Source organism: Pseudorca crassidens, chromosome 4 (genome assembly GCF_039906515.1).
Source record: "Pseudorca crassidens isolate mPseCra1 chromosome 4, mPseCra1.hap1, whole genome shotgun sequence".
Classification (NCBI taxonomy): domain Eukaryota; kingdom Metazoa; phylum Chordata; class Mammalia; order Artiodactyla; family Delphinidae; genus Pseudorca; species Pseudorca crassidens.
The window spans coordinates 49,212,802-49,501,159 of NC_090299.1; the positions used below are offsets into that span (position 1 = coordinate 49,212,802).

General features: G+C 39.2%; 2 pseudogenes; both read left to right on the plus strand.

Annotated features, from left to right (window-relative positions):
* Window positions 1–28,903: 28,903 nt before the first annotated feature.
* On the plus strand, window positions 28,904–179,474 carry LOC137222994 (cytosolic beta-glucosidase-like; annotated as a pseudogene).
* LOC137224173 (U4 spliceosomal RNA) lies at window positions 72,278–72,394 on the plus strand (annotated as a pseudogene).
* Window positions 179,475–288,358: the final 108,884 nt, after the last annotated feature.

The window sequence follows — 288,358 nt, forward strand, 5'->3', positions numbered from 1 at the left end:
GGATGAGTAAGAATTGGACAGATGGAGATGGAGAGGAAAAAGCATTCCACATGTCAGGAATAATATTAGAAAGGGAATAAATAAATATTCAGTCTGTGAGCAGAAATCATGACTAATCACTCAGTTTGACCAGACTTGGGGAAATAAGACTGAGAAGGATACTTTTCCAGATCCGGGAAAGCCTTGACTATGGGCACAGGAATTTTATTTTACTTGTAGAAATCACCAGAGGAGAGACATGAACACAACTGTGCTTTAAGATGTTGGAAGTTGATATAGAATTAATTTATAACACCCTTTAATAAAAGCCATTGTTGGAATAACTTGGTAAAAATTAACACTAAGACAAATAACCGAACTGAATTTTGTATCACCTGTTTTAGTTTATGACCTGTTTCAGCTAAGGATTCATTTGATCCTTAAGCAATTTTGGATGCAGGCAGATGAGGAACCTTGAAAAACAGAGATTTTAGGAGATGTTCCAAAACTCACCCTGTTCTTACAGAGTGCATTCAGATCTTCTGACACCAAGTTCCCTATCTTCTGAGTATTGTCATGGTAGGCATTGGCATTTTACATTTCTTTCTTTTCTTCTTTAGATCATCTTGTTCTTCCCACAAAGAAATTGATAAAAGTCTGCAATGTCTATTTCAGCATAAATGATAAAAGCTAATATTAATGATTATTTTATATATCAGGCACAATGATAAATGTTCTCTGTGAATGAGATAAATTAATCGTAACAACTATCCAAAGTAGGTAACTTTTCCATTCTATAGTTTGCCCCAAGTACTTGAAGCTATTAAGTGACAGAGTCTGGGTTTGAACTCATGGAGTAGGGCTTCTGTGTGTATTGTATCACTGTGCCTTACTATTTTTCCAAGGGCAAGAGTTTTTTGAGGGTTTGGTTAATATAAATGCAAAATAAGCAACATTTTAAAGACAACAGAATTATTTCCGGGCTTGACAGGATATATATAACAATACTTCGCAATAATAATCATAATATAAATCTATACAGTGATTTATTTGAAAGTAACAGTTCAGATTTATAGGTTTTCCAGGGGCTGTTGAGATGATCTTTGTAGCATTTTGATCCCTTTATGAGTACCTTCTAGCCAACCTAGAGTTGTGCACTGGTGAGAGTGAGAAGAAGGCAATGCTTTATAGGATCTATTCCGATTGGTCTTAGTGGTTGGTAGCAAGTGTCTTAAATTCATTCTTTATAAAATAAAGAAAGCAGAAATAATCTCTAAGAAACTTTCTGATTGTAGATAAAAGCATCCAGTATTCTCTCTTTATCTGCTTTCTCTTTACATCATTATATCAATAGGTACATCCACCCACTGATGTGATACCTGCCACGGGCATCAGATCCAGCTTGTTGAACTATTTTCCCAGAGTGACTTATATAATCATGAACAGGTCACAAATCATGAGATCTTAGGGTCTGGGCTTGTCTACTAATAGAAAATTAAATTTTGCTGATGGAATAATTTGAGCCACATCTGAGTAATCGTCTATCTAATTTACGGTTTTAAAAAGATAAAAGGAGGCATCAAGATGAGAAAGAGAATAACCAAGATGATTCATGGAAAATGAATTTGAAAATGTGTGGCAGAGCTTAGAAAGCTTGGGAAAGCAGTAGCTTTTTTTCCCCTTTTCTTTTCTTTTTTTCTTCTTCTTCTTTTTTTTTTTTCCTGCGGTACGCGGGTCTCTCATTGTTGTGGCCTCTCCCATTGCGGAGCACAGGCTCCAGACGCGCAGGCTCAGCGGCCATGGCTCACGGGCCCAACAGCTCCGCGGCATGTGGGATCTTCCCGGACCGGGGCACGAACCCGTATCCCCTGCATCGGCAGGCGGACTCTCAACCACTGTGCCACCAGGGAAGCCCTCTTTTCTTTTTTGTTAGCCAAAACTTGTCTCTTTCCTTTTAATCCTCCCTCCCCTACTTGCCTGCCTTATTCAAGAGAACTATCAACGTGCAAGTTCAGGTTCTTTGTAGATGTCACGTCAGTGTGGACAGGGCCCAAGTACTCAATGAGCTTAAAATCTGCCTTTGGAAAGAGACTGCAAGCCTCTGTTATACATAGGAAGCAGTCTCTGGGAGGTAGAGTTTTTTATTTTTATTTATTTATTTTTTTTTTAGGAGATTTTATTTATATTTATTTATTTATTTTAAGCAGAGGTCTTCTTAGAAGCCCATATGATTTAAATTTATTTATTTATTTATTTATTTATGGCTGTGTTGGGTCTTCGTTTCTGTGCGAGGGCGTTCTCTAGTTGCTGCAAGCAGGGGCTACTCTTCATCGCGGTGCGCGGGCCTCTCACTACCGCGGAGCACAGGCTCCAGAAGCGCAGGCTCAGTAGTTGTGGCTCACGGGCCCAGTTGCTCTGCGGCATGTGGGATCTTCCCAGACCAGGGCTCGAACCCATGTCCCCTGCATTGGCAGGCAGATTCTCAACCACTGTGCCACCAGGGAAGCCCTATTTATTTATTTTTATTGGCGTATAGTTGTTTTACAATGTTGTGTTAGTTTCTACTGTTCATCGAAGTGAAGCAGAGTTCCCTGTGCTATACAGCAGGTTCTCATTATTTATCTATTTTATACATATTAGTGTATACATGTTAGTCCCAATCTCCCAATTCATCCCACCCTGCCTTTCCCCCTTGGTGTCTATATGTTTGTTCTTTACATCTGTGTCTCTATTTCTGCCTTGCAAACCAGTTCATCTGTACCATTTTTCTAGATTCCACAAATATTTGTTAATATGCAGTATTTGTTTTTCCCTTTCTGGCTTACTTCACTTTGTATGACAGTCTCTAGGTCCATCCACATCTCTACAAATGACCCAATTTTGTTCCTTTTTATGGCTGGGTAATAAAAATAATAATTTTTTTGGCTGCGTTGGGTCTTCGTTGCTGTGCGTGGGCTTTCTCTAGTTGCGGCGAGCGGGGGCTACTCTTTGTTGCGGTGCTTGGGCTTCTCATTGTGGTGGCTTCTCTTGTTGCGGAACACGGGCTCTAGGTGCGCAGGCTTCAGTAGTTGCAGCATGCAGGCTCAGTAGTTGTGGTGCACGGGTTTAGTTGCTCCGTGGCATGTGGGACCTTCCTGGACCAGGGATTGAACCCGTGTCCCTTGCATTGGCAGGTGGATTCTTCTTTTTTGGCAAATGATTGCTGTCTCTTTTATTTTATTTTATTTAACATCTTTATTGGAGTGCAATTGTTTTACAATGATGTGTTAGTTTCTGCTTTATAACAAAGTGAATCAGTTATACCTATACATATGTTCCCATATCTCTTCCCTCTTGCGTCTCCCTCCCTCCCACCCTCCCTATCCCACCCCTCTAGGTGGTCACAAAGCGCTGAGCTGATCTCCCTGTGCTATGCGGCTGCTTCCCACTAGCTATCTATTTTATGTTTGGTAGTGTATATATGTCCATGCCACTCTCTCACTTTGTCACAGCTTGCCCTTCCCCCTCCCCATATCCTCAAGTCCATTCTCTAGTAGGTCTGCATCTTTATTCCCATCTTGCCCTAGGTTCTTCATGACCTTTTTTTTTCTTAGATTCCATATATATGTGTTAGCATATGGTATTTGTTTTTCTCTTTCTGACTTATTTCACTCTGTATGACAGACTCTAGGTCCGTCCACCTCACTACAAATAACTCAATTTCATTTCTTTTTATGGCTGAGTAATATTCCATTGTATATATGTGCCACATCTTCTTTAACCATTCATCTATTGATGGACACTTAGGTTGCTTCCATGTCCTGGCTATTGTAAATAGAGCTGCAATGAACATTTTGGTACATGACTCTTTTTGAATTATGGTTTCCTCAGGGTATATGCCCAGTAGTGGGATTGCTGGGTCGTATGGTAGTTCTATTTTTAGTTTTTTAAGGAACCTCCATACTGTTCTTCATAGCGACTGTATCAGTTTACATTCCCACCAACAGTGCAAGAGGGTTCCCTTTTCTCCACACCCTCTCCAGCATTTATCTAGATTTTTTGATGATAGCCATTCTGACCGGTGTGAGATGATATTTCATTGTAGTTTTGATTTGCATTTCTCTAATGATTAATGATGTTGAGCATTCTTTCATGTGTTTGTTGGCAGTCTGTATATCTTCTTTGGAGAAATGTCTATTTAGGTCTTCTGCCAATTTTTGGATTGGGTTGTTTGTTTTTTTGATATTGAGCTGCATGAGCTGCTTGTAAATTTTGGAGATTAATCCTTTGTCCGTTGCTTCATTTGCAAATATTTTCTCCCATTCTGAGGGTTGTCTTTTGGTCTTGTTTATGGTTTCCTTCGCTGTGCAAAAGCTTTTAAGTTTCATTAGGTCCCATTTGTTTATTTTTGTTTTTATTTCCATTTCTCTAGGAGGTGGGTCAAAAAGGATCTTGCTGTGATGTATGTCATAGAGTGTTCTGCCTATGTTTTCCTCTAAGAGTTTGATAGGGTCTGGCCTTACATTTAGGTCTTTAATCCATTTTGAGTTTATTTTTGTGTATGGTATTAGGGAGTGTTCTAATTTCATACTTTCACATGTAGGCAGGTAGATTCTTAACCACTGCACCACCAGGGAAGTCCCTTGGAGGTAGAGTTTTTTAAAATGAAGGTGTTAATAGTCCAGGAAGTCCGAAGCTCTAAAGGAAATGATCTCTGCAGCAGCTGATATCTAATAAAAAGGAAGGATGGAAAATGTCACTGGAATTTTGATAAGAATTGCACTGAATCTGTAGATTGCTTTGGGTAATATGGACATTTTAATGATGTTAATTTTCCCAATCCATGAGCATCAAATATCATCTATTTGTGTCTTCTTCAGTTTCTTTTATTACTGTTGGTGGGCATGTAAATTGGTGCAGCCACTATGGAAAACAGTACGGAGGTTCCTCACAAAGTTAAAAATAGGTCTACCATACGATCCAGCGATTCCTCTCCTGGGTATCAAGTCTGAAGAAAAAAAACCCACTAATTTGAAAAGATATTTGCACTCCTATGTTTATTGCAGCATTATTTACAGTAGTCAAAATATGAAAACAACCTAAGTGTCCATTGATGAGTAAATGGATAAAGAAGATGTGATATTTATAAACAGTAGAATACTACTAGGTTATAAAAAAGACTGAAATCTTGCCATTTACTTCAACATGGATGGAGCTTGAGGGTATTATGCTCAGTGAAATAAGTCAGACAGAGAAAGACAAATACCACATGATTTTACTTATATGTGGAATCTAAAAAACAAAACAAACAAACAAAACCCAGACTCATAGATACAGAAAACAAATTGGTAGCTGCCAGCGGGAAGGGAATGGGGGTGGGGTGAAATGGGTAAAGGGGGTAGGTACAAGCTTCCAATTATAAAATAAATGTTGTGGGGATATAAAGTACAGCATGAGGAATATAGTCAATAATATTGTAATCACTTTGTATGGTGACAGATGGTAGGTAGACTTATTTGGTAATCATTTCACAATATCTACAAGTATTGGATCACTATGTTTACACCTGAAACTAATATAATATTGAATGTCAAATATATAAATATATACATACATATATAAGTGTATGTGTGTGTGTATATGTGTATATATATACATATATAGATGTATATGTGTATATATATACATATATAGATGTATATATGTATATAGATGGCTTTCTTGGGCTTTTGTCTCAGTGACTACTACACTGGAGATCAGGTAGAGTCCCCCCACTCCACATGGCTCTTTTTTTTCACCCATCAATATGAATTCACAATCCCACCCCAGGGGCTAAGCCTACTCCTTCCCAGCCACCATTTGCTTAGAAGAGCCTGGATTTTCCCAAAATGAAAAATACTGATATTTTGAGAATTCAGGTTCACAGAAAGAACAGGTATGGGCCTGAGGCTTGTCCTCTTGCCTAGGGGTGAAAAGCTAAAATCTTCACACATTCTTCACACATTGAAGATCAGCTTTGAGTGTCATGATTTGGGGCAAAGCCAATAGGTCTTACTGTCAAGGAAATCCGCATGCCACTCTTCTTCAACTTTGAACTGAGCAAGTTGGGCAAGTTGCCAAACCTTGATAAGCCTCCATTTCTTAATCTTTAGAAAGAGAATAAGACTTCTTGGTCTTCAGGATTGTTGTGAAGAGGAACTAAGTTTGCTTGGCAAAGTAGGTATAAGATGATGCCTGGTCTACACCTGTTGGTTTTCTTTACCCTTCCTCATAAATACCTCATTTCACTGTGAAGAATGGGAAGAGCTTTAAGACAGAGTGAAGTGGTTAAAGTTGCCATAGGTCTGGGCATTGTGAACCCAAGTCCCATACATATTGCCAATAGTCATTGAAAGAATATCTCTGTTTTTCCAACCTCTCCTCCTTCCTCCAAACATCCATAGTTTATTTGTGAACTTCTTGCACTTGTGTTAGGTGTTTGTGGAGAGAGAAACGAGGAGAAAGGTAAATGGTCAGTTCTTGGCTTGGAAAACCTACTGTACTCTCGTATCCAAAACTGACCTTGTAGTACAGCTTCTAGAATCAGGCTGTGTTTTGGAACATGAGTCCAAGCTGAAGGGGGAAACTCAAGTGCTAGAACCAATCAGATCTGACTGAGGGAACCATGACTTTTTCCCTCTCTGTCGAAGGCAAGTTATCTGGCTATCTTCAAAAAAGTATTATTCTAGGGGCTTCCCTGGTGGCGCAGTGGTTGAGAGTCCGCCTGCCGATGCAGGGGACACGGGTTCGTGCCCCGGTCTGGGAAGATCCCACATGCCGCGGAGCGGCTGGGCCCGTGAGCCATAGCGGCTGAGCCTGGTGTCCAGAGCCTGTTCTCCGCAACGGGAGAAGCCACAACAGTGAGAGGCCCGCATACCGCAAAAAAAAAAAAAAAAAAAAAAAAAAAGTATTATTCTAATCTGCATAAATTTACCCAAGTATAGATTATTTTTTTCTCTTTATAGAATCATTTAAATCATGGGAAAAAATTTTTATGCGTTATTTTTTTTTAAGCATAATGTTGGTCCAACAAAATGGAGTACCAGAATTCTGGTTGCATGTTGACCCTGGCAAGAGATATTTGTCCAAAATGTGCTGATCACTTGAAATCTCCCTCCTGGTTTGGAGACCCGGTTCCCCGTTTTCCAGTCAGGGTGTTACCGCTTCATTTTGGGTGTGCTGAGATCTCATGAGTTTCCTTTATTCAGTGTGTGAAACCCAGTGCCAGGTATATATCAACACATATTTTCAGATTTGTTTCTCCCCTTGCCATTTTTACTTTTATACAAGGGAGAGAGAGGGAAAGAGTAGAGGAGATGATTAAAAAAAAAATGCGTGGAGTGAAGAAACTTTGGCCAGGAGTGGAATTTTCATGATCCTTTGGGTTATGGTTAGCTCTATGCCTTTTAGAAAGTGGAAAGACCAAGTAAAAACAAATGCCTGTAAAAAGCTAAAAAAAAAAAAAAAATTAAAGAAATTTTGGGAGAAGCTCCTCTAGTACAAGGGCTTTATGGTAGAAATGAGTTGTGCTTTCTAGAATAGTAATAAAACTGTATTTCCAAATGGAATGGAACTGCTGGAATGAGACAGGACTTGGAATGGAAACACCTGGACCCGAGTTCTTGCTTTGCTGATCTATAACAGTGCTTTTCCAGGCAAGTCTCTGGCCATCGTCTTCATTTATAAATGATTGCATCTACCTAAATGACCTTTAATATGATTTCCAACTCAGAAGACTCCATGATCCTAACTGAGGCTTCCTGTCCAAACTCCATGTATAGGGCCTTTTCAGTTCTCTGCTTTATGATTCTGAATGAAGGTCTCACTTCCACTTCACCACTTTCACCACTGTGTGGAAAGGGAGGAGAAAGATCTGGAAAGGGACTCTGGGTTGTTAACTGCCATCTGGCACAAAGAACATCTGTGCTACCAGAATTTCTTATTCCTAAAAAAATACGATGTGTGGAAGTGGACAGAGAAAGACCACGGAGTAGAAAGACTGGAGCCTCTGGAATGTTTGCTTTATTTAGGCCCCAACGATTGGCAGCCAGCTGTGACATTATTACTCAGCGCATCTATGTTGCCATTCAAAACATTTGTTGCAAGTGCTCAAAAGCGAACAGTGGGCCTGTGTAGCTCTGTTTTCTCTCTCTCCTAAGGGGTGGGGAGGGATGCTTACACAACTTGCTTTGAAGAATATTAGTGGTTCGAGTCAGAATCTGGTGATGGTCGGTAGAATTTCTCTAACTCCTCACGTGGTCTCATTTTAAGAAAAATGCTTTCCTCCTTCTGATATAGTTATAGCGTATACCTATTGTCCATCAGAATCATAACTTCAACACCAAGACATAACTACATTTTGGAAAAAGATTTCATAAGAAATAGATCAGTAAGAAGCCAAAGGGGGCTGGGGGGTAGGAGACACATACATCCACATAGGAAAACAGACCTGGAGAATTTAAGCAACCTTTGCGACATGTACAGATTCTTTATACTACACCACACTTCCTCCGGGGCTCAGTTAAATCTTTCAGAAGAGTGAAAGCACTGTTGACGCTCAAAAGCTAAAGTCAGGACTTGGGATAAGGCAGTGTTGTTCTCTAGTTCTGAGAGAAAAAAAGAATCACAGTGCACACCAGGAAAATAATTTTGGAAACTTAGTTAATTGCGAAGGTGATGCTGAGCCAGCTTGTGGCTGGAGACAAAGGAAATATTGTTCACTTCCCATAAATGATTTCCCATATGTAAAGTGAGGCTGGTCCTAGCAGGTGACTTCAGAGATGTGGAAACATTTAATCACATATGAATAAATCTTGCAAACACTTAAAAAAATGCAAAATGTAACCTTTAAAATAAAATCATGGCTGTCACATTTTGAGACTGAAAGCTCTAAAAGCAGAGCTTGTTTATAGCAACCACAAAGGCCAGGGACCTGTGGTTTTATTGGATTTCTCATCCCAAGAAAATATTTACACTTGGAGGAGATGATGTGTTTTTAACTATAAAAGCCATACGTAGAATATTTGTGGAAAATGTTGAAAATAAAAATGTTTTTTCCCTTCAGGCTGGTAAAGTTGACAGTTCTGCTTAAGGCATTAAAAAGTAGGCAAAATAAAGAATTGTGTTCCTTTTAAATGAGTGAAGTTTTAAAAGTCTTAGTGGGGAGGTGTTTGGTTGATTGCCATGAAGGAAAAAAGATCTTTGGGGAGCCTCCTTCTTTCTATTGCCACAAAATTCCTGTCACTAGAGTTATTGGAAGCTCAGATACATGAGAGGGAGAGAAAAGAAAACCACAAGACAGAATGAGAAAAAAATAGCGTAGATATAGCTCAACAGACCATAGGCGAAATGGAATAAATGAACATTGTAGGGAAATAAAGGCAATTTGGGGGAATTTAACAATGTTTGCCATTCAATCATTGACAATCCAATTAAAAAAAAATTACAGATTTAGGGATCCATTGGTTTGTGGAAAGAAAAACACCGCAGACAAAATATTTGTCTTTTGTATTAGCCATTATGCCATAAAATAAAGTTTTTATTTTAAGCGGAAGCCTCCAGGCTTCTAAATAACAGAGGCAGAAATAAAACAAAAGCTGCAAGCTGGAAAAAGTGATCCAGAAAAGGATGTGGCCACACAAGCTGGTATTTTGTCCTAACAAAAGTAATATCCAAATGCACTAAAATGGAGGGAGCCAGACCTCTGCCTTAATATTCCCTATTGCTTCTCTCACTTTTATAATTTCTGAATGCCTCTCTAAAGAATATAAGGCCAACCCATGACAAAACTATATAAAGAACTTCTCAAACTGTATTGCTGGACTGACATTTAATTGTAGCAAATGTAGCAAATATTGCTTGGAATATAGACATGAATGATCCCAAGAATTCAGTGTTTTTTTGATTATACTGTTGTGAATTTAAAAAAATCACTGATATGATTATATATTTGCTTCTTTCTCTCCAGTTCCTGACACAGAGCTCCTAAAATCCTTGTAGTTTCCTATTCTAACGGGGTGACTCTTGGCGGGCTCCTGGGTGGGGTCTGGTCATGAGAAAGACCAAGCCATGATTAAAAGTTTGGAATTTTCACACACACACATCCCCCAACCCCTGGAGAGGGGAGAGGGCCTGGAAGTGGAGATAATAATCTATCATGCCGGTGTGATGAAGCCTCCATAAAAATCTCTACAGTATGGTGTTTGGAGAGCTTCCAGGTTGGTGAACATGTCCAAGCTGGGATGATGACACATCTAATTCCATGGGGACAAAAGGTCCTGCAATTGGAACCCTTCTGGACCTCACTCTATATATCTCTTCGTCTGGTGGTTCATCTCTATCCTTGATCATAGCCTTTATTATAGAGTACACTGATAAACATAAGTATTGTCTCTCTGAGTCTGTGAGCTGTTCTAACAAGCTATAGAACCCAAGAAGGCGGGTGTGGGAACCCCAATTTATAGCTGGTTGGTCAGAAGTACAGGTGACTATCTGGGATTTTTGACTGGCCTCTGAAATGTGGACCGCCTGTGGGACTGAGCATGTAACTCGTGGGGTCTGATGCCAAGTCTAGGTAGACTGTGTCAGGACTGGGTCAAATTGCCCGTTACCCAGCTGGCATCAGATGCTTGGTGGGTGTGGGAAAACCCTCACATCTGATGTCAGAAGTCTTGTGAGTGTGAGAGTAAAGGAAAACAGTGAGTTTTTCCTAGACAAATGAGATATTTATTTTCACAGTGTTTGTTGGACCACACTGGGACTTGATTGGAATAACAAATGGCAAAAGGCCACAAGTCCAGCAAAAGAGGGGGCACCTAAAGCTTCACGCTAATTGGAACGAGTTAGCAGGAGACATTTTTCCATATGCCCACGTGACTTCTGTTCCGGCTCAATTCCTTGGCCAAATGTGTGTAAACTAGAGCAGGTACTTGTAAAAGTGGGGGAATCCACTTCAGAGAGGTTGTGCTAATGAGAGAAGACATTCATTTACCTGTGTGAGCTGTGGAAAAATATTGCTCCTCTATACCTCATAATTGTACATTTTAACACTTTCTTTAAGTCTGGAGATGGGCCCCTCCCACCAGCCCCCCTCCTACTGCCAAGTTAAATGGACTGAGGAAATTAGCTTCCTTTAGCTGTTATATCTAAAAGAATCCCTGCCCAACCCAGTTTATGGCTGTCTTTATAGCTCTCTGAATGGCAAACTGCTACCTTTTTTTTTTTTTAACATTTTATTTTGAGATAGTTGTAGATCCATAGGCAGTTGCACAGAAATGTACAAGGAGGTCTTGTGCGCCCTTCACCAAGCATCCTGCAATGTTAATGTCTTACATAAGACATTATAGTACAATATTAAAACTAGGAAATTGATATTGTACAATTCCATTATCACCAGTGATACATATCTCATTGTGTGTATGTGTGCGTGTGATTCTATGCAGTAACCACCACCATTATTAGCTACTTTACCATCACCATAAGGGTCCCATCTATCTGCTGTCCCTTTATAGCCAGCATCTATCCCTAACCCCAGGCAGCCCCTAATCGGTTCTTCATTTTATAATTATGTTATTTCACAGAAGTGAACTAAGAGTGGAATTACATGCTATTCAGACTTCTACCTTGCATATATAACAATGTCTTACCCATGACAGTTTTTGATGGAGTGTCAGCTGCGGGCCTAGCACTTTTCTTATTGCTTCGCATATATTGTCTCACTTCATGCTCACAACAGGGTTAAACTAAGAATGCTCACTCGTTTACAGATGGGAAAACTGTGTTCAGAGAGGTAAGTGCATCCAAACTTACACACCTAGCAAACACTGTGCCGTACTCACATGGGGCCCACGGGTAGACACCCAAGCCCACATACCTCTGCTACTCACTGTTTTAAAAAAGAGAGATCACCTGTAGTTTTAAATACTCAATATTCCAATTTCCTTCCCAATAAAAATCATCAAAGGGAAAGATAATCAACATCTTCTTTATTGTCAAAGTACATGTCAGATAGAGGGAAAATTATTGTCTGGGCATGGGTTGAAAATGGATGAAAATAATGGCCTAAGAGCTACACAAATTTCGGGCCTTTGGATGCCACCTTTAACATTTTTTCTGTAGCTTTGTAATACCTGCATTACTACTTACTTTACATGGACTTATCTTCTTTTTTTTTTTAAGTTAAAAATGTAGTTATAAAGAAAAACTTACATCATGGTGCTGTATGGAAAACTAGCATCATGTATTGTAAGTAAAACGTAACCAAAAAAATATATAATGAAAACATGGCAACTTTATTAAGTTTTAGCTCCCTCCATTTTTGGATTTCCTCCCTCAGTTTCTAGCCCCTCTTCTCCCTCAAGCTCCTTTCTCTCTGTCCCACTACACAGGAAGGACAGAGGTTTTCTGTTTGAATTCTCTTAAGCGTATCCTCAGGGTAAACATCTTGAACAATGAATGGCACTCTGGTTCACTTCCCTTCTTTCAGGTTTTGACTCTTTCCCAGTTGCTACCCACTCTTGCATCATCTTCAGTGCCTTTAAAAAGTTGTATTTGGTGTTAAGAGTTTGCGACTGAAATTTGCAAAAGGATAATTCTGATGCAAGCTACTCTGTCATGATCAGAAGCTAGAACTGTTTTATTATAGTTAGAAATAGATTTCTGTGTTTTTGTTGTTTGCTGGTTTGTGTGCATAGTATCTATCTCTTCCATGAAACTCTAAGCACAGGAAATGAATGTTATAAAAAGAGGTCCTCAGGAAAAATTCTCATTTGTCACAAGCTCCTTCTTACTGACCTTAACTGTCTTGGCCTATTTTAATGGCTTCACCTTGATTTCAGGAGTAATATTAATAAATTGCTCATTCTTTATATCCATTTTGATTATTATATATGAAGGTTATAATGCAAGAAATCTTTAATCAGAATGCAACAACAGAGACTTCCCTGGTGGTCCAGTGGTAAAGAATCCACCTTCCAATGCACGGGACATGGGTTCTATCCCTCGTCAGGGAACCAAGATCCTACATGCCACAGGGCAACTAAGCTCTTGCACCACAACTACTGAGCTTGCGTGCCTCAAACTAGAGCCCACGCGCCCTAGAGCTCGTGCGCCGAAACTAGAGAGGGAAAGCCCACACGCCATGGTTAGAGAGAAGCCCGAGCGCCGCAACGAATAATCCTGCATGCCTCAACAAAGATCCCACATGCTGCAACTAAGACCCGACGCAGCCAAAAATAAATAAATAAATCTTAAAAAAAAAGAATGCAACAACATAAAACACCCATGAAATGAGGCTAGAATAATAATCTTTTATAATCACTTAAAGTGAGCAAAGTATATTTGAGCTCTAAATGTTATGAACAGAAACATGAGTTGAAGGCTGGTGTTGTCCAAGGAAAGGGGATCCCAAATAGAAGGACTGTGGGTCCAGTATGGTGTTACCTTCTGGAAGACAGGGAGAAGGGCTTCCTGGTCAGAGGCTGAGATGCCCCACACCGTTAGTACTTCACAACGGCCGGGTGGATCTTTGCGCAAGCTACTCTAAGACCCAGAAGTTTCACAGACAACTTTTCAGGTGGAGTTCTCTGAGGAACAGCCTTACTGTCTGCTCCCTGAGCCTAAATCCTAAATCCACTTCAGCCAGTGGTCTCAGAGGGTTCCTTTCTCCCTTGGTGAGCTCACAGGCAAACAGAGCAGAAGTAGTATTGGTTATATTCTTTCTCCCTTCCTAACCATCTCCTTTCTCTACTCTGAATCTATAAGGAATTGAGGGGTGGGAAGGGGTGGCAATAATACGTTTAGGAAAACTACAGGTAACTCTCTACTTACTCTTTGATTCTTCCCTGAGTAACTCGGAGTAAAAATGGGATGCTTTTAAAACAAAGTTGGGGCGCTTTAATTAGTAGATTGGAAAATGATTCAAACCCTGACAGTATGTTCAGGGACTGACTTGTTGGGTTGGTTCACTTGTTTCCTCATAGGGTTTAGCATGGTGGCTGACTCATTGTAAATGCTGACTATTATTCATTTGGTAAATGAATCAATGAATTTAGGGACAAAATATACCAAATGAGCTTTGGTATATTATCTTAGCTTGCATGGTTAAGGCAACCCCTGTTCTCAGAAAAGTTATAAATCGATGGGGAAGTCAGACAGCTAATAAAATACCATGAGTGTTATGATAAGAGGTACACAAGGTACAAGGGAACATGGGGCAGGGGGACCTAGCTTGTTTGGGGGAACGTGTCCTTAAAAAAGTAACTTTCAGCTGGCCAATCAAAGAGGAGTAAGAGTTAGCCCAGATAAAATGAGAAAAAGTTCCCAGCAGAGAAGGCACCATTTGCCAAGAATGAGCGTGGAGAAAGAGCTTGAAGCATGGTAGACTTGGAAAGCTGAAAAAGGCTAAAAGAGCTTATGTGAGGAACACTGGTGTGAATGTGCAGGGAAGGGAGGCGGCAACCAGGTCACACAGGCTTTGTATAGATCAACAAGTTTGAACTTCCGGGCAGAGGACAATCTCCGAACAATGTGTATTTTATTTATTTATTTATTTATTTATTTTGCGGTACGCGGGCCTCTCACTGTGGTGGCCTCTCCCGTTGCAGAGCACAGGCTCCGGACGCGCAGGCTCAGCGGCCATGGCTCACGGGCCCAGCCGCTCCGCGGCATGTGGGATCTTCCCGGACCGGGGCACAAACCCATGTCCCCTGCATCGGCAGGCAGACTCTCAACCACTGCGCCACCAGGGAAGCCCAAATGTGTATTTTAGAAAGATGGCTCAGGCTGCAGTAGAATCTGTTGGTTGGGAGTCCATTTGGACGTTTCCAGACTTAAGAGGATTTCCACTGCCTTTGCATAGAGAAGAGGCCGCAGGGATTAAGGGAAATTGACATATGTAAGACATATCAATGAGTTAGAGTCAACAGTGTTTGGACGTGGGCTGCACGTGGCAGGAAGGAGAGGAAGACAAGAGAAAGGCTCAGGATGGTATCTAGGCCGTGCAGTGGTCTTGGATTGAGGATCTAAGAGAGAGGTCTGTGTAGGTTCTTCTAGACCGTCCATCCCATGCCACACAAAAGGCTGTGCTTGCTCTCCAACGTAGCTCATCTAAAAATAATTTGATGATCACCAAAATTGTTCTCTTTCAATCTGATTTTCCATTTTATTTGGCTCATTTCCACTCTTTGATGCTTCCTTTCCAGATTGCGGGTCTCAATGCATTGCTTTTTTCACTGTGGGAAGAAAATGCTTCTGAAGTCCCAAACCAATCCCCGAAGCAACATGAACAATCAAAGACTGCTCTCAAACGCACAAACCCTCACGGGATTTAGGTGGATTAGCTACAGTTTAGTCCTGAGGCATATGACACACCTGTGCATTGCCACAAACAGTTTAGAAATAAAACCCATTCGTGACCTGCAGCAAGGCCTTCGAACCTGAATGTTCTCTTTCTGGTATTTAACACCTGGGCCAAAGCTGAGAGCACACACCTCCTTGAATTTTGCATCCTGGGCCCCTCACTTGCTTCATCCTAATTCCAGTTTTGTTTAACACGTCTCCAAATAGTTCATAGGAATGTAAGTGGAGTTTAGATCGTTTTGATGGAGGGGTGTTTTTAGGAGGATGATCTGAGTGGCTAAATCCATGTTGGTGGGATAACAATTCTGGTGAATTTAAATCATGTCGATGAGGTAGACAGAATCCCTGGCAGCTGCGCTATGAATATTGTCCCGAGAAGCGCTGCTATTAGAATCTGATACCACAGCTGTGAGCGTGAGCTGGAAGGCTCCCAAAAGGCTTTCTAAGGGCTCTGCCTCTACTGAGTGCTTTTTGTTCTTAGTCCTCTAAACTCAACGGTTGAGCTTTGAGTAGAGTATTGAGAGGTTCTTGTGATTACTTGTATGCCATTGTTAGTACTGGCCTGTCAGCACCTTGAAGGGCAGAGCATTTTCTGTTTGTTCTGAAAATTACTCAATAATAAATCCTTAATTATATAGCAGTATGGCTTTTTGAAATGTTGAGTGATGCACTGCTGTTGTTTTATGTTGCTTTCATGCTAAATCTTATGGTGTGTATGGCCTTCAATCAATAAATGCAAAAGATGTAATGGAATCCCACTTGAGTCTGCCATTAGTTATCTCACAGATTGCAGGGCTGGTGATATGGACCAACATTCAAGACAGCTAGAAAAAAATATCCACTAAAATTTCTTTATTTGGAGGGGATTTATGATCTGTAGAGACACATGAATCATGTATGTATACACACATCCACTTTCATGTACCTAGGTCTATAATCACTCATACATATTTACATAAAACCACATGTGTGGATAAATAGACATAAACGTGCAAATATATATTATAGATATGGACACATATGCATATATATGTATCTATAGATACAGGTACACACACCTCAAATATATATGTGTACTGTATACGAATCTTTTGGTTGCAAGTAGCAGGAAACTTGACCCAAATAGACCTAAACCATAAAAGGAATTTATTTGTTCTCAAAGTTTTGGTTTCTTCCATCTTTCCTCCAGATCCTAAAGCTAGTCCTCTTCATATTTATGAAATGGCTGCCCAAACCTTCCACATTAGCAGGAAGAACATGACTTTTTAGACAGTTTCTATGAAAGAGTGAGAAGCTTCTTTCTCAGAAACCCTAACATACATTTTCTCATGTCTCATTGGGTTTCAAGCCCAGCTCTGATCTAATCCCAGTAACTAATGAGATGAGATGTGAAAATGGCCTTAAATTAATCCCTGGAGCTTGTGGGTTATGGGGTGGGGTGCAGTGTCAGCATGTCCAGAAGCACAAAGTCTGCAGAGGGGAGAGGCAGATACCCAAAGGAAAGTCAGATTCGGTTACTAAGAGAATCCTGAGAGTTGACTGCATTCTAGATGGCCCAGATTAAGAAAGGCCTCAGCTGCTGTCTTCCACACATACATCACAGTTGTCAGAATCTTCACAGTCGAAGATTTCTTTTATAACTGATTTACTTTCTGGACTTCATGTTTTGACAGATTCTATCTGCTAAGAAACTGAGAGCATTGTTATAACTAACTCATTGTTGCATTTTCATTGCATGAGAAACTGGTATTATTACCACAATGAGTTTACATAATTCAGCCTAAAGCAATAAAATGGATGTTTTAGATAGCCTGGGAGACCTGATAGGAAGTAAATATACAATTGCAATTAGAAATACTGAAATATTAAAAATAGCTTGATGAGTCTCAGGAGTCCAGGGCCTTGTTTGGGGTCACTTTTGTAAAATATACATCCTTAGGTCAGGGTTTGAGCAGATATTTCTTGGTAAAGGTAGAAAATCAAGGTGAATAATTCTCTGCACACACAACTGAGGGTAGAATTGCCCTTTGGTGTGCCTCACCCGACCTGGCCCTCCTTCATTTCCTGTTTCACTTCCTTTTTCCTCTAGTGATAGGATATCACCAAGAGGCTCCCCTGCTGGAAAAGAGTATTTGGAAGTCACCAAACTTCTTCCTCTGGCTTTTTTGGTTTAAAGCATAGTCATTATTCGGTATTCAGAGAGTGTATTTATCAGCCAGTCCCCGATCTCAGTGATTTAGCAAAGTAAACATTTATTTGTCATTCACACCACAGTGCAAAGTGGGCTGCTTGTGGGGTAGGTACTGGGGTCTGCTCTACGCGTTGATATAGGGAACCAGGCCTCTTCTATCTAAGGAGTTCCTAGGACATCGGAGTTCTCCAGTGGCACCTTTAAATCCGATCTGTGGATGAAGGGCAATGATGACATATGGACAAAACACGGATGATTGTGTGGGCAGATTTCAGTGATCTAGCTTGGAAATGGTGCATATTCTTTCTGCCCACATTCCATTAACTGCAAAAGAGGTGACACATGTGGTCTAATTGTGTGCCCAGATGGAAAAGGAACCAGGATTTGGCTAACCCATGGCCATCTTTGCTGCAGATAGATAAATGCTTATTTAGAACCTTACTTTTCTCCTGATACAGGTACACAGGAACATTGTGAATGCCAGGAGTTTTGAATCTTGGCATTTCAAATTGGGAGGGTCAAAGTCTTGACTGATGGAGCTGAATCCCTATTGAGTAACAGCTTGTATTGCAGTTAACAAAGAGTTTCTGCGAGATATATTTTTACCCCAGAGGGCACTGCATTTATAGTCTCTGTGCACTCCAGGACTTCTAGAGAGAGCACACTAGTAGCCAAACCCATAATGCAAGTAACATATCCATTTCCCTCCAGCTTGGAATGTGGTGGCTGTCCTGAATAGCAGGATTTGGTGTGCTGTTCTGAGGCAGCACCCTGGGAAGGTGGCAGGATCTCAAAGGGATTACTGTGTGGTTTTGAAAGGGAGTTGAACCTAAGGGCTCAGATTTATACCCTTAAAGTATTCCCATGCCTCAAAAGCAGAGAGTCAGTGGACTGGAAGGGACAATGGCAGGCGTGGAGACTGGATAGTGGACATGTTGGCATTAACCAGTAGGGACCAAAATTGGGAGGTGAGAGAATGGGGCCACTAGGCATTAAAAAAAATTTTGCTCTTCACAAGACCTTAATTATCTTGTATGGCCCTAAAATGGAGTGGAGGGGACTCAGTGACAAATTAAATTACCAGCCAGTTTTGCTACATGAAGCCATGAAATCAGACTTCTTCTTTTTTTTTTTTTTTTTTTTTTGCGGTACGCGGGCCCCTCACTGTTGTGGCCTCTCCCGTTGCGGAGCACAGGCTCCGGACGCGCAGGCTCAGCGGCCATGGCTCACGGGCCCAGCCGCTCCGTGGCACGTGGGATCTTCCCGGACCGGGGCACGAACCCGTGTCCCCTGCATTGGCAGGTGGACTCTCAACCACTGTGCCACCAGGGAAGCCCCAGACTTCTTTTTGTATAAAGAAAACACAGAAATAATTTTTTTTTCTTACTTAAGATGGGGGCTGCGAATTCATAGGTCTTACAGTCAGAAGGGCTTTAATGCAGGAGTGTTAGTGGAATGAGCTCTCTGTAAGGTGAGAATACAGAGAGATTGTGGGCAGCAACGGAAGCTACTAGAGAGAGTGTTGGGAGAGCTAGGGTTCCTTTGGGCCCCTCAAGACCCTTTTGGGGGCCCACACTTATACTAAGACAAGATTTGCCTTTTTCACTCTCATCTTTCTTTCCTCTATGAGTGTACAGTAGAGTTCTCCAGAGGCAATGAATCGAATGAGAAGTAGATATAAACATCCAGCTGTCTTCTCTTAAGCCAGGCATAAAAGAGATTTGCAAAAATGCAAAACACTCTACTCACTAAATATTCTTTGTTTATGATTATATGATTACTTTTCATAAAATATTTATGCTCACATGCTTTTTATTGCTGTTTTAAATGAAGTCATAAGTAAATATTCTTAAAATTTCAGTTTTAACTTCAAATAGAGTAAACAGTGATAAATACAACCTACTTTTTAAAAAGCTCTTTAGGGGTTTCAATTCTTTTTAAGAATGTAAAGAGGTCCTGACACCAAAATTCTTGAGAGTGCTAGACTGGAGAATTCCATCAGAGCTGAGAAAAATTAAATTTGGCCATTTGTGGTCTAATAATTTCAGAGAATGTGGAGAACTGAGAAAGTATAGTTTTTCTTTCTAGAGAAAAATCATTAGAAGAGCAGTTAGCTAGGGGTTATGGTGTAGATGGCCATTGGTGGGATAACTAAATTTTAATAACACTTTATCCAGCAATTTGTAAACCTAAAAAATTACAATACTGCCATCTAGTGTTCCATAATGAAAATATTTTAATATTTATTTATTTTTCATTCAACATATGATTGCTTCACAACTGAAAGACTATAAGGACTTTAATTTAATACCATGCCCTGTACTTTTTAAAAAATCTTTATTGGAGTATAATTGCTTTACAATGGTGTGTTAGTTTCTCCTTTACAACAAAGTGAATCAGTTATACCTATACATTAGTCTCCATATCTCTTCCCTTTTGCATCTCTCTCCCTCCCACCCTCCCTATTCCACCCATCTAGGCAGTCACAGAGCACCGAGCTGATCTCCCTGTGCTATGCGGCTGCTTCCCACTAGCTATCTATTTTACATTTGGTAGTGTATATATGACCATGCCACTCTCTCACTTTGTCCCAGCTTACCTTCCCCCTCCCCATGTTCTCTAGTCCATTCTCTAGTAGGTCTGCGTCTTTGTTCCCGTCTTGCCCCTAGGTTCTCCATGACCATTTATTTTTTTTAGATACCATATATATGTGTTAGCATACGGTATTTGTTTTTCTCTTTCTGACTTACCTCACTCTGTATGACAGTCTCTAGGTCCATCCACCTCACTACAAACAACTCAGTTTCGTTCCTTTTTATGGCTGAGTAATATTCCATTGTATATATGTGCCACATCTTCTTTATCCATTCATCTGTTGGGGGACACTTAGGTTGCTTCCATGTCCTGGCTATTGTAAACAGAGCTGCAATGAAGATTTTGGTACATGACTCCTTTTGAATTATGGTTTTCTCAGGATATATGCCCAGTAGTGGGATTGCTGGGTTGTATGGTAGTTCTATTTTTAGTTTTTTAAGGAACGTCCATACTGTTCTCCTAGTGGCTGTATCAATTTATATTCCCACCAACAGTGCAAGAGGGTTTCCTTTTCTCCACACCCTCTCCAGCATTTATTGTTTGTAGATTTTTTGATGATGGCCATTCTGAGCAGTGTGAGATGATATTTCATTGTAGTTTTGATTTGTATTTCTCTAATGATTAATGATGGTGAGCATTCTTTCATGTGTGTGTTGGCAATCTGTATACCTTCCTTGGAGAAATTTCTATTTAGGTCTTCTGCCCATTTTTGGATTGGGTTGTTTGTTTTTTTAATATTGAGCTGCATAAGCTGCTTGTAAATTTTGGAGATTAATCCTTTGTCAGTTGCTTCATTTGCAAATATTTTTTCCCATTCTGAGGGTTGTGTTTTAGTCTTGTTTATGGTTTCCTTTGCTGTGCAAAAGTTTAAATTTCATTAGGTCCCATTTGTTTATTTTTGTTTTTATTTCCATTTCTCTAGGAGGTGGGTCAAAAAGGATCTTGCTGTGACTTATGTCATAGAGTGTTCTGCCTATGTTTTCCTCTAAGAGTTTGTTGGTGTCTGGCCTTACATTTAGGTCTTTAATCCATTTTGAGTTTATTTTTGTGTATGGTGTTAGGGAGTGTTCTAATTTCATTCTTTTACATGTAGCTGTCTAGTTTTCCCAGCACCACTTATTGAAGAGGCTGTCTTTTCTCCACTGTATATTCTTACCACCTTTATCAAAAATAAGGTGACCATATGTGCATGGGTTTACCTCTGGGCTTTCTATCCTGTTCCACTGATCTATATTTCTGTTTCTGTGCCAGTACCATACTGTCTTGATTACTGTAGCACTGTAGTATCGTCTGAAGTCAGGTAGCCTGACTTCTCCTGCTCCGTTTTTCTTTGTCAAGATTGCTTTCGCTATTCGGGGTCTTTTGTGTTTCCATACAAATTATGAAATTTTTGGTTCTAGTTCTGTGAAAAATGCCAGTGGTAGTCTGACAGGGATTGCACTGAATCTGTAGATTGCTTTGGGTTGTAGAGTCACTTTCACAATGTTGATTCTTCCAATCCAAGAACATGGTATATCTCTCCATCTATTTGTATAATCTTTTTTTTTTTTTTTTTTTTTTGTGTTACATGGGCCTCTCACTGCTGTGGCCTCTCGCGTTGTGGAGCACAGGCTCCAGACGGGCAGGCTCAGTGGCCATGGGTCACGGGTCCAGCTGCTCTGCTGCATGTGGGATCTTCCCGGACCAGGGCACGAACCCACGTCACCTGCATCGGCAGGCTGACTCTCAACCACTGCGCCATCAGGGAAGCCCTATTTGTATCATCTTTAATTTCTTTAATCAGTGTCATAATTTTCTGCACACAGGTCTTCTGTCTCCTTAGGTAGGTTTATTCCTAGATATTTTATTCTTTTTGTTGCAATGGTAAATGGGAGTGTTTTCTTAACTTCACTTTCAGATTTTTTCATCATTAGTGTTTAGGAATGCAAGAGATTTCTGTGCATTAATTTTGTATCCTGCTACTTTACCAAATTCATTGATTAGCTCTAGTAGGTTTCTGGTAGCATCTTTAGGATTCTCTGTGTATAGTATCATGTCATCTGCAAACAGTGACAGCTTTACTTTGTTTTTTTCCAATTTGGATTCCTGTTATTTCTTTTTCTTCTCTGATTGCTCTGGCCAAAACTATGTTGAATAATAGTGGTGAGAGTGTGCAACCTTGTCTTATTCCTGATCTTAGAGGAAATGGTTTCAGTTTTTCACCATTGAGCATGATGTTGGCTGTGGGTTTGTCATATATGGCCTTTATTATGATGAGGAAAGTTCCCTCTATGCCTACTTTCTGAAGGGATTTTATCATAAATCGGTGTTGAATTTTGTTGAAAGCTTTTTCTGCATCTATTGAGATGATCATATGGTTTTTCTCCTTGAATTTGTTAATATGGTGTATCACGTTGATTGATTTGCGTATATTGAAGAATCCTTGCATTCCTGGGATAAACCCCACTTGATCATAGTGTATGATCCTTTTAATGTGCTGTTGGATTCTGTTTGCTAGTATTTTGTGGAGGACTTTTGCATCTATGTTCATCAGTGAAATTGGCCTGTAGTTTTCTTTCTTTGGGACATCTTTGTCTGGTTTTGGTATCAGAGTGATGGTGGCCTCGTAGAATGAGTTTGGGAGTGTTCCTCCCTCTGTTATATTTTGGAAGAGTTTGAGAAGGATAGGTGTTAGTTATTCTCTAGATGTTTGATAGAATTCGCCTCTGAAGCCATCTGGTCCTGGGATTTTGTTTGTTGGAAGATTTTTTATCACAGTTTTAATTTCAATGCTTGTGATTGGTCTGTTCATATCTTCTATTTCTTCCTGGTTCAGCCTCAGAAGCTGTGCATTTCTAAGAATTTGTCCATTTCTTCCAGGTTGTCCATTTTATTGGCATAGAGTTGCTTGTAGTAATCTCTCATGATCCTTTCTATTTCCGGAGTGTCAGTTGTTACTTCTCCTTTTTCATTTCTATTTCTATTGATTTGAGTCTTCTCCCTTTTTTTCTCCATAAGTCTGGCTAATGGTTTATCAATTTTGCTTATCTTCTCAAAGAACTAGTTTTTAGTTTTATTGATCTTTGTTATCATTTCCTTCATTTCTTTTTCATTTATTTCTGATCTGATCTTTATGATTTCTTTCCTTCTGCTAACTTTGTGGTTTTTTTGTTCTTCTTTCTCTAATTGCTTTAGGTGTAAGGTTAGGTTGTTTATTTGATATGTTTCTTGTCTCTTAAGGTAGGATTGTATTGCTATAAACTTCCTTCTTAGAACTGCTTTTGCTGCATCCCATATGTTTTGGGTGGTCGTGTTTTCATTGTCATTTGTTTCTAGGTGTTTTTTGATTTCCTCTTTGATTTCTTCAGTGACCTCTTGGTTATTAAGCAGTGTGTTGTTTAGACTCCATGTGTTTGTATTTCTTACAGATTTTTTCCTGTAATTGATATCTAGAGTCATAGCGTTGTGGTCAGAAAAGATACTTGATATGATTTCAGTTTTCTTAAATTTACCAATGCTTGATTTGTGACCCAAGATATGATCTATCCTGGAGAATGTTCCATGAGCACTTGCGAAGAATGTGTATTCTGTTGCTTTTGGATGGAATGTCCTATAAATATCAATTAAGTCCATTTTATTTAATGTATCATTTAAAGCTTGTGTTTCCTTATTTATTTTCAGTTTGGATGATCTGTCCATTGGTGACATTGGGGTGTTAAAGTCCCCTACTATGATTGTGTTACTGTCGATTTCCCCTTTTATGGCTGTTAGCATTTGCCTTATGTATTGAGGTACTCCTATGTTGGGTGCATAAACATTTACAATTGTTATATCTTCTTCCTGGATTGATCCCTTGATCATTATGTAGTGTCCTTCTTTGTCTCTTCTAATAGTCTTTATTTTAAAGTCTATTTTGTCTGATATGAAATTGCTACTCCAGCTTTTTTTTGATTTCCATTTGCATGCAGTATCTTTTTCCATCCCCTCACTTTCAGTCTGTATGTGTCCCTAGGTCTGAAGTGGGTCTCTTGTAGACAGCATATATGTTGGTCTTGTTTTTGTATCCATTCAGCCAATCTATGTCTTGTTTGGAGCATTTATTCCATTTACATTTAAGGTAATTATTGATCTGTATGTTCCTATTACCATTTTCTTAATTGTTTTGGGTTTGTTATTGGAGGTCTTTTCCTTCTCTTGTGTTTCCTGCCTAGAGAAGTTCCTTTAGCATTTGTTGTAAAGCTGGTTTGGTGGTGCTGAATTCTCTCAGCTTTTGCTTGTCTGTAAAGATTTTAATCTTTCTGTCAAATCTGAATGAGATCCTTGCTGGGTAGAGTAATCTTGGTTGTAGGTTTTTCTCCTTCATCACTTTAAATATGTCCTGCCAGTCCCTTCTGGCTTGCAGAGTTTCTGCTGAAAGATCAGCTGTTAACCTTATGGGGATTCCCTGATGTGTTATTTGTTGTTTTTCCCTTGCTGCTTTTAGTATTTGTTCTTTGTCTTTAATTTTTGATAGTTTGATTAATATGTGTCTTGGCATGTTTCTCCCTGGATTTATCCTGTAAGGGACTCTCTGTGTTTCCTGGACCTGATTAACTATTTCCTTTCCCATATTAGGGAAATTTTCAATTATAACCTCTTCAAATATTTTCTCAGTCCGTTTCTTTTTCTCTTCTTCTGGGACCCCTATAATTTGAATGTTGGTGCACTTAATGTTGTCCCAGAGGTCTCTGAGACTGTCCTCAATTATTTTGATTCTTTTTTCTTTATTTTGCTCTGCAACAGTTATTTCCACTATTTTATCTTCCAGGTCACTTATCCGTTCTTCTGCCTCAGTTATTCTGCTATTGATCCCTTCTAGAGAATTTTTAATTTCATTTATTGTGTTGTTCATCACTTTGTTTGCTCTTTAGTTCTTCTAGGTCCTTGTTAGACGTTTCTTGTATTTTCTCCATTCTTTCTCCAAGATTTTGGATCATTCTTACTGTCATTTTCTGAATTCTTTTTCAGGTGGACTGCCTATTTCCTCTTCATTTGTTAGGTCTGGTGGGTTTTTATCTTGCTCCTTCATCTGCTGTGTGTTTCTCTGTCTTCTCATTTTGCTTAACTTACTGTGTTTGGGGTCTCCTTTTCATAGGCTGCAGGTTCGTAGTTCCTGTTGTTTTTGGTGTTTGTCACCAGTGGCTAAGCTTGGTTCAGTGGGTTGTGTAGGCTTCCTGGTGGAGGGGAGTAGTGCCTGTGTTCTGGTGGATGAGGCTGGATCTTGTCTTTCTGGTGGGCAGGTCCACGTCTGGTGGTGTGTTTTTGGGTGTCTGTGGCCTTATGATTTTAGGCAGCCTCTGTGCTTATGGGTGGGGCTGTGTTCCTGTCTTGCTAGTTGTTTGGCATGGGGTGTGCAGCACTGTAGCTTGCTGGTCATTGAGTGGAGCTGGGTCTTGGCTTTGAGATGGAGATCTCTGGGAGATTTTTGCCGTTTGATATTATGTGGAGCTGGGAGGTCTCTTGCGGACCAGTGTCCTGAACTTTGCTCTCCCACCTCAGTGGTACAGCCTGGATGCCTGGCTGGAGCACCAACAGCCCGTCCTCCATACGGCTCAGAAGAAAAGGAAGGAAAAAAAGAAAGAAAGAAAGAGGAAGATAAAGTAAAATAAAGTAAAATCAAATAAAGTTATTAAAATAAAAAATAATTATTAAGAAAAAATTGTTTTTAAGTAATAAACAAAGAAAAAAATCAGACAGAACCTTAGGACAAATGGTAAAAACAAAGCTATACAGACAAAATCACACACAGAAACATACACATACACACTCACAAAAAGAGAAAAAGGGGAAAAATATATATATATCATTGCTCCCGAAGTCCACCTCCTCAATTTGGGATGATTCGTTGTCTATTCAGGAATTTCACAGACGCAGGGTACATCAAGTTGATTGCGGAGATTTAATCTGCTGCTTCTGAGGCTGCTGGGACAGATTTCCCTTTCTCTTCATTGTTCGCACAGCTCCCGGGGTTCAGTTTGGGATTTGGCCCCGCCTCTGCATGTAGGTTGCCTGAGGGCGTCTGTTCTTCGCTCAGGCAGGACGGGGTTAAAGGAGCCGCTGATTCAGGGCCTCCGGCTCACTCAGGCCGGGGCGGGGGGCGGGGCATGGAGGGCGGCGGGGCGGGGCTGCGGCAGCAGACGCCGCCATGACGTTGCAGCCGCCATGACGTTGCAGCAGCCTGAGGCGCGCTGTGCGTTCTCCCGGGGAAGTTCTCCCGGGGAAGTTCTCACTGGATCCCGGGACCCTGGCAGTGGCGGGCTGCACAGGCACCCCTGAAGGGAGGTGTGGATAGTGACCTGTGCTCGCACACAGACTTCTTGGTGGCAGCGGCAGCAGCAGCAGCCTTAGCGTCTCGTGCCCGTCTCTGGTGTCCGCGCTGATAGCCGCGGCTCTCGCCCGTCTCTGGAGCTCCTTTAAGCAGCGCTCTTAATCCCCTCTCCTCGTGCGCCAGGAAACAAAGAGGTAAGAAAAAGTCTCTTGCCTCTTCAGCAGCTCCAGACTTTTTCCCTGACTCCCTCCCGGCTAGCCGTGGTGCACTAACCCCTTCAGGCTGTGTTCACGCGCCAACCCCAGTCCGCTCCCTGCGCTCCGACCGAAGCCTGAGCCTCAGCTCTCAGCCCCGGCCCACCCCGGCGGGTGAGCAGAGAGGCCTCTCGGGCTGGTGAGTGCTGGTCGGCCCTGATCCTCTGTGCGGGAATCTCTCCGCTTTGCCGTCTGCACCCTGTTGCTGTGCTCTCCTCTGTGACTCTGAAGCTTCTCCCCTCTGCCACCTGCAGTCTCCACCAGTGAAGGGTCTTCCTAGTGTGTGGAATCCTTTCCTCCTTCACAGCTCCCTCCCACTGGTACAGGTCCCATCCCTATTCTTTTGTCTCTGTTTTTTCTTTTGCCCACCCAGGGACGTGGGGAGTTTCTTGCCTTTTGGGAGGTCTGAGGTCTTCTGCCAGCGTTCAGTAGGTGTTCTGTAGGAGTTGATCCACGTGTAGATGTATTTCTGGTGTGTCTGCGGAGGAAGGTGATCTCCGCGTCTTACTCTTCCGCCATCTTGAAGCTCCTCCGCCCTGTATTTTTAATGTTTATTTCACCAAACACATACCCTTTAAATATCTTCCCTCATTTCCTTTGATAGTTAACCTCTTCTTTCTTCTTAGGATTAGGATAACTGGAGAGGGTAGGATTTCAACCTAGTTATATCTCATTCCAATCTTGTGTTCCTGTCATTACACAGTGTAGGATGAATTACTGCTGTCTTAGGGGAACTGAATCAGTAACTCTCCTCACTTTGATTTTTCCTAACTCCTCTTTTCACAGGCATTAAAAAAACAACTTAATTTTGGATCAATTTTAGATGTACAGAAACGTTGCAAAGATAGTACAGAGTATTCCCGTGTATCCCTCTCCCAGCTTCCCCTATTGTCAACATCCTGCATGACTACGGTCCACAGGCTGTGTGTCTGGCACAGTGGATGAGAAATTCCACATCAAGCATGTGACTGTGAAATTTCAGAAACAGAAGCTTGGGGAGCAGGGAGGGTGGGCTGGGGCACAAAACAGGTGACATATGAAAGAATAGGACTTGGATTGTCATCAGACTTCTCAGTTGCCACACTGGAAGCTAGAAAACCGTAAACCGATGCTTTCAAAATTCTGAATGAAAATTATTTCTACCATAAAATCCCATAGTAGCCAAACTACATATCAAGTGTGACATTAGAATAAAGTTAATTGCAGAACTACAGGTTTCAAAAAACGTGCCTCCCATGCCCATTTTATCAGAAAGTTATTCAAGGATTTGTTTCTCTGAAAAGGGAAAGGAAAAAAGAGGGAGAAAGCCCAGGAGACTGGTGAGGGAAGTTAAAGACTACATAGCTCTGTGGCTGCCTAAGAAACAAACAGTGCAGAGTGGAGCAAGCAAACAGAGGTATTTAAACATAGATTCATAGTCCTGTCAGACTGTTTGGGGATAAATTAGTGATAAGAATAGAGGAATTTAAATATAAAATCCAGACAGTTGAACCCTGGAGAAAATGAAAAGTTGCCTGTAAGCATGGCATACTACACAGCTCAGCTTTGAGCCATACGCAGTCAAATTCATGTAAATATCGAATATTTATTTAAACAGAAGAGGTAATCCAACCACATCAGGTCGATGGAGGAAGGGGAGAGAGAGAGAGCACACATGCTAGGATCTTCCACCCTTATATCCAGAAGTCAATAGTTATTATCTAAAATTGAAAAACAAATTAAGAGGCACCAATCTCAGCCTATTATTTGACAACAGGGGAATAAATATCAGAAGAAACACTTGAAAATGGTGGCCTCTAGGGAGTGGGGATAAGGAATTGGGAGGAATTGGCCAAGGGAAAGTTCTAGTAGGATTATGTGACTTTTAAAAACAATGTCCATGTGTTTCATTAAAAGGGAAAAGATTAGATGAATGGGTACCCTGCCAAAGCAGGGACCTGGTCTGTCCCCAGGCTGGCCCAACTCTGTTAAAAATCGGGGAGTGTCCGGAGAAGAACAGTATAAATGGTCCCCCTGAACCAAGTGTCTTGGTTTCAAATCAAGGCTGTGGCCAGTCGAGTGGGATGCTTTAATCAGGTTCCCTTCTTGTGTGCATACTCGTTTGCATTCTGAGACTTCGGTCAGGGTGAGAGTTCACTTACTGTTTGCACAGCTGCTGGGCTCGCCTGCCTGAAGGGTGCAGCTCTGTTGCCTGAGTGTTCCGGTTGGCCGTCTTCTGAAAGTATGGATTTTCCTGCAGGATTTGGATGGGGGGCAGTCACCTCAGCTTATCAAGTGGAAGGTAGGAGAAGCTTCTTCCCCTTCTCCAGAGCTGGAATGGCTTACTTCTCATGGATTCTGTATGTCTGGGGAAGAAGGTTGGATGAGGGGGCAAAAAGAAGAGAAGCAAAAGGACTGAAGAGCCCATAACTGCATAAATGAAGCTATCCCTTTTCACATAGAAGACACTTGCTTCCCATGTCCCTTTCCTTAGGCACAAGGGTGGTGGTGACGAGGGGCTGAAGACCCCTCTGCGGCTGTAATTTTGGTCCGTTCCACTCATCTGAGACATCAGTGTACACTGGACCAGCTGCTTTCATCACTGGTTTCTTGAACACATTTCCCATAACCTCCCTAAAAATGATAACAATTTCTCCTATTGGTTAGAAAAATATTGACTAAATACCTTCAAGGAGTCCAAGAGACATCACTGAAGGATGTTCTTCAGTTGGGAGAGGTTCCCTGTTCTATTTCAAGGCACCCCCATTTCCTGGGTGGCTGAGAATTAACTGTGAGATGGCAAAGTGCACCCAGAGTGGAGTTGGAGGTCTGAGTTCTGGTCTCCATCCTGCCAGGCATGAGCTTGTGAATCTGGTCTCCTCCTCTAGTCTCAGTTTCTTCCTATGAAAAATAGGAAGATTAGATTAGCTTTTTCCTATATATATTTTCCACCTAAGGAATTAGGGATTGTTAATAGCTATCATGGGAAAATATTTATTTGGTCAAATAAATGTGGAAACCCAGGGATAAATAAAGCTAAGAGAATTTCTGGCAGCATTTTCCTAGAACTGCTGTAGCAAATGACCATAAACTGGGAGGCTTAAACATAGAAATGTATTCTTTCACACTTCAGGGGGCCAGAACTAGCCATCTGAAGATGTCATTAGCTAAGATAATATACTGGAGTAGAGTGGGGCTTTAATCCAATATGACTGGTGTCCATATAAGAAGAGGGAAATTTGGACACAGCAACACATGTGGAGAATGTCATGTGACAATAGAGGCAGAGACTCAAGTGATGCACCTGTAAACCAAAGAACACCAAGGGCCGATGGCCACTGCCGCAAGCTAGAAGAGGCAAGGAAGGGTTCTAGCAAGAGTCTCAGAGGGCATATGACCCTGCTGAAACCTTGATTTTGGACTTCTAGGCTCTAGAAATGAGAGAGAATAAGTTTCTGTTGTTTAGGCCACCTCTTTTGTGGTACTTTATTATGGCAGCCCTAGAAAACAAATACATCAACAAAAACAAGTAAATTAATAAAAGATATAATTACTGCTTATGGTGAGTGCTAGGGTGATACCAGGTTTTGATTTAGGAGGATCTCTGTGAATTACTGTCATTTAATCTGAAACTTTAAGGACGAGAAGGAGGGAGCCATTTGAAGATGGTGAAGGTTTTTCTAGACAAGAGTGCAGGTTGATCCTGGCATAGTCCATGCTGCTTATGATGCTTATGATTCCCAGCCTCAGTTGCCATTTCCCAGACCGCCAGAAGTGAGAATGAGAAATCTCTGCTATGATCATTGCAACAGCTGCCATGTGGAAGACAGCTTCCACGGGGACTATGTATGTTATGACACATATGCTCTGTGATACAAAGCACTTTCAAAAGAATGTCTGGGGATGTACAGGTTAATAGGGATTCCACGTCACTTTTTTTCTCTCTCTGTGGTATCTTCTACATTTGTTCCCAGGTAATTTTCACTTGGTCAGAGTGGGTGACTTGATGAAGCTGGCCTTCTCGTAGTGAAAACAAGAAACAGGACGTTGGCTAGTTTCCTTCTCAGAAGAGAGGTCAGACAGAGCTGAGAGGGGGTTGCAGTGCACAGAATCAGGTTCTAGAAGGTGCACAGCATGGAAACTAGGAAGCTGAGTTCTGGAGCCAGACTCGCTAGACTGGGGGTCCATCTCTACCTTTTTCTAACTCTGTATGACTTTGAGCAATTTACTCAACTTCTCTGTGCCTCCTTGTCGGTAAGATGGGGGTGATTATGGTATCTACTTTATAGTGCTGCTGTGAGGTTTAAGTAAGATGACGTGTGTTAAACGCTTGATGCTCAGTAAGTGCTGAATGCATCGTATTTATATTTAGGTGGGGGAGGGTCACCAATGGGCTACTGAGAATGAATCACTTTAGAACTCCACAGTGAACTTGGCTGAAGCACACAGTCAGTTATACAAGACAACACAGTGGGTTTCAGTTCCCAGCTCCCAGCTCCTGCTCACTCAGCCCTGGGGATAAGATTACTGGTCCTTTCTGAGCTCCTCTCATCACAGGGTCTCCGCATTGCTGTACCTCTTCTGTCTGCACTGGGCTTGCTGCTGCCTTATCGTAAGGTCTTTATTTGTTGTCCCGAACCTGCTATTGTGCTGTTAGCTCTCTAACAACAGCTTTCAGAAGGGAAATTGATCTTCCCTTCTCTTTTTGTCAATGCACAGATGCCTTTTATATGTTTCCTTGGTTTTCTTACCTATCCTTTTGTGCTGGGTTTGAATCCTAGCTCAAGCACTTACTAGCTGAGTGACTTTGGGCAAATAACTTATTTAAGTCTCAGGTTCCTTATTTGTAAAACTAGGAAAACGGTCATGCCCACTCTGTAGGTTTGTTCTGGGGATTAAAGAGGTCAGCATATATGATTGGAGCACAAGAGTGCCTGGGTCAAAATATCCACGAAATAACAATAACAACAACACTCCCGCTACTACTACTAGTAATAATAATAAGGATAATGATGTTATTCTTTCTCCTGGCTGGATTCTCTCCCACTGTCTGTACTGATAGGAGAGCTACATCATCTGCTCCATTTACTGGGAATGGTCCTCTTTCTTCTTTGGACCACAAGTAAGAATATACTCCCTTCTTGCTCATTCTTGTCCTGATCTTCCAGCAGCGCCTGGGAGAGTTACTGTTTAGCTACCCCTTCCACCACTGCGAGGATCACATATGCAGGACGTCAACACGTGGCTTTGTCAAATCAATGTGGCCCGGAATTTAAAAGCTGAAGTCACCTTGTCGCTTTTCGATTTTGAGAATCTTTGCACTTTTGAGCTTCCCTGGCCTTTGAACGTCTACAGAGCCTTTGGAAGTCATGGACACTCAGCAGAACTGAGGATTGACCGTGAATTGTATTTATACAGAAAAAATCTATCTCGGTGATTTGTTATAAAACATCACTATGTATCTTTCTCCAGAGATTTTCAAAACACATTGTCTGTGTAGGTATCTTTGTTTTCAGACATCCTCTCCGGAGCCCGGAGATATAGCTACAATACTCCACCCCCTCCCCACTCCCCTACAGACCCACGTCCACTCCCACACAGAAATAGAGATACTTGGGCTCTGTCACTTTTAATCAAAGGCACTCTCAGGGTCATTTGCAGGTAGAGTGACCAGAGAATGCAGGACAGGCCTTCCGGTCACTGGCCTCCTAATATACTGACTACTTGCTTGCGTATTTCACCAGACCCATGGCTCTTTGTTCTTCCTGTGCATGTCTCTTGGGCCTTCATGCTGGCCACTTCCCTGACTGTGGTTTTTAAGAAGAGTTTAATGTAATGTTTATTACATCGGAGTTGGCTGTGTAGTGCCTTTTGGAGGAAAGCGCCATATAAATCTAATAAATAAATAATAAACAAGTGATATAAACAGGAGGAAAATTATGTGTTTTACGTGAGCTGTAAAGAATGTTGTAAACCTGTAAAAATGTATTTGTTAGATGAAGAGGCAGGGAAGAAAAATGCAGATGATCATTATTCGTACAGAAGTGAGTTTCATGCAATATTTTAAAGTACAGAAAAATTCCCATGATTTTTAACCCTTTATGAAACTGACTCTGCCTATGCTTTTGCCTGCAGGGAATGTGAGGCCCAAAACAGCAGGTAGCTCAGTGGCATTTTGTTTACTTCCTCAGTAGGCCACGGAGGGGCTATGAAAATAACATTTAGGACCTGATTCTGTAGCTCTTATGAGCTTGTACCTCCCGGTGATTTCAGAGAGGATCTCTTAAGGGGTGAATGTGCTCTACAAAATCCCGCGAACCATCAGCAAAGTCCAGACTACTCCGTTAAGGCCTCCTGGTGTGATCTGAGTTTGTGGGTTTCCTTTATTTCTTTGTCTTTTACTTTTTAAATTAAATTAAATTAATTTATTTTTTATGCAGCAGGTTCTTATTAGTTATCTATTTTATACATATTAGTGTATATATGTCAATCTGAATGTCCCAATTCATTCCTCCCCGCCCTTGGTGTCCATACATTTGTTCTCTACATCTGTGTCTCTATTCCTGCCTTGCAAACTGGATCATCTGTACCATTTTTCTAGGTTCCACATATATGCGATAATATAGGTTATTTGTTTTTCTCTTTCTGACTAACTTCATTCTGTATGACAGTCTCTAGGTCCATCCACATCTTTACAAATTACCCAATTTCGTTCCTTTTTATGGCTGAGTAATACTCCATTGTATATATGTACCACTTCTTCTTTATCCATTCGTCTGTTGATGGACACTTAGATTGCTATGACCTGGCTATTGTAAATAGAGCTGCAATGAACATTGGGATGTATGTGCCTTTTTTTTTTTTTTTTTTTTTTTGCGGTACGCAGGCCTCTCACTGTTGTGGCCTCTCCCGTTGTGGAGCACAGGCTCTGGACACGCAGGCTCAGTGGCCATGGCTCATGGGCCTAGCTGCTCTGCGGCATGTGGGATCTTCCCGGACCGGGGCACAAACCTGTGTCCCCTGCATTGGCAGGCAGACTCTCAACCACTGCGCCACCAGGGAAGCCCTGTATGTGCCTTTTTGAATTATGGTTTTCTCAGGGTATATGCCCAGTAGTGAGATTGCTGGGTCATATGGTAATTCTATTTTTAGTTTTTTAAGGAACCTTCAGACTGTTCTCTATAGTGGCTGTATCAATTTACATTCCCACCAACAGTGCAAGAGAGTTCTCTTTGCTCCACACCCTCTCAGCACTTATTGTTTATAGATTTTCTGATGATGCCCATTCTAACCTGTGTGAGGTGATTCCTCATTGTAGTTTTGATTTGTGTTTCTCTAATAAGTAGTGATGTTGAGCAGTAGTGATGTTGGCCTCTTGGCCATCTGTATGTCTTCTTTGGAGAAATGTCTGTTTAGATCTTCTGCCCATTTTTTGATTGGGTTGTTTGTTCTTTTAATATTGAGCTGCATGAACTGTTTATATATTTTGGAGATTAATATTTTGTCCGTTGACTCGTTTGCAAATATTTTCTCCCATTCTGGGGGTTGTCTTTTCATCTCGGTTATAGTTTCCTTTGCTATGCAAAAGCTTTTAAGTTTCATTAGGTCCCATCTGTTTATTTTTGTTGATATTTCCATTACTCTAGGAGGTGGGTCAAAAAAGATCTTGCTGTGATTTATGTCAAAGACTGTTCTTCCTATGTTTTCCTCTAAGAGTTTTATAGTGTCTGGCCTTACATTTAGGTCTTTAATCCATTTTGAGTTTATTTTTGTGTATGGTGTTAGGGAGTGTTCTAATTTCATTCTTTTACATGTAACTGTCCAGTTTTCCCAGCACCACTTACTGAAGAAACTGTCTTTTCTCCATTGTATATCCTTGCCTCCTTTGTCATAGATTAGTTGACCATAGGTGTGTGAGTTTATCTCTGGGCTTTCTAACCCGTTCCATTGATCAGTATGTATGTTTTTGTGCCAGTACCATATTGTCTTAATTACTGTACCTTTGTAGTATATTCTGAAGTCAGGGAGTCTGATTCCCCCACCTCCATTTTTTTCCATCAAGGTTGCTTTGGCTATTTGGGGTCTTTTGTGTCTCCATACATATTTTAAGATATTTTGTTCTAGTTCTATAAAAAATGCCATTAGTAATTTGATAGGACTTGCATTGAATCTGTAGATTGCTTTGGGTATAGTCATTTTCAGAATATTGATTCTTCCAATCCTAGAACATGGTATATCTCTGCATCTGTGTGTGTCATCTTTGATTTCTTTCATCAGTGTCTTATAATTTTCTGAGTACAGGTCTTTTACCTCCTTAGGTAGGTTTATTCCTAGGTATTTTATTCTTTTTGTTGCAGTGGTGAATGGGATTGTTTCCTTAATTTCTCTTTCTGATCTTTCATTGTTAGTGTATAGGAATACAAGAGATTTGGGGGCATTAATTTGGTATCCTGTAACTTTACCAACTTCATTGATTAGGTCTAGTAGTTTTCTGGTGGCATCTTTAGGATTCTCTATTTATAGTATCATGTCATCTGCAAACAGTGACAGTTTTACTTCTTCTTTTCCAATTTGGCTTCCTTTTATTTCTTTTTCTTCTCTGATCGCCATGGCTAGAACTTCCAAAACTAGTTTGAATAATAGTGGTGAGAGTGGACACCCTTGTCTTGTTCCTGATCTTAGAGGAAATGATTTCAGTTTTTCACCATTGAGAATGATGTTTGCTGTGGGTTTGTCATATATGACCTTTATTATGTTGAGGTAGGTTCCCTCTATGCCCACTTTCTGCAGAGTTTTTATCATAAATGGGTGTTGAATTTTGTCAAAAGCTTTTTCTGCATCTATTGAGATGATCATGTGGTGTTTTTTTTTTTTTTTTTTTTGTGGTACGCAGGCCTCTCACTGTTGTGGCCTCTCCCTTTGCGGAGCACAGGCTCCAGACGCGCAGGCTTATTGGCCATGGCTCATGGGCCTAGCTGCTCCACCGCATGTGGGATCTTCCCAGACCGGGGCACGAACCCTTGTCCCCTGCATCGGCAGGCGGACTCTCAACCACTGTGCCACCAGGGAAGCCCCGATCATGTGGTTTTTATTCTTCAATTTTTTAATATGGTGTATCACATTGATTGATCGGCAGATATTGAAGAATCCTTGCATCCCTGGGATAAATTCAACTTGATCATGGTTTATGATCCTTTTAATGTGTTGTTGGATTCTGTTTGCTAGTATTCTATTGAGGATTTTTGCATCTGTATTCATCAATGACATTCGTTGGTAATTTTCTTTATTTGTAGTATCTCTGTCTGATTTTGGTATCAGGGTGATGGTGGCTTCATAGAATGAGTTTGGGAATGTTCCTCCCTCTGCAATTTTTTGGAGGAGTTTGAGAAGGATGAGTGTTAGCTCTTCTCTGAATGTTTGGTAGAATTCTCCTGTGAAGCCATCTGGTCCTGGACTTTTGTTTGTTGGAAGATTTTTAATCACAGTTTCAATTTCATTACCTGTAATTTATCTGTTCATATTTTCTGTTTCTTCCTGGTTCAGTCTTGGAAGGTTATACCTTTCTAAAAATTTGTCCATTTCTTCCAGGTTGTCTATTTTATTGGCATAGAGTTGCTTGTAGTAGTCTCTTAGGATGCTTTTTATTTCGGCAGTGTCCATTGTAACTTCTCCTTTTTCATTTCTCATTTTATTGATTTGAGTCCTCTCCCTCTTTTTCTTGATGAGTCTGGCTAAAGGTTTATCAATTTTGTTTATCTTCTCAAAGAACCAGCTTTTAGTTTTATTGATCTTTGCTACTGTTTTCTTTCTTTCTATTTCATTTATTTCTGCTCTGATCTCTATGATTTCTTTCCTTCTACTAACTTTGGGTTTTGTATGTTCTTCTTTCTCTAGTTCCCTTAGGTGTAAGGTTGGATAGTTTTTTTTTTTAATATCTTTATAGAAGTATAATTGCTTTACATTGTTGTGTTAGTTTCTGCTGTATAACAAAGTGAATCAGCTATACGTATACATATATCCGCATATCCCCTCCCTTTTGTATCTCCCTCCCATGCTCCCTATCCCACCCTTCTAGGTGGTTACAAGGCACTGAGCTGATCTCCCTGTGCTATACGGCTGCTTCCCACTAGCTATTTTACATTTGGTAGTGTATATATGTCCATGCCACTCCCTCACTTCATCCCAGCTTACCCTGCCCCCTCCCCGTGTCCTCAAATCCATTCTCTACGTCTGTGTCTTTATTCCTGTCCTGCCCCTAGGTTCATAAGAACCTTTTTTTCCCCTTAGATTCCATATATATGTCTTAGCATATTGTATTTGTATTTCTCTTTCTGACTTACTTCACTCTGTATGACAGATTCTAGGTCCATCCACCTCATTACAAATAGCTCAATTTCGTTTCTTTTTATGGCTGAGTAATATTCCATTGTATATATGGGCCACATCTTCTTTATCCATTCATCTGTTGATGGACACTTAGGTTGCTTCCATGTCCTGGTTATTGTAAATAGTGCTGCAATGTGTACATGACTATTTTTGAATTATGGTTTTCTCAGGGTATATGCCCAGTAGTGGGATTGTTGGGTCATATGGTAGTTCTATTTTTAGGTTTTTAAGGAACCTCCATACTGTTCTCCATAGTGGCTGTATCAATTTACATTCCCACCAACAGTGCAAGAGGGCTCCCTTTTCTCCATACCCTCTCCAGCATTTATTGTTTGTAGATTTTTTGATGATGGCCATTCTGACCAGTGTGAGGTGATACCTCATTGTAGTTTTGATTTGCGTTTCTCTAATGATTAGTGATGTTGAGCATCCTTTCATGTGTTTTTGGCAATCTGTATATGTTCTTTGGAGAAATGTCTGTTTGGGTCTTCTGTGCATTTTTGGATTGGGTTTTTTCTTTTTTGATATTGAGCTGCATGAGCTGCTTGTATATTTTGGAGATAAATCCTTTGTCAGTTGCTTCGTTTGCAAATATTTTCTCCCATTCTGAAGGTTGTCTTTTTGACTTGTTTATGGTTACCTTTGCTGGGCAAAAGCTTTTAAGTTTCATTAGGTCCCATTTGTTTATTTTTGTTTTTATTTCCATTTCTCTAGGAAGTGGGTCAAAAAGGATCTTGCTGTGATTCATGTCATAGAGTGTTCTGCCTATGTTTTCCTCTAACAGTTTTATAGCATCTGCCTTACATTTAGGTCTTTAATCCATTTGGAGTTTATTTTTATGTATGGTGTTACGGAGTGTTCTAATTTCATTCTTTTACATGTAGCTGACCAGTATTCCCAGCACCATTTATTGAATGAGGCTGTCTTTTCTCCATTGTATATTCTTGCCTCCTTTATCAAAGATATGGTGACCATATGTGTTTTTCTCTGGGATTTCTATTCTGTTCCACTGATCTATATTTCTGTTTTTGTGCCAGTACCGTTACTGTAGCTCTGTAGTGTAATCTGAAGTTAGGAGCCTGATTCCTCCAGCTCCATTTTTCGTTCTCAAGATTGCTTTGGCTATTCGGGGTCTTTTGTGTTTCTGTACAAATTGTGAAATTTTTTGTTCTAGTTCTGTGAAAAATGCCAGTGGTAGTTTGATAGGGATTGCATTGAATCTGTAGATTGCTTTGGGTAGTAGAGTCAATTTCACAATGTTGATTCTTCCAACCCAGGAACATGGTATATCTCTCCATCTGTTTGTTTCATCTTTAATTTCTTTCATCAGTGTTTTATAGTTTCTGCATACAGGTCTTTTTTCTCCTTAGGTAGGTTTATTCCTAGGTATTTTAGTCTTTCTTTGCAATGATAAATGGAGTGTTTCTTTAATTTCTGTTTTAGATTTTTCATCATTAGTTTATAGGAATGCAAGAGTTTTCTGTGCCTTAACTTTGTATCTTGCTACTTTACCAAATTCATTGATTAGCTTTAGTAGTTTTCTGCTAGCATCTTTAGGATTCTCTGTGTAGATTATCATGCCATCTGCAAACAGTCACAGTTTTACTTCTTTTCCGATTTGGTGATTCCTTTTATTTCTTTTTCTTCTCTTGTTTCTGTGGCCAAAACTTACAAAACTATGTTGAATAATACTGGTGAGAGTGGGAAACCCTGTGTTGTTCCTGATCTTAGTGGAAATGGTTTCAGTTTTTCACCATTGAGAATGGTGTTGGCTGTGGGTTTGTCATATATGGCCTTTTTATGTTGAGGTAAATTCCCTCTATGCCCACTTTCTGGAGAGTTTTTATCATAAATGGGTGGTGAATTTTGTCAAAAGCTTTTTCTGTGTGTATTGAGATTATCATATGGTTTTTATCCTTGAATTTGTTAATATGGTGTATCACAATGATTGATTTGCGTATATTGAAGAATCCTTGCATTCCTGGGATAAACCCCACTTGATCATGGTGTATGATCCTTTTTATGTACTGCTGGATTCTGTTTGCTAGTATTTTGTTGAGGATTTTTGCACCTATGTTCATCAGTGATATTGGTCTGTAGTTTTCCTTTTTTTGTGACATCTTTTTCTGGTTTTGGTATCAGAGTGATGGTGGCCTCATAGAATGAGTTTGGGAGTGTTCCTCCCTCTGCTCTATTTTGGAAGAGTTTGAGAAGGAATGGTGTTAGCTCTTCACTAAATGTTTGATAGATTTGGCCAGGGAATCCATTTGGCCCAGGGCTTTTATTTGTTGGAAGATTTTTAATCACAGTTTCACTTTCAGTGCTTGTGACTGGTCTTTTCATATTTTCTATTTCTTCCTGGTTCAGTCTTGGAAGGTTGTGCTTTTCTAAGAATTTGTCCATTTCTTCCAGGTTGTCCATTTTATTGGCATGGAGTTGCTTGTAGTAGTCTCTCGTGATCCTTTGTGGTTCTGAATTGTCAGTTTTTACTTCTCCTTTTTCATTTCTATATCTGTTGATTTGAGTCCTCTCCCTTTTTTTCTTGAGGAGTCTGGCTACTGGTTTATCAATTTTCTTTATCTTCTAAAGAGCCACCTTTTAGTTTTATTGATCTTTGCTCTCATTTCCTTCATTTCTTTTTCATTTATTTCTCATCTGATCTTTATGATTTCTTTCCTTCTGCTAACTTTGGGGTTTTTTTGTTCTTCTTTCTCTAATTGGTTTAGATGTATGGTTAGGTTGTTTATTGGAGATTTTTCTTGTATCTTGAGGTAGGATTGTATTGTTATATACTCCCCTCTTAGAACTAGTTTTGCGGCATCACATAGTTTTTGGGTCGTCATGTTTTCATTGTCAATTGTTTCTAGGTATTTTTTAATTTCCTCTTTGATTTCTTCAGTGATCTGTTGGTTTTTTAATAAGGTATTGTTTAGCCTCCATGTGTTTGTGTTTTTTATGTTTTTTCCCCTGTAATTCGTTTCTAATCTCATAGCCTTGTGGTTGGAAAAGATGCTTGATATGATTTCAATTTTCTTAACTTTACCAAGGCTTGGTTTTTGACCCAAGATGTGATCTATCCTGGAGAATGTTCCATGTGCACTTGAGAAGAAAGTGTAATCTGCTGTTTTTGGATGGAATGTCCTATAAATATCAATTAAATCTATCAGGTCTACTGTGTTATTTAAAGCTTGTGTTTCCTTATTAATTTTCTGTCTGGATGATCTGTCCATTGTTGTAAGTGAGGTGTTAAAGTCCCCACTATTATTGTGCTACTGGCGATTTCCTGTTTTATAGCTGTTAGCATTGGCCCTATGTATTGAGGTGCTCCTATTTTAAGTGCATATATATTTATAATTGTTATATCTTCTTCTTAGATTGATCCCTTTATCATTATGTAGTGGTTTTTCCTTGTCTCTTGTAACATTTTTTATTTTAAAGTCTATTTTATCCGATATGACTGTTGCTACTCCAGCTTTCTTTTGATTTCCATTTGGATGGAATATATTTTTCCATCCTGTCACGTTCAGTCTGTATGTGTCCCTAGGTCTGAAGTGGGTCTCTTGTAGACAGCATATATATGGATCTTGTTTTTATATCCATTCAGCAAGCTTGTGTCTTTTGGTTGGAGCATTTAATTCATTCACATTTAAGGTAATTATCAATATGTATGTTCCTATTACCATTTTCTTAATTGTTTTGGTAGTTCCTTTTCTTCTCTTGTGTTTCCCACTTAGAGAAGTTCCTTTAGCATTTATTGTAGAGCTGGTTTGGTGGTGCTGAATTCTCTTAGCTTTTGCTTGTCTGTAGAACTTTTTTTTTCTCTGTCAAATCTGAATGAGATTCTTGCAGGGTAGATTAATCTTGGTTGTAGGTTTTTCCCTTTCATCACTTTAAATATGTCCTGTCACTCCCTTCTGTCTTCTATAGTTTCTGCTGAGAAATCAGCTGTTAACCTTATGGGAGTTCCCTTGTGTGTTATTTGTCATTTTTCCCCTGTTGCTTTTAATAATTTTTCTTTGTCTTTAATTTTTGTCAGTTTGATTACTATTTGTCTCGGTATGCTTCTCCTTGAGTTTACCCTGCCTCGGACTCTGTGCTTCCTGGGTGGCTATTTCCTTTCCCATGTGAGGGAAATTTTTGACTATTGTCTCTTGAAATATTTTCTTGTGTCCTCTCTCTCTCTCTTCTACTTCTTTGACCGCCCCCCCCAGTAATGCGAATGTTGGTGCATTTAATGTTGTCCCAGAGGTCTCTTAGGCTGTTTTCATTTCTTTTCCTTCTTTTAGATTTGGCCGAGGAATCCAGCCAAAAAGAATCCTTCTTTTTCCTTCTTTTTTCTTTATTCTGCTCTATGGCTGTGAATTCCACCATTCTGTCTTCCAGGTCACTTATCTGTTCTTCTGCCTCAGTAATTCTGCTATTGATTACTTCAAGGGCATTTTTCGTTTCAGTCATTGTATTGTTCATCTCTGTTTGTTTGTTCTTTAATTCTTGTAGGTCTTTGTTAAACATTTCTTGCATTTTCTCAATCTTTGCCTTGATTCTTTTTCCGAGGTCCTGGATCATCTTCACTATCATTATTCTGAATTCTTTTTCTGGAAGGTTGCCTACCTCCACTTCATTTAGTTGGTTTTGTGGGGTTTTATCTTGTTCCTTCATGTGGTACATAGTCCTCTGCCTTTTCATTTTGTCTGTCTTTCTGTGAATGTGGTTTTCGTTCCACAGGCTGAAGGATTGTAGTTCTTCTTGCTTCTGCTGTCTGTGCTCTGGTGGATGAGGCTATCTAAGAGGCTTGTGCAAGCTTCCTGATGGGAGGGAATTGTGGTGGGTAGAACTGGGTGGTGCTCTTCTGGGCAGAACTCAGTAAAACTTTAATCTGCTTGTCTGCTGATGAGTGGGGCTGTGTTCCCTCCCTGTTGGTTGTTTGGCCTGAGGCGACCCAGCACTGGAGCCTACCCAGCTCTTTGGTGGGGCTAATGACAGACTCTGGGAAGGCTCCCACCAAGGAGTATTTCCCAGAACTTCTGCTGCCAGTGTCCTTGTCCCCACCATGAGCCACAGCTGCCCCCCGCCTCTGCAGGAGACCCTTCAACACTAGCAGGTAGGTCTGGTTCAGTCTCTCATGGGTTCACCTCTCCCTCCCCTGTGTCCTGATGTGCACACTACTTTCTGCGTGCCCTCCAAGAGTGGACTCTCCGCTTCCCCCTGTCCTGTTGAAGTCCCGCAGTCAAACCCCACTGGCCTTCAAAGTCTGATTCTCTAGGAATTCCTCCTCACTTTGCCAGACCCCCAGGTTGGGCAGTCCGACGTGGGGCTCAGAACTTTCACTCCAGTGGGTGGACCTCTGTGGTGTAATTGTTCTGCAGTTTGTGAGTCACACGTCCATTGGCCATGGGATTTGATTTTATTGTGATTGTGCCCCTCCTACTGTCTCACTGCAGCTTCTCCCTTGTCACTGGATGTGGAGCATCTTTTTTGGTGAGTTCCAGTGTCTTCCTGTCAATGACTGTTCAGCAGTTAGTTGTGTTTCCAGTGCTCTTACAAGAGGGAGTGAACACATGTCCTTCTACTCTGCCATCTTGAACCCTAAGTTTGTGGTTTTTAAGGAGGCAAAGGCCTCAGTTTTATGAATGCTATTATCACCCCTGCATGCTGAGCTTTGATTTAACTTGGACTTTGACTTTATGTTGGCAGATATTGAGGCTGGCCTCAAACTTTAGCCATTTGTTTGTCTTGGTGTGTCAAAGATGGCATGCTATAGTTGAGAAGCTTGGTCTTACCTTTGCACTTAACAAAAGTGGGAGAATAAACAAAGCAGCTGAATTCCTTCATTTTAGGTACGGTTTGTAGTGATTCTATCCAGGCTGTTTCTTCCTGTACCTTTTAAAAACTGAACTGGTCCATTCAAACCTGAGCTAGAGACACTTTTTATCTACCTGCTATAGATGTCAGCACAAGCCCCATATTTCTTTAGATCACTTCCTGTTTGCTTTCTCTGCTCAACCAATTTTGGCAGTGTGTCTTGGTTCCTAGTTCCTACGAAACTCTTTGGAGGAAACATTCCAGTCTGGGACTTAATCTCTTGGCTGCCCTTGGTAGTTTTCTAGAACGGAGCTCACCAGATTGGTCTGCCCTTTGTGTGGACCACCTAAGAAAGGAGTGGGAGCAGGCTTAAAAGCATGGTCATTTATTTCTTGATGTGTAAGGAAAAAGGAAGAAGAAAGGTGAGACTTTATTCATGAAATTTCTCACAGATTAAAGTTGAGATGACAGAAAGGACCCTTATTTCTTTCCCCCAGTTTCAAATTTGAGATTCACAAAAACTCAAAGTTGCCCCTTTTTTTGAATGTACCATGAAATTATGTAGTCATCATTGAACGAGTATGGGCTTTGGCAGGGATGATATTCAGATATTCATCAGCTGATACACTGGCCAATCCAATGTTAACTGTAAACAATAAGTGTAGACTGGACTGGCACCTGCCTTACCTGAGAGTAGATGCCAGCCTTAAACAACTGGTATGGAACAGACCAGCGCCAGCATCTTCATTGACCATTAAGAGTAGTAGCCAGCTGTCAACAACTGATTTGACTAGCCTGGCACCCACATTAACTAATCAGAGTGGGTGCCAGCTGTAATCAACCACTGGGGACACACTTCCATGAACTGACTGAATTTTAGCTTTAGGCTTATGAGTGGGACACAGCTGGAATATATCAGACTCTATTTGTGAACTACTAGAGAGTCAAATCACTTAATTTCTTCTAGCCTCAGATTTCTCACCTGCAAAATTCCTAATGCTCACCTCTTTTTTTGAAATTTCATTGGATAAGTGTTGGAGAGCTTTTTCTTATGTTTTGTACTTCTTTGGATCTGAGGTGATTTCCTCAACTTTTTCTTCCAGATTATTAATTTGGATGTTAGCTTTGTTCATTCTATTTTTCAGTCCCTCTATGGAATATTTAATTATGGCGATCATATTTTTAAGTTTTAGGAACACATTCTTATTCTTTGCCTAATTTCCAGGAAGTCAATTTGATTTTTTGGATATAGTCACCCTCGAATCTTTTTAAGAATGCTAGTTAAAAAAATTAAGTCTTTTTTTTCTTTTTCTTTCTTTTTATATCAATTTGAAATCTTTGGATTATTTGTTTATTTGGATCCATATCTTTTATGCTATCTGTTTTTGTCAAATGGCTGGTGATCCTTGAATACCCGTTTATGTTTTTGAATGAAAGAATATGTTGATAGTAGTAACTGAGTTAGGCTTCCTTTGAAGTTAAGTAACTCTGTTGAACTGAAACAGTGCTGACCCTATAAGAAGCAGGGTTCTGTGTAAGTGGGTGGGGCCTGTTGACAGGCTTCTCATAATGGACTATGTGTATGAAGGAAGGGAGCCAAGATTTAGATCTCAATAATTGCCATATAATGGGGTCTTTAAGAAGGAATGTTTTGTTTGCTTTTTATTTATTAATTTTTTAAACAACCTTTGAGAGACTACCACTTGTGTAGTTTAAAAAAAATTATTTATTTATTTATACTTATTTTTTCCAACATTTTACTTAGCATTTCTTTCTTTCTTATTTAAAAAAATTTGTTTTGTTTTGTTTTGTTTTTGTTTTTGTTTTTGTTTTTTTTTTTTTTGAGGTACACGGGCCTCTCACTGTTGTGGCCTCTCCTGTTGCGGAACACAGGCTCCGGATGCGCAGGCTCAACGGCCATGGCTCATGGGCCCAGCCGCTCCGCGGCATATGGGATCTTCCCGGACCGGGGCACGAACCCGTGTCCCCTGCATCAGCAGGTGGACTCTCAACCACTCTGCCACCAGGGAAGCCCTTTTAAAATTTTTATTGGAGTTTAGTTGCTTTACAATATTGTGTTAGTTTCTACTGCACAGTAAAGTGAATCTGCAGTATGTATATACATATCCCCTCTCTTTTGGATTTCCTTCGCACTTAGGTCACCACAGAGCACTGAGTAGAGTTCCCTGTGCTATACAGTAGGTTCTCATTAGTTACCTATTTTATACCTAGTATCAATAGTGAGTGTATATATGTTAATCCCAATCTCCCAATTCGTGCCTGGTCTTAGTTGTGGCACGAGGGATCTTAGTTGTGGCATGTGGATTCTTAGTTGCAGCATGTGGGCTTCTCAGTTGTGGCATGCGGACTCTTTAGTTGTGGCATGTGAACTCTTAGTTGTGGCATGCATGTGGGATCTAGTTGCCCGACCAGGGATCGAACTCAGGCCCTCTGCATTGGGAACATGGAGTCTTATCCACTGGACCACCAGGGAAGTCCCTTGCTTTTTAAAAGTGTTTTTGTTAAGTCTATTTCTTTTTCTTCAGTTTAATTGAGATATAATTGACATATAGCACCTTATAAGTTTCAAGTGTATAGCATAATGACTTGACATATATATTGTCAGTTGATTACCACAATAAGCTTAGTTAACATCCATTATCTCCTTTAGATACAAAAAGAAAAAAAGAAAACAGTTTTTTACTTTTGATGCAAAATGTTAGGATCTACTCTGTCAGCAACTTTCAAATATAGCATGCAACAGCTTTCGCTGTAGTCATCATGTTTAATATTACATCCTCAGTACTTATTTATCTTATAAACTAAAAGTTTAAACCTTCTGACCACCTTCATTCAATTCCCCCTCCCCCCACCTCCCATCTCTGGAAGGCACAAATCTGATGTCTTTTTCTACGAATTCGGTTTTTCTGTTTTCTTAGATTCCATATGTAAGTGAGATCATACAGTATTTGTCTTTCTCTGTCTGTTTGCTTTTGACTTTTGTTTCCCATCTACACTACCCTTCAAGTTCACGTTTAGTTCTAGAGCTTATTCTACTTTTCTTTACTGTCTCAGTGCCCTTGATAGCAAGGGCTATCTTGTCCCGTCACATCTCTCACTTGTATTAATCATTTCTTGGAACTTCCACCTGGGGTGAAGGCAGCACTAACTGCTCTGTTTATCGGGGAGAGGAACCAGTCAGGCCAATAGTACATTAGATAATCCTTTAATTAATTACTGTGATGACTGCTCTGAGCCTGCTGTGCTCTCTGCAGTGGCTGACCTGCAGATTCTCTAGGGCAACCCCTCTGAATCCTTACCAGCCGTCTTCAGTGTGTGAGTATATGTTGCAAATCCTTTGCTTTAGTTTCTCAGGCAATTCAGCCCTAGTTTCTTTCCATTTGCCAGAAATACTTTAGTCAATGTGATATTCTTTGGGGGCTTTTTTGTTTTCAGCTCTGTTGTGGAACTTATTTTTAAAAAATTTTTTACTGTCATTTCAATGGGGTTGTGAGAGGGAGAGGAATTAAGTATGTCCACTGTACTCCCCATCTTGAACTGGAAGTGCTTATTAATATGTGTTTATAAGTGCCTTATAAACAATATTGTGTTAACAAGTGAATTTCCCTGTCTTCTTCTTACCCTTATCCTCCTCTATCACTAACACATCCAACCTCTGGAAATTTTCTAGTCCTATGCTTTTTAGAAAGAGGATGAGATAACATGGAATTGATGGCATTTTAGACAATGTAACGAGAGAAAGTGAAATATTGAGACAGGGTGAGGAAAGCCATAGCGGAGGAGGGGTACTATGACCAAGAAAGGCCATATGTCGAGGTGCCTGCCTCTGGGGTCAGCTGCTCTAAGCCATTTGCACTTTTCATCATTTCTTACCTCCCTTTATCCTGGACACACAGATTCTCCATGTACCAAGTTTCCAGGTACCTCCACTGGCTTCGTGGGCAGTGCTGAAATGTATCTGCTGCCATCACTGTTGGTACCTGTGGATTATTTATTGATAACAGTCTGCCTGCTTGTGTATTCTTTTCTATAGGCCAAGTTCTAGGTACAGAATGGATACTTAGCACATATGTTTAGGAAAAATATTTTTATTTGTACTATGGATGTATTAAAAAATAAGTGTAGAATATTTAAAATATACAAACAAGAAAAAAAAAAGCAAAATAAAAAATCAGCCAGAGAGGTATTTTCAGATTTTGAGTATGTACTTTTTCTATACATTCACAGACTTTCATGCACTTCTGTTCATCCTAATAGGTACGTTCTGTAAATGGTTTTGGTTCCTGTTATACCCTTACAAATATCCTGATAGGCTATAACACATCTGCCTCTTTTCTCCTCTTCTGGTGCCCTTTCTTCCTTCTCTATCTTTCTGTACACATGGATGTTACATAGAAAGCTAAATGTGAGTAAATATATGTATCTTTGAAAAATAAGAGATAATTTGCTGCATTTCAAACATTTGTTTGGAGTAGCGTTCTATATATTGTCCTACAAATCTGTACATAAATTATTTTGTCACCACTAAATTCATCAGTTAGGATGGAACATTTGTTTATTTGGATGAATGTGTGCCAACATTGTACTGAAAAAAAGGCATTATTTATGCTGTTCCTTCCTGGGCCTGCCCATCTGGTAGGGGTTGCTTTCCAGGTAAATTCACTGGTGCAAAGCTTAAGCGATTCTTCAATAATTATTAGGTAATCACACAGTGTCCCAGACAGTATGGGACTCATGCTAGACCCTTCTTCTTAATCTCTCCTTTATTTAATCAATTATTTTTTGTTCTGTCTCCTCTATACCTCTTGGTTACACCCCTCTTCCCCATTACTATTTCCTTTCTTTTAGTTCCAGAACTCACCGCCTCTTAAATTCTCCTTCCCTCCCCTCCCCTCTCCTCCAATCTCTTTGGCACACTGCTCCAGCATGGTCTTTTAAAATTCCGACCACACCATTCCATTTCTTGAGAGATAGCATGAGCTCTGAAATCAAACAGACTAGGTTTGAACCCCGACTCCACTGCTTACCAGTTGTGTGACCTTGGGAGATAGCTAAGCTTTGCATACCTTTTTTCATCATTTGTAAAATGGGAATAGTAAGGGTGTCTATCTCAGGGTTGTTGTAAATATTAAATGTGTTTATGAACATCGAATGCTTAGAACATTTGTACTGGGCACACTGTGTTCAATAAATTTTAACAATTATTTAAAGTTTTTTATTATCCTCTTACCTTCTACAGAATTATTTCTGAACATCCTGCATGGCATAAAAAAACCTTTTGTAATTTTACCTCTGACTACTTCCCCAGTTTTATCCCTTGTTTCTTCTTCATTTGTATCTTATTCTTTGACCAAAATGAAGCACAAGTAATTCTTTAAATGTGCCATGACCTTCATGTACTGTTGCACGCATTGTTCCCTCTGCTTGAGTGCATACCTGACTGCTGGCATGAGCAGAGACCAACAGAGGACACCGATCCAGGCTTCCTAACTTTCAGGCTGGATCTCTTCCTACTGCAGCATACTGCCTCTTTCATCATCATCCTTTATGCTACTCTTCTAAGTGTGTTATGTAAGCACGGTAGAGATAGTAAGGGGCTGGAAGTGGGGTGTGGCAAAGGAAACCCCCCAAAGAAGTTTTTAATACCTATGAACAATCTATTCTCTTATTAACTATTTGGAACAACATGGATAATATGTCTTTTACCTGGGGGCATTTGGACATAGCTCCATGCTTTTAAGGATGACTAATATCATGAGAGGTATTGATATGGTATTAAGATGGATATTATAGGGCTTCCCTGGTGGCGCAGTGTTTGAGAGTCCGCCTGCCGATGCAGGGGACACGGGTTCGTGCCCCGGTCCGGGAGGATCCCGCATGCCGCGGAGTGGCTGGGCCCGTGAGCCATGGCCGCTGAGCCTGTGCGTCTGGATGACTGTGCTCTGCAACTGGAGAGGCCACAGCAGTGAAAGGCCCGCATATTGCAAAAAAAAAAAAAAAAAAGTTTTAAAAAAGATGGATATTATAGCTAAGTGTTTGTATTTCAGATGGCAAGGGAGCAGCTGGGCCCCTGTTATTTTCCTTCGATTCTGCTATGTGGGCCTCTGCCTTGAGGTGCCCTAAACCAGCTGAGCAGTTCTGTATTGGCTTTGGATCTTTCTCAAGGTGCCTGCTCTTCCTTTCATTAGTGTGGATAAGCAGAGTTTGATTGTAAGCTATGCCCGGGCCAAAAAAAGGGCTTTTAAAATTGTCTGCTGTTTTATATTATCCAGGCCACTGATCCCCCTTCCCTACCATGGATAATTGAGAATGGACCAAGCTGAAGAGTGCCAAGCAGAACCAATTGACAAAATAAATGAGATTTTAAAAATCCTTTATGTTTTGATAATAGAAAGAAAAAAACAAGCTAGATATTCTTCTTTTTTAATCTAAAAGAGCCTATTTTATATTTTGTAACAGTAAATATATTTGGTTTAAAATTGATTCAAAATAGGAGAGTATTTCCTAGGATGCACTAGTTTAAAATGTATACTGACCACAGCATGTACTTAACGGAGGTAGGGGAAAAATTGAAAATATAGGCAAGAGGTTGGACAGTTCCAGATTCAATGTCAAATTCTCTTAAAACCATGTTTATGTTTCAACTAGGTAGCAAGGAGTGGGTGGGAGTTACTTCAAATTCTGAAAATCTCTCTCTTGAAAGTGGAGGCTATAATTCTTTGACCCTAGTGAGCAATAACCATGTGGAGAAGGGCATTTCTTGAATGTTTGTGTAAGATTAACAGGATTCTGATTTCTGGAAATATATAATCTCACCTCCTTCTCATTTTCATCCTTTCCTTTTTCCCAGTGCATCCCTGCATACAGGGAGAAATGCATCTACATGTTACTTGACTGGGAATTTAGAGGACATGTTCTCAAAGGAACAATGTTGTAAATAGGGATTGGTGTCACTGAATGACTTTCAGGTGTACAATGAGATAAATAGGTTTGGGGAGTTGGCCTGGGAATTTGGAACATAATGTAAGAGGCAGTGGTGAGTTTCTGGGCAGGTGACTCATAAACAAGATTTTTGAAACATTATCCATTTTTATGTTGGGAATTGCCTAGCTAAGGCTTAAAGTCTCCCACAGCTCCCGTGAATAATCATTTAAATACAGGCTTTGAGACTTGGGGAAAAGAGTGCATTATTTAAAGACAATAATCTTCCTTTGGAGTCATTGTAGTCCTTCATACAGATGCATACTTGGGGATCTTTGAAAGAGCAACATTTTCTCTTGATGGTCCATTCCTTCATATATCTTATAAATTATCATCCAGGTCTAGGTGGCAGGCGCAGGTTAAGGATGCATGACAGCCACTCTGCACCAGAGTGTACTAAGGCTAAGAGACTAAGGCTCTTTCGAAAGGTGAAATATTACAAAGTGGCTTTGGCCATTGCTTATTGTGCTTGTGTGAAGAACAAGACATGGGGATGGAGATGGTAAGGGCTCTAGTGTATCCTCTGGTTCTTTGTAGTGCCAAGAACTTGGCAAACGTAGGCACATAATACTTTCTTGTTGCCCAATTGATTTGATGAAGGGAAAATGGAAGAGTTCTCAGCATAGAAACTATATAGCTGGGCCAAACATCCTCCAGGGTCATCTCAATACACTCTCTGTGGCTCAGAGAAAGACCAGGTACAACTATACTAAACCTATGATACAGTTGGCTTGTTGTTAGATGATGACTTTTCTCTTGTTAGAGATTTCTTTTCTCCAAGAAATAATTGGAGAGAAATTATGCAAGAACATTCAGAAAAGTTCTGTCTCCATGTTGTACCTGGAGACCTGGGTCCCCTGGCATGAATTAGTAATTAAAGTTAAATTGAATAGATATTTATTTGAATTATTACTATGTAGTTCTTCCCAATTAGATATTTGTTTACTGTGGGTACTAGAGTCTGGAGGTGTAAAAGGTAAATAGAATGATCATTTGAATCCAACATTCTAGTGAGATCGAGCATCATATAAATGACTATGATATCATGTGACAACTCTAGCAATAGAAGAAACAAAATGATGTTGGAGCATAGGTGGGAAGAGTGGGGATTCAAGAATAAAACTGGGGAAGATGGTATGCCATCTAAATTGAGCTTTTAAGGGAAAGTTTGTTTTGTTTTGTTTTTCAGGGAAAGACATAAGGAAGGGCATATTAGCAGAGAAAACATTTTGAATCAAGGATCAGAAGTATGAATGCTTATGTTATATTTGGGGAATAATATAGTCACATTTAGCAAAGTAGGTAAGGGGTTTAGAATTCTAATACTTTAGAATGTATTAGAATCACCTGGAGTTCTTGTTACAGTGTAGCTTTGGGGGCCTAGTACCAGGTTATATAATAGTGGTATTTACAGATGGGGCCCAGGAATTTACAGTTTTTAGTGAGTTCTCTGTGTGATAATGTTGTTCATGGCTCATGCCTTGAGAAATTCTGCCACAGGCTCTGTTTTCTGATAACAGGGTGAATGGTAGGACCTGAAGCCAGAGAGGTAGATAGGTCCATGTCTTGATGCACATAAAGTACCAGGCTAAGGAGTTGATGTTAGGATCATGTGCTCTAGGTTCTTGGGACCTACAAAATATTCTTAAGCACAGGGAGTATTATGATCAAGTCTGTATATTAGAAGAGTTTTGACTGCAGTGTGGAGGATGAACTGAAGGAAGGAGGCGTGGAATCAAAGGAACAGTTGTTAGGCTATTGCAATAGATGAGGTAGATGATGATGAAGTCCTGAATTTGGATGGAGGGGACAGAATGGAGAAAAAGCAGAAAGAGACATCACTGAGGGACAACCAAAAGCATACGTTCATAAGTACAATGTAGGGCATGAAGGAAGTAGGAGGAAGACTAAAGTGACTCTTGTGATAACAGTTTAGGTAACTTTCTGGCTGATGATGCTGTGAATAGAAATAAAATACACTGGAGAAGGAGCAGGTTTGGAATTTGTCTGGAAGATATATAATAGGTTCAATTTGGATTTGAGAGTCCCTTAGTGTATTTAAAGGGAAATGCCTGGGAAGTCACTGGAGATTCATACTTCCATTTCAGATTCGATTTGCTCTTAGTTATCAGTGTGTAGCTGATAGTTCAAATCATAAAGGAAGAGAATTCTTGAAATAGGGTTATAGAGGGAAACAGAAAAGGAGCAGATTGCAAAGTCTGGATTATGTGCTGTAGAAGAATTTAAAAGACTCAGAAGAGCCCATAAGAATGTGACATTCTTCCAGAATATGAGGATGACTAGAGAGAACTTGAGGAAACTTCCAGTCCAGTGGTGTTAAAACATTTTTTTAATGCAGCAGAACTCGGTTTTCAAGGAAACTCTAGCTCAGGACTTTAATAAAGCAGATACAGATGGAGCATCTCTGGTCGAAGAGAAGAGTGGGAGAACATGTGCCTATCCACCCAGTGTTCCCTTCTTTACTGCTTCTTCCCCTCCTGTCAACTGCTGACTCCTCTCCAGGGAACATGGTTTTTAAAACATAGGTGTGCATCCTTTATTTTATAGAGGCTGGATGATGGATTACATGATCAATGTCATGAAACTCATTAGTGACTGAGGGGGAACACAATGTGATAAAACCCACAAGAAACACAGCAACAAAAGGGAACCAGCCCAGTGGTGAAGACAGTACATTGTTTCAAGGAATGGGGGGTTAACATTCTGAGTTATAATATTATGGGAAGGAGTTGCAGAGGTGGTAGATTTTAAGAGGCTAAGAAAACATTGAGGGGACTTCCCTGGTGGCACAGTGGTTAAGAATCCGCCTGTCAATGCAGGGGACACGGGTTCAAGCCCTGGTCCGGGAAGATCCCACATGCCTTGGAGCAACTAAGCCCATGTGCCACAACTACTGAGCCTGCGGTCTAGAGCCCACGAGCCACAACCACTGAGCCCGCGTGCCACAACTGCTGAAGCCTGCATGCCTAGAGCCTGTGCTCCACAAGAGAAACCCCTGCTAGCCTCAACTAGAGAAAGCCCGTGCGCAGCAACGAAGACCCAATGCAGCCACAAATAAATAAATAAGTAAAAATATTTTTTAAAAAAAGAAAGCATTCAGGGATTCAGTTTCTTTAGCTCTGCCCATTTAAGAGTCAGAGCTAAAGGTTTGTGCTGGGTTGGAGAAAGTTAGAAAGTGGGTCTTTCCAACTTCTACAAAACTGAGGAAGTTATCATAGACATTGCATTGCACTTATAGCCCAGACCCCATCCAAATTCCAGTAGAAGTGAAACTTTAATGATGGGATGAGAAGTGAAGGGGAGTAGTAGCTTTCCTTTCATGGAGGAGGGTCTTTGGGAGGACAACCTAGTTGGGGGGCGAAATCTTGATAACTTGCCTTAAAGTTCCATTTGCAAGGCAAGTATGCTTTTCTTATTAGAATGCATGTTTATTTAAGAAGACTCTTTTGGAAGGTTGCTGATGGAACACCCCTTTATACTGCCAACTGGCATATAGTAGAAACTATTTGTAGCAACTACAATCATTCTTTCACATGAAAACTCTAGAATACTCTGTATTCAGGGAGTTGTTTTGCAGTATCAGCTGAAATCTGCCAAGACTGAAGACTGACCCAGTGTTTCCTGGGGGACCTTGAGGAAAGTCAATTTGTTTATGAGTCAAAGGAAGCTCAAATTATTCTAAATGACACTTGCTGCTATCGGAAATTTCTGTTCTGGAATTAGCAAGCTGCTGCAAGTTCCAAGCTGCAGTCTTTTCTTAGAAAGACGCTTATGGGATATAAATCCTTGTAAGTGCATTTTATTGTACCAATTGTTTTGTTTAGAAAAAGCCTATTAGTTTGTTATTTAAAGTGGTCTATTTAATACTGTTAATAAATTCTAAAATTGGAGACTGAGTATTGTTATTTTGGATGTTTTTATAGTTCTTATTGTCTAAGCTACTTGGCCTTGGCTCATTTGCTTGGCCTTTGTTTGTTTTAATGGCTTGGGAAAAATTCCCCACTACACAGAGTTGATATAGTGGCGCTACATATATGTGGTACAAATATGGAAAATATTTGAATATGTTAACTAACAGTATTTGAATGATTGGATCAGGTCTGTGTAACCAAAGTGAAGCAGACTAACTGAAAATTTTAGAGGAATCAGAAAGTTCAAGTAAAAATACAATTTCTTACAAAAAAAGTTTAACTTATTACATTTATTATTTTGAGTATAATTATAACTGTGTAATAACTATCCAGAAAAAGGACTAGAAGATTGTACTGCAAAATAGTAATACAGAGAAGTGATATAATGTGCTAGTTACTGGCACCAGTGCTTCTACACTTCACTGGCTTAGGAAAAACAAGCATTCAAATTAGACTTTCACAAGCAATGTAGTCTTGTTTTTGTTACTTAACCTTTTAAGACTTACTTCCCTCAGGTGAGTAATATCTACCTTTTGGAGGTTATCGGGAAGAGTACATGAAATAATTCAGGCAATCTCTTAACACAGGGCCTGACTTTTTTTTTTTCTTTTTTTTTTTTTTTTGCGGTACGTGGGCCTCTAGCTGTTGTGGCCTCTCCTGTTGCGGAGCACAGGCTCCGGACACGCAGGCTCAGTGACCTTGGCTCACGGGCCCAGCCGCTCCGCGGCATGTGGGATCTTCCCGGACCGGGGCACGAACCCGTGTCCCCTGCATCGGCAGGCGGACTCTCAACCACTGCGCCACCAGGGAAGCCCAGGGCCTGACATTTTTTAAAGAACTCATTAAATGTTAGTCCTTATCATCATTGTTAGTCCTTATCATCATTCATCACCATCACCATCACCATCAGATGATGCGTTAGTCTGGGTCCTCCAAGAAGCAGATGCCAGGATGGTATCGAACATGCAAGAAATTTATTAGGGGAAACACCCATGAGAGAAACTGGAGTGGGAGCCAGGAGAGGCTGGGATGCAGGTCTGATGAGTGAAGGAGTAAGGGAAGGAAGAAAGAAGTTTGAGTGAAGCATTTAGACGTAAGTGAAGTTCAAAGAAATTTCACCAGGTCTTTGGGGAGTCCTTGATGCAAAGTCTCCTGTCAGAAGAGTCCCACATCTTCCAGGTCCAGGATTGTTATAACCTTGCCATGCTCATCATTGGCAGGGACCAACCCTGGGAAGTGGGCCTCAGTGCCAACTCCAGCACACGTGATGGATTTCAGGGCTCAGTAGCTGGGGCCCTCAGTCAATTACACTCCTTGGAGTTGCGGGTTTTCAAAACGTGCTATTATGGCAGTCACAGTTTTGAGTGATTTAAACAGTCTTCCCATTTTGGGGGTATTTTATTAATATTTTATATTTAACCTGCATTACTGTAACATTTGGTAGAAGAGGTAAAATAAAGAATTTAAAATATTTCCTTTTGCTTGGGTAACCTGAACTCTTTTAGACTTGCCCAAATCTCACAGTAATTCCAAGCTTTGACTTTGCTTGAATATTTTGGTACAGTTATGTTATTACTTCACCTGGATCTTTCCATGAAAAGTTTTATTTTTCTGCTTCAACTTTAATTTCTATTTAGAAAACTGATTTGATTAAAGAGTGAAAGTTGAAGTGTTTGTAACAGGATTCAATTAAAATAGGTCATTCTTGGGGCTCTGAAAATGGTAACTGGCCTTGAGCAAATTGGAAGAAAAGTTGTAAAATTCAGTTGGATGCGTCACAACATTTAACATCTTTAAGGAGGACGTTTTGCCTAATAGATTCAATTTAGAAATATTTAGTGTAGGTCATCAGCTTAAGCACCTAAAAAAAATGTGTTTGTGTTTTTCTCCCTTTAGTTATAGCTAGACTCAGGACACCTGGACTCTATTAAATAAACAATTTGTGATGGGACCTTGAAGAAAGTCAATTAGTTTCTGTGACTTTACCGGTAGGTTAAAAAGGAGATTGTAATATTGGTGAATAATGTGCTTAGAGATGTTTGCCTAAAAGATGCTTTGTCATTGTAAAGTATTATTGAATATTTATGGTCTACCAGACTGAGCCAAATGGCCCAGAGGAAAAAGCAGTCAGATTTATGTAAACCTTGTTCAGTGTCCCAGATACTCCAGGATGGGTGCTCTATATATGAATGAATAAATAAATGGTATAAACATTATTTTAAATTTTGAAAGTACATCAGTAGTATCTGGGGTGTTAGTCAGTGTGCCTGACCTGTGACATTGAATGAAATGTCTTCCTCCAGGTAACTATTTCAATTTCATAACTATTTTTAAAGCCAGAGGAATTGATGCAAGTAACGTTTTCTCAGAATTTTGTGTCTGCAAATAAAGGTAAATTATATCTTTACCTAAAACCTACAAGCAACGATTGTCTCTCACCCACAGAGTTGCTCTGGGAATTCACAGACTGAAATTGCATATCTTATACTTCTTTTCTTTCCTTTCTTTTAAAAAGGGTTTGACTCACTGTCTGCACAGTATTGTCACTTTATTGTGATAAATCTGAGCCTTAAAGAAAAAAAAAAATTAGCCGTAAACACTGCCCAGGGACTTAATGGATCTTACTGAGCCACGCAATGCAGATGTATTGGGACATAAATAGGTAATAGGAGATAAGAGGCACAGAAGCAATTTATTTGGATTGGGTCACTGCTTAATCCAAATGGGTTCAGCACAGGAATTCATGAAACGTGGCAGTGGGCCAAGAGGAACTTGCTGTGACATTTCAGACTCCCCTACCTCTTTTAATTAACCATTTCCAGTATAACAAAACTTAGATTACGTAAAGATTCAGTAAGACCCGTCAGTACCAAGTGTTGACCTGTCTGTGGGGGATGGATGGTTCTGCTCGCCTAAGGCAACGGACTATGACTCAATTTTACCTCAAGTTGGGCTTTTAATTTCTATGATACATTGATTCTGAACCGCAGTTTTCTAAAAGACAAAAACCACAGCAGAGTTCCCTTATGACACAGCCTGTCATTAAATGCACTTGGAAATATTGCATGGATCTAAATATACGTTTGCAAGTTTAATGAGATATTTGAAAACATAAAAATCACATAGAAAGAGCTTGCTATCATGGGAATGACGGGAATAACAGCAATAGCAATAATAATGTGCCTTTTTAAAACAAATACTGCTTGCCACCATGCCAGACATTTAACACGTTTCCTATATAATCTTTCCCTTTTAAAAAATAAGGACAGAGTACAGCCCCAGCGGGCTTGGCCCCGGGCCGGGAGACCAGAGACCCGAGACCCGGCTTGAGCCAGGAACAAGCCATGCTGGTAGGAAAGAAGACCGCAACTCCTCAGGCAGCTGGACCCCATCTTGAGAGGATACACCTGTGACCTGAGGCTTCCTGCCAAAACTACTAGCCAAGACCGGGGTCTGGAGGAGGAAGTGGTTCTGGAGCTGCTGGGGCTGTGGACGTTCCTCAGCAAGGCTCGGCTTTGCCCCCTTAACTCCTTGACCTTGCTGAGGAAGAAGAGATGACCAGTTCCCAGGAACCTGTTACGTTCAAGGATGTGGCCGTGGACTTCACCAAGGAGGAGTGGGGGCAGCTGGACCCTGCACAAAGGGCCCTGTACAAAGAGGTGATGCTGGAGATCTATGGCAACCTGGTCTTAGTGGGAAAGAAACTTTATGACTGTGCCGAGTGTGGCAAGAGCTTCCGTCAGAGCACAGACCTTCACATCCACCAGAGAGTCCACACGACAAAGAAACCTTTTGTGTGCGATACATGCGGCAAAGGCTTCAGTTATAACACGAATCTTTGCGTGCATCAGAGGGTCCACACAGGAGAGAAACCTTTTAAGTGCGAGGAGTGTGGCAAGGGCTTCCATCAGAGCCCCAACCTTCGCATCCACTGGAGAGTCCACACTGGAGCAAAACCGTACAAATGTGAGGAGTGTTGTGAGAGCTACAGACAGAACGTAGACCTCCAAGAGCATCAGAGGGTCCACACAAGAGAAACCATTTCAATGTGAAACCCTTAAAGTACAAGCTTCCATGCTCGTCAGAAAGTCCACACAGGAGAGAAACCTGTAGGTGTGAGGAGTGTGGGAAGGATTTTGATCACAGTGAATCTTCACGTTCTCCAGAGAATGAAACTGCAAACGTGATGGGTGTGTGATAAGGGTTTCTTCAGTTAGAGCTTAGATCTTCGAGTTTATCTAAGAATTAATACAGGAGAAAACCCATTTATATGTGCTAAGTGTAGTAAGGGCTTTGGAAAGAGCACTAACCTTGAGTTCCATAAGTCCCCACAGGAGAGCAATGTTACAAATGTGCAAGTGTGGTAAAGGGTTTCTTTAGAACACAGAGCTTCTCTGCAGAGCGTCTATGCAGGGGAGAAACCGTTGCTTTCAGTGTCTGTGGTTGGGGCTTCCGTTACAGCACAAACCTTCATGCACATCAGAGTCCATGCGTGGTAGAGACCCTATGCGTGTGAGAAGCGAGTCAGGCCTTCACATCCATCTGACTCCACATGGGAGAAAACCATGCAGGTGTAGGTGTGTGCATATCTCCCCCTTCCCCGGAGAGCCTGTTTCTACCACGATTATGGCAGCTCCAAGAGAGGGCAGCTGTGTGTGCTTTGCTCGCCATTGTGTCCCCAGCTCCTAGCACAGTGCCTGGCAGGAGTAGCCACCTAGTAAATATTTGTTGAATGAGAATCCATGTGGGAGAGAACCCCTGTTTGTGTGCTAGTGGGGTAAGGACTTCAAGGTCAACATGTTGAAGCCTTTTTAGAACGTGTGTTTACAGTCAGATCATGGGTTTTGTCATGAGTTAATAACTGCAGGAGAGAAATCCTGTGAACCTGATGATTATACTAATGGACTTAGAGATAAATGATCAAATTATTAAATCGGTGTAGTAAATTTAAAAATACATGTCTTCAGCATAGGAATCCACACCCCCAAAACTGTATCAGCTGTGAAAATACTTTAGTCAAAATCATACAGTAAAATGTGTATCTATTTGGGAAAAAAAAATCCTGTGTATACCCTAATGAAGTTATGTGTCAGGCTCTGGACTGACCACCTCTGCATAAGGTGGACTCCACCAGAGTCTGGTAGCAGTAGCTCTTCTTTTGTTTTATATTTCATCTCAAAGAGGTTTATGTTAGACAGAACCAATGAGTTATCCAGGGCCAAGGATTAACAAGGTCTTCCTTTTGGGAGAGATGCCCCTTACCTGGCAAAGTGCCCTTCTAGGCTGGAAGCCTGCTGACTGATCTCCCTGCCCATCATATCATCAGGCTGCTGGGAGCTTTGCACCATGGATTGTAGAAATTCCCAGGTGAGGCATCTTCAGGGTAAGTGTCTATAGAAGAGATAGCTTAATAAAAAGGGGGCTGGGTCAGGGTTTACAGAGGGGAGTTAGAGGAGAGGAAAGCAAGTCTGAAATGGTAGGGAATGGTTAGAAGAAAAAGGAAAAGAACAGTGCCTGGGAGGTAGTTGGGGGGGTTCATGGGGGTGGGAAGCCCCAAGGCTTCTCCTAAGTCTCCAGCAAATGTCTCGACCTCCAGTACAGGGCTCTCCTTGGAGATCTATGCTAACCAGAGTGTGGTCTGTAGTGGGTAGAGATGGACCCTAGTGGCATCAGGGTCAGTTGGGGCCAGAGGTGGAAGAGCTGCTGTGAGGGGCCTTGGAAGGCAACTCTATGCCCCATCATTTCCCCACGTGGCCTAAGTCAGGCGGGACCATTATCCCTCCAATAGAAGGAAGGATCATATATGCAGGCAATAATAAGCTTGACCCCCTTCAGGAGGCATAAATTAACTAGAGAACAGCCTGGGGGTCTGGCAATGAAAAGGGAAGACCTGGACCAGTGGAGGTTATGAAAAGGTCAGTGACCCAGTGTCATCTCTAAATCTGGTTAGGGAACAGAGAAAGTTGGTCAACATTTCCACTGAGTCCTTCACCTAAGAGCAACGTGTTTTTCTGCATCCCCGCTAAACAGCCAAATATTTGGGGGTTAGAAAGGCTTTGGGGCTCTTTAGGAGGACTGCCAGTTGAGCTGTCCAGGGACCCCTGGCCTAAGTTGGGAAAGGGGATGGTATCCCTGAGGACTGTGATGGCACCCAAATACCACTGAATGAAGGTATTAATAAAATTCTCACAACACTGAGGTTTTATATTAGTTTCTTTTCCTTCTTCCTCTTTCTTTTTCCTCTCTGTCTCTTCCCTTTTATTTTCTTTCTCTGTGTTTTTAGATTTAAAAAATATTTTAAGTACAAAATATTTCAGACATACAGAAAAGTTCAGAAAATGTAACAGCTATTTTCTCAACTGAGATTAAGTAGATGTTAAATTTTTTGCCATAAGAGCTTCAGGTTTTTGTTTTTTTTTTTTGGTATGGAAAAAAAATGCAACAGATACAACTAAAGCCTCATGCTCTATTCTCTCAACTCTGCTCAGAGGTAACCATTATGCTTTAGTTACTATGTGTTGTTCCTCTGTATGTTTTTGGGTTTTTTATTACCTGTATGTCCATGGTATCTTAACTTTTTACATAGGTAACATCATCTTGTATATTATCTTTTTGCAATTTGCTTGATTCACCAAACATTACAGTTTTGATATTTTTTTATGCTGATGTTTTAGAACAAAGTCATGGATTTTAACTTCTATCATGTTCTAAGCTATCAGACAGGTATTCTTTTCAATAGATTATTTGTATATCCCTGTGCCAGTAACACATTTTTGAGTAATCTAGCTTTATAGTAACTGTCCTAGCTATTTAAAACCCTTTATTCTTTCATATAAATTGTAGGATCAGCTTGCTAAAATTTTTGAAAAAATCTGTTGGATTGGGATTTGGGGAGTTTTGTTTCTTTTTCTCTCATTTCGTTCTTTCCATTGGATTATGTTCTCTTTATTCTCCCTTTATTTTCCTCTACAAGATTAGTATTTACGTTTTATCTCCTTTTGCTTTATGTTAACTTGCATAACTGTTAAATTAAGCCCCTCCTTAACAAGATAGAACAGAACACTAACTCTACTCCTCCTCTCATGTTACATGTTATTGTTGTATCAATACATGGTTTTAATTTCATCATGTTTTTAACTCACCCCAGATTTATCACTATTATTATAGGTTGTAAACAGCCAACACAAGTTTGGATTAACTGAGACATTTACCAGTTTCTTACCACTGGTTCTTGCATTTCCTCCTTCCTTCTGAGTTCCATTTCCTCAGCCTCCCAGAGCAGTTGCAGCTTGTATCGTGGTTAAAAGGACCAGCTCTGCAGTCAGCCTCCTGGGTTTGATATCTGGCTCTGTAGATCTCGAGCTATGTGACCCTGGGCAGAGTACTTAATTTCTCTGTGCTTCAATTTCTCCATCTGTAAAAGAGAGATGATAGTATTATTTGCTTCATGGGGTTGTTATTAGGATCAAATGAATTAATATTTGTAGAATGATTAAAATAGTGCCAGGCACATACTAAGCCTTATAAAAGTATTTCTTACGTAAATAAAATAAATGAATCCTTCAGTAGTTTTTCAGCAAAAAAAAAAAAAAAAAAATAAGGACAGAGATTCAAAGAAGTTCAGTTGTCTAGAGTGAACTAGTATGTAGGAGTTCTAGAATTTTTTTTTAATTAGAGACAAAAAAATAAACCCACATTCCTGCTTAGGCAGATTGTAAGGAATTCTTGCCCATTAACTTGTGGGTTTGACATTCTATAGGTGCTAATATCTGGATATGACCCACCTCTCTTCAGGTCTAGCTCTCTAAGTCTACCTATCCCCAGCTCTTCTCTCTTCTCCTGGGAAATGGGAACTAAGAAAGAAAGCCCAGAGTCGTGCCTCATTATCTGAAGCATTGTATGATGCATAAATACTTGCTGATATGGTCAAAAAAAGATCCAGCTGACTCTGAAGTTTGTGATATTTTTACTCGTTACAAAAGGATGCCAAGAGAGACCTTCAAAATGGTGGAGGAGTAAGAGACGTGGAGATCACCTTCCTCCCCACAAATACATCAGAAATACATCTACATGTGGAACAGGAATGCGAGGATTCTTCAATATCCGCAAATCAATCAATGTGATACACCATTTTAACATATTGAAGGAGAAAAACCATATGATCATCTCAATAGATGCAGAAAAAGCTTTCAACAAAATTCAACACCCATTTATAATAAAAACCCTCCAGAAAGTAGGCATAGAGGGAATTTACCTCAACATAATAAAGGCCATATATGACAAACCCACAGCCTACATTGTTCTCAATGGTGAAAAACAGAAACCATTTCCTCTAAGATCAGGAACAAGACAAGGTTGTCACTCTCACCACTATTATTCAACATAGTTTTGGAAGTTTTAGCCATAGCAATCAAAGAACAAGAAATAAAAGGAATCCAAATTGGAAAAGAAGAAGTCAAGCTGTCATTGTTTGTAGATGATGTGATACTATACATAGGATATCCTAAAGATGCTACCAGAAAAGTACTCAAGCTAATCAGTGAATTTGGTAAAGTAGTGAGATACAAAATTAATGCACAGAAATCTCTTGCATTCCTATACACTAATGATGAAAAATCTGAAACAGAAATTAAGGAAACAATCCCATTTACCATTGCAACAAAAAGAATAAAATACCAAGGAATAAACCTACCTAAGGAGACAAAAGTCGTGTATGCAGAAAACTATGACACTGGTGAAAGAAATTAAAGATGATACAAACAGATGGAGAGATATACCATGTTCTTCAATTGGAAGAATCAACATTGTGAAAATGATTATACTACCCAAAGCAATCTACAGATTCATTGCAATCCTGATCAAACTACCAATGGCGTTTTTCACAGAACTAGAACAAAAAATTTCATAATTTGTATGGAAGCACAAAAGACCCCAAATAGCCAAAGCAATCTTGAGAAAGAAAAATGGAGCTGGAGGAATCAGGCTCCCTGACTTCAGACTATACTACAAAGCTACAGTAATCAAGACAGTATGTTACTGGCACAAAAACAGAGGTATAGGTCAATGGAGCAGGACAGAAAACCCAGAGATAAACCCACACACATATGGTGACCTTATTTTTGATAAAGGAGGCAAGAATATACAATGGAGAAAAGGCAGCCTCTTCAATAAGTGGTGCTGGGAAAACTAGACAGCTACATGTAAAAGAATGAAATTAGATCACTCCCTAACACCATACACAAATATAAACTCAAAATGGATTAAGGACCTAAATGTAAGACCAGACACTATAAAACTCTTAGAGGTAAACATAGGCAGAACACTGTGACATAAATCACAGCAAGATCCTTTTTGACCCACGTCCTAGAGAAATGGAAATAAAAACAAAAGTAAACAAATGGGACCCAATGAATCTTAAAAGCTTTTGTGCAGCAAAGGAAACTATAAACAAGACGAAAAGACAACCATCAGATTGGGAGAAAATATTTGCAAATGAATCAACTGACAAAGGATTAATCTCCAAAATTTACAAGCAGCTCATGCAGCTCAATATCAAAAAAACAAACAGCCCAATCAAAAAATGGGCAGAAGACCTAAATAGACATTTCTCCATAGAAGATATACAGATTGCCAACGAACACAAGAAAGGATGCTCAACATCACTAATTATTAGATAAATGCAAATCAAAACTACAATGGGGTATCACCTCACACTGGTCAGAATGGCCAACATCAAAAAATCTACAAACAGTAAATGCTGGAGAGGGTGTGGAGAAAAGGTAACCCTCTTGCACTGTTGGTGGGAATGTAGATTGATACAGCCACTATGGAGAATAGTATGGAGGTTCTTTAAAAACCTAAATATAGAACTACCATATGATCCAGCCATCCCTCTATTGGGCATATATCCTGAGGAAACCATAATTCAAAAAGAGTCATGTACCACAATGTTCATTGCAGCACTATTTACAATCGCCAGGATGTGGAAGCAACCTAAGTGTCCATCGACAGATGAATGGATAAAGAAGATGTGGCACATATATAGAATGGAATATTACTCCACCATAAAAAGAAGTGAAACTGAGTTATTTGCAGTGAGGAGGATGGACCTAGAGTCTGTCATACAGAGTGAAGTAAGTCAGAAAGAGAAAAACAAATACCGTATGCTAATATATATATATGGAATCTAAAAAAAAAAAAGCTTCTGAAGAAGCTAGGGCAGGACAGGAATAAAGACGCAGACATAGAGAATGGACTTGAGGACATGTGGAGTGGGAAGGGTAAGCTGGGACGAAGTGAGAGAGTGGCATTGACATATATACACTACCAAATGTAAAATAGATAGCTAGTGGGAAGCAGCCGCATAGCACAGGGAGATCAGCTCTGTGCTTTGTGACCACCTAGAGGGGTGGGATAGGGAGGGTGGGAGGGAGGGAGATGCAAGAAGAAAGGGATATGGGGATATATGTATATGTATAGCTGATTCACTTTGTTGTAAAGCAGAAACTAACACACCATTGTAAAACAATTATACTCCAATAAAATTTAAAAAAGAAAAAGAATATATATATATATTTATATATATGTATAACCGAATCATTTTGCTGTATACCTGAAACTTACACAACATCATAAATCAACTATATTTCAATAAAAATTAAAAAAAAAGGATGCCATTAGCCTATTTTCATGAGTGCCAGGTTTAAATAGGTATTTAATAGCATATATCAAAATGGAATTAATTAAAATAAGACATTTGAATTTAACTGACATAATTGATTTACTAGGCCTAATTCTCGGAATATATTTAGGGAGCCCATTATTTTGCTTAGTTATGTTGGGCAATGAAAATCTGTAATTTGTGTTTGATAAGAAAATAATGAAAATCAAATGAGTGTTTATAAAATTCTTGGGTTGATTTGTTTCTAGAATTAGGCCAGAATTCCAGGAGTTGGGGTATTTTGCTTATCACATGATGTCGCTGGGAAATAACCGATAAAGGCATGGTGCTCTTTGTAATTTTCATGCATCAGAGGCAGGTAAGAGTTAAAGGGTTTATTTAAGTCTTGCAAAGGGTGTTTCTTCTGGGCAACAGCAGTTGGAATGTAGGGCACTTTTTGCATTTTAAGCACTGTTTGATCCCTTGTCCCATAGTTATGTAATAAGAGAACTTTATTATTATTATTTTTAAAAGGGAAACAGAAAAAAGCCTGGTGGAAAAAAATGTTTGCCTCTAGGGGAAGAGCTTTCATAGTGCATTTTGTCCAGGAGCCATTGCCCCCTGCCCCAAAGTTCTGGAACAGGATGAATGTCCTTCTTACGGTACTGAGAGGCTAGATGATGCTGAAATGCATCTCCAGAAAAGAGAACCAGCCCTGTAGTCATCAAGGAGGGCAGGGAGTCAAGGTGGGTTCCTAAAAGGACTATTTACTTTGAGATCTCTTCTTAGGAGAGAGTGTAGCCTGGAGTCATAGGTACAAATACTGTTTATCAACAACAACAATGAAACACTGCCTCCCAGCAAGTCAGTTTTAAATGCCTCAACTCCCATAAACATCCAAGAAATTTTCTCAACAACACTGCCAAAGAGGAAGACCCAGGTTTATTATCATCCTCATTTTGCAGATAAGGAAACTGAGGCACAGAAAGGTTGAGTGAATTCTCTAAGGTCACAAAGGTAGCGAGGTGTAGAGATAAATTAACATAAAGAAAATATGAATTGAGAGACCATTGAGCGTAGTCAGAGCACAGTCTTGGATCAGTTACACCAGCTTACAATTTTAGGTTCACTACTTACCAGCTCTGTGATCTTCTTAAACTCAAGGAAACCTCAGATTCTTCATGGCTAAAAGCGGTAGAATCAGAAGGCAGAAAGCATGTGATGGGGTTCAGGACAAGTTCTCGCTCTCCCAAAACATGGCACTTTGGAAACTGAAGGAGTTTGAGAAAGTGGCAGAAACAGGAAGGTCTCTCTGATCCTCAGCCCCTGAAACAGGTCATAAAACATTCATGTGAGAGGTGTTCTCCCTATACCTGGAGGAAAGGCGCATTCTTATCTCAGAAGACAGAGGGACATTGAGAAAAATCTGAATAAGCAGGCCTTGCTAAGTTTCCCCCAAGTTAGCACATACTCCTTGACCTATCATATTCCTCCACAACTGTCTACTCTTCATCAAACCCAGCATAAAAGTACTCAGGTGTAACTATTTTGTCTGGTCTTCATTTCCTTGCGAAGTCTCCCATGTCATGTAAAACTTATATCACATAAATTTGCATGCTTTTCTCTTGTTAATCTGTCTTTGTCAGTTTAATTTTCAGGCCCAGCCAGGGACCCTTAGAGGGTCAAGGAAAATTTTTTACCCTACACATGTAAAGTGCTTAGCAAAGTGCCTGCCCCCTGCTGAGGGCTTAATACATAATAGCTATTATCATCATCATGATGCTTTTTCCAGTATACCATTCCGTCCTCCCAAATGGGGCTCAGATTAGCATAGTGACAATCAGAGGCTGAAGCCAGCCTAGATGAATGCAATGCTCTGATGGATGAAAAGAAGAGGAGAGGTTTTCTTTCAAAGGCGAGAAAAGTGTCTTTCAGTAGATGGAGGAATTCTGTGCAAAAATGCCTGAATGCAAAGAGACTTAACTGAAAGATAAAAGAATAATTGCAGTAGAATAGTAGAGGCAAAAGTTGTTAAGACAAAAAGGACAAGTGTTAAACAGGACTACAGTAAATGAAGAGGGAGTCAGGAGTCTTTGTAGCTGAAGACATTATGATTATCAGAAAACAAAAAACACAAGTACAGGGTTGGAGCCCAGAAAGTCAAGTCCCAGAACCAGGATTAAATTTCCTCTCACTATTTATTCCTAGAAGAATTTATCACTTCCCTGAATTATTAAGTCAGTAATTAACTTATAATCATGTTCTGTTATACATTATATTTGTACAGTCCACGAGTACAACACTCAGGGCACGCTCATAAAAGTAACTTCCTAATTTTCCCCACTGTACCTTTACATTTACCTAGTGGGGGTAGTTCTTCCCTTCTCTTTAGAAGAAAACACAGGTAGGCTCTGTTTGTCTGGTGGCCTTAAGTCTTATTGTGTACTGGATATATTCTTTTTTAAATTGAAGTATAGTTAATTTACAGTGTTGTGTTAGTTTCTGGTGTACAGTGAAGTGATTCAGTTCTACATATATATACATACTTTCTTTTTCATATTCTTTTCCATTACAGTTTACTACAAGATATTGAATATAGTTCCCTGTGCTCTACAGCAGGACCTTGTTGCTTATCTATTGTACTGGATATTTTCTATGTGTCCATTGGGATCCACTCTCCACCTTTCCCTGCTCTTGGCCCTGGGAGAAGACCTATATGGATGGCATTGTCCTTTGGCTTCAGTTTGGACTTGATCATCAGGAAGCATTAGCAGGAGATGGTAGAGTCTGGGTAGGAGGAGGGAGAAGACAAAGTATTTATTCTTCCTGTCCCCCCATCTACTGGATTGCAGTGGGTTGGCTCTGCTAAAGAACTCCTCTCCTGCCAGGCAGCCCTCAGCAAGCCACTACTCTCTGCAGGCTTTGGAAGCCCCTTCTGCCCCAGCACCTTCTGTGGTGCTGTTGACTTCCTGCTGCTGCAGGCCCGGAGGTTCTGCGCCATCCTTGTTGCTTTCCTCAGACCCTGCTCACACCATAGTAAAATGTCCCTGTATAAAACTCTCCTCAATTACCCAGTTTGAGTGCCATCTGTTTCCTGCTGGGACCCCGGCTGATACATATGGCCACTTCAGTTGCAACACATAGTCTCATTTTGGTGTTTAGAATAATTAATCTATGAAATAGTTAAAACTCCAAATCGGATTTAAGGTTAAGTTCCTTTCTTAGCTCTATTGGAGGAGGGGGTGTGTTCATCTTCATTTTTTCCCTGCTTCTCTGATTTCCGATTGTTCATCAAAGCTTCTGACCTAGTTAAACCTGGTTGACCTGGTTGAAGGCAAGGTAATGAAAAGGAAAGTTCTTAGGTTGGCTTCACAACATCCGATTTTGACAGATATTTCGATGATTCTTTTTCTCGTGGACACATGTGTGGCTTCCAGAGACCTCCCCAGTATCTGAGTACCGGGCAGTATCTGAGTACCACAAATGCATATCTCCCCCAGCCCATCACTTTCTCTATTCAGCCTCAGCTCCCATCTGTTGAGGAAAAGTCTGTTCTATAGAAGCATTTAGCTGCATTAAAGATGTTTGTTTTCAGGTTTTTTCCGTTTCTTAAGATAATTTTAATAACATTTTTCCTCAAAAACCATTCTGCTTTATTTTCTGTTTACTCCAAGATTTAGTTAGAATTTTAAATAAAATCCAAGTGGATAGATTGGCTTATTCTTTGGTTGTTAAAAATCTTCCTCCCTTCCTCCCTTCCTTCCTTCTTTTCTTCTTTTTTGTTTAATTGTCAGAGAATGTAGCCTGCATGAGTTCTAATATTTGTGAATACTTCAAGCGTGTTTGAAAATAATTTTCTATTGCTGATTACCAATCTTTGTTTCTCTCATTCATGTGTGTGTTTCATATGTATATATACACACACATACATATTTACCTATATGTGTAAAGTCATACATAGACTTCTGTCCATAAGAGAATAAGCTTATAAACTATATTAACCAAATTCTTTCTTTCTTTTTCAATTTCTGAGAGAATTTCTCACTGTCTTAAGTTTTCAATATATCCCAGCATTTGTAGCAGATTTTTTCTTGTATATTTCAAAACTCTGTTGTTAGATGCACAAAAGTTCATGATTACTCTATAGTTTTGGTGGGCTATAAGCTTTATTAATATGAGCTTATTATTCTTTGTTTTATTTGATGCTTTTTCCTTGTATTCATTTTTATATCATATTAATATTACTAAATCTACTTTATTTTTATCAGTACTTACGTGTAAATATTTTTTTCATCTTAATCTTTACCTTTGGTGAAACAGGACTGTTTAATGGATTTATAATTTTTATGATTACCAATATGGTTCAACTTTTTTCTGCCATTTTATTATTTTATATCTTCTAATGTGATAGTTTCCTTTTGCTTTGTGCTCCCTCTCTTCTGTCCGTTTCCCCTTCTCATTGTATGTTTCTTTACTCTTTTTCCCATCTCCTGCAGTGTTTTCCAGTGGAGGTGCCACTGGCAGTTGTTCTGGCCATTCCTTGGTGTGTGTGGCTGTTCTGTACTTAGCAGGACCTCTTATTGGCCCTGTCACTAAATAGCAGCAGCATCCCAGTCACTGGCACAGTCAAAAGCACACGTGCGTGTTTCCACATGCCTCCTTCCATGGCATCTCCTACCTGCAAACAGGTGCTGACTAGTTTGAGACCTAGGTCTACCATTTTCCTTGTCTTTATTATCTTTATTTTTCTAACTTAACTTTTAGTTTTATCTTAGTAACATACGTGCATAGTTTAAAAACTCAGATAGTACTGTGAGAGTTATAATACCCAACAACAATATGTCACTCCTCTCTGCTTCTTATTTATTCTCCTCAAAGCCAATGCTTTTGAGTCTTTTCACTTTTACTAGGATTTACTTTATGTTTCTAAAGAGCATGCCTATACAGCTATTATTTGATGTTCTAGTTGAAAATATAACATTGACTTCCTATTATGTCAGATTAGATTTTTTTTTAGGCCTGCTTACAGTATCTGCTCACAAAGCAAACTTTCTCTTCTCCATTTTCTAATGTGAGTATTTGGGAATTAAACAAATTTTGTTTAAATTATCATTTAGTTTTTGCATCACAGTTTTATGTAAATATTGTGTGCAAGTGAGCCTAACATCCTATGACTTTCTTTTCTTGTACGGTTTTTATTTTGGCCTGAGAGTCAATACTTTGTTGTTGTTGGCTTCCTGTTCTGTGATTCTTTCACTAATTCACCCCGACACTGTCACTGTCTGCCAGAAATGTAAATTATTTCTTGACATGTTCAAACGTATCACATACTTCATCCGTTTCTTTTGTTTTTATTTTCTTGGAGACATCCTTCTGGAACCCTCCATCCTCCTGTGTTGTGATAGTGAAATGCGTTTCTACTTGGTGTGGTGGTTTTTCTTATCACTTTTGGGGCCCTCATCCCTTCTGAATTAGCTTCAGGCACAGGGCACTGTTTCTAGATCAGGGAATCTTTGCTCTCCACAACCTCAAAGTTTCACATAGAATAGTTACGTCTAATATTCTTAATGAATGTTAGTTGTAATAATATATAAATGTTTTCATTTGAAAATACATCAGGTCACAATTTTTGAATGGCAATTACTTGAATTTTTAACTGTCTCCTCTTTTTAAAAAAATTAATTTATTTTCAGCTGCGTCGGGTCTTTGCTGCTGCGCGCAGGCGTTCTGTAGTTGCGGCGAGTGGGGGCTACTCTTCATTGCCGTGCGTGAGCTTCTCATTGTGGTGGCTTCTCTTGTTGTGGAACACGGGCTCTATGAGCGTGGACTTCAGTAGTTGTGGCACGTGGGCTCAGTAGTTGTGGCTTGCAGGCTCTGGAGCACAGGCCCAGTAGTTGTGGCTCACGGGCTTAGTTGCTCTGCGGCATGTGGGATCTTCCCGGACTAGGGCTAGAACCCATGTCCCCTGCACTGACAGGTGGATTCTTAACCACTGTGCCACCAGGGAAGTCCTATATTTCCTCTTTCAAGTAAAGAATTTGCAATCACTTACAAACACGGAGACAGCTTTTCCACATTTCTGTGAAGCAATGACATAGCAAACATCAATATTCCTATTTTATGTTAAGCATGCCACACAAAAAGCATTTTCCTAAGCTGTTCCCATATGCCATTCTTGCTACTGGAGAAACAAAAATGAGTGAGTGACACCTGGACCCTGCCTTGACAGAGCTCAAAGTGCAAAGGAGGCAAAAGATGTTTTTAATGTTGACTCGACACCATGTGTTATTTGTCCAGTGTGTACCCTGAGGAGAGTGTGATCGTGAAGAGTTAGAGAATGCTCTTGAGAAGAGGTTGTAAAGTAATGTCATTTTGGGGTTTTGAAGGAAAAGTATATATACACACACACACACGTCAGACACTTATTTCGTTTTTGCTTGACGTGATTTCCTTTGTGCAGAGGACTGAGGTCTGTATAGATCTATGTCCTCACACACGGCATTGTCATGGAAAAAGTGAAAGCGACATGACACCATTTGTAATGACGAATTCTAAACCAGGTAGCCGAGGACCCCGCAGACCCAATCATGCAGGTCCAGACACTGAATCTTCATCACAGGCAAGTTTGCAAATGTGAGTTACAGTGCTTCCTACATGCGTACTCTGGTATCAAGAGCTGGCCACAGAAAGAAGAAAAAAGAGCAAATGGTCACTTTTTGTGTAAATTTTTAGTTAGTATTTATTGCATTGAGTCTAGAAGACTAGAAAACTAAGACTTGCTGGACACATACTATCTGCCACATGCCCTGTAGACACTTTGGCTTTGGCTCAGTTGATCTTTATGAGAACCCTACAAAGTGGATATTATCCTCTCACTTCATATACAGAGAAGACAAGTAGAGATGGAGCTGAAACTCCTCTATGCCAGCTTTAGAGCCTGTGCTCTTTCCATAATCCTTTGCAGCCTTGGAAGTTTTTGATATTTTGATTTGTAGGTAATGTCAATAGTTTACATTTTTTTGTGGGAATCCTTTCTATGTCCTCATATGGTAAGAATTTCAGAGACAATTTTATTTTCTTCCAAATTACTAAAAAAGCAAAATACAGGAATTTGTCATTTTTGCCAAAAATATTGCAACAACCTGCTAACTGGTCTTTGGGCTTCTAGTGCCTTCTTTCTGCAATTCACCCCCACCATTGCCACCGAATTACACGTTTGCTTTTCCCTTATCAGAGCCACTGTTATAACTCCTACTCATCTTTCAGCACCTGCCTTAAAATGTTTTCTCATGGGCAAGTCTACCTGCCTCCCAATGACGGAAGTAACTCGTGAGTGCTTGCTTCTTGGTTCTCCCGTAGTGCTTTTACATGATTTTAATATAGCTCTTATCTTAATGTAGTCTAAGACTTTGTCTGTTATCAACTAGACTGTGAGATCTCAAAGGAAGGTAGATATTGCAGTTATTATTTGGGAAATGTGTAGAGGTGGAACGAAACATTAATTCACAAAGAAAGATTTCATTTTGTCTAAGACTCACCTAAGTTGTAAGTAATGAAGGAGTTTAAACTGTTGATGTCAGTAAGGGTAGGACTGGGGTATCATGTTTTGATAGTCACAGTTATTAGCTATATGATACTGGAAAGTTACTCAATCTTTATACTTTTGTTCTTATTAGTAATAGTAGTACATCTTCTAAGGGTTGTCATGGGGGGAGAATGAGATGGCCGATGTAAGTTTTTGATATAGGAGTGATAGAAAGCCAAGGCTCAGTAAATGGCCCTTATTATGAACAATGAAATGTATTATAAGATTTGTTTGTTCAAAAAACAATAGCAGGCTTTGTGCAGTGGCAGTATCGTAGCCAATGATGTTTATCCGAGGCACGATTATTGCTAATTGAAAACTTTTCCCAAAAAACAATAGCAAAAAACATTTATAATTTCTGTGTAGAGAATCAAAAATAAAACTGATATCCACATACTCACCATATTTCTAGGACCCCCTCTTCAGTACTTTCTCCTACCCCTTTTCCCAGAGGTACCCACTAAGATGAGTTTTGCATTTATTCATTCCTTGCTTTTCTTTATGATTTTATCATGGGAGACTATATAGCTGAACAATTTCTTGTTTAGCTTTACATGTTTTGGACATTGTATAAATGGAAATACATTGTGTGTATTTTTTGCTTCTTCCCTCTCAATATTATATTTGGGAAATTTATGCATGGTGATACAGATGTGGTTCATTCATTCTTACCCCTGTATAGTCTTTCATTGTATGACTATTCCATAGTTTATTCATTCATTCATTGATTTGTTGTCCTGACAAAGGAAATTTGGGCTGTTTCCAGTGATGGTTTTTGTTGCTGCTTTGCAATCATGGTTATATATGTCTCCTGGTCTGCATTTGTAGAAACAGGATATATGGTGGTATGTGAATTATGGGGTTTTGATATATGTGCTTCTTCAACTCTACTAGGTATTTCTGTATTGTTCTCCTACCAGCATTGTATAAACATTCTTGCTTTGCAACAATCTCTCTAATGCTTGATATTGCCCAACTTTTAAATTTGTGCCAACTGCGTGGTTGTAGAATAGTATCTCATTGTGGTTTTCATTTGCATTTCCCTGTTTTTTAATGATCTCCTATGTGTTTTTAAATGTTTACTAGCCATGTGTTTCTCATTCTGTGAAGGAACTATTCACATCTTTTGTCCATTTTTTTATAATCTTATTGGTCTTTTTACTTGAACTATCCAAATACAAATGTGGATCTGTCTGTCTTTGCAGTTCAATCAGTATTTGCTTCATGTATTCTTAATCTCCGTTATTAGGTGAATAAACATTTAGGATTGTAAATCCCCTGAATATATTGACCCCTTTTAATATTATTAAATGGGTTTCCTTATACCTGGTAATATTCTTGCTCTGAAATCTACCCTGGTATTAATATAGCTACTCCAGTTTTCTTTGATTAGTGTTAGCATGGTATATCTTTTTAATCCTGTCACTTTTAACCTTCTTTTGTCTTTATATTTAAAGTGGGTTTCTTATAGGCAGTATATAGCTGAGTCTGGTGTTTTAACCGATCTGATAATCTCTGCCTTTCAATTGGGTTGTTTAGATTCATTCATCTTCAGTGATATTATTTATATGGTTAGGTTTAAATCTACCATCTTGCTATTTGTTATCTATTTGTTTCATCTGTCTTTATTCTCTTTCCCCTCTTTTTATCTCTTTTTCAGATTATTTTTTATAATTTCATTATATATTCTTTTGGCTTTTAGCTATAACTCTTTTAATAATTTTTTAGCTATAAGTCTTGTTTGCATTAACTAGATATCACAATGTTTTACTATTGTTTGTGATTTAGTTTTTTCTGTTGACCACTATTATGCCTTCTTTACTTTTTAATTAATTAATTTTTTATTATTTTAGCCCTAGCATTTGTTTACATTTTATTTATTTATTTTAACATCTTTATTGGAGTATATTGCTTTACAATGTTGTGTTACTTTCTGCTGTATAACAAAGTGAATCAGCTATACGTATACATATATCCCCATGTCCCCTCCCTCTTGCGTCTCCCTCCCACCCTCCCTATTCCACCCCTCTAGGTGGTCACAAAGCACCGAGCTGATCTCCCTGTGCTATGCAGCTGCTTCCCACTAGCTATCTATTTTACATTTGGTAGTGCATATATGTCAGTGCTACTCTCTCACTTCGTCCCGGCTTACCTTTCCCCCTCCCCGTGTCCTCAAGTCCATTCTCTATGTCTGCGTCTTTATTCCTGTCCTGCCCCTAGGTTCATCAGAACCATTTCTTTTTCTTTTTTTTAGATTTCATATACGTGTGTTAGCATGCCCTAGCATTTAAGAAAAAAATTTTTTTGGCTTTGCCACACAGCACGCGGGATCTTAGTTCCTGGACCAGGGATTGAATACATGCCCCTTGCAGTGGAAGTGTGAAGTCTTAACCACTGGACCACCAGGGAAGTCCCTATTATGCCGTCTTTGCTTTTAAGCTATTCTGATGTTCCTTTTCAGATTTTTGAAAGAAAAAGCTAATGTTCTTTAGTTATTGAATTCTAACATTATTGGTCAGAGATTGCCGTCTGTATTTCTCCAGCTTTTTGAAATTTATGGCGACTTTATTTATGGACCAATTTGTGCTCAGCTTTCATGATGTTTTTGTTTGAATGAAAACAATGTATATTTTTCAATTGTAGCATTCATTATTGTGCAATGTCATATATATCAATTAGGTCAGGTTTGTTAATAAATGCTATACTTAGTCTCTCTTGTTTCAGCTGCTGAGAGAGGTTTTAGTATCAAGGTTATTCTAACCATGTGAAATGAGTTGAGGAATTCTTTCTTTCTTATTTTTTGGAATAATTCATGAAAGAGTAGAGTTTATTGGTTTTGTTCTTTAAATGTTTGCTAGAACTTTGGTTGATTAAAACCCAAGGTGCAGTTTTGGGTTAGGGAGGTGGATTTGTCAACTTTACATTTCAGTTGTGTCAATTTTGCTTCACATGTTTTGAAACCAGATTCTTAGATGCATACATATTTAAAACAGCATTGTTACTATGTGGTGACCCACCTTATCTCTAGTGCTTTTTTTTCCCTCCTTGAAGTCCTTTGCTTTTTTGGGGGGTGGATATCTTTCTCTATATTTTGACTTTCAATGTTTTTATATTCTTATGTCTTAGGTGTGTTGGTTAACAGTATATCACTGAATTTAAAAAATATATATAGTCTGACAATCTCTGTCTTCTATCTGGGGAGTATAGCCCATTGACATATTGTTATAAGTGATTATATATCTTGTCATACCATCTTATTTTATGCTTTTATTTTTCTTATTTCTTTGTTTACTTTTTATTGTTTTCCTGCCCTCTTTTAAATGTATTTAGTTTTCCTCATTTAGCATAATGGTTAAGAGCATGGGCTCTGGAATTCAACTGTCTGAGTTAGAATCTCAGCTTTAGTACAAACTGATCTAGGCAAATTAATTTAACCTCTTCATTTCTCAGTTTCCTTACCCAAAAATGGGGATAATAGTTGCAGTTACTCATCATATTGTTGCAAAGCATCAATATAAAATGCTTAGAACAGAGCCTGGCACAGACTTGCTATATATGTGTTGGACTTGTCTTTAAAAAGAAATTACATTTTTTTCTTTAAGTGCTTATGCTAGAAATTTTAACCTGAGTATAAAATATAACAAAGTAAAATGTTAATCAATATCGTTAGTCCCCTTCTAGACAGTATATGAATCTGAGAACACTTTAACTCTGATTTCTTACCTTGGTGCTTTTATATATATATATATATATTTTTTTTTTGGGGGGGGGCCCAGCATTTTAGTTCTATCTAATTATTCTTTTTAATTCTCACAAAACAGACATTTTATTATTGTTTTATACTTTAATAGCTTGTTTAGATTATCCACATATTTAATGTCTATTTTCTATGCCATCTTTTCTAATGTTTAATATAATTTCTTAAGTTCATCTTCATGCTAACTAAAGTTAATATAGCAAAATAATTTAAAGAGTCAAAACAAGACTTTCAGAAACCACCAATCCCTTGTTCTCTTCCATGTTCCTCTCTCTAGAGGAAATCCCTTTTAATTCTTTTGGTTAATCCTTTTGGCATTGACTTCTATATCTTAAATATCATGCTTATATTACTAGTTTTTGAGTTTTTTTTTCCTGTTGTAGGCATAATCTATTGACTTCTCCCTGTGAAAGATGAAGATTTACCCATTTGTCCACTTTTTCTCCCTCTCCTTTCCCACGTTCACCACCCCCATGCACAATTAGAATGGGAATAATTGCTAAGTTGTTACAAAGTTTCAGTTTTGCACAATGAAAAGAGTTCTGGAGATAGATGGTGATGATCGCCCAACAATGTGAATGCACTTAATGCCACATAACTGTACCCTTAAACATGGTTGAGGTGGTAAGCTTTGTGTGATGTGTATTTTACCCCAATTAGAAATATTCTTGTCAGCTAGAGGGTATACTGAAATGTGTGTAGATTAAATGAAGAAGCGTGGGTGGGATAAAGATGAAACAAGGTTGGCAAAAGTTGGAAACTGCTGAAGCTGAACCAGGGGTACATGGGGCTTCACTGTACTATTGTGCATGTTGACAATTCTCTAGTAAATTTTTAAAATTTGAAAAATATCAAACTAAATATTCTAGTAGCATAATATTCTTGAAGAAATATTTCCCATAGCTATGGGAAATAGGCTGGTTTCCCATGGACTGGTTACTCCTTGGGTTTGCTGCACAGCTACATCATTCCACAGACTTCTTCTGCTAGATACCTCATTTCCTGGATCCTGGATCTTTCTCTTTCTTGTTTTACATCATTGTTTTGGAGAAATTTATCCTCCAGTAATATCCAATGAGAGGAAAAAGTTTTCCCAGTATCCTGTGAGAGCTCGTATGTCTGCTAAAATCTTTTTCCATTCTCACACTTGATTAATGGTTTGAGAGCTGAGTTGTGGTTACAAATATCGAGGAGTAATTTCTCTCCCACAGGCTGGCTGCTTTGTTGTCTCTTTCTTAGGCAGAGCTTGTTGTTTATTCTGGCACTGTATGTGAAGTCCTTGCATCATCAGACTTATGTGAGCATCTTACCACAGGCTTCCCATTTTGGTGAGCTTTAGACTTTGTCTCTTTTCTCCCTTGTCCCACAGGCCATTAAAATGCAAGCTCACATCATCTGGGCTTCTCAGATGCTCTCAGGACAAAAGCCTATATCGCTACTCACTTATGCTTCTGAATTACCTCTCACTTTGATTTTGGGTTCCCTAACATCCTGCCAGATTGATGGCACATTTAACAATACATTTCCCATATTCCATCCGGCAATCGTAGTTGTTTGAAGGATAGCTCAGGGTATGTAGTCTGCCTGGAAACGGTAGTCTTGTTCCTCATAAAGAACAATGAACTTTTAATATGTGGACATAATTACATCTTGAGAAAATCCCTAATGAGCAAATGAGTTATTAATATCATTCATTCAGGAAAATTTACATTCAAGTACTAATGAGTACTGGCCACTGTATACATTTTTTATTTTTTTAAAGGCCACTGTATATTTTTAAATCAAAATTTCACTTATAATGGTTACTTTGCAATTCATATTCTAGTTCTCATAGAAACAATGTTGTTTACATATGCTTCATCTAGTATACATCTAGAATGTATACTACTACCACTCTACATAAGTACGTTTTCCTGCTGAATGACATTTACCTCTTGAAATTGTCAAAAATTGTTTTAAGCACTTCAGATGGACTGTTTTCCAAAATGTGTAGGTCATGTTAATGCATTTCTTAGGCTTCATAAATTGAGTAGCACAGGCATCAGTTGACTCTTCCTTCATTAGTCAGTCATTATTACTAAAAGCAGTGTGGTCCAATGGAAGGATTTGGACTTCAACATCAGACAGATCCGGAGACACATCTTGGTTCTACGTCTTACTAAGAGTGTGATCTTAGGCAAGTCACAATCAGTGATGTGGCGAAGCCAGCTTGTACTGGCTCACCAGTGCCTACTGTTAAGTTTTCAGCAATTTTATGAGCTGATTCTTAAACACAGCTAGCATTAAAAATTCAATTACATAAACTTATAAGTAAATAATTTATATTAAAAAGGGGTAATAAATACTCAAAATCCTTACTTCCTCAATATTTTACTACGTTTATTATTAGCTATGCCCTTGAAGCTGTTTAGATTTCTTGTATCTGTGTAGAAGAAATACTATATAATGATGTGCCACTGCTCATCTTTTTGCAACTCTGCCTTCAGTGCTGTCACATTGGTTGCTTGAAATTGGGCATGTGTAAGTATTTATACCACAGATATTGGCAAGTGCTACAAGTCAATATTTGATGTATTGTTTTGTTGGTTGTCTGGACCTAAGAAAGTTATAGAAAAAATATTAATAATACAGAGTAAATGATTGTGTGTCATGTCTGTAACTGTTACATTGTGAGTAGGACAAAAAATTCAAGGAAATAGTCTTCCGCTGTTTGAAAACTGTTATCCAATTCAGCAAAGAAGCTGCTCATGTCACTAATGAACAAGTGAAATTCTGGTACATCTTTGTTATTTTCCTTTCATTGTGCTTGTTAATTTAAGCAAAGATATCAGTCAACAGTCTGATACAGGACTACTCACACTTGTCAGATTGTACGTTGCAGTTTGGCTCCCGATATAAGAGTTTGGCAAAAATCTAAACAAGCATAGTATGAGAATCAATTGGCTATAAGGAATTTCCAGTAAAGAGCATTGCATATTATTGCTTGGAGATGGTGTATTACACATCCTTTATATCAGTAAAATTTATAATAAACATATATACATATAGGTACATACATTTTTAACATATAGCCACTTGTTAATATTTACCAATACACTATGCCTAAACTCTCTGAGATTAAGCTTCTTCATTTATTGTAAATCTATTAACCCAAACTATAAGCACCATGCTTGGCCAAACTTGCATTTTAATATTCATACCTATTTCATTCTAAGATTGAACACCAGTATTCTTTATCTTCCTCCCTCTAAACCTTATATACAGACATAACTTGAGAGCCATTGGGATGTATAAAACTTTTTGCCTCTATTTGACATGGCTCCAGAGTACAATTTATTTATTTATTTATTTATTTATTTATTTATTTATTTGAGGTACACGGGCCTCTCACTGCTGTGGCTGCTCCCGTCGCAGAGCACAGGCTCCGGACGCGCAGGCTCAGCGGCCATGGCTCACGGGCCCAGGCGCTCCGCGGCATGTGGGATCCTCCCTGACCAGGGCACGAACCCGCGTCCCCTGCATCGGCAGGCGGACTCTCAACCACTGCACCACCAGGGAAGCCCCCAGAGTACAATTTTTAATATTCATGATTTCTTTGTATAGATCTTTAGTACCCTACCTTGATATCAACTGTCGTTTTTGCTTTTGTCAGAGCTCCTTCTTTTAGCAGCCTCTCCTGTCTCCTCATGGTTCTCTCCCATAAATTATAGCCCAGGTTGTCTTTTTGTCGGTCTGGAGACTACATCTAATCCTATTAGAATTGTGCAAAAAATATGAGAAAGTAAATGCTAAATGAGGATCTAACAAACTTTTCTATAATTGCTTTAGTCTATTTACTCTAGCTGTGACTTCCTTTCTTACATGAAAGTCATTACGAACTATTTTAGGTATATAAAAAGGATTGTGGATAATGTAATCAACAGCCTCTCATATACCTGTTAGCCAGCTTAAGGAGTGAAACATAAGAGATGCAAAGGGCCCTCAGGCTCCTCCTTGTTTCCGTTTCCCTCCGTTTTCTACCCAAAGGCAGCCACCAGCCTGAATTGATCATCCCCAGGCATGCTGTTGTATGTTTACCTCATAGGTATATGTTCAGAAAATCCATGATTTGTTTTACGTATTTTGCATAAAACATGATAAAAGTACTGCATGTATTCTTTTTAAAATTAATAACCTTTATATTTTAGAGCAATTTTAGATTTATAGAAAAATTGAGCAGAAAGTACAGAGTTCTCATATATCCCATTCCTCCAATTTCCCCTACTGTTAACATCTAGCATTAGTGTGGGACGTTGGTTACAAATGATGGGCGAATATTGATACATTAGTATTAAATAAAGTTCATAGTTTATGGGTTTTGACAAATGTATAATGTCATGTATCCACTATTACAGTGTCATACAGAATACAGTCCACCCATGAACAAGTCAGGGTTAGGGGAGCAGACCCACAGCACAGTGGAAAATCCATATACAGTTTTAGTAGTTTCACTTCCTTAAAAATCTCCTGTGCTCCCCGTATTCATTCCTGTATACATTCTTTTGAATCTTGATTTGTTGTTGTTGTTGTTTAATATTATAGTTTTGAGGATGTCTTAGTCCATTTGGACTGATCTAACAAAATACCATAAACTAGGGGCTTTATAAGCAACAAACATTTATTCTTCACAGTTCTGGATGTTGGATGTTGGGGATTAGGGTGCCAGCATGGCCGGGTGAGGGCCCTCTTCCACATTACAGACTTCTTGTATCCTCACGGGGCAGAAGGAGCTAGGGAACATGGTGGGGTCTCCTTTTAGGAGCACTAATCTCATTCAGGAGGGCTCCACTCTCATGACTTAAGCACCTCCCAAAGGCCGCACTTCCTAATACCATCACATCGGGTGTTAGGATTTCAGCCTCTGGATTTGAGGGGACACAGACATTCAGACCAGAGAAGAGGGGTATCTATGCTCTGATTCATTCACCTTAATAGCTGATTAGTGTTTCCTCTCTATGCATATACCCAAAATTAATGATCTGTTCTACTGTTGATAGGAAATAGGTTGTTTCCAGGATTTTGTTATTACAGAAAACTCTGCCTCAATAATCTCATATAATCTCTTTGTGAAAATACATGAGCGTTCCTCTAACGTATGCTCTTAGAAGTAGAATTAGGGAGTCATGAGATTTTTAACATTACCCCTTTATACCATAAAATGGATTCTAACTATCATTTTAAACAAAATTTCTATGTGAATAGGGATTTCAAATCTAATGTAATTTTTTACCTTCTGTTCCTTTAATATGTGACACTCTCTCTTACCTCTGGGCTTATTCTGACCCTGGCTCCTCTTTTTTTAAATTTTCCCCCCACTCCCACCTCTGAGAAATTCACCTTGATGAGTCAACATTTCCTTTAGATTTCAGCCTAGAAGCCATTTCTCTAAGAGACTTCGGACTCCTGCCCACATCTGGATAAACGCCCCTCCCTGGCTTTCATGCAACGGTCCTTCCGTTAGCTGTTTTATAATTGCGTGTAAGTTCTCCAAGGACTCGAAGCACAGCAGAGTTCACCGTGATAGCCACTGTGCTTAGCATAGAGCCTGACACATTGCATTTGCTGAATTAAGGGAGGTATGAAGGAATGAATGTAGGATACCAATATCATCCCAACAATGGCAAAAACTAACCTCCTCTCCACAATAGTTGACTAGACCATCTCAGGCTCCATGGTCAGATGACAGGAGGATAGGGTTCAGGTGTCAGGGGTCAAAGATAAGGTCCCGAGACTGCTTTGTGCACAACAAGGACAAGGCATGTCAGTCATGGCCAGGAGAAATGTTCACAAGGAGGAGATGTTTTCAATTCAGACACTCATAAGCTGAGCCCTGCCTCTGTCTACCAGCTGGGAGATCTTCAGATAATGAACCGTGAAAGCCTGCTATGCCACAGCATTATGCAACAATTTTTCATTTGCCACCAGTCAGCTTCAGGGATCAAGGACAGCTGAACACATAACCCACTCATGCATGTTATTTTAAAGGCATATTTTAAAGTTACCAATATGATACATTGAGTTAATGAGGGATGTTCTTTGGGTGACAAATATTTACATTCCACATATGCCTCTTGATGTCAAGAGTGTAACTGTTTCATTTTCTTCTTTTTCTCAGGAGGCTGGGATACAGATGGAAAAGGCCCTTGTGTCTGGGACACATTCACCCATCAGGGAAGAGACGGAGTTTTCAAGAACCAGACTGGCGATGTAGCTTGTGGCAGCTACACTCTGTGGGAGGAAGATTTGAAATGTATCAAACAGCTTGGATTGACTCATTACTGCTTCTCTCTTTCCTGGTCACGTCTGTTACCTGATGGGACGACAGGTTTCATCAACCAGAAAGGCAAGTGTTTCTTAAAAATAGAAGGTTGCAGCTTTAATTCAAGGTTATTGCTACAGCCTGGCATAATTAATCCAGGATTCTATTCTGCAGTGTTGCTTTGAAATTGCAAGTTTTTAGAGTGATTATAGGATAAATTTTTTGAAATGGGTTTGCATTAGCTTTCTCAGGACTATTATGGCTTCCCTCAACTGGAGATCTTTGTTGGGAGGGGTGGAAATAGATGGGCAGGAAGGGGGTTGGAATAAGTGTTTTATTTATGCAAGAGGTTATTTGGCTGTTGACCCGAAGGTGAATTTCCAGAAGTTGTGTATAAACAATTTTCAGTTGTGTTATGCTGTGATGAGTCATGAAGGGCCCTGCGGAACTTGAGAAGATTCTGAGCATTTCAATTGAAGCTGAATTAGTGGAGCTAATTAACTAACAGAGGTTAGCACCGGAGCCCCTGGAATCTGTTTACTTGGGATTAAGTGCCAGCGACATCACACTATCTATATAAGCATCTCCTGGGCATGGCTTGGTGCCTCAGTTTCCCCATGAGTAGAAAGGGATACTGTAATAGCTCCTACTTTAGAGTGTTGTTGGAAGATTAAATGAAATAATCTTTTAAAGTGCTTTACACAGTAGTAGCTGGTATAGCGTAAAAGCATTCAGTGTTAGTTATTATTCATATTATGCCTTGTAATGAAAAAGACTACTGTCCTTATTTATAAGGCATTTTACATACATTTTCTCTAAACCCCACAAATCAATGAGGAAGATATAAGTATCACATTTTACAGAGGTGCATGTTCAAATCCAGTTATTTTGTAAATTTGTATTTTTTGGTGGATCTGGAATTTAAGCCTAAGGTCTGGCTAGCTCCTTCCACACAACAGGGTTGGCAGACTATGACCTGAGGCCAAACTTGGCCTGATTCCTATTTTGTTTAAATAAAGTTTTATTGCAATACAACCGTGCCCGTTCATTACGTATAGTTGGTTGCTTTCCCAATGTAATGGTAGAATTGAATAGTTGGGGCAAAGACCGTACAGCATGCAAAGCCTGAAATGTTTACTATGTGGTCCTTTATAGGAAAAGCTTTGTAACCCCTGCATCACAATTTAAAGACTTCTTAATAAAGAACCGTTATGGCTCCTTTGTTCTGGAAAAGATTTCACATTACTCCCAGGGTTGGGACTAGGTGAGGCAAGGAGGGACCTAACGTGGAAAATTTGAGAGGCGTGTACTTTCAGCATCTCACAACTGCAAGGTTGTGCATGAAGTCACCTGCTTGCCTTGCTACACCTCCAGCCCATGAGGGCCGGCATAGATATTGAGGGGTTCTTTTTGAGTAAGTTATCTGATTTCCTACGTAGTAAGAACAACCTGTGATAACAGTTCCTAGGTGGACTTGTGCGCTTGCATTGTAAGGTGGGGAAATCTCTGCATTGTGAAATGGAACCACAATTTATGCACTCACCCATAGCACATGGCCTTAAAGTAGCCTCCCCCAGATAAGGACAATGCAAGATTAGCAGGTTCATGACTTGATTCTAAAGACATTAGCCTCTTTTTTTAACCACTCTTCGTTGAAGGTCTACTTTCTTGGCATCACCTGCCAGTTTTATTTTTTGACTTTGAACAGTAGGTAATTTGTTATTCAGTTTAAAAGTTAACTCATAATTTCCCACCATTCTAATCCATCATCTGTACCCTCTCTTTTCTCTGGCACCATCATAACCCTCAAGGATTAAAAACTAAGAGTAATCGCTGAATCTTCTCGTTTCTTTGCTTCTTACATCTAATTGGTTGCCAAATATGATCCATTCTTCTTATGCCTTTGTAACTTCTCCCCTTCTAGCCTTCTTCTCTGTCCCTGCCCTGGTTTAGATGTTTTTGATATACCCTTGATGGTTATACCTACTTTCACTCTCTTTCTTTGTCCTTTAATCCTTCATACAAAATGCCACCACAGCAATTTTCTGAAAGCTTGGCCCAAGTCATGGTGGCTTGCATCATCTCCTGCTAAAGCAAAGCAAGATAAAAAATTCTATTTTGTCATTTAAACTCCTTCATATATCATTCCAGTTTTTGACTTAGTCTTAATTCACCTCTGAAGCATTCTAGGCTGAATCACCCATGCACGTGGTCCATGCAATTCCTCCACGCAAGCCCCTAAGCACATAACCCATTACTTACTAAACATGCTATGTGATTTTCCACCTTTGTAGAAATTTTCCTAAGCTCTTCCTCCTGCCTGGATTGGCCTTTTACAAAAACTCCCAGCTATACCCGCTGAATGTTTATTCTACTGTTAAGGGCTAGCACAAATGTTTCCTCTTCTTTAGAGTCTTTCCCTATTCCAAGACAAAAGAAATCTTAAAAAAAAATTCCCATAGCACATTGAAAAACTCTTAGGGTCTTTCTTCCACTCTTTGCTCTTGGCATTATTAATTCCCCTGCTAGACTGTGAACACTTTGAGTTTAATTCAACCCAACAAACATATATTAAGTGTCTACTGTGTGTCAGGGACTCTGTCTACATACTCATAATGAAGATAAGAGAATCCCTGGAATTTTTTACAGGATAAAAAGGAGATGATTCTGCCTTGTTCACCCCTGTGGCCTAGAACAGTGTCTTGCAGGGATGAATTCAGTAAACACTTAACTGAATTTAATTGAATTAGGTCAATAATAACCATACAGATCACTCTAAGGGCAGTAATGGTTGCCTTTTATTGAGCATGTAGTATGTGCAACTCACTATGCCAAGCACTGCACCTGCTTTTGCAAATTTAATGCTCCGAACAGCCCTGTGAAAGAGGGCCCTCCCTAAACAGAGGGAATCATGGTAATCTGGGGTGTAAGGCTGGGCATAAATTTGCCAAGATGACAAATTTAGTTAGAGCTGAGTTCAACCTAGGTCTGTCTGATGTCAAAAAGTAGGATCCAGAGACATTTACAACCTTACCAAACCACTAGTATTCTTTGTGCTACAATTCCCCTGTTGGTAACATGAGGTGGAAGCACTGAATTACTAAAACTCTTTCCACTGTTCTAGCCTATGATTCTAGCAGTTTGGAGTTTTTAACTGAGCTTCAATTTGGATGGTAAACAACATAAAAATTAAAAAAGAAAACCCCACCAACTTGTAATATAGGTCCATAATCCCTTATGTGAAGTTCTAAAATCCAAAAGGTTCTGAATATTGAATCCATTTTAGTAAGTTTAGGTTTCGTAAGTCAGTAAGCTTTCTAAAACAGATTTAGCAGCAAAAGCTGACCTGAGTTGATGGGAAAGTTTTTTATCATCTCAGTTCATTTTGCCTGGTGAGATTATTTATCTATTTTACTGCAGAAATATTAAGGGATACTGACCCACACCCACTGGGGGTGTTAAACTTAATATGTAATATGTACTCTGTTTCTTTTCTAAAAATCCTCAAATTCTGAACACATGGCTGCCAAGACTTTCATATAAAGGATTGTGGACCTGTACCGATACGCCAACATATCCAGTTATTTAACACCAACTTAAGATACACAGGAGTTCATGGAGCTCACTGTAGATCAGGAATGCAAGAGCAGGGCAGCAGAAAAGCTAGAGGGTAGTGGTGGTGGTGGCTGGAGTCACTGGGGCCACCTGGACAACGTGAAGGATTCACTTGTGCAATTCTCACGTGGGGATCACGTGCTCCCAGCACTAAGCTTTTCATGTTTGGCACCAGCTTTTGTAAAGCCCATAGCTGATTAACATTACAGACTTTTCTATGAACAAAAGGGCAATGGAAGTGCTTCCAGTAGGCAGAATTTCAATAAGTGGTTGCTCATTCTTGTGCAGTGATCTGTTGAAGCAATTGGAACTGTTTTAGATCAGAAAGGCCATCATTTGTTTTCTCTGTTTAAACATTTTCTCAAAGAGCATGTAAAGAATTAGAGAACCCTTGTCACTATCTTTTCCAAGAAACTCCTGTTTTTGTATTTGACTCCCTATTTTAAAGCTTGATGAGAGGACATTCAGAAACTTGTAAGTAAAATCCTGTGTTCCCAAGCTGGAAGAATATTTTACAAAATGTCACTGTTACACAGTCTTTCTCTTTCAAATGTCAAGGTTTTGAGGTTTAACAAGAAGAGATTGAGCTGGCAACTGAAATCACATTTTTCTATATTTCTCAGCTGTTCAAGTGCATTTTCATATCTGCTGCAAATGTAAGTTTCAGGTGATTAGCAAAAGACCCAAGTATTGGAAATAAAAAGGAAAAGGAATGGTTATGCAGAATTTCTTTTGCACTTTAAGATTTAAAATATGAGCACAGTTAGCAGGAATGGTAGTTAAGTAAATAACTAAAGAAACATTTATTAATCTCCTACTCTAAGTCGGGCAGTGAGGTAGGCTGAATAATGGCCCCTCAAAGTGTCCATGTCTTAATTCTTAGAAACTGTGAATATATTATCTTACATGGTAAAAGGGACTTTACAGATGTGATTAAGTTAAGGATCTTTAGATGGGAAGATTATCCTGGATTATCTGGATGGTACCACTGTAATCACACAGATGCTTAAAAAAGGGAGGAAAGAGGATCAGAGCCAGAGAGAGAAGATATAAGGACTGAAGCAGAGGTCAGACAGGAGACAAGGTGTTTCAGTGCTGGCTTTGATGATGGAAGAAGGGGCCACGAGCCTCTAGAAGCTGGAAAAGGCAAGGAAATGGATTCTTCTTGAGAGCCTTCAGGAGGAATACAGCTCTGCTGACATCTTGATTTTAGCTCAGTGAGAACCATTTTGGACATCTGATGCCCAGAACTGTAAGATAATAACTCGGTGTTGGTTTAGGCCATTACATTTGTGGTAATTTATTACCGCAGCAATAGGAAACTAACACAGTCAGTTTGTCAAGAGAAGATAGGTCAGTGAAAGAAATGGGTGGTGTGGGTCTAGCAAGGAGTGAACCTAGAGAGTTATGTGTTTGACACATGGTGGGCACTTGGTCAAAATTAATTCTATGTTAAGACATTTACAGTTTGACTAGGAGAGTTCCAGTGTAGTTATTTTATGGACTGAGACATTATCTTTGCAAGTTTCAGCCACATCCCCTTCTAAGCAAATTTCCCCATTTCTTTGTTCTACATAATCCTGCTCTGCTCTTGGCCGCAGCTGACTGGATGAGGGAAAGACTTATTTTCCTGTGACATATAATTTGTTTAACTTCATTAAAAAAGATAATCCTGCTTAACTGCCTTCCTCTCTCAGGGATGTTTGGAATTGAGCTGAGAGGCTGAGTTGGTGGGTGGTAGGCACTAGGGTTATGAGGTGTCATTGGCAGATGGGATGGCCATTTTGAGACCATAGCAAATTGGATGCACAAAGGAAGCTGGTTCTTTGAGCAGGAAGTTGGGATGGGAGACATCAGTCTTTCCTGAGAGGCAAGATTTTCTCAGCTCCCAGCTTTAATTCCTTTAAGTTCCAGTGTGATTTTTTTCCTGTCATTGGGTATCTGACATCACTCATTTCAAATAATGCCCACTGCATCACATACTAACCAGCCTTCTACCTCTAATGTCACCTTTACATTTGAGTTAATGTGAGTGGGCTTCTTTTCCCTATTTCCAAAAGACCTTTAACTTAAATATGCTTCATATTTTCAAAGATCAAATAAGAAGTGGGTTTAATTAAAACAGAGACGATGATAGTAACTATGAAAGAAGGCTGTGGAGATTTTAATACTGAAAATAACCCGGTCCTAAATATCCAGATGCAGAACAGGGTCCAAATGACCTCTCAGGGTTTCATGCTCCCTAGATTAGTAACAGATGATCATTTAAAAATACATGTTTATGCATAGAATTAGTTACCCTGAATTGTATGAGTCTGATAAAGCTAAAGCAGTCTCTATTGTTCTCATTCAAAGCTTAAACACTCCTGAGGTGGCACTATTAATATTCCTCTTTTACAGATGAGGAAACGTGGGTGTAGGGAGGCCACATGATTTGTCCACAATCCCTTGACTGAATTGTCTGACTCCAGAGCTCTGCTCTTAAAAGCCTCACTCCACTGCCTCATGGGAAAGTTTCATTACAACACCGAATAAACTGTACAAACCAGAAGTAAAGTGCTCGGTTCTGGGATGATAAATATTAAGTATGCAATGCTTTGTTGCTCTGCCATGTTGACGAGTAAAACAAAGTTTTACTTAAAAACTTTTAACTTCAATTCAATTGCAGATCATCATGTTGTTTGAATTACATTGATTGCCATCATTAATGATAGTGCCGTATCTAATGATGCTTATAAATCATTGATTATTCCAGAAATTAAAAATAAAAAACCCTGATATTATGAATCAGCTCCAAAGTGGTGATTATTAAGGCTAGGGAAACAGTATCACCATGTTTCTGGATCTGAAACATTTGTGTGAGAAGGGGAATGTTGTAGTGGGAACAGCCCAGTCTTTGTAGTGAGACAGACAGGCTTCAAATGTTGGCTGTGCCACCTGACAACATTGTCGCTTTCTGTCCGGTACTCACTCTCTGAATCTCAGTTTTTTCATATGTTTATTGAGACTAAAAATGCCCCCCTCTTGTGCTTAGTGCGGGGATTAAACAAAATGTGTGATGTTATGTACATATAGTATGAATGCAAAACATTAAAGCTGATATTATTTTAATATTCAAAGCCAATGGAAGGCGTTGGCTATAAAAACCTTAACACAGTCCAGTACCAAGATGATCCCATCATACAAATCTTTGGATATTCCATTTTACAAGTGAGGAAATGTGGGCTTGCAGAGGCCCAGAGATGGGATGGCAGAGTGCTCTTTTAGTGAGAGAGGAAAGAAAAGCTTTATAAACTTTGGTGGGTATACTAGTTTTCCTTGGCTGCTGCAACAAATTATTACAAGCTTACTTGCTTAAAACAATACAAACTTATCACCTTAGAGTTATGTAGGTCAGAAGTCTGACACAGGTCTCTCCTGGATGAAACCACAGTGCTTAACAGGGCTGCAATTCTTTTTCAAAGATCTAAGGGAGAGTCTGCTTCTTGGCTCATTTAGTTTGTTGGTAGAATTCAGTTTCTTGTGGTTGTAGGACTGAAGTCTCCATTTCTTTGATGACTGTGAGCTGAGGATCATTTTCAGCTTCTAGAGGCTACCTGCATTCTTGGCTGGTAGCTCCCTTCTTCCATCTTCAAAGCCAGCAATAGTAGGTTGAGTCCCTCTCATGCTGCCATCTCTTGTGCCTCTTCTTCTGTTGCTGCATCTCTTCGATCCACTCTTCTGCCATCCTCTTTCACTTCTAAGGACTCATGCAGCTAGATTGGGCCCACTTGAACAATCAAGAGAAATCTTCCCATCTCAAGATCCTCAACCTGAATTACATCTGCAAAGTCCCTTTGCAGTAACATAAAAAGTAAAGTAACATATTCACATATTCTATGGATTACTGCATGGACATCTTGTGGGGCTGGGGTGGGGGTGGTAGCTTATTATGTCCACCCAGAGAGTAATGGCATACAAAAGGGGCTTCCAAGTATGGAGTTGTTATGCACGATTCACATTATGTTCATGCTTGCAAAATAAGTGAGCTGTTGTTAAAAATTACCCGCTCTTACAGACAGATAGGCAGACAACACGTGACCTTGCATAATTTGGCTTCTGCCTACCCTGCTTACCTCTCACTATTCTTATTGCTCTTCTGCTGAGCTATACACCCTCCTTATGGTGAACTTGCAGTTCCCAGAAGAGAATGAATACACAAACAAACAAAAGCCAGGCCATACATGACAATAGAACTCTGATCCACAAGAGAAGCTCAGGAAGCCAAACGACACCCACTGCAGCAGTTGGCCTAGAATAGTCAGAATGTGGTCAACAACTGCCAGCTTCTCTATTTTTTCCTCCTCTGTCCCCTACTTTGAACTTAGAACCAACCGGAAAAAGCCAAATATGCTTCCTAGACCAATTGCCTGGGATGCCCTTGTTCTAGTTAGCCTACCTCCAGCCTCCCTGTGCCAACAACCTTCAATCAAAAGTACCTGAATCCTCCCCCCATTTTTTTTTAATAATAAAGCTTTCCTGCTACCCTGATAGCCTTTAATTATCTGCCAAATGCAGGTGATAATGGCTGACTCCTTGCTACAACAAGCTTGGAATAAGTAAGCTGCTCACATTTGGGTGGGCTTTGTTTATTTCCATTTCTCCTTTGGACTTTTGCACATTTGTTTCCCTTTCTTCTCTTCCTGGATCACTCCTCCTTGCCTTATGTGGGTCATTTATTTTCATCTTTTGAAAATCAGCTTAGATGTCACTCATGACAATAATAATCATTATTAGGATGATAGCTAACTGTGCCAAGAACTGTTCTAAGCATATTCGGTTTATCAACTCATTAAATTCTCACAACAATTATTGAAATACATTTCTATTAGTGTCCACATTTTACAGACAAGGAAAGATAATTCAGAGAGATAAAGTAACTTGCCCGAGGTCACCAAACTAGTGGGTGAAGGCCTTGGGATAGAACTTAGGTAGCCTGTCACCATAGTTCACTTTTTAAACCATTATGCTATATTGCTTTCAGAATGTATTTCCAGATGCCCTCAGTTTGGAATAAGGACTCCTTATCATATGTTTAAGTAGCATTCTGTACTTTATTTTTAATAATAACATTGTATGATAATTGCTTATGAATTTGTCTGTAGTCCCGACTAAAATTTAAGTTTTCTTTGGTCAAGGACAATGTTTATCTTACGTTTGTAAGTCCAGCATATAGTAGTTTCTCTATAAATATGTATTTGAGGAATGAATAAATTAATGATTGAATGAGTGAAACACATGCAGAAATCTAAATTATTATATTTAAAATTGGTAGATAATAAGTTAAAAAAAAGAGAGATAAAGGGACCCTGCTTCTATACAAACTTTGAATGCAATACAGTTCTACATATGAATTTAGTTATATTCACAACCTCTCAAAACAGGACAGCTTCTCTTTTCTTTGCTTAGTTTCCTTCCATACTCTTAGACATACAATCACATGAAGAACTAATATCAGCCTTTCCTCAGAAAGTCTCTTCCAAGTTGACAGTCATTGTTAGGTTAGACCCAACATCTTCTTGGCATTGGTTTCTAAGGCAGAACATGTCCAACTTAATAACATTCTTCTGAACTCTGCCACATCCAAAAACTCTCTCACACATGCAGTGCTGGGAGAATCAGTGGAGAGCCAAGGGTAGCTGTGTATTCCCATGGACTATGTCAGAAATTTAGAGCAAACTCCCCAACTGAGCATTCCTTAATGTGCCACGTCCCTGGCTCACTGCCCTTGTAACCCACACTCTGGGACCGATGCTGAGCCCTTGTGCATGATCAGTGGGTCTCTCTTCCTAGACTTGTGAGACTGATGGGTCTGGAGAAGCACTAAGGCAGCCATTGGGTCCAATTTCTTTACTTATATTGAATACTTTTGAAATCTGTTCATTCATTCAACAACTATTTATTGAATCTCTACTAAATTTCTGGGATTGTCCCAGGATTTGGGGGATCCAGAGATAAATTAGATAGATAAGGCCCTTATTATCAGGGGGCTTGTATTCAAGTGGAGTTGATCTACATACAAACAAGCAAATAAAATGATTTCTTTTTTTTAATATGAACATATAAATTTATAATTTTTAATTGAAGTAGATTTACAGTGTTTTGTTAGGTACACAGCAAAGTGATTCAGTTATACATATATATCTATTTTTTCAGATTAATTTCCCTTATAGGTTAGGATAAAATATTGAGTATAGTTCTCTGTGCTTCACAGTAGGTCTTTGTTGGTTATCTGTTTTATATATAGTAGTGTGTATATGTTAATCCCAAACTCCTAATTTATCCTTCCCCCTACAAATAAAATAATATTGATAAGCATGCCAATAACACAAAGTTAAGTGCTACCGACTTGCCCAAGTGAATCCCTTTCAAAACATACATCTTCCACAATCGTGTTGCCCCATCACATTTTCCTCTCTGATCAGCCAGTCTTCCTTGGACTTCTTCATGTTTCCTCCCAGCCTTTAATTGATTATAGGTAGAAAGTAATGAACCTTATTTTGGTTTAAAGTTATTTAGGATATTATTATTCCTGATCCTCTCCCAATCCTTGTTTACTGTCAATGTACTAAAAATAACTTTTCTTATGCTTTTATTTTTCTCCTAGGAATTGACTATTACAACAAGATCATTGATGATTTGTTAACAAATGGGGTCACGCCCATAGTGACCCTCTATCACTTTGATTTGTCTCAGGCCTTGGAAGACCAAGGAGGTTGGTTGTCAGAGGCAATCGTTGAACACTTCAACAAATATGCCCGGTTTTGCTTCAGTACATTTGGGGATCGAGTCAAGCAGTGGATCACTATAAATGAGCCTAATATTTTTGCCCTGCTGGCATATGAGTTTGGTGCGTTTCCTCTTGGTGTGCCTTACGTTGGGACTAAAGTTTTATCAGGCAGCTTGTAATTTGATTAAAGCTCATGCCAGATCCTGGCACAGCTATGAATCCTTATTCTGATAAGAGCAGAAAGGTATGGTGTCTCTCTCAATTTTTGCTGGCTGGGTGGAACCAGCAGATCCCAACTCAGTGTCTGACCAGGAAGCAGCTAAAAGAGCCATGGCTTTCCAATTGGATTTCTTTGCTAAGCCCATATTTATTGACGGCGATTATCCTGAAGTTGTCAAGTCACAGGTTGCCCTCACGAGTAAAAAGCAAGTTTATCCATCGTCCAGGCTTCCAGAATTTACAGAAGAGAATAAAGTGATCAAAGGCACTGCTGATTTCTTTGCTGTGCAGAATTATACGACTTGCTGAGTCAGGTACCAGGAGAATAAGAAAGGAGAACTGGGTTTACTCCAGGATGCGGAAGTTGAAGTTTTTCCAGACCCATCTTGTACAAGTTTGGATTGGGTCTATGTGGTGCCGTGGGGAATACGTAAACTACTGAAATACATTAAGGTAAATGCACCTTTTGTTTGCGTCCATGTGTATTCAAACATGGGAAGATGGGCAGACGGGCATATTTCTGTGTGTATAAGAACCCGAACAAAGAATGATTTAGGCAATAGCATATACATTTGTTGGCCTGGGAAGAGATGATTAGGATTTAAGTCGATGGAGGTTAACTAGCTGATAAAGGGCTTCAAAGCTATTATTAAACTTAGGATTAAATTAAATCCTAAATTAAATTAAATTCAGTTGTGGCTACAGTAGCTTGGACATATTTTTCAGGCTGGGGTCACAACTGGAATTACTAAAAGGGATAATAAGGGTTGAAATAGCTGGATCCTTTTTGGGTCTCTGTTACACTGGATGGCATCCAGGTAGCTGAAATTAAAAATTTTAAGTTATCAGTTTTTAGGATCCCTGCTGTGTGGGGGGATAGAGGCTGTAGCTGCTGGGAGGGACCAAGGGGTTAAGGAGAAATGACAATCAGCAGATGCTGATGGAAGAAAGATACTTCTGTCTTCTCATTATAACAAAAGTCATTTGACTGTCTTCATGGATATTTGCACAGTTTTTCTTTTCCATTGTTAGTTATAAAAGGTCAGCACACAGAACATTAAGTTAATAGGGTCAGTGCAATTTGATGAAAACTAGTTTTGGGGTTGTAGTTTAGAGAAGGTAGAGGGGAATGCACCTGATAAAATGAGCTTTTTTTTTTTTTAAACATCTGTTTGGAATAAAACTTCTGCTTTCTTGTTCCAGGATATGTATAATAACCCTGTAATTTACATCACAGAGAATGGGTTTCCCCAGGGTGACCCGACATCTTTTGATGATGCTCAACGCTAGGAGTATTTCAGACAGACGTTTCAGGAACTGTTCAAAGGTACCATTTGAAATGATGAAAGATCAATTGTGCAAGCTTAATATAATTTTCCCATGTGCCTATTTGCATTCAGGAAAGACCAATGATTTTGAAAGCTGAAATTCATGTAAATCAGTGTAAAGCCATGTAATTAAGAGAGAGGGGAGAAAAAAAAAAAGTATTTAGGAAGGAGGAAGGTGAGGATTTTGGTCTAGCTTCAACCTGCTGAAATTTAAGCAAGTAAAAAGCGACTGTCTTCAGCATTTTGTGACTCCTGGGTGAAGGTGACATGAATAGAAGGAGTGGTGGCTGTTGGGAGAGAACCTTAGTTATTACAAAAAGATCAGCTGTGACCAACTAGAGCATGTTTATTTGCATACTTTAATATCCTAACTACCAAGAAATGAATTGACAGAATTCTTAAAGGACCAAAATTAAGTATTTGTTCAATAAACTTTAAAGTGGTATGCATCTTCTATCAATGCATGTTTCATTTAAACTGTTACCAAGCAGCAGAAACAGTTTTTATTGTCATATAGAATCTGTGAATTTTGTTTCAAGACAATATTATTATTCTGGTATCTCCTTTTCCCTGATGGGATTCCTTTCATATTTAAAAACAAATGTGAAGGAATAATCTTTAACTGGTAGCACACATTTCTACCCCAGTTAATTTCTCCCTTTTAGCTACCACTTGGAACACTGTTGCTTCGTAAATTTAATTTCTCCTCCCTATAAAGGAATAATATCGTAGCAACAAAATTCAATGCAAAATTAGATTTTCAATTTCCTTTTTTTAACCATGATAGGCACAGTTATTTCTCATCATTCTGTTTGAGAGGTCCTGGAATGATTCTTTCCAAAATAAATCAGTAACATACTGGAATCAGCCAGAAGGAATTCTGGAAAGTGACATAAAGTGGTTTCTTTCCCAAACCTAAAATATATTGACTCAGTTCCTCACCTGGGCCTGGAGTTTATTGACAGAGGGCAATTGGACTCCTACAGATTGATCCAAGCAAAATCATTCTTTTGTGTTACAGACAAAACGGATTCATCCTCTGCGTGGGAATTCCCCATCTGATAAGAAAAGGAAATCTCTAGGTTTCTGAGATTCTCCCCACTTCTCCCTATAAATGACCCTATTCATAGTTAATACACTGATGTTCCCAGCTTCACCCCACCAGACAAGTAGGCTAGTTACCATCATCAGATTTATGCATGCCATAGGGAACACAAACGACTTGTCCAAGATTGTTCTGTGCATGTTAGGGAAAAGAGAGAAAAAATTGAAATTGGCTTTCTTCATTCCCAGCTCTGTTTAGTGCTAACATAAGGACATTTCATTGCTCTCTGAAATTGTTTCAAGTACTTTATACAGTCCCTTAGATCTTTAAGACCCTCAAACTAAGATAACTTAAAGATAGAAAAGTTACTGAAGGCAAGAGTAGAAAATGTGAGAAGATTTGGTTTGTGAGGAACAGGAGAGAATAATAGGGTTAGGAACAAAATCCTGTTTTTGAACTTGTTGAATTTCTATTGTACTTTTGAATTGATGTAAAAAGTATCACGTACTTAAACCATTAATTTTTCACAGCATCTACAATCTCTTCTGATTCTTAACATTAGATAATTTATATTCATTGTAATTAACACAAAATATTGTATTTATTTTGATTTTTAAAAAATATGTAGCCTTTCAAAATGTGCAGAAATGTACACATTGACCAAAAACCCTATATTAAGTGTATATTCTGGACTGGGTATAGTGATAGCTATTTTTCATATGTTGTTGTAGTGGACAACAATTTTTTCATCTGCAGTGAAACTCTCTTTTCTAGTAACGAATCTGTTTTTTTCTATGAAATACCCACCTCCCCCCATCCTTAGACTCACCATACCAAGGGCCATGTAAGTAGAATAAAATACTGCTGTTTGTCAATAGATAATTGATTGGTCTAGATATAGGCACATGACATGAGCTGGGCCAATCCCAGTTCTGCCCTAGGATTTAAAACTTGGACCAATCAGTTTGTCTGTCTCATAGCTTGGATTGACCTTGGCAGGCCATTGGTGGCTATGCCTTGCCATGTAAAGCTTAGGGGTAGTGAGAAGGTGAGCTGCAGATGCCCCAAGGGAAATGGAGACAAGAAACGGGGAGAGATTCAGGAGGGCACTTGCACCTCTAATTCCACTTTTTCTTCAGAGCCAGTTGCATGCGTGTTCTTGAGAAACATTACTTTTACTTACAACTAAGTGCTCTTTCTGCTTCATCTGCTTCTGACTGGATTTCTATCACTTGGAACAAAGAAAGTCTTAATTGATGCCGTCATCTCATTTTATTTTCAAAACAGTGAGATGAGGTCATTGCTCCTAATTTACAGATGAGCAAACTGAGTTTCAAAGAAGCTAAGTCATTTGCTCAAGATCACAAAGTTACTAAGTAGTATTTACTAGAACAAGGCAGAATGTGTATATTATTATTACTACTACTGTTGGTGTTGGGCTTTCTGACTCAGAGTGCTTGCTTGTCCCACCACACTTCTCCAAACTTTTCCTCACCTTTGGTGCCCTGGGCTTGCACAGATTCTTTGAAAGTGCTTCATGCTGCTTCTGCAACAGCCGACAGGTCCTACGACCTTGGACAAAACTCAGACACCCTGTATCCTGCCTGTTGTCAGAGGCACAGAGCTGAAGTTACTGATCGATTTCCTGAGACTCTTCCAAGGTAGCGCTGATGATCTTGGTTAGTGAGAACCTTACTAGTAAGAAGCACCTTGTGTGCAATTAAAAATAATAACAGACCGAGGAAGACATTTGTGGGAAGCGCTGCAGGTGGGAGCCCTCCAGAACCCAGGGAGTCCATACATGGACTATGGCTTTGTGATTCCCATGAAAAAAGCCCTCCCTCCAACATCACCCATCAAGACAGGCACATAATGACACCATAGTTGGATCAATGGCAGTCTTACTAATCTCTTCAGGTAAAATCCCACAACAATTAATTGAGCAGTAAAAAGAAAGCTAATGTTTCTGTTTCCTTTTGGGAAAGAAAAAAAAAAAAGAGGAAAAATGTCATTTCAAGAAAAAAAAATCAGCTAACACCTTTTTAATCATTGCATTATTTAAATGCCTTTAAATAGATTGTGTTTTAATTAATGCAGATATAGATGAGAGAAAAGCAACACAGTGGAGACAAAAACACTGTAAATAACATAGAACTAGGCTTGCATTCCAGTTCCAGTTATTCAAGGACGGGCAAAAGGTTCAAACTCCCAAACTCTCAGTTTGTTCAGCAATAAAAATGGGATAACACTTTCCCTGGCAGAGTTGTTGAAAAGATTTTGTTTAATAAGCTATTGTGTTAAAAACCCCAAGCAATTGTCTGGCACATGGTAGGCCCTCAACAGATGGTATAATTATTATTATTACAAAATGTGCATTTTTAAGAACATATTTATCACCCCAAGTTATTTTCCTTATTATTTAAAAAATAGAATACGAAGACATTAAAAAAAAATTCCATCCTCCCTCAAGTCTCTAAGTTATGGCAGAACATTCCCCCATGTCTGCAATTTTCTCCATCATTCTTTTTGGGAAACCTCTGGATGAGTGTTGTAACATTGGCCCTCTGGCTATTTATGATTGAACCCTGTGGAGAACAAAGCAGCCAGGACCTCCCTCCATTTGTTATTCCTTTGGAGAGGTTGCCAGATTAGGTGAAAAATCAAACCATTGTAGCAGAAACAACTGTCAATCAACTGGGTACCTGGAATTGTTCTGCCACAGGAAGTTTTGGAAAAGCTCAGGGAGCAGTGATCTTCAAAGAGTTAGGCTTTTCTCACATGGTATGAATCTTTATTATATACATAAAATTTACACCAGTCCTTGCTGCTCTGGAGCCAGCAGGCAAGTTTAAGTTCATATGTAATCACACACAAAGGGATACCTCAATAATCTGAATGTTGATGAGCAGGTGAGAAAGTGTGAGAAATCAGGGGAAGTTATTCTCAATGGGCGATACTTGACCCATGACCTAAACTCTCCTAAAAGGGGATTCCAGTTGGGTTCAACCTGCTCCTCACACCTACCGAATATATGCCTGTTCTTGGCTTGGTTCCCAATCTTTCCTCAACTGGAATGTCATGGTCTTTGCCTTCTTCCTGGCCCAGTCCTGTTTGGGGTAGATCGACTAGCTTGAAGTCAGGCAAGACATGGGTTTGAAATTTAGTTCTTCCACTTACAAGTTCAGTAATTTGGGGAAAAGTCTTAAGCAAACAATACTTCAGCCATCTAATTTTTAAAATGGGGATAATAAGAACATCTATCTTCTAAAACATGGTGAAAAATGAACAAGATAATGCATATCAAGCCTACATACAGAGTCTGGTACATTAAGAAAGATTCCATAATGATGGTTAATTTTGGGGGGCATCTCTGAGCCCTCTGAGAGTTGGAGCTGTGTCTTTTTTATAGTTATATCTTCAGCCCAGAGTACCGTTTCTGTCATGTAGTAGCTTTCTACACGTGTTTGTTGAATTTGGTTGTGTCTATCAGAGAAGAGTTAGTCAATGGATAATGAGAAATAAATGATGAAATGATTGGGAACTGTATTTTCTTTCCCTAAAGAAATATACCCCACACAGGAAAAAAAATGCAGCCTTCTGGAAAGTTTCTGAGCCAGCCCAACTTTCCAGTGAGATCCATGCCTGAGTTAGCACAGTAGTAGATGATTGCAGAGAAGATTTGTTAATGACCAGCTTTAGGCTTTTAATGACAAAACCCCTCAGCAAGATGTCATCAAATTTATTGAAGACTTCACTGAAAGTGTTGAAGCTGATGCATTGTAACAAGAAGGTTATAAATCTTGCAGCTTGGGTATACCACCAAGACAGGATGCTGAGCGCAGAATCACCCTGCTGTTGTCTGTCAGCATTCTCCCTCCCTCACTTCCCATGGAGAACCAGGAAAGGAGAAATACATCCATTTCCAAAAGTGGTGCAGACCTGGCAGCCACCTGCCTATGCCAGTTTCAGACCACAGAGGCCCATTTAACTGGACAAAATGTGTTAAGCACCTGTGTTTTTCTAAATGTGCATTAAAAAAGTCCTAAGAATTAGGGGAAGATCTCAAAGTTTGACTCATTGACCTTTTGGAAAAATGAACGTATTAAAAATCCATTGCAAGCTCAGAATAGAGACTCAGTTACTTGAATATAGAGTATCACTCCATGTCTATTGTTTTATTGCTTCTCAAAGTAAACCTTTGTCAACCTAGCCCTATGGAGCAGTTCATCTCATAGCTCACAGAGAATTCACAGCTTTGGGAATGTGTGGGGTGGAATGTTGGATGCACTTAATACTGTTGCTCCTGGCTGGACTGGATGGAGCTAGCGAAGAGGAGTCAAGATCGGAATAGAGAAGGAAGAATGAGATTCGAAGGCCGTGCACAAGAATTGTTGGTGTGTGCTAGTGTACGGACTTGTAGCATTTGAAAAGTCATAAAGAAAACAATTTCCAATATATCTGTATCCCACCAACCTACATACTCGGACCACACATAAACTCAGGCAGCCAAAGATTACAGAGTAAACCTTAAGCAGAGATATGCCAGATGACCTTCCCCTATTGCTTCTCCCCTACTTCTCCCCAAAGTTCAGTAGCATACTTACCTTTGTCTTCCATTCTCCCGTATGAAGGGTGGCAGAGTAGAAAGTCTGAAGGGTCTGAAGAGTGAAGACTAAGTCCTGGGTTCTGGTGGTGTGCACTTGGGGAAGTTCTCATTGGGACTCTGAATGTCAACCTCCTCACCTGTTAAATGGGACAGATGCTAATTGCCATCCTGCCTAACCCAAAGTCAGTTGTGAAAATAAAGTAATTTATGTGTATGTATGTCCTGAGCACCTTAAAATGTTAGATATTATTCTCATATTTGATATAGTTACTTTACACCTTTAAGGACATCATCACTCTGGCCAAAAATACATAATCTGGACCTTAGTGTTCTCCACTGCAAAGGGAAGTGTTCGGTGCCCATTATCCAGATCCTGTCAACATTTACAATTCTCATATTCTATGGTTTTTATTTTCCTGCACGTTTCTGAAGGGCTATGACAGTGGGATCAGATTAGGGGTTTGAGAGAACGTGTTCTATGACCAAGTGACTGGTGTGGTGCTTGGCAAAGCTCAGAATCACACACACACACACACACACACACACACTGCTGTTGTTGAACTACTTCGCCAGACTTATCCAGGTGAGGCCCATACTGATGTGATCAGGAACATACACCATTTATCAGGCACACCCTCTTAGAAACACAGAACCTGGTGCATCTGCTTCCTGGGAACAGGTTTCATGGAGTTGCCCATTTGACAAGCAGCTCAATCACACATCTGCCCTTGTGCTTCCTGATTAGAAACCATTCTTTATCTTATATTTCCATAGCATTCTAATACATATGCTCTGCCCCCACAGATGGACATTCCCTTGGGCTTCTTTTTAATTCAGTTCCAACTGTTTTGAGGGGATAATTACTTAAGGTTCTCCACCACATCAGACCCAGTGAATTTTAATACTACTATACAGCCTTTAAAAAATTTATTTAGATGATTCCAAACTCATCCTCCATTTTTAGAACAATCTGTCCAGTAGTTTTTGTGTTGATGTAGCAGCAAACAGAAGTGCAGTTGTATTTTTATAACTGTAAAAGAGACCTGTAAAATAATCAAAGTATAATTTATCTGAAGAAAATCTATTTTTCCAGTATAAAGAGTAGACTCAATAGAATCTTGAAAAAGGGGCAAAAATAAGGATTTGATAATGCTTTTTAAAATGAAGTATAATTGAGATATAACATTGTATAAGTTTAAGGTGTACAACATGTTGATTTGATACATCTATATATTATGATATATATTATAATATCACCATCTTAGTGTTAGCTAAAACCTCTAATACGTTACAGAGTTATTATTTCCTTTTTTTTTTTGGCAGTAGGAACAATTAAGATCTAGCCTCTTACAACTTTGCAGTTTATAATACAGTATTGCTGACTGTAATCACTATACTGTGCATTAGCTCTCCAGAACTTACCTATTTATCTATTAGTTCATAGTTTGTACCCTTAAACGACGTCTCCCTCCACCCCCAGCCTCTGGTAACCACCATTATACTCTCTGTTTTTACAAGTTTGGCTTTTTTAGATTCCACATATAAGTGATTTTATACAATATTTGTGTTTTTCTGTCTGACTTTTCACTTTGCGTTATGCCCTCAAGTTCCATCCATGTTGTTGCAAATGGCAGGATTACTTTTCCTTCTTCTCATGGCAGAATAATAGTCCACTGTGTGTTTGTGTGTGTGTGTGTGTGTGTGTGTGTGTGTGTGTGTGTGTGTATGTATGTATATATCAAAACTTCATTATTATACATTCATCTGTAGATCTGTTGATCATTTGTTGATGGACACTTAGGTTGTTTCCATATCTTGGTTATTGTCAATAATGCTGCAATAAACATAGGAGTTCATATATCTCTTGTCTATCATCAAGAAGACTAGAGATAATTATTGGCAAGGATGTGGGGATAAAAGAACTCTTGTACACTGTTGGTAGGAATGTAAATTGATTCAGCCACCATGGAAAACAGTATGGAGGTTCCTGAAAAAATTAAAAATAGAACTACTATATGATACAGCAAAATCCACTTCTGGGTATATATCCAAAGGAAATGGAAACAGGAGTTTGAAGAGTTGATGACTTTTTTCACCTGTTTGGGGAGAGAGCAATACTGGAATATTCAGGTGTTGAGAGGGCTATTGGAATTGAGAGAAGGTGAACATCTCAGGTTTTCCCCAGGTGAAGTTGTCCTCAATTGTCTGTCTACATAAGCTCTTATTTTCTGATCTCCAAAATAACCTGATTACCACCTGGCCTCTCAGTTATCTAAGAACCTGCTTTGGAACAAGGCTAGTAGAATTTCTCTTAGTGTGATTGGCAGGGATTGCCTGGATAACTGTGTTAAGATGGATTCTGTTGGACAGCTGTGGGCTCTTGGAAAGAAGAGGGAGAAGTGGATGGCCAGGTGTTAGTCATTCCTACTCAGGAAACTTTTGGAGTTTTCCAAATCTTGGAAAAGATATTCCCCACTATAAATTATTACATTGACATTATGTCTTATAAATCAAAGTCTTGTGAGTTCATCAGTGGAGATTAGCTCTGGGTGCACTAAGAAAATGAGTGTCTGGATTTGCAGTGTTGCTAATTAGACCTTAAGCAGTGTTAATCTCACCAGTTCTATGGCCTTCCCCTCTGCGGTCTTATCTTACCTATTTATAACTTTGATATTACTTATGCTGGACAATTGCTCTACAGTGACATAAATATTGTTTCTGCCAGCTTTCCCAAGCTTGTCATTGAGTAAATTCCTGGTTAACTACACCCTATATTGTTTTTTCAATATTGAGCCTGACACTGTATACAAGAAAATCAACAATATTATGAATAAAACATTAAACATTGGTGCCATAAACTGATTCATGAGACCCTCGTACAACTGCAGCCCTGTCACAATTGAATACTTGTTGAATAAGCCAACTGAATAGATGGAACTTGGGAAACACTTTGGTTTTTGAAGACAATGCCCATTATAATCCTTGAAAGGAAGGGAAAAAACCATTTTTAGGAGAAAATGGAAGTTATTAAAAGGTATAAGCATTCACAGACAAAAGCAGTGTGTAGTAAGATTTTATGCACCATTTTTTTACAGACAAAATTCTAACCAGGATACAGTTTTGGGGTTTTTAGTTCTATACTCAGCATTCAGTAAGTGCTAAGTAAATGTTTAATGAGTGACTAGGAGATTGAATCTACATTAGCAGGAAAACTGAATTACTCTCCAGAATTTCAATGAATATTAGATTTATACCATCATTTTGCTTTTTAAAAGAATTTAAATAAATGGTAGATTGTTTTTACTATTATGAGAACAATTTACATGCATCAAGATTAGGCATGAGTGCTAATTGTACCCTTTTGACATTAAACTTGGGTGTGTTGTGACCATAATTGAAATCTATGCTAAAGTTTTTTAACCTTTCTATAAATGCACTTAACCTCTCTGTGCCTCAGTTTCTTCATTTGAAGAATAAAAGGCTTAAACTAGCTATTCTTTTGGGATCCTTCCAGTTTAAGAATTATGTGACCCTCTAGATATTCTTTCTCGGCAGGTATGTCAAGGATCATATTTTATTAGAACTCTTGGTAATTTCTTAGGCTATTTAAAAAAAATTAAGTCTAAGGAATTATAATTAATAGTCTTTTTAAAAGAACTTTCTTCATTCTTCTCATGCAGCTACTTAATTTGAAATGTGAACACTTTTTTTATCTGGGCATAAAATTAGACCTTGCTCTCCAATGAACTGATTCTATTGATATTGATTCAGTTTCCAGGTAACATTTTCTTGACCTTCAATCTGGGTGTTTCCTCCTTTATTCATTTGTATTGAAAATGAACCTCACTTTTCTTCCCCTGAGAAAGTTATCCCTTGAGTTCAGAAACAGAAGGGTCACCTCAGCTTCAAGTTTTACAAAGTTACTGTGGAGAGTGTAAAATCTCAGAGAGGAAATTGAATGAACAAATCAGTTCAAAGCATTAGAGGAAAATTCTCAATTGAACAACTCCACGGCAGTTACAATCATGAGCAGTGAAATCACCTTTCAGAACAGGATCATGGCAAGCACCACCTAATCTATCAAGTTTTAAGACAGTTAAGTATGATTTTCAAGCTTTGCCATAAATGCATAATTTAATTCAGTTAGGCAGTGCAGTAATTTTAACTTTCTTTAAATTTAACTTGAGCATGAAACTTTTGTCTCTGGGCAAGATCCTGAATTAGAAGGGAGGATCAGATTTCAGAATTACTTTCCCGCAATAATTCTGGGGAGAGACTTCATATATGGGAAGTCTGTTTTTTTATTCTGAATTTTTGAGCAGAGAGATAACTCTAATCAGGGCTCCTTTGACCCCAAGTTGCTGTTTAGGTAGCATTTTCTTCAATACAATGAAAATATCAGCATGATGCTAGAGATGAAAATAGTTCCTTTTAAGGCTTCTTAAGGCTTATCTGGAAATGCTACATGAAGCAAGAAGGGCAGTCTCTTTGATGAGGGTCATCTCAGAAGTGCAGCATCTTCTTGGTGTGAATGAGATTAGCTAATGAAACAGTATCATGGCCGGAGATGATTCCATGCCTTTCTAAAGTTTAGCCACTTTCCCTCCTTGTTTGTGATATTCCATTATAGGAATCACTGTCTGCTTTGAGATAAGTGAAACCATTATGTGTGGAGGAAGAAGAGGCATTGGAGCCTTGAAGAATGTTAATTGGTGCTTGTGAATACAGGTGAACAAGAAGCCATAAATGTCTCAGGTGAAATTGTGACTGAGCTTGGGACTAAAAAGTAGATGATGGGAGAAGGAATGTACCACACCTGTTTATGAAATAACTTTTTTTCTCCCCTAACAAGTTGAATTCATTTCTTTTATAGATGTAACTCCAGCCTAAAGTCTTAAATAATTTTAAATGACCATGTTCTTTTACGAGGCAATTCAAATATTGGGTTGGCCAAAAAGCTCGTTTGTGTTTTTTTGTAAGATGTTATAGAAAAACCTAACAAACTTTTTGGCCAACCCAATGTATTTTATAGTTAAAGATAAGTGTATTAACACAAAAATTAGATCACTGAATAAAATATGAGTAAATGAATGTATATTAAGTATATACATTTATTGGTAAATCATTTTGTTATGTGGCTGAGGCTGTGCTAATTTAGTCTCTTAAAATATTTTCTTCCGAAGATGTTCAGGCTATATTCTTCATCCTTTGAATGAGCAGTTGGCCTTTTATTAAAAAAAAAAACAAAAAAAACTTGCAAAAATATTTCATGCCCAGAGTTTGCTGCCCTTGTGAATACATGATAGCAATCTCAAGAATGGCTGAGAAAAATTCTTCAGCGTGTCTGGAAAAACAAAGAGTATGGGGCTTCCCTGGTGGCGCAGTGGTTGAGAGTCTGCCTGCTGATGCAGGGGACACGGGTTCGTGCCCCGGTCCGGGAGGATACCACATGCTGTGGAGCGGCTGGGCCCGTGAGTCATGGCTGCTGAGCCTGCGCGTCCAGAGCCTGTGCTCCGCAACAGGAGAGGCCACAACAGTGAGAGACCCGTGTACCGCAAAAAAGAAAAGAAAAGAAAAAAAAACAAAAACAAAGAGTATGACCCACTGACTGTGCCTAAGTTTTATACAGACAGGCAGAAAATTTTATGAATACTTTTATATAACAAGAATTTGCTTGTTTGACATAGTGAAAGAACATATTCCTTAAAGACACAGTTCTGCCCTCAAAATCTGGCTCTGACACCCTGTCTTGTTTTGTAACCTTGGACAAGTTATCCTAACTTTATGAGTCTCAGTTCATCATCTGCGAAATGTTATTTTTGGTGGGGATTAATGATATACTTCATATCCTAGAAAAATGCTTGGCACATAAGTCCCCCAAATGATAAAAAATGCAGTGAATTCTTTGTTACCCAGCATCTGTTATCCAGGATTTTAGAAAAACTGTGACTTCCTGCACAGTCATCAAGCACTGATAATTTATATTTCTCTTGATGACCCTGAAATTCATTCTGAATAATTAGAGAAAGATTAAATTATAATCAGTTTAGTTTCAGTGTTAAGTGTATTTTAATATTCTCATTCTTTAAAAATTTGTAATCCTTCTGCATGTGGTAACAATTAACAGAAAATATTTGATTAGCTGGAGCACTCCATTTCCTGACTATCTGACTAATAAAGAGTTTATTGTGTATTGCTGGAACCCAAACTCTGCCCTGTGGATCAACTGGGCATTTGCTGTGTGGGTTCACTTCACACAGCCTTATATCCATTCTCAGAGTCAATGTGTTGACTTTATTGCCTGGTGGAAATTCTAGAATTAACCATTAAATATTCTCAAACAATAGTCTGAGTCTACACAAGGCCCTTTGCGTATTTTTGATCACAAGGTCATAATACTGGTCATCCAGTCTGATTTTGTGCAGATGAGTAACTAAATCTTCTAGCCCTGATCCTTGTCCGTTCTTTTCCTATGGATTTCTAGAGATGGACATCTCAACCGACATTAGTACCCAATCTATCTTGGTGTTTCATCAACCTTTAGTTTTATCCAATCGTGTTTTAGACATTTTCACCGGGCTTTTTAGGCTACATAACCTTCTAGATGAAAACTTCACTGTTCACTTAAATCATTTTTGTGGTTCTTCTTTGACTTATCCACGTTTCTCCCATTTTTCTGGTCCCCCACATAGTGTCACATTCTGCTTTAAAAGATGGCTTAACAACTGACTTGTGTTAGAAATAGTCTTTAAAAATGTATCGATGTATAGTTTCTTTGTGATCTCAGTAAGATGGATTTTCAGGCAAGCAGATTGATTTTGGAAGTTTAATTGATCACCGTAAGACATAGTATTCATCCGTCCTTCTCTGTCTGGCTTCATGCTGCCTTCCTTTAACTCTCTGCCTTGCCCTGAAATCCCCCTTCCAACCAACAGTCTTCTCTTCCGTAATATCTGTCACATCCCAGCTGACATTCCCAGTACTTAGTGAATACAGTGGTGGCTGCAGAAGGAGGGTGATGGTTTCCTTTAAATGGGGAGCAAGGACAGGTAGCTGGTGAAGAGTTAATTTTGCTTTCCAAGATCAGGTGACTGTTGGTCCTGGTACGAAGCCAGGATTTGTGAGGCTCCTGTCAAAATACGGGGTCTTCCTTGGCAATGTCTGGGTGTGTGCTAGGTGAAGACAGGAGCCTGGGTGACTAGCCAGAAAGCAATAGTTAGCACTCTAACCCTGTGCTGTCTCTGAGACTAAACACACTAGGTAACCATAGATCAGTTGATAAGGTAAGCTACCTATTACTACTACTGTGTGTAATTTCACCCCAAAGTGATTTTTTTTCCTCCTTATATAGACATATATTAAAACCAATAACTCAATGGTAATGTTATCACTGTTTCTCTAGGCACAACAAACCTATATTTGTTTGACTATTGCAAACATGTTTCATGTTTGACAAACCATACTTACGTTATAGGCCTATGCTGAATCTTCTGAGAACCATAATTTTGAACTTTGGTATATTAGAATTGTCAATTGCAATCAATTGACCATTGACAAAAAAATGGTCAATTTTTACTGAGGAGGCTTCTTTAAGAAAATGTGACATTTTCCTAGTTATGGAATCAGAGCTCCTTGGCAGAACAAATGAATTTATGTTAACATAAAATGTTAAAACTTAAGAATGTTCATAAAATTGAAGTTAAAATCTCTTCACTGGTTTTTTGTATCAATACATGCCAGAAATGTCATATTGAATATTTGTATTGGCCAGTCGTTGAGGAAAGTTTATATGAAGTTTCTTATTCTTTAACTTAAATTTTTTGTTGTTGAGATATAATTGACATATAACATTATATTAGTTTCAAGTGTACAATATAATTCAATATTTGTATATATGTTGGGAAGTGATTCCCCAAATAAGTCTAAGTTGTGTTTTAACTCTTGATATTCCTAATGCTGGATTCTCTTATAAATTTGGGTAATTGCATTCAATCTAAGTCATTTATTGCTTTCCTTTTATTTAAGAGAGATCTGCTTCTTTGAAAAATCATCTTCTTTTTGTATTTCTAGTTTTAAAAATATTTTTTGAATAATACAAACACTGTTAAATCTCTCTTATTCAGAATAATGGTACGGAGAACAGTTAAATGCCAGTTTAACTTGTTGAGAGGTATTAATTTTTGTCAGTTATCGAAGATGGGCCATTTGATTATATATTCAGGTTCCTGATGGAAAGAAATGCAAGCTAGTAAGCCAGAACCAGGAGGGAAAGGGAGAATACAAATGTTCTGACAATAGATGTGGACAGAAAGCTTGAAAACTGGCACATAGCTTCCTGGCAAAGGGATTCATCATTCATTACAGCAGTAGTATTCAGACTGTGTGCTGTGGAGCCTTGGGTTCCATGGAGATATCTCTGGGGACTCTGTTAGATTGTATCGAGAGAAAGTGAGAAATTAGGGCTCTGGGGCACATCAGTTTTCATTGGTTGTATATATCAGAAATCCATAAAAATTTTCATTTGAAAAGAAGACTCTGTTGCTAAAAAAGGAAAAATTGGATACCCACTGACTAATAGGGAACTAATTATCAGAGGGGAAAAACATAGTAGTAGATTGGTTAAAGAGGGTAGAGTAGAAGGTCATGTGCTCACTCCCTCCTGCAAGAGCACTGGAATCACAGCTACCTGCTTAGCAATCATCTATAGGAAGACACTGGAACTCACTAGAAAAGATACCCCACATCTAAAGACAAAGGAGAAGCTGCAATGAGATGGTAGGAGGGGCGCAATCACAATAAAATCAAATCCCATAACCACTGGGTGGGTGACTCACAAACTGGAGGACAATTATACCACAGAAGTCCACCCACTAGAGTGAAGGTTCTGAGCCCCACATAAGGCTTCCCAACCTGGGGGTCTGGCAATGGGTGGAGGAATTCCCAGAGAATCAGACCTTGAAGGCTAGCAGGATTTGATTGCAGGACTTTGACAGGACTGGGGGAAACAGAGATGCCACTCTTGGAGGGCACACACAAAGTAGTGTGCGCATCGGGACACGGGAAGGAGCAGTGACCCCATGGGAAACTGAACCAGACCTACCTGCTAGTGTTGGAGGGTCTCCTGTAGAGGCAGGGGGTGGCTGTGGCCCACTGTGGGGACAAGGACACTGGCAGCAGGAGATCTGGGAAGTACTCCTTGGCATGAGCCCTCCCAGAAGCTGCCATTACCCCACGAAAGACCCTGCAGCCTCCAGTGCTGGCTCACCTCAGGCCAGACAACCAACAGGGAGGGAACTCAGACCCATCCATTAGCAGACAAGTGGATTAAAGTTTTACTGAGCTCTGCCCACCAGAGCAACACCCAGCTCTACCCACCACCAGTCCCTCCCATCAGGACGCTTGCACAAACCTCTTAGATAGCCTCACCCACCAGAGCACAGACAGCAGAAGCAAGAAGAACTACAATCCTGCAGCTGGTGGAATGAAGACCATATTCACAGAAAGACAGACAAAATGAAAAGGCAGAGGACTATGTACATGATGAAGGAACAGGATAAAACCCCTGAAAAACAATTAAATGAAGTGGAGACAGGCAACCTTCCAGAAAAAGAATTCAGAATAATGATAGTGAAGATGATCCAGGACCTCGGAAAAGAATGGAGGCAAAGATCAAGAAGATGCAAGAAATGTTTAACAAAGACCTAGAAGAATTAAAGAACAAACACCAAGAAGAATTAAAGAACAAGCAAACAGAGATGAACAATACAATGACTGAAATGAAAAATACACTAGAAGGAATCAATAGCAGAATAACTGAGGCAGAAGAATGGATAAGTGACCTGGAAGACAGAATGGTGGAATTCACTGCTGCAGAACAGAATAAAGAAAAAAGAATGAAAATAAATGAAGACAGCCTAAGAGACCTCTGGGACAACATTGAATGCAACAACATTCGCATTATAGGGGTCCCAGAAGGAGACAAGAGTAAGGACCCAAGAAAATATTTGAAGAGATTATAGTTGAAAACTTCCCTAACATGGGAAAGGAAACAGCCACCCAAGTCCAGGAAGTGCAGAGGGTCCCAGGCAGGATAAACCCAAGGAGAAACACGCTGAGACAGATAGTAATCAAATTGACAAAAATTAAAGACAAAGAAAAATTATTAAAAGCAACAAGGGAAAAATGACAACATACAAGGGAACTCCCATAAGGTTCTCAGCAGAAACTCTACAAGCCAGAAGAGAATGGCATGATATATTTAAAGTGATGAAAGAGAAGAACCTACAACCAAGATTACCCGACAAGAATCTCATTCAGATTCAATGGAGAAATCAAAAGCTTTACAGACAAGCAAAAGCTAAGAGAATTCACCACCACCAAACCAGCTCTACAACAAATGCTAAAGGAACTTCTCTAAATGGAAAACACAAGAGAAGAAAAGGACCTACAAAAACAAACCCAAAACAATTAAGAAAATGGTAATAGGAACATACATATCAATAATTACCTTATATGTGAATGGACTAAATGCTCCAAGCAAAAGACACAGGCTTACTGAATGGATACAAAACAAGACCTATATATGTGCTGTGTACAAGAGACCAACTTCGGACCAAGGGACACATACAGACTGAAAATGAGGGGATGGAAAAAGATATTCCATGCAAATGGAAATAAAAAGAAAGCTGGAGTAGCAATACTCATATCAAATAAAATAGACTTTAAAATAAAAACGTTACAAGAGACAAGGAAGGACACTACATAATAACCAAGAAGAAGATATAACAATTATGAATATATATGTACCCAACATAGTTGCACTTCAATACATAAGGCAAATGCTAACAGCTATAAAAAAGGAAATCAACAGTAACACAGTAATAGTGGGGGACTTTAATACCTCAGTTACACCAATGAACAGATCATCCAGACAGAAAATGAATAAGGAAATACAAGCCTTAAATGACACAATAGACCAGATAGATTTAATTGATATTTATAGGACATTCCATCTGAAAACAGCAGATTACACTTTCTTCTTAAGTGTGCATGAAACATTCTCCAGGATAGATCACATCTGGGGTCACAAGTCAAGCCTCAGTAAATTTAAGAAAACTGAAATCGTATCAAACATCTTTTCCAACCACAAAGCTATGAGATTAGAAATCAATTACAGGGCAAAAATGTAAACAGCACAAACACATGGAGGCTTAACAATACGTTACTAAATAGCCAGGAGATCCCTGAAGAAATCAAAGAGGAAATCAGAAAATACCTAGAGACAAATGACAATGAAAACAGGATGATCCAAAACCTATGGGATGCAGCAAAAGCAGTTCTATAAAGGAAGTTTATAGCAGTACAATCCTACCTCAAGAAACAAGAAAAATCCCAAATAAACAATCTGACCTTACACCTAAGGGAACTAGAGAAAGAAGAACAAACAAACCCCAAAATTAGTAGAAGAACGGAAATCATAGATATTAGAGCAGAAATAAATGAAATAGAAACACAGAAAACAATAGCAAAGATCAATAAAACTAAAAGCTGGTTCTTTGAGAAGATAAACAAAATTGATAAACCTGTAGCCAGACTCATCAAGAAAAAGAGGGAGAGGACTCAAATCAATAATTTTAGAAATGAAAAGGAAATTACAACGGATACCACAAAAAATACAAACAATCCAAAGAGACTACTACAAGCAACTCTATGCCAATAAAATGGACAACCTGGAAGAAATGGACAAATTCTTAGAAAGGTATAACCTTCCAAGACTGAACCAGGAAGAAATAGAAAATATGAAATGACAAATCACAAGTCATGGAATTGAAACTGTGATGAAAAATCTTCCAACAAACAAAATTCCAGGACCAGATGGCTTCACAGGTGAATTCTATCAAACATTTAGAGAAGAGCTAACAACCATCCTTCTCTTCCAAAAACTGCAGAGGAAGGAACACTCCCAAACTCATTCTACAAGGCCACCATCACCCTGAGACCAAAACCAGACAGAGATATTACAAAAAAAGAAAACTACAGGCCAATATCACTGATGAATATAGATGCAAAAATCCTCAACAAAATGCTAGCAAACAGAATCCAACAACACATTAAAAGCATCATACACTATGATCAAGTGAGATTTATCCCAGGCATGCAAGGATTCTTCAATATATGCAAATCAATCAGTGTGTTACACCATGTTTACAAACTGAAGAATACAAACCATATGATAATCTCAATAGATGCAGAAAAAGCTTTTGACAAAATTCAACACCGATTTATGACAACAACTCTCCAGAAAGTGGGCATAGAGGTAACCTATCTCAACGTAATAAAGGCCATATATGACAAACCCACAGCAAACAGCATTCTCAATGGTGAAAAACTGAAAGCATTTTCTCTAAGATCAGGAACAAGACAAGGATGTCCACTCTTACCACTATTATTCAACATAGTTTTGGAAGTCCTAGCCACGGTAATCAGAGAAGAAAAAAATAAAATTAATACAAATTGGAAAGGAAGAAGTAAAACTGTCACTGTTTGCAGATGACATGATACTATACATAGGGAATCCTAAAGATGCCACCAGAAAACCACTAGAGTTAATCAATGAATTTGGTAAAGTTACAGGATACCAAATTAATGCACAGAAACCTCTTGCATTCCTATACACTAGCAATGAAAGATCAGAAAGAGAAATTAAGGAAACAATCCCATTCACCACTGCAACAAAAAGAATAAAATACCCAGGAATAAACCTACCTAAGGAGGTAAAAGACCTGTACTCAGAAAGCTATAAGACACTGATGAAAGAAATCAAAGATGACAAAAACAGATGGAGAGATATACCATGTTCTTGGATTGGAAGAATCAATACTCTGAAAGTGACTATACTACCCACAGTAATCTACAGATTGAATGCAACCCCTATTAAATTACCAATGGCATTTTTTTACAGGCACAAAGGAGCCCAAATAGCCAAAGCAATCTTGAGGGGAAAAAATGGAGGTGGAAGAATCAGAGTCCCTGCTTTCAGATTATAGTACAAAGCTACAGTAATCAAGACAGTATGGTACTGGCACAAAAACAGAAATATAGATCAATGGAACAGGATAGAAAGCCCAGAGATAAATCCACGCACCTATGCTCAACTAATCTATGACATAGGAGGCAAGAATATACAATGGAGAAAAGACAGCCTCTTCAATAAGTGGTGCTGGGAAAACTGGATAGCCACTTGTAAAGGAATGAAATTAGAACAGTCCCTAACACCATACACAAAAATAAACTCCAAATGAATTAAAGATTTAAATGTAAGACCAGACACTATAAAACTCTTAGAGAAAACATAGGAAGAACACTCTTTGACATAAATCACAAAGAGATCTTTTTTGACCCACCTCCTAAAGTAATGGAATGAAACAAAAATAAACAAATGGGACCTAATGAAACTTAAAACCTTTTGCACAGCAAAGAGACCTATAACCAAGATGAAAAGACAACCCTCACAATATGAGAAAATACTTGCAAATGAATCAACAAAGGATTAATCTCCAAAATATATAAACAACTCATGCAGCTCAATATTAAAAAAAACAAACAACCCATTCCAAAAATGGGCAGAAGACATAAATAGACATTTCTCCAAAGAGATACATATGGCCAAGAGGCACATGAAAAGCTGCTCAACGTCACTACTTATTAGAGCAATGCAATCAAAACTACAATGAGGTATCACCTCACACCAGCTAGGATGGGCATCATCAGAAAATCTACAAACAACAAATGCTGGAGAGGGTGTGCATAAAAGGGAACCCTCTTGCACTGTTGGTGGGAATGTAAATTGGTACAGTCGCTATGGAGAACAGTATAGAGGTTCCTTAAAAAAACTAAAAATAGACTTGGAGCTTCAAGAGGGCGGAAGACTAAGGCACGGAGATCACCTTCCTCCCCACAAATACATCAGAAATACATCTACATGTGGAACAACTCCTACAGAACACCTACTGAACGCTGGCAGAAGACCTCAGACCTCCCAAAAGGCAAGAAACTCCCCACGTCCCTGGGTAGGGCAAAATAAAAAACAGAGACAAAAGAATAGGGACGGGACCTGCACCTCTGGGAGAGAGCTGAGAAGAAGGAAAGGTTTCCACACACTAGGAAGCTCCTTCACTGGTGGAGACAGGGGGTGGGCAGGGAGGAAGCTTCAGAGGCACAGAGGAGAGCGCAGCAACAGGGGTGGAGAGGGCAAAGCAGAGAGGTTCCCACATAGAGGATCAGTGCCAACCAGCACTCACCAGCTTGAGAGGCTTGTCTGCTCACCCGGCAGGACGGGCTGGGGCTGGGAGCTGAGGCTCGGGCTTCGGTCGGATCGCAGGGAGAGGACTGATGGCGTGAACACAGCCTGAAGGGGTTAGTGCACCACGGCTAGCCGGGAGGGAGTCCGGGAAAAGTCTGGAGCTGCCGAAGAGGCAAGAGACTTTTTCTTGCCTCTTTGCTTCCTGGTGCGCGAGGAGAGGGGATTAAGAGCACTGCTTAAAGGAGCTCCAGAGACTAGTGTGAGCCGCGGTTGTCAGCGCAGACCCCAGAGACAGCATGGGACGCTAAAGCTGCTGCTGCAGCCACAGAGAAGCCTGTGTGCGAGCAGAGGTCACTATCCGCACCTGCCCACCGGAAGCCTGTGCGGTCCGCCACTGCCAGGGTCCCGTGATCCAGGGACAACTTCCCCAGGAGAACCCACAGCGCGCCTCAGGCTGGTGCAACGTCTTGCGGGCCTCTGCCGCCGCAGGCTCGCCCCGCATCCATACCCCTCCCTCCCCCTGGTCGGAGTGAGCAAGAGCCCCCAAATCAGCTGCTCCTTTACCCCGTCCTGTCTGAGCAAAGAACAGATGCCCTCAGGCGACCTACACGCAGAGATGGGTCCAAATCCAAAGCTGAACCCTGGGAGCTGTGCGAACAAAGAGAAAAGGAAATCTCTCCCAGCAGCCTCAGGAGTGGTGGTTTAAATCTCCACAGTCAACTTGATGTACCCTGCATCTGTGGAATAACTGAATAGACAACGAATCATCCCAAATTGAGGAGGTGGACTTTGGGAGCAGCGATATATATATATTTTTCCCTTTATCTCTTTTTGTGAGTGTGTATGCATATGCTTCTGTGTGTGATTTTGTCTGTATAGCTTTGCCTTTACCATTTGTCCTAGGGTTCTGTCTTTTTTTTTTTTTTTACTTAAAAATATATTTTTGTTAATAATTATTATTTTTTTATTTTAATGACTTTATTTTATTTTATTTTACTTTATTTTATCTTCTTCTTTCTTTCTTCCTTTTTTTTCTCCCTTTTATTCTGAGCTGTGTGGAAGACAGGCTCTTGGTGCTCCAGTCAGGCATCAGGGCTGTACCACTGAGGTGGGAGAACAAAGTTCAGGACCCTGGTCCACAAGAGACCTCCTAGATCCATGTAATATCAAACGGCGAAAATCTCCCAGAGATCTCCATCTCAACACCAAAACCCAGCTCCACTCAACGACCAGCAAGCTACAGTGCAGGACACCCTATGCCAAACAACTAACAAGACAGGAACACAGCCCTACCCATTAGCAGAGAGACTGCCTAAAACCATAATAAGGCCACAGACATCCCGAAACACACCACCAGACGTGGACCTGCCCACCAGAAAGACAAGATCCAGCCTCATCCACCAGAACACAGGCACTACTCCCCTCCACCAGGAAGCCTAAACAACCCACTAAACCAACCTTAGCCACTGGGGACAGACACCAAAACAACGGAAACTACAAACCTGCAGCCTGCAAAAAGGAGACCCCAAACACAGTAAGTTAAGCAAAATGAGAAGACAGAGAAACACACAGCAGATGAAGGAGCAAGGCAAAAACCCACCAGACCTAACAAATGAAGAGGAAATACGCAGTGTACCTGAAAAAGAATTCAGAATAATGATAGTAAAGATGATCCAAAATCTTGGAAAAAGAATGGAGAAAATACAAGAAACGTTTAACAAGGACCTAGAAGAACTAAAGAGCAAACAAACAGTGATGAACAACACAATAAATGAAACTAAAAATTCTCTAGAAGGGATCAATAGCAGAATAACTGAGGCAGAAGAACGGATAAGCGACCTGGAAGATAAAATAGAAGAAATAACTACTGCAGAGCAGAATAAAGAAAAAAAAATAAAAAGAATTGAGGACAGTCTCAGAGACCTCTGGGACAACATTAAATGCACCAACATTTGATTTATAGGGGTCCCAGAAGAAGGAGAGAAAAAGAAAGGGTCTGAGAAAATATTTGAAGAGATTATAGTTGAAAATTTCCCTAACATGGGAAAGGAAATAGTTAATCAAGTCCAGGAAGCACAGAGAGTCCCATACAGGATAAATCCAAGGAGAAACATGCCAAGACACATATTAATCAAACTATCAAAAATTAAATACAAAGAAAAAATATTAAAAGCAGCAAAGGAAAAACAACAAATAACACACAAGTGAATCCCTATAAGGTTAACAGCTGATCTTTCAGCAGAAACTCTGCAAGCCAGAAGGGAGTGACAGGACATATTTAAACTGATGAAAGGGAAAAACCTACAACTAAGATTACTCTACCCAGCAATGATCTTGTTCAGATTCAACAGAGAAATTAAAACCTGTACAGACAAGCAAAAATTAAGAGAATTCAGCACCACCAAACCAGCTTTACAACAAACCCTAAAGGAACTTCTCTAGACAGGAAACACAAGAGATGGAAAAGACCTACAATAATAAACCCAAAACAATTAAGAAAATGGTAATAGGAATATACATATCGATAATTACCTTAAATGTAAATGCATTAAATGCTCCAACCAAAAGACATAGACTGGCTGAATGGATACAAAAATCAAGACACGTATATAGGCTGTCCACAAGAAACCCACTTCAGACCTAGGGACACATACAGACTGAAAGTGAGGGGATGGAAAAAGATATTCCACACAAAAGGAAATCAAAAGAAAGCTGGAGTAGGAATTCTCATATCAGACAAAATAGACTTTAAAACAAAGACTATTACAAGAGACAAAGCAGGACACTACATAATGATCAAGGGATCAATCCAGGAAGAAGATATACCAATTGTAAATATTTATGCACCCAACATAGGAGCATCTCAATACATAAGGCAAATACTAACAGCCATAAAATGGAAATCGACAGTAACACAATCATAGTAGGTGACTTTAACAACCCACTTTCACCAATGGACAGATCATCCAAAATGAAAATAAATAAGGAAACACAAGCTTTAAATTATACATTAAACAAGATGGACTTAATTGATATTTAAGGGCATTCCATCCAAAACCAACAGAATACACATTCTTCTCAAGTGCTCATGGAACATTCTCCAGGGTAGATCATATCTTGGGTCACAAATCAAGCCTTGGTGAATTTAAGAAATTGAAATTGTATCAAGTATCTTTTCTGACCACAACGCTATGAGACTAGATATCAATTACAGGAAAAAATGTGTAAGAAATACAAACACATGAAGGCTAAACAGCACACTACTTAGTAACCAAAAGATCACTGAAGAAATCAAAGAGGAAATCAAAAAATACCTAGTAACAAATGACAATGAACACACAACGACCCCAAACCTATGGGATGCAGCAAAAGCAGTTCTAAGAGGGAAGTTTATAGCTTTACAAGCCTACCTTAAGAAACAAGAAACATCTCAAATAATCTAAACTTACTCGTAAAGCAATTAGAGAAAGAAGAACAAAAAACCTCCCAAATTTAGCAGAAGGAAAGAAATCATAAAGATCAGATCAGAAATAAATGAAAAAGAAATGAAGGAATCGATAGCAAAGATCAGTAAAACTAAAAGCTGGTTCTTTGAGAAGATAAACAAAATTGATATACCATTAGCCAGACTTATCAAGAAAAAAAGGGAGAAGACTCAATAGAATTAGAAATGAAAAAGGAGAAGTAACAACTGAAACTGCAGAAATACAAAGGGTCATGAGAGATTACAAGAAACCATATGCCAATAAAACGGACAACCTGGAAGAAATGGACAAATTCTTAGAAATGCACAACCTTCCGAGACTGAACCAGGAAGAAATAGAAAATATGAACAGACCAATCACCAGCACTGAAATTGAAACTGTGATTAAAAATCTTCCAACAAACAAAAGCCCAGGACCAGATGGCTTCACAGGCAAATTCTATCAAACATTTGGAGAAGAGCTAACAGCTATCCGTCTCAAACTCTTCCAAAATGTAGCAGAGGAAGGAACACTCCCAAACCCATTCTACGAGGCCACCATCACTCTGATACCAAAACCGGACAAAGATGTCCCAAAGAAACCTACAGGCCACTATCACTGATGAACATAGATGCAAAAATCCTCCACAAAATACTAGCAAACAGAATCCAACAGCACATTAAAAGGATCATACATCATGATCAAGTGGGGTTTATCCTGGGAATGCAAGGATTCTTCAATATACTCAAATTAATCAACGTGATATACCATATTAACAAATTGAAGGAGAAAAACCATATGATCATCTCAATAGATGCAGAGAAAGCTTTTGACAAAATTCAACACCATTTATGATAAATACCCTGCAGAAAGTAGACATAGAGGGAACTTTCTTCAACATAATAAAGGCCATATATGACAAACCCACACCAAACATCGTCCTCAATGGTGAAACACTGAAACCATTTCCAGGAATAAGACAAGGTTGCCCACTCTCACCACTATTATTCAACAGAGTTTTGGAAGTTTTAGCCACAGCAATCAGAGAAGAAAAAAAATAAAAGGAATCCAAATTGGAAAAGAAGAAGTAAAGCTGTCACTGTTTGCAGATGACATGATACTATATATAGAGAATCCTAAAGATGCTACCAGAAAACTACTACAGCTAATTAAGGAATTTGGTAAAGTACCAGCAGACAAAATTAATGCACAGAAATCTCTTGCATTCCTATACACTAATGATGAAAAATCTGAAAGTGAAATTAAGAAAACACTCCCATTTACCATTGCAACAAAAAGAATAAAATATCTAGGAATAAACCTACCTAAGGAGACAAAAGACCTATATTCAGAAAATTTTAAGACACTGATGAAAGAAATTAAAGATGATACAAATAGATGGAGAGATACACCAAGCTTTTTGATTGGAAGAATCAACAATGTGAAAATGACTCTACTACCCAAAGCAATCTACATATTCAATGGAGTCTCTAACAAACTACCACCGGCGTTTTTCACAGTACTAGAACAAAAAATTTCACAATTTGTATGGAAACACAAAAGACCCCGAATAGCCAAAGCAATCTTGAGAAAGAAAAATGGAACTGGTGGAATCAGGCTCCCAGTCTTCAGACTATACTACAAAGGTACAGTAATCAAGACAGTATAGTACTGGCAGAAAAACAGAAATATAGATCAATGGAACAGGATAGAAAGCCCAGAGATAAACCCACACATATATGGTCACCTTATCTTTGATAATGGAGACAAGAATATCCAGTGGAGAAAAGACAGCCTCTTTAATAAGTGGTGCTGGGAAAACTGGACAGGTACATGTAAAAGTATGAGATTAGATCACTCCCTAACACCATACACAAAAATAAACTCAGAATGGATTAAAGAACTAAATGTAAGGCCAGACACCATCAAACTCTTAGAGGAAAACCTAGGCAGAACACTCTAGGACATAAATCACAGCAATATCCTTTCTGACCCACCTCCTAGAGAAATGGAAATAAAAGCAAAAATAAACAAATGGGACCTAATGAAACTTCAAAGCTTTTGCACAGCAAAGGAAACCATAAACAAGACGAAAAGACAACCATCAGAGTGGGAGAAAATATTTGCAAAGGAAGCAACTGACAAAGGTTTAATCTCCAAAACATACAAGCAACTCATGCAGCTCAATATCAAAAAAACAAACAACCCAATCCAAAAATGGGCAGAAGACCTAAATAGACATTTCTGCAAAGAAGATACACAGATTGCCAACAAACACATGAAAGCATGCTGAACATCATTAATCATTAGAGAAATGCAAATCAAAACTACAATGAGATATCATCTCACACCAATCAGAATGGCCATCATCAAAAAATCTACAAACACTGAATGCTGGAGAGGGTGTGGACAAAAGGGAACCCTCTTGCACTGTTGGTGGGAATGTAAATTGATAGAGCCACTATGGAGAATAGTATGGAGGTTCCTTAAAAAAGTAAATAACTACCATACGACCCAGCAATCCCACTACTGGGCATATACCCTGAGAAAACCTTAATTCAAAAGAGTCATGTAAGAAAATGTTCATTGCAGCTCTATTTACAATAGCCAGGATGTGGAAGCAACCTACTGTCCATCAACAGATGAATGGATAAAGAAGTTGTGGCACGTATATACAATGGAATATTACTCAGCCATAAAAAGGAACGCCTCTGAGTTATTTGTAGTGAGGTTGATGGACCTAGAGGCTGTCATACAGAGTGAAGTAAGTCTGAAAGAGAAAAACAAATACTGTATGCTAACACATATATATGTAATCCAAAAAAAGATAAAATAAATGGTCAGAAGAACCTAGGGACAAGATGGGAATAAAGATGCAGACCTACTAGAGAATGGACTTGAGGATATCGGGAGGGGGAAGTGTAAGCTGGCACAAAGTGAGAGAGGGGCATGGACTTATGTACACTACCATACGTAAAATAGATAGCTAGTGGGAAGCAGCCGCATAGCTCAGGGAGATCAGCTCAGTGCTTTGTGATTACCTAGAAGGGTGGGATAGGGAGCGTGGGAGGGAGGGAGATGCAAGAGGGAAGAGATATGGGGACATATATATATGTATAACTGATTCACTTTGTTATAAAGCAAAATGTAACACACCAATTAGAAACTAACACAGAAACTAACACACAGCAGTCATACTCTAATCAAGACGTTTTTTAAAAAAAAAAAACTAAAAATAGAATTACCATATGACCCAGCAGTTCACTCTTGGGCATACCCAGAGAAAACCATAATTCAAAAAGACACATGCACCCAGTGTTCATTGCAGCACTGTTTACAATAGCCAGGTCATGGAGGCAACCTAAATGCCCATGGACAGACAAATGAATAAAGAAGTTGTGGTACATATATACAGTGCAATATTACTCAGCCATAAAAGGGAACGAAATTGGGTCATTTGTAGAGATGTGGATGGAGCTAGAGACTGTCATACAGAGTGAAGTAATTCAGAAAGAGGAAAACAAATATTGTATATTAATGCATATATGTGGAATCTAGAAAAATGATACAGATGAACCGGTTTGCAAGGCAGAAATAGAGACACAGATGTCGAGAACAAATGTATGGACACCAAGCATGGAAAGCAGTGGGGACGGTGGTGGGGGGGGAATGAATTGGGAGATTGGGATTGACGTATGTACGCTAATATGCATAAAATAGATAACTAATAATAACTTTCTGTATAAAAATAAGATAAAATAAAAATTCGACACCCTCCCAGAAAAAACCCCAAAACAACAGGAAAAACAACAACAAAAAATAGTAGCTCCTTTGCGGAAATGAGGCTTCACTTCTTTTCTCTTTCACTTAAATAAATATTTCAAATATACAGAAAAAACACAAATATACATATAACTATGACCCAGATTTAACAAATGTTAATATTTTGCCCCATATATTCTACTCTAAAAAAAGAAATAAAATGTGATTGACCCAGGTGAAACCGCTTTGTGCCCTTCCCAAATCTCCTGTCTTCCATCCCTTACCTGGGATAACCCTGCTTCTGAAGATGATGGGTATCAACTTGTGCACTAGATGTACATTTTGCTACAAAATGCATGGACCTATTTGTACATTGTTTTGTGCATCTTAGTATTTATATAAATGGTGTCACAGTAGACATAGCTGTTTTCAACATTACATTGTTTAAAATTTATCCATGTCAATACTTTTAGCTTGAATTCATTTTTTAAAATGGCCCTATGATAGTCTGATGTGTAACCAGACAACATTTATGTATCCATTTGCTTGCTGACAGACCTTTGGGGTCCAAATGATGGATTTTTTTTTCACTTTTACAAACAGTGCTGCAGTGAATGTCCTTGAGTAGCTCATATGTTTAAAAGACATTTCCTACATGGGAGTTTAGGAAGCAGCCCCATGGTTAGCCCACATGGTATCTTTGTACCATTTAGAATAAGGCTCCCTTTCCTCAAAACGTTTTCTGGAAAATGGTCACAAAGACTAAACAGATCTACAATGGCTTTATGTCAAGGATGTTCTCTAGAGTTGTGCAAAGTACAACGTGTGTAAACATAAGCAGCAGTCCTTTATACAGGGGACGCTATAGGTGTGAACATCTGTAGGATGTGTAGCGTTTGGGTGAGTTAGTGTGCTTAAGAGTTTTCAACTGGAATCTAAATAGAAGATTTGTGCTTTGTATTTCCTCAAGGTCTTTCTAGCTAAAGGTGGGGACTGGGGAAAATTGCACCTTCTTTGGAGACACTGTGTTGCAAATGCAGAACACAAGGAAGATGTCCGAGCCTTTCGCTTTTTCCAGGTCACAGAGGACTGGTGGCCGGGACAAGTGATAATGTGTGGCGGTGTTATGTGTATCTCCCCCTTTCTAGAATATTGCCCTCAAGCCTCTTCAGTGTAAACACATATACAGTGCAGGCTTTTACCAGGCTTCAGCTGCTAACTCAGCAGTGTGCTACTAAGGCAGGCAAGTTGTGCAGGAAAGGCGTATCTGCCTTTGCTCTGGGAAAGTAGGTTTGAAGTGTATCAGGCTGAGGTACCAAGCTGTGAACCTCCCACTGCGGCTGGTGCTACAAGTATCAATACCTTGAAATGCGTTAATCTAAAGTTCCTTTGGTCCTCACTAGGTGGCTTTGCCTGGGGAGGGAAACAACCCCACAACAGGCAGTACGATGTTCTCTATTATTGATGGGAGTTTAGTAGGGGAGGAATTCCGCCCAGCTTTGGATATCCTGAAAGCGTATTATTCGCTTTACAAAGTCCTTGTAATTAGATGTTGCTACAAAACAGTCTAACAGGAAACTTCGAGGTGCCTAAAGCTTCTCTCTTCTTCTTTTTTTCTTTTAGCAATAAAGTATTTTTAAATTAAATGTATGTACATTGTTTTACAGACATAATACTATTGCATGCTTATTAGACTACACTATAGTATGAACATATTTTTTTCCCACAACTTTATTGGAGTATAACTGCTTTACAGTGTTGTGTTTCTGCTGTACAACAAAGTGAATCAGCTATCCGTATACATATATCCCCATAACCTCTCCCTCTTGAGCCTCCCTTCCACACTTCCTATCCCATCCCTCTAGGTCGTCACAAAGCATCGAGCTGATCTCCTTGTGCTATGCAGCAGCTTCCCACTAGCCTTCCATTTTACATTTGGTAGCGTGTGTATGTCAATGCCACTTTCTCACTTCATCCCAGCTTCCCCTTCCCACCCTGTGCCCTCAAGTCCGTTCTCTACATCTGCATCTTTATTCCTGCCCTGCCACTGGGTTGATCAGTACCGCTTTTTAAAATTCCATATATATGTGTTAGCAAACGGTATTTGTTTTTCTCTTTCTGACTTACTTCACTCTGTACGACAGATTCTAGGTCCATCCACCTCACTTCCTGACCCTGCCCCATGCAACATTTTAACCAATGATTTGGGTAAAGAGTTGAGGGAATGCATTTCAAATTTGCGGATGACAAAATTTGCAGATGACAAAAATCTCATTAGGAGTGAGCAAAAACACGCTTGCTCCTCCTTTTATGATGGTTTGCTCCTTTTCATCAGCTAGGTCTTGGCTTAAATTTCACCTTCTCACAGAGGTTTTCCCTGTGCATCTGGCCTCCATTTCCAATCAATTTTTACCTGTTTTCTTTACCTGAAATTGTACTTCTTAGTTGTTTACTAGTTTCCTAACACGTCTTCATAGACTATAAGCTTGATGAGAGAAGGGACAGGGCTTCCCTGCTCATTTCTGGCAACCTAGGACATAAAATAGTTCCTGGCACTTAATAGGAAGTTAATAAATTTCTGTTGATTGAAAGAAAGTTGGGGGAACCATCAAAGAATGTTAGGCAATAAAATGACATGATCACATTCCTGGTTTAGAAATGAAACTTGGTAGGAGTCAATCTAGAAGCTTAATAGAAATTGTTGAATATACTCCATGTATACTAAACATACATGTTTTAGTCATTTAAAATTTTCATTCACAGTGTCAACTCTCCTGATTATAAGATGTAATAGCCTCACTCTCAGTTTATATCTGGAATATTATCTTCTATCTGTGGCACCATTAAGCATTAATGTTAATATTGACAATCTAAATCATACCCAGAAGAGAATGCCCAGGATAATCTCATATAGGGAGAGGCCTGTTAATTTTTGTTAAAATTGTGTAAGAGCTATCACATAAAAGACTAAAAAGACTCATTTTGTGCTGTTGGAAAGGGCAGAGGTCAGGCCAGCGGGGGCCCATTACATGAAAGCAAGTTTCGATTCAACATAAGACAGGGCTTTCTAACAATTAGTGGGACTGAGTAAGGGAACGGACGTCCTCAGGAGTTCATTAGATACCTGTCAATAGATGGCATGAAAACAGATGCCAGATGCCCATCTGTCAAAGGTGTTCAGAGGATGTCTGCCCCATGTGGGATGGTCATTCCACAAGTGTGTGTAATCACCTAATATTTATTGAGTCCCCATGGTGTGCCTGTTTCTGTGGGGAATGCAGAAATATATAAGGCACAGCTGCTGTCTAGATGTGATCACCTTCCAATCCTGAATTCTGTGAATCTCAGGGAGTTTTAGCCAAGGCCCTGATGTCATTCTTACAAATTCCACATTAGAGCAGTCCAAAGTTATGAGGTCTCAAAACACCACCAACCTACCAGTAATACTTAAACTTATGCCCAACAGGGAAGATCACGGTTCGGAGAACCACTTCATATAGCCAAGTCGTACTATTGTCCCTGAATTTAAGCTCTCACTTTGCTGGTTTTTCTTTTTAAAAAATTGACATCTATGTTGCATATAACATCATGTAAATTTAATGTGTACAACACATTGATTTGAAACATTTATATATTGTACTACAGTTGCCAGGGTAGCAATAATTAGCACCCTCTATCAACTCACATAACTATTTCTTCTTAGTTTTTGGAAAAATTAAGATCTAGTACTTTTTCTTTCATGACATGGACGATTATAGCATATGAAAAGTGAGTTTCTTTCCTTTGGTTCACATCTCTTCTGGTCTTTAAAGTTAATATGAATCCTGAGCTCAGGATGACGTGTGTTGGTTTTATTTAATCAAACTCTGTCAGGATAGATATTTTTGCATTAGAATTGGATCTCAGGAATTCTCATTGATGGTAAAAACATGAATTATAAAGCAGAGAGTTCATGGAATTATAAGTAAGCACACTTAATTCTTTAAAGTCAAGTCTGCCTCAATCAATCACAACGTGTTTGACTTGGAAACCTCCTTCAGGGCACTAGAGAACATTAATAAATAAATGTCTGGATGGAACAGTTTTGGGGGCTTATGTTTGGATATCACATTAACAACCTAACATTTTGGTCTGAATACTCTGTGCTGTGCCAAAGACCTGACCTTGGCTGTTGCATGGATCTGGCCTTTCTGTCTTTCACACACTTCAGAAAGGAGTGTTAGAATCTGATTAACATATTTCCTGCAGTGACTGGTCCACATGCTATCACAGTGACCTAAGAGATGAACATACTTCCTTAGGCTACTTATAACGTTGGGAGCCACTTTGACACTGAGTAGATTACAGCCTCAGATCTTTAATGTTTGCTTACCTTACTGTGTTAGTAAATATGCAAGATACCTGGGAAGGCTTTAAAAATATTCCTTTGCCATATAGTCTGGGGACCTAGTTATTTCCTCTACTGGAGAGTGTCCCTTTGTGTGTGTCTCTTTTCCATTTTTCGACCTTGAAATTAATCCAGTTTAAAATTATGTTTTCCCAGTGTAGTTTAGATTAATGTGCTGTGAGTAATGGATATAGTACAGAGGGAGTGTGTGATGGAGACAACTTTCCCAAGCCTTTGCTTTGGAGTGGCTAAGAATGATCAGCCAATGGGGCCTAAAGCTTCCATTTAGGATGATATGCAAGTATTTTTAAAGGATCTTAGCTGGAAAAGTAAAAAATTTGGGAAATTAAAAATATTAAAATAGAAGTTTGCATATTCTGACATTACTTTTTATTACTCTATTTTTTGCTATATACAGAGCAAACATTTGGAGCACTGCTTCTGAATCTCAGCTGCACACTGGAATAGCCTGGGGAGATTTCAAAAATAGTGAGTTCTACCTGGTTCCCCACCCCCACCCCAGTGATTATACTTTATTTTTTTCCCATTTTTTGAGATATAATTGACTTATAACATTGTATAATTTTAAGGTGTACAAGGTGATGTTTAGATACACATGTATATCGTAAAATGATTACCACAATAGAGTTACTTAACAGTTCAATCACCTCATATAATTGCCTTTTTTTGTGTTTTGGTGAGAACATTTAAGATCTACTGTCCTAGCAACTTTCAAATATACAATACAGTGTTATTAACTATAGTCACCATGCTGTACATTAAATCCCCAGGACTTATTCATCTTATAACTGGAAGTTTGTGCCCTTTGACCAAACTTCCATCCCCTCCCTCCCTGCCCCTGGCAACTATCATTCTATTTCTGTTTCTGTGAGTTAGGCTTTTTTTAGATTCCACATATAAGTGAGATCTTGACAATATTTGTCTTTCTCCCTCTGACTTATTTCACTTAGCATAATGCCTTCAAGGTCCATCCATGTTGTTGCAAATGGCAGGATTTTCTTCTTTCTCATGGCTGAATAATATTATAATATATATTATATGTATATGTATAATATATATGTATATTTATATAACAGTGTGTGTATATATATATTCTTTCTATATATATAGTGTATTATATACACATATGCACATATATATGAGATCTATATCTATATCACATCTTCTTTATCCATTCATTTGTAGACAGACGCTTAGGTTGTTTCAATTTCTAGGCTATTGTGAATAGTGCTGCAATACACAGCAGAAACAGAGAGTCTAATTTAAATGCAGGGGGTGTGGCCTGGACATTAGGGATTTTACAGATTCCCCGGAGATTCTAATGTGCAGATAATGCTAAGAATCACTGATTTAGGGGCTTTGATCTCCTTATATTAAAGAGAAATCTAAAAATTTCCATGGTATGATTTGTGGAGCATCATTTACATAGAACATAGACTCTCTGTGGATCTGAGAATTGAAAAAGACCTAGTTTCTAAGAGATACTTCAGACCAGTGTTCTCATTTATGCTGAGCTATTGTGAAGTGGTAGGATCTTTCTGAAAATTACTCAGGAATGAGTTTTATCCAGGTGTAATGTTTTCAGAGCATTTCTGACATCTGTTTGAGAGTGCATTTCCGTTGCACTTGCACACGAGTAGCAATGTGTATGCTTCTAAAACTCTCCTTCTGCTCTTTCTTTTTCAAATTAAAAGTTTGATCCATTTTCTTCTGGATGTTACTGTTGTGGAAGCGAAGTTTGTAAATTGATTTGTGTTTCGTTGTAGATAATTAAGCATCTGCATGGATGCTTATGAGAATAGCTGTTTTTTCTTGAGGTATGTAACCCATGATTCCTGTCTTTTCACTAATGTAGCCTGCCAATAAGCCATTTGCAATAAAAGTTTCAGGTTTTTCTTAAGCTCTCAAAAATTTTATGCTGTTGTATCTTTGAGAGTTAGGTCTGTCTTATCTGTACCATAGCCTCTAATTGAGATTCTAATTTTTACAGATAGAGTGTCAGCATTTCTGAATCTGTTCTCCATGTCTTTTTTTTTTTCCCTTATAGTTAAATCTTCTTGCCCTTCGGTGAGATTTGGGCAGATTTCCAGTTGTGTCTTCCACCATACTAATTCAATTTTTGACTATGCCTGGTTATCTGATTTCCACCACCCTGGTGATTTTTGATTCAGTAATTTATTTTCTCCATGTGTTCTTCAGTAATTTAGTTTTTCCATGTGTTCTTTCCTGATCTCATGACTACTTACTTTAGTTTCATAGATACAATAAACCCTCATATAATTTTGAGACAAAAGGACAGATGTGTTTTAAACATGTGTACTTTTCTTGCAATAAGTCTCTTTTAGAGTAAAGCATTTTCTATAGTTTTTAGGGGTAGTTCTTTTCTTATGAAAGGCAATAACTTTTCAAGGGTCTAATTGTTTTCCTCCTCATTTAGGTGGAATTCAGGCTGTGGTCTTCCTGCTGGGGTGTTATCTTCCACAAGGGTGTTCTGTATTTACTTCTTGTCCACATCCATCTACCCTCTGTTCTTCCTTCAGTCTGGTGCCATCTGCCCTCTCTCTCCAGCAGACAAGCCAGAAAACTTACATTTTTTTTTTTTGGCAAATGGAGCAAATCCTGTATGGTTTCCAGAATTAATGCAGGTTTTACCTATTGTGTATTTTAGAATGTTTATAGGAATATGGAAATTGGGAGAATTAGGTGCTCATACTGACAGCTTATATAAAATCATGATAAATCATTGGAAAATATTTTTTTGATCCAGCTTCTGTTTATGTCCTTAAAATATAATTCTAGATGGAAAATTACTGTCAAAAAGTATGAACTTTTAAAAGTGTTTAAATATATATTTTCAAATTGATTTGCAGAAATTAAATTTTTTCTTAATACTTATTAGGATACCCATTTTGCCACATCTTCACCAATAGTAGATATTGTCTTTAAAATGCACATATACACACAACATACAATTTGACAATTTGAAATGATGTTTACATTTGCATGTATGTCTCTCCTGTTTTCATTTACATTTATTTAATTTTAGAGAAGATAATGTTTTATTTATTTACTAGTTATCTGAAATTCTTCTGTAAGGCTTCTGTTCAAGTCCTCTAAACATTCTGTTGTGGTTTTCATGTTTAGCATACGTTTCAAGAAAATACCAGCCATTATAATAGCTGATTGTCATTTCCCCTAGCAGTCTCCAGAAAGTATGTAGAGAATGATGATTTTAAAATATGTGGTAAAATCTTCAATTTTCTTTATATTTTTTTAACATTGAATCCATTCTTTATAGTCTTAGATGCAGTTTCACACATATTTTAAAGCTCAAAATGAGATTTTAAGATGTAATTATATTAATGACATCATATGAAAGTGTCCAAAAGAGGATAAAGTGAGGGAGAGAGAGGAGGAGAGGGAGAGTTTCCCCTGTGGGATATGACACTCTAGTTCCATGAAGTATAGTTTAAAAACCAAAGTTTAGAACTTTTCCTTTTCTGTTTATGCTAATCAGACACTTTGGTATCATTTTACTGTAACTTCATTTGCCTTCACTGTCAGCAAATCAAATGACATATCCCCCTAGCTGCTACTGCTACAGGGATACCTACATTATGGATGCCTATCATAAATTTAGTGATGATGATGATGGAGAAAAACATGCTGCTTGTTACATCCTGATTAAACCCAAAGTTAATTTTGTGATTCCTTAAATCTAGGCCACACTTTAGTTTAATCTCACAGACATATCTCATACTGAAGGCAAACAGATACATTGCATTATCTTTTTCCGGCTGTTTATGATTTACGCCCTTTCTGGGTGAAAATATGTTCGTATGATTTTGCTATTGTGATACATTGAAGGTGTGATATTACAAACTAGGATTTGGAGCAAAAAAGACTATGAAAATTAAAGTTTCTGTTAACATGCAAGATGCTTTTTTAGTTGTTACTGAACTTTTTAGTCCACAGTCAAGATCTCTGTATAAAAGTTGTAAAAGTCCTTCAGTTTTCTGGAAAATGACAATTTTCCAAACCTCATTTTTATATCCCTTGCTTATTTTGTGACAAGGCCTTTATTTTTTGATGTGCCTTGTTCTTTACCGTTCTGTGTTTACTGCTATTCTTTCACCATTAATAGTCTTTCTACTTCAAAATGGGCAAACTGGAAGGTTTGATGCTCAATTCAGCCCGGCTTGAAATAGCTTTGTGTAAATAAGAGAACTGTGTTATATGCTGTTCAATCTTAAGGAATAAAAATGACTTGCACTTGACTGAAAAGAAGCATCACCATGTTTTAAAAATACAGGCTTTGAGAGCTGAGAGGAACCATGGAAATCGTCGAGTCCATCCTTCGTGTTTCATGGATTAAAAGCGATTGTGCTAGGGCTTCCCTGGTGGCGCAGTGGTTGAGAGTCCGCCTGCCGATGCAGGGGACGCGGCTTCGTGCCCCGGTCCGGGAAGATCCCCCGTGCCGCGGAGCGGCTGGGCCCGTGAGCCATGGCCGCTGAGCCTGCGCGTCCGGAGCCTGTGCTCCGCAATGGGAGAGGCCCCAACAGTGAGAGGCCCAAGTACCGCAAAAAAAAAAAAAAAAAAGCTATCGTGCAATCATTCTGTCATGGGTAAACTGCTCTCTGTCCTCACGGGCCTGCCTCTCATTTCCTCAGATTAGGACAAGCCAGAGTTAGGCTCAAGCACAGTACCTAAGAGCATAAGTTTGAGGTTAAGCAGATATGGGTTCAAACCAATTCTCTATCTTTCAGCTCTCAGACCTTTGACAAGTCATTTTACTCTGCTGAGTTTCAGTTTTCTCATCTATAAAATAGGGTGAATTGTATCAACCACATGAAGTCATTATGAGGACTGAATTGTGTCATATTTGTAGAATATTTAGTTCAGTGTCTGGTACAAAGTAAGTGTTTAAGAAATGGAATTACTTTTACTGACATGTGTTTTCTTGTCCATCTCCTCATCTAGACTGTGGGTTCTCAAAGCCACTGTGTCTTGTTCATCTCTGTGTGCCTGATGCCTTGACACAGCGTCTCATTTAGCGGCAACTCCCAGCTTCCAATGACTTGAGCTCAAAATCATGGAGTCATTTTTGTCTCCTCTCTTTTTTTTGTGCCCTCTCAACCAGTAAGTCTGCAGACACCTAGGTTTAAGCTACCATCATCTTTGCCTGGACTAATGGACCAGGCTCTTACCTGGTTTCTCATTTCTCCATCTTACAGAAGCCAGAATTATCCTTTTAAAGTGTAAGTCAGATCATATAAATACTCTGCTTAGAGCTCCTCAATGGCTTTCCACATCACACAGAGTAATAGTGAAAATGCTTAACTGATTGACAGGGTCCTACACAGTCCCCTTCTTATTCAGACTCTTGGACCTTATCTCCCATTACTCTCTCTGCTTCATTCCACTCCAGCCACACTTGCCTTCTTTCTATTTCTCAACACTCCAGACACATGACTGCCCAGAGTTAGGATCAGAGTTATATTTTAAAAGAAAGATGGTTGCTAACCCATCCACATATAGTTTGTGCATTACCAGTTAGCGCCTGCAATCATCAGAGATTTTATTTTGTTTTTTTGTGTCTTTTTGCGGTACGCGGGCCTCTCACTGTTGTGGCCTCTCCCGTTGCGGAGCACAGGCTCCAGACGCGCAGGCTCAGCGGCCATGGCTCACGGGTCCAGCCGCTCCGCGGCATGTGGGATCTTCCTGGACCGGGGCACGAACCCGTGTCCCCTGCATCGGCAGGCGGACTCTCAACCACTGCGCCACCAGGGAAGCCCCATCAGAGATTTTAAAAATAGCTAATTTACTTTGGCTACTTGCTTTCATATAGGAATAGACAGGGCTTAAAACAAAATTAACATATACAATTAGATTAGTAACAAAAGTGAAAAGCTAAAGGAAGGTAACTCTTTAGGAATCTAAGCTGGGCTAGGAAACCAATCAATATAATCACAAGGAAGATGGCAGAGCACTTGTGCTGAATTCACAGGAATTTTGCCCTGATCAGTTCCTTTCTTTTCTAGATTTCATGATCTCTAGGCACCATATGTTTTACTTCTATTTTATTGTCTGTAGTTTCTCTCTCCAGTCTGAAACACTATTCTAATTCCCTGGCTTTTCATTTTGCTAAATTTTTAGTTAGTTAACTCATCCTATAATATAGGTGACCCATCACTAAACTCTCCACTTTTCATGACCGCTATGTAGTTTCTTCTTGGGCAGCTCTGCCTGAATGTGGCTTGAGCCCAGCATGGCTGGCTTAGAGTGAAAGGCATGAATATCCCAAAACATTGGTCTAGCAAAGCTCCTGTGATTGAGCATTATGTTTACTGCTGAGTCACCTATCAGCCAGGACAAAAAGAAAAATACCGTGGGCGGCACTGTTTTCTTCACCCAGTGGAAGGGTGCATGTGAGTTCTTCAAGAGGCTAAATAGTATTATCTCCTGATAACAAAATAAATAATACTTGACAGTCTGTGACTTTATCAGTAACTTACTGTGTGGTATGTAAGAATTAGAACTCACGTTTAATTGACAATGTATTGAGATTGAGATTTCACTTGATCTATGTTGAAATTTTATATGAAATCTTAGGATCATTGTAGTAAGGAAATGGAGGACATAAGAGCAGTTATAATTTGGTTACAAACTATTCAGAGTATTTCACCTTTGAAATGCAATCAAATTTCTACACTGAGGACATAGACTGGGATTGGCTATATTTTCAAATTTAATTCACACAAGAATAACTATGAATTCAAATGATGTTGTAGAAACACGGTTTTTGGTGGATATGGTGATAACCTTGATGGTCTTTGGGGACCGTTGTGCTGCAATGGAAAAAACCCTAGACTTAAACCAAGAATCTTCAGTTTTGTTTTTGCCAAAAATGTGTGGCCATATACAAGTCATTTGATTTCTTTGAGATTCTTTGTGAAATGAGGACTCGTTACAGCTCTTAAATTCTGTAGGGTGTTTTGCCTTTTGGCTGCTTTGTATAAGGTGGCCGCAAAAAACCAACCTACAAAACTGTCTCATATTTCTAATTAGAGCAGAGGCTAATCCTTTGCGATGAAGTCGACCTTGCTGATGACCCTGCATTGCTATTGTAGCTTGAAAGGCATGAACAAAAGGAAGGAGACCCACAGAATCCAGCCAGATAGTTGAACAAGGCCCTTTGGAGGACGGCCATAGCCATGCTCTTCAGCTTTGCTTGTTCAGAAACTAAAGTGTCAGCATTTCCAGAGTATAGCAGTTTCTCATGGAATAGACTTGTAGCTAACAACTTGCAAGATACCGATATATAAACCAAAGTGTCGATTTATTAATTTATGACTTGAAATACAACTGTTGAGGACATAAGGTATTTGTGTCAATTAGTTAACACATTCTCTTTCTGGAAAAAAGCTATAAGTGAAACATAGGAAGAGTTTAAAGTGTAGCTAGATGGTCATGCCAGGGCAGGGACTAACAGCCTCATCATCTTTTAGCCTAATGCATTCACCTCTATTATAATAATATTCCTACATAGGGGCACAAAAATTGTACTTGTTGCCCAGGGCACCAATCCCTGGATGTGCTGGACACATATTGATAAATTCTGCCCAACTTCCTATGTTTTTATGGCTAAACTTCTCTTTTCTCTTGCTCCATTCTGTCTTTAGATGTAGCCACACCTTCATTATGGCTTTGATCAGCCCTGTTCTGTTCCAGCATGGGGGCAAGGGGGAACTGTGTTGCTCAAGAGAATTTCTGCAGCTGTCTTTGCTCATCCATGTTTACCCAGTGGTGCTCTTCTAACTCACTGAGCACTGGGTATGCTTTTTGTTCCCCCTGTGTTCTGCCAACATCATACTGTGTGCTTCTCCCTACTATATATTTTGGCAGTAACAAGAGGAATTCTCTCCAGGATCTGCATTCCCATGGCATGAGATATCTCCAGGCCTAAATGCTAGGGGAGGGGACAGGAAAATGAGATGGGAGGTGGTGATGGGAAGGATGAGGGGAGTGGCTACTGCCAAAGCCAGAAAATTTGGCTTTGCTTTGCCCTTGCTGGGCTCCAGCCCTGGAGGACGAACGCTTGGTACTTAGCAACATAGTCATATCGGACTCTCTTTTTGCAGTCCTTGAATATTTTCCCCCCTCAGGGAAAACGGGATTCTCAAGAGTAAAATGAATTATCTACTTGGCTAATTAGCTAGGATGTAACAGAATTCTCGGGAGGATCATCCCATCTGAGAATTTCTATAATGTATGCTTGTTTTTGCAGAGTCGATCTCTTCTTGTTTGGTAGCCTGCCTGTCCGATAGATAGCTCATGCCTCACAGAGAAGGCAAAATTGTCATGTAGGCAAAACCTCTTTCTCTTTCCTTCACCTTTCTGCCTTCCTGTTCTTGCTCTGCCTTGTAAATTCTGATGCTCACGGCTGACCTAAGGCACTGGGTCCTCTCGGTCTGACCTGGTTCTTGCATTTGCTTGCTCTACCAATTTCCTGTTGTAGGAGATGAAATGCACCCCCTTTATCCCACAACCCCCCAAACTCCCACACAGACTACCCCCCCCCCGCACACTCTTCTTCTTTCCTTGTACCAGGCTTGTACTGACAACCAGTGAAAGCACCAGTATCCTGCTTAAGTATTAAAAACTTGAAATGGTTTTACACCTTACCCTTTCCCAGTGGAATTATGTTACTTCTTCTGACATTGTCCCACATTTCCCCTGAGCAATTCCTTTGGTCCCCATTTCAACCCCCTAATTTTGGCAAGAATGGTTCCACCCTAGCTTCAGAGACGAGCCCTAGTTAGTTCAAGTCAGTAAGAGAATCCTTTCCCCGAGACACTCTTGACTGGAGCATGGAAAGGGATGTTACCCAAACAGAGCTAAAGGGATGCAGGAAGATATTGGTTGGCGTTTCTACAAAGGTGGTTCCTATCGCTTCCATTGGAGCAGTTAAAGGAGACGCTTGGTCTTTCTCATGTGGTGTGAGAAAGGGAAGTCTGAAATTCTGGCTGTTGTGTTACATTCACAAGAGGAGAGCCTGGAGCTTTGGGGGCACTGAGAGAATCCTGAAACCGAAGCAGATATCATGGATGTCAGAATAGACAGATGGAGAGAACCCGGATCCTTGGAGCATGCAGATAAATATTTTGGAGAATAGATTGGAATTCTCTCATTTGCTGTTACCCAGTCTCTCCTAAAAAGCCATGCCCACATTTGTATGAAGGGAACCATGCTGACTTCCCAGAATTGTTTGGCAGTTAAATGAGACAATGTACTAAGGGTGTGCACTGGCGTGGGGCTGTGAGCTGTGCCTAATGCATGGCTCATTCAGAAAGCAGCATTTTCTGTGGTCATCATATCATAATATACACATATATAAAATCATTACACTGTACATCTTAAAATTACACAATGTTCTATGTCAATTATATCTTAGTAAAGCTGGGAAAAAATGGCAGTTCCTTCTCTCCTCACAAACAGCTAGAGACAGTCTAATTGAGTGATTAAGGGTTTGGAATTAGAGTAAGACAGCCTGGCTTCAAATTCTGGTCTCTTCTGGTCTCTTCAGACTTTGGGGATTCATGGGCAAAGGCATGGTAATGAAACCGTCTGTTCCTCAGTTTCTTCATCTGTAAAATGGGGGTAATAATAGCATGTACTTCATGGGGTTCCTGAGAGGACTGATGAGGTAAAGCAGGGGCAGGGGGACCAGAGATCCTGGGAGCAGAGGGTAGGGGTGGAGGTCAAGGGCTGGTTGCAGCATACATCTCATTGAGTAGGGGTCTTGTGAGGGTTGGCTTGGAGATGAGAGTGGAAACAGTCCTTCCATTTGGGAAGAAGCTGCCATGCAGAGGGAAGATCCAGCATAGAATTTCTGAGCTGGGATCTGGCCTGGCATGGCCCAGGGACAGCAAGGGGGCCAAAGTGGCTGGAATGACATGGCTGAGGGGAAAGAAGTCACTGAGGGAGAGAGGAAACCTCTGTGAACAGATCCTGTAGGACAGGGTAGGCCTTTAATGGCATTGGCTTCTTCTTTGATACTTTGATGGAAATAGGAGTACTTGTAAGGTTCTGGGCAAAGGATGGAGAGAATTTAATGTGTGTTCTCAGTGGGTCCCTGACTACTCTATCAGGGAGAGATTTGGGTAGAGTATTAGTCTGCTAGGGCTGCCATAGTAAAATACCACTGGGTGGCTGAAACAATAGAATTTTATTTTCTTACATTTCTGGAGGCTAGAAGTCCAAGATCAAGGCGCCAACAGGTTGGTTTCTGGTCAGGCCTCTCACCTTGGCTTACATAGCTGCCTTCTTGCTGTGTCCTCACATGGCCTTTCTTCTGTGTGGATGGGGAAGAAAGAGAGAGATCTCTGCTGTCTCTTCCTCTTTTTATAAGGACACTAGTTTGATTAGATCAGGGCTCCACCCTTATGACTTCATTTAAGCTTAATTACCTCCTTAAAGCCCATTCTCCAAATACAGTCACATTGGAAGTTAAAGCTTCAACATATGAATTTGGGGGGTTGGGGTGGGGATGTGGTTCAAAATCTAGTTCATAACTAATATGATGGTTAATTTTATGTGTCAACTTGGCTAGGCTGTAGTGGCCAGATGTTTGATAAAACACCAGTCTAGATGTTGAAGTGAAGGTATTTTTTCAGTAGTTATTAACATTTAAATCAGTAAACTTTGAGTGAAGCAGATTACCCTCTATAATGTATGGATGGGCTTCATTCAATCAGTTGAGGAAATTAAAAGAAAAAGGCTGAGGTTCCCTGAAGAAGAAGGAATTCTGTGTCCAGACTGCCTTTGGACTCAAGCTGCAACATCAGCTCTAGCCTTCCCTGAAGACTTTGTACTTGTCAGTCCCCACAAGAAAGTGAGCCAGTTCCTCAAAATCTGCCTCTCTACAACCAACTCCCCCCCAACCCCCACCACTCCATCCTATAGGATCTGTTTCTCTGGAGTGCTCTAATACAGGTAGCAAGGCTGCGATTAGGGGCACAAGTCAGACAGCTGTTGTAGTGGTTCATCTAGACCAGGGTCAAGTGAGATATCTTACAACACTATATTGAGTTAATATGTATGATTTCTTATGTATAATAATATTATATCTAGATTTGGATTAAATTATCATAATATGTAATATTATATAAATATAATATTGCGGTATGCATATCATATTATAGTCTGGGATATTTACATCTGCTATATAAGATATTTTATAATGTTCATACTATATTCTAGAAAAGAACTAGGATCCCAACATGAGAAAAACAATGGCGCATTTTAAGGAGGATGGCATGTACAGGCTTACAGATATTTTGTTTTGAACCTTGTCCCTTCTGGGAGGTTTTAAAGTAGACTATGCTTTTAGCTGAAACTTATGCACTGAGCTCATGGTAGATGCTCAATACGTATCACATAATACATAAATGATGGGTGCAGATGCTTGTTAGAAATGAACCTCTGGGGGCCTTCATGGTGCTGAGAGCTGCCGGTGATGTCTCTTTGGCCCATTGCCTGTGGCGTCGTAGGGGTGGGTGGGGGACCTGGTCTATTTTATAGTTATTAGTTCCCCATGGTGCACCATTCAACCACTCTCTAATCCCTGTATTCATGGCAAGTTTATTCTTCAAGTAAATGTGTTTCAAAAGCCTCATAGCTTAATTGTTTTAAGGCAGGGGACAGAATCTCAGCTCTACTATTCTTACCAGTGAGAATTTGGACAAGTATGTTCTCCTCTTTAAGACTGAATTTCCTCATTTTTAAAGTGGGGATGACATAGAGACAGAGTGCAGATTGGTGATTTCCAGGGGCTGGGAGGAGGGACGGAGGGGGAGAAACTGCTTAATGGATATGGAGCTTCCCTTTAGGGTGATGAAAATATTTTGAGACTAGACAGAGGTGGTGGTTGTACAACATTGTAAATGTACTAAATGCTTTTTCACTTTAAAATGGTTAATTTTTGTGCCATTTGCAGAGACGTGGATGGACCTAGAGACTGTCATACAGAGTGAAGTAAGTCAGAAAGAGAAAAACAAATATTGTATAATATCGCTCATATGTGGAATCTAGAAAAAATGGTACAGATGAACTGATTTGCAAAGCAGAAATAGAGACACAGATATAGAGAACAAACTTATGGCTACCAAGTGGAGAAGGGGGGTGGAATGAATTGGGAGATTGGGATTGACATATATACACTACTATGTCTAGAATAGATAAATAATGAGAACCTACTGTATAGCACAGGGAACTCTACTCAATGCTCTGTGGTGACCTAAATGGGAAGGAAATCCAAAAAGGAGGGGATATATGTATATGTATGGCTGATTCACTTTTCTGTACAGCAGAAACTAACACAACATTGTAAAGCAACTATACTCCAATAAAAAGTAATAAAAAATTTTTAAACTGGTTAATTTTGTGTTATGTGAATCTCACTTCAATAGAAAAAAATGGACATGAAAGTAGTACACCCCTCATAGGGTTATAATGAAACTATGGACATTAAATACTTAGCGCAACAGCTAATACTCAGCACGTGGTAACCAATCGAAGAATGTCAGTCTCCTTCCTCCTCCTTTTCTTCTCCATCATCATTGTTGTCTTCATTGTCATAGCCATTCTAGAACCAGTTCCTTCTCAGATAAAAATGCTAATTTGTGTCAGGGCACCCGAAGGGGAATGCTGGGAGATAAGGCTAAAAGTTTAGGCTATCTAATCTTGTGCCAACCTGAGATATCCAGAATGTATTTAATAGGCAGTGGGTAGCCACAGAAGATGCTTGAGCTGGACAGTGAAATGAGTCAGACTGTGCTTTGAATCAATCAGCCTGGGAGCCACATGTATAGTGGTTTAGAAGGATGAGGCTGAAAGAGGGGACACAGTTAGCAGGTTACTCTCAACAGGGTCCTTAGATTTCACACCCTTATTTCCTCCTCAGCCACCTTGGATTTGGCTGGCTACATAGCAAACACTTAATAAATACTTGTAGATTAGTTATTTTATACTTGTTTAATGCCTTCCTTTGAAGTGCTTCCACTGGAGATTACTTCTACAAATCACATAATGCAAGATAAAATACCCCATATATCTGTCAGTTTTCTCTAAGACTGTTTTCTAAGTATTATGTGTGCACGGTTCATGGACTGGGTGTTCAGTTGCTGGAAAAATAGAAATCACCCCATTAGTCATGCCTCTGCAAATTTCACATTTTATATTCCAGGTTTTGTGGTGGGTGATATTTAAAGCCTTATTTTTTGCTGGCTATTGTATCACTACAACTGTATATAGCTTGTGGACACTTTGTGATCTCAGATCTAAGGAAAATGATGATGTTCCATATGTTGTCACTTTGAGGGAAGCACAAAAAGACCTTAAAGTGAGAAACACAGCTTAATTAGCATGTTGGTGATTTATATTACCCAGAGTGAAATCTCCACCGGCACAAAAAGAAAGATCAAAACAAAAGGCATCTTCTGGATTTAAAATTTTTTTTGGTCTTACTCAGAATCCACAACCTTATTTCCATGACCCTAATCAGCAAAACCCACAATGTAACATCATTGTCTCAAAGTTTTCACATTTCACAATACCGGGCAAATGTACACAGCTGCTTATTGATTAAACTCGGAGGACTAATGTCCCTATGTCATTTATGAGCAAGTTTATACCTTGATGCATGTAACGCAAAGATTTTTAAACATCATAGAGTTTTAGAACCTAAGGGATGGCCAAAATTTTATTTCTTTTTCTTTTTTAAATTAATTTTTATTGGAGTATAGTTGCTTTACAATGTTGTGTTAGTTTCTGCTGTACAGAAAAGTGAATCAGCCATACGTATACATATATCCCCTCCTTTTTGGATTTCCTTCCCATTTAGGTCACCACAGAGCATTGAGTAGAGTTCCCTGTGCTATACAGTAGGTTCTCATTATTTATCTATTCTAGACATAGTAGTGTATATATGTCAATCCCAATCTCCCAATTCATTCCACCCCCCTTCTCCACTTGGTAGCCATAAGTTTGTTCTCTATATCTGTGTCTCTATTTCTGCTTTGCAAATGAGTTCATCTGTACCATTTTTTCTAGATTCCACATATGAGCGATATTATACAATATTTGTTTTTCTCTTTCTGACTTACTTCACTCTGTATGATTCTCTAGGTCCATCTACTACTCTGCAAAATTTTCTAATGGTACCTTTACTATCTATTGGTTGAGAAAATCCTACTAAAAATGTAGAAAATTATTTTTATGCTGATTTATATTTTATTTGGCTCATTATCTACGTATATTATAAAAATATTTGTATATCACTGAATTAGACTGGATAAATAATTCAACGTATAGACTATGTCCATCAGATACATCTCTTTCAGTTACAAATAACTTAACAGAAACTGGTTTCAGTTACAAAAAACTTAATAGAAATAAGGGAGTTTATTTGCTCAAGTGGCTGAAATATCCAAGGATAGGTTTTAAAATTAATTGGACTTAGAGGCTTAACCTTCTCCATCTCTTGGTTCTACTTTTTTCTGGTGAATTTTCTTCAACTACCAGTCTCTCTCCTTGTGGTGGGTGCTAGCAGATACAGGCTTGCGTCAGTGGATACATGTGTATGTATGGTTGAGTCCCTTTGCTGTGCACCTGAAATTATTGCAACATTGTTAATTGGCTATACACCGATACAAAATAAAAAGTAAAGAAAAAATAAAGATCAAAGGGAAGATTCCTGCTTTGATTCTTTCCTTGGACTTGGGTGTTTTCTTTACATGCATGTTATGACCAAGGCAAAACTGAAGCCTGAAGGTTCAAGGAAAACCAGCCCTCTTTGTATCACCAGAAAAACCATTGCCATTGAGAAGTTACACAGGACAGAAGCCGTGTGGCTGACAGGGTCTTGGTGCTCTGGCCAGTGTCAGGCCTGAGCCTCTGAGGTGGGAGAGCCGAGTTCAGGACATTGGACCACCAGAGACCTCCTGGTCCCATATAATATCAATCAGTGAGAGCTCTCCCAGAGATCTCCATCTCAATGCTAAGACCCAGCTCCACTCAACGAACAGCAGGCTCCAGTGCTAGACACCCCATGCCAAACAACTAGCAAGACAGGAACACAAACCCACCCATTAGCAGAGAGACTTCCTAAAATCATAATAAGTTCACAGACACCCCAAAACACACCACCGGATGCTCTCCTGTCCACCAGAAAGACAAGATCCAGCCTCATCCACCAGAACATAGGCACCAGTCCCAGGAAGCCTACACAAGCTACTGAACCAACCTTACCCACTGGGGGCAGACACCAAAAACAATGGGAACTATGAAACTGCATCCTGCAAAAGGAGACCCCAAAACAGTAAGTTAAGCAAAATGAGAAGACAGAGAAATATGCAGCAGATGAAGGAGCAAAGTAAAAGCCCACAAGACCAAATAAATGAAGAGGAAATAGGCAGTCTACCTGAAAAAGAATTCAGAGTAATGATAGTAAAGATGATTCAAAATCTGGGAAATAGAGTGGAGAAAATACAAGAAATGTTTAACAAGAACCTACAAGAACTAAAGAGCAAACAAACAGTGATGAACAACACAATAACTGAAATAAAAAATTCTCTAGAAGGAATCAATAGCAGAATAACTGAAGCAAAAGAACGAATTAGTGACCTGGAAGATAAAATAGTGGAAATAACTACCACAGAGGAGAATAAAGAAAAAAGAATGAAAAGAATTGAGGACAGTCCCGGAGACCTCTGGGACAACATTAAATGCACAAACATTCGAATTATAGGGGTCCCAGAAGAAGAAGAGAAAAAGAAAGGGACTGAGAAAATACTTGAAGAGATTATAGTTGAAAACTTCCATAATATGGGAAAGGAAATAGTCAATCAAGTCCAGGAAGTGCAGAGAGCCCCATACAGGATAAATCCAAGCAGGAACACACCAAGACACATAAAAATCAAACTATCAAATATTAAATACAAAGAAAAAATATTAAAAGCAGCAAGAGAAAAGCAACAAATAACATATTAGGGAATCCCCATAAGGTTAACAGCTGATCTTCCAGCAGAAACTCTGCAAGCCAGAAGGGACTGGCAGGACATTAATTTAAAGTGATGAAAAGGGAAAAACTACAAACAAGATTACTCTACCCAACAAGGATCTCATTCAGATTTGATGGAGAAATTAAAACCTTTACAGACAAACAAAAGCTAAGAGAATTTAGCACCACCAAACCAGCTTTACAACAAATGCTAAAGAAACTTCTCCAGGCGGAAACACAAGAGAAGGAAAAGACCTATAATAACAAACACAAAACAATTAAGAAAATGGTAATAGGAACATACATATCGCTAGCTACCTTAAATGTAAATGCATTAAATACTCCAACCAAAAGACATAGACTGGCTGAATGGATACAAAAATAAGACCTGTATATATATTCTGTATACAAGAGTCCCACTTCAGACCTAGGGACACATACAGACTGAAAGTGAGGGGATGAGAAAAGATATTCCATGCAAATGGAAATGAAAAGAAAGCTGGAGTAGCAATTCTCATATCAGACAAAATAGACTTTAAAATAAAGACTATTAAAAGAGACATAGAAGGACACTACATAATGATCAAAGGATCAATCCGAGAAGAAGATATAATAATTATAAATATTTATGCACCCAACATAGGAGCACCTCAATACATAGGGCAAATGCTAACAGCCATAAAAGGGGAAATTGACAGTAACACAATCATAGTAGGTGACTTTAACCCCCCACTTTCAGCAACGGACAGATCATCCAAAATGAAAATAAATAAGGAAACACAAGTATTAAATGATACATTAAATAGGATGGACTTAATTGATATTTATAGGACATTCCATCCCAAAACAACAGAATTCACTTTCTTCTGAAGTGCTCATGGTACATTCTCAAGGATAGATCATATCTTGGGTCATAAATCAAGCCTTGGTTAATTTAAGAAATTGAAATCATACCAAGTATCCTTTCCTACCACAACACTATGAGACTAGATATCAGTTACAGGAAAAAGACTGTAAAAAATACAAGCACATGGAGGCTAAAGAGTACACTAATAAATAACCAAGAGATCACTGAAGAAATCAAAGAGGATATCAAAAGATACCTAGAAACAAATGACTGAAAACACAATGACCCAAAACCTATGGGATGCAGCAAAGGCAGTTCCAAGAGGGAAAGTTATAGCAGTACAATCCTATCTCAAGAAACAAAAAAAATCTCAAAGAAATAATCTAACCTTACACCTAAAGCAATCAGAGAAAGAAGAACAAGAAACCCCCCAAAGTTAGCAGAAGTAAAGATATCATAAAAATTAGATCAGAAATAAATGAAAAAGAAATGAAGGAAACAATAGCAAAGATCAATAAAACTACAAGGTGATTCTTTGAGAAGATAAACAAAATTCATAAACCTTTAGCCAGACTCATCAAGAAAGAAAGGGAAAAGACTCAAATCAACAGAATTGGAAATGAAAAAGGAGAAGTAACAACTGACACTGCAGAAATACAAGGATCATGAGATATTACTACAAGCAACTATATGGCAATAAAATGGACAACCTGGAAGAAATGGACAAATTCTTAGAAAAGCACAACCTTTCAAGAATGAACCAGGAAGAAATAGAAAATATGAACAGACCTTTCACAAGCACTGAAATTGAAACTGTGATTAAAAATCTTCCAACAAACAAAAGCCCGGGAACAGATGGATTCACAGGTGACTTCTATCAAACATTCAGAGAAGAGCTATCACCTATCCTTCGCAACTCTTCCAAAATATAGCAGAGGGAGGAATACTCCCAAATTCATTCTACAAGGCCACCATCACCCTGATACAAAAACCAGACAAAGATGTCACACAAAAAGAAAACTATAAGCCAATATCACTAATGAACATAGATGCAAAAATCCTCCACAAAATACCAGCAAACAGAATCTGACAGCACATTAAAAGGATCATACACCATGATCAAGTGGGGTTTAACCCAGGAATGCAAGGATTCTTCAATATATGCAGATCAATCAATCTGATACACCATATTAATAAATTGAAGGAGAAAACCATATGATAATCTCAATAGATGCAGAAAAAGCTTTTGACAAAATTCAGCACCCATTTATGATAAAAACTCCCCAGAAAGTAGGCATAGAGGGAACCTACCTCAACATAATGAAGGCCATATCTGACAAACCCACAGCCAACATCATTCTCCGTGGTGAAAAAATGAAACCATTTCCACTAAGATCCAGAACAAGGCAAGGTTGCCCACTCTCACCACTCTTATTCAACATAGTTTTGGAAGTTTTAGCCACAGCAATCAGAGAAGAAGAAGAAATAAAAGGAATCCAAATTGGAAAAGAAGAAGTAAAACTGTCACTGTTTGCAGATGACATGGTCCTATACACAGAGAATCTTAAAGATGCTACCAGAAAACTACTAGAGCTAATCAGTAAAGTAGCAGGATACAAAGTTAATGTACAGAAATCTCTTGTATTCCTATACACTATTGATGAAAAATCTGAAAGAGAAATTAAGGAAACAATCCCATTTACTATTGCAGCACAAAGAATAAAATACCTAGGAATACACCTACCTAAGGAGAGAAAAGACCTGTATGTAGGAAACTCTAAGATACCAATGAAATAAATTAAAAATAATACAAACAGATGGAGAGATATACCATGTTCTTGGATTGGAAAAATCAACATTGTGAAAATGACTGTACTACCCAAAGCAATCTACAGATTCAATGCAATCCCTATCAAACTACCAATGGCAGGTTTCACAAAACTAGAACAAAAAATTTCACAATTTGTATGGAAACACAAAGATCCCGAATAACTGAAGCAAACTTGTGAAAGAAAAAACAGAGCTGGAGGAATCATGTGCCCTGACTTCAAACTATACTAGAAAGCTACAGTAATCAAGACAGTATGGTACTGGCAGAAAAACAGAAATATAGATCAATGGAATAGTATAGAAAGCCCAGAGATAAACCCACACACATATGGTCACCTTATGTTTGATAAAGGAGGCTAGAATACACAATGGGGAAAAGACAGCCTCTTCAATAAGTGGTGCTGGGAAAACTGGACAGCTACATGTAAAAGAATGAAATTAGAACACTCCCTAACACCATACACAAAAATAAACTCAAAATGGATTAAAGACGTAAATGTAAGGCCAGACACTGTCAAACTCTTAGAGGAAAACATAGGCAGAACACTCTATGACATAAATCACAGCAAGATCCTTTTTGATCCAACTCCTAGAGAAATGGAAATAATAACAAAAATAAACAAATGGGACCTAATGAAACTTAAAATCTTTTGCGCAGCAAAGGAAACCATAAACAAGTCAAAAAGACAACCGTCAGAATGGGAGAAAATATTTGCAAAAGGAGCAACTGACAAAGGATTTATCTCCAAAACATACAAGCAGCTCATGTAGCACAATATCAAAAAACAAAAAACCCAATCCAAGAATGGTCAGAAGACCCAAATAGACATTTCTCCAGAGAAGGTATACAGATTGCCAACAAGCACGTGAAAGGATGCTCAACATCAGTAATCATTAGAGAAAGGCAAATCAAAACTAAATGAGGTATCACCTCACACTGGTCAGATTGCCTGTCATCAAAAAACCTGCAAACAATAAGTTCTGGAGAGGGTGTGGAGGAAAAGGAACACTCCTGCACTGTTGGTGGGAATGTAAATTGATACTGCTACTATGGAGAATGGTATGGAGGTTCCTTAAAAAACTAAGAATAGAACTGCCATATGACCCAGCAATCCCAGTCTTGGGCATATACCTGGCGAAAACCATAATTCAAAAAGAGTCATGTACCACAGTGTTCACTGCAGCACTATTTACAATAGCCAGGATATGGAAGCAACCTAAGTGTCCATCAACAGATGAATGGAGAAAGAAGGTGTGGCACAAATATACAATGGAATGTTACTCAGTGATAAAAAGAAATGAAATTGAGTTATTTGTTGTGATGGATGGACCTAGAGTGTGTCATACAGAGTGAAGTAAGTCAGAAAGAGGACAACAAATACTGTATGCTGACAGATATATATGGATTCTAAAAAAAAAAAAAAAAAAAAAGGTTCTGAAGAACTTAGGGGCAGGACAGGAATAAATATGCAGACCTAGAGAATGGACTTGAGGACACGGGGAGGGCGAAGGGTAAGCTGGATGAAGTGAGAGAGTGGCATGTACATATATACACTACCAAATGTGAAACAGATAGCTAGTGGGAAGCAGCCACATAGCACAGGGAGATCAGCTCGGTAAGCTTTGTGACCACCTAGAGGGGTGGGATAGGGAGGGCGGCAGGGAGATGCAAGAGGGAGGAGATATGGGGATATATGTATATGTATAGCTGATTCACTCTGTTATAAAGCAGAAACTTACACACCATTGTAAAGCAATTATACTCCAATAAAGATATTAAAAAAAATATGTAGGCTAGAAGAACTAACCTAGCTTAGTCTAGGATACTCATCTGCAGGTAGAAATGTTGTATATAGTAGAAATATTTATAAAATTTTAATACCTGCTACAACAGTGTCAGCATTCTAAATGTAAGTAATTTTTGGATTTTGCCTTATTTTCATAGCTATCATTAAAAAGGAAAATACTATATAAATCATATTTTAATTATAAATTTCATATTCTATTATATCCTGTAATAGACACATCAACTTATTCTAATTAAAACCTTTTGGAGGAAAAAAAAGATCAAATAGAAGAGAATGACATCCTCCCATTTCTCTAACCAATGCTTGGCTTAGCTCTGATTATTCAACTTGAATCAGGAGTTCATCTTTGGGCCAACATCATTATGACTTCAGTTTGGATAAAGGTTGATTGACCAGAAATAAATCTTGTGTCCAGACCTGGATCTAGGGGATGGAGCCAGTCCCATCCAAACGTGTGCACTGAGTATGGAGAGTATGATTTTTCCAGAAAAACTGAGGTGTTCTTGCTAGTGGTTGGTGGGAGGTAGATGCAAGGTAGGCAAAACCAACCAATGCCTGTGAGACATTCACAGTGGATTCCAGGCTACCTTGCAGTAAAAACAGGATGGGAGGTAAGAAGTATTAGGAGGAACTCTCCCCAAAGGACTGTAAATGCACAGATTAGGAACTGTGTATTTCTATACGTAAACTCTTGAATAGAGGATATCATCTCTGCAAAAGGAAGTGACTTGTCCATAGAATCACAGTTCAAAAGGTAGAGGCAGGGTCACATCATTCTAATGCTCTACTTACAGACCAGACTATTTCTTGTTAATCATACACATGATTAAAAAAATAGTCAATTTTTGAAAGTGATATTTTTGCCTAATTTCAAAACTTTGGAAAATCCAAGAGCAAGTGAATATGACTTCATGAGAAAACTATTAAACTTTTCTGTGTTGAATTGTTTTGAATTTAATTCTGTAAAAGGACAATATATGTATAAGCTCTATTTAATCAGTCTCTTGTTATGGAATTTTTAAAGTAGAAAATTTTCACTGGGTGTTTTCACAATTTAAACCATATGTGTTTGCAAATTCCTCAATGAGTTATCACCAGAATTACATTATTATCACATAAATGGCAACAGTTTTAGGTAAGGGGCTTTTTAGGCTTTCTTAGAGCCCTTTAGTCTACTTTCCTTTATCAACTAGTTTTCACTCTTCTTTGTGGCAGTTTCCCCAAGATACCTCTTATGGGTGCTCACGGGAGAGCTGTTGTCATACTTGCCCTACACAGTCACCTGGCCCAGGAGACCTGGTCCAGTCTTGATGTCTTCCTGCCAGCCTCAGTAGAGACCATGGGCAGGCCACTCACCCCATGAACTCTTGCTGCAGGGTCCCCTCATTTAACGAATAGCCCTTTTGGAAGTGCTTAAATTCCTCTATCTTCTGGCATCTGGTCGACCCATAAGAACTTTGTATATCTTTGCCTTGGTAAACTGTGGCAGATGCAGGATGCTCTCCAACCATTGCCCATCTTACCTCTGCCATCCTACTCTTGCCTTTAGTCCTGAGCAAAGGAATGCTCACCAGTCCCTGACTTAGAAGGGGTGGGGGAGGACATCTGGATCCCATCAGTATTACAGAAGGGGATGATGGAGAGGTCCCAGAAGAAAGGATGTTTGCTGCTCTATGACCTGTAATAAGATGACCTCTTTCCTTTCCTGGTTCTACTGGGTTGGGTGGAGTGTTGGTAATGATTGTGGTGGTGGGTGATGAACTGAGTTCTTGAATGAAGCAAGTTCTGTGGGGAAGGGGCTGCCACTGCTTACAGGCGTTCTTTAAACTGCTCTGCCCTTGCTTCCTAGTGGTCACTTCTTTGCTCAAAACAATCTGATGACTTTCCGTCTCACTTGGAATTAGATCCAAATTCCTTGCTGTGGCCTCCAAGACCCTACCTGATGGTCCTCATTTCCTCTTTCCCTCTTGCTCTACCACTCTTCCTCTGATCATTCAAATCTAGTCTGGCCTTCTTGTTCCTTGTACATGTCAAAAATGTTTTCACCTGAGAGCCCTGAACTTGCTGTTTCCTTAGCCTGGAATGCTCATATTGTATACTCTCAGATTTGCTCCCTTTCTTTTGTAAATCTTGTCTCAAATATCATTTTATCAGTGAGGATTTCCTTGACCATTCTATATAAAATAGCATCTTCTGACAGTCTCAGCTCTTACCTGATTTCTTTTTCTTTGTATCACCTATCACCAGCTCATGTATACATGCCTGTACTTGTTTATTGACAGCCCTTTCCCAGGGACTTTTTCTGCTAGGTCCATTTTTCTACCCCTTCAGTCAGGGCAGTACCTGATACTTGGTAGCTCTCAGTAAATATTTGTTGACTTAATAGGTGAATGCCTGATGAATTAATTAAAATATATAAAGTAAAACTGAGACAAAACAAAGAAACTTACTTTGATGTTTCAGCTTACTGGTTTTAACTAAATGCAAATTTCAAATCCCCAGCTAAAAAGCCAACTCTCTGTCTTAATTTTGACACAATAGTTTTGACTGTTTCCATTTTTGTGAAGAATAACTAGGTACCTGCACAAATGCTGAGAAGTCCTGTGGGCATTTGGCACTGTAGGTTCATTTCTTCTTCGCCAGTGGGGAAAGTTTTTGCATTCCATATTTTCACTCCCACACTCTGATGTAATGGAAGCTACAAGACCAGACTAGGTAATCAGTAAGGTCTCTTTCTGTTCTAAAATGTACACCTTATGCCTTTCTTTCCTTTCTGTATGCACTTTTGAGCAGCCATTGTTACTTCGCTCATGACTTACAGGTGAGGTTATTGTCGTCCATGATTTGGATGACTGGTCCTGACTCTGTCTTTCAAATGTGAGCTAATGGTGGCTGCAGAGGATGCTAATTTAGGAAGATGATTCAGGTAGTGTGGATGATGCAGTTATTGTTCAGAGTAGGGCTCTGCTTGGGGCTATCAGTTTCTATCTGTAGAGCTATGTGGAGTGTAGGGTTTTGAAGGCCATTAAAAATGGCTTCTTTCCCTTTAGCCAAATAGATTTGCTGAAGTGATTTTACAGTTTCTGAAGCTGTTGACAAGAAACAAGGGGAAAGCTTTTTCTATAAACATTTCTCACCAGAAAATTCAACTCTCATTCTTGGTATAGGATTTTAGTCCCACTTTTGCCTAAAATCAATACAGTTAAATTTTTCTGGGTCTAGTAGGATATTGTGTGTGTGTTTGTGTGTGTGTGTGTGTGTGTGTGTGTGTGTGTGTGTTGTTTTTATTTTTTTTCTCCTTTTAATTCATGTAGCTGGGAGAAAAAGGATTTTGTGGCTAGACTGACAGAATGTTTGTATTGTGCACATTCCCAGCAAAGAAAAGAAAAGAATGTAAAACAAAGGCCCCAACTTGGAAAGAGAAAGTTTGTTTAGAATGGGAATTAACCTGTCTTGAACATGATGAATGCCATACTTTTCAAAGGTTTGTTACAGAATTGATTTCTTTCTCTATGTTTCTGGTGGTTTAATTTGATTGGTATAGCAAAATACTGCTATTTGATGTGAGAGAAGTTATTTTTAATGCACAGGACTGTAGGTGTAAATTTTATTTGTGTTAATAATGTTAAATAAACTGCATTTATGTGTTGGGTTTATTTCTGGCTACTGAACTACTACATAATTTGATTGTCCAGTGTTCAGACATGGATTTAAATCTTTACACAGCTGGGAATTAGCAGGTCACATTGTATTTGCTTCTGCTTGTGGAATCAGGAAAATGACCACACTGAAGAAAGGAAGCTATTTCAGGGTTTTCTTCTCTTTTTTAAAGCACAAAATTATTTCCATAGAAACTTGATAATTTAACTCTTTACCTAAGTCTGTTTGAATGACAGGTCTGCAGGTATCCAGTTCTGACTTTTCCATTCAGCAGCTACCTATGTTTATCAAAAGATGTGACATGTTTTTTCTTATTTTTCCTCTAAACAAATCAATATATTATTTTTATGCTTTTAAGGAGATTAAATTAAAAACATAAAAGAGATTGAATAGCAATAATTGGCTTTTACAACATTATGAGGTTATTATGTTCAATACTTACCGTGACAATTATAATTTTCAATAAGTAATCATCAAGTACTCAAACCCATAAAATGTTTACCGGGTTAATGTTGTTTCAATAATACGATACATACTGTTTTCATCTATACTAAAATAGACTTCAGATTTTTCAGACAATAAACTTATTTGATCAGGTTTGCACAGCTTCAATGACAATTACAGTTAATTCATGCAGAACTTCAATTTGCTTTTTATTTTATTTTAATTTTCGGTCGCGCGGAGCAGCTTGCAGGATCTTAGTCTTCCAACCAGGGATCAAACCCGTGCCCACAGCAGTGAGAGAGTGGAGTCCTAACCACTGGACCACCAGGGAATTTCCTCAATTTGCTTTTTAGAGACTCTTCTACTTCTTAGGCTAAACTGTTGACCAACTCCAGTGGCATTAAGATCACGAAGCCTTGTGCATTCATCTACTTTAACTTTCGTATGAGATCCTCAGAAAATAAACTACCTGTGGCTCAGGAGAAGTATAAGTTCTTGCCTTGGCTTACTTTATTACCATTTCATTCTATGGGTCTGATTATATGTGTATCTAACTTGACAGCACAACATGAATAGAGGTTAAATTGATTGGAATCTTTCAATCTGAAAGAATTAAATATTCTTGGTAATAAAGCAAACAAACCAATATTCACTCTAGCTGCTTTTCATCAGGAATGACAGAAATTTACTCAAGAACATCAATCAGCAAACAGATATCTGTTGAGTGTTTAGAAGGTATGGGTGGACATGAAGGTACATGGAACCTGTCTTCAAGGAGCATAAAATCAGATTGATAAGATAATTAATGCTTAGGTATAAGGAAAGTCACTTAGCAACACAGTGATACAAACTAATAATAAACTATATCTTAATTGCCGAATGAGGGGTGTAGCAGACATCACAGATGCCCTTAGTAAGTTTACTTACTCAAACCTGAGTAATCAGGGAATTCCCTGGAGGTCCAGTGGTTAGGACTTTGTGCTTCTACTGCAGGGGGCCCAGGTTTGATCCTTGGTCAGGGAGCTAAGATCCTGCAAGCCACACGGTGTGCTCCCACTTCCCAAAGACTTAAAAAAAACAACAACTGAGTAATCAAACTGGAGTAAGTTTATTCTCCCTCCTCTCACTTTTAATACTGTATTCTTTGGAATAAGGTGGGTTTTTCCACACAAATAATCAAGGGCAGTAAATAAAACCAGCTAACATTTACTGAATTGTTCTTATGTGCTGAGCACAGGGACATTACCACATTTGAGAGCTCCAAATCACTGAAATAGGTCCTATGATCCTCATTTTACAGATGGGGAAACTGAGGCCAGAATAACTTGCTGAAGTCTGCACAGCTGGGCCAGAGCTGGGACTTAAATCCAGGCAGCCCAGGCTGAGAGCTTGTGGCTGCACCACTACACCATCTGCCTCTCCAGGACACCTGATTCCGGGTGCACCCAGGGAGGAATCTGGCTACAGAGAACTAGCTTCTCACTGCAAGTTTCCTTTCACAGCACTCCAATTAATCCACAGAAAGTTCACTTACTAAATGGGCTCTGAGTAATTAGCTAACGGGCTTTTGGTGAGCAGTGTTCTCCAGAGGGCTGTTTCCATAGCCTGTCGCATCGGGCAATCAAGCCTGTGGTTGTTAATCCCACTCCAGGATAATAGCCCAGGCCTGCACACCAAAGTTGCTGGAAAATGGTTCCGTATTGAAAACACAAACTGGATCCACAGTGCCTGGCTCTAGCTTTCAGAAGGCAACAGCCCAGCAAGGAGGGCCTGGATATCTGTGCTGGTAAACTCAAGAAACTGAGGATAGAGTGGGGGAAATGGCTGTCAACTTTCATATATGGGTTAAAACAATGAGGGCTTGTGTTTGGATTTTTCCCTAGTTCACAGGCTTTGAAAGAACCATGGCTTCTGTTGAGGAACACAAAGATGTGTCAAGGCACTGATTTACGGCAGTGTGGTTCTGTTTGCTGTGGCACTAGACCCTCCCCATAGGGGAGATGGCAACAGGTAGATTCTTTGCCCCAACGGATACCACTTATTGCTGGCACCTCTTTGTGCCTCATTTGCTTCAGCTATAAAATGGACCAACAATAATACCTGTTGGGTAGAATTGTCATGGGGATTAAATGAATTGAAAAATACGAAGTTCTCAGAAGAGGGACTGGGTATTCAACACACACTTGCTATTGTCATTATTATTTTACTACTATTATTACATGTATTTTGTAGTGGAAAGAAAATGAGATTTAGAAAGGGTTCAAGTTCTGATTCTTCCCTCTGCTATTTTGTGGGAGCTTGGACAAGTCACTTGATCTCTCTATTCAGGGCTCTTGTCTGAGATGAGGATAACACCAGCCTCATAGGGTTGTTTAAAGAAATAATAAAACATTATCTATCAATTTCATTTGTATACTGTAAAGCCTCATGTGCATTATCATTTTAAATTCTCCAAACCTGATTATTCTCTTGAATTCTCTTTCTTATTAACCCAGTTGACACAGCTATAAAACTGGGAGTCATATTAAACCCTTCCTTTCAATGAGTTGGCTGTAAGATTTGATTCTTCTCTTAATATCTTTAGTATCTGGCCCCTCCCTCCTATCCACTGCAATTTCCTCAAATATAGGGTTTTAGCATCCTCCTAACTGGCCTCCCAGACTCCATTCTTCTGTCTGTTACCAGAATGATTGTCCTAAAGTGCAAATTCATTCTTCCCATTTTCCTACTTAAAACTCCCTAGTGGTTTCTCATTGCCTTCAGCATAAAATTCCAATTTATTAGCATGGTGAGCAAGCTCTCTCATGACATGGCTTTTTACACACTTTTTACACATTCCCCCAAGATCACTCTTGCCCTTTTGCCTTTATCGATGCCTTCTGTCACATCAAATTAGGTATAGTTCCCCAGAACATGTCTTTTTCTTGTGCTTTCTGGCCTTTTCCTTCCCATTATCTTCTTACCTGCCCTTCAAGATTATTCATTCTAGCATCAGCTACTTTAAAGAGCCTTTTCTGACATCCCTTTTTCCCCGATGCCCTGAGTTAACAGTTCCTCTTCTGTGCCCCCATGATGCCCAGTGTTTGCGCTGATTGCTTGTATCCCAACTACTCCTTTATGTATCTCTCTTCCTTATAAGAAAGATGAACGCTTGAGGATTAGGATCTCATCCAAGTTGTTTTTGTATTCCCAGTGGCTTGGGAAAAAAAACAATAAATGTTGATTAAATGGAAGAATAAATATTTTGCTCAATGAGAATAAGATGATGAGGTTACCCTTCAAGAATCATCTCCAAGTTGCAAATCCACTCCACTCTACAAGAGATTTACAAAGGAGATCATCTTTGACATGTATTGTCAGATGCATGATCTTGGGCAAATGACACAGCATCCCTAAGTCATTTTTCTCATCTTGTAAAGGGGGAATAATGAGTATCTACCTTACAGTACTGTTGGAAAGAGCAAATTAAATATGCATATAAAACTCTTAAAAGGTGCTTGGTATCCGGTAAACACACAGTAAACATGAATTGCTACTATCTTATTAGTTCCAAATGGAAGTGAATTCACCCCATCCTTCATTCAAGAAAGTTGCTCTTGGAGGTGGTCAATGAAAGTTTGGGTGGGAGAGGTGGTCTGTAGGTTTTCTTGACCTCAGTGAAGTAGCTCATAAAAGAGTGGATTTATTATCATCCAAATAAAGAAAAAAATCATCAAGAAAAACAATGGAGTTCAAAGACTTGTAGAGTTCTGGCATAAGCAAGAGAAAAACAAAACTCTGTTGACCCCGTTCTCTCCTGGTTTGATAATTTTCTTTGCCATACAGTTCACAGTAAAATAAAAGGGTTTCTATTCCCATGCATATTCTCTACACTTTCTGTGATTCTGCTGATGCCACTTAGGAATATTTTTGTTTTTTTTAATACTCAAAACCAGAAAAGCTTAACTGATATATGAGAGACAGAGAGGTCAAATGAAGAGACATTGGTTGGACTGGCCCAAGCCAGTCGCATGCTCAGTGTCAGGCACCTGTCCAGAATTCCTTTGATACTTCGTCTGCTATGGTCACCTACATGGCTGTGATCAGCAGTCTTTCAAAGCGTGAAGTAAAATAGAGAAAAAAATGGCTATTTTCTACTTCCTAAGCAGGGGCGTGAATGTTCATGAAGATGAATCAGGAAGAGGACAAGAGAGAATCTTGGGAAGAACATGGATTTTGGAGGCAGAGAACTGGGTTTTAATCTTTTCTCTGTTACCTGTTCTCTTATCACCTTGCACATGTCTACTTTCTCTGCAATTCATTTTCTGGGTTCATATAATGGACAGAATAGCATCAGTCTTTCAGAATTGTTGTGAACAGCATGGTTTTTAGCAATAAATCATAGCTGTTCCTTTTCCTTTGTGCCTGGACAGTATCATCTTTGATAATCCTCTGTTCTTCTCCTTGAGTCTGAAAAGGCTTGAAACCTAATGCCCTGGCTATATATTTGTGAATCATTGCTGAGAGCCTGGAGATAACAACAGTTTAGGGACACTGTTAATTGTTGGTCCTTCCTCCTTCCCTCTTTCCCTCCTTTCCTCTTGCATCTTCTCTTCCTCTTTGCCTCCTCTCTCCTTTATTCCCCTCCTCTCTCCCTTCTTCCCTCCATCTTTCTCTCTTTTTTGCCCTCTATCCACTTGTCAAACAACAACCACTGGTTAAAGAAGCTCATCTTCTTGCAGTTACTGATGGCATCATCATACCTCTAGGAAGCTAGTTACTTTTTTCATATGACTCCAGGTCTACCATGTAATCCCAGAGTCTAAATGTTTATATCATCTACCATCGTTAGCTTTACATTCTTTATTTTAAAGTCTGTATGATATAATCCTTCTAGGATAAAAATCCTTAGGCCCCATGTGTTCAAATGGAATAAGATATGATCTTAGCAGTCAAGACTCAATCACTCTAACACTGCATAATGATTAGGCTAAGCGCCTTACATAAAATCCATTCCTAAAATCCTAAAATGTCTCACTGTGTACTATTTTGGGGTAGACTATTAGTTTCATGTAGACTTTTAGTTTGGAAAGAACCCTAGAGAGATTCTAATGCCATATAGACCTATAAAGATCACCCATTCCAAACCCATCATTAGACCATATGAGCAATCTCAGACACACACGTCTTATTCATGCATAGGTTAATTAGAGGCAGAGATAGAAACAGGACTCTGGGCCTCAAACTGTTATCACCTTGCTGGTGGCCTTGGGAGAGGCCATTAAGATTGACACATGGACAAAGTTCCAATCTTCACTTACTTGGTAGCTAGTGAACTCATAGTTATCTTTCAAGTTTTGATTCAAATGCCTGTTCCTCTGGAAAGCTGTTTGTGAACTTCCCAGGAGAGCTAAGTCACCTCCTCTTTCTGCCACCAGTGTCTCTTCGTATTCTCCAACCAGTTCTCTTTGGACCTGTCTTCCCAATGAGACCATCACGTCCTGAGGGTAGAAACTATATGCTATCCATCTCTGAATCACCGCACCCTGCCTGGAGTCTGGCACATAATAGCTGCTCCGTGGATATTTGTTGAGTGAATAATGAACAAATTTGACTTTTCAAATATTTGGATCAGTTGTGGAGTCACAGGGCTCACTTGTGAAGGGAAACTGTTCCTGCCTCCTCTGCTCTGGCCATTGCTGATGAATGAAGCCCTACCTCAATTCATGTCAAATGCTCTCCTGTCTTTGAGGGGCTGCATGATTAAACTGCTGCTTTTATTTTCGGGCAGACTGGAGGGTTCGATAGGCAATAATGTTGGAGTCCCTAGAATTTAGGAAGAGATATATGTCATGGCCCTCACTCTGAGGTCTATAAGAAGTTTTATTTTCTGAATAAGTATTGATTGCAGCTTAAAAATACTGCAAACCTATTTAATTAAAAGAATGAGAGAAGTCATTGGTGGGCAGTGCATGGGTGGCTGTAAGAGAAGACAAACTCTTCAGGTGCCTGGATTTTATAATTGTACTTGCTTAGGAAGCTTATTAAAGCCTTGCAGGTGCAGTGTTTCATCACAGAGTAGTGAACCTTTGAAAGATATGCATAATAAACAGAGTTTGAAATATGCTTTTATTCCAGGCCATATGGTCCTGTCTGGAGCTTTCCTGGATCTTTGGGTCAGTTCATTGTTGAAAGATGGGCTTGCAAGCACCTACCTCTCGGAGCAGCTGTCAGAGGCCTATCAGAACGAATGTGCTTTTGCATGATTATTTATTTTATGTGGCTCTCTGAAACAAGCCCAGCCTTGCTCAGGAGCTGAAATGTGCTGAGCAAAGTCTCCTCCCCGAACAGCTTGTGGCCACATCACCAAGCAGTGTCCTTCTTTGTCCTTAAAAAACAGACGAGTGAGACTTATACGATAGGCCAGGACAGGCAGTCTGGGTGAGGTGTACCCACCTGGGCTTGAACTTGGTGCCAGCAATATGAAACCGTACACGGTAGCATTTTAAAGACGTGCCACTGCTCTTTCTTCCCAACTCTCTGTTGCTCACTTTCCTGTATCCCTCGACTCTGGGCAATTACAGTGGCCGCCGAACGCAAGCACTTGTGTTTTTGTGGTATTATTGTGGTGTGGAGAATGCTAACACTTGCTTTCTCTCCCTTTGTCATTAACAAAAGGAGGCTTTAACTCCTCTGAGAATGGCTTTTTAAGGGGTATTTAATGTAATTTATTCAACATTTATCGTATAGGTATGGAAATACTAGTAACTGACAAGAGACATGGTCCTGAAGACAAGTGACCACAGAAAAATATCCCAGCAACCAAAATGTGCAGTGAGTTGATCATATTGGAAGGAGATATTTCTTTCTCTTTATTTGGACAAGGTGAATTTGGAGTTGAATTTTGTCATCTTGGCCAAGTAAATAATCTTGCCTTCTTGAGAATGACCTTTTCTCTACTCTCATCTTACTAACATTATGTTTGGTATTCCGTATCTATTTGTAGTTATTCACTCATTTAAGTGAATTATCCTTCACCAGCCACTGTGCTAAGTTTTGGGAATATAAGATCCATGTGCTTCCTGCCCTCATGGAGCTTAGAGTCTGGAGAAGAGGACAGACACTGAACAAATAGTTAATTCCATGTCTTATTCATGTTACAAAGGGAAGATAACAGTGTTGAGTGAATGCACATAACAGAGAAACTGTATGGGGTCTTTGCGCTTCTGTTTCATCTTGAGGGCAAGGTCTGCATTAGGTTCCATACCACCTCACCCCCCCAAATGAGAATCACTATGCCTAAAACAATAACTTGTATATAGTAGATGCTATGTAGTATAAAGTATTTTGTGGATATAAGGGAGGAATTAAAGAAAGAAACTAAGAATGAAGTACTAACAGTAGTCCATTTATTCAGAATACAGTTGGACAAATTACAATTCTAGAGCCCTAAATTAGTTTTAGAGCAAAACTCCACATTTTTCTTTTGCTCTCACGTGCAGCTATACCATTTTTTATTTACCCATGGTGCCTATTTTTCCACCTCTAGAGCCCTAGAATATAGAACTTAGCCTTTCACCTGTGTGTAGAAATACAGGACTCTGATATTTCTATCTGGGGAACCAGCTACTTTTTTTGAGGGCTGTTCTTAGGTCACTGTAGTTATTAGAGATACGCTAGTTCTATATACAAGTAGATCAACATTCTTATGATCTAAAAAATAATAGCTATTCCGAAGTGTGTACCTCAGGCCTAGGAATAAGATCGTTTGATGAGAGATGTTTTCTTCTGAAGATCTAGTATGATACCCTAGGGGCTTCTGGGACCAAGGAGCCACCACTCAAGCTTAGTCTGTGTCCAGGAGAGTGTAGTGACATTGCCCAAGAGCACTGAGCACTTACAGTGATAATTCTCAAGAAGAGGAAAACACTCAAGAAGACCACCCCAGAAATACAGCCAATGGCCAAATAAAGGGTTCCTTGAGAGATATTGGTAATCAGAGGTGAAGTGTGGTAGCAGCAGCTGAGACAGCAGAGAAGCTTTTGGGAAATGTCAGAGAAGAGAGGCCAGTGGAAAGTGATGGGGAGTCTTAGGTCTGAATGGGTAGAGAGTTGGAATAGTCAGGTTGGGAATGGAAGCAGAGGCTGGTTTCCCGTGGGACAGGAACATCCAGCAGTGCAGTAGCAGGGATTCAGGTGCTGGATGGGGACTTGGAATCAATGGCATTGACATCTTGGCTGTTCAGCCTGAAGATAATATGATTCTGATACCCAGATGGGAATAGTGAGACCAGAGTCCTATTAAGATTATATTAAGATGACTCCCTTCTTCCCTTTTTCCCTTCCTCCCTCCATTCCTTCCTTCCTTCCTTCTTTCCTTCCTCCCTCCCTCCCTCCCTCCCTCCCTCCCTTCCTTCCTTCCTTCCTTCCTTCCTTCCTTCCTTCCTTCCTTCCTTCCTTCCTTCCTTCCTTTCTTTCTTCCTTTCTTCCTCTCTCTTCCTCCTATATCTTTTTCCCTTCCTCATTTCCCTTTCTCCTTCATTCCTTCAACAAGTACTTATTTAGCATCTTCTATGTGTTAAGTACTATTCTCAGGGTTAGGAATATTGAAAAGAATAGACAGACAAGGTCCCTTTTTTTCTCATGGGATTTTCAGTCTTCCAGGTAGGATCAATAATAAAAAATAAGTACATGAACAAGGCAATTTCACTTAATAATAGGGCCACAAAGAAAAGAGTACAGGATGAGACAGAATGAGGTAGTTGGGAATATAAATAGAGGCATCAAAAAAGACCTCTTATGGAGGTAAACTTGAATCAAGACCTGAATGGAAATAAGCAGCCATGAGGTAAAGACATAGAGGAGTGATTCAAGCAGAAGGGAAGTCTGTGTAAAGGCTGTAAAATGGAAAACAGCTCAGTACATTTTAGGAAGCGAAAGAAGCCCAGCGTGCCTAGAGAATGGCCAGTGGAGAGCAGGAAGGAGAGGACGGGGGAGAGCTGTGCAGAAGCCTGATCATGTAGGACCTTAATGGTCAGATAAGGATTTAAAATGTTGCACTAAGTGAAATAGGAAACCATTAAGTGGGGGAGTTAGAAAAGGACATAAGGTAAATTGGTTTTTCGAAGATTTATACTTTCTGGCTACATTGTTTGCAAGAGTTGTGGCAGGAAGACTAGTCGGGAAGCTATTGCGGTGGTGTAGAGGGATCAAGAGATGGGTGGGGGGAGAGCCTGTTACAGATGGGCAGGCGAAGAGGATATGGAAAAGGGAGAAGCAGGCATGACGTCTAGGCATTTGGTATGAAGAACTGAGTGATGCCATTTTTTGAGATTCGAAAATAGAGTGGGGGCAGGTTTGAGGAATGGGTTATACATCAAGAGTTCTATTTTATATACGTTAAATTTTATTTATTTATTTTAAAATTTTAAAATTAAATTTACAGTTCACCTTGTTGTGCAACCGTGATCTCCATCTATCTCCAGAACTTTTTCATATTCCCGTTGTACCTATTAAACTCCCCATCACTCCTCCCCACCATCCCTTGTAACTATTATTCTACTTTTTGCCTTTGTGAATTTGACATTCTAAGTGCTTTATATAAGTGAAATCATACAGTAGGTGTCTTCTAAGTTTGGCTTGTTTTACTTAGCCTGTCTTCAGCATTCATCCATGTTGTAGAATGTATCAAAATTTTAGTTTTTAAAAATATTGAATAATATTCCATTGTAGGTATATACCACATCTTGTTTATCCATTCATCCAGTGATGGACATTTGCGTTGTTTCCATCATTTGACTATTGTGAACAATGCTGCTTTGAACATCAGTGTACAAATACACCCGTTAAATTTTAAATGTCATTTAGATCACAAGAGCAGAAGTAAAGTCATAAATTATATATAGATTTTGCAGGTAAGAGAGATGCTAGAGCTAGAGATATAAATTTTGGTGTCATCATATAGTCTTTGACCAGAGGATCCATGAACCAAATTAGGTTGTGGCCCCAATTCTTTTTAGACGTCTAATGAGCTAAGCTGAGCCACATGACATAGTTTTTGCCTAAGTAGAGGTGGGTTAGAGTTAGTCTAAAACCCAGTGTTAAAATAGGCTGGAAAGGCCATAATTTCCCCTAAATTCGTCTGAGCATCTCTGAACTTATCCTTCTAATAGGATAAAAATAAGAACACACCGCTGTTCCATGCCCTTGGAAATGGAAGCAGTGCAACAGACAGCAGGAGAGAGTGCGTCCCCAGTGCTCCCTGCCCCCTCTCCCCACCCAACAAGCCTGCCTCTGTCCTGGGCCTAAGCAAGTCCAGAAGCTCTGTTTTCAAGTAGCAAAAAGAGAAACTTTGAACAAAATCTGAACATTGGCCAAGTGTGCTCCAGGGGGAAAGAAGCTGTGCCATCTGACCACTCTGACTTTAAGGTGCATGAAGGAGAGACCCCTACTCGTGCAGGCTATAACTCCATAAGGTGATCCCCTTTAAAACTCTCACCCCAGGGCTTCCCTGGTGGTGCAGTGGTTGAGAATCTGCCTGCTAATGCAGGGGACACGGGTTCGAGCCCTGGTCTGGGAAGATCCCACATGCCGCGGAGCAACTAGGCCTGTGAGCCACAACTACTGAGCCTGCGCGTCTGGAGCCTGTGCTCCACAACAAGAGAGGCCGCGACAGTGAGAGGCGCGCACACTGCGATGAAGAGCAGCCCCCGCTTGCCACAACTAGAGAAAGCCCTCGCACAGAAACGAAGACCCAACACAGCCAAAAATAAAAATAAATAAATAAAGAGAAGGCTCAGCATTAAAAAAAACCCAAAAAACTCTCACCCCAGAAAAACTTGGACCAATTACTGAATAATCCTCTTCCTCAATGGTGCTAGTTTTTTGGTTTTGATCTTGAATTTTCCCTGGAGAGATATAAGAGGATTATAAAAGGGGTGGAGGAGACTTGAGAATTTTCCTTACACTACAAGCACTAGACTTTTGCTCTTAAGGAGTCAGTGCTACAGGTGTCACCCCCAGCTTTATGCTCTCCACATGTTTTTTATGCTCTGGCCATGTGATTCCCATAGTGACTTTGACCCTTGCATGTCACCCACAGTCCTAGATGTGCAATCTTTCTTGATTTGCAATGTTTCCATGGTATTCTTATAGAAGGATCATGGACTTTGGAGTCAGACAGTTTTAGTATTCATTTCCAAATTCTCCCCTTTTAGTTGTGTGACTTTGGTCAGATTACATCCACAGAGAGTGTCACCTATGGTTGTATCAGGTCAAGGACATGGGGCATTTCTGGCCCTCCTCATCAATCTCTCTTTCCAGCTTATCTTTAAATGTTGGCATAGCATGAGGCTTGTACCAAGTCTTGGTTTCTTATTCTCTAAATTCTATTCAACAGCCATTATTTCAATTACCAGCTTTACATGATGACTCCAAAATTTACATTTCCATGTCAGAACCTACTTTGAGCTCTTTAATTTGTCTGTCCAGCTACCTGTTGAACTTTTCATTTAGAGGTCAAAAAAGCACCTTAATGTCATCATAACCGAAGCTTGATTCATTATCTTCCCTGCCTTTTCTCCAAAACTTGTCTATGCCCAATATTTCCTAACTTAGAGACTGACAATACTATCCATTAAATTGTGCTAACTATATCACCTTAGCTCCTTCACCACTAATCTCCAATAAATTGTTCAGTCCTGTTGATTTTATCTGAGTATCTATTGAATCCATCTGATTCTTTGTCTTCACTTATGCCAACCCAGACCAAGCTCCTATCATCTCCCTCATGGTTTACTGCAATCACTCCTAAATGCTCTCTTGGATTCCACTCAAGTCTATTCTCCACAGAGGTCACAGTTCTCTTCTAAAAATGCAAATTAGCTAAACTCACTCCCTTGCTTAACTCCTTCCATGACTTTTCATTGCTGTTGAGATAAAGATTAAAATCTTTATAAGGCCCTGCATGTCTCAGTCCCTGCCTCCTGGAGTGCATGTTCTCTCTCTCTCTAATTATTTTTTCCCTACAGCTTTTTTGAGATACAGTGACATACAACATTGTGTAACTTTAAGGTATACAACATGTTGATTTGACACACTTATGTATTGTGATATAATTCCCACCGTAGCATCAGCTAAACCCTCCATCACCTTACATAATTATTATTTCTTTTTTGTGACAAGAACATTTAAGATCTACTCTCTTAGCAGCTTTCAATCTCATAAGACAGTATTGTTAACTGACATTACCATACTGTACGTTGGATCCTGCAAACTTACTCATTTTATAACTGAAACTTTGTACCCTTTGAGCAATGTCTCCCTATTTCCCCCACTCCCCAGCCCTTGGTAACCACCATTCCAGTCTCCGTTTCAGTGAGTTCCTGATAATTCTTTATGATCCATTGATCATATTCTTTAAATTCCTTAAATGTGCTGTGAACTTTCCCATGCCTGATCTTTGACATATGTTGTTTATTTTTCTTGGATTTTCTTATTCTTTTTCATTTAGTGAAGTGGACATCTGTCAGGTTTTCTGACTGCTTAGCACTTGTTGAATACACTTGCTACATTTGAGGAATAGCCAGTCTTAAGAGCTGTGTCTAGTCAAGGTAGAGAATGACATTCCCCAGGTTTCTTTGGAGCAGGGGCATGCACATGTGATCTAGTCTCCACCAATCAGACTGACTCATGTGAGAATTTAATCTGAAAGTAAACAGCTTGAAGAAGGCAGAACCTATCACGTGCTGGTGAGGATAGCAACAGAGGCATCCAGCTCTTGAGAATGACAGTGGTTATAAAGTCTAGTTTCTGGTGCAGAAGTAGTTGAGATGCTTGTGGCTGCGTGGCTGCAAGAAAGTTGGGTTTTGACAGCAACACGAACTATGGGACTTAATGCCCGTTAGGTCATTAGCAGTTAAGGAAGTTTCTTCCACCCACTAGTTCCATGGTATGCTTTTGGACACTATTTCTGAAAGCTTCGTTTGAGCCAAGTTTTCCACCTTGACACCTTTTTTGCTTCATCTGTCAAGGTCAGCTTCTGTTACTTACAAGTAAGAAAGAACCCTGGCTGGTAGCATTCAATAACTCCAACTAATCCTTGAGCTCTGAGCTCTAGTTCACTCTAGGAGACTGTTCCATCTTCCCTGTTCTCCAACCCTTGCTGACTTAGATAGATCTTCCACTACAACATGTTGTCAAGACTCAATATAGTAGTTCTATTTTTAGTTTTCTGAGAAATCTCCGTATTGTTTTCTGCAGTGGCTGCACTAATTTACATTCCCGCCAACAGTGTAAAAGGGTTCCCTTTTCTCCACAGTCTTGCTACCATATGACCCAGCAATTCTACTCCTGGGTATATATCCGAAAAAGACAAAAACACTAATTTGAAAAGATACATGCACCCCAATGTTCATAGAAGCATTATTTACAATTTCCAAAGAACTGCCAAAGTATGGAAGCAACCTAAGTGTCCATCAACAGATGAATGGATAAAGAAGATGCGGGGTGTGTGTGTGTGTGTGTATATATATATATACATATATACACATATACAAGGGAATACTACTAAGTCAATAAAAAAGAACAAAATTTTGCCATTTGCAGCAACATGGATAGACTTGGAGGGCGTATGCTAAGTGAAATAAGACAGACAAATTTTGTATGATGTCACTTACATGTGGAATCTAAAAATTATAACAAACTAGTGAATATAACAAAAAAAGAAGCAGACTCATAGATATAGAGAACAAACTTGTGGTTACCAATGGGGGGGAGGGGCAATATAGGGGTGGAAGAGTGGGAGGTACAAATTATTGGGTATAAGACAGGCTACAAGGATGTATTGTACAACATGGGGAATATAGCCAATATTTTGTAATAACTGTAAATGGAAAGTAACCTTTAAAAAGTGTATAAAATTTTTTAAAAATTGAAAAAGAATTGGAGTTGAAAGTAACCTTTAAAAAGTGTGTAAAAATTTTTAAAAATTAAAAAAAAACTTGGAGTTGTAAACAAAACAAACAAACAAACAAATGACTCAGTATAGTGTCCTGGCTTGGCATGCAGGCTCTGCTGGTATCCTGCCTGAGTTCCAGTCTCAACCTTCCTACTGACCTGATATTTGCTCTCTGTGATCCCTTCCCTTCTCTGTAAAATGGAGACAATGGTAATATCCATCTAACTCACAGGTTTACTGTAAAGATTAAATGAATTAATGCATACATGAAACCCTTAAAGTGGTACCTGAGTACTCAGTAAATGTTAGCTAATATGCTGTTCTTACCCACAGTTCCCATGTCTTTCTTTTCATAATGTTTTTCACGGATTGTAATTAAAGGCTCACAGGGTGGTAATTTGATTAAGATATGTCTTCCATATAAGCTGTTAAGCTCTTCAAAAGGAGAGGCCACTTATTTTGCTCACCCTTATAGTCCCAATTCCTAGCACAATATATATTTATTGAATAAGTGTAGGATGGATGTAGGATCCCAGAAACCTTAAGTTATGCCATTCCCAGCTCCGAGTGCCCCAGGGCAGGAAGGCTTCAGCAACACTTGGTGTTCCTGGCAGCCTCATCCTAAGATCCTTGTCTTTAGTAATTTATTTTTCATGACCCACAACTGACCCTTTCTGACTGAGCACAAACCCTGCCCCAGATGCTGCACTTTCCCTTGATGCCCTGATTTCTCTGGTTCTCAGCACTGAGCACTTTGTGCTGACTCTACACCCTCTGAAAGCTGTTTGGAGCCAGATGGGAGGAAGAGAAAAAACAGATTTCATTCATTGCCCTTCCAGACTCTGAGAGAAATAACAAGAACAACAGTACCAACAAGCAGTGTATACTGAGTGTTTACTATAAACTAGGCATTATTCATAGAGCTTTATATGTATTAATTTATATAATATCCCCAACAATCCTAGGAAGAAGATGCTATTGCCCCCATTTTATAGAAGGAAAAAGTAAATCTCGGAAGGAAAGAAAGGAAGGAAGGAGAGAGAAAAGGAGGGAATGGGGCAAGGAAGGAAGATTTTCTGGTAGAAGACAGATTTATTTGCTGAGAACTTTGGTTCTAATAAGAACTTCCCACTGTAGCAGAAGTAACCATAAAAATAATATTGATGTAGAAATTATAGAAGATGACAATGAATGTGTACCTATCCTCCAATCAGCTTTATAATTAAATAAAAATACGATTTTATATGATATCTTTCATCTGCTATTTACAGCTTCCACCCCCCCTTCCCCCAATCTAATGTAAGTAATAGGAATGATGCAGATAATTAAGAAAACTTTACAGCTCATTTCTGGTTAATTGTCATTTTCCTATAAAATATTTATACATTAGCCTTTGCTTTTCAAAGACTCTTTTCAGAGAGTCATAGTTTTTGCTTCTGGGTGTTCCCATGTGCCAGCGGGGCCTCCTGCTTTGGGATTATTTGGGCATTTTCGCAGATGCTGTCCAGCCACTGATATTCACCTGGAGTTGTTAGGGGGGTAGGCTTATTGTGCATTTTCTATGTTTAGATCTTCCTGATGTTGTTTTATTTTATTTTTTTGAAAGAAAGGGGAAACAGCAGGCGTGCCAGTTCTCTTTTAGGAACCCTTATACAGCTGAAGCTGTCCTCCAGTTGTAGTGCTCTTGTGCACTTGCATCAGACTCAGAGAGACACAATTTCTCAGTTCGTATGTGGGGCAATGGCCAGAAAATCGACTTCAAACTGTGTCCCGGGAAGGCTTTCTCTCTCCAGCTTTGCAGGCCTTGAGAGAGATTTGTATAAGCACTCAGCCTATTCTGGTGGGTGGTTTGGGACTTGGAGCCCGGTTGGCATCCACACCAAAGGATCTGGTGGGTCTCTTTCCTGTGGCTACTGTAACAAATTACCACAAACTTGGTGGCTTAAACAGCAGAAATTGACTCTCTCAGAGTTCTGGAGACCAGAAGTCTGAAATGAAGGCTTATCAGTAGGATTGGTTCCCTTTGGAGACTCCGAGGGAGAATCTGTTCCATGCCCCCCTACCAGCTTCTGGTGGCTGCCTTGGCATTCCTTGGCTTGTAGGCAGATCACTCCAGTCTCTACCTTTGTCCTCACATTGCCTTCTTCCTTGTATATCTTCTCCCCTTCTCTTACCTTGTAAGGACACTTGTCATTGGATTTAGGACTCACCATTATGCAGGATGATCTCATCTTGAGCTCCTTCACTTACATTTGCAAAGGCCCTTTTTCCAAATAAGGACACATTCACCGGTTTTGGATGGACAAATCTTTTAGAGGAGCCTCCAATCAAGCCATTACACATGGTGAACTGAGAGGATTTCTCATGATCCACTGGGATAAGGGTGGGCTTCGACTAAGCAGTGGGATGAAAAGGCATTTTGACACTCCTGAGCATGCAGCATCTTTCCCTTAGTGTCTTGTGGTCCTCATGCCTGAAAGGTGCTGTGACTTGGCCTGCACATAGCTGTGTCTCTGCACAGAGCTCCTCTAGCTATGACTATTGAGGAAAGGGGCTGATGGTGATTCTCTAACACTTATAAGCCTCCAGAGGAATGCCTCTGGGGTTGCAAGCTGTGTTCAAAAAATCGTAATTGACCATCAGAATTTATCCTAGGCTTATCAGCCTCAAACTTGATTAAGTATAAAAATCACTCAGGGATTTTATTGAAAATAGAAATTCTCAGTTCTCAACCTGTATTAGTTTGCTAAGCACTGCCGTAACACAGTGCCGTAGACTGGGTGGCTTGAACAACAGAAAGGCATTTTCTCACAGTTCTGGAAGCTGGAAGTCCAAGATTGAGTTATCAGCAGGTTTGACTTCTCCTGAGGTCTCTGGCTTTCAGACAAGCACTTTCTCACCGTGTCCTCACTGGTTTTTCCTCTGTGCCCATGCACCCCTAGTGACTCTCTTCTTATGAAGACACCAGTCATATTGGATTAGGGCCCACCCTAATGACCTCATTTTAACTTAATCACCTCTTTAAAGACTTTATGTCCAAATAAGGTCATGTGCTGAGGTACTAGGGGTTGGGACTTCAACATGTGGATTTATGGGGGACATAATTTAGCCCATAACCCACAACCCAAGAGACTCTGATTTTAGTGGGTTTGGGATGAGGCTAACAAACTTTTTTAAAGCCATGCCCCAAGATCTAACTGGTTTGGGTGGTCAGAGTCAACATTTTGAGAAAATTCCTTGGTGGACTGGTAATCATTTTGACATTTGTTTTGGCTCCATGTCTTTATATTGTCTTGCTTTTTTCCATATGCAGCAACAAATTAATGCAAATAGAAGATACTCCATGAGCCTCTGTGAACACTCCCCAAGACCTCTCCCCAACTCTGGTGTCTGTCTGAGACCTGTTCCTATTCTAGTTCAATAACCTTGAATCGGAGGTGGTTTTGCATCCTGTCTTTTGGACTTGTTATGACATTGACTTAGCCACACAGTATTTAAGGTTTCGACTCAGACCCACTCTCCTAGTTTTTTCCACATCTCGGAAAGGATTTGCTGCTCGAGAAGTAAATCTCAGGAGGCACCTGCTCAACTAACATCACACGAGTTTGAGAGCTTGGACATCAGAAACTCAGTGCTTTATGGGGGTCTTAGAACTGCTTCTCAGGGCTCAGGGAAGAAGGAAGCCAGGCAATGACTTGGAGATGTCACCCTGGAGCAAAGAAAGGAGTCTGTCAACTGATGTAAAGAGCCCTGCCTTCAGATTTATACAGTCTGTAGCTGTCCCTTTGTCTTTACAGTCACCTTTCTCAGACTGAATATTGTCCCTGTGACTCCCTTTTCCCTTTTACACTGTTGCAGATGTTCATTAAACCCAATTTCTACTTTATCAAAATGTTTGGGATGGGGGAGAGGGCACATCAAAGTGTATTTTTACTTTGGCTTCTATATTCTTCTAAGGGGTGGCCAGAGGAAAGGAACAGAAACTCACCATGCGCTAGGTATTGTGCTGGGGTCCACACTATCCTGTTGCGTCTTTACAACAGTCCTAGGAGTAAGAATTAGTGTCTCCACTGTACTCAGGAGAAATGAGAGGCCCCTTCAGCTAGTGACTGCTGGACCTGGGGTGCAAACCCAATCTTGCAGAGGTTTCTTTTTCAAAAGATATTCCAAGTTGGTCTCTATGATGTAAACATAATGAACATGGTTATCTTATAGTCTGTCTGACAATTCTAATAACTGAGATCATTCTGGGTTTGTTTCTTTTTGTCTGTTGATTCTGGTGATTTTTTTTATGTCATTATTTTCCAGCAGTCTGTATGGTCATACATGTGCTGATGATTATACTTTAAAATGTTTGTAATAATAATTTGAGGTTTAGAATATAGGTATCTCCCTTTAGAAAGAATTTGAATGTGTATCTTCCCAGTATCTGGGTACTGTTAGTCTGGGGTCACCTCAATCCAAGATCCAGACTTAACATTTTCTGAACCACCATGTGACTTAAGACTTTACAGTGACTGGTTTGCTTCTGGCTCACACTTACACTCAGGGTTTAGTCTTTTGGGATCTTAGTTTTCTGAGTGTGGGGTCTCATAGTAGATTTCTTTGACACTTATTCTCACCCCAGAAAATAGAAAAAGTTTCTGATTTCCTAAGACTGGAAAATTCCATCAGGCAAAAGTAGCTGCCATGCCCACGAATCTCAGTTCCCACTTCCTGCTTTGGCCTGTTAATTCCCTATGAAATTAACAGCTTTCCATTGTTTTGAAAATATGTTTAAAAAATTTTAGTCAGCATGTTTACTTATTTTCATTACTTGATTGAATAGTGTAATCTGCCATTACCTGAACACAGAAATCTAGGGGCTTATAATTTCCTTTTTTTAACATCTTTATTGGAGTATAATTGCTTGGCAAGGTTGTGTTAGTTTCTGCTGTATAACAAAGTGAATCAGCTATATGTATATATATATATCCCCATATCCCCTCCCTCTTGTGTCTCCCTCCCACCCTCCCTATCCCACCCCTCTAGGTGATCACAAAGCACCGAGCTGATCTCCCTGTGCTATGCAGCTGCTTCCCACTAGCTATCTATTTTACATTTGGTAGTGTATATATGTACATGCCACTCTCTCACCTCGTCCAGCTTACCCTTCCCCCTCCCCATGTCCTCAAGTCCATTCTCTACGTCTGCCTCTTTATTTCTGTCCTACCCCTAGGTTCTTCAGAACCATTTTTTTTCTTTTAGATTCCATATATATATGTTGGCGTATGGTATTTGTTTTTCTCTTTCAGACTTACTTCACTCTGTATGACAGATTCTAGGTCCATCCACCTCACCACAAAAAACTCAATTTCATTTCTTTTTATGGCTGAGTAATATTCCATTGTATATATGTGCCACATCTTCTTTATCCATTCATCTGTTGATGGACACTTAGGTTGCTTCAGTGTCCTGGCTATTGTAAATAGTGCTGCAATGAACATTGTGGTAGATGACTCTTTTTGAATTATGGTTTTCTTTGGGTATATGTCCAGTAGTGGGATTGCTGGATCCTATGGTAGTTCTACTTTTAGTTTTTTAAGGAACCTACATACTGTTCTCCATAGTGGCTGTATCAATTTACATTCCCACCAACAGTGCAGGAGGTTACCCTATTCTCCACACCCTCTCCAGCATTTATTCTTTGTAGACTTTTTGATGATGGCCATTTTGACCTGTGTGAGGTGATACCTCTTGTAGTTTTGATTTGCATTTCTCTAATGATTAGTGATGCTGAGCATCCTTTCATGTGTCTGTTGGCAATCTGTGTATCTTCTTTGGAGAAATGTCTACTTAGGTCCTCTGCCCACTATTGGATTGGTTGTTTGTTTTATTGATATTGAGCTGCATGAGCTGCTTGTATATTTTGGAGATTAATCGTTTGTCAGTTGCTTCATTTGCAAATATTTTCTCCCATTACGAGGGTTGTCTTTTCATCTTGTTTATGGTTTCCTTTGCTGGGCAAAAGCTTTTAAGTTTCATTAGGTCCCATTTGTTTATTTTTATTTCCATTTCTCTAGGAGGTGGGTCAAAAAGGATCTTGCTGTGATTTATGTCACAGAGTCTTCTGCCTATGTTTTCCTCTAAGAGTTTTATACTGTCTGGTGTTACATTTAGGTCTTTAATCCATTTTGAGTTTATTTTTGTATATGGTGTTAGGGAGTGTTTTAATTTCATTCTTTTACATGTAGCTGTCCAGTTTTCCCAGCACCACTTATTGAAGAGTCTGTCTTTTCTTCATTGTATATTCTTGCCTCCTTTAACAAAGATAAGGTGACCATATGTGTGTGGGTTTATCTCTGGGCTTTCTATCCTGTTCCATTGATCTATATTTCTGTTTTTGTGCCAGCACCATACTGTCTTGATTACTGTAGCTTTGTAGTAAAGTCTGAAGTCAGGGTGCCTGATTCCTCCAGCTCTGTTTTTCTTTCTCAAGATTGCTTTAGCTATTTGGGGTCTTTTGTGTTTCCACAAATTGTGAAATGTTTTGTTCTAGTTTTGTGAAAACTGCCATTGGTAGTTTGATAGGGATTGCATTGAATCTGTAGATTTCTTTGGGTAGTATAGTCATTTTCACAATGTTGATTCTTCCAATCCAAGAACGTTGTATACCTCTTCATCTGTTTGTATCATCTTTAATTTCTTTCATCAGTGTCTTATAGTTTTCTGCAAACAGGTCTTTTTTCTCCTTAGGTAGGTTTATTCCTAGATATTTTATTCTTTTTTGTTTCAATGGTAAATGGGATTGTTTCCTTAATTTCTCTTTCAGATTTTTCATCATTAGTGTATAGGAATGCAAGAGATTTCTGTGCATTAGTTTTGTGTCCTGCTACTCTGCTAATTTCATTGATTAGCTCTAGTAGTTTTCTGGTAGCATCTTTAGGATTCTCTATGTATAGTATCACGTCATCTGCAAACAGTGACAGCTTTACTTCTTCTTTTCCAATTTGGATTCCTTTTATTTCTTTTTCTTCTCTGATTGCTGTGGCTAAAACTTCCAAAACAATGTTGAATAATAGTGGTGAGAGTGTAAAACCTTGTCTTGTTCCTGATCTTAGTAGAAATGCTTTCAATTTTTCACCTTTGAGAATGATGTTGGCTGTGGGTTTGTCATATATGGCCTTTATTATGGTGAGGTAGTTTCCCTCTCTGCCCACTTTCTGGAGAGTTTTTAGCATAAATGGGTGTTGAATTTTGTCAAAAGGTTTTACTGCATCTATTGAGATGATCGTATGGTTTTTCTCCTTCAATTTGTTAATGTGCTGTATTATATTGATTTGCATGTATTGAAGAATCCTTGCATTCCTGGGGTAAACCACTAGATCATGGTGTGTGATCGTTTTAATGTGCTGTTGGATTCTTTTTGCTCATATTTTGTTCAGGATTTTTGCATGTATGTTCATCAGTGATATTGGACTGTAACTTTTTTTTTGCGGTATCTTTGTCTGGTTTTGGTGTCAGGGTGATGGTAGCCTTGTAGAATGAGTTTGGGAGTGTTCCTCTGTCTACTATATTTTGGAAGAGTTTGAGAAGGATAGGTGTTAGCTCTTCTCTAAATGTTTGACAGAATTCACCTGTGAAGCCATCTGGTCCTGGGCTTTTGTTTGTTGGAAGATTTTTTTTTTTTTCGTTATGCGGGCCTCTCACTGTTGTGGCCTCTCCCGTTGCCGAGCACAGGCTCCGGACGCGCAGGCTCAGCAGCCATGGCTCATGGGCCCAGCCACTCCACAGCATGTGGGATCCTCCCGGACCAGGGCATGAATCCGTGTCCCCTGCATCGGCAGGCGGACTCTCCACCACTGCACCACCAGGAAAGCCCCGTTGAAAGATTTTTAATCACAGTTTCATTTTCAGTGATTGGTCTGTTAATATTTTCTATTTCTTCCTGGTTCAGTTTCAGAAGGTTGTGCTTTTCTACGAATTTGTCCATTTCTTCCAGGTTGTCCATTTTATTGGCATATAATTGCTTGTAGTAGTCTCTCATGATCCTTTGTGTTTCTGCAGTGTCAGTTGTTACTTCTCCTTTTTCATTTCTAATTCTGTTGATTTGAGTCTTCTCCCTTTTTTTCTTGATGAGTCTGGCTAATGGTTTATCAAGTTTGTTTATCTTCTTAAAGAACCAGCTTGTAGTTTTATTGATCTTTGTTTTTGTTTCCTTCATTTGTTTTTCATTTATTTCTGATCTGATTTTTATGATTTCTTTCCTTCTGCTAACTTTGGGATTTTTTTGTTCTTCTTTCTCTAATTGCTTAAGATGTAAGGTTAGGTTGTTTATTTGAGATTTGCTTGTTTTTTGAGGTAGGATTGTATTGCTATAAACTTCCCTCTTAGAACTGCCTTTGCTGCATCCCATAGGTTTTGGGTCATTGTGTTTTCATTCTCATTTGTTTCTAGGTATTTTTTGATTTCCTCTTTGATTTCTTCAGTGATCTCTTAGTTATTTAGTAGTGTATTGTTTAGTCCCCATATGTTTGTATTTTTTACAGTTGTTTTCCTGTATTTGATATCTCGTCTCATATTGTTGTGGTCAGAAAAAATACTTGATACAATTTCAATTTTCTTAAATTTACCAAGGTTTGATTTGTGACCCAGGATATGATCTATCCTGGAGAATATTCCATGAGCACTTGAGAAGAATGTGTATTCTGTTGTTTTTAGATGGAATGTCCTATAAATATCAATTAAGTCCATCTTGTTTAATGTGTCATTTAAATCTTATTATAATTTTATTAAAATAATAAAATTATTTTAATTTTGGATGATCTGTCCATTAGTGAAAATGGGGTGTTAAAATCCCCTAATATTATTGTGTTACTGTCGATTTCCCCTTTCATGGCTGTTAGCATTTGCCTTATGTATTGAGGTGCTCCTATGTTGGGTGCAAAAATATTTATAATTGTTATATCTTCTTCTTGGATTGATCAGTTGATCATTATGTAGTGTCCTCTTTGTCTCTTGTAATAGTCTTTATTTTGAAATTTATCTTGTCTGATATGAGAATTGCTACTCCAGCTTTCTTTTAATTTCCATTTACATGGAATATCTTTTTCCATCCCCTCACTTTCAGTCTGTATGTGTCCCTAGGTCTGAATTGGGTCTCCTGTAGACAGCATATGTACAGGTCTTTTTTTGGTAACCATTTGGCCAGTCTATGTCTTTTGGTTGGAGCGTTTAATGCATTTACATTTAAGGTAGCTATCTATATGTATTTTCCTATTACCATTTCTTAATTGTTTTGGGTTTGTTATTGTAGGTCTTTTCCTTCTCTTGTGTTTCCTGCCTAGAGAAATTTCTTTAGCATTTATTGTAAAGCTGGTTTGGTGGTGCTTAATTCTCTTAAGTTTTGCTTGTCTGTAAAGGTTTTAGTTTCTCTGCCAAATCTGAATGAGATCCTTGGTGGGTAGAGTAATCTTGGTGGTAGGTTTTTCCCTTTTATCACTTTAAATATGTCCTGCCGCTCCTTTCTGGCTTGCAGAGTTTCTGCTGAAAGATTAGCTGTTAACCTTATGCTGATTCCATTGTATGTTATTTGTTGCTTTTCGCTTGCTGCTTTTAATATTTATTCTTTGTATTCAATTTTTGAAAGTTTGATTAATATATATTTTGGCATGTTTCTCCTTGGATTTATCCTTTATGGGACTCTCTGCACTTCCTGGACTTGATTGACTGTTTCCTTTCCCATGTTAGGGAAGCTTTTGACTATAACCTCTTCAAATATTTTCTCAGACCCTTTCTTTTTCTCTTCCTCTTCTGGGACCCTTATAATTTGAATGTTGGTGTGTTTAATGTTGTCCCAGAGGTCTCTGAGACTGTCCTCAATTCTTTTCATTCTTTTTTCTTTATTCTGCTCTGTGGTAGTTATTTCCACTGTTTTATCTTCCAGGTCACTTATCCATTCTGCTACCTCAGATATTCTACTATTGAGTCCTTCTAGAGAATTTTTAGTTTCATTTATTGTGTTCTTCATCATTGTTTGTTTGCTCTTTAGTTCTTCTAGGTCCTTGTTAAGCGTTTCTTTATTTTCTTCAATGTGTTTCTGAGATTTTGGATCATCTTTACTATCATTACTCTGAATTCTTTTTCAGGTAGACTGCCTATTTCCTCTTCGTTTGTTTGATGTGGTGGGTTTTTACCTTGTTCCTTCATCTGCTACATATTTCTCTGTCTTCTCATTTTGTTGAACTTATTGTGTTTGGGGTCTCCTTTTTCCAGGCTGCACATTCGTAGTTCCCATTTTTTTTTTTTGTCTGCCCCCTGTGGGTGAAGTTGATTCGCTGGCTTGTGTAGCCTTCTTGGTGGAGAGGACTGGTGCCTGTGTTCTGGTGGTTGGGGCCTGGATCTTGTCTTACTGGTGGGCAGGGCCATGTCCAGTGGTGTGTTTTGGGGGTGTCTTTGAACTTAGTATGATTTTAGGCAGTCTCTCTGCTAATGGGTGGGATTGTGTTCCTGTCTTGCTAGTTGTTTGGCATGGGGCGTCCAGCACTGGAGCTTCTTGTTGGTTGGGTGGATCTGGGTCTTACCATTGAGACGAAGATCTCTGGCAGAGCTCTTGCTGATTGATATTACTTGGGGCCCAGAGGTCTCTGCTGGTACAAAGTCTGGAACTTGGCTCTCCCACCTCAGAGGCTCAGGCCTGATACCAGGCCAGAGCACCAAGACCTTGTCAGCCACACAGCTCTTATGCTGTAACCTCAGAGCCAGAACAGTACCCAGCACATAGAAGACAGTTAATGAACATTTGTTCAATGAATAAGTGAACTGTCTTGGTAAATATCTGCAGTGACCTGAACTTGAAGGCCTGACTGTTGCCTTTCTCTGGATGAGAAGTTTAGATTTATTCTCTTGGGCACAAAACAGTTGAACCTAAAATGGTCTGATGAAAACATGTTTCTACTCAACCAAGAAATGCCTTTAAAAGGAGCAGCACAGAGATGTCTCAGGAGGAAAGTAGTCTCGCAGTCAGGTCACTCCCAGGCCCTGCCTGGTGTCCAACTCACCCCCAGGGTCATAACTTAAGGGCCTATAATTTTTCTTCTTATCCATTCTTGGTGCTTTATCTCTCTCTCTCTCTCTCTCTCCCTCTCTCTCTCTCTCTCTCTCTCTCTTTTTGTGAGGTGCTGCCTTTTACACTGTCCTGGACCTTTCCACTGTTTCGTGTCCTGGCAGCTTGGGTCTGTGGATTAGTGGTATGTTTTATAGCTTCATAGTTATGTCACATTCATGGATGTCTTACATACGTTCTAGGCAATCTTAAAAACACAGATTATCTATGTTTATAAACTGTGTGGAAATAAATCCCACTGATGCTGAGTGCCCGATTTCTAGCCCTTTCTAACATGATAGACAGAGGCATAATCATGATACCTCGTTAAGTCAGTAAATTGAGAGGAATTTGCCCAATACCATGAAATAAGGTGTTTCTGAAATGTGTGTGTTCATATGTGTGTGTGTAGTAAAGAGTTTGGTTTTGCCCAAAGCATGGATTGGCCTTTGCCCTTAGCTTCTGGGAGAAAAAAATCTATTACAACCTGATGAATGTCCTTGTTTAGGGTGAGTGCCAGTCACATTAGGAAGACCAATCATGTGACTGAGTGAGGGACTCTGGGTCACACGGTGTCACTTGACCTGGGGATTGAGACATCCACATGGGCAATCAATCAGTCATGCCAATGTAACAAAGTCCCTATAAAAACTGGACACCGAAGCTCAGGTGACCTTCTCTGGTTGGCGATACTCTGTGTGTGTTGTCACATGTCAACACCAGGAGGACAACTTGTCCTGACTCCTAGGGAAAAAGACAATGTAAACTTTATGTTTGAAGATATCAATTTCTGACCTATGTGTCTTTTCCTTTGGCTTATATTATTATGTATCCTTTGCTGTAATACACCATAACTGTGACTATAAGAGGTTTCTGTGAGTTCTGAGAGTTCTTCTAGCAAATTATTGAAACTGAGCATGGTTTTGGGAACCCCTTGAACTTGAAGTTGGTGTCAGCAGTGAGAACAGTCTGGTGAAGGACTGTTTCCTCAACCTTTTCAGTTTGGCCAACACAGGGCAGTAAGTGTATGTGTACATGCATAAGTATGTGTGTGTGTATGTGTGTGTGTATAGTACAACACTGGCATAGATTTCTTATAATGAGAACAGCTGAAGGCTATAATATATTAACAAATCTTAGATATTTTTCTCCTTGCATCTTTAAATTCAACCTGCTGACTGTGAGATCTTTCCTACTGGCCTTTTATTCCAAAACCAAACTCTGACCCCGGTATGGGTATTGTATTCATCCCCGTGTACTTTGTACCCATCTGCAGTTCCTGTCAGTCTGGGTTTACTTTGCCTGCAACTCTGCTTAAAGAAAGAGAGTGAATTCACAGAAATGTTTTTTCCCTACTAAGATTTGGGACCCCATAAATCATGGTGACAAGAAATATGATGATGGTCTCTTTCTGTTCTTGAGGAGGTAGGAACAGGAGAAGCATGCAGGTTCCGATACGGTTTTGTAATTTTTACCAGTGGTAGCACCATCAGAAGGATTCCAGCAGGCTAGCTCTTCAGCCCTAACCAGGTAATTCTCTACTTGAGTGTTCCTGCAATGAAAATGCAGAGACATCCACCAGTGTCACTCAGGCCATTTAGTACCTGCTGCGGAACTCCTGGCAGTTAACAGTGAAATTGTCAGGATTTCCTTTTTGCTCCCTTCCAAGCAGGCAGGGCATTGTTTTTATCTCCTGGTTTAGCACATGAATCAATCTTTTTGTACATGATTGGTGGCACTGTGCATGTTTTCAGAAACTGTCTGGCTTTATACCTGGCAGACTGCCTTGTTGAGAAGTAGTTCTGCAAATGAGAAAGAAGAAATGCAGATTTTCACATGTCCCCACATTGAATTATAAGGCAGTCAAAAAAGATTGCCATTTTATGGCCTGGTATTTGGTTTTAGTCATTTTCATTCTTAGATATATTCCTTCCAGAAATTAAATTTAAAAAGATTATTTAAAAATATTTGTATTTTGCAGATTGTGGTTGACAAGAGAGGGGAGGAGACATGTGACAAGGTGGTCAAGTGGGAGGAGAAGGCATACCTAGTAAGTGGTTTAACTCTTGTAAAGCTTGATGTGCTTGAATGGTATATAGTTCATTTTCCAATAATACTTTATTTAAAAAGAGTCAATCCAGTTTGGTTTAATTCCTGCCTTGAGGCCATTCACAGGGCATTCTCTAAGTAAAGCACTTTGTATGCCTCCATGCACAAAGGTAGAGGGGTTATGCATCAATTAACCTGTCAGAAAACCTTTGTCAATGGACTATCCATAGTAAAAAATAATAATAATAATTCCATTTTTCTATAGAATATCCACACTAATAAAAAACATTCCATTTGTCTACAGAATATCCATAGTAAAAAAAAACTTCCATTTGTCTATGGACTATCCATAGTTAAAAAAAATTCTAAGATTTGGCAATCAACACATGTGTAATAGTATATGGGTATAGTAATTTTGAGAGACCTGAAAAATACAGATTTATAACAGAAAAAATTAAAAAGTGGATCTTGGTTTGCTGAAGCTAGAAGAGTCATTTACGTTGAAAGAAAGCCCCAGTAAAATTAAAATTTGATTTATTATACAAATGTTCATTTTCACCTAACTTATTTAGGATTATGTCTACCTTATAAAGAAAACTTGCCTTTGAATTTAATTTCTGCACCATGAAACAGATTTAAGTACATCCCATAGATAAGGTTTACTTGCTATGGTTTTAAAAAAAGAAAATGCTCAATGCAAAGATTCACACAACCTAAAGGTTTTGCCAAACTTAAAATGCTAATTAAAAAATGAGCTCAATTCCCTGACTAAAAGAAAGAAATCAGTGTAAAACTACTTAAAGAATTCTCCACACTTTGGCGTCTTAATATGGAGTCCACGGATGGTGTCTGGGGCATCCACAGATGAAATTATATAGAATATTGTGTTTGTGCATATGTGCATTTGGAGGGGAGGTGGTCTAGTGCTTTGTCTCTTAGGGCTTAAGCACTACTCTGAGTTTAGATGTGGGGCAGAGAAGATGCTGTGGCATTTCTGTGCCTACTCAGTCTAGGATAAAGGCACAGCCAGAACCCTGTGCTGCTCCTTTTCATTTTGGAGATTCTATTTCCAGAATTATAAGATATACCTCAGTTTGGTCACAAGGTAAGTACTGGGTCTTCCTCAGCTGTGCTGCTATCACTTTTTTCTAATTTACCAATGTGCTTTCTAGATTATCTTGAAGTTGTATTTAGAATCTGGGTAGTATTTTTACTGAATACATTTCTAAGGTATTAGGGAGAAACTCTGTGTGTGTGTGTTTCTTCGTGTCTGAAGAATAGTAGGTGTTGAAAAGATGTGTACTGAGTAAAAGACAATGAATAAAATGAATGTCAAAATGAATGAATAACCAAATATTTAGAATTATGTAATTTAACTTCTTTTTTTAGTGTCATAATTTATTTATTCATTTATTTACAATTTTAATAAAAATTAATTGGGACCTATTATATTCTTGGACCTTGGATGAAATTCAGAGATTAAAGAGCTCCTCAATCTAAAGAAGGGGGGGGGACAACAAATAAAAAGGCATGTAAATTAACTTCTTGAATGAAGCCCTTGCTTGGTTAAAACAGGAAATTTAAAAAGGGGATTGAGGGGCTTCCCTGGTGGCACAGTGGTTGAGAGTTCGCCTGCCGATGCAGGCGACACAGGTTCATGCCCCGGTCCAGGAAGATCCCACATGCCGTGGAGCGGCTAGGCCAGTGAGCCATGGCCGCTGAGCCTGCACGTCCGGAGCCTGTGCTCCGCAACGGGAGAGGCCACAACAGTGAGAGGCCCGCATACCGCAAAATAAAATAAAATAAAATAAATAAAAAGGGGATTGAGACAAGGCTTTTTCTGTTCCCACTGTGATCCTCTGCAGGAGAAAGACACCCATCCACACTGGTCATCAATGATTTTGTGTTCTCATAAAACCTTTGGGGAAATGGTAATTTTTTGTTTTTGTAATTTTAGCTATCCAACTTGATAAAGTCAGTCTTGAAATATATTGTGCTTGGTCTTTTCTGGATAACTTGAGTGGACGCATGGGTGCAGCAGCCGGTTTGGTCTCTTCCACGTTGATTTTGAAGATCCAGCAAGACCCCGAGTGCCTCACATGTCAGCCAAGGAGTATGCTAAGATTATCTGAAACAATGGCCTGGAGGGACCTCTGTAGGAAGGGTGGCTGGGCAATTTCACCTGGAGAAGGGGCCTCTGCTCTTGGAAAGGAAATCTGCTTTGCTAGATCCTTCAGACATCCTCAAGTTGCCTTTGTAATAAATAGATCCTACCAGCTGATCCGTGATCATGAAGTCTGAATATATAATGTCTGGGGATGTATTTAATGATGACTTTTACTCTATTTGTATTTGATCAATGAAGCTTTTTAAAAAAATAGAATAGAAAACCACTGCAATTGATTTTTATATTAAGAAATCAGATGGACTTGGAAACTTCGATTTAAGTCCTTAGAATTTTTCTAGAAAAAATAATGCAAAATTTATAAACACAGTGTGCTCATGATTTGCAACTCTAACAGCAGAACACTTATTATAAAAATACTTGTTTATGAGCCTATTTTTTTCTATTTACATAAGCTATTTTTGCTTTTGTAGGTCCATTGGCATGTGTTCCATAACTTTCTACTACTTAATCTAGTATAAAAATCAAAATTAAAAGTTAGTCCCACTGTATCATTATGAATTCTGTTCACCAAAGGGATTAACTGATAACCTAGTTAATAAAATGGATTGGTTGATATATTTGGCACATAGTTTACCTATGCATGAACAAGTACGTCTTTCTCTTGCCTGATAAACTTTTGGAAAATAAGAAAGTAATAAAACAAACCAGAATGTGAATGGCAAAAAAGAGTATTTGAGCACTGATGTTTAACAGAAATTGGATTCCTACTCTATAACCACACCAGATTAAAAGCAAAAGAATGAGCAGGGCATGGTGTCTACTTTTGGATATTTTTTAAAATTAAGGATCTGGGGCTTCCCTGGTGGCGCAGTGGTTAAGAATCTGCCTGCCAATGCAGGGGACATGGGTTCAAGCCCTGGTCCAGGAAGATCCCACATGCCGCGGAACAACTAAGCCCATGCCCCACAACTACTGAGACTGCGTTCTAGAGCCCACAAGCCACAACAACTGAAGCCCGTGTGCCACAACTACTGAAGCCCACGTGCCTAGAGCCTGTGCTCCACAGTAAGAGAAGCCACCGCAATGAGAAGCCCGTGCACTGCAGCAAAGAGTAGCCCCTGCTCTCAGCAACTAGAGAAAGCCCGCGTGCATCAGCGAAGACCCAATGCAGCCAAAAATTAAATAAAATAATAAATAAATAAATTTATATAAAAAAATTAAGGATCCGTCAGAACATTGATGACAGCCAATAAATAAATACATGAGTTAATTGACTTACATGAGTGTAAGCAAAGGAGGGGAGGATTTCTTACCTCGGTGGTTGAAATGCCTGAGGTGTATGTGAGGTTGCTTGGCCTTGGACATTTTACTCAGCTTCCTCAGTGGGGGTCAGTAAGATATAGGGCTCCCTCTGGACTTCCTGTCTTCACTCCATCACATCTTCCACATATGTGGACTTTGTGCCCTCACATCCATATTTAAGTAGTATTTACTAAACTTTCATGTGTGTATCCGGCTTGAAGAGAAGAGGTAAGTATTATCACCCCATTTTTCAGACTGAGAAACTGAGGCTGCACTGATGTGCATCTTCCTCAAGTCACATCAATGCTTGTTTACTGGACCTGGCACCTCCTTGGCATCAGCTCTGTTATGGCCAGCACAGTGTAGACTGTGGTGTCATCGAAGTCTTCTCTGCATTTTTTAAAAAGTAAAAAAGAAACAAGTGTGTGGAGTTACTTTATGCAGGAAGACATAGGGAAGGTGGTTTTCTATATTCTCCTTCTGCTTGCCTGAGGAAATGGAACATACTTTGCCATTCTCTTAAGGCTTTGGCCCCGAGCGGATGCTCTGCCATTTTTAAAAAACACTGTGGTCAGTTTCTGGATTGTTTTCATGTTCATAATCAGGGAATTATTTACAGCAAAGTACATTCTCTCAGTAACTTTGGACAGGGTGAGAAAGAAACTGTCATAGTAGTTCAATAAACGTGGATGCACTGGGGAAAATTATATTAAAATTAAAATGGTATACATAGGAATTTCTATTACATCGTTGCCACTCGTCTGTTATTTTCGTTGTTTAATGAAACATTATCTCACAATTTGTGTTCATTTTAAAAGCACATTTCCAAATCTTTTTTCATTCTTCTCCTATCCAGCCTGTCTTTTTCATTTTTACCATGCATCTTATTTACAGTTTATGTGCCCTCCTTATATTATCTTGCAAAACAACTGAGTTTTCCTTTTAATTAGGATGTTGCTTTGAATACTACTTATCCTGCAGCGCATATTTACAAGTTTTACAACAATACAAATGAGCATTGTATTTTTGTTACCAAAACTAGAAAATTAATATTCTTGCTGTAAATAAAACGATCTGTCACATCTGGTCTACCAAGTGAAACAAACAATCTAGCATCAGTGGCTTGGCTGCCTCACAGTGCTGTGGCCTCCGCAGATCTCTGCTGCATTTGAAAGGCCTGCTCTTTGTCCCAAGAGATGGATCAAACCAAAGGTGCTTCTCTAATTAGCCCTGTAAATTAAAATTGCCGTAGGTGGGGGACCTTCAAGATGGCAGAGGAGTAAGACGTGGAGATCACCTTCCTCCCCACAAATACATCAGAAATACATCTACATGTGGAACAACTCCTACAGAACACCTACTGAACGCTGGCAGAAGACCTCAGACTTCCCAAAAGGCAAGAAAATACCCACATACCTGAGTAGCGGAAAAGAAAAAAGGAAAAACAGAAACAAAAGAATAGGGACAGAATCTGCACCTCTGGGAGGGAGCTGTGAAGAAGGAAAAGTTTCCACACACTAGGAAGACCTTTCACTGGCAGAGACGGGGGGTGGTGGGGGGGGAAGCTTTGGAGCCACGGAAGAGAGCACAGCAATAGGGGTGCAGAGGGCAAAGCGGAGAGATTCCTGCACAGAGCATTGGTGCCAACTAGCACTCACCAGCCTGAGAGGCTTGTCTGCTCACCCACCGGGACAGGTGGGGTCTGAGAGCTGAGACTCAGGCTTCGGAGTACGAATCCCAGGGAGAGGACGGGTTGGCTGCATGAACACAGCCTGAAGGGAGCTAGTGCACCACAGCTAGCCTGGAGGGAGTCCAGGAAAATGCCTGGACCTGCCTGAGAGGCAAGAGACTGTTGTTTCAAGGCGCACAAGGAGAGGGGATTCCTTCCCTGTCTGCCCACAGAAGGCAGAGCACCGCCTAAATGAGCTCCAGAGACGGGCGTGAGCCACAGCTATCAGCTTGGACACCAGAGACAGTCATGAAACGTTAATGCAGCTACTGCAGCCACCAAGAATCCTGTGTGCAAGCATAGGTCACTATCCACACCCCACCACCACCCGCCACCAAATGGAGCTGGTGTAGCCCGCCACTGCCAGGGTCCTGTGATCCAGGGACTACTTCCCTCGGAGAACACACGGCGTGCCTCAGGCTGTTGCAATGTTATGTTGGTCTCTGCTGCTGCAGGCTTGCCCCGCATTCCAATTAGGACTACCGTACCCTTCCCTCCCCTGGGCATGAGTGAGCAAGAGCCCCCTAATCAGCTGCTGCTTTAACCCCCTATTTTCTGGGCGGGGAACAGATGCCTAAGGGTGACCTACATGCAGAGGTGGGGCCAAAACCAAAGCCAAACCCCAGGAGCTCTAAGAACAAAGAAGAGAAAGGGAAATTTCTCCCAGCAGCCTCAGGAGCAGTGGATTAAATTCCCACAATCAACTTGATGTACCCTGCATCTGTGGAATACCTGAACAGACAACGAATCATCCCAAAATGGAGGCGGTGGACTTTAGGAGCAACTGTAGAATAGGGTTTGCTGTCTGTGAATGATTTGTTTCTGATTTTTATGTTTATCTTAGTATAGCTTTTAGCGCTTCTTATCACTGGTGGATTTGTTTATTGGTTTGGTTGCTCTCTTTTATTATTTGTTATTAATTAAAAATTGTTTTATTTAAATAAATTTTAATTTATTATTTTCCAGTCTTTTTTTCTCACTCTTCTTCTGAGCCATGTGGCTGACAGGGTTTTGGTGCTCTGGCCTGGTGTCAGGCCTGAGCTTCTGAGGTGGGAGAGCTGAGTTCAGGACATTGGACCACCAGAGACCTCACAGCACAAAGTAATATCAATTGGCGGAGCTCTGCCAGAGATCTCCATCTCAATGCTAAGACCCAGATCCACCCAACCAACAGCAAGCTCCAGTGCTGGATGCCCCATGCCAAACAACTAGCAAGACAGGGACATGACCCCACCCATTAGCAGAGAGGCTGCCTAAAATCATACTAAGTTCACAGACACCCCCAAAACACAAAACTGGACACAGTCCTGCCCACCCCAAAGACAAGATCCAGCACCTACCCACCAGAACACAGGCACTAGTCCCCTCCACCAGCAAGGCTACACAAGTCACTGAATCAACCTTATCCACTGGGGGCAGACACCAAAAACAACGGGAACTATGAACTGCTAGCATGTAAAAAGGAGATCCCAAACACAGTAAGTTTAACAAAATGAGAAGACAGAGAAATATGTAGCAGATGAAGGAGCAAGGTAAAAACCCACCAGAACAAACAAATGAAGAGGAAATAGGCAGTCTACCTGAAAAAGAATTCTGAGTAATGATAGTAAAGATGATCCAAAATCTCAGAAATACAATGGAGAAAATCCAAGAAATGTTTAACAAGGACCTAAAAGAACTAAAGAGCAAACAAACAATGATGAAGAACACAATAAATGAAATGTAAAATTCTCTAGAAGGACTCAATAGCAGAATAACTGTGGCAGAAGACTGGAAAAGTGACCTGGAAGATAAAATAGTGGAAATAACTACCACAGAGCAGAATAAAGAAAAAAGAATGAAAAGAATTGAGGACAGTCTCAGAGACCTCTGGGACAACATTAAACACACCAACATTCAAATTATAGGGGTCCCAGAAGAAGAAGAGAAAAAGAAAGGGTCTGAGAAAATATTTGAAGAGATTATAGTCAAAAGCTTCCCTAACATGGGAAAGGAAATAATCAAGTCCAGGAAGTTCAGAGAGTCCCATAAAGGATAAATCCAAGCAGAAACACACCAAGACACATATTAATCAAACTATCAAAAATTGAATACAAAGAATAAATATTAAAAGCAGCAAGGGAAAAGCAACAAATAACATAGAAGGGAATCCCCATAAGGTTAACAGCTGATCTTTCAGCAGAAACTCTGCAAGCCAGAAAGGAGTGGCAGGACATATTTAAAGTGATGAAAGGGAAAAAACTACAACCAAGATTACTCTACCCAGCAAGGAGCTAATTCAGATTTGATGGAGAAATTAAAATATTTAAGGACAAGTAAAAGTTAAGAGAATTAAGCACCAGCAAACCAGCTTTACAACAAATGCTAAAGGAACTTCTCTAGGCAGGAAACACAAGAGAAGGAAAAGACCTACAATAACAAACTCAAAACAATTAAGAAAATGGTAATAGGAACATACATATCGATAATTACCGTAAGTAACTACCTTAAGTAAATGGATTAAATGCTCCAACCAAAAGACATAGACTGCCTGAATGGATACAAAAACAAGACCCGTACATATGGTGTCTACAAGAGACCCACATCAGACCTAGGGACACATACAGACTGAAAGTGAGGGGATGGAAAAAGATAGTCCATGCAAATGGAAATCAAAAGAAAGCTGGAGTAGCAATTCTCATATCAGACAAAATAGACTTTAAAATAAAGACTATTACAAAAGACAAAGAAGGACACTACATAATGATCAAGGGATCGATCCAGGAAGAAAATATAACAATTATAAATATTTTTGCACCCAACATAGGAGCACCTCAGTACATAAGGCAAATGCTAACAGCCATAAACAGGGAAAGCAACAGTAACAAAATCATATAGGGGACTTTAACAATCCACTTTCACCAGTGGACAGGTCATCCAAAATGAAAATAAGGAAACAGAAGCTTTAAATAACACATTAAATAAGATGGACTTATTTGATATTTATAGGACATTCCATCCAAAAACAACAGAATACATTTTCTTCTCAAGTGCTCATGGACCATTCTCCTGGATAGATTATATCTTGGGTCACAAATCAAGCCTTTGTAAATTTAAGAAGTTGAAATCATATCAAGTATCTCTTCCAACCACAATGCTATGAGACTAGATATCAATTAAGGGAAAAAAACTGTAAAAAATACAAACACACGGACGCTAAACAGTACACTACTAAATAACCAAGAGATCACTGGAGAAATCAGAGAGGAAATCAAAAAATACCTAGAAACAAATGACAATGAAAACACGATGACCCCAAACCTATGGGATACAGCAAAAGGAGTTCTAAGAGGGAAGTTTATAGAAATACAATCCAACCTTAAGAAACAAGAAAAGTCTCAAATAAACAAACTAATCTTACACCTAAAGCAACTAGAGAAAGAGGAACAACCCCCCCCCCCAATTAGCAAAAGGAAAGAAATCACAAAGATCAGATCAGAAATAAGTGAAAAAGAAATGAACAAAATGATAACAAAGATCAATAAAACTAAAAGCTGGTTCTTTGAGAAGATAAACAAAATTGATAAACTATTAGCCAAACTCATCAAGAAAAAGAGGGAGAGGACTCTAATCAATAAAATTAGAAATGATAAAGAACAAGTTACAACAGACACCACAGAAATACAAAGCATCCTAAGAGACTACTACAAGCAACTCTATGCCAATGAAATGGACAACCTGGAAGAAATGGACAAATTCTTAGAAAAGCACAACCTTCCAAGACTGAACCAGGAAGAAATAGAAAATATGAACAGACCAATCACAAGCACTGAAATTGAAACTGTGATTAAAAATCTTCCAACAAACAAAAGCCCAGGACCAGATGGCTTCACAGGCGAATTCTATCAAACATTTAGAGAAGAGCTAACACCTATCCTTCTTAAACTCTTCCAAAACATAGCAGACGGAGGAACACTCCCAAACTCATTCTACAAGGCCACCATCACCCTGATACCAACAACAAAGATGCCACAAAGAAAGAAAACTACAGGCCAATATCACTGATGAATAGAGATGCAAAAGTCCTGAACAAGATACTAGCAAACAGAATCCAACAGCACATTAAAAGGATCACACACATGATCAAGTGGGGTTTATTCCAGGAATGCAAGGATTCTTAAGTATATGTAAATCAATCAATGTGATAAACCATATTAACAAATTGAAGGAGAAAACCCATATGATCATCTCAATAGATGCAGAAAAAGCATTCGACAAAATTCAACACCTACTTATGATAAACACACTCCAAAACTAGGCATAGACGGAACTACCTCAACATAATAAAGGCCAAATATGACAAAACCCACAGCCAACATCATTCTCAATGGTAAAAAATTGAAAACATTTCCTCTAAGATCAGGAACAAGACAAGGTTGCCCGCCCTCACCACTATTATTCAACATAGTTTTGGAAGTTTTAGCCACAGCAATCAGAGAAGAAAAAGAATTAAAAGGAATCAAAATTGGAAAAGCAGTAAAACTGTCACCATTTGCAGATGACATGATACTATACATACAGAATCCTAAAGATGCTACCAGAAAACTACTAGAGCTAATTAGTGAATTTGGTAGAGTAGCAGGATACAAAATTAATGCCCAGAAATCTCTTGCAGTCCTATACACTAATGATGAAAAATCTGAAAGAGAAATGAAGGGAACAATCCTATTTACCATTGCAACAAAAAGAAAATACATAGGAATAAACCTACCTGAGGAGACAAAAAACCTATATGCAGGAAACTGTAAGACATCAATGAAAGAAATTAAAGATGGTACAAACAGATAGAGAGATATACCATGTTCTTGGATTGGAAGAATCAACATTGTGAAAATGACTCTATTGCCCAAAGCAATCTACAGATTCAGTGTAATCCGTGTCAAACTACCAACGGCATTTTTCACAGAACTAGAGCAAAAAGTTTTAAAATTTGTATGGATACACCAAAGACCCCGAATGGCGAAAACAAACTTGAGAAAGAAAAATAAAGCTGGGAGAATCAGGTGCCCTGATTTCAGACTATACTACAAACCTACAGTAATCAAGACAGTATGGTACTGACACAGAAATATAGATCAATGGAACAGGATAGAAATCCCAGAGATAAACCCACACACATATGGTCACCTTATCTTTGTTAAAGGAGGCAAGAATATACAGTGGAGAAAAGACAGCCTCTTCAATAATTGGTGCTGGGAAAACTGGACAGCCACATGTAAAAGAATGAAATTAGAACACTCCCTAACACCATATACAAAAATAAACTCAAAATGGATTAAAGACCTAAATGTAAGACCAGACACTATAAAACTCTTAGAGGAAAACATAGGCAGAACACTCTATGACATAAATCACAGCAAGATCCTTTTTGACCCACCTGCTAGAGAAATGGAAATAAAAACAAAAATAAATAAATGGGACTTAATGAAACTTAAAAGCTTTTGCCCAGCAAAGGAAACCATAAACAAGATTAAAAGGCAACCCTCGTAATGGGAGAAAATAGCTGCAAACGAAGTAACTGACAAACGATTAATCTCCAAAATATACAAGCAGCTCATGCAGCTCAATATCAAAAAAACAAACAACCCAGTCCAAAAATGGGCAGAAGACCTAAATAGACATTTCTCCAAAGAAGATATACAGATTGCCAGCAAACACATGAAAGAATGCTCAGCATCAGTAATCATTAGGGAAATGCAAATCAAAACTAAAATGGGGTATCACCTCACACCAGTCAGAATGGCCATCATCAAAAAATCTACAAACAATAAATGCTGGAGAGGGTGTGGAGAATAGGAAACCCTCCTGCACTGTTGGTGGGAATGTAAATTGATACAGCCACTATGGAGAACAGTATGGAGGTTCCTTAAAAAACTTAAAGTAGAACTAACATATGACCCAGCAATCCCACTACTGGGCATATACCCTGAGAAAACCATAATTTAAAAAGAGTCATGTACCACAATATTCATTGCAGCACTATTTACAATAGCCAGGACATGGAAGCAACCCAAGTGTCCATCGACAGATGAATGGGTAAAGAAGATGTGGCACATGTATACAATGGATTACTCAGGCATAAAAACAAATGAAATGGAGTTATTTGTAGTGGGGTGGATGGACCTGTAGTCTGTCATACAGAGTGAAGTAAGTCAGAAAGAGAAAAACATATACTATATGCTAACAAATATGGAATCTAAAGAAAAAAAGAAATTGTTCTGATGAACCTATGGGCAAGACAGTAATAAAGACGCAGATGTAGAGAATGGATTTGAGGACACAGGGAGTGGGAAGGGTAAGCTGGACGTGGTGAGAGAGTGGCATGGACATATATACACTACCAAATGTGAAATAGATAGCTAGTGGGTAGCCTCTGCATAGCAGAGGGAGATCAGCTCAGTGCTTTGTAACCACCTAGAGTGGTGGGATAAGGAGGGTGGGAGGGAGACGCAAGAGGGAGGGGAAATGGGGATATATGTATACATATAGCTGATTCACTTTTTTATAGAGCTGAAAGTAACACAACAGTTTACAGCAATTATACTCCAATAATGATGTTAAAAAATAATTAATTAATTTAAAAAGTGTCCAAACAAAGAACACAAAATTGCCATAAGTTAAGGTGAGGAAAAAAAAGTCCACCAGCCAAAACCCTATGAGCCCTTGTAGTATTTTAATTCATCTTATTTTTAATTGCTTTTTTTAGCATTTGAGAACAGAATTGATTTGCTATTGCCTGTCAAAGAAACAGAACTTGTATTCTTTAAATAGAAAAACAGGAGTTGTTAATTATACTTAAAAATCCATATACACTGTACTTAGTTGTCTTGAAGGTCATCTGAGGCTTGTATAGCACATGTTTTATGTCTGTTTTATCTAAGAAGAAACTTGGATATCACAATGATGGATTGGATCTACTTGTATTTCTCTCTACCTTCCTTCCTTGATTTTTTAAAAAAAATGGCATTGTGAACACATGTTGTTAACATCCTGGGGATCACTTTTAAAGAATTTTTTTTGATAGTTTTCATTTTAGGGTAAGTCATTTCTGAATTGCTAAAAACATGCAGAAAGTAATAGTAGTCCCTTTTCAGTTTGATGTATAGGACTTTCGTAACTCCTGCAAACAACACCAGGACATGTCCCCTAAGTCCTTTATTGAATGAGCAGTACAGTTTCTCATTAAGAAACCCGTAAACTAAGACACTGGCAACGCTGGTATTTGGCAGTGGAGTGCCAGTCAGACTTTTGTGGTCTGGGAATTTTTATTCGGCCTGTAGTTTTTAATTATTTTTATGAACGAGAGAGTAATGAATACATTTGTAATATATTGAAAAAATTCCCCAGCACTGGCTGACCAAAAAGTAGATTTATATGATAATCCCCAAACATCAATTCTATTGCTTGGAGCAAGGCAGAAAGAAAATAGAAGATTGAGCTTCATTATTGAAAGAGCAGAATAAATCAAAACTGATGGAATTAATACTGTTTAATTACTAGCAATACTCCTACCTGGAGAACACATATTCATCACTGATCATGATATTTTAGGCTCCAGTTGTCCTGGGAGGGATATAGTACAGAGCACAAAGCATGATGAGCCTTAAAGAATGAAATCAGAAGACATTTTGACATGGAGACACTTTATGGTGGGCTTTAGAATTATGGCTTACAGCAGCAGGAAGGGAGAAGAAACCTTATAGACTGTGGCAGTAGGTGAGATGGGGAGATGGTGGAAGCACTGGGTTAGATTCCCAATGGTGAGAGTTAATGAGTATCTCTTGTGGAGAGTAAATGGAGCCCATTGTCCCAGGATTTCCCAGGGTCTCTAAGTGTCACCTGACCCACGACTGTCTTATGTGATTTTGCCTGAATGATGGTATTGGTACCTGTTTCGAGGCCAATATAGTGTAATCATTAAGAGCCAATTCACCCGCATTTAAATCCTGACTCTGACGTGTACTAGCCAAGTGACATTAAGTACCTTACTGGGTGTCCCTGAACCTCAGTTTCCCTATCTGTAACACGGGCTCCTCATAAGGCTGTTGTGAAAGTTAAACAAGCCGATCGATGTCACATGTTCAGAGAGGTTGGGCACAATGAGTGTGAGCCATTATGTTTAACTTTCATACTTGTTCACTCCCTCTGGTTCCTGCAGAGTTTTCTGCTCTGGGAACTTGTGATTCACCGTCTCTCCAATATTTTGTGGCAACACTTTCCCCTGTTACCTTAATTGTCTGATGGATCTAAGAAGAATTGTTAATTTTCAGTTTGTTTGACTTTCTTCTTGTCCTTAGGATGGGAGCAGTGACTTGCAAGCTCCTTACATATTGGACTGGAAACCAGTCAACATATTGGAATGGCAAGCCAGTTGCCATTATTTTTATAATTATTAGAAGTGAAGGTTTCTAGCAGCCTAATCAGTACATATTTATTAAACTAAACTGTGCAGTACATTGTAGAGATGCGGTACTGCAGACAAGACAGTTCCTCTCTAAAAGAAGCTCATGGTCTGGTTTGGGAACTAGGAGAGGGACATGAAATGATAAATGATGCTGGGTGAATTTTCCAGATGCTAAGAGCAGAGAGAGCTCTCTGCTAGATGGCGTGGTCGGATATGACTCCATGGGCAAGGAAAATAACGTAATATAAAAATAATATAATATAAATATTACATGTAAAAATACAGAGGTGGAAAGCATAAAGCTTGTTGGAGGTGGGAGGCAGGGTCTACTCCAGCTCTCCTTAGGGGAGAGGATGGGCAGGTTGGGACCAGAATGTGGAGAGTCTCTGATGTTCTTTAAAGACTTTCTGGTTTCCTTTTAGAGCAAGGCTAAAGATTTCTGGACAGGATGGTGATGATTTAAAAGCAACATATTGAAAGATGGCACAGAACTGGGGATGTAGGAACCAGATAGAAAGCTTCTTTGCAGAAGAATACAGTTGATGTGTTAAGGGCCCTGGTTAAGGTGGGAAGTGCATAAATGAACAGTTAATGTATAAATATAATTAATGTATCAAAAGTACTCAGGAACTGAAATGCAACATGGTCCCTTGGATTGAGTCCTGGAACAGAAAAAAAGGACATTAGTGGAAAACCCTAGAAATCCAAATAAAGTCTTCAGTTTAATTAATAGTACTTTACCATTGTTAACTTCTTAGTTTTGATAAATATTCCATGGTTATGTAAGAAGTTAACATTAGGGGAAGCTGGGTGAAGAATATAAAATTCTCTGGACTCTCTTTGCAACTCTTTTGTAAATCTGAAATTATTCCCTCACACCCCCACCCCCGCCAAAAGTTTTAAAATTGTACGTGGGAAGAGTTAATATATTCAGAGTATATATTAGCTATAGAAATATAAGCAACGTATATGGAGATGATGGAGATAAAAGATAAGAAAGAAATAACCACTGTTAATGTCTTGATATTTCCTTTTATCTCTCTCTCTGGGTTGTGGTATGAAAATTTTTTCCTTCTTTATAATTTGTTCCTAAATTTTCTTCCTTAGCTTCTGTTTTCTTTTATTATTAGAACTTTTTTTTTTTTTTTTTTTTTTTTGCGGTACGTGGCCCTCTCACTGTTGTGGCCTCCCCCGCTGCGGAGCACAGGCTCCGGATGCACAGGCTCAGCGGCCACAGCTTACGGGCCCAGCCGCTCCGTGGCATGCGGGATCCTCCCAGACCGGGGCACGAACCCATGTCCCCTGCATCGGTAGGTGGACTCTCAACCACTGCGCCACCAGGGAAGCCCTATTAGAACATATTTTTAAAGACAAATGTCAGCGGTCAGATGATTCACTGGGTGTTGGAGTAATGGACATAGATAAGCCAGTGATGGCTCTGTAAGGAAACAGTGATACAAGTGACAGAAATTGACAAGTATACACTTCACTCCATCTAGGTGATACTTTAAACACATCATGGCAACAACTGTTCTTTAAGTACTTGTTACACTTTCTAGATACTTATAAACCAATTGTTACCACTAGGCTATACTCATCAATTTAATATATCTCTGTCACACATAATGTTTTTTGTTGGCCCTTCTCGATGGCAAACAACTTTGAGGTCTTATCTTAACATTTCTAGTACCGAGCATGATATCTGGCATAGCTAAGCAACTTATAAATGTGTATTAAATCAGTGATGTAATGGATGTTAGGCAAATTCTTATTTGCAGTGGAAACTTAAGATGTAGATTAACTCCTTTAATCCTTTACTATGATGCAAATTCTACAACTGTTATCCTCATTTTGCAGATGAATAAACTGAGGCAGAAAAAAGGTAAGTAACTTGCCTGAACCACAGAGCTAGTAAGTAGTGGAGCCAGTGTTGCAACCAGTCTGTTTCCAAACATCAAAATGCTACTTCATATTTTTAATGATAAAGTTGTGGCAGAATCAAGCCTGGCACCGGGGCTTTTGGCTCCCAGTTATTTTCAATGACACACGATTTAGCCAAACCACAACATTTCAGTATAAGATCTTCTGTGTCTCTGAAGCTTTAGTTGATTTTCTATATTTCACGGCCAGTCATTTCACAAAGTAGTAGATGTGTAGCTTCTTTCTTTCCTAAGACTTCCATTGTTTATACCAAACATTATGTTCTTTGTTTCTGCACTCATGCAGGCTGTTTTGTTTTTGAATCTCTTTTAATAAATTAGTTACTCTTCCCAGCAATGGCACTGACCAAACCAAAATTATTCCCACGATAAAACTGTTGCATTTCCAGTTGCCAGTTGAGCAGATGTGTTAAGCGCATGGATAACACCAGCTAACCCAGGGTTTGATCACAGCCCTAGCGTTTATGGAACACACGCCCTCAAGTGACTAAATCCGACCTCTGATTTTTCTTTCCCTCATCTGTAAAGTGAGAATTAAAATAAAACTACCTACTTTATAGGACTATAGTGAGAATTTAAATGAGGTGGTACACATAAGGTAACTTAGGACACCCTCCACTAAGTGGCAATTACAATGTCCATTAAGTGGTAGCTATTATTATTTTTTTCTATTAATATTAGTGCAGACTCGAAAGTTAGGGAAATAATTTCAGGCAGTCACCTCTTGCTACATGCCTACTTTGCTTCCTTATCCCTTCCATGTGTACTAGAGCAGTGATTCAGTGAAGGGCATCCATTGGCAGCTCCAAGAAAGCAAAAGCTCATCCTTCTGGCAGAGGAGGGTTATCCTTCCCTGGGCTAGAGTTCCAATCCAGTGCTCAATTCCTCCATTACTTTACCAGGTTCATCCTGCCCAGGGGATGGAGGGCTGCCTTCCAGAAGAGTAAATTGCCTTCCTAAAGCTGCTGGCTGCTGAATGATGATTTGGGAACTGTCCTGCTTCAAATATAATTCTGTGTTGGGCTCCAGGGGCCTCTTGTGGGTTCAGGTCACACATCAGGCAGAACCGAAAACATTTGATTTACCACTTGCGTAGCAACAAAGAAGACTGGTGTAGAAATCACACTTGTTTTTTTTTCTCTCTCTCTTCTTTTCCTCCCCGTAAATGATAATACACGGTTCTTACTATTTTAATAGACTGTGAATGGAAGATGGAACTAGTGAAAGGGTTTGGCTGAGAATAAATTTTTTTTCTCTTCTCCGTTTTTCATTTTTACAGTAGAATGGGCTCTGAAAACCTTCCAGATTCTCTTACTTCTGATCACACTGTCTATTATAATTCTGCCCGATGGCAAACTTCTTATTGACTCTAAATTACCTTTAATCCTGTTAAGATCACTTTTTATTGAAAGGCATGCATTGTGTTGACATTGACGGGAGTCCAGAAGCCAAGATGCCCAGCCAGAGGAAAATAAACTCTTGAAGTTTTCTAATGCTTGTCATTTTCATGCTGGGCCCAGCTGTGTAGCTTCTTGGAGGATGTAGCGGGTTGGGGTGTTTCGTGCAGATAATGGTGGGCTCCTGGGTGGTGTGGAAAACTTTCCAGCACAAGGAAATAATCTTTTGAACCCAGTGGACTGAAAAACCAAAGGCCATCCTGAGCTAAGATAGTATAGTTCTATTAGTGAAAAGCCCTTGTATGGGGAAATTGCCTGTGCTAAAATCTGTGCACAAATTAAAATAACAGGGCTAAGTGGGAAACTATCTCTATAAAAGGCTTTTTGACTAGTGGATAATAATATCCTTGTCACATTAGGACCTGGGGACCTAAAGATATAGGAGCTTATTTATACAGCATATGGGCCTTCCCTACTAAACTTTAGACTGTGCAATACAGCCATTCTTGGGTGCTTATCTGATGAGTTTGAACGCTGTGCCAAAGCATACTTTTGTTCTTATCAAGAAAAAGGAGAAAAACAAGGTCTGAATGTCATTGCTGTGTGTTTACACCTTATAAGGTTGATGTCATCTAAAAGCCCCATTTTGGCTAAATGTTTTGCATGTGTAAGTTCCCTGTAATTTGCATGGGGTTTTTTTGGCAACAAGTACTGTTAACATTGCTGTTTTGATATGGCTTGTAAAATTTATTTAAATGCACACCTCGGTTTGGAATAGCTTCATTAGTAAGGGATGAATTGGGGAAAAAAAAAAAAAAGCTGTCAGCACAAATGCTGTTCATTTTCTAGGGTGACAGAAATCAAAAGTGCCAAGGACTGTAACAGCTGAATAGCTAACTTCATGTATCACAGCACTATCTGCACGGTGGGCCCTCCTCACTGATTGGACGGCAGCTGCAAATTTAATTCCATGACAAAGTGTGAGCAACGGGCTGTCGCGTATTTGAAAATTGTGCCATGCAAGTAAATACCCAGTTCATAATTCTATAAAAGGATGAGGGCAACATTTATTCTGGAATTAAGCAATAGTGAACCAGATAATTCTTTGAGCTCTAACACCGGACTAGAGTGTCTAGTATCAGTACACCTTTTCTGCAAACTATAGCAGAATTAAGATAGTAACCAACTGGTTTTATTTCCTTCCTCTCTTCTGCCTTCTTTCTCTCTCTTCTGCCTCCTTACCCCCCTCTTTTCCTTTCCTCCTCCTGTTCTCCCTTTCATTTTATTTTTTCTACCTCATTCTCGTCCTACTGCTCTGTCCTACTCACTCATTCACTCACCCACTTGCTCACTCACTCATTCTTGTATCCTTTCATCAGATATTTATTAAGAACCTATTTTACCTCAGGCATTGTAGGACTACATTGTGACCAAGACAGATACAGCTTTGGTCCTCATGAAACTTACAATTTATGTGGAAATGGTGTGGGATTTTCCAAAGGAAGACCAACACATGCTTAGGGCACCAGCCAAGGAGCTGCCTTCTGGCACTCTTTTAAAAATTAAGTTTGGCATATGATATTTGGAGCAAAGCATCAAAGCAGTCATGATGGGAAGTAAAACCTTGCTGGACATCTTAAATTTATTTGAAAGTTTTGATTTTTTTTCTTAATTTCAAAATCCATATGGTATTGGAGTAGACACCATTATCCTGTCAGAGCTTAGGGCCTCTAAAAGTCTTAATTGAGAACATGTGGGGAACAAGTAATTAGACAGTGACATTGAACAAGTAATTAGAAGTGTGATAAGGGCTGTAAAGGAGAAGCACAGAGTCCTATGGAGCATGTGACAGGGGGGCCTAACCTCCCTTCTTTTTTCTTGATGAAATCCAAGGCATGCACATTTCAAACTACAGTGGAATAAAGCCCTTGAAAGAGTTTATGTTTACAGTGCCCCTGAAGTGGGCAAGGGGTGGGGAGAAGTAATCACTCTTTCTGACTGCCTATGAATTGGATAAAAACACAGTTCTGGGCAGACTGAGAAAGAATTGAAGACCCTTGAAAAATAATTTGCGTAGCTAGGATAAATATTTTTTTACTTTGACAAAATTGAATAGTTGGACGATCTTGACCTCAAGAGATAAAAATAATTTTCTTTATCTCCAAATGGTAGGGAATAAGGGGAAGGGAAGCTACAAATAATGGCCATGTCACCTGCATTGTGTGGATAAGCTTTAAACATTCTTCTCCTCGTGGCTTTCAGGTGTTCTAGAGGCTTAATATAAAAACTATTGATATAGGGACTATTTCCTGGGATGGCTTTCTGATTACTGTAAGTACGAGCATATTGCTTGATCCTTAAGAAGTTTGATGGAAAATTATACGGCACTCATAGTAATATGTGGGCTACAATGTTCAGCAAATGCCAGTGGTTCTCAAACATGAGTGGGCATTAGTATCACCTACAGGTCTTGTTAAAACATGGATTGCTGTACCCATTCCTGAATTTCTGATTCAGCACGTCTAGAGAAAGCCCTGAGAATTTGCATTTCTCAAGAGTTGCCAGATGCTGACCACTTTGAGAGGCCTTAGTATATTCCAGTGAGTCAACTAACATTAACGGTGGCAAGGTAGGTGGCAAGAGCACTGGCCTAAGAATCAGAAGATGCAAGTAGAGCTTCCAGTGCTACTGTTTAAATGCCTTGATCATCTTAGTCTTGCCATTGAACTGCTCTAAGTTTCTTCCTTCATTATAGAATGCATGTTCTTATAACAAGGTTGTTACAAATCAAATTATATATCTGAAAGCATTTTGTAAACTGAACAAAAACCCTCTGAGATTTAAAACTTTTTCTCAGATCTCATCATGATCGTCCATCTCTAGCTAGTGTGTCTGATGAGCAGATGCCCAAAAACTGGGGAAGGCTTCCCAGAGGGAGGAGAGACCAAATCTCTGACCTCCAGTAATCTTGGTGACATGAAGCACACAGTGCAGACTATTGATAGGCCACAAATCAGACTTTACAGAAAAACTGGGTGAGAACAATTCTATGGTGTTTTGGCACTCTGTCATTTTTGGGGGGGAATCAGAGCTGCCATTTTTCTCAGTTGGTTCCAATTCTGGGTGGATGGATGAAGCCTTTTGGCCAAGACGGGCTATACCTACTTCAAGAGTAATAGAGTGTCAGCAAAGAATGCTATAGTTTAAGGATTTACTGCTGTAAAAACAGAAACAAACAGACAAAAAAGCCAGAAAACAGGCAACACGATATCTTGGCTGCATGAAGCAACTCATTCCTATTAGTTGAGGAACGCTACATGTCATTTTTATTTTCTGGTGTATTTCCCCACTGTACAGTTCCTATTATTCAAATTTATTAAGGCTTAAAAAATTTAGACCTTAAACGAAAAAGCTTTCTGTCCCCATAAGCTAAAATTGAGGCCCTGTATTATATTGATTGTCAGCTTCCTAAGATTCTTTATCTCTAGTCTCAGCTGAGCTCTACCAGTGTGAGCTGTTCCAGGAGAAATAGATGACTCTGAGGCCTGGTGAAAATTTGAACATCAACGTGTCCTCAAAGCATACCTAAGAGATGTACTGGGAGCACAGCAAAATTGAGAATCCCCTCCATGGGGTATCCAGAAATCCTTTATTTGGCCGTTAAACTTTTCATAGAACTTATCACTTTCAAGTGGTGACAGAAAATCATTGAGAAAGGTCTTTCCTGTCCAGCAATGACAAAGAAAACATCTCTGAGTATCAGTTGTCCTAGTGGTGGTGGTTCTGAGCCCTGGGCACATGCAAAGCAGCTTGCCAGGCAGTCCTGAAGGTTTTACTTGAAATATGGTTTTTCCCTCAAGTGTTGGGGGTACACGTTTACTTGTGTTTTAATAATTATGGGTGGAAGATTTCCTGTAGGAGGCTGAATAGTCTTACTATAACATTTCTAAAGGAGAATAATAGAGGAGGGAAGAAATCATACTAAAAAGAGGCCAGGACTGAAGGACTACTAGCAGGAGATCATTGAGGGTCCTTCTTAGTTCTCATAAGAGTGAAATATCAGCGGCTGAAAGATGCAAGTCCAAGTTAACAGTCTGGACTCCAGAGACAGACAGCGTTGAATTCCTTGCTCCGCACTTTCTAGCTCTCTGAACTTGGCTGGACAAATTAGCTTTTCAGAACCCCTGTTTCCCCAAGTACAAAATTAGCTTAAAAATATTTCCTTCCTTACAGAAGTATGGTGAACGTTAGATGAGAGAATGTCTATTAATCTCACCTAGATTGCATGTTTCTTTAGGGAAAAGAATAAGGACTTTATACATTTATTTTAAAAATATTGTATTGAGCAACTACTGTATGCTGGGCAGTGGAGACATCTTTCTTCAGTGTGTTACCGCATCCCATTGTGATTAATTTCATGCTCACAATGCAGTTAACACTTAAGTATACTTCCTGAAATAATTGAATGAAAGTTTCCTATTTTGCTCTTTTAAAATATGACCTAGTGTGGGTCAACTCTTTATTCACCTCTCACATCCTCCTTAAAATACGTGGGACTTTTAATTTGGACACGCTATTATTGAAAAGATGGAATGGTAAAATGTCTTCCCAGGTCTCCCATGTCACAGTTTTTCCTGGGGACACGCGTGACTAAAACTTAACACAAGGGAAGTTTTATTTTATACGGGATAAAATATATGCAAAAGACCATGACTATGTTACTATCATAGTTTGCATTCTTGAAGTTTGGATCTAATTTTTGATTTAGGCATTTTGCCCCCAATGAAATATTGTATGTTATAATGTAGCAGCTAATAAGATCTGATACAGTGACTTTAGATTGAGTTTCATTAAAAAAATAAGAGCATAAAATGTCTTCCTAATAGTCTTAATTAGGGAAAATGGAAGATCATAGTACTTCTATATTAATGCACCAACTTAGATAATTGGGATAATATGAAACGTGTAGCGAGAAAAATAGGAAGTTTGGAAGCCAAGGGAAAAATAACCCACTACTTTCCAGTTTCTAGTATTTTTGGTTTGGGACCAAGGAAGCTCACCAGATGTCGAACACAACGTCTTAAAGTAATTATTCTCTTTCATGTGTACAAGTCAGTATCCTCCTACTGCAGCCCTGTTTTGTAGTGACTACTTCCCTGGGAAAGGCATTGTTCCCAACTTGCTGCTTCATAACAACTACCACTCATCTCCTGATTAGGGCATTGTATGAAAACAGTACATTCATCACAGGGTTCTCACTAATCTCTCTCCTTTCATCCAGAGCCTTCCAGTTTTGCAGAGAACTCTGCCTTTGCATTTTTAATTGAATGCTCCTAAAAGTTGATATTCATGAATTCTGCTTGCCTGAAATCTCTGTTCCTACCTCACTATGAAGGTCTTATCTGTCTCTTTTATATTTCAGTCTGGTTGGGGAGTGAAATTAGTGTTGGTTTCCTAATTGGAAGCTACATGGGGCATCCACATGATGATAACTGTATACAGAACTCAGTCTACCCAGCACTCTGAAACAGAAGGTCGCCATTTTGTAAAACCATAGAAAATGCTACCAGGCATTTTACAGAATTGTGAATCAGGATAGAATGGACACTAATTGCTTCTCCCACAGCTGTTAACATTCCTCTTCAGTGGCCAAGTAACCCTTAAGACAGAACAAACTCTCTTAGACGTCTGAAAATTTCCTACAAACTGAAGTACAGGTTTCCAAGGTGACATCTGTGATGAGTTGTCCATTGATTAACATGAATGAAGAGCTAACATTTCTGAACAAATAAAATATTTTAGACAGAATGAACTGATTCTACTGAAAGGATAAAGTGATCAAATAAAATTCTATGTCTATAATTTTGGGGAGTGTTTGTGTTATTATGTTACTTTACGCAGTGTTCTGCAAAGTAGGCATGAAAAGTGAGCATATCAAGGGATGGATAAACCAATCCAACAGGGTCCATACCCATAACGAGTTATTAAAACTTCCTTCTATATTTATTTTTATCTAAAAATTAAGAAAAAATGTAAGCCTTACTAGTATTTAAAGTAAAAATTTGCAGTAGGAGATGTTTATAAATCATAGGTAAATATACACATATTGGGACTACATGCCCTGAAAATTTTTACTAATGGGAGTATATGTTAGTTATCTATTGCTGGTTAACAATCATCCCAGAACATAACATCTTAAAAGAGCAAACATTTATTATCTCAGTTTTTATGGGTCAGGAATCTGGATGTAATTTAGCTGGCTGCCTCTAGCTCAAGGTCCCTTTATGAATTTGAAATAGAGCTGTTGACCAGGGCTGTGGTCACATGTGAAGGCTGAACTAGAGGAGATTGTTTTAAGTTCACTCACCTGATTATTGGTAAAATTCAGTCCCTTTCAGACCGTTGGCCTGAAGGCCTTAGTCCTTCGCTGGCTGTTAGCTGGAGACCTTTCTACTTTCCGTGCCTTTTTATAAAGTAGCTAAGCAATATGGCAGCTGGCTTTCCTTAGAGCAGTTGAATGAGAGAGGGAGAGATAGTATCCAAGTCAGAAGCCAAAGTCTTTTACAACTTAAAAGTGGCATTCCATCAATTTTGCCATATTCTATTCAGGGAAATAGAATAGAAACAAGTCTGTTCAATTAGAATAGAATAGAATAGAATAGAATAGAATAGAATAGAATAGAATAGAATAGAAGTGAGTTGCTAAATCTAGCTTATTCTCAAGGGGAGGGGATTATACAAGGACTTAAATACAAGGAGGTAGGGATTTTTGGAAGCTACCTTAGAGACTGCTTGCCACAGAGGGCATGATCAAAAATTCTGGAGACAATTTTTTTTACAGCACAGGTCTGTAGACTCTTTTGTAAAAGTCAAGATTGTAAATATTTTAGGTTGGGTGGGCCATATATGATCACTACTGCATATTCTTCTTTTTAGTCTTTAAAAATTTTTAAAAATATTCTTAGCTTGAGGACCATACAAAAATAGGCCACAGGGCAGATTTTTCCTTCCAACCATTGTTTGCTAACACATGCTCTAGTAGACTGTGAGGTAGATTTCAGCTCAAAATTCTAAAGATTTCCGACGATTAAGGCTAACCAATAACGGAACGTTTGCTCAAAAAATTGGATGAATCACTTATTGAATTGTTTAGGCAGAGTTACAAAATTGTCTCTCACTGGTTTAAGAGTGGTGAGGTTGGGGGGTAAAGCAAGGAAAATGGACCAGTTGAGCCCTTACCAAAGTCAGACATTAGTTTCACAATAAAAAAGCCCCTGGATGAATAAGGTTGGAAATGCTATGTGCTCTATCTGATTTTGAGAGAAATACAAAATTTTAGCTCATCAAAGTCTCTGGGAAATAAAGAAACTTGTTTGATTCTGTTTCCTTTGAAATTATTTGACCAAGGAATCTCCCACCCCATTTAATTTTAATAACACCTAATACTTTTATTTCATGGAACAAACCTAGATTTGTTCCATAAGATTCAATGACATATATGATCTCTTCCAATTTTTTAAATTTAATGTTTAATTTTTTCTTTATTTTTTATTGAAGTATAGTTGATACACAATATTACATAAGTTACAGGAATGCAATATAGTGATACACAATCTTTATAGGTTATATTCAATTTATAGTTCTTATAAAATATTGGCTATTATAAATAAACATTGTATTATATATCCTTATAGTTTATTTTATACCTAATAGTTTGTACTTCTTGATCCCCAACCCTCACATAGCTCCTCCCCCCTTCCCTCTCCCCACTGGCAACCACTAGCTTGTTCTCTATATCTATGAGTCTGCTTTTTTTTTATATTTACTATTTTGTTGTATTTTTTCGATTCTACACACAAGTGATATCACACAATGTTAGTCTTTATCTGTCTAACTTATGTCACTTAGCATAATGTTCTCCAAGTCCATCCATGTTGCTGCAAGTGGCAAAATTTCATTCTTTTTTTTTGTAGCTGAGTAGTATTCCATTGAATATATATACCACAGCTTCTTTATCCATTCATCTGTTGATGGACACTTAGGTTGCTTCCATATATTCCTCCAACTTTTTTAGTTCATGATTCTATACATTGTAAGATAATATTTGGTTCTCTTAGCTTATAGTTTTATGTATATCTGCTTCCCTAAAAGGTTTAGTTCAATTTAACATTTATCAACTACTTATATCAGGCCAGGCCCTCTTGGCAGGCATGGAAAGGTAAAGGTAATATAGCTCTTGTCCTCAAAAAACACGTTAATTTATTCTAACCTCTGAACTTTACCACAATGCTTTTCACACAGATGGTACTTAGGAGAGGTCTGTTGAATGAATGAAAATTGAAAAACAGTGCCTTTTGAGTCATTTGGGATTATGGACAGATAGAAGAACTCAATAAATGTATATAAAATGAATCAATGAATTCTGGACGAAAAGTAACAATGCATTCAGTCATCCTGAAGTTGCCATACATCTGCCAAATATGTTCCTGAGCAATCAAACTAAGCTCATCACCATTATAAATTGAGAAGCTTAAACTAAACTTGTACCCCAGAAATTTGGATTCATATTAGAATCTGCCACTTTAAAAATAACCCTTGCAGATTCAGTTGATGTCTTTCCACTAGATGGTTTGATACGACTGTGGCTTTCATCTTTGTATAATAGAGTATTATCTGGTTACAACACATAATTCAATTAACATTATCCTTTAAATTTCTCCATCCTTTGTTGAAATGCTTAAATTTATTCCTCTTTTATCCTTGCCTCTCCTTTTTCAATCTTAGAAACTACTGTCATTAATCTGTATCTTTTGAGGTTATCATTTCACTTTAGCTAAGAACCATTTCATTCTTATCATCCACAGTGCATCATCTGGGCTGTTCTTCTCTATCCTGCGTATTGCCATCAATATTCCATCCTTATATATTTTTAATCTCAGCCAAGAATGTTGCATCATCTTCAATTCTGGTCAGATAAAATAAATGTTCCATTGGATATGTAAACGATCCTCTAAGCCAGATGAATTAGGTGGTTTTGCTTTTAGTGCTGAAAAAAGATCTTTATCTTTAAATCAGACATTAGGGAAACAAACGAAATGTTACTTGCTTGCATATTTTTAAATGCTAATTTTTTTCACTTCCCCATGCAGAAAAAAATGGCATTTGCGACTCAGGATTTGCTCTGGAAAATGAAGTCTTTTCATTTATTTACAAAAAAGGAGGAACAGGAACACTTAGGGAAACTTTTATTCCTCGTCTGTCTCTCCAGCTGTCAGGTTGTAACAGCACTGGCCTCTGTTTACCAGGGCTGGAAGCAAATGGATGCCCCCCAAATTAGCCTGGGAAATCAAATTCCAGAATGTTTTAACTGGAAGGAATCTAAAATGATACCTGGTCCAACTTTCTGTTTTTATAGTTGAGGACACTGGGGCTAAAGGAAATTAAATGAATTATTAAAGGCCACACAGCTCTCAAGACTAGACTGGAGACTAGGTTTTCTGTCTCCCAGCTCAGGGCTCTTTCTACGTGTCAAAAACCAAGCTCTGCACACTGAATAAAACAAAGGAAAAAGATGAGTTTATTGCAAAGCTTTCCATCAGTGAGCCAGGAAACTCAAGACGATGGGAGCAATGAGTTCCAAGTTGCTCACAGACTAGGGGATTTTTATGCAGTAAACGTAGAAGTCATTTAGTTTTTGGTTTTTTTTTCAGATTATTGGTTGCCTAGAGGTCTTCTTCCCTATTGGATTAGGGACTCTTGAGTTGGGAGAACAAGGAAGTCTGGAGATAGCATGAACACACATGGCATTTGGGGAGTGGCTGTCTTGCTCTGCTGATTTCTGAGAAGAGTTGTAAGTTCCTGTATGGTTAGGTTAAGGTTCCATTATGCTCCTGCACTGACCATCTCCATTCTGTCTCTGACATAAGTGACTCCACTAATTTGGCTGTACATACTTCATCATATCATGGTACGTTCTCTTCATCAGCTTTGCTGAATATTTAAGTGAAGACTTCATGAGCAAATCAGAGTCGTTAACAACAGATGCTCACTGGGACCCCCAAGTGGAATAGCAAAGCAAAATAGGCCTTAAAATAATATAATAAATGGAATTTTGACTTACAACTAGGTAATATATGGTGGAGGAAGAAATATGAGCATGGGAGTTATTAGTGGGTGGGTCTCCCTTAGTGTTGAAATGACTAGTTGCATCAAGAGAGAATAAAGTCCACAGAGAGGGAAAGCATACATGAGAGGTGAAATGTTTGGGAGGTTTAGATCCTCTGATGCTCCTCTCCAGAGGCCTAATCTGTATTTCATTTTCATTGCATTTTACAAAGAGATTTAAGATGTTCTGAATGTTTAAAGAAACAAAACAAGTGGTTTGGATGTTGATATATCTGAAGGGTACCTTCCTTTGTTATCTTTAAATTTATTTATTAAAGATTCAAAAGAAACTTCAGACAATTAATGGGATACAAAACAAAATCTATGATGATCAGCAATTAAAAAATCAATAGAAATCATTCTGATATCAAAAGGTAAATTGTAACTAAAAATTCAGATGATAACCAAAGCAGTAACTTCCGTTATGATTAGGTGTCCATCAAATCTACATCCTCTGTTTATGATTTTGGACAATGGACTAGCTCCTGGTATCTTATATTTCAAACTTTGTTTCTTCCTCCAAACCTACATAATTCCAGTTATGGGAGCCTGAGTTCATATTGTGATTTGGCCCCTTTCCCTGCATCTTTATGTCAGGAGGCAGGTTAACTCCAATTCCCGGTGGTAGAAGTTCCTTAAAGCCATCCCTACATCCCTGTGGCTATCAATAACTTAGCTATACATGAAAGTGACTGTGAATACAACTATGTAAACCCATCCTCCTAAACCCAGACAAAGTGTGTCCCAAAGCAACTTTCCCATTTACCAAGAAAAGAAGAGACCCGGGGAGCCAAATGACATGACTTTGCTCACTCGCTGGTCTGTATGCTACTAGGGTTAGAACCCACGTCTCTGGCTCCCAGTCTGGTGGCATTTTCCCTACTTCATTCTTGGATGCCTGGGTTTTCCTGAGCTTCTCACTACACTTCCCCCTGGGAGCTGGGGAAAGGAGGACCTTAGGAATCTCCCCAGTTTTCCAAGGGGATGATTGTCAACGTTTCCTAAAAAGAAATATTTCATTAGACTCTTCAAATGGAGGATTTTCAATGTATTCCCATAACTTGATGGTACAGTTGCAGAGAAATCCCTCTTTATGGAAACACATTTTTTTACAGTCTGGTCCCTGCCTAGCTCACCAGTGTTCTTTCTGGCCCTTCTCCTAGGTGCACTACAAGTTTTCTTTGTTTAGGAATTTATGCTGTCCTCTGTTTTTTTTTTTTTTCTGTTTTTCTCCTTGCTTTTATTACTGTGTGTCTCTGTGTGAAATGCCCTTCTGATTTTTTTTCCTGTCTGGCTAATTATTTCTAGGTTCAGCTTGGGATATAGAGGAAAAAGTCATATATCTCTCACCAATTTTTCAGTTTCCACCAGTCCCTGAAACAAATTGTATGCAGCACCATGTACCTAAAAATTACCTTCAAATACGGCAAATGGTTGCATTAAAATATCACCTCTTAGCCCTAAGTGGGGACTATACAAATATTTCACAGACAATGTCTGTAGTTAGTAGGCAATACAGTGCAAGCCAGCTCTTGTTTTTAAATATTATGCCCAGAAGAGATGAAATTTTATAAACAGATGGATTCTTTTTGCTTGATTCACTAACGTTTTACAATTAACTAATTAACAGGTTTATTGCCAAAATTAGCAACAAAAAGTGTTCAGGAGCTTTGACCAAAGCAGTACTTTGCAATTATATAGATACCAAGACAATCTGCATGATAGTTTGAGGCTAAATGTTGCTCAAATCAGGATTTCACCTGCTGTTTTCAAATAAAAGTTGACAAATACAAAAATGAACCCTGCAGATTTCCACACTCCTTTCATATACACCAGTCTCTGCCTTAATTAATAATAATTACAGGTAACACAAACTATAGTTGTAAGGCCTAAATGTACCCAGGTTGCTTTCAAGTGTGCAAAACTGCTTAACAAACACAGTTCTGCAGAACGATTAGAAACCTTTTTTACGCGACGTCCATCTGCTCTCCTCTAGCTGGCAGGACCTTATTTGACCTATTCAACTTTATCTCCTACTGTTCCTCAACCACCAGCTGGGTCAGTCTCCTGTCCTGTGAGTCATCACCGCACTGCTCCTCAGATTCTACCCCTCATCCCTCTCCAGCACATCCCAAGTTTCAGCTGTTTAAATCCTTGTGTTTCCTTGAATATGCCACACTCCGTATTTTGCTTTGGCGTGAGCTATTTTTCTGCCTTGCCTACCTTCTGGGCTCCTTTGTGATTTAGTTTGGGCATCACCTCTTTTGGGATGTATTCCCTGATCAACTCCCTATTTCTGACTCCAGAAGAGGGAATTAGATTTAGGAGGGGAAGGAGGGCCAGTTATGTTCTCTTTTCTTGGTGTCCCTTCACTGAACTGTAAGCAATCTGCAGTAAGGGAATACGTTTTTGATTTTAAAAATAATTTTAGGTTCAATAAATATCTATGGAAGAAGGAAAGAAAGAAAAGAGGAAAGGGAGAGGGAGGGAGGGCAGAAGAAAGGGCAGGAGGAAGGGAAGTTAGGAAGGAAGGAAGGAAGGAAGGAAGGAAGGAAAAAGACAATGCCATGTTTTTGCTTATTCCTAGGCACTGTTTTCAGAGTATTCCCTCTGTCTGGAATTTCTCAGTTTATCTCTCATAATCGCCATGGAAGTTTCTGTTTGTATCATACCACTCATTCTTACATTTTCATAAGTCTTGTTTTATTCCTTTATTTTTTCTGGCATGAAAAAAATCTGCTTCATCTATTAGGTTATAAGCTTCTTAATGGTGGCAGAAATGGAACCTCAGTATTCAAAGGAACATAGTGGAATATGACCTATTCTAAGTCCTTTCCCATTGTGAGAAGCCCATTGGTCATAGTTCTGGTACTTCTGAAAATTCCCCTGAAGCTTTTCTGGTGCCTAGCCCTTGATAAACACTCTCTGTGCATGATTGATCAATGAAACATTCTTTGTGCTTAATAAGATTAAATACTGCTCTTATTATTTTATTGATTTATTAAATTAATTGCTTTTATATTTATACCCTGCCATGTTCCCCAAAACACATGTGATTGGATAAGAATCAGTTATGATCTCTTAACCTTATGGTGTGACTTGAGCACTGAGTTAAATTACAGCGTATGTGCCTTTATGGCCTGATTTTCTAGGCTCAGTTCAGCTGACACTTCCTCCTAGAAGCCTTCCCTGACTTCTCCACCATGAGGTAGGTAGTCCTCCTGTGTACTTCCAAAGCACCACTGTGTATAAATTCATCACAGCACTTAGCCTTTGCTATTATCTGTCTCCTGATTTTACCTGCCTCCCTCACTAGGTGTCCACCACCTGGAAGGCAGTGACAGCATCTTCTTTATCTTTGTGTGGCCACTAACACAGGGCCTAAGACATGGCATTCCTCTCCCAATCCAGCAACTGTTATGCTACAGGAGATCTCCTCTTTATAGAAACAAGCCTGCATACATACTCCCCTACAGAAAAACCTCTGAGGACTCATTTTCTGTGGGAGCAACTACAAGCTCTTTAGTTTGGAATAGATGTCTTTTATTATATGGCCCATTCTACCTCCCAGTCTCATCTCTATCCTCATCCTCTGAACTTTTCAGGGCTTACGTGTCCATTTACCCCTGCATTACCTTACATTTTAAATGGAAATAAACAATCTTTCTTTCCATTGATCTCTTCCAACTGAATATTTCTCTTCTTGGAAATGCCCTGTCCTTCCTTAAAGATTCAGCTCAAACATCACCAACTCCTTGGTATTCTGAAAGCACTTTGACCCAACATACCACATAGCCATCATTTAAATAACATTTCAATAAGCACCTACTAAGAGAGAACAGGAAACCAGGGACTCACTACGTGAGCATGGAGTCTCTTGACTTGTTTGCTTCACTCACCTGACTAGGCAGGAATCCTGATTGTTCTGTCTTTGTACTTCTAACAAAACAGTGTTTGGCTAATGATGACAGTTTGGATGAATTCACTTTTGGGCATTTCTTGGTTGTTGATTCATTATCTCCCTAAAGTCAATATTGTGTTTTAACAACTAGTCATGCTACAGATCATTTATGAAAATGTAAATGACTATAGGTAGAACTTCCATGAATGATTTTTTTTTTCAGAGCACTACATTCGAAAACTCTCTGTATTTATTCTAGAAACTGAAGACATCTTAATGCTACCGTATCTCTAATCTGTTCATTTGGAATTCCATTCTTTCACTTTTGTGCATTCCTGTAGTTAATTTTTGCCTTAATGTTGTCTTTGACATTGTATTAGATATAATGCTTTAATTTTTTAGTACAATGTATGGAGAATTAGGTATACAACTTCTCTACTGATAATGGTAATACTGATAACAGCAGTTTTAGTGTTCAAACTCCTTGCATATTTTATTAAAATGTATACTACTATTTCATCCCAGTTTCTTCAGGGAGCTGAGCAGACACTATTCAAGCAACTTTATAAGAAACACAAACCTTATAAACTATCATCGTTTTTTGTTGAACAGTAACCTATTGCTGTGCTTTTCATGGAGGAGGAAATGCACTATAGAAAGATACAGCCCATTAAGAAGTGCAATTCAGTAGGCACACAATATGCAGTTAACGCATACAGAGTCCTACTGAAAAAAGCATCACAGTCAGTTAAATCCACATCCAAGATCCAGAGCAGTCTCCAAGAAACCAAACCAAGAGCACTGAGTTCTACTAGGTTTTCTCTCCTCCTCTCTCCTCCCCTGGGAGAGCACATTTAAATAGTTGTATTTACCCAGAGTGAAATCACTCTTATCTGATCTCTACTTAATCAAATTGCTGGATTAATGCTTTTCTGGATTGATTTATTGCTTTAATTGACACTCTCCGTTCCTTCTCTAAAATATATGTGCTGACAATTCATACCGACTAACACTCCTGGCACTTTGAATACTCAGTTAGCAGTTCACGTTTTTTTTAAGTATATTTTTTTGATGAAATATATCACACATGCAAAAGAGTATTTAAAACATTTATGATTCCTTTAAAAAAGAATAATAAGGTAAATACCTGAGTGCCCACCCTCTAGCTTAAAAATAGAAACGTTTATGCCCCTCCCTCATGGCACCCTCTCACTGTTCTCCCCCCTCCTGAACTCTCCACATGGTAAGCACTGCCTTGAATTTTCTCTAAATTACTCTCTAAATTTCCTTGATGATTTTATATGTACACATGAAAATACATTGTCTTATTTTTATCTATCTGTAAGTAAAATAATATGATGTGTCTATGTCTATATCTGTCTTCTGTGGCATACTTATTTGGCTAAGTCTTATTTTCTTTTATTTTTTCCCTTTATATGGTTGATGTTATGTGCTCAGTGTATTATTCTTTGTTACTCAGACACTTTTAACAGGTTTATTTAACCACCACAACCAATCACCACCACTTCATTGTCCTACGAGATATTCAAGGACCTTAAATACTTTAACCTTGATCACCCCTCTTTCCAATTTAAGTCTTAATATTATGTATTTTAATTCTCCTTTATTTTCCACAACAACTAAAATTTCTTATAGTTATTTTGAACAGTCAATGTTGATTTAAATTCACCCACACTTCCTATTTTTTTCTTATCATTCTATCTCAGATACTCTGTGATTGTTTTCCTTCCGTTTAAAGTCATCCCATAGACTTTACTCTAGGGAGAAGCTGGGTTGAGCTTCTCATATACTATCTGTCTAAATATGTCTTTACCCTTTTTCTTGAACAATAGTTAAACTTTTTTCTCATAACATCGAGAGTATTATTCCATTACTATCTGGCTTTCATTGTTGTTATTGAAAAGTCATAAATTGGTCTAATATCCATTTCTTTGTGGGCAATTTGTCTTTTAAGATCTTCTCTTTTTTGGTGATCTTCAGTATTATGATGATGATTAAGGTGTCTATTTCTTTTAATTTAATCTTCTTGGGATTTATTGTAACACCTAGACCTGAATATTGGTGTCTTTAAATAGTTCTGGAAAATTCTCAACAATTTTTGAACATTACCTTTTCTGTATTCTCTATTATCTCTGTGGCAGAGGCAAAGCTTTGAACATTCAGGCATAGAATAATATTAGCTTGTCTAGCTGTCTTTCAGTTAGAGTTGAAAGAGATGGAGTTATGGCCAGTGGAATGTGGGTGGAAGGGATGCTGGTTCCACTCAAGTTTGGCAGATATACAAGTGGTGCATCTGGTTATCATTTTGTGCGACCAGAGGAGGGACAACCTCAGGATAAAATATATATGGATTCATGGGAAGATGTGAATGTCCTGAACAGGTGATCAGACATCTGAAAGGAGAAAAAATAAAAGTCTCGTGACAAGGTGATCTGGCATAGAGGCATGTAGGTGAATACACGGGAATAGATGCTAAGTGTGAAAATCTTTATAAGACGTAAATGTCCATAAGAGAGCATCTTCCATGAAAGAGGTACTGACTTGGCTGGTTGTCATTGGCCACCATCTGTCCTTGGCCACCCATTGCTGGTGTGATGGGCACGTGAATGAGATATCCATGGTGACAGAGATGGAGGCCATGAATGGCCTCAACAACATGGGCTTACACTCATCAAGGCTGATAGTGCTGTTGCCACTGCTGAATGATCAATTGATTGATAATAGATATCAATGATGAGACACTGATACAGCACCACTCTTTGAATAAACCAATAGCCAAGTGATGGCAAGTTGACTGCATTGGGTTCCTTCTACCATTGAAGGTCTAGTGATTGAGTCTCACAGGAATAAATACATATTCCATGTATGTGTTCTCTTTTTCCTGCCTTCAGGGGCTCCACAAAATAGATAGCTAGTGGGAAGCAGCCTCATAGCACAGGGAGATCAGCTCGGTACTTTGTGACCACCTAGAGGGGTGGGATGGGGTGGATGGGAGGGAGGTTCAAGAGGGAGAGGATATATGTATACATATAGCTGATTCACTTTGTTGTACAGCAGAAACTAACACAACATTGTAAGGCAATTATAATCCAATAAAGATGAAAAAAAAAACCTATCAACAGATAAAATGATCCAGGATGACATCACATTATAGGTTTGGCCACTTCACTCATTCTTCCAAATAGCCTTAAAATATCTGCCATTAAATTGAGAGAGAGAGGTATGTGGGACAAAGAAACAAAGAAATAAATCATATCTGAAAATGATCTCTCAGGGTACTTCTGATATCATTATGGGCATGTGTAACTGACTGAAAGCAGATAGATCAGAAACTTAATTTTTTAGAAAACCTATATTGACAAAGAAACTATTAGCCTGGATTTTTAAAAAGCATATGACTTTTACAATTTAAACCAACTTTTGGGTTCCAACTTTTCATAAACAGAAAATCAGTTGTGAAATCTGTGCAGACCACAAGAGTGATTGACTCCCAAAGCCCACTTTAGATGTGGCAAATGATAGTAAGTAAAAAGGAATAATTTACAGCGTGACACCACAGGGCATAAGACCAATGGAAAAAGATTTTAAAATAGGAAAATTAGGGCTTAATCAAGGAAAATCTCCTTTGAATAAGGAGCATGCACTATGCCTGCCCAGTGGATTTTAGTGAAATATTATATTATCTTATGTTATATTATATCTTTCATTAATTTCCTTTCAGAATGGAAATATTTATTGCAATTTTTTTCCCTTTCATCATTGTTGATTTGATAGGATGGAGCATAATGATGACTTTTTAATTCACAGATCTCATGAAAAGAGAGCCCATGTTTGAAGAGACTAATATGATTATTAAAATCTTTGGATTTTGAGCTGAGAGCAGTAACTAGATGGGACTTTGGGTTGGGATTGAGTGTGTTCTGTGTGTGGGTGGAAGAATGGAATGGTTTCATGACTGAAGGGCAAACAGAGGCGGAGCTAATGCTATGCAGTCACCTTATCATTTTTGATTATTCTTTGACCCTCCAGCTTTCTCTTCTCCTTTGGCAGAAACTGTGGGGACCACTCATTGAGATGGAAGATCCACAGTATCTCTGGGGCTCTTCAGGGGAGAATATTTCCCTGAACAGTTGACTGATTCATACTGGACTTTAAGTGAGTGAGAAATACACTAGTTTTGTTAAGCCACTAAAACTTGGGGCTTACTTTGTTGCTATGTCATAGACTAGCCTATTTTGACTAATACCTTCTCTTTCTGGACCACCAATTAGGCTTATCCTGGACATTTTCCCTCTATTCTTTATGACTCTTACCCCCTTCTTTGTTTCCAATCAGTTTTCTCTCTGGGATGCATTCTAGATAATTTATTTGGGTCTTTCAGCTCATTAGCACTCTTGTCTGTTGTCTCCAATTTGCTGTTTAATTTACCCATTCTATGTTTAATTTTAATTAATTCATTTTTCATGTCTAGGAGTGTAATTTAGGTCTTTCCAAATCTATTTAGTTGCTCTTTAGAGTCTCTTTCCTCTGTTTTACTTTCAAGCTTCTCTTTTATTTCTTTAAACATATTGAATTTGTATATTTTATACTCTGCATCTGATATTGCAGTTACTGAGGACTTTCAGTTCTGATTTGCCATCTCATTGTTTCTTCTGGCTATCACTTTTGTGTTTTGTGATTTTTGGCTGTGGTCTGCTCATTTTCCTTGGCACTTTATGACAGTTTATTGAGGCCAAGCCTGTAGTTGGATTCCTCCAAACTACATTTGTGTTTGTTTAGGATATTTGGTAGCATTACTAACACAGGATCACTCTACTTGTTTGGAATTTTTTAAATTATTATTCAGATGGTAGCATGGATTTGGATTGTAAACTTCTATAATGATTGCCTATTGGTAACAAATTCTCAAATGAGATTTTTTCTCTCTCGACTCAGCATAGAATCAATAAATGCAATGAACTGATAAATGCAATTTTCCTTGTGTCTCTTTTTACCTTGAGTAAGCAGTCCTTGGAAGCTGAGCCTAGTGGAGTTTGTCTTCACAGGTCCCATCCTTGGGCAAATCCTAGATTTTCACTCCAGTCCCCTTACCTTTTACAGCATCAAAGCAGAGCTCAGGAACTCCAGAGTTTACTAGAAACCTCTACATATAATTCGATTTTAGTATCTTTTATCTTTCAAGGTTCCTGTTTCTACTTTTTCTTTGACCTCTGTGAAGGACTTCCTTTTACGCTGACTCAGCAGTTCTTTTTAGAAGATTGAATATGTATGTTTTATCCAACAATTTAGCTGTGCCAGTCAAGAAGGTTGTTCAGAAAGATCTAGTTTGCCATACTGCTAGAAACAGAAGTCATTATAGGCCACCCTCTAGAACTACACTCATGCACATGCACCTCTACCAGTCAGGTTGTATGCTTAGCAAAATTAGAGATGTCTGTTACCAAACTGCCTTACTACATATGTGTTTTAGTATAAGTAATTAATTTATAGAAATATTATCCTAACTGATTAAATAATTGAGTAAGAAAACTTTTGTCTATTATGGAATAATAATAGCAAGTCTCCATAAAGATGAGTTGTTTAAAAACAGCATTAAATTAAAACTGGGAAAAATAACAGTAATAGATTTGGAAAAATTTAGAAGACTCTAGAAGGATTCTGTACTCAGATTATTTTGCAAGTGTCTTTAAGTTCTTGTTCCACTTTAGCAAAACCAAAATGGAAATTAATGCTGTATTATAGGTATGGTTTATGCAAGAAAGATGGCTGGGAAGCCAACTGAGAGAATTTTACTTGAGTAGAAGTTATTAGATTCACATGCAAAAATTAGCAGATAAAAATATTTTAGGTAGGTATGCATCATTTTTTGTAATTCCTATATCTAACACGTTTTTTCAACAAACCGGTCCTGACTGTGGAAGGAAAAGAGCTGCTAGTAATCTTAAACCCATATATGTGTATTAGTTAACACACTTGATAATAGACTATGTGTACAGCAAAGATTTTTGGAGGTTTTTGTTTTTGTTCTCTAACTTTATTGAGGTATAATTGACAAATAAAATTGTAATATACTTAAAGTATACAATGTGATTCTTGATATATGTGTATCTTGTGAAAAGATTACCTCAATCAAATTAATTAACACATTCATCACAGAGGTATTTGTTTTCTTGTAGTTCTAGAAATAGAAGGATGGGTTACATCTCAGCATTGCCCAGCAAATAACTTTTTTTTCAAGAGAATATTTTTACTATTTCAATGTGGGGGAAGTCTTCAACCCCACTAATAATAAAATATGCAGCTTAAAACAATTATTAAATAAAAATAATTCACAAATCTTATTGTCAAAATTGAAGATGATAACACCCAATTTTGGTGAGCAGAAAAGTCACTTTTTTTTCCAGCTCTGTTGAGGTATAATTGATAATATTCATATATTTAAGGTGAATGATGTAATTATTTGATATACATATACATTGTGCGATGATGCCACAATCATTTTAATTAACATGTCCATCACCTCACATAGTTACCTTTAACATGTTTGAGTGTTGAGAACACAAAAGACTCTCAGCAAATTTCATTACACTCTTAGCAAATTTCAGGTATCATTTTTTTAAAAAAATTTTATTTATTTATATTTGGCTGTGTTGGGTCTTCGTTTCTGTGCGAGGGCTTTCTCCAGTTGCGGCGAGTGGGGGCCACTCTTCATCGCGGTGCGCAGGCCTCTCACTATCACGGCCTCTTGTTGCGGAGCACAGGCTCCAGACATGCAGACTCAGTAGTTGTGGCTCACGGGCCCAGCTGCTCTGTGGCATGTGGGATCCTCCCAGACCAGGGCTCGAACCCGCGTCCCCTGCATTGGCAGGCAGATTCTCAACCACTGTGCCACCAGGGAAGCCCTCAGGTATCATTAACTTTGGTCACCATTGCAACAAACAACTTTTAAGTGCATGTTTCATATCCTTCATTCTTAAAAAAGTTGTTGGAACAGTTTCTCTTTAATCAGGACTTTTTTTTTGGTTACTACTTTTTACCTTCTTCATAGTTCCTATCTTCTAGAGTCTTTCCTTCATTTTCAGACTCTGGTCTCAGGCCTCTCTTTTCACAGTGAAATGTGACACTGATCTATTTTATGTAACAAAATACAATTCTCATTCTCAGAGGAATTTTGCCTTTGACTTTAAAAAAGCATTAACTTTTCTTCTTTATGATGTTTATTGGTTTTCAACTTTGTGCCATTGAATTTGTTAGGCTATTCCATACATGATCTTATTTGAAGTCACATAACAACTCTGTCAGGAAGGTATTATAATTTTCATTGCACAGATAAGAAATAGAGATCCAGAGAAGCTAACTTGCCCAAGGCCATAAACTAGAAGTGGTAGAATTCAGTTTTAAAACCAGGGTTGCCTGATTCTTATGCTCAGGTTTTCTTATTATAGTATCACATTACCATCTACCCCCTTTGATATCACTTGAGCTTAATCCAGAATGTCTAGCTCTAAACCATGAGCATTGTTTACTTTCTTTCATAGCCAAACTAAATGCAGTCCAAACAATCTATTTGTCTTAATCTAAAATGAGAGGATTTTGAACTAGTTTTTGCCGTTTCCAGTCAAACCATCCTCTAGGATGACTTTATTTCAGACATTTAGTTTCCTCCTCAGCATGATCACTAGACTATTACCTCCAAGATGACATTTTCTATCTTTTTCATCTTTGGATCTTCAATATTTTCTAATGCACCCAGCATGTAGTAGGCACCATATTTATTCAATTTGAGAGTTCCCTCTTGTTCCAACTCAAATCTTCTCTCTGAATTGCTTTCCAACGTCATTACCCAAATGGCCATCTTGTAGGGGGATTTGGCTTATGCTGTAGGGTATGTCTAACCCAGAGCTTCACAAAATTCTGAAAAGTATTGCTCTTGCATAAGAGACAGTTTCCAAAAGAGGAAATACTATAAATAAAAGAAATGCAAATTAGAGTACAAAATCTAGTCAACTCCCAAATTATCAAAAATACAAGTAAAGATAGTATCCAGTGTTGGCAATGTTGCAATGAAAGAACAAGTTCATATATTGTTAGTGGGACTATAAAATGATACAGTCTTTTCCAGAAAGAAATTGGCCAATATGATCTAAAACTGAAAAAAAAAAAGATTCTTAGCTTTGACTCACTAATTCCATTTCTTAAATGAGGAAAAAGCTTTACATGTGAAGATGTTCTACATAGCTTTATTTGTAAGATTAAAAGCAACGAACCACCTAAACATTCAGAAATATTAAAAGTATTACCTAGCTATAGTAATTTATATTAGTAGAATACTATACAGCCATTAAATTTGTCTTCAATAATTTATAATAATGTATAAAAATTCTATTTTTATTAGGCTGATTTCCTATGAAGCAGAATCTGAGATGAAGGCTTTGTGCCAGTAGGATCTTTAGGATGGGATTCCATGGAACAGGCTTACAGAACACAGGAGAGGGAAACAGGGAGAAACAAAATGAGGTTGTGTTTTCATGTTGTCCATGGCTGATGAACTCAAACCCATCAGGATCTTCAGAGAGGTTTACGAAATATATCTCAGAACCATCTTCCTCAGGGATGAAAAGAGGATTTATCCACTGGCTCCTGGCTGTCATTGGTCAAGCATGGCTTATGGGCACACCTCCAGGTTATGCATAGGGTTCCCATGAGTCTCCCTGTCTGGGGAATGAGAGATGCCTTCAGGCTGGAAGCAAAAGTCTGTGGGAGGCATTCTCTAGCTGCATCAGGGCCTGCGGGGATGGATAAGTGGAGAGATTGGAGGGATTCTGTAGTGACGTACGAGATGTGCTTATTACACTGTTGCAGTGTTGGGAGAGAAATATGAGACCTAAAGTTACATGCTCAATAGGATCTCAATGAATTGGTGCATTCACTAATCTATTGGGTACCCAAGAGGTCCCAGGTTCTGTGAAAGGAAAGACTAGGACACAACTTTCCCTTTCGGAAGCGTACTTTCCAGGGCAGAAGGAGCATTTGGGGACAGGGGTGTGGTGCCAGACAATAAACGAATAAATAAGCAAAGTCATTAAATGTTGTGATTAGGTAGAGGTTAGAAGTGAAGAGGTATAAAACAAATAGACAATGCAATTATGCCTATAAAAAGAACTCAGTAAAAATTTACATCAAAATCTTATCAGTGATGGTCCCTGAGTAGTAGAACTTATTCCGTGACATCTCTGTATTTTCCAAATTTTCTATAACAGGCATAGATTTCTCTCGATAAGCAGAAAAACCACAGTAAAGTTATTATTAAAAATTATTAAAAGAGAATGAAGTCACTCCCCATTACCTGGCTGGCACCTGGAAGCGACTCCGTATCCCAGTCTGTACTTGGTCTCTCTTCTGCATGGCTTTGGGCTTTGGCTTCCCTTTCTACTTATTTTTCGCAGGCTTTCTGAACTTTCACATAGGGGAAACAGATGTATGGGTCTGTGAGGGTGGGTATGTGTGTAAATGAAAAGAAAATCCCTGAAAACAAGGACATTTCCAAAATTACCATACCCTTAACAAGAACTTGGTGAGGCAGTGCTCCTGAAATATACCCCAGTCGCTACTTGTTAACACGGCCAGCCATCCATGAAGTTGATTCTTTTTTGGGGTTTTAGCGTCTGAGCATTTAAATGAGTGGTTTGGGAGCAAAGTCTATTACTGTATGCAGGATAGCCAGCGATTGTTTAAATTCAGGATAAACTATGGGTAGACTTAGGTTTTCAATTTTCAAGGTGCCCACTTAGCACTGCAATGGGCAACTCAAAATTGCATTCCTGCTCCCCATTACAAGGTGTTGCCAGAAACACAAATCTATAAGGGGCTGTGCCGCTTACCATCTGCTTGATACTCAGGGTCTCCAAATGGCCTCAAAAGGTGGTGGCTGTTTGCAGCGCTCAGACTTTTGAATTGCATTAAGTACCCGTCTGAATTTTCTCTTTGGCTGACCTCTAAAGAATGGCAGAGGAGACCGATGCAGACGTCAAGTGCCCAGCAAAGGCACCTTCTGGGACAATCTTGCTCCCGTCCCGGATGCCAGTGTGACCAATTCAGCAATTGTGTCTTTCCCCAGGATAAAATGAATATTGTGTCAGTGAAGCTAGAATCAGAGAGTGATGATCTGAGAATCAGTGAGAAGGAAGATGCTGACCTTGGAGAGGTTTAAGAATGCCTTACGAATAGCTATCTGGAACATAATTAAAGGCATTTTTAACATCATAAGCCTTGAAGAATGCGAACCATCACGACTGCACACTGGGGAGTAAAAGATATTGCTTTTATAGCTGCAGAGCTTATGGTCAGAAGTGATAGGAAATATTAGAAATGTGACAGTTTTATAATAATTTTATTCTTGCTCATTGTGATAATTTTCATTTGAAGCTTTTTACCTTTGAATATCTTGAATTACATTAAGCCTTCCTCACTCCGTCCTTGTCCTGTAATATTAGAAGCTGAGGTTTTCATCTGAGGAATTACAGTAAATGTTACAGGCACAAGCAAACAGATAATGGTGTTTATGATGCCTGTTATTTGAAGAATTAAAAGTTCTGAGTGAATTTGTCTCCCAGTTAATAAAAGCAATAGAGCCCTGAGTGAAATATTGCCTCTCCTTTCTTTTTATAGTGTCACTATCTCTTCTTGTATCCTGTTCCTTCTCTTAGCTGCTTTTTACTTTGGGTGTGAGAGGGGGAGGCAGGATGCTTTCTTTCAAATAATTTACTCTGCTCGCTTTCTTTTTTCTTTGTCTATATTGTTCTTTCAGATACCATATGCATTTTCTTTACTGAATAAATAATATGAATATGAAAAACTCGGGTTAGAATTAGTGCTAGAGGTCATCTGGTTTAAATATTTCCATTTCTTAGACAAGGAAACAGAATCAAAAGGCTCAGTAGCAGCAGAGCTAGGACTACCATCTAGGTCTCCTGACACCACAAAAACAATGGCTAGCATTCACTGAGTGTTGGCTAGAGGACAGGAAGGCTCTAAGCATTCACATGCATTAACTCTTTTGTGTGTGTGTTCCAATAAAACTTTATTTATAAAAAAACAGGTAGTGAGCCAGATTTCTGTGTAGGTAGTAGTTTGACAACCCCTAATTCTTTTAAGCTTCAGAGTGTCTGTGTGAGATAGGTCCTGCTATTACTGTCACCTCCATTTTACAGAAGAGTAAACTGAGGCACGGAATGACTAGGCAACTTACCCAAAGCTGAATACTTAATGAGTGCCTCCATCTGAAGAAACCAAGCTGTTTGACCTGAACTTACATACTCTGCTGCACACAGTGTCTGAAAATCTTCTCCATATTCTTTCCCTTACCTTCTTTTCCTGGGATACTTTCTTGGAGTGAAAGTATATGGGTTAGCATGTAGAATCTCACACACAAGTATGTACTATGGACTTATCTGGATGATGATTTTTAAAAATTTGTTCTCTTTCTATGGTGGGCAATGCTGTTTAGCACTGTGCTTCGTCTTTTGTGGGGAATCCAAAAGAAGCAGCTGATAAGGCTCTTGCCTTTGAGAAGGTTAAAATTTAGTTCTGAAGTCAAAGAAATTAAAATCAGATATAAATTTACTGAGCACTTACTACATGCCAGTCCAAAATCATCTTTAACTTATGATCAAGTCAAAATTCAAAAGGCTGTTCATTAGCTTATTTGTTCAGAACTCCCAGGATACCCGACAAGCAATCTCTCAGCATATTTCTGTCAAGTTTTGTAGAAGAACTGTGATTATTTGACAGCTCTGATTTTTAAAACCCTCTTAAACATTTTCTCCAAATATGCTTGCATTTTCATTTTTTATCAAAAATAAGTTGATAACATGATAACTGCTTCAGACATGCCATTAATTAATGAAAGACTTGATCCCCACATCTCAGGGGACCGTGTCCAACCATCTATTGATGGCCAGCAGATTGCTTCACTTTTGCCTGAGTGAAAATCTTTGCTACTATGAAAATTTGTAAATTGTTCGTAAATAAGGGGATTTCTGGATTATACATTACAGGTGATACAAAGATTACAAAAATATTTGAAACAGAAGTTCTGTGTTTGAGGAATAGAGAATCCAGTTGAGATGAGGCACGACTGCATTTCTGAGATCTCTCCTGATTATTCTATGGATTCATACAAGGGTTAGCTTACTTTCTCATAAGTGTAGTCATTCACGATCTGTCAGTAGGCGAGCGGGCAAGTATCGGATGGTATGGCTGTGAGCCATGTGATCGCAGGGGAAGAATTGCCTGCCTAGGTGTCAGGCAGAAGAACGTGTTTGAACTGAATCCTAAAAGTTGGTTAAGATTTAGAAATGTGGGCAGGAGTGAAGAAACATTGACAATTCCATTTTGACATCAGAACCAATTATGGAGTGAATCACAGCCGGAAGGAACTTGGTCTCCCCTTCCGCTGCCCCTGCCCTATCCCTCTGTTCTGGCTGCGAGGAAGCAGTTGTTAATATGATCGGTCAGGTGAAAGCGCTCCTTAGGGCCATACCATTGTTACAGGCAGGCTTCCAGTTCTTACAGGTGGGAATGGCTTAGTTCCTTCTCCCTTGCGATATCTCTTCATATAATAAGCAGATCTAGGCAGAGCCTGCCATTCTAGAGACCCATGGTTAATTATTTTTCAGTCTCTCTCAGCGTATGATGTGGTAGGTGACTCAGGCCAGGGCCCGCCCTCTGTATTTACTCCTCATTCACTGACTCTTTCTCTCTCCTCTGTATGGTGGCGCCTGTCTTCCATTCCCCTCCACACAGAGTTGACTTTGTATCATTGCCTCAGAAGTTAGATTTGCAGGAAGAGGGAGGGAATCTTAGGCCCTTCTTAGGTCTCTAGACAAAAACAAACTTGCTCCAGTTCTGCCACTAACAGAGTAAAATGGTAGGAGGCTCTTGCGCTGCTGTTAATTTAGTGGTTCTTTTATTCTAAATGTCCTGCTTCTATATTTTGCATAGGTCTCTCTTGGGAACCTTATGGGGAGATAAGGATATTTGTTAGGGTAAGATTTGAGGTGTCTTAAGTTCTTGGCTATCAAATCTTTACTCTTATTCCCTAACATTAATATAAGTGTTTATCCTGGAAGAGGACACCTCAAGTTGATCTTTGTTGTACCAATAGATATAAAACTATCAGATGACTTGATTATAGCAGTTTGTGGTAGTCTTAAAATAATTATCATGTTCTTTACATTCTATTTCTTATAGATTTGATAGTTTATTTGCTAAGTGATGGAGATCGGATGCTTTAATAGCTCTGATTCTGTCAGTTACTGGGCTGGTGTGTGTGTGTGTGTGTGTGTGTGTGTGTGTGTGTGTGTGTGTGTGTGTGTGTACACACATATACAAACCTCATGCTGGTCCACATGGTAATGCCATGTTGATTTTTCTGATGTCTAGTCATTGGCCTACGTGATTTCAGTTTTAAAGGAATCCACTTTAGGCCAACTTCATAATTATTTACAAAGACTAAAATGTATAACTCAACCTTGGAATAGTAGATGCCAACCAAGGAGCATCTAAATCATGTTTCTCAAATTATGGTCTGTGGTCTAGTCTACCTGCATAGGAACCACCTGGGACTCATGTCAAATATGCAGATTCATTGACTTTAGCCCAGATCTACACAATACACAGTTTGGGATAAGATACAAGAATATATATTTTTTAATATCCCCCTTAATGTGCTTATTATGACTACACGGGTTTGAGAACCAATGATTCTAGGCTATGTTTGTGTTGAGCCTATACATATAGAAGTCTAGATATAGCCAAGGCATGAGATTCTGCACAGCTGGCTAAACCACAGACCTGGCTCCACCCTCGAGCCATGCTCCGTGATGAGGAATCCGTCTAGTCTCATTGGACAATTCTTTCTACAAGCTTCTTCATCGCATGTATAGTAGCTTCTACCATATCTGCGATCTGACCATTTGTTTGAGGGTGATGGGATGTAAGAGTGACAGTTTTAATAAAGTCTCCAAGCATTAATTCCTTAAACTCAGCAGATTTAAAGGCAAGCTCACAATCTGCAGGAGAATGTGTAGCAATTTATGCATTGCAAGTAACTGGCAGAGTGCAAAACTGCAGCAAATATTTAAGCAAATTAGAAGAACTTTGAGACTTTTTGATAAGTCCCAGAATGGCCCTGGTAAGTCAATCTAAATTCTTGACCAATGTCTCATTTCCCAAGGAGTGGTTGGTATGTTTGACAGGAAAATTCCGGATATGTTTTAGTTTTTCACTGTGTTTTCTGTCACCATTATCAGAATTGATTTGAAGCCATAGCTAAAAGCTAAGCCAACACTTTATGTAGTCTGGCCAAGGTAATAAGATGTCTGTTTTCTGCAATGTTGATTCTTGAGCATATTGAAAATTGATTCACAGTGCCTTCTATCATCCAGCTTTATTTTTATTCATACTCAAATGCAGTGCTTTGGAAGGTAACACGCAGATGACCAGCAATTTTCAGAAAGCATGCTTTATTAAATGATATAATGTGTATCAAGCATTCAATGCAGAGCCTGATGCATGGTAGAATTGAATGAAAAAATAGTTACAGAAATTTTTTTTTAAGTAATTAACCCTACTCTATTTCCTCTACAATACAAGGGGACAGCTCAGCAAGAAGGTAGGATATAAATAAGCCCATTTGGAGAAGAATTTCAGCAGTAACCTGCCCACGTGAAAATTACAGAAAGCAAAGAAGCATTCCTATAAAGATTGATGCCTAACAGTACTGCTACCCGACTTCTTCCTTTCCTGCGGAGCCCACCTTCCAAAGCTTATAAAGCCTAAAGTATCAGTTCCTTGCTTGCCTGACCTCCCTTGCTGCTAGGGCATTGGCATGTGTCCCAATCCTGACCAACGGGACCTGAGACCAAACCTGATAAGGACACTTGTCGAAGACTTTCCCTCCTGATGGAAGAGAAAGACAAACAGGGAGTACATCTTTCCCCATTTTTCTTGCTTTACATATTTTTGTGTGTGAGGATACGATGGTGGTGGTGTGGCCGCTGTCTTTACACCATGAGGACAGGTGCAAGAGCATCACAGAGAAGAAGACACAGAGTCCTGTTATTGCTGAGCTACTGAATGAACTCCAGAACCACTCGAATTCTTTTTTATGTGAGAGAAACAAACCTTTATTTCACAACGTTTTAGTTTCTGGTTATTTTGTTTGCTGAAACTAAAAGTATCTTCTCTGATACAACTTTATAACAGCTACACTTTCCTTTTAGAATGCAAGCCCCGTGAAGACAGGGACCAGGTCTAGTTCACTCCAAATTACAGTGATTTTAACCCAGTGGAAGTTTATTTCTCTCTTACACAAAGTCTCACCTGCTGTGACGGCTGTGTTATGTTGTCATGTGGGTTCCTTTTATGTTGTTGCTCTGCCATCCCGAAGGTGCTGCCTTCATCCACAAAGTTGAAGATGGCTCCCCGTGATGTCTACATTCCAGCCAGGAGAAGGGAGAAAGGGAAGAGGAGAGGGTGCCCTGTTTTTTTAAAGGCACTAGCTGGAAATTGCTCCATCACTTGACTTATTATCCTATTGGTCAGAACTTAGTCTACTGGGTACAGATATAAGACACATGAGAGATGGACTCAATACTCTGCATAGCCATGTGCCCAGCTAAAAATTATCATACTGAAAGAAAAGTAGATATTGGGACACAAATAACAGTTTCTTCCATAGCATCACTAAAGAGGATAATAAATGTAAATAGATTTGAAATATGTTAACAAAACAAAATGAGACCTTGGTTTATGCCATTCACTCCATTAAGCTCTTTTGCAAAATTATCTCATTCGCCCTTCACAATAACCTTATGACATAGATAGTGTTATCATCCCCACTTTGCAGGTGTAGACAAAGAAACTCAAAGAGTTTGAGCAAGTTGCCCAGTGTCCTACATTGAATAATTGATGGAACTTGTATTTAAATCAAAGTTCATGCCTCTGATGTTAAGATCTATCTGTCTCACTGCCACCTGTCCCTGCCCCAATGGCCTCGCCCTAACCCTACATTCTGTGTTGTTTACTCTCTCTTCAGATTTTGCTTGTGAAATCCAAAGGCTTACATTTTTTACCAATTACCTCTTGTTCCACTTTTTTGCTTCTCCTGAGTCTTATTCTCTACCCTCTGTCTTTATAGCACCGCCCCCCAAATGGTACATATCTCTTTCTCTCCTTGGTTATTTCCGAGGGCCAGTTATTAAGGAATTGTCTCCCCACTCCAAACTGACCCTTCTCTTTTCCTCTTTGTCATGCTGGCACTGGGGCTCTGCAACCACATTTCTGCTTTGCTCTCTCCTCTCTGTTGTTTTGCCAAAAGGAGACACTAGAGGGAGACTGTGAGCAAGGCTGGAGGGGTGAAGGGACCTGCTACTTCCTGTTTTTTCCTGCTTGCTTTATTCACCTTCCGGTTCCTGTCCGTATCACTCAGGGGATGCTTCTTCACCCCAGCAGCTGAAAGCATGTTGAAATTTTTCAGACCCTTGTAGGACCAATCCCATCACGTACCCTCAGAGACACCAGCTCTAGCCGCGCAGCACTCCCTCTTCGAAAGTCTGAGTCGAGTTTCAGCCTTATTGGGTCTTTGTTCTGTTTTAATGATGCTAATCTGTTCCCTTAGTTTTCCCATCCCTATGGGTGGTAGTTACTTGGTGCAACTGCTACCTCCACAATACTTCACAGTTTTTAAGTTATGCTAAGTCAGTTCTGGTTTAACTTTTTTCCTTCTCAATAAATCATTGGCTACGTTTTATTTTTTTGGTTAGATCTATATTTCCACTTTCAGAAAAATCAAGAAACTGCAGAGACAATCCTTGATTGAGGACAGGATTCCATTCCTATGTCTCTGTCTACTCCATGTAGAGCTAACCACAGTCTGGGGAACAGAGTGGGAACTTGATGAACACAGTGGATGAATGGTTTCCCTTGTGTACACTCCTCCTAGCCCAGAAGCAAATGCGGTTCTCACTGACTGAGTTACCATCCTGCTTGCGCTCCGGTAAACTCAGAAGTACTTCAAGCCTGAAAGCACCTTTGTTTTCAAGTATCTCTCCGAGGAATAAAAATCTGAGTGACTCTGCCCACTCAACAGACAGGAAAATTGAGGGGGAGCAAGGAAGTTTGGCCAAGCTTTCAAATTAGACTGAAACAGGGACAAGACACCATCTGATTTTTGGACTGTTTTCTCCTAAACTCCCTAGACAAGGGTGGGTGGGGAGCAGGCAGAATTGACCATTGACAGCAAGGTTGTTCCTCCTCTTTGACCTTTCTCATTGGCAAGTATACTCCTTCATTTTCCTGGCCTGTTAGTCTGGCACTTTACACAAGCAAAAAAGTTCACTTCAGAGAAGGAAAATAAAGTAAGATCAAAGGCTCGCATAATTTCACTTCTCAGGGAGGAGATAAAACCTCATCTAGCAGCCTGCTCCTCAGGAGTTATCCAAAGCACCCTGTCTCTGTGGTTCACAGTGACTTGGAAGCAGTGGAGTGGACTTGGCACTACTTTCTGCAGTCACTAATGATACAAGCAGTGGCTTAGGCAGCCAAGGTAAATAACCCCTTGGAGGCTCCGGGAGGTGAGAATAAGTCATGGGACTCCCACCAGGACCATGGGAGCTGCACATCTAAGTTCTTTCATGTTGTGGCGAATCGGAGCCCTGTGTTTATTTGGCACAAAGTACTAGTTTGGATATTCGTGGCCAAATGGCTACATCTGAGCCTTTCACCAGGTGACGTTTCTTTGATGATGTCCAGCACTATGGCTACCATGGCTCGGCAATTGTCTGATTGCATCTCAAAGCCTAGTATTTTTTCTTTTTCTTTTATTTTTTGATAGTAGGAGATCTTGCCAGAGGAGAGGCTGGATGATATGATAAGTTGCTTTGAAGATGGAGTGATATTTAATATTTTGAGTGACTGCTTCTTGTTGAAGCAATTGGGTTTTTCAAGGACATGTTATACATGTTTAAAATGGGATGTCTGGGGCTGCCACAGCATAATCGACTGTGAAATAAGCCCGTTGGAAAGGACAATTACTCCTGGGGCCTCAAATGCAAGTCAGGCCTCCCGAGGCAGTAAGGGGAGGGTCCTGTTCAGTTCTAGTCAGGAGTAAATTTGACTGTTACTTCTGTGCTTAGCATGGGCTGGAACCTGCATTATAAGCTCACTACCCAGCATTACAGAGACATAGGTACAGCCCAGACAATCAACCAACAGTGGCTCATGGTATAAGCGGCTGCTGTGAACAGCCCACCTGTCCATCCTAACATTAACTAATCCAAAAACCAGTTATCAAGAACCTACTATATGCCAGGTATATATGTAGGTACTAGGAACAAGGGGACACACGGTATGCTCTTTAAGCATATAGTTAAGTAGAAAAGGAGAGAGAGAGAGAAGGCGTGCATTAACATTTATTGAAACTATAACTGTATATAGTATAAACTGTGTACTATATGCCAGAAATTATATATCATATTAATCCCCTCAACCATCTTATAAAATAAGTGTCATGTTCATTTTACAGAAGATGAAACTGAGGTTTGGAGTAGTTAAATAGCTGGTACAGAGCAGCTTTGGGATTCAGTCCAGGCTGAATACATGTGTCCCCACTGCCCGATGGTGCATTGGAGAGGAGCTTACTTGGAAAGTAGCTGTGAAGTGATGGAAACTTCGTTCTTTTACAACTACAGATCTTGAAAGCCTCGTGACTCATGTGGCCATTTTTATTTCTTTCTTTTAATGGAGAAACTTTTTTCTTTTCCTAAACTAATCAGGGATTCTAAAAGCTGCTCAGGAGATTTTAGTGAAAGGTACATACTGAAGTCACATCCAATTAGATGCACAATTACAATGACAGTTCGCCAATACCCAAACCCGAGACACCACATTGAACAAACCCCATAGAAATTTAAGCCAACGCTTGACCTAAAACTGCAGCTGATATTTGAAGTGCCAGATGTATTCAAGAAATCCCGTGGATGGTTCCAGGATCCAGTGAGCTACAGCGTAAGATGACAACAGTAGGCAGTCCTTCTGAGCTGAGGGACGCTTTTTCCTTATCAGCATTTCATTGTTCCCTACTGATAAATGCCCTTATCAGCCATAAAACAATTTCCTTAAAACACACACACGCACACTCCAAAGCAGGAAAGATATTCTTTTAAAAAAGATTTTTGTCATCAATAAAATCTCTGATTAATATTTAGTTCACATTGTAAAATAAGTCTTTTCATTTGTTTATGTTGGTTTCTCTGTTTTCAGACTCTGTTTAATTCATCCTGGAAAAATTTCTCAAACCATCATTTTTATCATCAGCGCTTTAATCCTGTAATAGATTTTCTGAATACTGTGGTTTCCATCACTCAAACCACCAGCTTCCTTCTAGTTGAAGAGGTTAAAAAGCTGAAAACTACATTTCTGAGAATTCTTTATGCATAGAGCTCTGGGTTTGAATTAGGTGCTACCAATGAGTGATTTTGTGCAATATGTGGAAGGTGCTATCTTCCTGCCCTTCTTGGACAAGGGCCTGGATAGGTGGGTGTTTCTGCAGAAGCTTTCCACTGACCACCATCAGCTTCCTGGGCATTTGGAGGAAATCACAGTTGAGCGTGAGAGGCAGTTCCAGCTTCCTGATTCTGGCATAGCTTCAGGGGCCTCAGATATACAAGCTTTCCTGGTGGCTAATTCTATATAGATCAGCAGATGTTCCTGGAGGTACAGTCCAGCAGCTCCAAAAATCCTATAAACTCCCAATTTCCTATGTTAAATCCCTCCCCGACTAAAACACCTGGGGTGTTTTCTGTTTCTAGATGGAACCCCAACTGATACTGAAGCCTGGAAGACAGTCTGGGATCACTTGCATAGGGCCACTGTATGTCTCCAGCTAATTTTTTGGTCTTAACATCAAATTTACATTCTTCTAATCATCACATCATGATTTCCTCCTTCCATGCCTTTGCTCATTTCATTTTCTCTGCTTGGAATGTCCTTTTATTCTTCCTTAAAACTGCAATTTGGATGTTATCTTCCCCGAGGGAGCTTTCTCTCCTAGAGTTAGGGGGATGTGAGATATTTGTATGCCAGGTAAATTCATTCTTTGTGTTTTGATTAAACAGTGGCCCAGGGATATGAAAATGAAAGACAGCCCCTACTTTTAGGGGGCTTTCAGTCTACGGTGGGAGATAGGTGAGTAAATATATAACACATATATTTATTTATGTTATATATAACAGTGCCATACAACTACACTAGCTTATTGAATCTCAGAGGTTGGTACAGTGTTGGTGCTTCTAAATGTCTGCTAATGTGGTTTGATATGACATATGTGGGTGAAATTATATATAGTGAAATTCACATGGCAGTACTTGATGCCGTGAAAGAAACATTGTCAGTCCCCCTTTATGGATTCAAAGTGCACGCTTCATTTCAGGAGCACTAGGATAATGATTTGCCTACTGTTTGATCCCTGAAAGCCACTATGATTTCTTGTGGAAAGAGAATATTCCAGTTCTTTCTTTTCTACATAAACTTTGACATTCCTTGAATTAATTTCTTTCAGAAGATATCACATGAAGCTCCATCTGAATATTTTTTTAATGTACCTAGTTAATTCCAGGATTAGAGGCCCTCCCCCAGCTGAGAAAGGGAAAATGTTAATACGTTGGGGTTATTGCTTACTATCTCTGTTTAGTGAAATTAAGCATATATTCATGAAAGGTTTAAACTGAAGTTTTAGTAAAACAAAAACCAAAAAGGAAACCAACAAAGGACAATTTTTTTTTTTAATTCTCCATTTTGTCTGCCTAGGCACAGGGCTACCTGCCAGACTGAGCCACCATCTAACACACATACAATTCAGAGTTACTTACAGTCTGATTTCTTTAGGGCTTCCACCTGTGCTCAGTTAATGAACTGCAGAACTTGAAACCTGCTTTCCTTGAATCGTTTTGCTTCTTATTGGGTAACATACTCTTTGCCTGACAAATGGAATGCCTTGGCAGTGTCCACTGTGTGTGGCAACTGCCCCCAGACCCCAGTTGTACCAGTTCAAATCTTCCTTTCCCCATAACAATGCTGGCTTGTTCTCTGGTCCCTCTTTTCCTTTCTTCCAACTTGACAACCCTCCTTAGGGCCACCAGATGGCTCCAGCTTAATTTTTAACCTTAACATCAAACTTATCCCATTTATCCCATCTACCGATGGCCCTATACCCTGGATTCTTGATTTTGCCTTCTTGCCAAGCTATCTCCCGCAACTCAAAACTGGGAATTGCCCTCTTGTTTAGCAAGATACCAAGATAGTCCAAATCTGCATATTTCCTTTTTTGTGTCCCTTTGAGTGATATGTTGAAGTCCTACTCCCTGGTACCTGGTACCCTTTGAAAACAGGGTCTTTGCAGAAGTAATCAAGTTAAGATGAGGTCATACTCGGTTAAGGTGGGCCCTAATCTGACTGTGTCCTTATAAGAAGAGAGAACAGAAACACAAGGAGGACACCTTGTGAAGACGGAGATACACAGACATCGAGGAGAGAGGGTCATGTGAAGACGGAGGCAAAGACTGGAGTGATGTTGCTCCAAGCTACCAGCATTAGTTGGTGTTCTACCAGCGTAGAATGCCTGAGCTACCAGAAGTTTCAAGAGGCAAGGAAGGACCCTTCCCTAGAGTCTTTTGAGAGAGCATGGCACTGCTAGCACCTTGTTTTTGGACTTCTAGCTTCTGGAACTGTGAGAGAATAAATTTTTCTTATCTTTAGCCACCCAGTTTGTGTTAATTTGTTACTGCAGGCGTAGGAAACACATATAGAAACTCAAACAAGATGGGGGCCCAGTTGGCCCTACACTTGGGCACCGAACATCAAGAAAAGCAGAAACCATCTGTTCCAGCTTTCTGTTTGGAAATACTTTCTTATATTTTAATACCACATTAAAGTTCACAGAACAGTTTCCACATACATTATCATCCACAATTCCATGAGTTTGGTATGACCCCCTCATATTACAGATGATGTAACAGCTGAGGCTGGACGCTGACTGTCTTGATCAAAGTGACACAGCTGGTAGGTGGTGGAGTCCAGCCCACTCATTCTTGGTTCTTTTGACTAAAAGCCCAGGGTATTTTCTTCTACCCTATGGTGTCTACTTGGCATAGTAAAAGAAATCCCTTGAATATACCTCTTTTCAACCGTCTCTATGTCTGTGTGAATGCTGCTGGACAGGTGATCTCATGACTGAAATTCAGAACCTGAGTTTAATCAGATCAGGGAAAGTAAGCACGTGCCAGGTTGATAGAGATTGCTGTTCTAGAATATGGCTTGAATGCTGTCTACCTCTCTCCATCTTGCTGCTTCCACCTGGTCCAAGTGCCCATCATGTCCCAACAAGGTCACAGCACCAGCCTCCTGTTGGTGTGCTCCTGTTCTTGTCCATGACCTGTTCTCAAAGCAGCCAAGTGAAACATGAAACATGAAAAAAAGCAGCCAAGTGAAACATGAAACATGCAACATGAAAAATAACAAAACACCAGTTCCTCCCAGAGCCTTCCACAGTTTACAAAAGAACACTTACCTTGAACTACAAGGTCCTGCCAAATCCTCTGATTTCATCTCATGTCTCTCGTCCCTTGTTCACTGTGTTCCAGCCTCACTGGTCTACCTTTTTCCCCTTGAACATGTCAAGGTCATTCCCACTACTGACCTTCACCATAACTCTTTCCTATGCCTAAGCATTCAAGTTGCAATTCGGATATTTCCTCTTTAGGGAGGCCTTTCCTAAATATTCTATGTAAGCTAGTAGTCCCTGTCTCCCTGTCTTAGTCTTTCTCTACTCCTCTACTTTGTTTTCTTTTTCTGAAGTATAGCTGGTTTACAATGTTGTGTTGGTTTCAGGTGTACAGCAAAGTGATTCAGTTATATATACTCTTTTTCAGATTCTGTTCCCTATAGGTTATTACAAAATATTGAGTATAGTTCCCTGTGCTATAACAGTAGGTCCTCATTGGTTATCTATTTTATATATAGTAGTGTGTATATGTTCATCCCAAACTCCTAATTTATCCCTCCCTCATCTTTTCCCCTTTGGTAAACATAGGTTTGTTTTCTGTGTCTATGGATCTGTTTCTGTTTTGTATGTAAGCTCATTGTATAATTTTTTTTAGATTCCACGTATGAGTGATATCATATAATATTTGCCTTTGGCTGGTCTATTTCACTTACTGTGATAATCTCTAGATCCATCCATTGCTGCAGATGGCATTATTTCATTCTTTTTTATGGCCGAGTAATATTCCATTGTGTGTGTGTATATCACATTTTCTTTATCCATTCATCTGTCAGTGGACATTTAGGTTGTTTTATTTTCATCATAGAAATTGTTACTATTTCAAACAATCTTGTTTACTAATTTATTTCCTTGCTTTATTGCCTGCCTCCCTTCCAAGTCTCTAAGGTTCATGATTGCCAACCCTTGTCTATCTTTTTCTATGCTGTATTTCCAGAACATAAAGGAGTGCCTGATAGGTAGGAAATGCTCAGTACAGGTTTGTTGAATGAACACCAAATGTAATAAGCAATAATAACCCAGTGTTACAGAGCTTACTATGCATCAGAGACTGATGTAATCCTTACATGAACGATCCCATTCACAGCAACCCAGTGAGTTTGAAATGATTCTTCACCCCCGTGTTAGAGATGAGACCCTGAGGCTGAGGTTAAAGGACATGCTCAAGGTCACACAGCTGGTGAGTGTCAAGACTCAAACCCAGGTTCGTGAATGACAAGTTTATTCTCTTGTCCTCCCCGCTTGGACTATGCACAGACTTGAGAGGCTTATTTCACGGCATCAAGGACTATTTCAGAAAGCAAATGTTAGGTATTAAGGCAATTATTATTATTTTTTTAATGGAAGTTGACTGGCTCAGTACTTATATCCAGGGCCACAGTTTAGGACGTGGAGTCAGGAAAATAGCCCTATTCTTGGCAGTGCCATTGTTTTTAGGGCTCCGTTCTGATGTCATTTACTTTGGTGCTTTATGGATTGGGGTTGGAGGCGGGGCACGTTCCAGACAAATCAACGGATCCCCTGACAGTTGAGAATTCTTAGAAACAAAGAGATCATGGTAGACTATCGCTCAATGCTCTCCCTCCTCTTTATATGCCTCCCATTAATTTCTTCTCCTGCGTTAGCAAAGCTGGCTGGGACACAGGCTCCATTTAGCAAAACGATGAAACACAAACGTTTATGGAGACTGTGCTTTGAATCAACGGGGTTTTCCTCAGATTGAGTTGCCGCCAATTATCCTCCATGCAATTATGGCGATCCCAGAAGCAAGCAGATGGGGAAGAGTTTTGTTTTCAAATGGAGGAGAAACCAATATGTAGGAAGAAAACGCAGCTTGTTCATTTGAACAGACTCCAGGTGGCTGGTTGCCAAAAGGCAGAGAGCTGGGGAGCCAGGTCTGGCCCTGGATCAGTCCGGCTGCACACAGACCAGAGGAGCCAGCGAGGCGACAGGCTCTGCCCTCACTCATCCCGCTGGTCTGCCGGCAGCCAGCGTGGCAGGGAGAGTGAAGGCCAAGGCAGAGGTCCTCGCAGTTCAGGCTTCCGACCTTGACGCGGCTGGAATATCAAGTCCTGCTATTTTGTTGTCGTTCAACAGCAACATGTTGGTGTGTTTTATTCGAGAAGAAAATTCAAGAAAAGACATGCAAAAGCCCAAGCCATATGGCAGACCTCCTGGGAAACCTTTGGTCATTTGGAGTTTCACAAAACCAAGAAGATATTTCCCCTTTTTTAAGGATCACATTGTCATAAACGTCTTGCTGGACTCTGCCTCTTGAGGGTACCATTCATAAGAAAACCAAGGATACTATTGAGTGACTACTGTAATTATTTCTCTCTGGGTTTTTATTTACAATTATACAGGGCACCTACGGCTACATCAAAAATAGTCAATATTGTCAGTTCCAGGATCATCAATGCTCGGAGGGGATTTTTTTCCCCCTTTGACAAGAAGGGACCGTGCTCAAATTGAAGCAAATCTGAGGCACATGACATGGAGTGTGGGAATGATTTACTCGATACATTAATTAAGGTGAAAAAAGTATAATTAAATGAGAGATATTTCCATGCAAAAATTAGCCCACCCTACCAGCCAAATAAAGGTGGTTTGAATTTTAGTTATCACCCACATAGCAAATAAGGATTTGTGTTCCTGTTTCAAAAGAGTAGCCAATTTTCCTAGATTAAATAGGCGAAAATCATTTTATATGACCTCACTTTTAGTCCCTGTTCAGCCACATATAGCTGTGTAGCTCTGGTCAAATCATTTATACTGTCTGGGACATGGTTTCTTCCTCTAGATGAACGTAGCACTCTCAAATTCCGGGGTGAATTTCTCTCATGGATTCTGAAATGTGCATTTTTGGTTAGAGGAGAAAAAAATACCCTGATAAATTTTGAGCTTTTTAAGGGGTGGATTCACTCGGTAAGCACCTAAATAATATTACCAGAGAGCATGTTAATAGTTTCACAAATGATCCCAACAATTGCACATCTTTTACCTGACTGAATATCACGGGGATATACGGGGGTGTGCAAAACAGATTCTGGCCATAAAACAACATGTACAAGATAGATGGTGTCTATTTTGAGGGGAAGGGGAAAAAAGCCCAGGAAATCTCTTAGAGACGGGAAGCAGTTTTGGAAATGCTACAAAAGACAGTGATATTGTTCTTGGTTTAACAGGTGATCTGCCCCATGAAATAAAGCTGCAGGGCCACGTTTGTCTTGGTTAATAATGTCAGTGGAATGAGGAGGGTTAGCTGTAATAACAGTAATAACTGTGTCGATGTAACTGCTGGGGCTGAATTTCCATCTGCAGCCTCATAATATACGACCTTTGTTATACCCCTACCTGTTGATTTTTTTAAGGCAAAATTGGCTTGTCTGTTCTGCTCAGGGAATGGAGGATGAAATAGTCCATTTTCCCTGGATAAATCAAGGTCTTGTGGGTGGTGATTTAATCTCACAAGTGTCTTTTAGGACTTGATTAAAATTGCAGAGGAAAGAAGTTGGACATTAATAAATACATTGTTAACTCTGATACTGAATCAGGTGGGTTTAAAGCTGGACATTTTTATTTACTTCTTGTCTTTTCTTTCATCACCTTCCTTTTTTTTTTTCCCCGTAAAACAAATACTGATGCCTGTGTTTTCTTCTATGATGTTTTCCCTGCCATCCTCTGATAGAGTTAACCATTCCCTACTCTTGGAATGTGTTTTCTTATTACACCTGTCATAATGTTTTGTAATACACTTGTTAATCCATCTTGTCTCCATCCCTGCCTTGTGGATCCTTTGAAGGTGGAGATGAGGTCTTGCCCATCTCTGGATCTCTAACACTCGGCATGGAGCATGGCTGATGTACATTACTTTCTAGCAGTGCAATGGAATATTCCGCTGAACGCTTTTTTTCCCCCAAAAATGTTTTCACACAACGTTTCATACGTTGCATAATTCCATTTGGGTCTTCCAGTCATCTAATGCAGTAGTCAGGAGAGGTAATGGAGTAGAAGAGACTGAGATTAAGTGAGGTAGGTTGATTGGAAATTGGTTGAATCGCTAAAGATTTTCTGACTAATTAGTAGTGAATGTAGGGTCAGAGCTCTTGTTTTCTAATGACTAGCCTTGAGCTTGGGCCAGCCCATGTGAGTTGGGTAACCCATGGGATATGCATGGTAGCAGATACCTTTCTCATTCTTGTTTTCGCTCTAACACACCCAGGCTAATACACTACTTGTATTTATTTTTCTTTCTATCCCATCTTCCTTTCCCTCTATTACATTTTTTAAATCTTTTTATTTTGTTCCCCTCACCACCACTTTCTTTTGCCCTCTTTTATCTTGTTCCCCCACATTGGAGGCCTTCAGGCTGTGACACGTGCTGAAGCTTACTGCTTAGCTCAGACAATGTTAAGACTTTCCCTGGCAGGCCTAGTCATGTAGCTCAGACAATGTTAAGACTTTCCCTGGCAGGCCTAGTCATGTAGCTCTGTCCTTCTCAAACTTGAGGTCTTGGGATTGGGAGTTCTAGAGGCCCTGGAGTAGGCAGGTTGACATAAAAGTGTGAACGACAATATACCTAATACTATAAGGGGTATATGATTACAGAAGGGGATGGATGATAAATGCAGTGACTTCAGAGGACACTGAGCTCAGTACATGGGATGTGGAGAGATCTGTGGAGGAGGAGAAACTTTGCTTGGGCCTTGCAGGATCCACCTGAGCTCTGGAGTGAGCCAGCTTGGGTTTTAATCTTGTCTCCAGCACTGATTGGCTGAGTGTGCTTGGGTAAAGTAATTATTCTTTCCAAGCCTTCGTTTTTCCACCTGTAAAAGGAGGATGATGACAATAATAATCATGCTGTTTCATACTGTGAGGATTAAAACAGACAATGAAAGTAAAGGGCATAGATCAGAGCCTGGCTCATGGTCAGTGTTGCATACAGATTAACAATTATTCTTAAAATGTTAATTTTATGTTATTTTTTTGTTGCACTCATAGGCATAGGTTCATTATAGAGTGTAACACAAAATTCACCCGAGTCTCTGAATTTCCGTGATAAAACATAAACCCACAAAGAAGCTTTGAACCTTGATGCTAGGCAGCTTCAGGCAATCTCCAGGCCTAGACATTCCTTTGACTTGATGGGCACTGGCTCCATGGGATGGTTTAGAAGCAGAGACCGGGATGGGCAAATCCCAGCCGAAGATATTGAAGAGGAGACTGCAGAGTTTGTAGGCCCAAACTGGAGAGTTAACTAGGCTTTCAGGGAGAGGGCGGTCACGTTGCATAATTCCTACTGACTGCAATGGCCACTTCCCAGACAGCTATGTACAGTGGTCCTTCTTTCAAAGACAAAATAATGAGAAGTGGAAGCGTGTGCTCACTGGTCCCCTCCTTGCTTCCTTTTAGAGTGTCTCACACTCAGAATCTCACACACCCGACTCTATCTAGCTGCTCCGCCTGATGCCATCTCCCTCACTATTGTGCTAACCCATCTGTGCTTGTCCATCTAGTTCAGAACACTGTCCAACCCATTCTTCACCTCTGTCCCTGCCTCCAACTTCAATTTCATTCCCAAGAGGAGTTAGCAATTCCAATAAATGAATTTGTGATATGTAACCATATCTGGATGTATTATAAGAACTGGATTAATTTGCCAGTTATTTGTTGCCCCTACCTTTGGTCATCTTTTCTTTTCTTCAATAGCTAGCTAAACCTGATCTGTCCTTCAAAGCTCAGCTGAAGTTTCTCTTCCATAATTTCACTCCAGAATGCTTCTGGAGGACTCAGTATCCTCTAAAATTATAGCACTGACTATTCATACCCCTCACTAATCGTATGCCACCTTATAGAATCAGTTATATTATCATTTACATTCCTGTCTATTTTTGCCCTGTTTTCTCTGTTACATGTGCATAAAGCACATTTGAATATCTACAATGTGCAACACTCCATGCAATGCTCTTTGGTATCTCCGACCTCAAACAGCTCATGACCTTGGAGTCATTTCTGATTCTTTTCATATTTGCTTAGTGCTTTCTCATGGCTTTCTTACGCATCTTTGCCTCATTTATTTATCCACATTTATGTCTCTTTACAAGGTGGGCAGGGCCATGTTCAACATCTCCATTTTATAGATGAGCGGGCTGATCTCAGAGAAGTGAAATAAGTTCTAGGTCACATGGCAACCCAAGTGCAGTGTTGATGATGATGGTGATGATGTCTCCACATTACTTGCAGGGAGACACTTGGTGGTGGTGTGGTGGTGCCTTGATGTTCGTGTGAATTCTTTTAATCAGTGAACCCCAATTTCCCTGAGAAAGGCCTTGAAAAATTCTTCTCTGTTCCAGGTTAGCCACCAGCTTATATGTTGGTTCCAGTTTATCATTACCACCCTGATATGACAGTGAACACTCCAGCAGGGAGGTCTGCCAAAAGATGCCAACCAGACTCTGACAGTAACTCTTTGAAATTCCAGTTCTAATGCTGATTTTCGCCATAAAAAACAACTCCAACGTCATGGGCCATTGCACAGAAAGAAAGAAGGAGGCTGGAGAAAGAGCTGACAGAAGGAAACAGTTATGATGTAAAATATTTGTATCCGATGCCTCTGGTCATACATTTTTGAGCTCATATTGATAGGGCCTCCTCTGTCTCTGCATTCAGAGTTTTGTACTCTTCTAATAGCAGACATTAAACCTTTGTTTCAAATTAGGTCAGAATCACTCAGGCAGAACCCTGAGTTAATGTGTAAATTTCTCCCTAGGGTATTCCTCATTTTGGAATGAAAGGCTTAGTCCTGTCTTAAAAGAATTTCAGGCATTAGTGAGCAGGCTTGGGAGTGGGGATTAGCAAGGAGAATTTTCCAAGTATTATTCCAAGAAAATATCACACATATCAGTAGACTATACTCTGCTTTGTTATTTTTGCATCTCAAAGTTTGTAATAATCTCTGTTAGTCAACCATCTTTCCCTCAGTCTGTCATTTGTAAAGGAGGTAAGTGGGAAAAGACTGTTCTCCTGGGTCTCTTTTAGTCCTGATGTAACCGAAAGTGGGGTCCTTGCTGCCCAAGCCATTAAAGAGGCAAGTTGGTGGAAAGGAAAGTTTGCTTTCTATTGGATGCCGACCACAGGGGGTGGGCTGAGGGCAGAATCCTGTTCAAAGGCTCACTCCCCCTCACTGACAACCGGTGGGCAAGAGCTTTTATAGATGGAGGGAGGGGGCTACATGCAGAACCAGCACAGTCAGCTCTGACAGCCATCTTGAAATTGGTCATGCGGTGGTCTGACCAGCGTTGTCTTGATTGTTGTAAGTACAGTTAATCTTCGGTTCCAGGGTCAGTTTGTTCCCATTTCCTTGAGGCCAGTTATCAGAATTGTGGCAGCTTAGGTCATGGCTACAGTCTGATGATCATGTAGTTAACTTCTTCCACTTGATGGGGGTTTCAGTATCTATTAGACAGTTCACAAGTTAATAGGATATGGCTCAGAATATTATCTACAGCCCTTGAGAAGGAACTAAATGTCCTTTACTTTGCTTACTGACTAAACTACTATTATTTTGTCCTGTTTGACTGCTTTGTTTTGCTTCTGCATTTTCTCACTTCTCTGATTAAACTTATTCTTTGGCTAAAGTTTTTCCACAGACAAAAGGTAGGCAGAGGACGTGGAGGGTGAGGACCAAAAGGTCCTGCTTTCTTTCACTGACATTCTAGGATTCCAGGTTTCCTCTTCCCTTCTTATCTGCTCACTATTCTTTCCAAACTTTTAACACATTTGTGGTCATGTTATTATTAATTTTACGTTATTACATAGAAAGGTTAAATAAAAGAGAGAAAATTCTCTCTTCTTGTCCCGTCACTCCATTCCCTATGTCTACTCCTTGTATCCATTGTTGACCAAAGTCTTGAACTACCAATATTGAGCAAAATCTATTGAAACCCCCTTCCCAACACCTTTAGAGAGGTAAGACATTGGTTTATTATCCATTCCCTCTGTATTTCTCTTCCCTGTTTTTAATTAGTAAGATATTAATCTTCAGTTTGTCTATTGGTTACCTTTGTAAATTTAAGTAATGTGCTTCAACATTTATTTCCTGGTCCATCCACTCTAGTGAGACAGGGACTTTTGTTTTTGTTTTAGATGCCATTAGAAGGAACTTGTCCCTGCTGGAGTCATTTTGGTAAAAGACCAAGCCTGGTTTTTGCACTGTAAGAGCAGCACATCCAGGAAAACTACCTGTCATTAGGTTGGAGATAAAAACTTTGGGACCAAGACACATTGGAAACCAATATCATAGAAGGTTTAGTAAAGTCAAAACTGATAAACTCAGGGTAAAAAACAAAAAATCAACATGATAAACAATAATTGGGAAAATCACTCACTTAAAAAAGGAACACTGTCCAACAATTAGCCGAATTAGCACCTCTATTGATTCTTGGAAGTATTTTCTCCCATTTAAGGTACTCAATTAATCACTTAGCTTGGCATCTGCCTCCAACTTCATATATCAGTATAACTGTTTTCTCCCCAGCCTAACTGCTACTTAGGAGATAATGGGAGGGGTGGCCCATTTTACAAGACAATAACATGGTTCCCGGAGAAAGAAATCAAGAGGCTGAAGGAATCAGATTTAATTCCAAAGAAAGTGGTACATCCCTCCCTTGGTGCCTAACACATCAGTGGTTAAACAATTAGGTTTATTTTTGGATACAAAGTTAATTACTTTGAAAAGTCAGTGTGACTACCACTGACAAATACTACCCTTAAAACCCTCAGAAATAACAAGGCAGTCACTCAGAACTGCTAAAATGGCAGAATTTGGCATTTGTTATTGCAGGAATTATGGTCTTCCTGTGAAGTTACCTGATCATTCTCACCTTAACTGAACCTCAGCAGGGCAGGCTTTCAAAGTTTTCTGGAGGTGGAGACTGAGAACCCCACCAGTTTTCTTGTTAGACCCAGTGAATATTCCCCAAATGCCTCCACTAGCTGTCAAGCACCTTTCTCTCAGTTCTTAAGTCCCTTGATTTTAAATTCTGTTTAGGATTGAGGCTGGCCCTAAATGTCAAAGAACACCATCACAATGGCCAATGAGTGGATTGAAACTTGGTTTGCTTTCTGCAAGGTGTAGCTCCCTGCTAGAAGCCAAGGATCACAATAGGGAAGAAGATGAACCCATGCGCTATACAATATAAGATTTATATGGCCATTAAAAAAAATCTCTACAAATGATATTTAATGATAATGAAAATGCTGAAATATATAGTTAGGTGCAAAAAGGCAGAAAACCAACTACCCTCTTTCTTTAAAACAGCTGCATATGGAACACCTGAAAAAAAAACGGCTGGAAAGAAATAAGCTATGTTTATTTTAGGAAAGTGGGATTATGAATTTTTAAATTTTACTTCTTTATATTTTCCCACATTTTTCAAATATTTATTTGACATCCATATCTCTATTAGCTGAAGAAATAGGCTATTTTTAAATAATTAAAGGGGCACAAGGTTTAGAAATTCAAGGGCTTCAGGCTCTTCTGCCCTCACCCTTTTCTACCTACTATTTCTTGACCTACCACAGGCAAGGAGCTGGATATCTCTACATTTCTCTTCCCTTTGCAGTTAAAAAAGGCTGATATCTACTTTTCTTTGCCATAGTGGGACACAATGAAGGATGATCAAATGATGTCTATTGAAACATTCACAACTTTAGAGAACAAAAGTTTATATACTCTTTTCACTTTAAAAAAAATTGAAATATAGTTGAGTTACAATATTCTGTTAGTGTCAGGTATACAAAAAAGTGATTCAGATATATATATATATATATATATATATGTTTCAGATTCTTTTCTATTATAGGTTATTACAAGATATTGAATATAGTTCCCTGTGCTATATAGTAAGTCCTTGTTTATCTCTTTTATATATAGTAATGTGTATATGTTCATCTCAAACTGCTAATTTATCCCTTCCCCATGCCTTCCCCTTTGGTAACCATAAGATTGTTTTCTATGTCTGTGACTCTGTTTCTTATTTGTAAATAAGTTCATTTGTATCATTTTTTTTTTGGATTCAACATATAAGTGATATCATATGATATTTGTCTTTCTCTGACTTCACTTTGTATGATAATCTCTAGGTCCATCCATGTTGCTGTAAATGACATTATTTCATTCTTTTTATGGCTGATTAATATTCCTTTGTGTACATGTACCACGTTGTCTCTATCCATTCATCTGTTGATGGACACTTATGTTGCTTCCATGTCTTGGCTATTATAAACAGTGCTGCTGTGAACGTTGTATATGCTCTTTTCATATTGTGTTTCCTATGTGATGGTGGGTCAATTAGAGGCCCAGCAGGAGACAGAGGGCATAGCCACAAGGGATCATTGACAAGAATTTCATAAAGTGGCTCTTTAAAAAGATGGCAGAAGACTTAAGGGAAACCAAAAAGGGTGGTGGAACCAGGGAAAATACCAGTCGTAGGAGAACCTATATGAAAGTAGCCAATGTCGGTCTTTGTCGTGATAGGTCTGAAATGGAATACTACAATGCAATAACCTGTAATGAACTACTGATAGACTCAACAGCGTAGATAAATCTCAAAATAATTATATTGAACAAAAGAGTTTGTACTCGGTGATTCCATTTCCGTTAAATTCTAATCAAGGTAAAACTAATCTATACTGACAGAAGTCAGATGCGTAGTCACCAGCACCCGGGAAGGCAGGGACTGACTGCAAGGGGAGACTACATAACATTTCGTGGTGATGGAAGCCTTTCTTTCTTGATTGCGGTGGTGGTTACACAGGTGGTGGTTACACATTTGGTAAGACGCATTGAACAGTACAAGTGAAAGGGGTTTCATAACAGGCAAATGAAGTTGATAAAAAGAAAGCGAGAGACAGGGAGAGACAGAGAGAGAAAAAAGAAAAAAGTGAGAGGAGAGAGAGTGAGAAAGGAAGGAAGGATTGAAGCAAGGAAGGAAGGAAGCCACATTTAATGATAGGTCCAGCAGAAAGGAAACTGGGGGGATAAAATACAATCTTCCTCCCCTCCCATCATCTCTCATAGGTAGAGTAGCTACCCAGAAGCCAGGGGACCAGGAGTTCTGTGAGGCAGGGCTTAGAGGTCAGCCTTTTGGGGCCCAGAGCAGCGTGGGGAGAGATCCGTAGGAGCAAGTGGAGAATATCCAGCACAGAATGTTTTCATGCCATAGGAAATCCTTGAAGAACCACCGGGGAGAAAAATGTTAGGTAGGAAAGTACTTCTTGGTTAAATGACTTGCAAATGGGACAATTGACAATACAGGGCAAATTGATTGAAGGACCCTGTCTATACCAGGAAAGTACAGTGTGATATTGTAAAAGAGTCATCCATGGTGTGCCTCTGTATTTCCCATCACTGCACATAGAAAGAAAAATCCAGGCACCATAGTTTGAAACTTCTTTCTCACCTGCAGAACCCTCTGTCTGATCGTCCCAAGGGACATGTGAAACATAGATGTGCCCATCTTTCTGGATGTCAAAATCAAACATTAGTGGCTACTTCATGCAGCCTAGCATCCCTCAGTGATTCATTAGATGTCTGAGATCTTTTTTTTAATGCATATATTTAATATTTTATTTACCTGCTGTCACAAAGTTAGGGAGATTTATATTTGAATTCAATGGATGGTGACTGAAATGCGACATTGTATATAATTTTTAATGCAAAATAACAATAAAAAATTTTTTAAAGTTATGGCACACTTTCACGTTTAGAGAGAGGAAATGCAAAACATAAGTTTTTTCATCTTTGGAAAGATTCAGTTTAATCAGAATACTTACGTACTTCTATAAAATAGGGATGCACTGATGTTATGTGTTAAGTAGGACTTCCTTCCTCTTCATTAAATGGCCTCGGAGTGCTCTTATTATTGTTTTTCAGGTTTTGTCTGATTTTTTGTCATTTGTGTTCTTTCTGTCAGACTAGTGCTTCCCAGTGCTTCTAGCTTGTTTGACTGTGCAACTGAGCCTAATCTAGAGAGGACTGAAAAATTACATTTCCATATTTGTTAGAATTGTGTGTAAACAAAAGCTAAACAGGCACCAAGAAACTAAAAGTGACAAATTTTCATGAATAAACATTGTGACACTTATTCTGTCTTTTACTGGACTTTTCTTCTCTTTTTCTAAGATTTTCAGATAAGCTCTGGGTTTTCAAATCCCCTTTCAGTTCTATATTTCTGCATTTCCATTTCATCCCATACCATTTCTCAGGTTTACTGGTTTCTTATGTTTACTACCTATTTTACACAGTCATTTTTAAAGTTTATTTTTCTCAAAATAAGTGACTCATGCTTCCATATGGGCTTGGAGGATGTGGAGAAAAGTCTGAGATCTAAGTGTACCCCAGTTCGTTTTAAAGGTTTAGTTATAGTCATGCTTGCTCAGAAATTCCTGCCTATAGGTTTTCGATCTCCCAACATGAGTCACTTGCTGTTCTATGGGATCCTCGTAGTTGACCCTCTCTGTATTTTTCCTACTTGACGATACTGTTTTTATTTATGGCAAAGGAGGCCATAAATCTTTTTTGTTTTGTTTTGTTTCTTTGGATTAGAAATTCTGAACCTGGGGTTTGGACCATATAAATCTTTAACAAGGTAGATATCATGATACCTATTTTACAATGAAAGAAATAAAGAAGTTGAGGCCTTGGAGAGATTTATTCACTTCCTCCAGACATCTTTGTTAGTCAGTGGAGAGTCAAGACTTATATACAGGCTTGTCTGGTTCAATATTCTTTTAAAATTATTATCAGATTTAGTAAGTTCTCATTTGCTCAGAATTCTATAAAGGGTGCCACTATATGGAGTGATAAGAAGACTGTTGTGTTCCTTCTAGTTTGGAAGGTCCATTTTGGAGTCAGAGAGTGTATCGTATTCACTTTCTGACACTTAGTGCCTTCAAAAATTTTATTAATTGAATAAGAATCTCTGATTTCTATACTTATATTTGTGTAGTTTCGGATTGCAGAGTAAAGTAAAAAAAGTTGCTTTTATAAATCTCTGAATTAATATGTCTTAATTGTCAATCAAGAGTCAGAAGATATTCATTTGGTTACTTGAAGAACATTGATTGAGCAACTACCAAGTGCCCTACATCAGTGTATTAGTTATCTATTGCTGTGTAATAGGTAATCCCCAAGCTTAATTGCTTAAAACAACACGTATTCATTATCTCAGAGTTTCTGTGGGTTAGGAATCTAGGAGTGGATTAGCTGGATGCCCCAGATTCAGGGTTTCCCACAAGACTGAAATGAAGGTATCTGTGGGGGCTGCAGTCATCTCAGGCTCAGCTGGAGAAGGGTCCACTTCCAGGTTTGTTCACATGGCTGTTGACAGGTTCAAGAATGTCCACTGCCAAGCTCACTCATGTGGCCATGAGGAGGCCTCACGTCCTGGATGTTGATGGGAGACATCAGTTCCATGCCATGTGGGCCTCTCCTTAGGGCTACCCAACAGATAAGGAGGTTTTGTGTGGCAGTGATGAGTGGGCTCTAAGGCAGCCAAAAGATGGGTGTGAGTCATTTCCATTTCCCAAGAGAATTGCAGTGGAGTTGAAGAGATGGCCTATAACCAACAGGAATTGTTAATTAATACAAGGCTGTGTGTAATTCTTTGTAAAAATAAGTGGCGTTGCTTATCACAGATGAAGCATGTATCTGATTACCTGTGGTTTAAACTAAAAAATCACCAGTTCTGCAAGAAAGAGATTGTATAGGAGTAAAAAGAAAGGGAAGATGACTGCAGAATTAAGGTACTAGTAAAATCTAAAAATTTACCTGGGAACCCAGTCATAATTTTTAGGTTTCAAAGAAAGGCTCCTAATTACCTTCATAAATTTTAATTAATTAAGCATTTACTGTGCATGCCCTGTGTATGAGACACTGTGCAAAATATTACAAACCAGAATCTTCTTTAATGCACATAACCCTGAAGGTAGTTATCATCACTCCCATCTTTACAGGTGAGTTCACTGAGACTCAGTTATGCAAACTGGCATGCTCAATGATAGAGTTGGGATTTAAGTTTGCAATGCCATGTTGCAAGTACTGTATCATTCGTTCTTTTTTTTCCCTTTTATTTGTTCGTACTTTTATCTAAATAAAAATATTCCAGGATCTTTTCAAGGCCTTGGAGATACAGAGATGAACAAGGTAGAACAGTGCCCTGATGTCTTATGGTTTACATTCTAGTGGGAGGAGCAGTGGGCTCGGCAGACAGTTAAGAAATGAATAAACCAGAAAAACATAAGGTTGGGATAAGTCACTTATCTGTCTTTCCCCACTGGAAGGTAAACTTGAGAACAAAGACTTTATCAGTCCACGACAGTATTCCATAGTACCTGGAAGAGTTCTCAGCACAGAGTAAGAGTTCAATCAATATTCTCAATTAATCAAAAATAAATTACCAAGTAATAGAATTTAACAAGTAGAGAACAAAGTCAAGATGTGATTGAGGGGGATTGAGGGATTATTTCAGATTAGCTAGTCAGGGAGTACTTCACTGAAGAGTTCAACATTAGATCTGAGGTCTGAAAGGCAAGAGGAAGTCAGCCATGCAAATACCTGGATGAAGAACGTTCCATTCAGAAATGAACAGCTAGTGCAAAGGTCCTGAAATGGGAATAGGCTTTGTGATTTTTTAACAACAGAAAAAGGTGAGTGTGCTGAAGTGTGGGATATAAGGTGGGTAAGAGAGGAGGCCAGAGAGATGGGCAGGGCAAGGTCATGTGAGGCCCAGGAGGCCCCTGGGTAGAGTTTGGATTTTACTTGAAATGCAGTAGAAGCCACTGGAAGGTTTTAAATAGAAAAATAAGACAATCTTCTGTAACAGCCCAGACAAGAAATAATGGAAGCTTAGATTAGCGGATAGCAGTGAAAATGGAGGGAAGGGGGCGATGTTACTCACTGACAGACCGCTTATTGATTGGTGGTTGGAATACAGGGAGTTGTTGAAGAAAATGAACAAATCAAGGATGACTCTTAACTTTGTGACCTTGGTTTTTTGGGAAATACGGGTGATGTTTCCTCAGACATGGAAGACTGAGACAAAAATCTGTATGAGTTTGCTAGAGCTGTCTTAACAAAGTACTATTAAATCAGGTGCCTTAAACAGCAGAAATGTATTGTCTCACAGTTTTGGAGACTAGAAGTCCGAGATCAAGGTCTGGTACGGATGGACCCTTCTGAGAACTGTGAGGGAGAATCTGGTCCACGCCTCTCCCCTAGCTTCTGGTGGTTCATTGACAATCCTTGGTGTTCCCTGGCTTGTAGATGCATCTCCCCATCTCTGCATTTGTCTCTATATCGCATTAGCAGGCTGGGGGCAGGGAGGAGATCTCACAGCTTCTCTTTTGACTATGCTAACAGAGGTTTGACTGTTCGATTCCAAGGAGTGATGCCAGTTACTACAGGAGAGCAGAGAAGAAAGAGGCAGATCATAGCCGGAAAGGTTTCATGGAAAAGTGCCTCGAGGATGGGTAGAGTTTTGGCAATATTAAATTCCAGGCTTCTCTGGGACTCCCTTGTCATTTGGATAAGGAAACGGATAAGCAAATGTATTATAACCACAGAGAAGCATTTATATTGAACAGTTTTTCCTTTCACAGAGGGGAAGATTGCCAAGGAATTATTACACTTGTTATTCCAACAAATAAGTTTAGCCATTTCCAGATGGAGCTGACATCTGCCCAGGAGGGAATGCTGACTTATAAATATCCCTTGCTTCCCGGTGACAGCATCTCTCCTACAGTCTGGATTCAGCGAGCAGGTCTCAACTGCTATTGGTTTAGTCTCGCCCATGTCAAGGAATATGAAATGAAGATAATGGAGATAACAGAATCACTGGATTGGGAAAGACTCCCAGCTCTAACATGGCATAGATATGATGTAAGGGACTGGCTAAAAATTCTAGTCTGATCATGCCCCTTCCTTGATTAAAGACTTTTAATTGCTTCCCATTGCTTTTAGACAAAACCCCCCAATCCTAAACTTTGCCTAGAAGAGCTTGCATGTTCTGGCCCTGCTAATTTTCTCTCTTCTGTGAATTCCAGCCTCTCTGGCCTTCCTTTATTCCCTCCTCCCGCCCACACGTAGCTTACTCCCTTTTGCATCAGGGACCTTCACCATAAGGGTCTCCCCTGTAAATTTGAGTTTTCTTACCCTCCCCCAACTCCAACTTATGAATTCCACTTAGCCTCCAGATGACTGAAGTACCTATGTTTTTAGGGCGCCTCAGAAACCTGTTTCATCCTCATTTGACATTCCACACTCGTCTGCTGCTTCTTTTTGTAATATCTTTCAAAGAAGGAGGTAGGTTTTAACAAAACAACTCATTTGTAACGCAGGCAAATTTAGGATATTCCCTGCATCACCACTAGGGGGAGGGCTGCACTGCCCAAGTTTTCTGCTTCAGAACTTTGGTTATAGGTTATTTGATGGAATAAAGTGCAAAAGAGAAAAGTTCAGGGCAGATGCCCAGCTGCAATGGAGAAGTGGGGGAGTGAAGGCAGTGTTGGTACTGGAGGATAACAAAACAGGACAACGCAAGACAAAAATCAGAGAGGAATGGTTGGCGATTACTGGTGTTGAAGGGATGTGGCACCAGGCGTTAAAGATGTAATACTGACTGTGTTTGAGAGGAAAAGACATCTTTGCAGAGGGCACTGCTAGGGTATTTGGTGCTCGGGGGCTCTTTGCTTACTATTCCTTGTTGCCACCACTATGCAAAAACTGGAGATAATCAAGCAGAAGGGCTAAAATGGGGATTTTACAAAACTCTTGCTAGGTAATCTGCAGATTTGAATTTTGTTGCACACAACAGGTCCCGAAGGTGGGGTTCAAAGCTTGGGCTGTGGTTCTGGAATCTCTGACTTTGAGTCCCAGGTCTGTCACCTACTTGTTGGGTTACCCGGGACAAGTGACATTACTTCTCTGGGCTTTGGTTTCCTCATCTGCAAGTTGTGAATAATGTGAGTCCTAGGAGGGTTATTGTGAGAATGATTAACAATTAAAAACAACATCCTGCTTATTATGTGTCAGGTGTTATTCTAAGTCTTTTATGTCTGAATCCTTTGGTTCTCAGGGCAACCTATGACAAAGGTATTGTTGTTATTATGGTTATTATTATCCTTATTTTACAGCTGAGGAGTCTGAGGCATAGAGGAGTTTAGAAATTTGCCTGAAGTCGCACAGTCAGAAGTGGCAGAGTCAGGATTTGAACCCACCAGGTGCTTGGAGCAATGCCTGGCTTACATTAGGTGCTCAGAAAGGGTGAGATGTTCTTCTGCTATTTCCTGAGAGTCCCCTGCCTGGCTCTATTTGGGTTCAGGAGCTAGACTTCTAGTTTTCATAATTTGATTTTGTGTGGGAGGGGAGGTCTGGTGGGAGTGAAGGGAAGCCGGGGAAAACCTCGGATGCATGGGAGGTTCAGCTTCTTGGACTACTTTCTGTCGACTTTGAGAGGATTCTAGATGCCGGGGTCTCAGCAGCACTTGCTTGGATAGCCTGGGTGGGTAATCCTTCTCTTCGTGTCTGTGTGAAACGTGACTTGGTGCCTCTACCTCTGCGAGGCCTGAGAGGGTGGCAGTGCTGTTTTGGGACCCCTCAGCTCACAATGTGGGGAGGAGGGACATTCTGACTCTGACCCCCAGGTGGACATCTTTGATCCCACTGAGGACCCTGGATGAAGTGAAAATGGGAGAAGCTTCTAGAAGAATAGGATGTCAACTGATGGTCTGGAGTGAAGCAAGAAAACGCTTCAGAGGGTACATTACACACCCGGGAGACCTCAAGAAATAACCAAGAGAGAATTTAGAGGAGGGAAATCGAAATACCTTTTGCATGCACATCAGGTCATCAGGCATCCAAGAACGATTATTCTCAAAGGGAACATATTCACACTTAGTCTGTTATGTTTGGGGTTATGGGAGAAACAGGGATCTATTTCCTTTTAATTCTCTCTATATTATAGAAACAATAGAACAATTCTCTCTATATTATAGAAAGGATATTCATGATGTATTGTATTTATTCCCTGGGACATCCACCCCACATCGCTCAGAAATCTGCATCTTTGCACCAGAGTTTGATTGACGTGAAAGGAAGAGGGTGTAGACGGCACTGAGTTATAATTCAAGTTCAATTTATGGCTCAGTCTTGAAGCAAAATGATAGTCAACACAAGTTTTAAGAACATACTCTCTTAGGAAAGCACTTAATACACTTCTACAGAATTTGCTATGAATAGAGACCACAGTAATAAGTGTTGAAACCCAATATTTTTATGTTATATAACTGAGTGCTGTATCCATCACATAGGAGCTAGAAGTGCACGCTTGAAGCCTATATGTATCCACAGACTTGGTATGTGTTTACGCTCTTAGAGGGCAGGATGGCCTCTACTTATCTGGTTTTATATTATGCCCAGAGCTCTGCTGGGAGTAGATGGATACTCCATTGATGCTATTTAAAGCTACTGGTGCTGGTGACTTGTTTCTGTTCACTCACCAGAAAGCACAATTGGAAAATATATCTAACTCTCCTAAGAACTAATGACCCCATGAGATATGAAAGATTTAGATTCCCCTGCTAGAGATATGGATCAAAAGGACTGGTAACCAGCCTCAGAGATTAGAGGGATGTCAACGTGTACTATGGTCACTACAAATTATTTCCATCAAATTTATTACAGTCTGGTCAAGGTTAATAAACTTGTAGTTCATTTCTCATCAGCGTATTAAAGATGTAGAACAATAAACGATCATTTCTGCCACCTTCCTTAGAAGATATAATCACAATAACTGACTGTGGAAGGTGACAAGACATGGAGGTCGTGGGGGGGGATTGTGTGAAACACAGAGGGAGTAAGCTGCCACCACGACGAGTTTGTCATTATTCTCTCAGATTGAGACAACTCTACTTGTGAAGGTGTTTTCAAATAATCACCCCTCCCCACAGTGTTGCACAATGGCTCACTGTTACTGAGAGTAGATAAACAGGAAGTGATGCTCCCGAGTTCGAAAAGCTTTATTGGAGGTGTACAGAGAAATGGTTAGTAAAGTTGGATCAGAAATGCTTAGAGGGTTTCACTCAGCTTTGCATGTTTTCCCAGAGTAGTTTTTTTTTTTTTAACATCTTTATTGGAGTATAATTGCTTTACAATAGTGTGTTAGTTTCTGCTTTATAACAAAGTGAATCAGCTATACATATACGTATATCCCCATATCTCCTCCAGAGTAGTTTTTGAAATGGTAAAACTCCAGTCCTAAGTATAACAATAATACCTAACATGTACTGAGGGTTTAGATCTGTGAAAGGAGACAGGTGCAAATGAGACATTAGCCAAACTTGATACCTTTGTTGTTTTGATTTGTACACTAGGCAGGTGTGGATTTGCAGCTCTGTAACCAAGCGACCGGTTTTCCATTGGATGCTAGAAGGTCAAGCATTGGGGAAAAGACAGGTTGCTTGCTCTTTTCTGCACTGAAGTTTGGAGCCAAGGAAAGCTTGGCTATGGGACAGGATACAGTTTAAAACAGGGTCAAGAGATATAGATAAACAGTAATATAGATAATTATGTAGTAATATAGATAATATAGTAATAGAGCAATATAGGTAAAAAAGTAATAATGGGATTCAGCCACAAAAATTTTAATACTGCTTTGCTTTCCCTGAATTTTCTTTTCTGAAATGGAGATTTGTATCTAAAAGTACAATTTTAGCTATTTTTTAAAAGATAAATAAGCTTGGAGATAGACTAGTATGATACAAAGAACACAGGATTAGCTCTAGACCTTAATGACTAAATAGCTATGTGAAAAATAAAATCAAGTCAAACTCTTTCTGGGGTAGAATTGCCTTATTTGTAAAATATAGAAATGATGATGATGATGATGGTGATGTAAAATGGAGAAACTAGATGACGTCCAAGATGCTGATTAGTACTAAATTCTATGATTTATACTATGAGATCATATATATTCTTGACAGTTTGGAACCCAGCAGCAGTGCTATGTGACTGGTTTGCCAGGACATCTGACAGTCCTCAACTGCAACTCCAAGAGGCTGCATGAATCCACTGTTAATATGTTAGAGGAGCAGTAACCAGATCTTAATTTACAACTAAAAGCACAAACCCAGCATCACAGGCAGAGACAGTTTTGGCAGAGATGCTTAAAAAAGTTGAAGAACAGTTATTTGATGCACTGAACTACACGTTACTGGGAGAGACAAAATGGTATTTACATGTAAACTGACATCTTAAAAGTGGTTGGAGAGAAGAAAGAATAAAAGAAAATGAGACATAAAGGAAGGAAGAATAGGATGGGAAGGAGAAAGGAAAAGACAGGAAGGGGAAGGAGGCAGAAGGGAACAAAGTCGAGAAGGGAGAGAGGATGCCGGCAGACTCAGTGCTGTGGTGATTAAGAGAATGGCTTAAAACCAATGTACTGGAATCTCAGCTCTGTCTCCTACTAATTGTGTGACTTTGGGTGGTTACTTAGCCTCTCCGAACCTCAATTTCCTCATCCAGAAAATGTGTCTAATAATGCTTGGTGTCTGCACTTTCCTTACCAGAGTGCACACTCCATTGTGATGCTGTAAGGTGACACAGATGAGCTGCTTTGCTCAGGATCCGGTCAAATCTCTACAAACATTGGCTGTTACTGTATTATTATTGTGGTGGTGGTGGTGAGGATTAAATGGTAAAATGTATCTGAATTCTTGAAAACGATGCCTGGCACCTGCTAAGCCGTAAATGGTAGAAAGAAAAAGGAATATAATTGTGTTTATAGAGACTATTGATAATGGTCTGTACTTGTTGAGAGCTTCATTGTCACCACCATGACGTGGCAAGGCTGTGTCATCCCCTTCCTTTGTGCGTGAAAAAAATTGATGCTTGGAGGTTACCTGACCCACAACCATGATGCTGGGAGAGACATGTACTCAAAGACGTTCCAAGCCTTTTCTTCTACAGCATTGCCAGGCATCATCTTTGACTCTTTAATAGTTTATTCATATATTGTTTACAATAACTCTGAGACATAGGCATTCTGCTTTTCATTTATAGAAAATCCCAGAAAGAGGATCTAAAGCCATAATTCTGATCCCAAAGCCTACTCTCTTTCCATACTGAGAACATACAGATGCAGGGATTTCCCTGCTGGCACAGTGGTTAAGAATCCGCCTGCCAGTTCAGGCCCTGGTCCGGGAGGATCCCACATGCCACAGGGCAGCTGAGCCCATGCGCCACGACTACTGAAGCCCGTGCGCCTAGAGCCCGTGCTCCGCAACAAAGAGAAGCCACCGCAATGAGAAGCCCACGCACCGCAACGAAGAGTATCCCCTGCTCGCCACAACTAGAGAAAGCCCGCGTGCAGCAACGAAAACCGAAAGCAGCCAAAAATAAATAAATAAATTTATTTATTTTAAAAAAAGAACATACAGATGCGTATTCTGTAAAATGTTGAGTGCATAGCCCTTTGCACACCACTATTGTCCAATGGAAATAGAATGTGAGCCCCCAAAACAGGACACAGATGTGATTTAAAATTGCCTAGTAGTCACCTTAAAACAAGTTAAAAAGAGAGAGGTGAAATTAATTTTAATATATTTTCTTGAACTCAATATATCTGAAATATTTTTACACGTAATCAATATGGAGATGACTGAGGTGTTTGCATTCTGTTTTTCCCCCTTGTGCTTAGTCTTTGATATCCATTATGTATTTTATAGTTACAGCACATCTCAGTGGTGGCTAGACACATTTCAAATAGTAATTGAAATCCTCAAGTGGCTCGTGGCTACCACATTGGATAGGGTAGCTTTAGACAGCAGCTCTGTAAATTTGGATGATTCTCCAAGCTGTGGAAGGGATTGAAGTTGGTAGCCACAGCAAGATTGTCACCGTATGACTAGTAAAACTAACAGAAAGGAAAATGTGATCAAAGATTTTATGAATCAATCCTATCAGTGAAATTTTGGACTACACTCGCTAAATCTACAAAGAAAAGAAGAGTCTCACTTATTTTGCTCTTAAGAAAAAGAACTGATTTGTTCATTCAGAATAGGAACTCGGTTGCTTTTACTTCTTTAAAAGCAAACTTTAAAAAGGTAGTGAGGATTTTATGTGGAACAGGAGGAAATACTTAGAATTCATTTACCGGATATTTAGGCAATACGAAACAGGGAGATGGGAGAATGAAAACTGAGGATGCCATCAAAGTCTTTTATCAGCAAAGCTGTCACTTTATAGAGACGTAATCTGACAGGCCCTACACTGAGTTTGCTTTGGTTGAAAGCATCCACTTGTAAGGTAATTTTATGAACTATACTCAGAAATTCATGGGAAAAGGCAAGAGGCAATATCACATGCTTCTGCCTCTTTTATTTACTTATGTCACATGAACCAGACGTCAGAACTCTTAAATTTGGAGATTTTTAAGTCCCAGTGAACTAGATAATAAAGTTGACAGGGCCAAGGAGTTTCAATAAAATGCTAAACTTCTGACATTCAGAAACCACAGTTACATAATACTTCACTGGGGTAGTTAATAGTTCCAGAGAGCTACAATGGTGTTCTCAGAGCTTTCTCTCCAAACCTAGACCATAATCAGCTCCATTTTTATGTCTATAGTTCACCCAACCAAAATACCTGTTTGTGCCTGGGTTGTATGTAATAATTTTAGGTGCATCCTCGTTTAAATGTTGTTTCTTCATTTCCTATCCCTTGCTTGATTTTTTTCATCTACACCATTGCTTTATCAAACTCTCCTTATTTTTATTATAATTCTAGAACAACTAGCAATACTAGTAATTAAATTGCTGAAATCTGCCTGGGTAGAGTAAGAACATTTCAATTCTATCCGGATGGGTGTTAATTATTTTAGGCAAGCTGTCATTTAGGCTTTCTAAAGTGGATTTTGTTCTTGCAGTCAAGAACATTGCTTAACGCAGAATTAATTAATCATTATAAATATAAAACCTGCAGTATCAGCTCCTGTTTTCAGAAAGGTTTCAAGAGGCAAGGTTGAAAGAGTCAATAGTCTGCTGAAGGGAATCTTATCAGGCACACCCACCCCCAATCTGATAAAAGGACAATTAAACTATGCACTTCATTTTTATACAGGCTCATTCCAGAAACTGGAATCATTTCAGAGGATCATTCCAGAAACTGGAAATGTGCTTTTCTAACACAAATTTTTTTTTCTAAATATCTTCTTTTAAAAAGATTTTTAAAGGCAAGATTGACAAGGCAGTGACTGAAAATTAGAATTTACTTTGGTTGAAGGAAGATTCCTCCCACTCTGCCTTCCACAAAAACCATTTTTGTAGCACTATGCTATATTGAACACACATCTTCTGTGGGCTCTGAATTTTCTCAGATACTCAGTGGCTACTTAAATGTACTCTACGATGACCACAATAATTGTATTCCTCACATTAAGGCTCACAGTCATCTGCTACAAGAGAAAAAGTTCACATTTCCATTGCCTTTCCCACTGGTTTTTAAAATAATGATTCTACAATATTGTGTCATATCTCTGCTTTAAAATGGAAGCAAAATTCAGCCAAGTTATACTGGAATACATTGACCAAAACAGGGAGATCATGCCTGTATGGGTAAAGAAACCAATTGGTTTAATAGTCTAGATAATGATGTTATTAACTAGCATTTAATAAGCTCAATGATAGGCACTCTAAGTGCTTTAAATCTAATTGCCTTGTATAAGCACATTATATGTAATTGTCTCACTTAATTCTTACCACTCGGAAGCAAAGGATGCCCTCAATATAGAAAAAAAAATGGGCTCAATTTTTAAATGTAATTTTGCTAATACATCAAAATTTAAAAAGAATTTATTTAAAATTGTACGTTGAGAATTAGTTCTTTCCAAGGCACTCTCCTAAGAACAAGGCAAAGTATACTGCCTCTCGAACTTGAATGTCTAGGCAAGCTACCCGAGCATCTAGTCACACTGCTGATTCTGATTCAGCAGGTCGAGTGGGTCCTGAGCCTCTGCATTTCTAACAGATTCCCAGGCGATGCTAATGCTGCTGGTTTGAAGACCACCCTTTGAGAACAAGGACAGAGTCTATACTGGAAGCAATTTTGAAGTGATAAATGCCAAAGGACTGTGTTATGGTTGTTCTAAGAAGCCAACTAGTAACTGCAGCTGAGAGAAGCGGGCTTAGCTTTGTCAAAAGAACAACATTTGAGTTGGATCTTGAATAAAGTAAGTAGAAGGGGGTGTTGCTTAGTATGTTCTAACTGGTTAATCAGTTGATAGAAAAGATGTAGAATGTGTCTGGAACCATGATGGGATATACATAAGCCTTTTGGCTCTCAAAAGAGAACCAGTGGGAATCTATACATTTTATTGGTGTCCACACCTGCATTTGACATGCTCTTCCAATTGTTCCTTCTTCAGTAAAGGAAGCATCTACCTGCATCTGAGCAGGTGGTGACTGAAAAGTACAATGCTGTCTATGTGGTACCTAACCTTAATTATGCCAGCATCCCCCATTTTTTAGTTTATTTTAAAAGATATGATTTTATGATTTGTATCACTACAATTATGTTCCTAATGGGATTTTAATTGATTTTGAATCCAATTAAAGAAAAGCTATTTTTAAAGCACATCTTAGCTGCTGCCACTCGGAAGTCAGGCCAGGCTGGCACAGTGTAAGTCATCAGAGTGTAATTTGAATGCATTCGGTGTGATCGGCCAGGGAGATTTGTGAGTGACCTATATTTAATATTCTTTAAAAAAGTGTCTTGATGCGTTTTGTATTTCTCAAGGCTATGTTTATGCCTTAATGATATAAATAACTATTTTTACTAGAGAGAGTTCTATGGTCTTTCAGTAAAAGTTATTGGTTCAGGTTTTGGGAAAAGGACATTTTCTAGGATGCAGTGCCCCTTTGTCCATATAATGTGTCTGTAAATTATGATTTTTTTCCCCAAAGTCACATCTATTCTGAGCTCCTACAGAGGACTGTTTCAGATCATTAAGTTTTTTCTTCCAGACTTGGTTTAGTTATATTGCTCACAAACCTAAACGTTTTAGTGGTTCCTCCTTGTCATTGAATAAACTCTGTAATCATGGCTCTTAACAGTATGGTCTAAACCTAAACTGAAGTCAAACTCTAGTTCTTGCTGTCCCTTCCTTCCACCCCACTACTGTTTACTCAGTGTTGTCACTTTTATTCTTCCTGCCTAGAGTAAGCCCTTTAATAGTCTGACTTGAAGATATTTTGAAAGACCAGTCAGAGCCAACTTGAAGCCAGTGGTGATTGGGAACAAGGAAGGGGGTGGATTGATGGCATGGAAAGAGCAGGTAGCCCCTCCACAGTCCTTTCATTGGCCCTGTATACAGGTGGTTCAAAAGAGATGGAAAGTTCCAGAACTTCAGGTAGCAAACTTAACACCACTTCTTTATCCCCAAAAATATCAGTTAAAGGCTCAAACCTCATAGAAATAAAGCAAAAATAAACAAATGGGAGCTAATCAAACTTATAAGCTTTTGCACAGCAAAGGAAACTATAAACGAAACAAAAAGACAACCTATGGGCTGGGAGAAAATATTTGCAAATCATGCGGCTGACAAGGGCTTAATTTCCAAAATACACAAACAGCTCATACAACTCAATAATAAAAAAACAAGCAACCCAATCAAAAAATGAGCAGAAAGACCTAAATGTCTATTTCTCCAAAGAAGACGTACAGATGGCCACGAGGAACATGAGAAAATGCTCAAAATCGCTAATTATTAGAGAAATGCAAATCAAAATTGCAATGAGGTGCCACCTCACAACAGTCAGAATGCTATCATTAAAAAGTCCACAGATAATAAATGCTGGAGAGGGTGTGGAGAAAAGGGAATCCTCCTACACGGTTGGCGGGAATGTAAATTGGTGCAGCCACGGGGGTTCTTAACAAAACTGAAAATAGAGTTGCCATATGACCTAGCAATCCCACTCCTGGGCATATAGCTGGACATAACTGTAATTTGAAAAGATACATGCACCCCTACGTTCATAGCAGTGCTATTTACAGTAGCCAAGACATGGAAACAACCTATATGTCCGTTGACAGATGAATGGATGAAGAAGATGTGGTACATGTGTACAATGGAATACCACTCAGCCATAAAGAAAGAATGAAATAATGCCATTTGCAGTAACATGAATCGACTAGAGATTATCATACTAAGGGAGGTAAGTCAGAAAGAAAAAGACAAATACCATATGATATCCCTTATATGTGGAATCTAAAATATGACACAAATGAACTTATCTACGAAACAAAAACAGACTCACAGACATAGAGAACAGACTTGTGGTTGCCAAGGGGGATGGGGGCGTGAGGGAGGGATGGACTGGGAGTTAGGGTTTAGCAGATGCAAACTATTATATATAGAATGAATAAAGAACAAGGTTCTACTGTATAGCACGGGGAACTATATTCAATATCCTGTAATAAACCCAAATGGAAAAGAATATAAAAAAGGAAAGTACTTAATATTACATATTTGTATCCTTGAAATAAGGCTCAAACCTCAAAGGCCAGTAGTTTGTAGCCCAGTGGCACTTTCTACCCTTTGCATCTTAAAGTAGGGGCCTCAAGTAATGTTTAAGAAACATCATAAAAGTGGCATTCGAAAAAAAAAAAGAAAAGAAAACAGTGTTTCAAAAGGCAACATACAGCAGCTCTGCCCATTTTGAGAGGAGCCTTAATTGGAATGAAAAAGTCCCTTACAATGAGTCTTTGCCTCAGCTGAGCCTGTTAGGCTAGGCATCCACGGAAGCCCACACAATTCCAAGTTTCCTAACCCCTGTACAGCCCCAAGCAGCCAGACAACTATAATTCTCCTGGTCTACCTTGCCACCAATGAGGCTCAGTGTTTCCAGGAGCCTGGCTGTACTGAGAGAAAGTGATTTTCTGCTCTATTACCAAAGATGGGTTTTACGTATGAAGAGGCAAGGCTGTCTCTCAGAGGTCATCAAGGCTACAGCTTGTAGAGGAGGCAGGCTATCACATCCAGTTGTCTCTTAATATCCCTGGGGGATTGGTTCCAGTTTCCCCTGCCGACATCAAAATCCTGGGACGTTCAAGCTCCTTATATAAAATGGCATAGCATTTGCATATAACCTAGCACATCTTTGCATCTACTTTAAATCATCTCTAGATTACTTACAATACTTAATAAAATGTAAATGCTATGTAAATAGTTTCCAGCACATGGCAAAATCAAAGTTTGCTTTTTGGTTGTAGGGAAACGTGAAGAAGACTGGTTGAGTGGGAGGGGCTTGAGGTGCGGATGAGGATGGACGCTCTGAGTGTAGGCCACAAAGGAGACCACGGACCACAGTGGTAGTGTTAGTACCATTTCAAAAGGATTCAGGTGTATCCAGCTACACCTCAGTGGATTCTGGGGCAGGACATCACATGGCCTGGTGGAACAGTTGGACCACGTGAGAGTGTGTGGATGAAAACAGACCCAACAACTGCTCCTTCTGGTAATACCATGAGGGTTGGGCTTTCTAGGATTTTAGATCAAGTCCAAGGGGAAAAAGAAAGTAAAACGGTGGGCAGAGATCCTGAAAACAAAAGAAAACAACAAAACAGACCATCCTTGAAGTTTGTTCAAACCAAAAGAAAGTGTTAAACTGGAAGAAATTGTTTCAATAAAAACTGATGGAACAACCTTGAAATGGTATGATTGAGTCTTTTGGCACCAAAACAGTAGGAATTAGGGCTCATGAGCAAATTAAGTTGAGCTATAGATAGTTACATGCATCAAAGAGTGTAAACCTCTATCCACCCTGTCCTATTTCTAATGTCTCCTTCTCCCTGATATCTTGTCCATTCCTTCAGTTGAATATTTTCTCTTACTCATAAAGAAGTTTCCAACATAACCTACTTTTTATGGTCTGGGTTCATAGAAATTGGTAACCCTAAAATCATAGAGTCTCAGAATAAAAAAGGGTCATCATTTAGAACTATTCTTTCCACAAGATAATTCTTGAAGGAATAAAAGTCTTTCATTTGTTCTTGTATAGCTCAAGGTATGAGTGTAGATCTTTGCTCATCCTCAGTATAATCAGTGTGTGTTCAGCTTGTGATACAAAGGCTTGTGATTTTCTTGCCTGTAAAACCATGAGAGGGCTTCCCTGGTGGCGCAGTGGTTGAGAGTCTGCCTGCCGATGCAGGGGACATGGGTTCATGCCCTGGTCTGGGAAGATCCCACATGCCATGGAACGGCTGGGCCCATGAGCCATGGCCACTGAGCCTGCGCTCCACAATGGGAGAGGCCACAACAGTGAGTGGCCTGCATACCGCAAAAAAAAAAAAAAATGACAGACAATGTCATCTTGAAAGTGGACAAGGTTAACTCTTCCTTCAACCTATCTTAATTCCTTTGGAAGGAATTGACCCTTTTTTTGTGATAGTAAGGACCAGAGAGAAGAACAAGCAAAGTTTTAAAATTGTGTATCCTTCTTGTTGTTTTTGCTGTTGAAACTCACTTGGGCTGTGCTGAGCCTAGTCAACTGGGGATTGAATGAACTGACTTTTAAAGCTGACTTTGACCTTTCAGGCTTAACTGAGACAGTGATTAGATTATAAGGAAAGGCTATTTTTATTTTTTGTTAAAGCTTCAAATGAGTAGATCTGCAACATGCTGACTTTTAATCTATCAGTATTTGTCACAATATCTTTATTGTTGTTGCTTTTATTGTGTTCTCACCTAGAACTTCAGAACAGGACTTGTTCTGTAGCTAAGTTCCACTGGAACATAAAAAACTATATTTTATATTTGAGCCTTTAAATTGTTTTTGCTAGGTATAAAAGGCAATAAATTAGCTGCCCCAATTCTGTTTCTTTTCTCTCTCTCTCGCTCTCTTTCCCCTTTTCTGTGAACTACCAATAAAGAGGGTCAGTGATAGGATTCTGGAAGGACCAACGTCTTGGTTGCATGTGGATTGTTTACAGAGTCCTAGAGTCATTAATTCTCTCGCCCCCCACACCCCCCCATCACGTTGTTCCACTTTGGTTCTAGACTTTTCAATTATAGAAGTTCTGACAATGGTTTTTATTCCAGAAGCCTGGACACTGGCTTCAATCATGGAAGAGTTGTGTGTTTTATTGATAAACAGATTGAGATTAGTGGTGCTCTTGATCCACGGGAAAGGTTTCTATGAACAAAGGAGGAAAAAAAGTTGCATGAGATCATCACAAACTCAAAGGCCACAAATTTACCAAAGATAGCTTTTATCTGGAATGCCTTCTTTCAGGAATCAGGTGAACATGGGAAGAGTGCAAAGACCTGGGAGAGCAGATAAACCAAATTGAAGATATTTTAGATGAACTTAGAACCAGAACTCAGGCAAAGTGTCTAGCTCTGGAAACAGCAGAGAAACTGAGGTAGAACCAAAAAGTTAAAAAAAAAAAATAGAGGAAGCTGCTGAGAAGAGCTCTGTGGTCACATGATACAGGAGAAAAGGGGGGATGCCACAGGGTCTAATTGCTCTTAAAAGTGTTATTAGAAGAAGAACACAGAAGAGTTTGAGAATTCTGAATTCTAATTTGACTTCCAGGTTGTGTTTTTATCTAAGTAGGAGGATAGAACATACTGTATTTCATAGTTTGTTAACTTGATCTGTAACTTTTGAATGTTTAGACAATGGTATGAGGGCTTCCATTTGTATATATTCTTGCTCCGGGCCCCATAGTTATTAGGAGTGGACCTGCTGGAAAGCATAAAACATAGTAGTAACCATCTTACCACTAACATTCCTCTTTCACTTGGATGTCTTCACTTATTTGGATATTTCCTCCTTTACTAGGATTATACCCACTGCTGGATTAGAAGAATGTAACTTTTCCTTTGGTACTGAAGATTGTCTTGTTCTCTAAATTGTGTGGACATGAGGGGTATTGTGATTATCTGTGTGTCCTATTGACTCTTCAGACTTTTGAGAGAAAAAAGCACACACAAAAAAAACTGTATTGAACTAATTCTTTGTATTGAACTAATTCATGGATGAATCACCTCCATTCCAGGTAGTACTATAGGACTCCTGGATAAATTTGGGACCTGAATTCCAGATTTTTTGGACTGTAATATCATTGGACATTAACTTGAAAGGCAAGAACATTTAATCTTGAAGCCTTAATTTTTCTCTAGGAATGGAAAGATTTGTTTAAATCTGGAGCTCTTTTGGGTAGGTTGTTGATGTTGTATCATCTTAGTACCTTTATGTATTTATGTGATAACTTTGTGTTACGGGTTGAATTGTGTTCTTCCAAAATATGTGTTGAAGTTCTCTCAGTACTCAGAATGTGAACTTATTTGGAAGAGTCATTGCAGATGTGATTAGTTGAGTTAAGAAGAGGACATCCTGCAGTAGGGTAGGCACTTAATATGACTGGTGTTCTTATAATGAGAAGAAAGGGACTACAGAAAAGAGATCACCATGTGAAGACACAAACACACAAATGGAGAAGACAGCCATTTAATAATGGGGAGAGAGATTGAAGTGGTGCATCTATAAGCCAAGGAACTTAAGGGATTGCCAGCAACACCAGAAGCTGGAAGAAGAATAAGGATTCCCTGTACAGGTTTCAGAGGGAGCATGGCTCTAACTGATTTCAGACTCCTATCCTTCAAAACTTTGAGAAAAGAAATTTCTGTTGTTTTAAGTCACTCAGTCTGCGGTAATTTGTTTTGGCAGCCTTAGGAAACTAATACACTTTGTATAGCTCTGGGAAGCCGTGTAGAATAATTTACTGGGCAAAATTTTGGATGATAAATAGACTAAGAAATGAATTTGCAACCATGGGTGGGACTTGGCTTTGGTGTTTAATCAATTAAAAAAGAAATATTTCAGAGCCTTCTCTAAGGAAAAACTCAGCTGTCCTGCTCTTCCAAAGAAGCAGTGGTGAGGGGAACCATCTCGTGAAAGTGGAGTAAGTTTGTTCCAAATAAAATGCTAATCTTCCACTCCTCCTTTATCTGCAGCCAGAAAGGTAGCTACATTCCGATTGACATTGTTGAAAGGTATTAGAAAGGGCCTCAATTCTCACTCCTTAAATTTCTGTGACTAGCAGGGTGAGGAATGCTGGTGGAGTGGGGTTCCACTACACTTGCCGGAGGGAAAATTTTAAAAGGTATGCTTCTGATATTTCTCCATCACTCACTCACTCCTCTCCCTTGGAGAAGTGTGACTCTTTTGACTGCTGAGATTGGAAAGAGGGTAAACATGCATAGGTGAATCCATTTCTGCTTTCTCCCTTTGGATCTGCCTGCCTACAACATGGCTGTTTTCTGCCTTGGTTTTCCATATGACTAGTACATGTGAATCAGGGCTAAGCCTGGTTTCTAAAGGGTAGGCTGGAGTTCTGACTCTACCTACTAGTAAGAAAAAAGGCATGTGGTGCAAAGTTTCTGAGTAACAGTTTATGATCTGCATGTCTACATTCTCCCTCAGGTGGGTCTTCCCAAGGTCCAGATTTGGGGAGTCAGTATTGGGAAGCCCTCATGTGGAGGCCCATTTAAGCTGGCTTCTCTCTTCCACTTTTACCTGTAATAAAGGAGATACTTATTCTCCATCTACCTAATGTTTCTTCTCCTTTCTTAAGAAATGGATGTGGGAAATAGGTGTTATTATTTATGAACCCTAACCCAAACACATATTAAAGAGTTTGTCCAGTAAAAAGTGTGATAAAATGCAAGGGAAACATTTATGTAATGAAAAGAGCATCAACCTTGGAGTCAGCCTTGAATTCAAACCTTACCTCTTTGACTAACCATTTATCTACCCAATTATTCAACCTATCTGAGCCTCATCTGTGAAGTATCACAAACAAACCTATCTTACAGGATTGTAAAGATTAAATGATGTAAAATGTGTAACTTCATTATCTCTCAATATCACCAAGGCTGGCATATAGTAGAACTCTACTTTGAATTATTTTCCTCACTTCTTTTCTCTTGAACAAGTAACATTTATTTATCTTCCACCCCCTCACATACACATCTTCTGTACATTCATAAGCCCATTTCACTTTATCATAATCACTTGACCTATTGTTGAGGGAGGACATGTTTGCTGGGAATGCAGATGACCCAGGGCAGCATCTAGCATATACACATTCAATGAAAATTATGCTGTTTTTCTTTTCTTACCAACACAGCCCCATTGAAACTCTGGGGTTTTTTCCTTATGATACACCTGCATTTTAGAGTGTGATAAAAATGATTTAAAAGAAAGTTATCTTAGTTACAAACTTATGGAATTTTATCATACGACTGGAAAGAAACCTTTCCGTTACAAAAGTATATAGTTATATAAAATGCCACAGTGTTATTACCCTTGAAACTATTTTGTTGTGCTTGTTCCATATAATTTCCCTAAAAATTAGCCAATGCTTGTGTTTATAGTGCTTTTATATTTTTCTTTCATTCCATAGAAGGATAGGGAAAAACAAAATTATTTTCCTTTATCAGCAAAACCGGAAAAAATATGACCACAGTGGGTTATTTTAAAACCACACAGAGGCACAGAAAAGCCTATTTAAATGTGCCTTTGCCATGGGTTCAGCCTATGTTGGTTAATCATTTCATTCAATGTACATTTACTAAGCTGGAGTCTGCCAAGTCCCATAGGTACTGGGATCACCGACTTGAATGAGCTTTGCTCCCTGCCCTTCAAAGTCTCTTGATCAAAAAAGGCAAAATAAAGTGTAAGGTGGTGGCCACAGAAGACACATTACCTTGGTATCAATTAGCGCTTAGTCAGAGAAGTAGAACTGGCAGGAGATACATATTAAAAGATTTATGGCAAAGAATTGGCTTATGAAGCTGTGGAGACTGTCTAGGCAAGTCTCAAATGCATAGGATGGGCCATCAGGAAGGGCCTGCTGGAATCCATGGGATCAAGTGAAGCTGATGACACAAGTAGACTGGTGTCATCAGGGAGGCCCCAGCTGCAATTAAGACCTTTAAATGGATTAAATCAGGTCCACCCAGATTATCTAAAACAAAGTCTCTTACTTGAAGTCAACTGATTATAGACTTTTACCCCGTCTACAAAATACTCTCAGAGCAACACCTAGATTAGTATTTGACTGAATAACCCTGGGTTAGAGCCAGCCAAACTGACACATAAAATTGACTATCACAATCATCATTTGCAAAATCCTCATGAGTCAGAGATCTAATGTAAAGCTCTTCCAAAATCACAGTGACTGGTAAGCAAATATGAGAATCTGTTACATAAATTGCTAACAATCTTACCTCGAAATTATAATCACTAGTTTTACCTTGGCTTCAGAAGTTCAGGACTCTTGCTGGTGTGTCTCTAGGGAGGAATTAGGTGGAGAAATGAGTTTTATATTACTCCCTTAATTCCACATGTGTGTAGAGTGGGAGAAAAATATAAGCATATGATATTAAAAAAGAAATATAAATGGGTATTTCTAATAAAACATACTATTTTGTTATTAGAGTCAATGAATGTTACAGGGCCCACCTTTCCTAAAGTTGGTTCCCCAGAACACTAGTTTCTTTTTTTTTTAATTTTTCAAATTTTATTTATTTATTTTTATACAGCAGATTCTTACGAGTTATCTATTTTATACATATTAGTGTATATTTTTCAATCCCAATCTCCCAATTCATCCCACCACCATCACCACCATCCCTGCCTGTTTGCCCCCTTGGTGTCCATGTGTTTGTTCCCTACATTTATGTCTCTATTTCTGCCTCGCAAACCAGTTCATCTGTACCGTTTCTCTAGATTCCACATATATGCATTAATATACGATATTTGATTTTCTCTTTCTGATTTACTTCAATCTGTAAGACAGACTCTAGGTCCATCCACCTCACGACAAATAACTCAATTTTGTTTCTTTATATGGCTGAGTAATATTCCATTGTATATATGTACAAAAACTTCTTTACCCATTCCTCTGTTGATGGACTTTTAGGTTGCTTCCATATCCTGGCTATTTTAAATAGTGCTACAATGAACATTGGGGAGCATGTGTTTTTTTGAATTATGGTTTTCTCTGGCTATGCCCAGCAGTGGGATTGCTGAGTCATATGATAGTTCTAGATTTAGATTTCTAAGGAACCTCCATACTGTTCTCCATAGTGTCTGTATCAATTTACATTCCCAGCAGCAATGCATTTGGGTTCCCTTTTATCCACACCCTCTCCAGCATTTACTGTTTGCAGAGTTTTTGTTATTGGCCATTCTGACTGGTGTGAGGTAATGCCTCATTGTAGTTTTGATTTTCATTTCTCTAATAATTAGTGATGTTGAGCAACTTTTCATGTGTTTTTTGTACATCTGTGTGTCTTTACAGAAATGTCTATTTAGGTCTTCCACACATTTCTGGATTGGTTTGTTTGTTTTTTTTTGATATTGAGCTGCATGAGCTGCTTGTATATTTTGGAGATAAATCCTTTGTCAGTTGCTTCATTTGCAAATATTTTCTCCCATTCTGAGGGTTGTCTTTTCATCTTATTTATGGTTTCCTTTGCCATGCAAAAGCTTTTAAGATTCATTAGGTCCCATTTGTCTATTTTTGTTTTTATTTCCATTTCTCTAGGAGGTGGGTCAAAAAGGATCTTGCTGTGTTTTATGTCATAGAGTGTTCTGCCTATGTTTTTCCCTAAGAGTTTTATAGTATCTGGCCTTACATTTAGGTCTTTAATCTATTTTGAGTTTATTTTTGAGTATGGTGTTAGGGAGTGTTCTAATTTCATTCTTTTACATGTAGCTCTTTAGTTTTCCCAGCACCACTTATTGAAGGGGCTGTCTTTTCTCTGTTGTATATTCTTGCCTCCTTTATCAAAAATACGGTGACCATATGTGTGTGGGTTTATCTCTGGGATTTCTGTCCTGTTCCATTGATCTATATTTCTGTTTTTGTGCCAGTACCATACTGTCTTGATTACAGTAGGTTTGTAGTATAGTCTGAAGTCCAGGAGCCTCAGTCCTCTAGCTCCGTTTTTCTTTCTCAAGATTGCTTTGGCTATTCGGGGTCTTTTGTGCTTCCATAAAAATTTTGAAATTTTTTGTTCTACTTCTGAGAGAAATGCCATTGGTATTTTGATGGGTATTGCATTGAATCTGTAGATTGCTTTGGGTAGCATAGTCATTTTCCACAATGTTGATTTTTCTAATCCAAGAACATGGTATATCTCTCCAGCTGTTTGTATCATCTTTAATTTCTTTCATCAGTGTCTTATAGTTTTCTGCATACAGGTTTTTGTCTCCTTAGGTAGGTTTATTCATAGGTATCTTATTCTTTTTATTTCAATGGTAAATGGGAGTGTTTACGTAAATTCTCTTCCAGATTTTTCATCATTAGTGTGTAGGAATGCAAGAGATTTCTGTGCTTTAATTTTGTATCCTGCTACTTTACCAAATTCATTGATGAGCTCTAGTATTTTTCTGGTAGCATCTTTAGGAGTCTTTATGTATAGTATCATGTCCTCTGTAAACATTGACAGCTTTACTTCTTCTTTTCCAATATGAATTCCTTTTATTTCTTTTTCTTCTCTGATTGCTGTGGCTAAAACCTCCAAATCTGTGTTGAATAATGGTGGTGAGAGCAGACAACCTTGTCTTGTTCCTGATCTTAGAGGAAATGGTTTCAATTTTTTACCATTGAGAACAGTGTTGGCTGTAGGTTTGCCATATATGGCCTTTAGTATGTAGTGGTAAGTTCCCTCTGTTCCTACTTTCTGGAGGTTTTTATCATAAATGGGTGTTGAGTTTTGTTGAAGGCTTTTCCTGCATCTATTGAGATGATCATATGGTTTTTCTCCTTCAATTTGTTAATATGGTTTATCACACTGATTGATTTGCGTATATTGAAGAATCCTTGCATTCCTGGGATAAACCCCACTTGATCATGGTGTATGATCCTTTTAATGTGCCATTGGATTCTGTTTGCTAGTATTTTGTTCAGGACTTTTGCATTTATGTTCATTAGTGATATTGGCCTATAATTTTCTTTCTTTGTGACATCTTTGTCTGGTTTGGTATTAGGGTGATAGTGGCCTCGTAGAATGAGTTTGGGAGTGTTCTTCCCTCTGCTATATTTTGGAAGAGTTTGGAAGGATGGGTGTTAGCTGTTCTCTAAATGTTTGATAGAATTCACCTGTGAAGCCATCTGGTCCTGGGCTTTTGTTTGTTGGAAAATTTTTAATCACAGTCTCAATTTCAGTGCTGTGATTGGTCTGTTTATATTTTCTATATCTTCCTGGTTCAGTCTCGGAAGCTTATGCTTTCCTAAGAATTTGTCCATTTCTTCCAGGTTGTCCAATTTATTGGCATATAGTTGCTTGTAGTAATCTCTCAAAGTTCTTTGTATTTCTGCAGTGTCACTTGTTACTTCTTTTAAATTTCTAATTCTATTGATTTGAGTCTTCTCCCTTTTTTTTTCCTGGATGAGTCTGACTAATGTTTTATCAACTTTATCTTCTCAAAGAACCAGCTTTTAGTTTTATTGATCTTTGCTATCATTTCCTTAATTTCTTTTTCATTTATTTCTGATCTGATCCTTATGATTTCTTTCCTTCTGCTAACATTGGGGTTTTTTGTTCTTCTTTTTCTGATTGCTTTAGGTGTAAAGTTAGGTTGTTTATTTGAGATGTTTCTTGTTTCTTGAGGTAAGATTGTACTGCTCTTTTCTTCCCTGTTATAACTGCTTTTGCTGAATCCCATTGGTTTTGGGTCTTTGTGTTTTCATTGTCATTTGTTTCTAGGTATTTTTTAATTTCTTTTTGATTTCTTCAGTGATCTCTTTGTTATTTAGTAGTGTATTGTTTAGCCTCCATGTGTTTTTATTTTTTACAGATATTTTTCCTGTAATTGTTACCTACTCTCAGTGTTGCGGTTGGAAAAGATACTTGATATGATTTCAATTTTCTTAAATTTACCAAGGCTTTATTTGTCACCCAAGGTATGATCTATCCTGGAGAATGTTCCATGAGCACTTGAGAAGAAAGCGTATTCTGTTGTATTTGGATGGAATGTTCTATAAATATGAATTAAGTCCATCTTGATTAATGTATCATTTAAAGCTTGTGTGTCCTTATTTATTTTCATTTTGGATGATCTGCCCATTGGTTAAAGTGGGGTGTTAAAGTTCCCTAATATGACTGTGTTACAGTCGATTTTCCCTTTTATGGCTGTTAGCATTTACCTTATGTATTGAGATGCTCCTGTGTTGGGTGCATAAATATATGTAGTGTCCTTCTTTGTCCCTTGTAATATTCTTTATTTTAAAGTCTATTTTATCTGATTTGAGTATTGCTACTCCAGCTTTCTTTTGATTTCCATTTGCATGGAATATCTTTTTCCATCCCCTCACTTTCAGTCTGTATGTGTCTCTAGGTCTGAAGTTGGTCTCTTGTAGACCACATATATATGGGTCTTGTTTTTGTATCCATTCAGCCAGTCTATGTCTTTTGGTTGGAGCATTTAATCCATTAACATTTAAAGTAGTTATCCATATGTATGTTCCTATTACCATTTTCTTAATTATTTCGGGTTTGTTATTGTAGGTCTTTTCCTCTCTTGTGTTTCCTGCCTTGAGAAATTCCTTTAGCATTTGTTGTAAAACTGGTTTGGTGGTGCTGAATTCTGTTAGTTTTGATTGTCTGTAAAGGTTTTAATTTCTCCGTCAAATCTGAATGAGATCCTTGCTGAGTAGAGTAATCTTGGTTGTAGGTTTTTCCCTTTCATCACTTTAAATATGTTCTGCCACTCCCTTCTGGCTTGCAGAGTTTCTGAGGAAAGATTAGCTGTTAACCTTATGGGGATTCCCTTGTATGTTATTTGTTTTTTCCCTTGCTGCTTTTAATATTTTTTCTTTGTATTTAATTTTTGATAGTTTGATTAATATGTGTCTTGGCGTGTTTCTCCTTGGATTTATCCTTTATGGGACTCTCTGTGCTTCCTGGACTTGATTAACTATTTCCTTTCCCATATTACGGGAGTTTTCAACTATAAACTCTTCATATATTTTCTCAGTCCCTTTCTTTTTCTCTTCTTTTTCTTGGACCCCTATTATTCGAATATTGGTGCGTTTAGTGTTGTCCCAGAGGTCTCTAAAACTGTCCTCAATTCTTTTCATTCTTTTTTCTTTATTCTGCTCTGCAGTAGTTATTTGCACTATTTTATCTTCCAGGTCACTTATCCATTTTTCTGCCTCAGTTATTCTGCTATTGATTCCTTCTAGAGAATTTTTAATTTCATTTATTGTGTTCTTCATCATTGCTCATTTGCTCTTTATTTCTTCTAGGTCCTTGTTAAACATCTGTTGTATTTTCTCCATTCTATTTCCAGATTTTGGATCATCTTTACTATCATTACTCTGAATTCTTTTTCAGGTAGACTGCCTATTTCCTCTTCATTTGTGTGGTCTGGTGGGTTTTTACCTTGCTCCTTCACCTGCTGTATGTTTCTCTGTCTTCTCATTTTGCTTAACTTAATGTGTTTGGGGTCTCCTTTTCGCAGGCTGCAGGTGTGTAGTTCCCATTGTTTTTAGTATCTACTCCCAGTGGCTAAGGTTGATTCAGTGAGTTGTGGTGGCTACCTTTTAGAGAGGACTGGTGCCTGTGTTCTGGTGGATGAGGCTGGATCTTGTCTTTCTGGTGAGCAAGATTGCGTCTGGTTGTGTGTTTTGGGGTGTCTGTGGCCTTATTATGATTTTAGGCAGCCTGTGTTCTAATGGGTGGGTTTGTCTTCCTGTCTTGCTAATTGTTTGGAATAAGGTGTCCAGCACTGTAGCTTGCTGGTCGTTCAGTATAGCTGGTTGTTAGTTTGAGACGGTGATATCTGGGAGAGCTTTCGCCGTTTGGTATTATGTGGAGCTGGGAGGTCTCTGGTGGACCAATATGCTGAACTTGGCTATCCCTCCTCAGCAGCACAGGTCTGACACCTGGCCAGAGCACCAAGACTCTGTCAGCCACAGGGCTGAGAAGAAAAGGGAGAAAAAAAGAACAAAATAAAAAAATATATAAATAAAATAAAGTTATTAAAATAAAAAAATTTAAATAAAAATTGATACAAAAGAAAAAGAAAGAAGGAAGAGAGCTACCAAACCAAAGAACAAATCCACTAATAACAAGCAGTAAAAAATATACTAAGAAAAAAGAAAAAGGACAGACAGAACCTTAGGACAAATGGTAAAAGCAAATCTATATAGGCAAAATCACACAAAGAAGCATACACATACACACTCACAAAAAGAGATAAAGGAAAAATATATTTTATCTATATATAAAAAAAGGGAAGAGAGCAACCAAATCAATAAACAAATCTACCAATGATAATAAACTCTAAATACTAAACTAAGATAAACATAAAACCAGAAACAAATTAGACGCAGAAAGCAAACCACAAGTCTACAGTTGCTCCCAAAGTCAACGGCCTCAATTTTGGGATAATTCATCTTCTATTCATGTATTCCAGAGATGCAGGGTACATCAAGTTGGTTGTGGAGATTTAATCCACTGCTTTTGAGGCTGCTGGGAGAGATTTCCCTTCCTCTTCTTTGTTCACACAGCTCCCGGGGTTCAGCTTTGGATTTGGTCCCGCCTCTGCATGTAGGTCACCTGAGGGCGTCTGTTCTTTGCTCAGACAGGACAAGGTTAAAGTAGCAGCTGATTAGGGGGCTCTAGCTCACTCGGGCCAGAGGGCAGGAAGGGGTATGAATGATGGGTGAGCCTGCAGTGACAGAGGCTGGCGTGATGTTGTAACAGCCTGAGGCATTCTGTGTGTTCTCCCAGGGAAGTTGTCCCTGGATCACAGGACCCTGGCAGTGGTGGGCTGCACAGGCTCTCAGGAGGGGAGGTGTGGATAGTGACCTGTGCTTGCACACAGGCTTCTTGGTGGCTGCAGCTGCAGCTTAGCATTTCAGGACTGTCTCTTTTGTCCATGCTGATAGCCGCAGTTCATGCCCGTCTCTGGGGCACGTTTAGGTGGCGCTCTGAATCCACTCTCCTTGTGCACCCTGAAACAATGGTCTCTTGCCTCTTAGGCAGGTCCAGACTTTTTCCCGGACTCCCTCCCAGCTAGCTGTGGCACACCTGCCCCCTTCAGGCTGTGTTCACGCAGCCAACCCCAATCCTCTCCCTGGGATCTGACCCCCGAAGCCGGAGCCTCAGCTCCCAGCCCCCACCACCCCCCCACTGGCGGGTGAGCAGACAAGCTTCTTGGGCTGGTGAATGCTGGTCGGCACCGGTCCTCTGTGTGGGAATCTCTCCGCTTTGCCCTCTGCACCCGTGTTGCTGCACTCTCCTCCATGGCTCTGAAGCTTCCCCCCCGCCACATCCCATCTCTGCCAGTGAAGGGGCTTCCTAGTGTGTGGAAGCTTTTCCTCCTTCACAGCTCCCTCCTAGAGGTGTAAGTCCTGTCCCTATTCTTTTGTCTCTGTTTTTTCTCTTTTCTTTTGCCCTACCCAGGTATGTGGGGAGTTTCTTGCCTTTTGGGAGGTCTGAGGTCTTCTGCCAGCATCCAGTAGGTGTTCTATAGGATTTGTTCCACATGTATATATATTTCTGATGTATTTGTGGGGAGGAAGGTGATCTCCACGTCTTACTCCTCTGTCATCTTGAAGGTCTCTGATCATATGGTTTTTATTTTTCAATCTGTTAATGTGGTGTGTCACATTGATTGATTTGCGTATATTGAAGAATCCTTCCATCCCTGGGATAAATCTCACTTGATGATGGTGTATGATCCTTCTATTGTGTAGTTGGATTCTGTTTGCTAGTATTTTGTTGAGGATTTTTGCATCATATTCATCAGAATATTGGTCTGTAATTTTCTTTTTTTGTAGTATCTCTGTCTGGTTTTGGTACCAGGGTGATGGTGGCCTTGTAGAATGAGTTTGGGAGTGTTCCTTCCTCTGCAATTTTTTGGAAGAGTTTGAGAAGGATGGGTGTTAGCTCTTGTCTAAATGTTTAATAGAATTCACCTGTGAAGCCATCTGGTCCTGGACTGTTTTTGTTGGAATATTTTTAATCACAGTTTCAACTTCATTACTTGTTATTGGTCTGTTCATATTTTATATTTCTTCTTGGTTCAGTCTTGGAAGGTTAAACCTTCCTAAGAATCTGTCTGTTTCTTCCAGGTTGTCCATTTTATTGGCATAGAGTTGCTTGTATTAGTCTTTTCTGATGCTTTGTATTTCTGTGGTGTCTGTTGTAACTTCTTTTTCATTTCTAATTTTACTTATTTGAATCCTCTCCATCTTTTTCTTGATGAGTCTGGCTAAAGGTTTACAATTTTGTTTATTTTCTCGAAGAACCAGTTTTTACTTTTATTGATCTTTGCTATTTTTTTCTTTTCTATTTCATTTACTTCTGCTCTGATCTTTATGATTTCTTTCCTTCTACTAACTTTGGTTTTTTTTTTTTCTTTTTTCTCTAGTTCCTTTAGGTGTAAGGTTAGATTGTTTATTTGAGATTTCTCTTGTTTCTTGAAGTAGGATTGTACTGTTATAAACTTCTCTCTCAGAACTGCTTTTGCTGCATCCCATAGGTTTTGTATCGTCATGTTTTTGTTGTCATTTGTCTCTAGGTATTTTTTGATTTCCTCTTTGATTTCTTCATTGATCGCTTAGTTATTTAGTAAAATATTGTTTAACCTCCATGTACTTGTGTTTTCTACATTTATTTCTCTGTAATTGATTTCTAATCTCATAGCATTGTGGTTAGAAAAGATGCTTGATATGATTTCAATTTTCTCAAATTTACCAAGGCTTGATTTGTGACCCAAGATTTGATCTATCTTGGAGACAGTTCCGTTTGCACTTGAGAAGAAAGTGTAGTTTGGTGTTTTCAGATGGAATGTCCTATAAATGTCAATTAAATCTATCTGGTCTATTGTGTCATTTAAAGCTTGTATTTCCTTATTAGTTTTTCTATCTGGATGATCTGTCCATTGGTATAACTGAGGTGTTAAAATCCCCCACTATTACTGTGTTACTGTCCATTTCCTCTTTTATAGCCATTAGCATTTGCCTTATGTATTGATGTGCTCCTATGTTGGGTCCATGTATTTTTAGAATTGTTATATCTTCTTCTTGGATTGATCCCTTGATCATTATGTAGTGTCCTTCCTTGTCTCTTGTAACATTCTTTATTTTAAAGTCTATTTTATCTGATATGAGTGTTGCTACTCCATCTTTCTTTTGATTTCCATTTGCATGGAATATATTTTTACATCCCCTCATTTTCAGTCTGTATGTGTCACTTGGTCTGAAGTGGGTCTTTTGTAGACAGCATATGTGTGGGTCTTGTTTTTGTATCCATTCATTGAGCCTGTGTCTTTTGGTTGGAGAATTAAATCCATTCACATTTCAGGTAATTATCAATATGTATGTTCCTATTTTCTTAATTGTTTTGGGTTTGTTTTTGTAGGTCTTTTTCTTCTCTTGTGTTTCTTGCCTAGAGAAGTTCCTTTAGCATTTGTTGTAGAGCTGGTTTTGTGGTGCTGAATTCTCACAGCTTTTTTTTGTCCGTAAGGCTTTTGATTTCTCTGTCGAATCTGAATGAGATCCTTGCTGGGTAGAGTAATCTTGGTTGTAGGTTCTTCCCTTTCATCACTTTAAATATATCATGCCACTCCCTTCTGGCTTGTAGAGTTTCTGCTGAGAAATCCTCTGTTAACCTTTTGGGAGTTCCCTTATATGTTATTTGTCATTTTTCCCTTGTTGCTTTTAATAATTTTTCTTTGTCTTTAATTTTTGTCAATTTGATTGCTATTCATCTCAGTGTGTTTCTTCTTGGGCTTATCCTGCCTGGGACTCTCTGCATTTCCTGGACTTGGGTGGCTATTTCCTTTCCCATGTTAGGGATTTTTTCGACTATAATCTCTTAAAATATGTTCTCCAGTCCTTTCCCTCTCTCGTCTCCTTCTGGGACCCCTATAATACGAATGTTGGTGCATTCAATGTTGTCCCAGAAGTCTCTTAGGCTCTCTTCATTTCTTTTCATTCTTTTTGCTTTATTCTGTTCCATGGCAGTGAATTCCACCATTCTGTCTTCCAGGTCGCTTATCCGTTCTTCTGCCTCAGTTATTCTGCTATTGATTCCTTCTAGTGTATTTTTCATTTCAGTTATTGTATTGTTCATCTCTGTTTGTTTGTTCTTTAATTCTTCTAGATGTTTGTTCTTTAATTCTTCCAGGTCTATGTTAAACATTTCTTGCATCTTCTCGATCTCTGCCTCCATTCTTTTTCCGAGGTCCTGGATCATCTTCACTATCATTATTCTGAATTCTTTTTCTGGATGGTTACCTATCTCCACTGCATTTAATTGTCTTTCTGGATTTTATCTTGTTCCTTCACCTGATACATAATCCTGCCTTTTCATATTGTCTGTCTTTCTGTGAATATGGTCTTCCGTTCCACAGGCTGCAGGATTGTGCTTCTTCTTACTTCTGCTGTCTGCCATCTGGTAGATGAGGCTATCTAAGAGTTTTGTGCAATCTTCGTGATGGGAGGGTCTTGTGGGGGGTAGAGCTGGGTGTTGCTCTGCTGGGCAGACTTCAGTAAAACTTTAATCCTCTTTTCTGCTGATGGGTGGGACTGAGTTCCCTCCCTGTTTATTGTTTGGCCCGAGTCCACCCAGCACTTGAGGCTACAGGCTCTTTGGTAGGGCTAATGGTGGACTCCAGGAGGGCTCATGCCAAGTAGTACTTCCCAGAACTTCTTTTGCCAGTGTCCTTGTCCCCATGGTGAGCCACAGCCATCCTGCCTCTGCAGGAGACCCTCCAACAGTAGCAGGTAGGTCTGGTTCAGTCTCCTATGGGGTCACTGCTCCTTTCCCTGGGTCCTGTGTGCCATCCAAGAGCGGAGTCTCCATTTCCCTCAGTCCTGTTGAAGTCCTGCAATCAAATCCCACTAGCCTGCAAAGTCTGATTCTCTGGGAATTCCTCCTCCCATTGCTGGACCCCCCAAGTTGGGAAGCCTGATGTGGAGCTCGGAACTTTCATTCCAATGGGTGGACTTCTGTGGTATAATTGTTCTCCAGTTTGTGAGTCACCCACCCAGTGGTTATGGGATTTGATTTTATTGTGATTGCGCCCGTCCTACCATCTCACTGTGGCTTCTCCTTTGTGTTTGGATGTGGGGTACCTGTTTTAGTAAATTCCAGTGTCTTCCTGTCAATGATTGTTCAGCAGTTAGTTGTGATTCTGATGCTCTTGCAAGAGGGAGTGAGTGCACATCCTTCTATTCCACCATCTTGAACCAATCCAGAACACTAGTTTCTTAAGATGAAATGTCTGTTTGCAATACTGTTATTTATATATCTATCTGCATTTATATCTGCATTTACATACAAAACATGAATTTTATAATATAGGTAAATACATGTATATGTATTTACATACAAATACAAATGTATTTGTACAATGTATTTACATACAAATACAAATTTATATACAAATGTTTATAAACATTTTATACATTTATGCATTATTTATATTTGTATATATATATAAAATTTTATGTAATCAAATACGTGGCAGAAATGTTGGAATACATTTAAAAAGTCTTCTTTGCTGCTGGATTTTTCACAGTCTTTAATATGTTGACATCATTCTCATCTTCAAGAGGGAGATTTGGAATTTAGCTTTAGTGAAACTCATTTGACCATGGAACACCTTTATTCATTGGCTAATGGTTTGGATTATTATTCACTGCCATGCATGTTTAAAAGCTGGGTAATAAAGTATTGTTTATGGGGGTTATGGGATTGGTTAATAATTAAACAGCTACATATTCAAATCCAACTGAAAGTTCTATCATAACATGGTAGGGATGGAAGAGAGCTTAAAGGTTGTCAAGTCCAACCACTCATCCAATGGATAATACTTTTATTTTCCTTCAATCACACAGCTGGTCAATACCTCATATATAAAAGAAACTGTAGAGTCTGACAACATGATCCATCACATTGTCTCCATCATCATTTTGATAATGCCATTTGTCACTGTCAAAGTCTCCAAAAAAAAATATTTCTAAAAAGAAAACCAAAAAAGTAAGAGTAAAATCAGTGCCATGCAGTGTGGTCCATCAAGCATTTATTGAGGATTTACTACATGCAGAGCATGGAGCAGCTCACCACTCTCTATCTGGGGATATGGTTGTGCCTCAAATTAATTGATATAATGCATTACAAGTCATGTCAACTTATAAACAAATGGCCACAAAAACACAAGTGGGTGAGGCCATTTCTTCCAATTGTAGATATGTGTGTACTGGGGGAGATAAGGGACTTTATAGAGGTCATGGCTTTTGAGATTGGCTTTTTTGGTGAGTAAGATTTCACCAAATTGAATAAGACATGAAGGAAATTCTATATGCAGAGAGAAAAGAATGAGGAAACCCCTGGTGGTGTTAAAGAGTATAGGATGATTTGGGGACCTGAATATTAAATGAGATCAGAGCATAGGATAAGAAAATATTGGATGGGAGATGGGAGGTGTTATGGGTTGAATTGTGTCTTCCCCCCCAATTTATATGCAGAAGTCATAAGCCCCAGTTCCTCAGAAAGTAACCTTACTTGGAGATAGAACCCTATATAGGTAATCAAGTTAAAACAAAGTCATTAGGGTGGGCCCTAATCCAATATGACTGGTATGCTTCTAAGAAGAGGAGATTAGGACACAGATACACATAGAGAGAAAGTGATGTAAAGAGAAACGGAGAAGACAGGCATCTATAAGTCAAGGAAAGAGGTCTGGAACAGATCCTTCTCCCACAGCCCTCAAAAGGAACCAACTCTGTCAACACATTGGTTTTGGACTTCTAGCCTCCAGAACTATGAGACAATAAAATTTGTTGTTAAAGCCACCCCATCTGTGGTAGTTAGGGCCGCCTTAGGAAACTAATACAGGAGGTGAAGCAGGAAATGTAACTTGGGGCTAGACTGTGAGAGCCCTTCATTTGTGTGCCCAGCAGTCTGAGCAGCCGGGAGCTTCTGAGGTTGTCTGAGGCTGAGTAGCCTGGTTAGAGGTACCTTAACAAGCTAACTTTGCAGCAGAGTGGAAAAACTTTAGGCTGAAGGAGGAGAGGGTGACAGCAGGACGCCAGAACCCAGGGCTTCTTCAATGGTCCAGGTGAAAAATGTTGAAGACCTAAATTAGGCCAGGAGCTTTGGGTGGGATTTGTAAAACATTGCATAAGTAAACCTGATCAGCCATAAGACAGAGCTGACAAAAAAGGAGAAATCAAAACAGCTGCTAGATTCGTAGTAGTTTTCTCCTCAGATTGATCACAAGTGGGTAATGTGAAAATTAAGAAACAGAAACCTTATTTATTTATTTTTGTGGATTCAATTTTAAAAACTGAAGTACATTTTACAATATATTATACATATTATAATTTACAATATTATATTAGTTTCAGGTGTGCAACATAGTGATTCAATATTTTTATGGATTATTCTCCTTTTAAAGTTATTATAAAATTGGTTATATTCCCTAAGTTGTACAATATATCCTTGTAGCTTATTTATTTTATGCATCGTATTTTGTACCTCTCAATCAGCTACTTCCCCTTTTCTCTCTCCTCACTGGTAACCACTAGTTGGTCCTCTATATCTATGAGTCAGTTTCAATTTTGTTATACTCATTCTTTTATTTTTTTAGATTCCACATATAAGTGATAACATACAGTATTTGTCTTTCTCTGTCTGACTTACTTTACTAAGAATAATACTCTCCATCCATGTTATTGCAAGTGGCAAAATTTCATTCTTTTTTATGGCTGAGTACTATTCCATTGTATGTACATAGCACATCGTCTTTACCCATTCATCTGTTGATGGACACTTTGGTTGCTTCCATATCTTGGCTATTATAAATAATGCTGCTATGAACATTGTAGTGTATGTGTCTTTTCCAATTAGTCTCTTTGTTTCACTAAAACCTTACTTAAAATGTAGGCAGGAGGCCAGAAGGGGGAGCTGTCATGCCCTACCACTCCACCTCATTTGCAGACCCAACAGGTAGAGATGTATCTTGCATCTCCAACAGAAAGAAGGTTACTACTTTACTACTCAGCAGGAGGAAGGAAGAATTTTCCTTGTCTGGCAAAACCCAGCCAATGAGAGACTGTCACATCTCAGCCATTGGAAAGCCACTACACTTCAAACTCTCAGTTTCCTCCAATGGACTTATAATAACCCTTCCCAACTCCCCTTTCTCCTCCGTAAAGAATGTTTCTCTCCTTTGTTCTCCAGACTTGCCTGTGGTTCGCCATAGATTGCATGTCCCGAATTGCAATTCTTTGCTGTTGCTGAATAAACCCATTTTGCTGGTTAAAATACCTGGCTGTTTTATTGTTTTAGGTCAATAGTAAGAATCCTGGGTCCAAAGGTAATGGATTGATTTTGAATATAACCCTCTCATTGGCCATGAGGCTTTGCAGATGCACTCTTACAGTCACTTTCTTTACATAAATACCCCATCCACTGGCTTACTTTGTGATCTGTAAACATTCCAAGTGCTCTCCCAGCCAGAGCCTTTGCATTTCCAAATCTCACTGCCTGGAAGACTCTTCCCTCACTCCCATCATCACATGAATGGCTTATTCCCATCCTTCTGGTATTAAAACCATCTCCTAGAGGGTTTGCTTCCTTTCCTGAACTCTCTGCTCCCGGGGTCCTTTGAGTCCCTACCTTGTTTATTTTTTCCTCAAAGCACTTCTCATGCTCTGAAATCAAAATCTTTGTTTGTATATTTGTTTATAGTTATTGTCAGCCTCTCCCACTTCAACTCCCTGCCCCCCATTTATAATGCAAACTCTAAGTGTGTAGAGACCCTATCTATTTAGTTCTATTGCTTCTTCCTGGAGTCAAGAACAGTCTCTAGCACCTAGTAGGTTCTCATTAAATAGTGGTTGAATAAATGAATGGATTGCTATGTTTCAAACTGAATTATAGCATTGTAATTTCCTGAGAGTTAAAACCACTTTAATATTTTATATCATTTCACTTTCACTCAAAAGGAATGATGTTTTCGGTTAATACTTTTACAATTAAAGAGCTCATTCCTAATAATAATAATTTTAGAAAATATTTAAGTTTCAGAAGATGTAACAACACATTGCAGTAATGGAAAAGGTGAGCTCTTAATTTCACATTTTTCATAGAAAATATTTTATATTAATATTTTTGAAAATTTGCATGAACATATGGACAAGACAAAGGAGAAGGAGTTTCATAATTGTATTTGTTGTTTACTCTCCCTCCCTTGATTCTAGGAGTCTGTAATTTGCAACAGCAGATAAAGGCATCCTCTGACCTTTGGGTCGCTTAAGCATTTAAACACCTGATGGCAATCTTTCACTAAATTTGGTATAGCAACAGTCATTCTGCCAGGTTGGAGAGAATTTGTTTTTCTTCAGCAATCTTCGTACCAAATTTCTGAAAATGTTTCCCAGTGACAGACAATACTGAGAGCTTAATGTTTTTTCTAGATGAGAATGGTGGTTTTCATCGAGAGAAAATGATGTGGGTGGATGAGCTCAATGAAAAGTAAAGAAAAGAGGAAGGGAAAATGAAGTTTATGCATGGTTCAGATACATTTACAGACTTGGGCAGCCTACTCAGAGAGCAGGATGCAATGCTAATAGGCAGGAAACAAGTTCGGTGAGATTTATGTTGTGTTAAAATGCAGTATAATCTGGTGAGCCAGTGTTTCCTCCCTCCTTCCTCCTTCCTTGGTTTCTCCCCACAGCTTTCCACTTGCCTTAGGCTGGGAATAAAAGGTACAGTTTTGGTAAAAGGGTGGATGTTTCTCCCCAGCAAGAATGAAAAGGGCAGAATTGAATAGGGACACTTTCTCAAGTCTCCCTACTCATTCATTGGGTCAACATTTTCTGTGACCTTAATGAGTAATAATATTAGTTAAGGGCTACCTTTAATCAAGCACCAGCAATGTGCCTCAATTGCCTTTGTCTTCATGTAATGAAGAAACTAAGCCAGAGAGTATTTAGTAACTCTCCCAAGTCATTCTGGCAGAGGATGGATTTGACTCTGAGACCTAGGCACTCACCACTGAACAAACAGCCTTCCTCTGTGCTTAGTACCCGCTGATCCCATCCACTGCCACAGCACGACATGTCATCCTCTTGCTGACGACTCCCTACTGAGTCCTCCTGTCTCAGTCTCTCTTCTGAACAAGACCTACATACTCAGTTGCCTAAAGCCATCTCCACCCAGGTATCTCACAGGCATCCCCAATTTACTCAGGACCAAACTCTGCTTCACTTCAAGTCCTCTCATTTTAAGAAATAATGCCTAATGCCATGTATACCCAGTCTTCATTCCAAATCCTCAGGAGTCATCTTTGACACTCCCACCCCCAACACTAACATGCAAACCATCACAAAGTCCTGTCTCTTTTGCCTCTAAGATATATTACCAATCTGACCCCATATTTTAGTCTCCACCAGCTTGGACTAAGCCACCATCACCTGGACCAAGACAATAGACTCTTTTTTAATTCTTCATTTTTATTGTGAAATATAGCATACACACATTCTATTTTATATAATAGAAGAATTTAGAGGACTTAAATGTATTGTTTAAAAGATAATAATAAAACGACGTCCCTGTATCCATCAACCAGTTTAAGGTTTAGGAATCACCAACATCTTTGAAGATGTTGATTGCATGTGCCCCTGCCTCCCGAGTAAACCTCTATCCTGCATTTTGTTAATGATCCCCTTTTTTTCTTTATAGTTCTGCCACATATATATGTATCTTTACAATATATTATACAGTCATCCCTCTGTGTTGGCAGGGTATTGGTTCCAGGACCTGCTATGGTTTCCAAAATCTGTCCTCGTGTACGTGGACTCACACAGTTTAAATCCATGGTGTTCAAAGGTCAACTGTGTTATAAGGTTGGCCCTCCCTATTAGCTGTTCTACATTCGTAGATTCAATCAACCACAAATTGTGTAGTGCTATGCTTACAATCCCTTCCAGGTTGGTTGAACCCTCAGATGCAGAATCAACAGATACAGAGAGAGGAGGACAGACTGTGGGACTTAAGCATTCCTGGATTTAGATATCCAAGGCACGTCTTGGAACCAATCCTCAGTGGATACCAAGGATTGGCTCTATTATAGTTTTGCTCAGTTTTGAAATGTAAACAAATGGAGTTATAACATGTTTTATTGCTACTTGTTCTTTTCATCTAAAGTTGTGACAGTCTCTCACTGGCTGGGGTGTTGCTAGGGAAGAAGAAATTCTTCCTTCCTCCTGCTAAGTAGTAACCTTATTTTTGTTGGAGATGCAAGATATATCTCTTCCTGCAATTGAGGTGGAGTGGTAGGGCGTGACAACTCTCTTTTATGGCCTCCTGCCTCCATTTTAAATAAGATTTTGGTTAAACAAAAACACTAATTGGAAAAGATACATGAGCCCCAATGTTCATAGAAGCATTATTTACAATAGCCAAGATATGGAAGCAACCTAAGTGTCCAACAACAGATGAATGGATAAGAAAGATGTGATACACACACACACACATACACAATGGAATATTACTCAGCAGTAAAAAAGAATGAAATTTTGCCATGTGCAACAACATGGATAGACCCAGAGGTTATTTTGCTTAGTGAAATAAGTTGGATAGAGAAAGACAAATACTGTATATTATTACTTATATGTGGAACCTAAAAAATAAAAGAATGAATATAATAGTAACACACTCATAGATATAGAAACAAACTAGATCAGAATAACTGAGAATGATTCTTTCTTTTTCTTTCTCAATCCCAACATTCAGACATTCATCTGGTTCTATTGATTTCACCTGTGTCCCACAGAGTTTTTTAAAAAGAGCAATTAGAGATGTGGATGGACCTAGAGTCTCTCATACAGAGTGAAATAAGTCAGAAAGAGAAAAACAAACATCGTATATTAACGCATATATGTGGAATCTAGAAAAATGGTACAGATGAACCTACTTCCGGGGCAGGAATAGAGATGCAGATGTAGAGAACGGACATGGGGACACAGGGGGGGAAAGGGAAGGTGGGACGAACTGGAAGATTAGGATGGACATATATACAGTACCGTGTGTAAAATAGATACCTAGTGGGAACCTGCTGTAAAGCACGAGGAGCTCAGCTCAGTGCTCTGTGATGACCTAGATGGGTAGGATTAGTGGTGGATGTGGGAGAAAGATCCAAAAGGGAGGGGATATATGTATACATATAGCTGATTCACTTCACTGTACAGCAGGAACTAACACAACATTGTAAAGCAATTATACTCCAATAAAAAAAGCAACTCTAAGAACTGAAATCTCCTGATTCTTAGACAATGTTTAATTTCCATCTCACCATAACATGATTTTTTTTGTCCCCTATGTTGTGTTGTCCAGAACACCAAAAGGTCATTGTTCAGTGCTGAACAAGTCCTGGTTGCTTTACAGATTAACAAAATAGTTATGTGTCCTTGAAACTAGAAGACGGAAGAAAAATGTGAGGAAAGGTTAAACATTTTCTGCAGGGTGAGGATCTTACCCATGACTGATCATACTTCATTGACTATTTTGCCTTGTATCAGTCATTATCCTAAGGGGACAACAGATAAATAGCAATACTTTATAGGTAATACTTACTGAAGTTGTTCAATGTTTCAAGCATAGTTGTTTGGATTTTCTATACCTTATTCAGTTCTTATAACGACTCCATGATATAGGTACTACTATTATCTCCATTTTACACATGAGGCAAATGAGGCATAGGAAGGTTAAGAAATTTGCCTGGGGGACCTCCCAGGCAGTCCAGTGGTTAAGATTCTGCACTTCAGGGGCTTCCCTGGTGGCGCAGTGGTTGACAGTCCGCCTGCCAATGCAGGGGACACGGGTTCGTGCCCCGGTCCAAGAAGATCCCACATGCCGCGGAGCGGCTGGGCCCGTGAACCATGGCCGCTGAGCCTGTGCTCTGCAACGGGAGAGGCCACAACAGTGAGAGGCCCGCATACTGCAAAAGAAAAAAAAAAAACAAAAACATTCTGTGCTTCAACTGCAGGGGGCGCGGGTTCAATCCCTGGTTGGGGGAACTAAGTTCCCACAGGCCATGAGGCCAAAAAAAAAAAAAAAAAAAGAAAAGAAAAAGAAATCTGCCCCAAATCTCATAGGAAGTGAAGGAACTCAGGTATTAACCCAGAAAGTTTGTATTTAAAGCCCACAATTTCAATCATGACACTTCGGAGCTCTCAACTGGAATAAAATATAATCCCTTTTTATGAGGATTTTATGGTTGGTGTGGAAGAGAGATACATAAATATATGACAATATGGTAAGCTGTGATTCATTCAAGATATGATTGAATTGAAGATAAGATACGATTCATTCAACATACCTTTCTGATGACTGCTATGTAGTGAATATTTTGTAATGTGCTTTCATTTACATAGTATAGAGCAAAGAATATGAACTCAGAAGTTAGAGTTTGGGGAGAGTTATTTAATGCCTCAGAACAATTTCCTCATAAATAAAACACGGATACCAATACCTATTTCAAAGTTTTACTATTAGTGTTAAATATGTTAACATATATCAAATAGTCAGCACATAATAGGCCAACATGAAAACTTTTATGAGTTGTGGGAGTACTAATAAATAGGAAAGAGCTATGTATAATGCATCAGATGAGCATTAAGGCAGAAACTATTAGCTTCGCCTGGGGGATAGGGGGATTCCCCACAGCTGAGGCGCTGGGACTTGAAAGATGCGCTTAGTTTATTTCTGTTTCTCGTTTCAACATCCAGAGTTTTCTCTGGGGAACCACTCTTTCCTCAAGGTATGTATGCTCCATCCCATGTAGACCTTGTTGCTGCTTATATTCATCCTGTAACCCCAAGATGAACCTCCCAGATACTGAAACAGATGCTGTAGAAGGCAGAGAAAAGGGATGGCAAGATGTGAACCCTTGATAATGCCGATGAGTCGTTGGTTAAACCAACTTTGAATCCTGTCCACCTCTTGACTTTCCATTCTGTGAGCCGATATATACGCTTCATTATTGAAGCCTGTTTGAGCTGAGTTTTCTGTTACTTGCAAATGATTTATCCTAACTGCCGGGAATTCTAGATAGGAGGGCTACATGTGCAAAGGCTCACAGAGAAGAGGGCATGATAGGTTTGGAAATGTTACATTAAGAAATGAGGCCAGGGCTTCCCTGGTGGCGCAGTGGTTGAGAGTCCGCCTGCTGATGCAGGGGACACGGGTTCGTGCCCCGGTCTGGGAAGATCCCACGTGCCGCGGAGCGGCCAGGCCCGTGAGCCATGGCCGCTGAGCCTGCGCATCCGGAGCCTGTGCTCCGCAACGGGAGAGGCCACAACCGCGTACCGCAAAAAAAAAAAAAAAAAAAAGAAAGAAATGAGGCCAGAAAGGGATGTCAGCTTTTCAAGACATTGACTTCCAGTTTAATGAGTTTGGACTCTAGCCTGTAGGCAGTGGGGAGCAACAGTTTCTGAGCGGAGAAGTGACATGATCAGATTTGCATTTTAGAAATATGACTCTGGCTGTGAAGTTGAGTTTGGATAAGAGTAGGGAAGGCTGAAAGTAGAGAAAAGAGTTGGGCAATAACTGCAATGTCAAGACAATGGTAGCGGGGATAGAGAGGAAAGAACCAGGTATCATTTTCTTTCTACATCCACCTTATTATTACATACTTATTTTCATGGATTCTCTTTTGTTTTTTTTTTATGAGTTCCAGATACCTCACCAGTTACAGCTGCATAGTGGTAGACAGGGGACTCTGCTCTCCAGGTGCACTGAAGAGCCTTCAAAATCCAAGACATGAGGCATAGGAGCTTTCTAACTTTTAATATTTCTTTGCTTTCCTTAGTTCTACATCATGGTGACGCTCTTCAGCTACACAGTTATAAAGTCTGTGATCATCACAGACCAAAGTTCAGGAACCCAAATTAAATATCTTTCTGAATGCATAATTAAGTTCCCTTGTTTCTTCCCTTTCAGGCAGGAGATGCCCCAGCAGCAAGTACCAAAATATTGTCATAAAAGTCATGTTTATTGCCTCTTTTTCCTATATCAGAAAATCTCCAACTAGTTATCATGGAGTTAATTTTTGTTCCCACTCTCCTGAAATCTTTGCAATAGAGTAATGTTGCAATTGTATGGGGGCAGAGATGCATAAACAGTTGGGAGCTTGGTTTTATGTATATACGTTTTAAAAAGCAGGCCTTCGTATCTAGTCTCTCTGGCACTATGCTTTCATTTGCTTCATGCAGTTTGGTGCAAGTTTGAATAGTCAATTAAACATCTGTTAATAGGACCAGGGAAGAGTTATAACTCCATGGTTCCATGAGTAATACTTTCTATGTTATGCTAGTCTTCTGCTGAACTACAAAGTCATAGTCAGAATCACATGGGGGGACTTCCAGGGATTTAGGCCAGGAAAATCCTTTTCCAATCTTCTACTGTCAGCACCATCATCACCACCATGAATTAAACCCATTCCTATTCTTCACCATGGATAGATGGGAAAATGATATCACTAAAATTTTTAAATTATAAGTACTGGAAATAACCTGAGAAATTATCTACTCTAGAATTATTAGTTAACCAGTTGAGTTGTTTTGGCTAAGGCTAGAGGTACTAGAAATCATGCCCCAAAGAGTGGGGCTAGAATCCACCATGCAGGACTTGCCACAAAGGGGATGACTCAGTTCCTCATTTGTAAGATAGAAATGATTATAATAATACCTTTAATGGCTGTTAGAGGATTAAATAAATTAATGTATTTAAAGCACTTCAAATGCAGCTGGCATATATTAAGTACCAAATTAAGCTATTATGACATGGTTGTTTGGAGACTCCAGTTTGCTGTCAAGTTCCAGCAAGAATGGGTTGGCTGGCTGAATGATCAGTTTGGTAAAACAAAGGCAAGTTTGCTGCATTGAGCCTCAGGCACTTAAGTTTGTGAGGGTAAAGGAAGAATTAATATTTTATATGAATCCATGTGGCTACACACAAGAGACATCTGCAAGGAACTGTCTTAAGTCTCGTCCAAAAGCAGTGAGCAGATCTAAGCAGAGAGAAGCTGGAGATGCTACAGAATTCCTAGGATCTGAGAAAAGGAGTAAGAGTCAGCCAAAATAGAAGCGCATTCACCACATCTATGGAACTGCAGGTGAGATCCTCAGTGATGGAAGGACACCAAATGACTCCTGAAAGCTTCATAAGAGAGTCAGTTGTCAACAGCTGACAACTTCAGAAAGAGTCAATGACAAGTCAAGTTGATAGTGTCAGCTAATAAGAAATGTCCTTCTCCCTTTACTTTCTTCTCTTACGTCCCTAAATGTTGGATTTGGGGGGAAGCCATCAAAAACCCTGTATGGCAAATTGGGGAAGAGGGAAAAATACTGCGAAAGGGAAAAGTCTGAGGCAGAGGTGAGGGAGAAGGTTTAATTTTAATTGAAGATATACTGTTTAATTGAAGATATACATGGAACTACACATTTTAATTACTGAACTGAGAGAGTGTTTTGTTACTTAAGGTGAAAAAAAACTAATTATAAACTGAAGGATGACCAAAAAAAAAAAAAGTCATGAATCCTGCAGAGGTTCCTGGCAGGACTAGAACCATAAGAGTGGGTTTAAAAGGGCAATGGGAGACAAAGCAAGGTTGTTTGGTGATTGAATACATAAATTCAGTTCAACATAATGGCTGCACAATTAGAAAATATTTATTGAATGCTACTATATACCAGGCATTACTCTGGTGCTCAGGATATAGCAGTGAACAAAGACAAATCTCTACTATCTTGGGAATTAGATTCTACAGGAGAAAGTGGATGACAAAGCAATAAAGAAATGATGACATAAATAATCATTCTGTAATAATCAGGTCCTTGGTGGGACAACATGGGAGTAAGAGCAAAGGAGTGAAGAGAGAGTAAATGTGATAGTAGGAGCATAAGAAGTTCCCTTCTGATTGCTTCTATTTTCTCAGTGCACTTGGAAGTGACATCATTGTGGGGAGTAAAGATGAGGAAGGAGGCGTTGAAACTTTAAAGAGAAGGTATAAAATTGTCACCTAGAATCATGGGAGAGAAAACCGAATTGGGACCTGTCAGGCAGATTTAAGGACCCTCTTGAGAGCCATGGTAATGATTGTAAGTGACATGAGTGAGCATTTGTGTATGTTTTTCTCCAGCTAAGTTCAATTACCCTGGTGTAGGCACAGAGAAAGTGGGGGATTACATTTATTCAAGATTGGGGCTTGGCCCTGGAATCATGATGGAGGAAAATAGGGAAAGGGACTTGAGCTTGTTTGCAAAGAACCATGGAATTTAAGTTGGGGGACAGTGGGGAAATGAGGACAAAAGAAGAATGAGTGCTGGGATGGACGGTCTACTGGTTCCTGTGGGGTTTGTTAATTATTTGAGTCATGACATAAGAGTGAGTAAGCTGCACAGAGAGAATGTGTGGTATGAGAAGAGGATACTTGAAATGGAAACTATGGTGATGACTAAGTTCAGGAAATAGCCTGAAGATTGGATGGCTGAAGTTGAGTACACAATAGCATGGAGAGGGGAGGTCAAAAAGCATCTAACCAAGAGGCTAGAGTAATAAAAGAACTGTCTAAATGGATATGGAAAGTCACCAAGAGTCATGACAGGAAGAATACTGGAGACTAATCATGAGTCAGGTACTGAAATTGTTAAGAAATGAGGAGTGACTAAGGGCTAGTGATTGAGAAGGAGGTTGGCAGTGGTAGCATTGTCCAACTGAGCTAAGTTCAAGCCTGGGAATTTCAGTGAGAGGAAGAGACAATGATCTAGAAATGGCTAGGAGGTGCAAAAACAGCAGCCTGCCCCTAGGTTCAATGGTATAAGGAGTATGGGAGAGAAAGGAACAAGTACTGAAGAGTGCTATGAGGAGGCTTCCCTGGTGGCGCAGTGGTTGAGAGTCCGCCTGCCAATGCAGGGCACGCGGGTTCATGCCGCGGTCCAGGAAGATCCCACATGCTGCGGAGCGGCTGGGCCCTTGAGCCATGGCTGCTGAGCCTGCGTGTCCGGAGCCTGTGCTCTGCAAAGGGAGAGGCCACAACAGTGAGAGGCCTGCGTACCACAAAAAAAAAAAAAAAAGAGTGCTATGAGGGAGCCGGGGTCCTCAGCAAAAAGCAAGATTTCAGTTAGCGTAAGTAAGAGAAGAGGAAGGGAATGCAGATAAAAGGAAGGGTTTGCTGACAATGGGCCATGAATTCTAGAAGGCTCATGGGGAGGAGTGGTAGATAGAGTCACATAGAAGAT